We start from the raw sequence: 288358 nt of genomic DNA on the forward strand, positions 1-288358 counted from the left end.
GGACCTCTGGTGGCAAAAGTACTCATATATACAGTTGGGCACTGTATATATGTATGAGCCCCCGCCACAAAGATATGTATTTTAGCGGGACAGAAGCCCGCCGTCGAGGGGGCGGGGCTTCTCCCTCAGCACTCACCAGCGCCATTTTCTCTCCACAGCTCCGCTGAGAAGAGGCTCCCCAGGCTCTCCCCTGCAGTACACAGTAGACAAGGGTAAAAAGAGAGGGGGGGGGGGGCACATAATTGGTCGCTAAAAACACTATATACAGCAGCTACTGGGTTAACATTAAGTTACTGTGTTATTCCTGGGTTATATAGCGCTGGGGTGTGTGCTGGCATACTCTCTCTCTGTCTCTCCAAAGGGCCTTGTGGGGGAACTGTCTTCAAAAAGAGCATTCCCTGTGTGTGTGTGGTGTGTCGGTACGCTTGTGTCGACATGTCTGACGAGGAAGGCTATGTGGAAGCATGTGGAAGCCTTGACTATATACCCTCACAAATTAGTAAAGCTCTGTCTACTGTGCTCATCCCAACCTTAACGAAAATCTGTAATCTCTCCCTGTCTACTGGTATCTTTCCTTCTCTATACAAGCATGCAGTGATTACTCCCATTCTGAAAAAACAAAACTCTGACCCAAACTCTCTCTCTAACTACCGTCCCATCTCTCAGCTCCCATGCCCCTCCAAGCTACTGGAGAGACTTGCCTACACTCGCCTCACACACTTTCTTAACTCACACAGCCTACTGGACCCACTTCAGTCAGGATTTCGTGCCCAACACTCCACAGAGACAGCACTGACTAAGGTAGTGAATGATTTGGTCACTGCTAAATCTAAAGGACATTTCTCTCTCCTTATTCTCCTTGATCTCTCTGCTGCTTTTGACACTGTTGACCACTCTCTTCTCATACAAACACTACAATCCCTAGGTATTCAGGACACAGCCCTTTCTTGGTTCTCATCCTACCTATCTAATCGCTCCTTCAGTGTTCGTTTCTCTGATTCCACCTCTACTTCGCTACCTCTCTCAGTTGGAGTACCGCAAGGCTCAGTCCTAGGTCCTCTGCTTTTCTCTATCTATACCACATCTCTTGGCAAACTAATCAACTCTTTCGGATTTCAGTACCATCTGTATGCGGATGATACTCAAATCTACCTATCCTCCCCTGATTTGTCACCATCTGTATTGGGCCGTGTCACTGAATGCCTTTCTGCCATTTCATCTTGGATGACATCTCGCCACCTCAAACTTAATATTTCCAAAACAGAATTAATTATATTTCCACCGGCCAATAGTAGTTTCCAACCTGATATCTCTATCACTGTTGAGAACTCTGCAATCACCCCTACCCCACAAGCTCGCTGCCTAGGTGTCATTCTTGACTCTGAACTGTCCTTTGTTACCCACATTCAATCTGTCTCAAGATCATGTTACATACATCTAAGAAACATATCCAAAATACGCCCTTATCTTACACAAGACACAGCAAAAACTCTAATCCATGCTCTCATTATCTCCCGCATTGATTATTGTAATAGTCTCCTGACCGGTCTTCCCAAACATAGGCTCTCACCACTACAATCCATTTTGAATGCAGCTGCGAGGCTAATCTTCCTTGCCAGACGTTCATCGTCTGCAGATCCGCTCTGTCAGTCCCTCCATTGGTTACCGGTATTCTACCGTATTAAATATAAAATACTTTTACTCACATACAAGGCTATTAACCAAACTGCACCAACATACATCTCTTCACTCATCTCAAAATATCTCCCTACCCGACCTCTCCGCTCTGCACAAGATCTACGTCTCTCATCCACACGCATTACTTGTTCACACTCAAAATTACAGGACTTTATCCGGGCTTCACCCACTCTGTGGAATGCCCTCCCACGCACAGTAAGACTCGCCTCTAGTCTCCAAACCTTTAAATGTTCCCTGAAAACTCACCTCTTCAGACAAGCCTATCAAATTCCAGACCCACCCACATAACCTTCAGTGCTTCCCTATCTAATTACATCCTCTGTAGAGTATTCATAACATCACATATCTTGTCTTTCTTTAGTCTCACACCCTCCTGACACTTGGATAACTTTGTGGGGTATCATCATACAACCCATTAAGAACCTAGCAATCTGGTGGACCATTATGCAATAGGTAGCATCTATCCTTGTGTATCTATGCCTATTTCCCTATAGATTGTAAGCTTGCGAGTAGGGCCTTCCTACCTCTATGTCTGTCTGTTTTTACCCAGTTTTGTTCTATTACTGTTGTTCTAATTGTAAAGCGCAACGGAATATGCTGCGCTATATAAGAAACTGTTAATAAATAAATAAATAATAATAAATGAATGTGGTGTCTCTGCCGACGGCACCGTCACCTGATTGGATGGATATGTGGAAGGTTTTAAATGAAAATGTTAATTCCTTACATAAAAGGTTAGAAAAAGCTGAAGCCTTAGGACAGTCAGGGTACCAACCCATGCCTGATCCTATGTCGCAGAGGCCGACAGGGTCTCAGAAGCGCCCACTATCCCAAATTGTTGACACAGATACCGACATGGATTCTAATGCCAGTGTCGATTACGATGATGCCAAGTTACAACCAAAATTGGCTAAATTCATCCGTTATATGATTATTGCAATTAAGGATGTGTTGCATATCACAGAGGAAACCCCGGTCCCTGACAGGAGGGTGCATATGTAGGGGGAAAAGAAGCCGCAGGTAACTTTTCCCCCCCTCACACGAGCTGAATGAGTTATGTGAAAAGGCCTGGGAATCTCCAGATAAAAAACTGCAGATTTCCAAAAGGCTTCTTATGGCGTATCCTTTCCCGCCAACAGACAGGTTACGCTGGGAAGCCTCCCCTAGAGTGGACAAAGCTTTAACATGCTTATCCAAGAAGGTAGCCCTGCCGTCACAGGATACGGCTACCCTTAAAGATGCTGTGGATAGAAAGCAAGAGGGTACCCTGAAGTCCATTTATACACATTCAGGTACCTTACTGAGGCCGGCAATAGCGTCGGCCTGGGTGTGTAGTGCTGTAGCAGCATGGACGGATACCATATCTGAGGAAATTGATACCTTAGACAAGGAGACTATATTATTGACCCTGGGGCATATTAAAGACGCTGTCCTGTATATGAGAGATGCTCAAAGAGACATTAGTCTACTGGGTTCTAGAATAAATGCTATGTCGATTTCTGCCAGAAGGGTCCTGTGGACTCGGCAATGGACAGATGATGCCGACTCAAAAAGGCACATGGAGGTTTTACCTTACAAAGGTGAGGAATTGTTTGGGGAGGGTCTCTCGGACCTGGTCTCCACAGCTACTGCTGGAAAGTCAATTTTTTTGCCATATGTTTCCTCACAGCCTAAGAAAGCACTGTATTACCAAATGCAGTCCTTTCGATCACAGAAAAACAAGAAAGTCCGAGGTGCGTCCTTTCTTGCCAGAGGCAGGGGCAGAGGAAAGAAGCTGCACAACACAGCTAGTTCCCAGGAACAGAAGTCCTCCCCGGCTTTCACAAAATCCACCGCATGACGCTGGGGCTCCACAGGCGGAGCTAGGCCCGGTGGGGGCGCGTCTCCGAAATTTCAGCCACAAGTGGGTTCACTCACAGTTGGATCCCTGGGCAATAGAGATTGTGTCTCAGGGATACAAGCTGGAATTCGAGGAGATGCCCCCTCACCGATACCTCAAATCGGCCCTGCCAGCTTCCCCCCACGAGAGGGAGATAGTGTTAACTGCAATTCACAAATTTTATCTTCAACAGGTGGTGGCCAAGGTTCCCCTCCTTCAACAAGGAAGGGGTTATTATTCGACCATGTTTGTAGTCCCGAAACCGGACGGTTCGGTCAGACCCATATTGAATTTAAAATCTCTGAACATATACCTGAAAAGGTTCAAGTTCAAGATGAAATCGCTAAGAGAGGTCATAGCAAGCCTGGAAGGGGGGGATTTTATGGTGTCTCTGGACATAAAGGATGCATACCTGCATGTCCCCATTTATCCACCTCATCAGGCGTACCTCAGATTTGTGGTACAGGATTGTCATTACTAATTTCAGACGTTGCCGTTTGGTCTCTCCACGGCACCGAGAGTATTTACCAAGGTAATGGCGGAAATGATGGTACTCCTGCGAAAGCAAGGAGTCACAATTATCCCATACTTGGACGATCTCCTCATAAAAGCGAGATCGAAAGAGCAGTTGCTGATCAGTGTAGCACTTTCTCTGGAAGTGTTACAGCAACACGGCTGGATTCTAAATATTCCGAAGTCACAGTTGGTTCCTACGACTCGTCTGCCTTTCCTGGGCATGATTTTAGACACAGACCACAGATTTTAGACACAGACCAGAAAAAGGGTCTATCTCCCGATGGAGAAAGCTCAGGAACTCATGACACTGGTCAGGAACCTATTAAAACCAAAACAGGTGTCAGTGCATCACTGCACTCGTGTCCTGGGAAAGATGGTGGCATCATACGAGGCCATGCCATTCGGCAGGTTCCATGCGAGGACCTTTCAGTGGGACCTACTGGACAAGTGGTCCGGATCACATCTTCAAATGCATCGGTTAATCACCCTATCCCCCAGGACCAGGGTGTCACTCCTGTGGTGGCTGCAGAGCGCTCACCTTCTAGAGGGGCGCAGGTTCGGCATTCAGGACTGGATCCTGGTGACCACGGACGCAAGCCTCCGAGGTTGGGGTGCAGTCACACAGGGAAGAAATTTCCAAGGGCTGTGGTCAAGTCAAGAGATTTGCCTTCACATCAACATCCTGGAACTAAGGGCCATATACAACGCCCTACGTCAAGCGAAGACTCTGCTTCGTGACCAACCTGTTCGGATTTAGTCAGACAACATCACCGCAGTGGCTCATGTAAACCGCCAAGGCGGCACAAGGAGCAGAGTGGCGATGGCGGAAGCCACCAAGATTCTTCGCTGGGCGGAGAATCACGTAAGCGCACTGTCAGCAGTGTTCATCCTGGGAGTGGACAGCTGGGAAGCAGACTTCTTCAGCAGACACGACCTCCACCCGGGAGAGTGGGGACTTCATCAGGAAGTCTTCGCACAGATTACAAGTCGGTGGGAACTGCCACAGGTGGACATGATGGCATCCCGCCTCAACAAAAAGCTACAGCGGTATTGCGCCAGGTCAAGAGACCCTCAGGCGATAGCTGTAGACGCCATGGTGACATCGTGGGTGTTCCAGTCGGTCTATGTATTTCCTCCTCTTCCTCTCATACACAAGGTGCTGAGGATAATAAGAAAAAGAGGAGTGAGAACAATACTCATTGTTCCAGATTGGCCACGAAGGACTTGGTATCCAGATCTGCAAGAAATGCTCACAGAGGACCCGTGGCCTCTTCCTCTAAGACAGGACTTGTTGCAACAGGGGCCCTGTCTGTTCCAAGACTTACTGTGACTGCGTTTGACGGCATGGCGGTTAAACGCCGGATCCTAGCAGAAAAAGGCATTCCGGTCGAGGTCATTCCTACGCTGATAAAGGCTAGGAAGGACGTGACAGCTCAACATTATCACCGTATTTGGCGAAAATATGTTGCTTGGTGTGAGGCCAGGAATGCTCCTACGGAAGAATTTCAGCTGGGCCGTTTCCTTCACTTCCTACAGTCCGGAGTGAATTTGGGCCTAAAATTGGGTTCCATTAAGGTCCAGATTTCGGCCCTATACATTTTCTTTCAAAAAGAGTTGGCTTCTTTACCGGAAGTTCAGACGTTTGTAAAGGGAGTGCTGCATATTCAGCCCCCTTTTGTGCCTCCAGTGGCACCTTGGGATTTTAACGTTGTGTTGAGTTTCCTGAAATCCCACTGGTTTGAACCACTTAAGACCGTGGAGTTGAAATATCTCACGTGGAAGGTGGTCATGTTATTAGCCTTAGCTTCGGCTAGGCGTGTGTCAGAGTTGGCGGCTTTGTCACATAAAAGCCCCTATCTGGTTTTCCATGCGGATAGAGCGGAATTGCGGACTCGTCCACAATTTCTGCCGAAGGTGGTTTCTTCTTTTCATATAAACCAACCTATTGTGGTGCCTGTGGCTACTACTGACTTGGAGGATTCCGAGTTACTTGATGTGGTCAGGGCTTTGAAGGTTTATGTAGCCAGAACGGCTAGGGTCAGGAAAACAGAGTCTTTGTTTATCCTGTACGCTTCCAACAAGCTTGGTGCTTCTGCTTCAAAGCAAACTATTGCTCGCTGGATCTGTAACACGATTCAGCAGGCTCATTCTGCGGCTGGATTGCCGCTGCCAAAATCAGTTAAGGCCCATTCCACTAGGAAGGTGGGCTCTTCTTAGGCGGCTGGCCAAGGGGTCTTGGCATTACAGCTTTGCCGAGCAGCTACTTGGTCAGGTTCAAACACTTTTGCAAAATTCTACAAGTTTGATACCCTGGCTGAGGAGGACCTTGTGTTTGCTCAATCGGTGCTGCATGAGTCATCCGCACTCTCCTGCCCGTTTGGGAGCTTTGGTATAATCCCCATGGTCCTTACGGAGTCCCCAGCATCCACTAGGACGTTAGAGAAAATAAGATTTTACTTACCGGTAAATCTATTTCTCGTAGTCCGTAGTGGATGCTGGGTGCCCGACCCAAGTGCGGACTACTTCTGCAATGCTTGTAGGTAGTTATTGCTTAAATAAGGGTTAAGTTATTGTTGCATCAAGGGTTTGGCCTGATGCTCTGTTATTGATCATACTGTTAACTAGTTGTTATCACTTGGTATACGGTGTGATTGGTGTGGCTGGTATGAATCTTACCCTGGAGTATCAAAATCCTTTCCTTGTACTGTCAGCTCTTCTGGGCACGGTTTATCTAACTGAGGTCTGGAGGAGGGGCATAGAGGGAGGAGCCAGAGCACACCAGATCCTAAATTCTTTCTTAAAGTGCCCATGTCTCCTGCGGAGCCCGTCTATACCATGGTCCTTACGGAGTCCCCAGCATCCACTACGGACTACGAGAAATAGATTTACCGGTAAGTAAAATCTTATTATAAGATTGACCCTCCAGATGCATTTAAGAAACCTTATAAGTTCAAATGTCAGAAGGTTACTAAATTAGTCTTATCACATTCTGACCATTTAATTGACATACGTCAGGAATCCTGGTCTTCTCCGGGAAAGAAATTTTCCATGTCTAAAAAGATGCTAGCTCGTTATCCTATCTCTGTGTAGTTGAGTAACAAGTGGGAAATCACCCCACCAGTGGACTCACATGTAGCCCGTCTTGTGGTGTCATCTGCTCTGCCTGTCACCACCACCACTTCTTTGAAGTAACCGACGGATAAGCGTGTGGAGGGTTGCTTGAAGTCTATTTACACTCTTACAGGTGCTGTACATAGACCCACTATGGCAGCCTCTTGGGCTGCAAAAGACATTGAAGCATGGGTTCAAGCAATTGAGGAAGAGCTACCTCAGAATTTTTCTGACACTGCCAGACAATATCTGACCTATAGTACCACAGCATCCCACTATATTCAGGAGGCGGCCTCTGATGCAGGCGTTATGGCAGCCACGGCATCTACTACGTCTATCCTGGCTTGCCGGATTCTGTGGTTACGGTCCTGGTCGGTGTACCTGGACTCTAAGAAGACTTTGGAGATACTCCCTTTTAAGGGAGATATACTATTTGGAGATGATCTGAACAAAATTGTGACAGACTTGGCGTAGGTCAAGACTGCGTTTCTCCCAAGTACTTATCCTTCGGTTCTGAAGGCTGAGTACTACTTTTCGTTCCTTTCGACCTCCAGGCAAAGCAAAGGGTCAGGCATACCTGAGACAGGCTCCCACTTCCAAGTCCTCTAAGCCCAAACCTAAACATTCTTGGGCCGCCCGTCAGCCTGCTTGCAAACCGGACACGCCTGCTGCAAGACAGGGCGGGCCTCCCCCTGGGGGACCCCAGGGTGGGAGGCCGACTTCTGCAGTTTGCCCAGGTATGGTTAAAGACCACTTTGGACGCCTGGGTGCAGGAAGTGGTTTCTCACGGTTGTGCGTTCTTTCAAGAGATGTCCCCCTCGCCAGTTTTGCTCAATGGTTATCCCTTCGGATCCGTTAAAAGCACAAACTACATTTGGTTGTCCAATCCCTCCTGGATACAGGAGTGATAGTGCCGGTGCCTCTGTCTCAGAGAGGCAGGGGATACTATTCGACGCTGTTTCTAGTTCCGAAGCCGAATGGATCCTCCCAACCTATATACCACCTCAAATCTTTGAACAAATTTGTGAGGGTGTCCAAATTCCATATGGAAACTCTGCGATCTGTTGTACTGGCTATGGAACCCAAAGACTATATGGTATCCCTGGATATACAGGATGCTTACCTACACATACCTATTGCCATGTCGCATCAGCCATATCTTTGGTTTGCTATTGGTAACCTTTATTATCAGTTCCAAACCTTGCCTTTCGGACTGACCACGGCTCCTCGGATCTTCAGCAAGGTCATGATGGCCCTTCTCTGCAGTCAGGGTATCAGGATCCTGCCATATCTGGATGATTTGTTAATCCTGGCGAACTCCCCAGAGGTTCTCCTCTGTCACCTAGAACTGATGAGCCACCCGTGGGCTTGCAGGAATTAAACCATCAACTGGAAGAAATCCTCACTGGACCTTGCTCAGAGCATGGAGCAGGGGGCATTACTGGACACACACAACCAATGTTTGTTCTTGTCTCCAGAGAAGGTCCAGAAACTTCAGGACAGAATCAGATACTTCCTCTCTCGCCAAAGAGTGTCAATACACTCGGCGATGCAAGTACTAGACCTCATGGTGTCGGCTTTCGACATGGTAGAGTACACTCCATGTCATTCCTGCCCTCTGCAGAGGTTAATCCTTTCCAAGTGGGACGGTCTGCCTCACCGGATCAGGTCTCAAATGATCTCCTAGACTCCGGAGGTTCGTCTGTCACTGAGTTGGTGGCTACAGGACCAACAATTGAGCAGGGGTCGTCCCTTCTGGATCTCCAACTGGGTCCTCCTGACAACGGATGCTAGTCTGCGGGGTTGGGGTGCGGGGTTGGAGCAACACTCTCTCCAGGGTCGGTGGACCAGGGAGGAGTTGCTCCTCTCGATAAACATTCTGGAATTGCGGGCAGTGTTCAACGCGTTGACACTGGGCCTGCCTTTCGTACAGGTCAGGCCTGTTCATGTACACTCAGACAACGCCACCACGGTGGCGTACATAAATCATCAAGGCGGCACTCGAAGCCTCTTGAAAATGATGGAAGTGTCAAAAATTATTCGATGGGCAGAAGCCATCTGCCAGCAATATCTGCAGTGCTCATTACGGGGGTCCTCAACTGGGAACCGGACTTCCTCAGTCATCAGGACATACAAGCCGAGGAGTGGAGTCTTCATCCGGAGGTCTTTAAACTTCTTGTGGACAAGTGGGGTCTACCAGATGTAGATCTGATGGCGTCTTGACATAATCACAAGGTTCCGGTCTTCGGAGCAAGGACAATCGATCCTCAAGCAGCATTCGTGGACGCACTGGCAATTCCATGGAACTATTGTCTGCCATACTTGTTCCCTCCAGTGTCACTCCTGTCCAGGGTACTACGGAAGTTCAAGCAAGAAGGAGGAATAATGCTTCTATTCGCTCCAGCGTGGCCCAGATGGCATTGGTTCTCAGACCTGCAGGGTCTCTCGATCGATGTTCTCTTCTACTTCCTCAACGCCCAAACCTCCTCGTTCAGGGCCCTTGTGTTTACCAGGAACTGGCAAGACTGGCTTTGATGGCGTGGCTCTTCAAGCTTCACTCTTGAGAGCCAAAGGTTTTTCTGAGGCGGTTATTCAAACTATGTTGAGGGACCGCAAACCGGCTTCTGCACGTATTTATTATAGGGTCTGGAATTCTTACTTCACCTGGTGTGCTGCTAAGAATTATGATGCATGCAAGTTTACTGCTTCCAGAGGATTTTGCCTGGCCTCCCTCAAGGTTCACATTTCTGCCTTGGTGTGGTTTCAGCTAAAAATTGTATCTACTCCTGACGTTCATACGTTCACTCAGGGCGTACTACGGATTCAGCCTCCCTATGTCCCTTCTGTGGCTCCATGGGATCTGTGTTGTTCTTAATGACTTCACGAGTCTCCTATTGAACCTCTTGAGTCTATGGACCTTAAATGCCTTACGCGTAAGGTCATTTTTCTGTTGGATAGGGCCTCTGCTAGGAGGGTGTCAGACTTAGGCGCTTTGTCCTGTCGTCTACCCTTTCTGATTTTAGACCATGACCGGGCAGTTCTTAGAACTCGCCCTGGTTATCTACCTTAACCTTTCCACCTTAACCAAGAGTTTGTGTATGTAGTAAGGACTGCCTCTCTTAGGAGATCTGATTCTCTTTGTCCTTTTTGTTTTTCACAAACGTGGCTGGCCTGCGAATAAGTAGACCTTAGCACAGTGGTTCCCAAACTGTGTGCCGTGGCACCCTGGGGTGCCTCGGGACCCTTGCAGGGGTGCCCTGGGTTGGTGGTCTATGACCAATTCCAACTATTAATTGTCAATGTAATAGGTAAAAACAAGTGCTGGTGGCTGTCAGTAATAATATATGTGGACAAACAGAAGCAAATCTTGTCCCTCACCATATAACTGAACCTATGGATGACACATAAACAAAATTTACTTCAGTCAATATTTCTTTCTAAATTTCTCAAAGAGAAACTTTTGGCCTAGGGGTGCCGTGAAAAAAAAACTAATACTCTAGGGTGCCGTGATTCAAAAAAGTTTGGGAACCTCTGCCTTAGCAGATGGATTAGAATGGTGATTGCACAAGGTTTTGGGTGTGCTGTACTCACAGCTCCTGCTGCTATCAAGGCCCATTCTACTCTGTTGGACCTTCTTGGGCGGCCTGCTGCGGCGCGTCCACTGAACAATTGTGCAAGGCGGCTGCGTGATCCTCAGTGAACACGTTCATCAGGTTCTATGCCTTTGATACTTCCGCCTCCCAGGATGCTTTCTTTGGACGCCGGGTTCTTGTGCCCGCTACAGTGCGTCCCCTCCCATGAGGAACTGCTTTACGACATCCCGATGTTATTCCCTGTGTAATCCTAGTGTACCCCGCTGCAGAAAAGGAGATTTATGGTAAGACTTACGATTCTTAAATTTCTTTCTGCAAGATATACTGGTTTCTTCAGGGAGCCCTTCTCCTATTGTGAGAATGTGGGTCTGTGTGACTAACCTCTACAGTCTCTCTTACCTGCTACTGCATTGGACTGGTTAACGAAACTGAGCTCCAGTGCCTGGAGGCAGTGCAGTGCATCCTGGGAACAGTCAAAGCTTTAGCCTGTTGGTGCCTCGGATCAAGATCAAACTCTACACCCCAATGTTATTCCCTGTGGAAACCAGTGTACCTCGCAGAAAGATTTAACAATGGTAAGTCTTACCATAAATCTCCTTTTTTCATTGAATCTTTAAAGTGTACTTTAAAAGGATATGGAAGCAAACTAATGAGCTTTTGATTACCTGTATGAGTATTTTAATGTTTAATTATAATTTCTTTAACCACAAATTACCATTAGGTATAATTTTGCCCACCAGGGGGGAGTATTTTAATTTGTATATCTCTATGTATACAGTTGCAAGAAAAAGTATGTGAAGTCACAAACACAGTCTGCTGAAACTAATACCACACAAACAATTATATGTTCTCATGTTTTTATTGAACACACCATGTAAACATTCACAGTGTAGGGTGGACAAAGTATGTGAACCCTTGGATTTAATAACTGGTTGACCATCTTTTGGCAGCAATAACCTCAACCAAACGTTTCCTGTAGTTGCATATCAGACCTGCACAACGGTCAGGGGGAATTTTGGACCATTCTTCTTTACAAAATTGTTTCAGTTCAGCAATATTCTTGGGTTGTCTGGTGTGAATCGCTCTCTTGAGTTCATGTCACAGCATCTCAATCGGGTTGAGGTCAGGACTGTGGACCACTCCAGAAGGTGTATTTTCTTCTGTTGAAGCCATTCTGTTGTTGATCTACTGTGGTTTGGGTCGTTGTCCTGTTGCATCACCCATCTCCTGTTGAGCTTCAGTTGGTGGACAGATGCCCTTAAGTTCTCCTGCAAAATGCCTTGATAACCTTGGGAATTCATTTTTTCGTCGATGATAGCATGTCCATGCCTTGAGGCAGCAAAGCAGCCCCAAACCATAATGCCCCCTCCACCATACTTCACAGTTGGGATGAGGTTTTGATGTTGGTGTGCTGTGTCTTTTGTCTCCACACATAGTGTTGTGTGTTCCTTCAAAACAACTCCACTTTAGTAACATAGTATTCGAGGTTTAAAAGAGACAAAATGCCCATCGCGTTCAACCTGTGTCACGATCTAGGTAATTCCTTATCAGTATTTACCTTCCAAATGCCTCCTGAGACTGTCCCAGTGTACCAAGCCTGGATTCTATCTGCACTGTCTGTGTGCAGCACGCTGCATCTCATTGTCTCAAATCTCTTTACTGTGATTCTGGCAGCTTCATGGTTAAAGCTCACATTCAAGTTACAAACAATCTTTCCCTCCAAAAGCTAACATGGGCGCAGCCATGTTTTCCTAATCACATGTAACCTTTCAGCCTATCAGCTGCACTCTGCTCTCAGCCTGATTACACAGCAGCTGCACTCTGGTCTCTGGTTAATCAGCCAGCCAATCCCTGCTTCTCAGCAGGTATAAATATCCTGTTCCTGGGGTGGAAAGATGTCAGTGCTTCAATTGTCTTCAGTGATTCCAGTGTGCAGTTCTCCCATGGACTTTCTCTGCAGTACAGCCTGACTCCCTGGTGATTACACTCTGCAGTGTAACCCGACACTCCAGTGATTAACCCTCTACAGTCTACCCTGATTCACCTGTGTCTGAACTCCAGCGATCCCCAGCATCACTTCATGCTTCACCTGTGCTTCTAAGTACAATAGTGCATTTCTATCTGCAAGCCCCAGTTTCACTCAAAGCTTACCAATGATCCCAAAGTAACCATCGGTGTTCTGTCATCGATTCCAAGTCACCATCGGTGTTCCGTCATCGATCACAAGTATTTCTCTGAACTGTGTTTCCTATTACCAGTACCAAGTCATCAGTATTTCTCTGAACAGTGTTTAATAAAACCTTTGAACTTTCCCTTGTTGTCGTGGTCACGCCTTCGGGCATTTGTTCTAAAGGTTCCCTGCATGTCCAAGAACCCTGTACTGCCTCCGAGGTACACATATACCTCCGCCCCTACAACTGAGGGGTATATTCAATTAGCAGTGATAACAGACTTTTCACGTGAAAAGTCCGGTTTTCGGGTGAAAAAACAGACTTTTCACGTGAAACGCAATTACAGCCTATTAAATTATCCTGGAAAATTTATCGGTGATCATTTTTTCACTAATTTCACTTCACCTACTCTGAGCAGGTGAAAAGTTGGGAAAAGTCACTATTTTAAGGTAAAAATGTTTGGATATGATACAGAACTCCTGGGACACCCCCCTTAATGATTAATTAGGCACGCTGAAGTTTTTAATTATTTTTAATTGGCCAATAATGACATGTCATTTTTGGGGTGAAAAAGTAAAAAGTGATGGAAATTGGGGTTCAAGGTATGGGACAGGTATATTGGGTGCTTTATGAGTGGGACGGGTGTTTTTAGGCTTGCAGATGGGAGCAATCGGTCTGTTTCCACTTTTTTTTAAAGTACCCTAAAATGACCCAAATATATACTTATACCCATTTAAATGTACCCCAAATTTAATGAGAGCATTTATTTTGCTAAAAAAAAACTTGCTTTATATAATTTTTTTGCATTTTTAAAAAAAAATGCATATAACAGCCATTTCACACAATTTAAGTTCCCAAAAACTCTCTAATGTGATCTCTAACACACTTCTCTTCTGTTTTCCTATGTTAGTTTAGCATTTTTTGGGGTACAGGCTGATTTCCCCATTTTCACCTGCACTTTTCACTGCAAGAATTTTCACGTGAAACCCGGTCGGAATTGAATAGGTCAAAAAATAGAGAGTTTCGCTGCAATTTTCGCCTGATTGCCGCGAAAAATTTTCGGGCGAAAAATTGCCACGAATTTGCGGATAATTGAATACCCTAGTGAGGCTTCCTCCTGGTCAGCACCAGCGCTCAGTTGTGACAACCTGTATTAAGTTGAGTTGATTTTAATGTACCTACTGAAGAATGTTTCATGACTAGTTAACTGCAAACCATGTTACACCCGGATTGACAACTTCCATATTTTAAATGTTGTAACCTTGGAAATCCTATTCAATCAGAAATTCATCCAATCCCCTTTTAAATGCATTTACAGTGTCCACCATTACCACTTTCCCTGGCAAGGAATTCCAAATCCTTATTGCCCTAACAGTGAAGAACCTGTTGTGTGCGGAATTTTCTCTCCTCCAGCCTCAGCGAGTGCCCACGTGTCCTAAACAGAGTTATTTTAATAAATAATTCCTCTGATAACTCTTTGTAGTGCCCCTTTACATATTTGAAGACATTAATAATGTCTTCTCTTAGACGCCTCTTTTCCAGTGTATACATCAGGGCTGGCCAAACCGGTCCTCGAGATCTACCAACAGTTCACATTTTCCAGACCACCTAGCTGGTGCACAGGTGTAGTCATTACTAATTAAGATGTGCTGCATTCATTCCTAACTGACAATTCTACAGATCTCCAGGAGGCCTGGAAAACATGAACTGTTGGTAGATCTCGAGGACCGGTTTGGCCAGCCCTGGTATACATGTTCAACCTAGTAAGCTTTTCCTCATAATCCAGTCCCTCTAGCCCTTTAATCATTTTAGTAGCTCGCCTTTTAACCCTTTCGAGTTCACCAATATCTTTCTTATACCGTGGTGCCCAAAACTGAAGACAATATTCCAGGTGTGGACACATTGGTGCAATCATTGGTACAATGATTTGTACAGCGGCAGAATTACATCCTCGTCTCTTGTCTCAATTCCCCATTTTATGCATGCTAACACCTTACTTGCCTCTTCTACTGCGCTTTGACATTGTATACAGTTATTTAGTTCATTATCAATGAGTACACCCAAATCCTTTTCCAAAACTGCTACCCCTACACTTTCCCCGTTTAATATGTAGGATGCAAGTTTGTTTTTAGTCCCGAAATGCATAACCTTGCATTTTTCTATATTGAACCTCATTCTCCATTTGAACGCCCAGATTTCAAGTTTAGATAAGTCATTCTGCAGAGACTCTACATCTGGTTTCATCTGTGCACATAATATTTTGCCAGTAGTGCTGTGGAACATTCAGGTGCTCTTTTGTAAACTTCAAACGTGCAGCAATGTTTTTTTGAACAGCAGTGGCTTCCTCCGTGGTATACTCCCATGAACTCCATTCTTGTTCAGTGTTTTACGTATGGTAGATTCGTCAACAGAGATGTTAGCATGTGCCAGAGATTTCTGTAAGTCTTTAGATGACACTCTTGGATTCTTCTTCACCTCATTGAGCATTCTGCGCTGTGCTCTTGCAGTCATCTTTACAGGATGCCCACTCCTAGGGAGAGTAGCAACACTGCTGAACTTTCTCCATTTATAGACAGTTTGTCTTACCGTGGACTGATGAACATCAAGGCTTTTAGAGATACTTTTGTAACCCTTTCCAGCTTTATGCAAGTCAACAATTCTTATTCGCAGGTCTTCTGAGATCTCTTTTCTGTGAGACATGGTTCACGTCAGGCAATGCTTCTTGAGAATTGTCAATGCAAAACTGGTGTGTATGTTTTGGTTTTTTTATAGGGCAGGGCAGCTTTAACCAACACCTCCAATCTCATCTCATTGATTGGACACCAGGTTGGCTGACTCCTGACTCAAATTAGCTCTTGGAGAAGTCATTAGCCTAGGGGTTCACATACTTTGTCCACCCTGCACTGTGAATATTTACATGGTGTGTTCAGTAAAAAAATGAGAACATATAATTGTTGGTGTGGTATTAGTTTCAGCAGACTGTGTTTGTCTACTGTTGTGACTTAGATGAAGATCAGAACACATTTTATGACCAATTTATGCACAAATCCAGGAAATTCCAAAGGGTTCACATTTTTCTCTTACGTCCTAGAGGTGCTGGGGTTCCATTTAGTACCATGGGGTATAGATGAGTCCTTTGGGAGCCACTGGCACTTTAAGAGTTTAATAGTGTGGGCTGGTTCCTCCCTCTATGCCCCTCCAACCAGACTCAGATTAGAAAATGTGCCCGGAGGAGCCAGTCACAGCTAGGGGAGCACCAAGGAGTTTTTCTAGTTTTATTATTTTTCTAAGAGTTGTTAGGTACAGGAAGGCTGCTGGCAATAGCCTTCCTGCGTCGTGGGACTTAGGGGGGGAGTTGGAACCAACTGTAGAAGTTAAATGATTCTCTATCTCTGCTGAAAGGACAATGAGCTCCTGAGGGTGCTGATCGCAAGCCCACGAGGCCACCACTCACTCCCACAGGATGGCTGCCACCCTCTAACAGAGCCAGAAGAAAGAAGAGTGGTAAGTAGGACGCCAGTGACACGGGAAGTGGGTCACCGGCAGGAATGGCGGCACAAGGGTGGGAGCGCAGCTCTGACATGCTGCGCTCTGGAAGGCTCAGCGGCACTTGGTGTACGGCGCTGTGAGGGGCATCCTGGACCAGCGCAACATACCCTACACTGGTCAAACATGCTAACAGGCTAATCCCACTGTTAGCAGCACAAATACCTCAGGCCAGTATAACCTATAAGTGTGGGAAGACGCGCCATTACAGGGAGCGGGGCTTCTCAGAGCGGATCCAGCACTCGCCAGCGCCATTTTCTCCCTGCTGATCACACAGATGAGATTCTGACAGGAAACGCTGTCCTCCTCATAACTCCAGCATACCTCTGCGGTACCAGGGTGTTCTAGACAGGGGGGGAGAGTGTTATAACAACTGTTTATCCTATTAAGGTTATTCAGTCAGCGCCGGCTGTTTATTCTATTAACTGCCTACTGGGGCGCTGTGTTGCTGGCTCCTAATACTCTGTGACTCTCTGAAGGTACTCTGGGGAAACTGTGTCTGACATTTTCCTGTGTGTATATGTGCATTTATGCACATTACCATGTCTAAGGGATCTGTATCCTGGGCTGCAGACTGTGTATCTTCTCTTGAAGAGTATTCCATGTACTCAGGACTGCAATGTGCTTTCCCAACCTGTCGAATCCACGCCCCCATGGGTGGATTCTTTAAGGGGAACGATATCATAGATTTCATCTAGGATGTCACATATTGAGAAAGAAACACCATTCTTGATGAAGTCTATAGAGGGGTTACAGCATTCAGCTCCTATTCCCTCCCATACCCCTCCTACATGCCCTAAGAAACATACACTTGCCCAAATAGTGCAAGTTGACACTGATACCGACTCTGATACAGGGGACGGTGATGGGGATATGCAGGTGGTGATGCATCTCTTCTTAGAGGAGTGCAGCTAATGATTGAAACCATTAGGGATGTTTTGCATATTACTGAGAAGGTATCGGAGATGGAGGAGGAATCTTATTTCACTGAAAATAAGAAATCCTCTCTCACCTTCCTTCTAAAGAGCTGAACTCTTTTTTTTTAAAAATCCTGGAATAACCCAGAGAAAAAATTCCAGAGCCCTAAAATAATTCTCATTGCTTTTTCTTTCCCTGAAGAGGATCGGAAGAAAAGGAAAACACCACCTATAGTAGATGCTTCTGTGTCTAGGTTGTCTAAAAAGGTGGTTTTACCTGTCCCTGGTTCAACCGCCCTCAGGGAGCCGGCTGACCGCAAGATTGAGACTATACTGAAATCTATATACACTGCTACAGGTATGGCTTTAAGACCCACTATTGCTTGTGCGTGGATTTCTAAAGCCATAGTAAAGTGGTCAGGCACACTGTTAGAGGAATTAGATTCTATAGATAGGTGTGACATTGATTTATTTTTGCGTCACATACAGGATTCTGCTGGGTTTATGGTGGAGGCCATGAAAGACCTTGGAATGCTGAATGCAAGGACTACTTCTATGGTGGTATCAGCAGGCAGAGGACTCTGGCTACGCCAATGGACTGCGGATGCAGAATTCAAGAAAAGTGTGGAGAACCTACCCTTCACAGGTCAGGCTATCTTTGAGGACACATTGGATGAGTGGATTTCCACAGCAACTGCAGGTAAGTCAACCTTTTTACCTTCAGCAGCTCCACCAACTAGGAAATCTTTTCCTATGTCCACACTGCAGTCCTTTCGGAACGAAAAATTTAAAAATCCAGATCCCCTTCCACCTTCTTTAGGGGTGGTCGGGCAAAATCCAGAAAACCTGCACCAATAAGTTCTCAGGAACAGAAACCAGGTTCTGTCTCCTCCAAATTGTCAGCATAACGGTGGACTTCCCAGCCTGGGGATCGGGCAGGTGGGAGCAAGACTAAAAAATTTCAGTCACATCTGGGCATCATCAGGCCTAGACCCCTGGGTGACGGAAATTGTTACCCAAGGTTACAGACTGGAGTTTCAGGAACTCTCACCTCACAGATTCTTCGAATCAGGCTTACCAGTTTCGCTGACAGAAAGTGCTATCCTACAGGAAGCCATTCAAAAATTGGTCAAAACAGATGTTATTGTCCCAGTTCCACCTACACCACAGGGGTTATTATGCCAACCTGTTTGTGGTGCTGAAACCGGATGGTTTGGTAATGCCGATTTTAAACCTAAAATCATTGAACCCCTACTTAAGAGAATTCAAATTCAAGATGGAATTTCTGAGAGCGGTGATCTCAGGTGTTGAGGAGAGAGAGTTTCTGGTATCCCTGGATATCAAGGTTGCGTACCTCCACATTCCGATTTGGCTGCCCCACCAGGTTTATCTCAGATTTGCGCTGTTGGACTGTCACTATCAGTTCCAGGCACTGCCATTCGGCCTCTCCATGGCATTGTGGGTGTTCACCAAGGTTATGGCAGAGATGATGGTTCTCCGCAGGCAGGGAGTGAATACAATCCCATACCTGGACGTTCTGCTGATAAAAGCGTCCTCCAGGGAGAAGTTGTTGCAGAGCATTGCTCTCACGACTCGACTGCTCAGGGATCACGGATGGATCCTGAATCTTCCAAAGTCACATTGGAACACCACAGGGGTTATTATTCCAACCTATTTGTGGTGCCGTAACCAGATGGTTTGGTAATGCCGATTTTAAACCTAAAATCATTGAACCCCTACTTAAGGGAATTCAAATTCAAGATGGAATTTCTGAGAGCGGTGATCTCAGGTGTGGAGGAGGGGGAATTCCTAGTATCCCTGTATATCAAGGATGCGTACCTTCACATTCACATTCCGACCAGGCTGTTATGAGCCACGGCAGTGGCTCATTCCTGTTTTGCATTTTGGTTATATATTTTATGTTATACTTCTGTTTCTGTTCCCTGTGGGTGTCATGGGGTGTCCGGTGTCCACCCTTAAGGAGAGGGTACTGTTATGAACCACAAGCAGTGGTTCATTCCTGTTCATGTATTTTATGTTATAGTTCTCTTGCAGGCCAGGATTTCCCTTTGCTCTGGTTTAGAAGACTCTTGTTTGCCGCCGGTGGTGAGTCTGTGTAATTGCAGCCTGTTTCCTTGTGTTTAGCCTCACCTGTCTGTTAATTACATCTGTCAGTTTGGAGTCGTGCAGCAGGGCTGCTGCACAACATAATTAATTAGGGTCTCAGCTGTGATTGGAAGAAATCCTTGTTATATTCTGTCTCAGTGCATTACACAGACGCCGGTGATAGTTTCTGTCTAGCAGCTTCTGTCTAGCCTTGAAGCATTCCTGTCCAGGAGTCCAGTGTCTGATCCAGTGTCTGATTTCTTGCTGGACTTGGTAATGCAAAGAACACAGTAAACAGCTTCACTTTTTTTCAAAAATAAATCATTGACTATTAAAAACCTATCAGTCTTAAATAAGGAGATCAGTAAGCACCACTGGCATAATGGATAAGGCACTGTTCTCCTAAGCCAGTGGTTGTGGGTTTAAGTCCCGTCTGAGTTGGAAGTCATTACAGCAAGTGTCTCATCACTAGAGTTGATATTTTATCCTTGCTTCAACTGTACAACAGTCTTGCAGTGTTTAGCTTGCAAAAAATGACCACAGAAGCTAAAAAATGACATTAATTATGATAACATTGTTGTTGTTTTTATAAACCTTTTCTATCACCGTGGACAGCTTATTCAAGTGCCATCTGGTATGCATGTTCCTTTGTTGCTCATCATTCATCACCAAAAATTATTTTCTTTTTCAATTCTTATGACTGTACTGATTGTATTGAATAAAATCCACATCTAGCATAACCAACTGATGCTGCTAAGTGCTCCAGTGGCGCAATTGGTCAGCGCGCGGTACTTATAAGACAGTATCTGTTGAGCAATGCCAAGGTTGTGAGTTCAAGCCTCACCTGGAGCAGCTTTGTTTACTGTTTTTATTATTTTTCTTATGCCAATAGTCATTGATTATAAACTGCTACCTTAATATTTAATATGATATTACAAAGGATGGAAGAAAGAAAGAAAAAACACAAACATGATTGTGCATTTAAGTTGTCAGCACACATCTGCTTTGGTTCAAATGCACTGCATATCTTCCTTAAGTCAGCCAACAAAACAGCAATGGAAAAGATTAACATACTGTTGGTAAAGCAGTTGCATCAAATTGATTTTCTGCAATATAGCATGATAATCCATACTGACAGCTCTGGATAGTACCAGCACATTTCTTGCTGGACTTGGTAATGCAAAGAACACATTAAACAGCTTCACTTTTTCCTCAAAAATAAATAATTGACTATTAAAAACCTATCAGTCTTAAATAAGGACATCAGTAAGCACCACTGGCATAATGGATAAGTCACTGTCCACCTAAGCCAGGGGTTGTGGGTCCAAGTCCCATCTGGGGTGGAAGTCATTACAGCAAGTGTCTCATCACTAGAGTTGATATTGTATCCTTGCTTCAACTGTAAAACAGTCTTGCAGTGTTTAGCTTGTAAAAAAATGACCACAGAAGCTAAAATATGACATTTATTATGATAACATTGTTTTTGTTGTTTTTTTAAACCTTTCCTATCACCGTGGACAGCTTATTCAAGTGCCATCTGGCATGCATGTTCCTTTGTTGCTCATCATTCATCACCAAAAATGATTTTCTTTTTCAGTTCTTATGACTGTACTGATTGTAGTGAATAAAATCCACATCTAGCATAACCAACTGACGCTGCTAAGTGCTCCAGCGGCGCAATCGGTCAGCGTGCGGTACTTATAAGACAGTATCTGTTGAGCAATGCTGAGGTTGTGAGTTCAAGCCTCACCTGGAGCAGCTTTGTTTACTGTTTTTTTCTTTTTCTTATGTCAATAGTCATTGATTATAAACTGCTACCTTAATATTTAATATGATATTACAAAGGATGGAAGAAAGAAAGAAAAAACACAAACATGATTGTGCATTTAAGTTGTCAGCACACATCTGCTTTGGTTCAAATGCACTGCATATCTTCCTTCAGTCAGCCAACAAAACAGCAATGGAAAAGATTAACATACTGTTGGTAAAGCAGTTGCATCAAATTGATTTTCTGCAATATAGCTTGATAATCCATACTGACAGCTCTGGATAGTACCAGCACATTTCTTGCTGGACTTGGTAATGCAAAGAACACATTAAACAGCTTCACTTTTTTTCAAAAATAAATAATTGACTATTAAAAACCTATCAGTCTTAAATAAGCACATCAGTAAGCACCACTGGCATAATGGATAAGGCACTGTTCTCCTAAGCCAGTGGTTGTGGGTTTAAGTCCCATCTGAGTTGGAAGTCATTACAGCAAGTGTCTCATCACTAGAGTTGATATTTTATTCTTGCTTCAACTGTACAACAGTCTTGCAGTGTTTAGCTTGCAAGAAATGACCACTGAAGCTAAAAAAATGACATTTATTATGATAACATTGTTGTTGTTTTTTTTAAACCTTTTCTATCACGGTGGACGGCTTATTCAAATGCCATCTGGCATGCACGTTCGTTTGTTTATCATCATTCATCACCAAAAATTATTTTCTTTTTCAATTCTTATGACTGTACTGATTGTATTGAATAAAATCCACATCTAGCATAACCAACTGATGCTGCTGCTGCTGCTAAGTTCTCCAGTGACGCAATTGGTCAGCGCGCGGTACTTATAAGACAGTATCTGTTGAGCAATGCCGAGGTTGTGAGTTCAAGCCTCACCTGGAGCAGCTTTGTATACTGGTTTTTTCTTTTTCTTATGTCAATAGTCATTGATTATAATCTGCTACCTTAATATTTAATATGATATTACAAAGGATGGAAGAAAGAAAGAAAAAACACAAACATGAGTTTGTATTTAAGTTGTCAGCACACACCTGCTTTGGTTCAAATGCACTGCATATCTTCCTTCAGTCAGCCAACAAAACAGCAATGGAAAAGATTAACATACTGTTGGTAAAGCAGTTGCATCAAATTGATTTTCTGCAATATAGCATGATAATCCATACTGACAGCTCTGGATAGTACCAGCACATTTCTTGCTGGACTTGGTAATGCAAAGAACACATTAAACAGCTTCACTTTTTCCTCAAAAATAAATAATTGACTATTAAAAACCTATCAGTCTTAAATAAGGACATCAGTAAGCACCACTGGCATAATGGATTAGTCACTGTCCTCCTAAGCCAGGGGTTGTGGGTCCAAGTCCCATCTGGGGTGGAAGTCATTACAGCAAGTGTCTCATCACTAGAGTTGATATTTTATCCTTGCTTCAACTGTAAAACAGTCTTGCAGTGTTTAGCTTGTAAAAAATGACCACAGAAGCTAAAATATGACATTTATTATGATATCATTGTTGTTGTTTTTTTTAAACCTTTTCTATCACCGTGGACAGCTTATTCAAGTGCCATCTGGCATGCACGTTCGTTTGTTGCTCATCATTCATCACCAAAAATGATTTTCTTTTTCAATTCTTATGACTGTACTGATTGTATTGAATAAAATCCACATCTAGCATAACCAAGTGATGCTGCTCAGTGCTCCAGTGGCGCAATTGGTCAGCACGCAGTACTTATAAGACAGTATCTGTTGAGCAATGCAGAGGTTGTGAGTTCATGCCTCACCTGGAGCAGCTTTGTTTACTGTTTTTTTTTCTTATGTCAATAGTCATTGATTATAATCTGCTACCTTAATATTTAATATGATATTACAAAGGATGGAAGAAAGAAAGAAAAAACACAAACATGAGTTTGTATTTAAGTTGTCAGCACACACCTGCTTTGGTTCAAATGCACTGCATATCTTCCTTAAGTCGGTCAACAAAACAGCAATGGAAAAGATTAACATACTGTTGGTAAAGCAGTTGCATCAAATTGATTTTCTGCAATATAGCATGATAATCCATACTGACAGCTCTGTATAGTACCAGCACATTACTGTGTTCTTTGCATTACCAAGTCCAGCAAGAAAACAGCTTCACTTTTTTTCAAAAATAAATAATTGACTATTAAAAACCTATCAGTCTTAAATAAGGAGATCAGTAAGCACCACTTGCATAATGGATAAGTCACTGTCCTCCTAAGCCAGGGGTTGTTGGTTCAAGTGTCTCATCACTAGAGTTGATATTTTATCCTTGCTTCAACTGTAAAACAGTCTTGCAGTGTTTAGCTTGTAAAAAATGACCACAGAAGCTAAAATATGACATTTATTATGATAACATTGTTGTTGTTTTTATAAGCCTTTTATATCACCGTGGACAGCTTATTCAAGTGCCATCTGGCATGCATGTTCCTTTGTTGCTCATCATTCATCACCAAAAATGATTTTCTTTTTCAGTTCTTATGACTGTACTGATTGTATTGAATAAAATCCACATCTAGCATAACCAACTGATGCGGCTAAGTGCTCCAGTGGCGCAATTGGTCAGCGCGCGGTACGTATAAAACAGTATCTGTTGAGCAATGCCGAGGTTGTGAGTTTAAGCCTCATCTGGAGCAGCTTTGTTTACTGTTTTTATTCTTTTTCTTATGTCAATAGTCATTGATTATAAACTGCTACCTTAATATTTAATATGATTTTAAAAAGGATGGAAGAAAGAAAGAAAGAAAGAGAAAACACAAACATGATTGTGCATTTAAGTTGTCAGCACACATCTGCTTTGGTTCAAATGCACTGCATATCTTCCTTAAGTCAGCCAACAAAACAGCAATGGAAAAGATTAACATACTGTTGGTAAAGCAGTTGCATCAAATTGATTTTCTGCAATATAGCATGATAATCCATACTGACAGCTCTGGATAGTACCAGCACATTTCTTGCTGGACTTGGTAATGCAAAGAACACAGTAAACAGCTTCACTTTTTCCTCAAAAATAAATAATTGACTATTAAAAACCTAACAGTCTTAAATAAGAACATCAGTAAGCACCACTGGCATAATGGATAAGTCATTGTCCTCCTAAGCCAGGGGTAGTGGGTCCAAGTCCCATCTGGGGTGGAAGTCACTACAGCAAGTGTCTCATCACTAGAGTAGATATTTTATCCTTGCTTCAACTGTAAAACAGTCTTGCAGTGTTTAGCTTGTAAAAAATGACCACAGAAGCTAAAATATGACATTTATTATGATAACATTGTTGTTGTTGTTTTTTTAAACCTTTCCTATCACCGTGGACAGCTTATTCAAGTGCCATCTGGCATGCATGTTCCTTTGTTGCTCATCATTCATCACCAAAAATTATTTTCTTTTTCAATTCTTATGACTGTACTGATTGTATTGAATAAAATCCACATTTAGCATAACCAACTAATGCTGCTAAGTGCTCCAGTGGCGCAATTGGTCAGCGCGCGGTACTTATAAGACAGTATCTGTTGAGCAATACTGAGGTTGTGAGTTCAAGCCTCGCCTGGAGCAGCTTTGTTTACTGTTTTTATTCTTTTTCTTATGTCAATAGTCATTGATTATAAACTGCTACCTTAATATTTAATATGATATTAAAAAGGATGGAAGAAAGATAGAAAAAACACAAACATGAGTTTGTATTTAAGTTGTCAGCACACACCTGCTTTGGTTCAAATGCACTGCATATCTTCCTTCAGTCAGCCAACAAAACAGCAATGGAAAAGATTAACATACTGTTGGTAAAGCAGTTGCATCAAATTGATTTTCTGCAATATAGCATTATAATCCATACTGACAGCTCTGGATAGTACCAGCACATTTCTTGCTGGACTTGGTAATGCAAAGAACACAGTAAACAGCTTCACTTTTTCTCAAAAATAAATAATTGACTATTAAAAACCTAACAGTCTTAAATAAGTACATCAGTAAGCACCACTGGCATAATGGATAAGTCACTGTCCTCCTTTGCCAGTGGTTTTGGGTCCAAGTCCCATCTGGGGTGGAAGTCATTACAGCAAGTGTCTCATCACTAGAGTTTATAATTAATCCTTGTTTCAACTGTAAGCAGTCTTGCAGTGTTTAGCTTGTAAAAAATGACCACAGAAGCTAAAGGGTGGTCTTCTGTTTGCCGGCGGTCGGGCTCCCGGCGCTCAGTATACCGGCGCCGGGAGCCCGACAGCCGGCATACCGACACTTATTTTCCCTCGTGGGGGTCCACGACCCCCATAGAGGGAGAATAAAATAGTGTGGCGCGTGTAGCGCGACACCGTGCCCGTAGCGTGGCGAGCGCAGCGAGCCCGCAAGGGGCTCATTTGCGCTCGCCAAGCTGTCGGTAAGCCGGCGGTCGGTCTCCCGACGCCGGGATGCTGGTCGCCGGGAGCCCGACCGCCGGCCAGCCGTAGTGAACCCAAGCTAAAATATGACATTTATTATGATAACATTGTTGTTTTTATAAACCTTTTCTATCACCGTGGACAGCTTATTCAAGTGCCATCTGGCATGCATGTACCTTTGTTGCTCATCATTCATCACCAAAAATGATTTTCTTTTTCAATTCTTATGACTGTACTGATTGTATTGAATAAAATCCGCATCTAGCATAACCAATTAATGCTGCAAAGTACTCCAGTGGTGCAATTGGTCTGCGTGAGGTACTTGTAAAACAGTATCTGTTGAGCAATGCCGAAGTTGTGAGTTCATGCCTCACCTGGAGCATCTTTGTTTACTGTTTTTTTCTTTTTCTTATGTCAATAGTCATTGATTATAAACTGCTACCTTAATTTTTAATATGATATTAAAAAGGATGGAAGAAAGAAAGAAAAAACACAAACATGAGTTTGTATTTAAGTTGTCAGCACACACCTGCTTTGGTTCAAATGCACTGCATATCTTCCTTCAGTCAGCCAACAAAACAGCAATGGAAAAGATTAACATACTGTTGGTAAAGCAGTTGCATCAAATTGATTTTCTGCAATATAGCATTATAATCCATACTGACAGCTCTGGATAGTACCAGCACATTTCTTGCTGGACTTGGTAATGCAAAGAACACAGTAAACAGCTTCACTTTTTCTCAAAAATAAATAATTGACTATTAAAAACCTAACAGTCTTAAATAAGTACATCAGTAAGCACCACTGGCATAATGGATAAGTCACTGTCCTCCAAAGCCAGTGGTTGTGGGTCCAAGTCCCATCTGGAGTTGGAAGTAATTACAGCAAGTGTCTCATCACTAGAGTTGATATTTTATCCTTGCTTCAACTGTAAAACAGTCTTGCAGTGTTTAGCTTGTAAAAAATGACCACAGAAGCTAAAATATGACATTTATTATATCATTGTTGTTGGGTTTTTTTTAAACCTTTTCTATCACCATGGACAGCTTATTCAAGTGCCATCTGGCATGCACGTTCGTTTGTTAGTCATCATTCATCACCAAAAATTATTTTCTTTTTCAATTCTTATGACTGTACTGATTGTATTGAATAAAATCCACATCTAGCATAACCAACTGATGCGGCTAAGTGCTCCAGTGGCGCAATTGGTCTGCGCGCGGTACGTATAAAACAGTATCTGTTGAGCAATGCCGAGGTTGTGAGTTCAAGCCTCACCTGGAGCAGCTTTGTTTACTGTTTTTATTCTTTTTCTTATGTCAATAGTCATTCATTATAAACTGCTACCTTAATATTTAATATGATTTTACAAAGGATGGAAGAAAGAAAGAAAGAGAAAACACAAACATGATTGTGCATTTAAGTTGTCAGCACACATCTGCTTTGGTTCAAATGCACTGCATATCTTCCTTCAGTCAGCCAACAAAACAGCAATGGAAAATATTAACATACTGTTGGTAAAGCAGTTGCATCAAATTGATTTTCTGCAATATAGCATGATAATCCATACTGACAGCTCTGGATAGTACCAGCACATTTCTTGCTGGACTTGGTAATGCAAAGAACACAGTAAACAGCTTCACTTTTTCCTCAAAAATAAATAATTGACTATTAAAAACCTAACAGTCTTAAATAAGAACATCAGTAAGCACCACTGGCATAATGGATAAGTCACTGTCCTCCTAAGCCAGGGGTAGTGGGTCCAAGTCCCATCTGGGGTGGAAGTCACTACAGCAAGTGTCTCATCACTAGAGTTGATATTTTATCCTTGCTTCAACTGTAAAACAGTCTTGCAGTGTTTAGCTTGTAAAAAATGACCACAGAAGCTAAAATATGACATTTATTATGATAACATTGTTGTTGTTGTTGTTGTTTTAAACCTTTCCTATCACCGTGGACAGCTTATTCAAGTGCCATCTGGCATGCATGTTCCTTTGTTGCTCATCATTCATCACCAAAAATGATTTTCTTTTTCAATTCTTATGACTGTACTGATTGTATTGAATAAAATCCACATCTAGCATAACCAACTAATGCTGCTAAGTGCTCCAGTGGCGCAATTGGTCAGCGCACGGTACTTATAAGACAGTATCTGTTGAGCAATGTCGAGGTGGTGAGTTCAAGCCTCACCTGGAGCAGCTTTGTATACTGTTTTTTTCTTTTTCTTATGTCAATAGTCATAATCTGCTACCTTAATATTTAATATGATATTACAAAGGATGGAAGAAAGAAAGAAAAAACACAAACATGAGTTTGTATTTAAGTTGTCAGCACACATCTGCTTTGGTTCAAATGCACTGCATATCTTCCTTAAGTCAGCCAACAAAACAGCAATGGAAAAGATTAACATACTGTTGGTAAAGCAGTTGCATCAAATTGATTTTCTGCAATATAGCATGATAATCCATACTGACAGCTCTGGATAGTACCAGCACATTTCTTGCTGGACTTGGTAACGCAAAGAACACATTAAACAGCTTCACTTTTTTTCAAAAATAAATAATTGACTATTAAAAACCTATCAGTCTTAAATAAGGACATCAGTAAGCACCACTGGCATAATGGATAAGGCACTGTTCTCCTAAGCCAGTGGTTGTGGGTTTAAGTCCCTTCTGAGTTGGAAGTCATTACAGCAAGTGTCTCATCACTAGAGTTGATATTTTATCCTTCCTTTAACTGTACAACAGTCTTGCAGTGTTTAGCTTGCAAAAAATGACTAAAGAAGCTAAAAAATGACATTTATTATGATAACATTGTTGTTGTTTTTTTAGACCTTTTCTATCACCGTGGACAGCTTATTCAAGTGCCATCTGGCATGCACATTCGTTTGTTTATCATCATTCATCACCAAAAATGATTTTCTTTTTCAATTCTTATGACTGTACTGATTGTAATGAATAAAATCCACATCTAGCATAACCAACTGATGCGGCTAAGTGCTCCAGCAGCGCAATTGGTCAGCGCGCGGTACTTTTAAGACAGTATCTGTTGAGCAAAACTTAGGTTGTGAGTTCAAGCCTCACCTGGAGCACCTTTGTTTACTGTTTTTTTTTCTTTTTCTTATGTCAATAGTCATTGATTATAAACTGCTACCTTAATATTTAATATGATATTAAAAAGGATGGAAGAAAGAAGAAAAAACACAAACATTAGTTTGTATTTAAGTTGTCAGCACACACCTGCTGTGGTTCAAATGCACTGCATATCTTCCTTCAGTCAGCCAGCCAACAAAACAGCAATGGAAAAGATTAACATACTGTTGGTAAAGCAGTTGCATCAAATTGATTTTCTGCAATATAGCATTATAATCCATACTGACAGCTCTGGATAGTACCAGCACATTTCTTGCTGGACTTGGTAATGCAAAGAACACAGTAAACAGCTTCACTTTTTTTCAAAAATAAATAATTGACTATTAAAAACCTATCACTCTTAAATAAGGAGATGAGCAAGCACCACTGGCATAATGGATAAGGCACTGTTCTCCTAAGCCAGTGGTTGTGGGATTTAAGTCCCGTCTGAGTTGGAAGTTATTACAGCAAGTGTCTCATCACTAGAGTTGATATTTTATCCTTGCTACAACTGTAAAACAGTCTTGCAGTGTTTAGCTTGTAAAAAATGACCACAGAAGCTAAAATATGACATTTATTATGATATCACTGTTGTTGTTTTTTTTTTAAACCTTTTCTATCACCATGGACAGCTTATTCAAGTGTCATCTGGCATGCACGTTCGTTGTTGCTCATCATTCATCACCAAAAATTATTTTCTTTTTCAATTCTTATGACTGTACTGATTGTATTGAATAAAATCCACATCTAGCATAACCAACTGATGCTGCTAAGTGCTCCAGTGGCGCAATTGGTCAGCGCGTGGTATATATAAGACAGTATCTGTTGAGCAATGCTGAGGTTTTGAGTTCAAGCCTCACCTGGAGCAGCTTTGTATACTGTTTTTTTCTTTTTCTTATGTCAATAGTCATTGATTATAATCTGCTACCTTAATATTTAATATGATATTACAAAGGATGGAAGAAAGAAAGAAAAAACACAAACATGAGTTTGTATTTAAGTTGTCAGCACACACCTGCTTTGGTTCAAATGCACTGCATATCTTCCTTCAGTCAGCCAACAAAACAGCAATGGAAAAGATTAACATACTGTTGGTAAAGCAGTTGCATCAAATTGATTTTCTGCAATATAGCATGATAATCCATACTGACAGCTCTGGATAGTACCAGCACATTTCTTGCTGGACTTGGTAATGCAAAGAACACATTAAACAGCTTCACTTTTTCTCAAAAATAAATAATTGACTATTAAAAACCTACCAGTCTTAAATAAGGACATCAGTAAGCACCACTGGCATAATGGATAATGCACTGTTCTCCTAAGCCAGTGGTTGTGGGTTTATGTCCCTTCTGAGTTGGAAGTAATTACAGCAAGTGTCTCATCACTAGAGTTGATATTTTATCCTTGCTTTAACTGTACAACAGTCTTGCAGTGTTTAGCTTGCAAAAAATGACCACAGAAGCTAAAAAATGACATTTATTATGATAACATTGTTGTTGTTTTTTTTAGACCTTTTCTATCACCGTGGACAGCTTATTCAAGTGCCATCTGGCATGCACATTCGTTTGTTTATCATCATTCATCACCAAAAATGATTTTCTTTTTCAATTCTTATGACTGTACTGATTGTATTGAATAAAATCCACTTCTAGCATAACCAACTGATGCGGCTAAGTGCTCCAGCAGCGCAATTGGTCAGCGTGTGGTACTTTTAAGACAATATCTGTTGAGCAATACTGAGGTTGTGAGTTCAAGCCTCACCTGGAGCACCTTTGTTTACTGTTTTTTTCTTTTTCTTATGTCAATAGTCATTGATTATAAACTGCTACCTTAATATTTAATATGATATTAAAAAGGATGGAAGAAAGAAGAAAAAACACAAACATTAGTTTGTATTTAAGTTGTCAGCACACACCTGCTTTGGTTCAAATGCACTGCATATCTTCCTTCAGTCAGCCAGCCAACAAAACAGCAATGGAAAAGATTAACATACTGTTGGTAAAGCAGTTGCATCAAATTGATTTTCTGCAATATAGCATTATAATCCATACTGACAGCTCTGGATAGTACCAGCACATTTCTTGCTGGACTTGGTAATGCAAAGAACACAGTAAACAGCTTCACTTTTTTTCAAAAATAAATAATTGACTATTAAAAACCTATCAGTCTTAAATAAGGAGATGAGCAAGCACCACTGGCATAATGGATAAGGCACTGTTCTCCTAAGCCAGTGGTTGTGGGATTTAAGTCCCGTCTGAGTTGGAAGTCATTACAGCAAACGTCTCTTCACTAGAGTTGATATTTTATCCTTGCTACAACTGTAAAACAGTCTTGCAGTGTTTAGCTTGTAAAAAATGACCACAGAAGCTAAAATATGACATTTATTATGATATCATTGTTGTTGTTTTTTTTAAAACCTTTTCTATCACCATGGACAGCTTATTCAAGTGCCATCTGGCATGCACGTTCGTTTGTTGCTCATCATTCATCACCAAAAATTATTTTCTTTTTCAATTCTTATGACTGTACTGATTGTATTGAATAAAACCCACATCTAGCATAACCAACTGATGCTGCTAAGTGCTCCAGTGGTGCAATTGGTCAGCGCGTGGTACTTATAAGACAGTATCTGTTGAGCAATGCTGAGGTTTTGAGTTCAAGCCTCACCTGGAGCAGCTTTGTATACTGTTTTTTTCTTTTTCTTATGTCAATAGTCATTAATTATAATCTGCTACCTTAATATTTAATATGATATTACAAAGGATGGAAGAAAGAAAGAAAAAACACAAACATGAGTTTGTATTTAAGTTGTCAGCACACACCTGCTTTGGTTCAAATGCACTGCATATCTTCTTTCAGTCAGCCAACAAAACAGCAATGGAAAAGATTAACATACTGTTGGTAAAGCAGTTGCATCAAATTGATTTTCTGCAATATAGCATGATAATCCATACTGACAGCTCTGGATAGTACCAGCACATTTCTTGCTGGACTTGGTAATGCAAAGAACACATTAAACAGCTTCACTTTTTTTCAAAAATAAATAATTGACTATTAAAAACCTATCAGTCTTAAATAAGGACATCAGTAAGCACCACTGGCATAATGGATAAGGCACTGTTCTCCTAAGCCAGTGGTTGTGGGTTTAAGTCCCTTTTGAGTTGGAAGTCATTACAGCAAGTGTCTCATCACTAGAGTTGATATTTTATCCTTGCTTTAACTGTACAACAGTCTTGCAGTGTTTAGCTTGCAAAAAATGACCACAGAAGCTAAAAAATTACATTTATTATGATAACATTGTTGTTGTTTTTTTTAGACCTTTTCTATCACCGTGGACAGCTTATTCAAGTGCCATCTGGCATGCACATTCGTTTGTTTATCATCATTTATCACCAAAAATGATTTTCTTTTTCAATTCTTATGACTGTACTGATTGTATTGAATAAAATCCACATCTAGCATAACCAACTGATGCTTCTAAGTGCTCCAGTGGCGCAATTGGTCAGCACGCGGTACTTATAAGACAGTATCTGTTGAGCAGTACTGAGGTTGTGAGTTCAAGCCTCACCTGGAGCAGCTTTGTATACTGTTTTTTTCTTTTTCTTATGTCAATAGTCATTGATTATAATCTGCTACCTTAATATTTAATATGATATTAAAAAGGATGGAAGAAAGAAAGAAAAAACACAAACATGAGTTTGTATTTAAGTTGTCAGCACACACCTGCTTTGGTTCAAATGCACTGCATATCTTCCTTCAGTCAGCCAACAAAACAGCAATGGAAAAGATTAACATACTGTTGGTAAAGCAGTTGCATCAAATTGATTTTCTGCAATTTAGCATGAAAATCCATACTGACAGCTCTGGATAGTACCAGCACATTTCTTGCTGGACTTGGTAATGCAAAGAACACAGTAAACAGCTTCACTTTTTTTCAAAAATAAATAATTGACTATTAAAAACCTATCAGTCTTAAATAAGTACATCAGTAAGCACCACTGGCATAATGGATAAGGCACTGTTCTCCTAAACAAGTGGTTGTGGGATTTAAGTCCCGTCTGAGTTGGAAGTCATTACAGCAAGTGTCTCATCACTAGAGTTGATATTTTATCCTTGCTTCAACTGTACAATAGTCTTGCAGTGTTTAGCTTGCAATAAATGACCACAGAAGCTAAAATATGACATTTATTATGATATCATTGTTGTTGTTTTTTTAAACCTTTTCTATCACCGTGGACAGCTTATTCAAGTGCCATCTGGCATGCACGTTCGTTTGTTGCTCATCATTCATCACCAAAAATTATTTTCTTTTTCAATTCTTATGACTGTACTGATTGTATTGAATAAAATCCACATCTAGCATAACCAACTGATGCTGCTAAGTGCTCCAGCAGCGCAATCGGTCAGCGCACGGTACTTATAATACAGTATCTGTTGAGCAATGCTGAGGTTGTGAGTTCAAGCCTCACCTGGAGCAGCTTTGTTTACTGTTTTTTTCTTTTTCTTATGTCAATAGTCATTGATTATAAACTGCTACCTTAATATTTAATATGATATTACAAAGGATGGAAGAAAGAAAGAAAAAACACAAACATGATTGTGCATTTAAGTTGTCAGCACACATCTGCTTTGGTATAAATGTACTGCATATCTGCCTTCAGTCAGCCAACAAAACAGCAATGGAAAAGATTAATATACTGTTGGTAAAGCAGTTGCATCAAATTGATTTTCTGCAATATAGCATGATAATCCATACTGACAGTTATGGATAGTACCAGCACATTTCTTGCTGGACTTGGTAATGCAAAGAACACAGTAAACAGCTTCACTTTTTCCTCAAAAATAAATAATTGACTATTAAAAACCTATCAGTCTTAAATAAGGAGATCAGTAAGCACCACTGGCATAATGGATAAGGCACTATTCTCCTAAGCCAGTGGTTGTGGGATTTAAGTCCCGTCTGAGTTGGAAGTAATTACAGCAAGTGTCTCATCACTAGAGTTGATATTTTATCCTTGCTTCAACTGTAAAACAGTCTTGCAGTGTTTAGCTTGCAAAAAATGACCACAGAAGCTAAAATATGACATTTATTATGATAACATTGTTGTTGTTTTTTTTTAAACCTTTTCTATCACAGTGGACAGCTTATTCAAGTGCCATCTGGCATGCACGTTCGTTTGTTGCTCATCATTCATCACCAAAAACTATTTTATTTTTCAATTCTTATGGCTGTACTGATTGTATTGAATAAAATCCACATCTAGCATAACCAAATGATGCTGCTAAGTGCTCCAGCAGCGCAATCGTTCAGCACGCGGTACTTATAAGACAGTATATGTTGAGCAATGCTGAGGTTGTGAGTTCAAGCCTCACCTGGAGCAGCTTTGTTTACTGCATATTTATTTTTCTTATGTCAATAGTCATTGATTATAAACTGCTACCTTAATATTTAATATGATATTACAAAGGATGGAAGAAAGAAAAAACACAAACATGATTATGCATTTAAGTTGTCAGCACACATCTGCTTTGGTTCAAATGCACTGCATATCTTCCTTCAGTCAGCCAACAAAACAGCAATGGAAAAGATTAACATACTGTTGGTAAAGCAGTTGCATCAAATTGATTTTCTGCAATATAGCATGATAATCCATACTGACAGCTCTGGATAGTACCAGCACATTTCTTGCTGGACTTGGTAATGCAAAGAACACAGTAAACAGCTTCACTTTTTTTCAAAAATAAATAATTGACTATTTAAAACCTATCAGTCTTAAATAAGGAGATCAGTAAGCACCACTGGCATAATGGATAAGGCACTGTTCTCCTAAGCCAGTGGTTGTGGGATTTAAGTCCCGTCTGAGTTGGAAGTCCTTACAGCAAGTATCTCATCACTAGAGTTGATATTTTATCCTTGCTTCAACTGTAAAACAGTCTTGCAGTGTTTAGCTTGCAAAAAATGACCACAGAAGCTAAAATATGACATTTATTATGATAACATTGTTGTTGTTTTTTTTAAACCTTTTCTATCACCGTGGACAGCTTATTCAAGTGCCATCTGGCATGCACGTTCGTTTGTTGCTCATCATTCATCACCAAAAATTATTTTCTTTTTCAATTCATATGACTGTACTGATTGTATTGAATAAAATCCACATCTAGCATAACCAACAGATGCTGTAAAGTGCTCCAGTGGTGCAATTGGTCTGCACGAGGTACTTATAAGACAGTATCTGTTGAACAATGCCGAGGTTGTGAGATCAAGCCTCACCTGGATCACCTTTGTATACTGTTTTTTTTTTCTTATGTCATTAGTCATTGATTATAAACTGCTACCTTAATATTTAATATGATATTACAAAGGATGGAAGAAAGAAAGAAAAAACACAAACATGATTGTGCATTTAAGTTGTCAGCACACATCTGCTTTGGTTCAAATGCACTGCATATCTTCCTTCAGTCAGCCAACAAAACAGCAATGGAAAAAATTAACATACTGTTGGTAAAGCAGTTGTATCAAATTGATTTTCTGCAATTTAGAATGAAAATCCATACTGACAGCTCTGGATAGTACCAGCACATTTCTTGCTGGACTTGGTAATGCAAAGAACACAGTAAACAGCTTCACTTTTTTTCAAAAATAAATAATTGACTATTAAAAACCTATAGTCTTAAATAAGGAGATCAGTAAGCACCACTGGCATCATGGATAAGGCACTGTTCTCCTAAACCAGTGGTTGTGGGATTTAAGTCCCGTCTGAGTTGGAAGTCATTACAGCAAGTGTCTCATCACTAGAGTTGATATTTTATCCTTGCTTCAACTGTACAACAGTCTTGCAGTGTTTAGCTTGCAATAAATGACCACAGAAGCTAAAATATGACATTTATTATGATATCATTGTTTTTGTTTTTTTTTTAATCCTTTTCTATCACCGTGGACAGCTTATTCAAGTGCCATCTGGCATGCATGTTCGTTTGTTGCTCATCATTCATCACCAAAAATTATTTTCTTTTTCAATTCTTATGACTGTACTGATTGTATTGAATAAAATCCACATCTAGCATAACCAACTGATGCTGCGAAATGCTCCAGTGGTGCAATTGGTCAGCGCGCGGTACTTATAAGACAGTATCTGTTGAGCAATGCCGAGGTTGTGAGTTCAAACCTCACCTGGAGCAGCTTTGTGTAGGGTTTTTTTTCTTATTTTTATGTCAATAGTCATTGATTATAATCTGCTACCTTAATATTTAATATGATATTACAAAGGATGGAAGAAAGAAAGAAAAAACACAAACATGAGTTTGTATTTAAGTTGTCAGCACACATCTGCTTTGGTTCAAATGCACTGCATATCTTCCTTAAGTCAGCCAACAAAACAGCAATGGAAAAGATTAACATACTGTTGGTAAAGCAGTTGCATCAAATTGATTTTCTGCAATATAGCATGATAATCCATACTGACAGCTCTGTATAGTACCAGCACATTTCTTGCTGGACTTGGTATTGCAAAGAACACAGTAAACAGCTTCACTTTTTTTCAAAAATAAATAATTGACTATTAAAAACCTATCAGTCTTAAATAAGGAGATCAGTAAGCACCACTGGCATAATGGATAAGGCACTGTTCTCCTAAGCCAGTGGTTGTGGGATTTAAGCCCCGTCTGAGTTGGAAGTCATTACAGCAAGTGTCTCATCACTAGAGTTGATATTTTATCCTTGCTTCATCTGTACAACAGTCTTGGAGTGTTTAGCTTGCAAAAATGACCACAGAAGCTTAAATATGACATTTATTATGATAACATTGTTGTTGTTTTTTTTTAAACCTTTTCTATCACAGTGGACAGCTTATTCAAGTGCCATCTGGCATGCACGTTCGTTTGTTGCTCATCATTCATCACCAAAAACTATTTTATTTTTCAATTCTTATGGCTGTACTGATTGTATTGAATAAAATCCACATCTAGCATAACCAAATGATGCTGCTAAGTGCTCCAGCAGCGCAATCGGTCAACACGCGGTACTTATATGACAGTATATGTTGAGCAATGCTGAGTTTGTGAGTTCAAGCCTCACCTGGAGCAGCTTTGTTTACTGCATATTTATTTTTCTTATGTCAATAGTCATTGATTATAAACTGCTACCTTAATATTTAATATGATATTACAAAGGATGGAAGAAAGAAAGAAAAAACACAAACATGATTATGCATTTAAGTTGTCAGCACACATCTGCTTTGGTTCAAATGCACTGCATATCTTCCTTCAGTCAGCCAACAAAACAGCAATGGAAAAGATTAACATATTGTTGGTAAAGCAGTTGCATCAAATTGATTTTCTGCAATATAGCATGATAATCCATACTGACAGCACTGTATAGTACCAGCACATTTCTTGCTGGACTTGGTAATGCAAAGAACACAGTAAACAGCTTCACTTTTTTTCAAAAATAAATAATTGACTATTTAAAACCTATCAGTCTTAAATAAGGAGATCAGTAAGCACCACTGGCATAATGGATAAGGCACTGTTCTCCTAAGCCAGTGGTTGTGGGATTTAAGTCCCGTCTGAGTTGGAAGTCATTACAGCAAGTGTCTCATCACTAGAGTTGATATTTTATCCTTGCTTCAACTGTACAACAGTCTTGCAGTGTTTAGCTTGCAATAAATGACCACAGAAGCTAAAATATGACATTTATTATGATATCATTGTTGTTGTTTTTTTTTTTTTAACCTTTTCTATCACCGTGGACAGCTTATTCAAGTGCCATCTGGCATGCATGTTCGTTTGTTGCTCATCATTCATCACCAAAAATTATTTTCTTTTTCAATTCTTATGACTGTACTGATTGTATTGAATAAAATCCACATCTAGCATAACCAACTGATGCTGCGAAATGCTCCAGTGGTGCAATTGGTCAGCGCGCGGTACTTATAAGACAGTATCTGTTGAGCAATGCTGAGGTTGTGAGTTCAAGCCTCACCTGGAGCAGCTTTGTGTAGGGTTTTTTTTCTTATTTTTATGTCAATAGTCATTGATTATAATCTGCTACCTTAATATTTAATATGATATTACAAAGGATGGAAGAAAGAAAGAAAAAACACAAACATGAGTTTGTATTTAAGTTGTCAGCACACATCTGCTTTGGTTCAAATGCACTGCATATCTTCCTTAAGTCAGCCAACAAAACAGCAATGGAAAAGATTAACATACTGTTGGTAAAGCAGTTGCATCAAATTGATTTTCTGCAATATAGCATGATAATCCATACTGACAGCTCTGTATAGTACCAGCACATTTCTTGCTGGACTTGGTATTGCAAAGAACACAGTAAACAGCTTCACTTTTTTTCAAAAATAAATAATTGACTATTAAAAACCTATCAGTCTTAAATAAGGAGATCAGTAAGCACCACTGGCATAATGGATAAGGCACTGTTCTCCTAAGCCAGTGGTTGTGGGATTTAAGCCCCGTCTGAGTTGGAAGTCATTACAGCAAGTGTCTCATCACTAGAGTTGATATTTTATCCTTGCTTCATCTGTACAACAGTCTTGGAGTGTTTAGCTTGCAAAAATGACCACAGAAGCTAAAATATGACATTTATTATGATAACATTGTTGTTGTTTTTTTTTAAACCTTTTCTATCACCGTGGATAGCTTATTCAAGTGACATCTGGCATACACGTTCGTTTGTTGCTCATCATTCATCACCAAAAATGATTTTCTTTCTCAATTCTTATGACTGTACTGATTGTATTGAATAAAATCCACATCTAGCATAACCAACTAATGCTGCGAAATGCTCCAGTGGTGCAATTGGTCAGCGCGCGGTACTTATAAGACAGTATCTGTTGAGCAATGCCGAGGTTGTGAGTTCAAGCCTCACCTGGAGCAGCTTTGTGTACGTTTTTTTTTCATATTTTTATGTCAATAGTCATTGATTATAATCTGCTACCTTAATATTTAATATGATATTACAAAAGGATGGAAGAAAGAAAGAAAAAACACAAACATGAGTTTGTATTTAAGTTGTCAGCACACATCTGCTTTGGTTCAAATGCACTGCATATCTTCCTTAAGTCAGCCAACAAAACAGCATTGGAAAAGATTAACATACTGTTGGTAAAGCAGTTGCATCAAATTGATTTTCTGCAATATAGCATGATAATCCATACTGACAGCTCTGTATAGTACCAGCACATTTCTTGCTGGACTTGGTAATGCAAAGAAAACAGTAAACAGCTTCACTTTTTCCACAAAAATAAATAATAGACTATTAAAAACCTATCAGTCTTAAATAAGGAGATCAGTAAGCACCACTGGCATAATGGATAAGGCACTGTTCTCCTAAGCCATTGGTTGTGTGATTTAAGTCCCGTCTGAGTTGGAAGTCATTACAGCAAATGTCTCATCACTAGAGTTGATATTTTATCCTTGCTTCAACTGTACAACAGTCTTGCAGTGTTTAGCTTGCAAAAAATTACCACAGAAGCTAAAATATGTCATTTATTATGATAACATTGTTGTTGTTTTTTTTAAACCTTTTCTATCACCGTGGACAGCTTATTCAAGTGCCATCTGGCATGCACGTTCGTTTGTTGCTCATCATTCATCACCAAAAATTATTTTCTTTTTCAATTCTTATGACTATACTGATTGTATTGAATAAAATACACATCTAGCATAACCAACAAATGCTGCGAAGTGCTCCAGTGGCGCAATTGGTCAGCACGTGGTACTTATAAGACAGTATCTGTTGAGCAATGCCGAGGTTGTGAGTTCAAGCCTCACATGGAGCAGCTTTGTTTACTGTTTTTTTTCTTTTTTTATGTAAATAGTCATTGATTATAATCTGCTACCTTAATATTTAATATGATATTACAAAGGATGGAAGAAATAAAGGAAAAACACAAACATGAGTTTGTATTTTAGTTGTCAGCACACATCTGCTTTGGTTCAAATGCACTGCATATCTTCCTTAAGTCAGCCAACAAAACAGCAATGGAAAAGATTAACATACTGTTGGTAAAGCAGTTGCATCAAATTGATTTTCTGCAATATAGCATGATAATCCATACTGACAGCTCTGTATAGTACCAGCACATTTCTTGCTGGACTTGGTAATGCAAAGAACACAGTAAACAGCTTCACTTTTTCTCAAAAATAAATAATTGACTATTAAAAACCTATCAGTCTTAAATAAGGAGATCAGTAAGCACCACTGGCATAATGGATAAGGCACTGTTCTCCTAAGCCAGTGGTTGTGGGATTTAAGTCCCGTCTGAGCTGGAAGTCATTATAGCAAGTGTCTCATCACTAGAGTTGATATTTTATCCTTGCTTCAACTGTACAACAGTCTTGCAGTGTTTAGCTTGCAAAAAATGACCACAGAAGCTAAAATATGACATTTATTATGATATCATTGTTGTTGTTTTTTTTTAAACCTTTTCTATCACCGTGGACAGCTTATTCAAGTGCCATCTGGCATGCACGTTCGTTTGTTGCTCATCATTCATCACCAAAAATGATTTTCTTTTTCAATTCTTATGACTGTACTGATTGTATTGAATAAAATCCACATCTAGCATAACCAACTGATGCTGCGAAATGCTCCAGTGGTGCAATTGTCAGCGCGCGGTATTTATAAGACAGTATCTGTTGAGCAATGCCGAGGTTGTGAGTTCAAGCCTCACCTAGATCAACTTTGTATACTTTTTTTTTTTTTCCTTTTCTTATGTCATTAGTCATTGATTATAAACTGCTACCTTAATATTTAATATGATATTACAAAGGATGGAAGAAAGAAAGAAAAAACACAAACATGATTGTGCATTTAAGTTGTCAGCACACATCTGCTTTGGTTCAAATGCACTGCATATCTTCCTTAAGTCAGCCAACAAAACAGCAATGGAAAAGATTAACATACTGTTGGTAAAGCAGTTGAATCAAATTGATTTTCTGCAATATAGCATGATAATCCATACTGACAGCTCTGTATAGTACCAGCACATGTCTTGCTGGACTTGGTAATGCAAAGAAAACAGTAAACAGCTTCACTTTTTCTTCAAAAATAAATAATAGACTATTAAAAACCTATCAGTCTTAAATAAGGAGATCAGTAAGCACCACTGGCATAATGGATAAGGCACTGTACTCCTAAGCCATTGGTTGTGTGATTTAAGTCCCGTCTGAGTTGGAAGTCATTACAGCAAATGTCTCATCACTAGAGTTGATATTTTATCCTTGCTTCAACTGTACAATAGTCTTGCAGTGTTTAGCTTGCAATTAATGACCACAGAAGCTAAAATATGACATTTATTATGATATCATTGTTGTTGTTTTTTTTAAACCTTTTCTATCACCGTGGACAGCTTATTCAAGTGCCATCTGACATGCACATTCGTTTGTTTATCATCATTCATCACCAAAAATGATTTTCTTTTTCAATTCTTATGACTGTACTGATTGTATTGAATAAAATCCACATCTAGCATAACCAACTAATGCTGCGAAATGCTCCAGTGGTGCAATTGGTCAGAGCGCAGTACTTATAAGACAGTATCTGTTGAGCAATGCCGAGGTTGTGAGTTCAAGCCTCACCTGGAGCAGCTTTGTGCAGGGTTTTTTTTCTTATTTTTATGTCAATAGTCATTGATTATAATCTGATACCTTAATATTTAATATGATATTACAAAAGGATGGAAGAAAGAAAGAAAAAACACAAACATGAGTTTGTATTTAAGTTGTCAGCACACATCTGCTTTGGTTCAAATGCACTGCATATCTTCCTTAAATCAGCCAACAAAACAGCATTGGAAAAGATTAACATACTGTTGGTAAAGCAGTTGCATCGAATTGATTTTCTGCAATATAGCATGATAATCCATACTGACAGCTCTGTATAGTACCAGCACATTTCTTGCTGGACTTGGTAATGCAAAGAAAACAGTAAACAGCTTCACTTTTTCTTCAAAAATAAATAATAGACTATTAAAAACCTATCAGTCTTAAATAAGGAGATCAGTAAGCACCACTGGCATAATGGATAAGGCACTGTTCTCCTAAGCCATTGGTTGTGTGATTTAAGTCCCGTCTGAGTTGGAAGTCATTACAGCAAATGTCTCATCACTAGAGTTGATATTTTATCCTTGCTTCAACTGTACAACAGTCTTGCAGTGTTTAGCTTGCAAAAAATTACCACAGAAGCTAAAATATGTCATTTATTATGATAACATTGTTGTTGTTTTTTTTAAACCATTTCTATCACCGTGGACAGCTTATTCAAGTGCCATCTGGCATGCACGTTCGTTTGTTGCTCATCATTCATCACCAAAAATGATTTTCTTTTTCAATTCTTATGACTGTACTGATTGTATTGAATAAAATCCACATCTATCATAACCAACTGATGCTGCAAAATGCTCCAGTGGTGCAATTGTCAGCGCGCGGTATTTATAAGACAGTATCTGTTGAGCAATGCCGAGGTTGTGAGTTCAAGCCTCACCTGGATCAACTTTGTATACTTTTTTTTTTTCCCCTTTTCTTATGTCATTAGTCATTGATTATAAACTGCTACCTTAATATTTAATATGATATTACAAAGGATGGAAGAAAGAAAGAAAAAACACAAACATGATTGTGCATTTAAGTTGTCAGCACACATCTGCTTTGGTTCAAATGCACTGCATATCTTCCTTCAGTCAGCCAACAAAACAGCAATGGAAAAGATTAACATACTATTGGTAAAGCAGTTGTATCAAATTGATTTTCTGCAATATAGCATGAAAATCCATACTGACAGCTCTGGATAGTACCAGCACATTTCTTGCTGGACTTGGTAATGCAAAGAACACATTAAACAGCTTCACTTTTTTTCAAAAATAAATAATTGACTATTAAAAACCTATCAGTCTTAAATAAGGAGATCAGTAAGCACCAGTGGCAAAATGGATAAGGCACTGTTCTCCTAAGCCAGTGGTTGTGGGATTTATGTCCCATCTGAGTTGGAAGTCATTACAGCAAGTGTCTCATCACTAGAGTTGATATGTTATCCTTGCTTCAACTGTACAACAGTCTTGCAGTGTTTAGCTTGCAATAAATGACCACAGAAGCTAAAATATGACATTTATTATGATATCATTGTTGTTGTTTTTTTTTTAAACCTTTTCTATCACCGTGGACAGCTTATTCAAGTGCCATCTGTCATGCACGTTTGTTTGTTGCTCATCATTCATCACCAAAAATGATTTTCTTTTTCAATTCTTATGACTGTACTGATTGTATTGAATAAAATCCACATCTAGCATAACCAACTGATGCTGCGAAATGCTCCAGTGGTGCAATTGGTCAGTGCGTTGTACTTTTAAGACAGTATCTGTTGAGCAATGCCGAGGTTGTGAGTTCAAGCCTCACCTGGAGCAGCTTTGTTTACTGTTTTTTTTCTTATTTTTATGTCAATAGTCATTGATTATAATCTGCTACCTTAATATTTAATATGATATTATAAAGGATGGAAGAAAGAAAGAAAAAACACAAACATGAGTTTGTATTTAAGTTGTCAGCACACATCTGCTTTGGTTCAAATGCACTGCATATCTTCCTTAAGTCAGCCAACAAAACAGCAATGGAAAAGATTAACATACTGTTGGTAAAGCAGTTGCATCAAAATGATTTTCTGCAATATAGCATGATAATCCATACTGACAGCTCTGTATAGTACAAGCACATTTCTTGCTGGACTTGGTATTGCAAAGAACACAGTAAACAGCTTCACTTTTTTTCAAAAATAAATAATAATCGACTATTAAAAACCTATCAGTCTTAAATAAGGAGATCAGTAAGCACCACTGGCATAATGGATAAGGCACTGTTCTCCTAAGCCAGTGATTGTGGGATTTAAGTCCCGTCTGAGTTGGAAGTCATTACAGCAAGTGTCTCATCACTAGAGTTGATATTTTATCCTTGCTTCATCTGTACAACAGTCTTGCAGTGTTTAGCTTGCAAAAAATGACCACAGAAGCTAAAATATGACATTTATTATGATAACATTGTTGTTGTTGTTTTTTAAACCTTTTCTATCACCGTGGACAGCTTATTCAAGTGCCATCTGGCATGCACGTTCGTTTGTTGCTCATCATTCATCACCAAAAATTATTTTCTTTTCAATTCTTATGACTGTACTGATTGTATTGAATAAAATCCACATCTAGCATAACCAACTGATGCTGCTAAATGCTCCAGTTGTGCAATTGGTCAGCGCGCAGTACTTTTAAGACAGTATCTGTTGAGCAATGCCGAGGTTGTGAGTTCAAGCCTCACCTGGATCAGCTTTGTATACTGTTTTTTTTCCTTTTCTTATGTCATTAGTCATTGATTATAAACTGCTACCTTAATATTTAATATGATATCACAAAGGATGGAAGAAAGAAAGAAAAAACACAAACATGATTGTGCATTTAAGTTGTCAGCACACATCTGCTTTGGTTCAAATGCACTGCATATCTTCCTTCAGTCAGCCAACAAAACAGAAGTGGAAAAGATTAACATACTGTTGGTAAAGCAGTTGTATCAAATTGATTTTCTGCAATATAGCATGAAAATCCATACTGACAGCTCTGGATAGTACCAGCACATTTCTTGCTAGACTTGGTAATGCAAAGAACACAGTGAACAGCTTCACTTTTTCTCAAAAATAAATAATTGACTATTAAAAACCTAACAGTCTTAAATAAGTACATCAGTAAGCACCACTGGCATAATGGATAAGTCACTGTCCTCCTAAGCCAGTGGTTGTGGGTCCAAGTCCCATCTGGGGTGGAAGTCATTACAGCAAGTGTCTCATCACTAGAGTTGATATTTTATCCTTGCTTCAACTGTACAACAGTCTTGCAGTGTTTAGCTTGCAATTAATGACCACAGAAGCTAAAATATGACATTTATTATGATATCATTGTTGTTTTTTTTTTTTTTTTAAACCTTTTCTATCACCGTGGACAGCTTATTCAAGTGCCATCTGGCATGCACGTTCGTTTGTTGCTCATCATTCATCACCAAAAATGATTTTCTTTTTCAATTCTTATGACTGTACTGATTGTATTGAATAAAATCCACATCTAGCATAACCAACTGATGCTGCGAAATGCTCCAGTGGTGCATTTGTCAGCGTGCGGTATTTATAAGACAGTATCTGTTGAGCAATGCCGAGGTTGTGAGTTCAAGCCTCACCTGGATCAACTTTGTATACTTTTTTTTTTTCCTTTTCTTATGTCATTAGTCATTGATTATAAACTGCTACCTTAATATTTAATATGATATTACAAAGGATGGAAGAAAGAAAGAAAAAACACAAACATGATTGTGCATTTAAGTTGTCAGCACACATCTGCTTTGGTTCAAATGCACTGCATATCTTCCTTCAGTCAGCCAACAAAACAGCAATGGAAAAGATTAACATACTGTTGGTAAAGCAGTTGTATCAAATTGATTTTCTTCAATATAGCATGAAAATCCATACTGACAGCTCTGGATAGTACCAGCACATTTCTTGCTGGACTTGGTAATGCAAAGAACACATTAAACAGCTTCACTTTTTTTCAAAAATAAATAATTGACTATTAAAAACCTATCAGTCTTAAATAAGGAGATCAGTAAGCACCACTGGCATAATGGATAAGGCACTGTTCTCCTAAGCCAGTGGTTGTGGGATTTAAGTCCCGTCTGAGTTGGAAGTCATTACAGCAAGTGTCTCATCACTAGAGTTGATATGTTATCCTTGCTTCAACTGTACAACAGTCTTGCAGTGTTTAGCTTGCAATAAATGACCACAGAAGCTAAAATATGACATTTATTATGATATCATTGTTGTTGTTTTTTTAAACCTTTTCTATCACCGTGGACAGCTTATTCAAGTGCCATCTGTCATGCACGTTTGTTTGTTGCTCATCATTCATCACCAAAAATGATTTTCTTTTTCAATTCTTATGACTGTACTGATTGTATTGAATAAAATCCACATCTAGCATAACCAACTCATGCTGCGAAATGCTCCAGTGGTGCAATTGGTCAGTGCGTTGTACTTTTAAGACAGTATCTGTTGAGCAATGCCGAGGTTGTGAGTTCAAGCCTCACCTGGAGCAGCTTTGTTTACTGTTTTTTTTCTTATTTTTATGTCAATAGTCATTGATTATAATCTGCTACCTTAATATTTAATATGATATTACAAAGGATGGAAGAAAGAAAGAAAAAACACAAACATGAGTTTGTATTTAAGTTGTCAGCACACATCTGCTTTGGTTCAAATGCACTGCATATCTTCCTTAAGTCAGCCAACAAAACAGCAATGGAAAAGATTAACATACTGTTGGTAAAGCAGTTGCATCAAAATGATTTTCTGCAATATAGCATGATAATTCATACTGACAGCTCTGTATAGTACCAGCACATTTCTTGCTGGACTTGGTATTGCAAAGAACACAGTAAACAGCTTCACTTTTTTTCAAAAATAAATAATAATTGACTATTAAAAACCTATCAGTCTTAAATAAGGAGATCAGTTAGCACCACTGGCATAATGGATAAGGCACTGTTCTCCTAAGCCAGTGATTGTGGGATTTAAGTCCCGTCTGAGTTGGAAGTCATTACAGCAAGTGTCTCATCACTAGAGTTGATATTTTATCCTTGCTTCATCTGTACAACAGTCTTGCAGTGTTTAGCTTGCAAAAAATGACCACAGAAGCTAAAATATGACATTTATTATGATAACATTGCTGTTGTTGTTTTTTAAACCTTTTCTATCACCGTGGACAGCTTATTCAAGTGACATCTGGCATGCTCGTTCGTTTGTTGCTCATCATTCATCACCAAAAATTGTTTTCTTTTTCAATTCTTATGACTGTACTGATTGTATTGAATAAAATCCACATCTAGCATAACCAACTGATGCTGCTAAATGCTCCAGTGGTGCAATTGGTCAGCGCGCAGTTCTTTTAAGACAGTATCTGTTGAGCAATGCCGAGGTTGTGAGTTCAAGCCTCACCTGGAGCAGATTTGTTTACTGTTTTTTTTCTTTTTTTATGTAAATAGTCATTGATTATAATCTGCTACCTTAATATTTAATATGATATTACAAAGGATGGAAGAAAGAAAGAAAAAACACAAACATGATTGTGCATTTAAGTTGTCAGCACACATCTGCTTTGGTTCAAATGCACTGCATATCTTCCTTCAGTCAGCCAACAAAACAGCAATGGAAAAGATTAACATACTGTTGGTAAAGCAGTTGCATCAAATTGATTTTCTGCAATATAGCATGATAATCCATACTGACGGCTCTGTATAGTACCAGCACATTTCTTGCGGGACTTGATAATGCAAAGAACACAGTAAACAGCTTCACTTTTTCTCAAAAATAAATAATTGACTATTAAAAACCTATCAGTCTTAAATAAGGAGATCAGTAAGCACCACTGGCATAATGGATAAGGCACTGTTCTCCTAAGCCAGTGATTGTGGGATTTAAGTCCCGTCTGAGTTGGAAGTCATTACAGCAAGTGTCTCATCACTAGAGTTGATATTTTATCCTTGCTTCATCTGTACAACAGTCTTGCAGTGTTTAGCTTGCAAAAAAATGACCACAGAAGCTAAAATATGACATTTATTATGATAACATTGTTGTTGTTTTTTTTAAACCTTTTCTATCACCGTGGACAGCTTATTCAAGTGCCATCTGGCATGCACATTCATTTGTTTATCATCATTCATCACCAAAAATGATTTTCTTTTTCAATTCTTATGACTGTACTGATTGTATTGAATAAAGTCCACATCTAGCATAACCAACTGATGCTGCTAATTGCTCCAGTGGCGCAATTGTTCAGTGCGCGGTACTTATAAGACAGTATCTGTTGAGCAATGCCGAGGTTGTGAGTTCAAGCCTCACCTGGAGCAGCTTTTTTTACTGTTTTTTTTCTTTTTCTTATGTCAATAGTCATTGATTATAATCTGCTACCTTAATATGTAATATGATATTACAAAGGATGGAAGAAAGAAAGAAAAAAAAACACAAACATGAGTTTGTATTTAAGTTGTCAGCACACATCTGCTTTGGTTCAAATGCACTGCATATCTTCCTTCAGTCAGCCAACAAAACAGCAATGGAAAAGATTAACATACTGTTGGTAAAGCAGTTACATCAAATTGATTTTCTGCAATATAGCATGATAATCCATACTGACAGCTCTGGATAGTACCAGCACATTTCTTGTGGAACTAGGTAATGCAAAGAACACAGTAAACAGCTTCATTTTTTCCTCAAAAATAAATAATTGACTATTAAAAACCTATCAGTCTTAAATAAGGAGATCAGTAAGCACCACTGGCATAATGGATAAGGCACTGTTCTCCTAAGCCAGTGGTTGTGGGATTTAAGTCCCGTCTGAGTTGGAAGTCATTACAGCAAGTGTCTCATCAGTAGAGTTGATATTTTATCCTTGCTTCAACTGTACAACAGTCTTGCAGTGTTTAGCTTGCAAAAAACGACCACAGAAGCTAAAATATGACATTTATTATGATAACATTGTTGTTGTTTTTTTAAACCTTTTCTATCACCGTGGACAGCTTATTCAAGTGCCATCTGGCATGCACGTTCGTTTGCTGCTCATCATTCATCACCAAAAATTATTTTCTTTTTCAATTCTTATGACTGTACTGATTGTATTGAATAAAATCCACATCTAGCATAACCAACTGATGCTGCTAAGTGCTCCAGCGGCGCAATCGGTCAGCGTGCGGTACTTATAAGACAGTATCTGTTGAGCAATGCTGAGGTTGTGAGTTCAAGCCTCACCTGGCACAGCATTGTTTACTGTTTTTTTCTTTTTCTTATGTCAATAGTCATTGATTATAAACTGCTACCTTAATATTTAATATGATATTACAAAGGATGGAAGAAAGAAAGAAAAAACACAAACATGATTGTGCATTTAAGTTGTCAGCACACATCTGCTTTGGTTCAAATGCACTGCATATCTTCCTACAGTCAGCCAACAAAACAGCAATGGAAAAGATTAACATACTATTGGTAAAGCAGTTGCATCAAATTGATTTTCTGCAATATAGCATTATAATCCATACTGACAGCTCTGGATAGTACCAGCACATTTCTTGCTGGACTTGGTAATGCAAAGAACACATTAAACAGCTTCACTTTTTTTCAAAAATAAATAATTGACTATTAAAAACCTATCAGTCTTAAATAAGGACATCAGTAAGCACCACTGGCATAATGGATAAGGCACTATTCTCCTAAGCCAGTGGTTGTGGGTTTAAGTCCAGTCTGAGTTGGAAGTCATTACAGCAAGTGTCTCATCAGTAGAGTTGATATTTTATCCTTGCTTCAACTGTAAAACAGTCATGCAGTGTTTAGCTTGCAAAAAATGACCACAGAAGCAAAAAATGACATTTATTATGATAACATTGTTGTTGTTTTTTTTAAACCTTTTCTATCACCGTGGACAGCTTATTCAAGTGCCATCTGGCATGCACATTCATTTGTTTATCATCATTCATCACCATAAATTATTTTCTTTTTCAATTCTTATGACTGTACTGATTGTATTGAATAAAATCCACATCTAGCATAACCAACTAATGTTGTGAAGTGATCCAGTGGCGCAATTGGTCAGCACACGGTACTTATAAGACAATATCTGTTGAGCAATGCTGAGGTTGTGAGTTCAAGCCTCACCTGGAGCAGCTTTGTTTACTGTTTGTTTTCTTTTTCTTATGTCAATAGTCATTGATTATAATCTGCTACCTTAATATTTAATATGATATTACAAAGGATGGAAGAAAGAAAGAAAAAACACAAACATGAGTTTGTATTTAAGTTGTCAGCACACATCTGCTTTGGTTCAAATGCACTGCATATCTTCCTTCAGTCAGCCAACAAAACAGCAATGGAAAAGATTAACATACTGTTGGTAAAGCAGTTACATCAAATTGATTTTCTGCAATATAGCATGATAATCCATACTGACAGCTCTGGATAGTACCAGCACATTTCTTGCTGGACTTGGTAATGCAAAGAACACAGTAAACAGCTTCACTTTTTTTCAAAAATAAATAATTGACTATTAAAAACCTATCAGTCTTAAATAAGTACATCAGTAAGCACCACTGGCATAATGGATAAGGCACTGTTCTCCTAAACCAGTGGTTGTGGGATTTAAGTCCCGTCTGAGTTGGAAGTCATTACAGCAAGTGTCTCATCACTAGAGTTGATATTTTATCCTTGCTTCAACTGTACAATAGTCTTGCAGTGTTTAGCTTGCAAAAAATGACCACAGAAGCTAAAATATGACATTTATTATGATATCATTGTTGTTTTTTTTTAAACCTTTTCTATCACCGTGGACAGCTTATTCAAGTGCCATCTGGCATGCACGTTCGTTTGTTGCTCATCATTCATCACCAAAAATGATTTTCTTTTTCAATTCTTATGACTGTACTGATTGTATTGAATAAAATCCACATCTTGCATAACCAATTGAAGTTGCTAAGTGCTCCAGCGGCGCAATCGGTCAGCGTGCGGTACTTATAAGACAGTATCTGTTGAGCAATGCTGAGGTTGTGAGTTCAAGCCTCGCCTGGAGCAGGTTTGTTTACTGTTTTCTTTCTTTTTCTTATGTCAATAGTCATTGATTATAAACTGCTACCTTAATATTTAATATGATATTACAAAGGATGGAAGAAAGAAAGAAAAAACACAAACATGATTGTGCATTTAAGTTGTCAGCACACATCTGCTTTGGTTCAAATGCACTGCATATCTTCCTTAAATCAGCCAACAAAACAGCAATGGAAAAGATTAACATACTGTTGGTAAAGCAGTTGCATCAAATTGATTTTCTGCAATATAGCATGATAATCCATACTGACAGCTCTGGATAGTACCAGCACATTTCTTGCTGGACTTGGTAATGCAAAGAACACATTAAACAGCTTCACTTTTTTTCAAAAATAAATAATTGACTATTAAAAACCTATCAGTCTTAAATAAGGACATCAGTAAGCACCACTGGCATAACGGATAAGGCACTATTCTCCTAAGCCAGTGGTTGTGGGTTTAAGTCCAGTCTGAGTTGGAAGTCATTACAGCAAGTGTCTCATCAGTAGAGTTGATATTTTATCCTTGCTTCAACTGTAAAACAGTCATGCAGTGTTTAGCTTGCAAAAAATGACCACAGAAGCAAAAAATGACATTTATTATGATAACATTGTTGTTGTTTTTTTTAAACCTTTTCTATCACCGTGGACAGCTTATTCAAGTGCCATCTGGCATGCACATTCATTTGTTTATCATCATTCATCACCAAAAATGATTTTCTTTTTCAATTCTTATGACTGTACTGATTGTATTGAATAAAATCCACATCTAGCATAACCAACGGATGCTGTTAAGTGCTCCAGTGGCGCAATTGGTCAGCGTGCAGTACTTATAAGACAGTATCTGTTGAGCAATGCCGAGGTTGTGAGTTCAAGCCTCACCTGGAGCAGCTTTGTTTACTGTTTTCTTTCTTTTTCTTATGTCAATAGTCATTGGTTATAATCTGCTACCTTAATATTGAATATGATATTACAAAGGATGGAAGAAAGAAAGAATAAAAACACAAAGGATGGAAGAAAGAAAGAAAAAACACAAACATGAGTTTGTATTTAAGTTGTCAGCACACATCTGCTTTTGTTCAAATGCACTGCATATCTTCCTTCAGTCAGCCAACAAAACAGCAATGGAAAAGATTAACATACTGTTGGTAAAGCAGTTGCATCAAATTGATTTTCTGCAATATAGCATGATAATCCATACTGACAGCTCTGGATAGTACCAGCAAATTTCTTGCTGTACTTGGTAATGTAAAGAACACAGTAAACAGCTTCAATTTTTCCTCAAAAATAAATAATTGACTATTAAAAACCTATCAGTCTTAAATAAGAACATCAGTAAGCACCACTGGCATAATGGATAAGTCACTGTCCTTCTAAGCCAGAGGTTGTTGGTCCAAGTCCCATCTGGGGTGGAAGTCATTACAGCAAGTGTCTCATCACTAGAGTTGATATTTTATCCTTGCTTCAACTGTAAAACAGTCTTGCAGTGTTTAGCTTGTAAAAAATGACCACAGAAGCTAAAATATGACATTTATTATGATATCATTGTTGTTGTTTTTTTTAAAACCTTTTCTATCACTGTGGACAGCTTATTCAAGTGCCATCTGGCATGCACGTTCGTTTGTTGCTCATCATTCATCACAAAAATTATTTTCTTTTTCAATTCTTATGACTGTACTGATTGTATTGAATAAAGTCCACATCTAGCATAACCAATGGATGCTGCTAAGTGCTCCAGCGGCGCAATCGGTCAGCACGCGGTACTTATAAGACAGTATCTATTGAGCATTGGTGAGGTTGTGAGTTCAAGCCTCACCTGGATCAGCTTTGTTTACTGTTTTTTTCTTTTTCTTATGTCAATAGTCATTGATTATAAACTGCTACCTTAATATTTAATATGATATTACAAAGGATGGAAGAAAGAAAGAAAAAACACAAACATGATTGTGCATTTAAGTTGTCAGCACACATCTGCTTTGGTTCAAATGCACTGCATATCTTCCTTCAGTCAGCCAACAAAACAGCAATGGAAAAGATTAACATACTGTTGGTAAAGCAGTTGCATCAAATTGATTTTCTGCATTATAATCCATACTGACAGCTCTGGATAGTACCAGCACATTTCTTGCTGGACTTGGTAATGCAAAGAACACAGTAAACAGCTTCACTTTTTCTCAAAAATAAATAATTGACTATTAAAAACCTAACAGTCTTAAATAAGTACATCAGTAAGCACCACTGGCATAATGGATAAGGCACTGTTCTCCTAAGCCAGTGGTTGTGGGATTTAAGTCCCGTCTGAGTTGGAAGTCATTACAGCAAGTGTCTCATCACTAGAGTTGATATTTTATCCTTGCTTCAACTGTACAACAGTCTTGCAGTGTTGAGCTTGCAAAAAATGACCACAGAAGCTAAAATATGACATTTATTATGATAACATTGTTGTTGTTTTTTTAAAACCTTTTCTATCACTGTGGATAGCTTATTCAAGTGCCATCTTGCATGCACGTTCGTTTGTTGCTCATCATTCATCACCAAAAATGATTTTCTTTTTCAATTCTTATGACTGTACTGATTGTATTGAATAAAATCCACATCTAGCATAACCAACTGATGCTGCTAAGTGCTCCAGCGGTGCAATCGGTCAGCGTGCGGTACTTATAAGACAGTATCTGTTGAGCAATGCTGAGGTTGTGAGTTCAAGACTCACCTGGATCAGCTTTGTTTACTGTTTTTTTCTTTATCTTATGTCAATAGTCATTGATTATAAACTGCTACCTTAATATTTAATATGATATTACAAAGGATGGAAGAAAGAAAGAAAAAACACAAACATGAGTTTGTATTTAAGTTGTCAGCACATATCTGCTTTGGTTCAAATGCACTGCATATCTTCCTTCAGTCAGCCAACAAAACAGCAATGGAAAAGATTAACATACTGTTGGTAAAGCAGTTGCATCAAATTGATTTTCTGCAATATAGCATGATAATCCATACTGACAGCTCTGGATAGTACCAGCACATTTCTTGCTGGACTTGGTAATGCAAAGAACACAGTAAACAGCTTCACTTTTTCTCAAAAATAAATAATTGACTATTAAAAACCTATCAGTTTTAAATAAGGAGATCAGTAAGCACCACTGGCATAATGGATAAGGCACTGCTCTCCTAAGCCAGTGGTATTGGGATTTAAGTCCCGTCTGAGTTGGAAGTCATTACAGCAAGTGTCTCATCACTAGAGTTGATATTTTATCCTTGCTTCAACTGTACAACAGTCTTGCCGTGTTTAGCTTGCAAAAAATGACCACAGAAGCTAAAATATGACATTTATTATGATAACATTGTTGTTGTTTTTTTTAAACCTTTTCTATCACCGTGGACAGCTTATTCAAGTGCCATCTGGCATGCACGTTCGTTTGTTGCTCATCATTCATCACCAAAAATTATTTTCTTTTTCAATTCTTATGACTGTACTGATTGTATTGAATAAAATCCACATCTAGCATAACCAACTGATGCTGCTAAGTGCTCCAGCGGCACAATCGGTCAGCGTGCGGTACTTCTAAGACAGTATCTGTTGAGCAATGCTGAGGTTGTGAGTTCAAGCCTCACCTGGAGCAGCTTTGTTTACTGTTTTTTTCTTTTTCTTATGTCAGTAGTCATTGATTATAAACTGCTACCTTAATATTTAATATGATATTACAAAGGATGGAAGAAAGAAAGAAAAAACACAAACATGAGTTTGTATTTAAGTTGTCAGCACACACCTGCTTTGGTTCAAATGCACTGCATATCTTCCTTCAGTCAGCCAACAAAACAGCAATGGAAAAGATTAACATACTGTTGGTAAAGCAGTTGCATCAAATTGATTTTCTGCAATATAGCATGATAATCCATTCTGACAGCTCTGGATAGTACCAGCACATTTCTTACTGGACTTGGTAATGCAAAGAACACAGTAAACAGCTTCACTTTTTCCTCAAAAATAAATAATTGACTATTAAAAACCTAACAGTCTTAAATAAGAACATCAGTAAGCACCACTGACCTAATGGATAAGGCACTGTCCTCCTAAGCCAGTGGTTGTGGGTCCAAGTCCCATCTGAGGTGGAAGTCATTACAGCAAGTGTCTCATCACTAGAGTTGATATTTTATCCTTGCTTCAACTGTAAAACAGTCTTGCAGTGTTTAGCTTGTAAAAAATGACCACAGAAGCTAAAATATGACAATTATTATGATATCATTGTCGTTGTTTTTTTTTAAACCTTTTCTATCACCGTGGACAGCTTATTCAAGTGCCATCTGGCATGCACGTTCGTTTGTTGCTCATCATTCATCACCAAAAATGATTTTCCTTTTCAATTCTTATGACTGTACTGATTGTATTGAATAAAGTCCACATCTAGCATAACCAACTGATGCTGCTAAGTACTCCAGTGGCACAATTGGTCAGCGCGCCGTTCTTATAAGACAGTATCTGTTGAGCAATGCCGAGGTTGTGAGTTCAAGCCTCACCTGGAGCAGCTTTGTTTACTGTTTTTTTTCTTTTTCTTATGTCAATAGTCATTGATTATAATCTGCTACCTTAATATTTAATATGATATTACAAAGGATGGAAGAAAGAAAGAAAAAACACAAACATGAGTTTGTATTTAAGTTGTCAGCACACATCTGCTTTGGTTCAAATGCACTGCATATCTTCCTTAAGTTAGCCAACAAAACAGCAATGGAAAAGATTAACATACTGTTGGAAAAGCAGTTACATCAAATTGATTTTCTGCAATATAGCATGATAATCCATACTGACAGCTCTGGATAGTACCAGCACATTTCTTGCTGGACTTGGTAATGCAAAAAACACAGTAAACAGCTTCACTTTTTCCTCAAAAATAAATAATTGACTATTAAAGACCTAACAGTCTTAAATAAGAACATCAGTAAGCACCACTGACCTAATGGATAAGTCACTGTCCTCCTAAGCCAGTGGTTGTGGGTCCAAGTCCCATCTGGGGTGGAAGTCATTACAGCAAGTGTCTCATCACTAGAGTTGATATTTTATCCTTGCTTCAACTGTAAAACAGTCTTGCAGTGTTTAGCTTGTAAAAAATGACCACAGAAGCTAAAATATTACATTTAATATGATATCATTGTTGTTGTTTTTTTTAAACCTTTTCTATCACCGTGGACAGCTTATTCAAGTGCCATCTGGCATGCACGTTCGTTTGTTGCTCATCATTCATCACCAAAAATGATTTTCTTTTTCAATTCTTATGACTGTACTGATTGTATTGAATAAAATCCACATCTAGCATAACCAACGAATGCTGTGTAGTGATCCAGTGGCGCAATTGGTCAGCGCGCGGTACTTATAAGACAGTATATGTTGAGCAATGCCGAGGTTTTGAGTTCAAACCTCACCTGGAGCAGCTTTGTTTACTGTTTTTTTTCTTTTTTTATGTCAGTAGTCATTGATTATAATCTGCTACCTTAATATTTAATATGATATTACAAAGGATGGAATAAAGAAAGAAAAAACACAAACATGAGTTTGTATTTAAGTTGTCAGCACACATCTGCTTTGGTTCAAATGCACTGCATATCTTCCTTCAGTTAGCCAACAAAACAGCAATGGAAAAGATTAACATACTGTTGGTAAAGCAGTTACATCAAATTGATTTTCTGCAATATAGCATGATAATCCATACTGACAGCTCTAATTAGTACCAGCACATTTCTTGCTGGACTTGGTAATGCAAAGAACACAGTAAACAGCTTCACTTTTTCCTCAAAAATAAATAATTGACTATTAAAAACCTAACAGTCTTAAATAAGAACATCAGTAAGCACCACTGACCTAAAGGATAAGTCACTGTCCTCCTAAGCCAGTGGTTGTGGGTCCAAGTCCCATCTGGGGTGGAAGTCATTACAGCAAGTGTCTCATCACTAGAGTTGATATTTTATCCTTGCTTCAACTGTAAAACAGTCTTGCAGTGTTTAGCTTGTAAAAAATGACCACAGAAGCTAAAATATGACATTTATTATGATATCATTGTTGTTGTTTTTTTTAAACCTTTTCTATCACCGTGGACAGCTTATTCAAGTGCCATCTGGCATGCACGTTCGTTTGTTGCTCATCATTCATCACCAAAAATGATTTTCTTTTTCAATTCTTATGACTGTACTGATTGTATTGAATAAAGTCCACATCTAGCATAACCAACTGATGCTGCTAAGTGCACCAGTGGCGCAATTGGTCAGCGCGCGGTACTTATAAGACAGTATCTGTTGAGCAATGCCGAGGTTGTGAGTTCAAGCCTCACCTGGAGCAGCTTTGTTTACTGTTTTTTTTATTTTTCTTATGTCAATAGTCATTGATTATAATCTGCTACCTTAATATTTAATATGATATTACAAAGGATGGAAGAAAGAAAGAAAAAACACAAACATGAGTTTGTATTTAAGTTGTCAGCACACATCTGCTTTGGTTCAAATGCACTGCATATCTTCCTTCAGTTAGCCAACAAAACAGCAATGGAAAAGATTAACATACTGTTGGTAAAGCAGTTACATCAAATTGATTTTCTGCAATATAGCATCATAATCCATACTGACAGCTCTGGATAGTACCAGCACATTTCTTGCTGGACTTGGTAATGCAAAGAACACAGTAAACAGCTTCACTTTTTCCTCAAAAATAAATAATTGACTATTAAAAACCTAACAGTCTTAAATAAGAACATCAGTAAGCACCACTGACCTAATGGATAAGTCACTGTCCTCCTAAGCCAGTGGTTGTGGGTCCAAGTCCCATCTGGGGTGGAAGTCATTACAGCAAGTGTCTCATCACTAGAGTTGATATTTTATCCTTGCTTCAACTGTAAAACAGTCTTGCAGTGTTTAGCTTGTAAAAAATGACCACAGAAGCTAAAATATGACATTTATTATGATATCATTGTTGTTGTTTTTTTTAAACCTTTTCTATCACCGTGGACAGCTTATTCAAGTGCCATCTGGCATGCACGTTCGTTTGTTGCTCATCATTCATCACCAAAAATGATTTTCTTTTTCAATTCTTATGACTGTACTGATTGTATTAAATAAAATCCACATCTAGCATAACCAATTGATGCTGCTAAGTGCTCCAGCGGCGCAATCGGTCAGCGTGCGGTACTTATAAGACAGTATCTTTTGAGCAATGCTGAGGTTGTGAGTTCAAGCCTCACCTGGCGCAGCTTTGTTTACTGTTTTTTTCTTTTTCTTATGTCAATAGTCATTGATTATAAACTGCTACCTTAATATTTAATATGATATTACAAAGGATGGAAGAAAGAAAGAAAAAACACAAACATGATTGTGCATTTAAGTTGTCAGCACACATCTGCTTTGGTTCAAATGCACTGCATATCTTCCTTCAGTCAGCCAACAAAACAGCAATGGAAAAGATTAACATACTGTTGATAAATCAGTTGCATCAAATTGATTTTCTGCAATATAGCATGATAATCCATACTGACAGCTCTGGATAGTACCAGCACATTTCTTGCTGGACTTGGTAATGCAAAGAACACATTAAACAGCTTCACTTTTTTTCAAAAATAAACAATTGACTATTAAAAACCTAACAGTCTTAAATAAGAACATCAGTAAGCACCACTGACCTAATGGATAAATCACTGTCCTCCTAAGCCAGTGGTTGTGGGTCCAAGTCCCATCTGGGGTGGAAGTCATTACAGCAAGTGTCTCATCAGTAGAGTTGATATTTTATCCTTGCTTCAACTGTAAAACAGTCTTGCTGTGTTTAGCTTGTAAAAAATGACCACAGAAGCTGAAATATGACATTTATTATGATATCATTGTTGTTGTTTTTTTTAAACCTTTTCTATCACCGTGGACAGCTTATTCAAGTGCCATCTGGCATGCACGTTCGTTTGTTGCTCATCATTCATCACCAAAAATGATTTTCTTTTTCAATTCTTATGACTGTACTGATTGTGTTAAATAAAATCCACATCTAGCATAACCAACTAATGCTGCGAAGTGATCCAGTGGCGCAATTGGTCAGCACGTGGTACTTATAAGACAGTATCTGTTGAGCAATGCCGAGTTTGTGAGTTCAAGCCTCACCTGGAGCAGCTTTGTTTAATGTTTTTTTTTCTTTTTTTATGTCAATAGTCATTGATTATAATCTGCTACCTTAATATTTCATATGATATTACAAAGAATGGAAGAAAGAAAGAAAAAACACAAAGGTGAGTTTGTATTTAAGTTGTCAGCACACATCTGCTTTGGTTCAAATGCACTGCATATCTTCCTTAAGTCAGCCAACAAAACAGCAATGGAAAAGATTAACATACTGTTGGTAAAGCAGTTGCATCAAATTGATTTTCTGCAATATAGCATGATAATCCATACTGACAGCTCTGGATAGTACCAGCACATTTCTTGCTGGACTTGGTAATGCAAAGAACACAGTAAACAGCTTCACTTTTTTTCAAAAATAAACAATTGACTGTTAAAAACCTAACAGTCTTAAATAAGGTCATCAGTAAGCACCATTGGCATAATGGATAAGGCACTGTTCTCCTAAGCCAGTGGTTGTGGGTTTAAGTCCCGTCTGAGTTGGAAGTCATTACAGCAAGTGTCTCATCACTAGAGTTGATATTTTATCCTTGCTTCAACTGTACAACAGTCTTGCAGTGTTTATCTTGCAAAAAATGACCACAGAAGCAAAAAAATTAAATTTATTATGATAACATTGTTGTTGTTTTTTTTAAACCTTTTCTATCACCGTGGACAGCTTATTCAAGTGCCATCTGGCATGCACATTCATTTGTTTATCATCATTCATCACCAAAAATGATTTTCTTTTTCAATTCTTATAACTGTACTGATTGTATTGAATAAAATCCACATCTAGCATAACCAACTAATATTGCTAAGTGCTCCAGTGGCGCAATTGGTCAGTGTGCAGTACTTATAAGACAGTATCTGTTGAGCAATGCCAAGGTTGTGAGTTCAAGCCTCACCTGGAGCTGCTTTGTTTACTGTTTTTTTCTTTTTCTTATGTCAATAGTCATTGATTATAAACTGCTACCTTAATATTTAATATGATATTACAAAGGATGGAAGAAAGAAAGAAAAAACACAAACATGATTGTGCATTTAAGTTGTCAGCACACATCTGCTTTGGTTCAAATGCACTGCATATCTTCCTCCAGTCAGCCAACAAAACAGCAATGGAAAAGATTAACTTACTGTTGGTAAAGCAGTTACATCAAATTGATTTTCTGCAATATAGCATGATAATCCATACTGACAGCTCTGGATAGTACCAGCACATTTCTTGCTGGACTTGGTAATGCAAAGAACACAGTAAACAGCTTCACTTTTTCCTCAAAAATAAATAATTGACGATTAAAAACCTAACAGTCTTAAATAAGAACATCAGTAAGCACCACTGACCTAATGGATAAATCACTGTCCTCCTAAGCCAGTGGTTGTGGGTCCAAGTCCCATCTGGGGTGGAAGTCATTACAGCAAGTGTCTCATCACTAGAGTTGATATTTTATCCTTGCTTCAACTGTAAAACAGTCTTGCAGTGTTTAGCTTGTAAAAAATGACCACAAAAGCTAAAATATGACATTTATTATGATATCATTGTTGTTGTTTTTTTAAACCTTTTCTATCACCGTGGACAGCTTATTCAAGTGCCATCTGGCATGCACGTTCGTTTGTTGCTCATCATTCATCACCAAAAATGATTTTCTTTTTCAATTCTTATGACTGTACTGATTGTATTAAATAAAATCCACATCTAGCATAACCAACTAATGCTGCTAAGTGATCCAGTGGCGCAATTGGTCAGCGCGTGGTACTTATAAGACGGTATCTGTTGAGCAATGCCGAGTTTGTGAGTTCAAGCAGCTTTGTTTAATGTTTTTTTTCTTTTTTTATGTCAATAGTCATTGATTATAATCTGCTACCTTAATATTTAATATGATATTACAAAGAATGGAAGAAAGAAAGAAAAAACACAAACGTGAGTTTGTATTTAAGTTGTCAGCACACATCTGCTTTGGTTCAAATGCACTGCATATCTTCCTTAAGTCAGCCAACAAAACAGCAATGGAAAAGATTAACATACTGTTGGTAAAGCAGTTGCATCAAATTGATTTTCTGCAATATAGCATGATAATCCATACTGACAGCTCTGGATAGTACCAGCACATTTCTTGCTGGACTTGGTAATGCAAAGAACACAGTAAACAGCTTCACTTTTTCTCAAAAATAAATAATTGACTATTAAAAACCTATCAGTCTTAAATAAGGAGATCAGTAAGCACCACTGGCATAATGGATAAGGCACTGTTCTCCTAAGCCAGTGGTTGTGGGATTTAAGTCCCGTCTGAGTTGGAAGTCATTACAGCAAGTGTCTCATCACTAGAGTTGATATTTTATCCTTGCTTCAACTGTACAACAGTCTTGTAGTGTTTAGCTTGCAAAAAATGACCACAGAAGCTAAAATATGACATTTATTATGATAACATTGTTGTTGTTTTTTTTTAAACCTTTTCTATCACCGTGGACAGCTTATTCAAGTGCCATCTGGCATGCACGTTCGTTTGTTGCTCATCATTCATCACCAAAAATGATTTTCTTTTTCAATTCTTATGACTGTACTGATTGTATTAAATAAAATCCACATCTAGCATAACCAATTGATGCTGCTAAGTGCTCCAGCGGCGCAATCGGTCAGCGTGCGGTACTTATAAGACAGTATCTTTTGAGCAATGCTGAGGTTGTGAGTTCAAGCCTCACCTGGCGCAGCTTTGTTTACTGTTTTTTTCTTTTTCTTATGTCAATAGTCATTGATTATAAACTGCTACCTTAATATTTAATATGATATTACAAAGGATGGAAGAAAGAAAGAAAAAACACAAACATGATTGTGCATTTAAGTTGTCAGCACACATCTGCGTTGGTTCAAATGCACTGCATATCTTCCTTCAGTCAGCCAACAAAACAGCAATGGAAAAGATTAACATACTGTTGATAAATCAGTTGCATCAAATTGATTTTCTGCAATATAGCATGATAATCCATACTGACAGCTCTGGATAGTACCAGCACATTTCTTGCTGGACTTGGTAATGCAAAGAACACATTAAACAGCTTCACTTTTTTTCAAAAATAAACAATTGACTATTAAAAACCTAACAGTCTTAAATAAGAACATCAGTAAGCACCACTGACCTAATGGATAAATCACTGTCCTCCTAAGCCAGTGGTTGTGGGTCCAAGTCCCATCTGGGGTGGAAGTCATTACAGCAAGTGTCTCATCAGTAGAGTTGATATTTTATCCTTGCTTCAACTGTAAAACAGTCTTGCTGTGTTTAGCTTGTAAAAAATGACCACAGAAGCTGAAATATGACATTTATTATGATATCATTGTTGTTGTTTTTTTTAAACCTTTTCTATCACCGTGGACAGCTTATTCAAGTGCCATCTGGCATGCACGTTCGTTTGTTGCTCATCATTCATCACCAAAAATGATTTTCTTTTTCAATTCTTATGACTGTACTGATTGTGTTAAATAAAATCCACATCTAGCATAACCAACTAATGCTGCGAAGTGATCCAGTGGCGCAATTGGTCAGCGCGTGGTACTTATAAGACAGTATCTGTTGAGCAATGCCGAGTTTGTGAGTTCAAGCCTCACCTGGAGCAGCTTTGTTTAATGTTTTTTTTTCTTTTTTTATGTCAATAGTCATTGATTATAATCTGCTACCTTAATATTTCATATGATATTACAAAGAATGGAAGAAAGAAAGAAAAAACACAAACGTGAGTTTGTATTTAAGTTGTCAGCACACATCTGCTTTGGTTCAAATGCACTGCATATCTTCCTTAAGTCAGCCAACAAAACAGCAATGGAAAAGATTAACATACTGTTGGTAAAGCAGTTGCATCAAATTGATTTTCTGCAATATAGCATGATAATCCATACTGACAGCTCTGGATAGTACCAGCACATTTCTTGCTGGACTTGGTAATGCAAAGAACACAGTAAACAGCTTCACTTTTTCCTCAAAAATAAATAATTGACGATTAAAAACCTAACAGTCTTAAATAAGAACATCAGTAAGCACCACTGACCTAATGGATAAATCACTGTCCTCCTAAGCCAGTGGTTGTGGGTCCAAGTCCCATCTGGGGTGGAAGTCATTACAGCAAGTGTCTCATCACTAGAGTTGATATTTTATACTTGCTTCATCTGTACAACAGTCTTGTAGTGTTTAGCTTGCAAAAAATGACCACAGAAGCTGAAATATGACATTTATTATGATAACATTGTTGTTGTTTTTTTTTAAACCTTTTCTATCACCGTGGACAGCTTATTCAAGTGCCATCTGGCATGCACGTTCGTTTGTTGCTCATCATTCATCACCAAAAATTATTTTCTTTTTCAATTCTTATGACTGTACTGATTGTATTGAATAAAATCCACATCTAGAATAACCAACTGATGCTGCTAAGTGCTCCAGCGGCGCAATCGGTCAGCACGCGGTACTTATAAGACAGTATCTGTTGAGCAATGCTGAGGTTATGAGTTCAAGCCTCACCTGGAGCAGCTTTGTTTACTGTTTTTTTCTTTTTCTTATGTCAATAGTCATTGATTATAAACTGCTACCTTAATATTTAATATGATATTACAAAGGATGGAAGAAAGAAAGAAAAAACACAAACATGATTGTGCATTTAAGTTGTCAGCACACACCTGCTTTGGTTCAAATGCACTGCATATCTTCCTTCAGTCAGCCAACAAAACAGCAATGGAAAAGATTAACATACTGTTGGTAAAGCAGTTGCATCAAATTGATTTTCTGCAATATAGCATGATAATCCATACTGACAGCTCTGGATAGTACCAGCACATTTCTTACTGGACTTGGTAATGCAAAGCACACAGTAAACAGCTTTACTTTTTCTCAAAAATAAATAATTGACTATTAAAAACCTAACAGTCTTAAATAAGTACATCAGTAAGCACCACTGGCATAATGGATAAGTCACTGTCCTCCTAAGCCAGTGGTTGTGGGTCCAAGTCCCATCTGGGGTGGAAGTCATTACAGCAAGTGTCTCATCACTAGAGTTGATATTTTATCCTTGCTTCAACTGTAATACAGTCTTGCAGTGTTTAGCTTGTAAAAAATGACCACAGAAGCTAAAATATGACATTTATTATGATATCATTGTTGTTGTTTTTTTTTTTTAACCTTTTCTATCACCGTGTACAGCTTATTCAAGTGCCATCTGGCATGCACTTTCGTTTGTTGCTCATCATTCATCACCAAAAATGATTTTCTTTTTCAATTCTTATGACTGTACTGATTGTATTGAATAAAGTCCACATCTAGCATAACCAACTGATGCTGCTAAGTGCTCCAGCGGCGCAATTGTTCAGCACGCTGTATTTATAAGACAGTATCTGTTGAGCAATGCTGAGGTTGTGAGTTCAAGCCTCACCTTGAGCAGCTTTGTTTACTGTTTTTTTCTTTTTCTTATGTCAATAGTCATTGATTATTAACTGCTACCTTAATATTTAATATGATATTACAAAGGGTGGAAGAAAGAAAGAAAAAACACAAACATGATTGTGCATTTAAGTTGTCAGCACACATCTGCTTTGGTTCAAATGCACTGCATATCTTCCTTCAGTCAGCCAACAAAACAGCAATGGAAAAGATTAACATACTGTTGGTAAAGCAGTTACATCAAATTGATTTTCTGCAATATAGCATGATAATCCATACTGACAGCTCTGGATAGTACCAGCACATTTCTTGCTGGACTTGGTAATGCAAAGAACACAGTAAATAGCTTCACTTTTTCCTCAAAAATAAATAATTGACGATTAAAAACCTAACAGTCTTAAATAAGAACATCAGTAAGCACCACTGACCTAATGGATAAATCACTGTCCTCCTAAGCCAGTGGTTGTGGGTCCAAGTCCCATCTGGGGTGGAAGTCATTACAGCAAGTGTCTCATCACTAGAGTTGATATTTTATCCTTGCTTCAACTGTAAAACAGTCTTGCAGTGTTTAGCTTGTAAAAAATGACCACAAAAGCTAAAATATGACATTTATTATGATATCCTTGTTGTTGTTTTTTTTAAACCTTTTCTATCACCGTGGACAGCTTATTCAAGTGCCATCTGGCATGCACGTTCGTTTGTTGCTCATCATTCATCACCAAAAATGATTTTCTTTTTCAATTCTTATGACTGTACTGATTGTATTAAATAAAATCCACATCTAGCATAACCAACTAATACTGAGAAGTGATCCAGTGGCGCAATTGGTCAGTGCGTGGTACTTATAAGACAGTACCTGTTGAGCAATGCTGAGTTTGTGAGTTCAAGCCTCACCTGGAGCAGCTTTGTTTAATGTTTTTTTTCTTTTTTTATGTCAATAGTCATTGATTATAATCTGCTACCTTAATATTTAATATGATATTACAAAGAATGGAAGAAAGAAAGAAAAAACACAAACGTGAGTTTGTATTTAAGTTGTTAGCACACATCTGCTTTGGTTCAAATGCACTGCATATCTTCCTTAAGTCAGCCAACAAAACAGCAATGGAAAAGATTAACATACTGTTGGTAAAGCAGTTGCATCAAATTGATTTTCTGCAACATAGCATGATAATCCATACTGACAGCTCTGGATAGTACCAGCACATTTATTGCTGGACTTGGTAATGCAAAGAACACAGTAAACAGCTTCACTTTTTCTCAAAAATAAATAATTGACTATTAAAAACCTATCAGTCTTAAATAAGGAAATCAGTAAGCACCACTGGCATAATGGATAAGGCACTGTTCTCCTAAGCCAGTGGTTGTGGGATTTAAGTCCCGTCTGAGTTGGAAGTCATTACAGCAAGTGTCTCATCACTAGAGTTGATATTTTATCCTTGCTTCAACTGTACAACAGTCTTGCAGTGTTTAGCTTGCAAAAAATGACCACAGAAGCTAAAATATGACATTTATTATGATAACATTGTTGTTGTTTTTTTAAACCTTTTCTATTACCGTGGACAGCTTATTCAAGTGCCATCTGGCATGCACGTTCGTTTGTTGCTCATCATTCATCACCAAAAATGATTTTCTTTTTCAATTCTTCTGACTGTACTGATTGTATTGAATAAAATCCACATCTAGCATAACCAACTGATGCTGCTAAGTGCTCCAGCGGCGCAATCGGTCAGCGTGCGGTACTTATAAGACAGTATCTGTTGAGCAATGCTGAGGTTGTGAGTTCAAGCCTCACCTGGCGCAGCATTGTTAACTGTTTTTTTCTTTTTCTTATGTCAATAGTCATTGATTATAAACTGCTACCTTAATATTTAATATGATATTACAAAGGATGGAAGAAAGAAAGAAAAAACACAAACATGAGTTTGTATTTAAGTTGTCAGCACACATCTGCTTTGGTTCAAATGCACTGCATATCTTCCTTCAGTCAGCCAACAAAACAGCAATGGAAAAGATTAACATATTGTTGGTAAAGCAGTTACATCAAATTGATTTTCTGCAATATAGCATGATAATCCATACTGAAAGCACTGGATAGTACCAGCACATTTCTTGCTGGACTTGGTAATGCAAAGAACACAGTAAACAGCTTCACTTTTTCCTCAAAAATAAATAATTGACTATTAAAAACCTAACAGTCTTAAATAAGAACATCAGTAAGCACCACTGACCTAATGGATAAGTCACTGTCCTCCTAAGCCAGTGGTTGTGGGTCCAAGTCCCATCTGGGGTGGAAGTCGTTACAGCAAGTGTCTCATCACTAGAGTTGATATTTTATCCTTGCTTCAACTGTAAAACAGTCTTGCAGTGTTTTGCTTGTAAAAAATGACCACAGAAGCTAAAATATGACATTTATTATGATATCATTGTTGTTGTTTTTTTTAAACCTTTTCTATCACCATGGACAGCTTATTCAAGTGCCATCTGGCATGCACGTTCGTTTGTTGCTCATCATTCATCACCAAAAATGATTTTCTTTTTCAATTCTTATGACTGTACTGAATGTATTGAATAAAATCCACATCTAGCCTAACCAACTAATGCTGCTAAGTGATCCAGTGGCAAAATTGGTCAGCGCGCGGTACTTATAAAACAGTATCTGTTGAGCAATGCCGAGGTTGTGAGTTCAAGCCTCACCTGGAGCAGCTTTGTTTACTGTTTTTTTTCTTTTTCTTATGTCAATAGTCATTGATTATAATCTGCTACCTTAATATTTAATATGATATTACAAAGGATGGAAGAAAGAAAGAAAAAACACAAACATGAGTTTGTATTTAAGTTGTCAGCACACATCTGCTTTGGTTCAAATGCACTGCATATCTTCCTTCAGTCAGCCAACAAAACAGCAATGGAAAAGATTAACATACTGTTGGTAAAGCAGTTACATCAAATTGATTTTCTGCAATATAGCATGATAATCCATACTGACAGCTCTGGATAGTACCAGCACATTTCTTGCTGGACTTGGTAATGCAAATCACTCAGTAAACAGCTTTACTTTTTCTCAAAAATAAATAATTGACTTTTAAAAACCTAACAGTCTTAAATAAGTACATCAGTAAGAACCACTGGCATAATGGATAAGTCACTGTCCTCCTAAGCCAGTGGTTGTGGGTCCAAGTCCCATCTGGGGTGGAAGTCATTACAGCAAGTGTCTCATCACTAGAGTTGATCTTTTATCCTTGCTTCAACTGTACAACAGTCTTGCAGTGTTTAGCTTGCAAAAAATGACCACAGAAGCTAAAATATGACATTTATTATGATAACATTGTTGTTGTTTTTTTTAAATCTTTTCTATCACCGTGGACAGCTTATTCAAGTGCCATCTGGCATGCACGTTCGTTTGTTGCTCATCATTCATCACCAAAAATGATTTTCTTTTTCAATTCTTATGACTGTACTGATTGTATTGAATAAAATCCACATCTAGCATAATCAATTTTTGCTGCTAAGTGCTTCAGCGGCGCAATCGGTCAGCGTGCGGTACTTATAAGATAGTATCTGTTCAGCAATGCTTAGGTTGTGAGTTCAAGCCTCACCTGGCACAGCTTTGTTTATTCTTTTTTTCTTTTTCTTATGTCACTAGTCATTGATTATAAACTGCTACCTTAATATTTAATATGATATTACAAAGGATGGAAGAAAGAAAGAAAAAACACAAACATGATTGTGCATTTAAGTTGTCAGCACACATCTGCTTTGGTTCAAATGCACTGCATATCTTCCTTAAATCAGCCAACAAAACAGCAATGGAAAAGATTAACATACTGTTGGTAAAGCAGTTGCATCAAATTGATTTTCTGCAATATAGCATGATAATCCATACTGACAGCTCTGGATAGTACCAGCACATTTCTTGCTGGACTTGGTAATGCAAAGAACACATTAAACAGCTTCACTTTTTCAAAAATAAATAATTGACTATTAAAAACCTATCAGTCTTAAATAAGGACATCAGTAAGCACCACTGGCATAATGGATAAAGCACTGTTCTCCTAAGCCAGTAGTTGTGGGTTTAAGTCCCGTCTGAGTTGGAAGTCATTACAGCAAGTGTCTCATCAGTAGAGTTGATATTTTATCCTTGCTTCAACTGTACAACAGTCTTGCAGTGTTTAGCTTGCAAAAAATGACCACAGAAGCAAAATATGACATTTATTATGATAACATTGTTGTTGTTTTTTTTAAACCTTTTCTATCACCGTGGACAGCTTATTCAAGTGCCATCTGGCATGCACATTCATTTGTTTATCATCATTCATCACCAAAAATGATTTTCTTTTTCAATTCTTATGACTGTACTGATTGTATTGAATAAAGTCCACATCTTGCATAACCAACAGATGCTGCTAATTGCTCCAGTGGCGCAATTGTTCAGTGCGCGGTACTTATAAGACAGTATCTGTTGAGCAATGCCGAGGTTGTGAGTTCAAGCCTCACCTGGAGCAGCTTTTTTTTACTGTTTTTTTTTCTTTTTCTTATGTCAATAGTCATTGATTATAATCTGCTACCTTAATATTTAATATGATATTACAAAGAATGGAAGAAAGAAAGAAAGAAAAAACACAAACATGATTGTGCATTTAAGTTGTCAGCACACATCTGCTTTGGTTCAAATGCACTGCATATCTTCCTTCAGTCAGCCAACAAAACAGCAATGGAAAAGATTAACATACTGTTGGTAAAGCAGTTTCATCAAATTGATTTTCTGCAATATAGCATGATAATCCATACTGACAGCTCTGGATAGTACCAGCACATTTCTTGCTGGACTTGGTAATGCAAAGAACACAGTAAATAGCTTCACTTTTTCCTCAAAAATAAATAATTGACGATTAAAAACCTAACAGTCTTAAATAAGAACATCAGTAAGCACCACTGACCTAATGGATAAATCACTGTCCTCCTAAGCCAGTGGTTGTGGGTCCAAGTCCCATCTGGGGTGGAAGTCATTACAGCAAGTGTCTCATCACTAGAGTTGATATTTTATCCTTGCTTCAACTGTAAAACAGTCTTGCAGTGTTTAGCTTGTAAAAAATGACCACAGAAGCTGAAATATGACATTTATTATGATATCATTGTTGTTGTTTTTTTTAAACCTTTTCTATCACCGTGGACAGCTTATTCAAGTGCCATCTGGCATGCACGTTCGTTTGTTGCTCATCATTCATCACCAAAAATGATTTTCTTTTTCAATTCTTATGACTGTACTGATTGTATTAAATAAAATCCACATCTAGCATAACCAACGAATGCTGCGAAGTGATCCAGTGGCGCAATTGGTCAGCACGAGGTACTTATAAGACAGTATCTGTTGAGCAATGCCGAGTTTGTGAGATCAAGCCTCACCTGGAGCAGCTTTGTTTAATGTTTTTTTTCTTTTTTTATGTCAATAGTCATTGATTATAATCTGCTACCTTAATATTTAATATGATATTACAAAGAATGGAAGAAAGAAAGAAAAAACACAAACGTGAGTTTGTATTTAAGTTGTCAGCACACATCTGCTTTGGTTCAAATGCACTGCATATCTTCCTTAAGTCAGCCAACAAAACAGCAATGGAAAAGATTAACTTACTGTTGGTAAAGCAGTTGCATCAAATTGATTTTCTGCAATATAGCATGATAATCCATACTGACAGCTCTGGATAGTACCAGCACATTTCTTGCTGGACTTGGTAATGCAAAGCACACAGTAAACAGCTTTACTTTTTCTCAAAAATAAATAATTGACTATTAAAAACCTAACAGTCTTAAATAAGTACATCAGTAAGCACCACTGGCATAATGGATAAGTCACTGTCTTCCTAAGCCAGTGGTTGTGGGTCCAAGTCCCATCTGGGGTGGAAGTCATTACAGCAAGTGTCTCATCACTAGAGTTGATATTTTATCCTTGCTTCAACTGTAATACAGTCTTGCAGTGTTTAGCTTGTAAAAAATGACCACAGAAGCTAAAATATGACATTTATTATGATATCATTGTTGTTGTTTTTTTTTAAACCTTTTCTATCACCGTGGACAGCTTATTCAAGTGCCATCTGGCATGCACTTTCGTTTGTTGCTCATCATTCATCACCAAAAATGATTTTCTTTTTCAATTCTTATGACTGTAATGATTGTATTGAATAAAGTCCACATCTAGCATAACCAACTGATGCTGCTAAGTCCTCCAGCGGCGCAATTGTTCAGTGCGCGGTACTTATAAGACAGTATTTGTTGAGCAATGCTGAGGTTGTGAGTTCAAGCCTCACCTTGAGCAGCTTTGTTTACTTTTTTTTCTTTTTCTTATGTCTATAGTCATTGATTATTAACTGCTACCTTAATATTTAATATGATATTACAAAGGATGGAAGAAAGAAAGAAAAAACACAAACATGATTGTGCATTTAAGTTGTCAGCACACATCTGCTTTGGTTCAAATGCACTGCATATCTTCCTTCAGTCAGCCAACAAAACAGCAATGGAAAAGATTAACATACTGTTGGTAAAGCAGTTACATCAAATTGATTTTCTGCAATATAGCATGATAATCCATACTGACAGCTCTGGATAGTACCAGCACATTTCTTGCTGGACTTGGTAATGCAAAGAACACAGTAAATAGCTTCACTTTTTCCTCAAAAATAAATAATTGACGATTAAAAACCTAACAGTCTTAAATAAGAACATCAGTAAGCACCACTGACCTAATGGATAAATCACTGTCCTCCTAAGCCAGTGGTTGTGGGTCCAAGTCCCATCTGGGGTGGAAGTCATTACAGCAAGTGTCTCATCACTAGAGTTGATATTTTATCCTTGCTTCAACTGTAAAACAGTCTTGCAGTGTTTAGCTTGTAAAAAATGACCACAAAAGCTAAAATATGACATTTATTATGATATCATTGTTGTTGTTTTTTTAAACCTTTTCTATCACCGTGGACAGCTTATTCAAGTGCCATCTGGCATGCACGTTCGTTTGTTGCTCATCATTCATCACCAAAAATGATTTTCTTTTTCAATTCTTATGACTGTACTGATTGTATTAAATAAAATCCACATCTAGCATAACCAACTAATGCTGCTAAGTGATCCAGTGGCGCAATTGGTCAGCGCGTGGTACTTATAAGACGGTATCTGTTGAGCAATGCCGAGTTTGTGAGTTCAAGCAGCTTTGTTTAATGTTTTTTTTCTTTTTTTATGTCAATAGTCATTGATTATAATCTGCTACCTTAATATTTAATATGATATTACAAAGAATGGAAGAAAGAAAGAAAAAACACAAACGTGAGTTTGTATTTAAGTTGTCAGCACACATCTGCTTTGGTTCAAATGCACTGCATATCTTCCTTAAGTCAGCCAACAAAACAGCAATGGAAAAGATTAACATACTGTTGGTAAAGCAGTTGCATCAAATTGATTTTCTGCAATATAGCATGATAATCCATACTGACAGCTCTGGATAGTACCAGCACATTTCTTGCTGGACTTGGTAATGCAAAGAACACAGTAAACAGCTTCACTTTTTCTCAAAAATAAATAATTGACTATTAAAAACCTATCAGTCTTAAATAAGGAGATCAGTAAGCACCACTGGCATAATGGATAAGGCACTGTTCTCCTAAGCCAGTGGTTGTGGGATTTAAGTCCCGTCTGAGTTGGAAGTCATTACAGCAAGTGTCTCATCACTAGAGTTGATATTTTATCCTTGCTTCAACTGTACAACAGTCTTGTAGTGTTTAGCTTGCAAAAAATGACCACAGAAGCTAAAATATGACATTTATTATGATAACATTGTTGTTGTTTTTTTTTAAACCTTTTCTATCACCGTGGACAGCTTATTCAAGTGCCATCTGGCATGCACGTTCGTTTGTTGCTCATCATTCATCACCAAAAATGATTTTCTTTTTCAATTCTTATGACTGTACTGATTGTATTAAATAAAATCCACATCTAGCATAACCAATTGATGCTGCTAAGTGCTCCAGCGGCGCAATCGGTCAGCGTGCGGTACTTATAAGACAGTATCTTTTGAGCAATGCTGAGGTTGTGAGTTCAAGCCTCACCTGGCGCAGCTTTGTTTACTGTTTTTTTCTTTTTCTTATGTCAATAGTCATTGATTATAAACTGCTACCTTAATATTTAATATGATATTACAAAGGATGGAAGAAAGAAAGAAAAAACACAAACATGATTGTGCATTTAAGTTGTCAGCACACATCTGCTTTGGTTCAAATGCACTGCATATCTTCCTTCAGTCAGCCAACAAAACAGCAATGGAAAAGATTAACATACTGTTGATAAATCAGTTGCATCAAATTGATTTTCTGCAATATAGCATGATAATCCATACTGACAGCTCTGGATAGTACCAGCACATTTCTTGCTGGACTTGGTAATGCAAAGAACACATTAAACAGCTTCACTTTTTTTCAAAAATAAACAATTGACTATTAAAAACCTAACAGTCTTAAATAAGAACATCAGTAAGCACCACTGACCTAATGGATAAATCACTGTCCTCCTAAGCCAGTGGTTGTGGGTCCAAGTCCCATCTGGGGTGGAAGTCATTACAGCAAGTGTCTCATCACTAGAGTTGATATTTTATCCTTGCTTCAACTGTAAAACAGTCTTGCTGTGTTTAGCTTGTAAAAAATGACCACAGAAGCTGAAATATGACATTTATTATGATATCATTGTTGTTGTTTTTTTTAAACCTTTTCTATCACTGTGGACAGCTTATTCAAGTGCCATCTGGCATGCACGTTCGTTTGTTGCTCATCATTCATCACCAAAAATGATTTTCTTTTTCAATTCTTATGACTGTACTGATTGTGTTAAATAAAATCCACATCTAGCATAACCAACTAATGCTGCGAAGTGATCCAGTGGCGCAATTGGTCAGCGCGTGGTACTTATAAGACAGTATCTGTTGAGCAATGCCGAGTTTGTGAGTTCAAGCCTCACCTGGAGCAGCTTTGTTTAATGTTTTTTTTTCTTTTTTTATGTCAATAGTCATTGATTATAATCTGCTACCTTAATATTTCATATGATATTACAAAGAATGGAAGAAAGAAAGAAAAAACACAAACGTGAGTTTGTATTTAAGTTGTCAGCACACATCTGCTTTGGTTCAAATGCACTGCATATCTTCCTTAAGTCAGCCAACAAAACAGCAATGGAAAAGATTAACATACTGTTGGTAAAGCAGTTGCATCAAATTGATTTTCTGCAATATAGCATGATAATCCATACTGACAGCTCTGGATAGTACCAGCACATTTCTTGCTGGACTTGGTAATGCAAAGAACACAGTAAACAGCTTCACTTTTTTTCAAAAATAAACAATTGACTGTTAAAAACCTAACAGTCTTAAATAAGGTCATCAGTAAGCACCATTGGCATAATGGATAAGGCACTGTTCTCCTAAGCCAGTGGTTGTGGGTTTAAGTCCCGTCTGAGTTGGAAGTCATTACAGCAAGTGTCTCATCACTAGAGTTGATATTTTATCCTTGCTTCAACTGTACAACAGTCTTGCAGTGTTTATCTTACAAAAAATGACCACAGAAGCAAAAAAATTAAATTTATTATGATAACATTGTTGTTGTTTTTTTTAAACCTTTTCTATCACCGTGGACAGCTTATTCAAGTGCCATCTGGCATGCACATTCATTTGTTTATCATCATTCATCACCAAAAATGATTTTCTTTTTCAATTCTTATAACTGTACTGATTGTATTGAATAAAATCCACATCTAGCATAACCAACTAACATTGCTAAGTGCTCCAGTGGCGCAATTGGTCAGTGTGCAGTACTTATAAGACAGTATCTGTTGAGCAATGCCAAGGTTGTGAGTTCAAGCCTCACCTGGAGCTGCTTTGTTTACTGTTTTTTTCTTTTTCTTATGTCAATAGTCATTGATTATAAACTGCTACCTTAATATTTAATATGATATTACAAAGGATGGAAGAAAGAAAGAAAAAACACAAACATGATTGTGCATTTAAGTTGTCAGCACACATCTGCTTTGGTTCAAATGCACTGCATATCTTCCTTCAGTCAGCCAACAAAACAGCAATGGAAAAGATTAACTTACTGTTGGTAAAGCAGTTACATCAAATTGATTTTCTGCAATATAGCATGATAATCCATACTGACAGCTCTGGATAGTACCAGCACATTTCTTGCTGGACTTGGTAATGCAAAGAACACAGTAAACAGCTTCACTTTTTCCTCAAAAATAAATAATTGACGATTAAAAACCTAACAGTCTTAAATAAGAACATCAGTAAGCACCACTGACCTAATGGATAAATCACTGTCCTCCTAAGCCAGTGGTTGTGGGTCCAAGTCCCATCTGGGGTGGAAGTCATTACAGCAAGTGTCTCATCACTAGAGTTGATATTTTATCCTTGCTTCATCTGTACAACAGTCTTGTAGTGTTTAGCTTGCAAAAAATGACCACAGAAGCTAAAATATGACATTTATTATGATAACATTGTTGTTGTTTTTTTTTAAACCTTTTCTATCACCGTGGACAGCTTATTCAAGTGCCATCTGGCATGCACGTTCGTTTGTTGCTCATCATTCATCACCAAAAATTATTTTCTTTTTCAATTCTTATGACTGTACTGATTGTATTGAATAAAATCCACATCTAGAATAACCAACTGATGCTGCTAAGTGCTCCAGCGGCGCAATCGGTCAGCACGCGGTACTTATAAGACAGTATCTGTTGAGCAATGCTGAGGTTATGAGTTCAAGCCTCACCTGGAGCAGCTTTGTTTACTGTTTTTTTCTTTTTCTTATGTCAATAGTCATTGATTATAAACTGCTACCTTAATATTTAATATGATATTACAAAGGATGGAAGAAAGAAAGAAAAAACACAAACATGATTGTGCATTTAAGTTGTCAGCACACACCTGCTTTGGTTCAAATGCACTGCATATCTTCCTTCAGTCAGCCAACAAAACAGCAATGGAAAAGATTAACATACTGTTGGTAAAGCAGTTGCATCAAATTGATTTTCTGCAATATAGCATGATAATCCATACTGACAGCTCTGGATAGTACCAGCACATTTCTTACTGGACTTGGTAATGCAAAGCACACAGTAAACAGCTTTACTTTTTCTCAAAAATAAATAATTGACTATTAAAAACCTAACAGTCTTAAATAAGTACATCAGTAAGCACCACTGGCATAATGGATAAGTCACTGTCCTCCTAAGCCAGTGGTTGTGGGTCCAAGTCCCATCTGGGGTGGAAGTCATTACAGCAAGTGTCTCATCACTAGAGTTGATATTTTATCCTTGCTTCAACTGTAATACAGTCTTGCAGTGTTTAGCTTGTAAAAAATGACCACAGAAGCTAAAATATGACATTTATTATGATATCATTGTTGTTGTTTTTTTTTTTTAACCTTTTCTATCACCGTGTACAGCTTATTCAAGTGCCATCTGGCATGCACTTTCGTTTGTTGCTCATCATTCATCACCAAAAATGATTTTCTTTTTCAATTCTTATGACTGTACTGATTGTATTGAATAAAGTCCACATCTAGCATAACCAACTGATGCTGCTAAGTGCTCCAGCGGCGCAATTGTTCAGCACGCTGTATTTATAAGACAGTATCTGTTGAGCAATGCTGAGGTTGTGAGTTCAAGCCTCACCTTGAGCAGCTTTGTTTACTGTTTTTTTATTTTTCTTATGTCAATAGTCATTGATTATTAACTGCTACCTTAATATTTAATATGATATTACAAAGGGTGGAAGAAAGAAAGAAAAAACACAAACATGATTGTGCATTTAAGTTGTCAGCACACATCTGCTTTGGTTCAAATGCACTGCATATCTTCCTTCAGTCAGCCAACAAAACAGCAATGGAAAAGATTAACTTACTGTTGGTAAAGCAGTTACATCAAATTGATTTTCTGCAATATAGCATGATAATCCATACTGACAGCTCTGGATAGTACCAGCACATTTCTTGCTGGACTTGGTAATGCAAAGAACACAGTAAACAGCTTCACTTTTTCCTCAAAAATAAATAATTGACGATTAAAAACCTAACAGTCTTAAATAAGAACATCAGTAAGCACCACTGACCTAATGGATAAATCACTGTCCTCCTAAGCCAGTGGTTGTGGGTCCAAGTCCCATCTGGGGTGGAAGTCATTACAGCAAGTGTCTCATCACTAGAGTTGATATTTTATCCTTGCTTCATCTGTACAACAGTCTTGTAGTGTTTAGCTTGCAAAAAATGACCACAGAAGCTAAAATATGACATTTATTATGATAACATTGTTGTTGTTTTTTTTTAAACCTTTTCTATCACCGTGGACAGCTTATTCAAGTGCCATCTGGCATGCACGTTCGTTTGTTGCTCATCATTCATCACCAAAAATTATTTTCTTTTTCAATTCTTATGACTGTACTGATTGTATTGAATAAAGTCCACATCTAGCATAACTAACTGATGCTGCTAAGTGCTCCAGCGGCGCAATTGTTCAGCACGCTGTACTTATAAGACAGTATCTGTTGAGCAATGCTGAGGTTGTGAGTTCAAGCCTCACCTTGAGCAGCTTTGTTTACTGTTTTTTTTTCTTTTTCTTATGTCAATAGTCATTGATTATAATCTGCTACCTTAATATTTAATATGATATTACAAAGAATGGAAGAAAGAAAGAAAAAACACAAACATGATTGTGCATTTAAGTTGTCAGCACACATCTGCTTTGGTTCAAATGCACTGCATATCTTCCTTCAGTCAGCCAACAAAACAGCAATGGAAAAGATTAACATACTGTTGGTAAAGCAGTTTCATCAAATTGATTTTCTGCAATATAGCATGATAATCCATACTGACAGCTCTGGATAGTACCAGCACATTTCTTGCTGGACTTGGTAATGCAAAGAACTCAGTAAATAGCTTCACTTTTTCCTCAAAAATAAATAATTGACGATTAAAAACCTAACAGTCTTAAATAAGAACATCAGTAAGCACCACTGACCTAATGGATAAATCACTGTCCTCCTAAGCCAGTGGTTGTGGGTCCAAGTCCCATCTGGGGTGGAAGTCATTACAGCAAGTGTCTCATCACTAGAGTTGATATTTTATCCTTGCTTCAACTGTAAAACAGTCTTGCAGTGTTTAGCTTGTAAAAAATGACCACAGAAGCTGAAATATGACATTTATTATGATATCATTGTTGTTGTTTTTTTTAAACCTTTTCTATCACCGTGGACAGCTTATTCAAGTGCCATCTGGCATGCACGTTCGTTTGTTGCTCATCATTCATCACCAAAAATGATTTTCTTTTTCAATTCTTATGACTGTACTGATTGTATTAAATAAAATCCACATCTAGCATAACCAACTAATGCTGCGAAGTGATCCAGTGGCGCAATTGGTCAGCACGTGGTACTTATAAGACAGTATCTGTTGAGCAATGCCGAGTTTGTGAGATCAAGCCTCACCTGGAGCAGCTTTGTTTAATGTTTTTTTTCTTTTTTTATGTCAATAGTCATTGATTATAATCTGCTACCTTAATATTTAATATGATATTACAAAGAATGGAAGAAAGAAAGAAAAAACACAAACGTGAGTTTGTATTTAAGTTGTCAGCACACATCTGCTTTGGTTCAAATGCACTGCATATCTTCCTTAAGTCAGCCAACAAAACAGCAATGGAAAAGATTAACTTACTGTTGGTAAAGCAGTTGCATCAAATTGATTTTCTGCAATATAGCATGATAATCCATACTGACAGCTCTGGATAGTACCAGCACATTTCTTGCTGGACTTGGTAATGCAAAGCACACAGTAAACAGCTTTACTTTTTCTCAAAAATAAATAATTGACTATTAAAAACCTAACAGTCTTAAATAAGTACATCAGTAAGCACCACTGGCATAATGGATAAGTCACTGTCTTCCTAAGCCAGTGGTTGTGGGTCCAAGTCCCATCTGGGGTGGAAGTCATTACAGCAAGTGTCTCATCACTAGAGTTGATATTTTATCCTTGCTTCAACTGTAATACAGTCTTGCAGTGTTTAGCTTGTAAAAAATGACCACAGAAGCTAAAATATGACATTTATTATGATATCATTGTTGTTGTTTTTTTTTAAACCTTTTCTATCACCGTGGACAGCTTATTCAAGTGCCATCTGGCATGCACTTTCGTTTGTTGCTCATCATTCATCACCAAAAATGATTTTCTTTTTCAATTCTTATGACTGTAATGATTGTATTGAATAAAGTCCACATCTAGCATAACCAACTGATGTTGCTAAGTGCTCCAGCGGCGCAATTGTTCAGCGCGCGGTACTTATAAGACAGTATTTGTTGAGCAATGCTGAGGTTGTGAGTTCAAGCCTCACCTTGAGCAGCTTTGTTTACTTTTTTTTCTTTTTCTTATGTCAATAGTCATTGATTATTAACTGCTACCTTAATATTTAATATGATATTACAAAGAATGGAAGAAAGAAAGAAAAAACACAAACGTGAGTTTGTATTTAAGTTGTCAGCACACATCTGCTTTGGTTCAAATGCACTGCATATCTTCCTTAAGTCAGCCAACAAAACAGCAATGGAAAAGATTAACATACTGTTGGTAAAGCAGTTGCATCAAATTGATTTTCTGCAATATAGCATGATAATCCATACTGACAGCTCTGGATAGTACCAGCACATTTCTTGCTGGACTTGGTAATGCAAAGAACACAGTAAACAGCTTCACTTTTTCTCAAAAATAAATAATTGACTATTAAAAACCTATCAGTCTTAAATAAGGAGATCAGTAAGCACCACTGGCATAATGGATAAGGCACTGTTCTCCTAAGCCAGTGGTTGTGGGATTTAAGTCCCGTCTGAGTTGGAAGTCATTACAGCAAGTGTCTCATCACTAGAGTTGATATTTTATCCTTGCTTCAACTGTACAACAGTCTTGTAGTGTTTAGCTTGCAAAAAATGACCACAGAAGCTAAAATATGACATTTATTATGATAACATTGTTGTTGTTTTTTTTTAAACCTTTTCTATCACCGTGGACAGCTTATTCAAGTGCCATCTGGCATGCACGTTCGTTTGTTGCTCATCATTCATCACCAAAAATGATTTTCTTTTTCAATTCTTATGACTGTACTGATTGTATTAATTAAAATCCACATCTAGCATAACCAATTGATGCTGCTAAGTGCTCCAGCGGTGCAATCGGTCAGCGTGCGGTACTTATAAGACAGTATCTTTTGAGCAATGCTGAGGTTGTGAGTTCAAGCCTCACCTGGCGCAGCTTTGTTTACTGTTTTTTTCTTTTTCTTATGTCAATAGTCATTGATTATAAACTGCTACCTTAATATTTAATATGATATTACAAAGGATGGAAGAAAGAAAGAAAAAACACAAACATGATTGTGCATTTAAGTTGTCAGCACACATCTGCTTTGGTTCAAATGCACTGCATATCTTCCTTCAGTCAGCCAACAAAACAGCAATGGAAAAGATTAACATACTGTTGATAAATCAGTTGCATCAAATTGATTTTCTGCAATATAGCATGATAATCCATACTGACAGCTCTGGATAGTACCAGCACATTTCTTGCTGGACTTGGTAATGCAAAGCACACAGTAAACAGCTTTACTTTTTCTCAAAAATAAATAATTGACTATTAAAAACCTAACAGTCTTAAATAAGAACATCAGTAAGCACCACTGACCTAATGGATAAATCACTGTCCTCCTAAGCCAGTGGTTGTGGGTCCAAGTCCCATCTGGGGTGGAAGTCATTACAGCAAGTGTCTCATCACTAGAGTTGATATTTTATCCTTGCTTCAACTGTACAACAGTCTTGCAGTGTTTAGCTTGTAAAAAATGACCACAAAAGCTAAAATATGACATTTATTATGATATCATTGTTGTTGTTTTTTTAAACCTTTTCTATCACCGTGGACAGCTTATTCAAGTGCCATCTGGCATGCACGTTCGTTTGTTGCTCATCATTCATCACCAAAAATGATTTTCTTTTTCAATTCTTATGACTGTACTGATTGTATTAAATAAAATCCACATCTAGCATAACCAACTAATGCTGCTAAGTGATCCAGTGGCGCAATTGGTCAGCGCGTGGTACTTATAAGACGGTATCTGTTGAGCAATGCCGAGTTTGTGAGTTCAAGCAGCTTTGTTTAATGTTTTTTTTCTTTTTTTATGTCAATAGTCATTGATTATAATCTGCTACCTTAATATTTAATATGATATTACAAAGAATGGAAGAAAGAAAGAAAAAACACAAACGTGAGTTTGTATTTAAGTTGTCAGCACACATCTGCTTTGGTTCAAATGCACTGCATATCTTCCTTAAGTCAGCCAACAAAACAGCAATGGAAAAGATTAACATACTGTTGGTAAAGCAGTTGCATCAAATTGATTTTCTGCAATATAGCATGATAATCCATACTGACAGCTCTGGATAGTACCAGCACATTTCTTGCTGGACTTGGTAATGCAAAGAACACAGTAAACAGCTTCACTTTTTCTCAAAAATAAATAATTGACTATTAAAAACCTATCAGTCTTAAATAAGGAGATCAGTAAGCACCACTGGCATAATGGATAAGGCACTGTTCTCCTAAGCCAGTGGTTGTGGGATTTAAGTCCCGTCTGAGTTGGAAGTCATTACAGCAAGTGTCTCATCACTAGAGTTGATATTTTATCCTTGCTTCAACTGTACAACAGTCTTGTAGTGTTTAGCTTGCAAAAAATGACCACAGAAGCTAAAATATGACATTTATTATGATAACATTGTTGTTGTTTTTTTTTAAACCTTTTCTATCACCGTGGACAGCTTATTCAAGTGCCATCTGGCATGCACGTTCGTTTGTTGCTCATCATTCATCACCAAAAATGATTTTCTTTTTCAATTCTTATGACTGTACTGATTGTATTAATTAAAATCCACATCTAGCATAACCAATTGATGCTGCTAAGTGCTCCAGCGGCGCAATCGGTCAGCGTGCGGTACTTATAAGACAGTATCTTTTGAGCAATGCTGAGGTTGTGAGTTCAAGCCTCACCTGGCGCAGCTTTGTTTACTGTTTTTTTCTTTTTCTTATGTCAATAGTCATTGATTATAAACTGCTACCTTAATATTTAATATGATATTACAAAGGATGGAAGAAAGAAAGAAAAAACACAAACATGATTGTGCATTTAAGTTGTCAGCACACATCTGCTTTGGTTCAAATGCACTGCATATCTTCCTTCAGTCAGCCAACAAAACAGCAATGGAAAAGATTAACATACTGTTGATAAATCAGTTGCATCAAATTGATTTTCTGCAATATAGCATGATAATCCATACTGACAGCTCTGGATAGTACCAGCACATTTCTTGCTGGACTTGGTAATGCAAAGAACACATTAAACAGCTTCACTTTTTTTCAAAAATAAACAATTGACTATTAAAAACCTAACAGTCTTAAATAAGAACATCAGTAAGCACCACTGACCTAATGGATAAATCACTGTCCTCCTAAGCCAGTGGTTGTGGGTCCAAGTCCCATCTGGGGTGGAAGTCATTACAGCAAGTGTCTCATCACTAGAGTTGATATTTTATCCTTGCTTCAACTGTAAAACAGTCTTGCTGTGTTTAGCTTGTAAAAAATGACCACAGAAGCTGAAATATGACATTTATTATGATATCATTGTTGTTGTTTTTTTTAAACCTTTTCTATCACCGTGGACAGCTTATTCAAGTGCCATCTGGCATGCACGTTCGTTTGTTGCTCATCATTCATCACCAAAAATGATTTTCTTTTTCAATTCTTATGACTGTACTGATTGTGTTAAATAAAATCCACATCTAGCATAACCAACTAATGCTGCGAAGTGATCCAGTGGCGCAATTGGTCAGCGCGTGGTACTTATAAGACAGTATCTGTTGAGCAATGCCGAGTTTGTGAGTTCAAGCCTCACCTGGAGCAGCTTTGTTTAATGTTTTTTTTTCTTTTTTTATGTCAATAGTCATTGATTATAATCTGCTACCTTAATATTTCATATGATATTACAAAGAATGGAAGAAAGAAAGAAAAAACACAAACGTGAGTTTGTATTTAAGTTGTCAGCACACATCTGCTTTGGTTCAAATGCACTGCATATCTTCCTTAAGTCAGCCAACAAAACAGCAATGGAAAAGATTAACATACTGTTGGTAAAGCAGTTGCATCAAATTGATTTTCTGCAATATAGCATGATAATCCATACTGACAGCTCTGGATAGTACCAGCACATTTCTTGCTGGACTTGGTAATGCAAAGAACACAGTAAACAGCTTCACTTTTTTTCAAAAATAAACAATTGACTGTTAAAAACCTAACAGTCTTAAATAAGGTCATCAGTAAGCACCATTGGCATAATGGATAAGGCACTGTTCTCCTAAGCCAGTGGTTGTGGGTTTAAGTCCCGTCTGAGTTGGAAGTCATTACAGCAAGTGTCTCATCACTAGAGTTGATATTTTATCCTTGCTTCAACTGTACAACAGTCTTGCAGTGTTTATCTTGCAAAAAATGACCACAGAAGCAAAAAAATTAAATTTATTATGATAACATTGTTGTTGTTTTTTTTAAACCTTTTCTATCACCGTGGACAGCTTATTCAAGTGCCATCTGGCATGCACATTCATTTGTTTATCATCATTCATCACCAAAAATGATTTTCTTTTTCAATTCTTATAACTGTACTGATTGTATTGAATAAAATCCACATCTAGCATAACCAACTAATATTGCTAAGTGCTCCAGTGGCGCAATTGGTCAGTGTGCAGTACTTATAAGACAGTATCTGTTGAGCAATGCCAAGGTTGTGAGTTCAAGCCTCACCTGGAGCTTCTTTGTTTACTGTTTTTTTCTTTTTCTTATGTCAATAGTCATTGATTATAAACTGCTACCTTAATATTTAATATGATATTACAAAGGATGGAAGAAAGAAAGAAAAAACACAAACATGATTGTGCATTTAAGTTGTCAGCACACATCTGCTTTGGTTCAAATGCACTGCATATCTTCCTTCAGTCAGCCAACAAAACAGCAATGGAAAAGATTAACTTACTGTTGGTAAAGCAGTTACATCAAATTGATTTTCTGCAATATAGCATGATAATCCATACTGACAGCTCTGGATAGTACCAGCACATTTCTTGCTGGACTTGGTAATGCAAAGAACACAGTAAACAGCTTCACTTTTTCCTCAAAAATAAATAATTGACGATTAAAAACCTAACAGTCTTAAATAAGAACATCAGTAAGCACCACTGACCTAATGGATAAATCACTGTCCTCCTAAACCAGTGGTTGTGGGTCCAAGTCCCATCTGGGGTGGAAGTCATTACAGCAAGTGTCTCATCACTAGAGTTGATATTTTATCCTTGCTTCAACTGTAAAACAGTCTTGCAGTGTTTAGCTTGTAAAAAATGACCACAGAAGCTGAAATATGACATTTATTATGATATCATTGTTGTTGTTTTTTTTAAACCTTTTCTATCACCGTGGACAGCTTATTCAAGTGCCATCTGGCATGCACGTTCGTTTGTTGCTCATCATTCATCACCAAAAATGATTTTCTTTTTCAATTCTTATGACTGTACTGATTGTATTAAATAAAATCCACATCTAGCATAACCAACTAATGCTGCGAAGTGATCCAGTGGTGCAATTGGTCAGCGCGTGGTACTTATAAGACAGTATCTGTTGAGCAATGCCGAGTTTGTGAGTTCAAGCCTCACCTGGAGCAGCTTTGTTTAATGTTTTTTTCTTTTTTTATGTCAATAGTCATTGATTATAATCTGCTACCTTAATATTTAATATGATATTACAAAGAATGGAAGAAAGAAAGAAAAAACACAAACGTGAGTTTGTATTTAAGTTGTCAGCACACATCTGCTTTGGTTCAAATGCACTGCATATCTTCCTTAAGTCAGCCAACAAAACAGCAATGGAAAAGATTAACATACTGTTGGTAAAGCAGTTGCATCAAATTGATTTTCTGCAATATAGCATGATAATCCATACTGACAGCTCTGGATAGTACCAGCACATTTCTTGCTGGACTTGGTAATGCAAAGAACACAGTAAACAGCTTCACTTTTTCTCAAAAATAAATAATTGACTATTAAAAATCTATCAGTCTTAAATAAGGAGATCAGTAAGCACCACTGGCATAATGGATAAGGCACTGTTTTCCTAAGCCAGTGGTTGTGGGATTTAAGTCCCGTCTGAGTTGGAAGTCATTACAGCAAGTGTCTCATCACTAGAGTTGATATTTTATCCTTGCTTCATCTGTACAACAGTCTTGTAGTGTTTAGCTTGCAAAAAATGACCACAGAAGCTAAAATATGACATTTATTATGATAACATTGTTGTTGTTTTTTTTTAAACCTTTTCTATCACCGTGGACAGCTTATTCAAGTGCCATCTGGCATGCACGTTCGTTTGTTGCTCATCATTCATCACCAAAAATGATTTTCTTTTTCAATTCTTATGACTGTACTGATTGTATTAATTAAAATCCACATCTAGCATAACCAATTGATGCTGCTAAGTGCTCCAGCGGCGCAATCGGTCAGCACGCGGTACTTATAAGACAGTATCTGTTGAGCAATGCTGAGGTTATGAGTTCAAGCCTCACCTGGAGCAGCTTTGTTTACTGTTTTTTTCTTTTTCTTATGTCAATAGTCATTGATTATAAACTGCTACCTTAATATTTAATATGATATTACAAAGGATGGAAGAAAGAAAGAAAAAACACAAACATGATTGTGCATTTAAGTTGTCAGCACACACCTGCTTTGGTTCAAATGCACTGCATATCTTCCTTCAGTCAGCCAACAAAACAGCAATGGAAAAGATTAACATACTGTTGGTAAAGCAGTTGCATCAAATTGATTTTCTGCAATATAGCATGATAATCCATACTGACAGCTCTGGATAGTACCAGCACATTTCTTACTGGACTTGGTAATGCAAAGCACACAGTAAACAGCTTTACTTTTTCTCAAAAATAAATAATTGACTATTAAAAACCTAACAGTCTTAAATAAGTACATCAGTAAGCACCACTGGCATAATGGATAAGTCACTGTCCTCCTAAGCCAGTGGTTGTGGGTCCAAGTCCCATCTGGGGTGGAAGTCATTACAGCAAGTGTCTCATCACTAGAGTTGATATTTTATCCTTGCTTCAACTGTAATACAGTCTTGCAGTGTTTAGCTTGTAAAAAATGACCACAGAAGCTAAAATATGACATTTATTATGATATCATTGTTGTTGTTTTTTTTTTTTTAACCTTTTCTATCACCGTGGACAGCTTATTCAAGTGCCATCTGGCATGCACTTTCGTTTGTTGCTCATCATTCATCACCAAAAATGATATTCTTTTTCAATTCTTATGACTGTACTGATTGTATTGAATAAAGTCCACATCTAGCATAACCAACTGATGCTGCTAAGTGCTCCAGCGGCGCAATTGTTCAGCACGCTGTACTTATAAGACAGTATCTGTTGAGCAATGCTGAGGTTGTGAGTTCAAGCCTCACCTTGAGCAGCTTTGTTTACTGTTTTTTTCTTTTTCTTATGTCAATAGTCATTGATTATTAACTGCTACCTTAATATTTAATATGATATTACAAAGGGTGGAAGAAAGAAAGAAAAAACACAAACATGATTGTGCATTTAAGTTGTCAGCACACATCTGCTTTGGTTCAAATGCACTGCATATCTTCCTTCAGTCAGCCAACAAAACAGCAATGGAAAAGATTAACATACTGTTGGTAAAGCAGTTACATCAAATTGATTTTCTGCAATATAGCATGATAATCCATACTGACAGCTCTGGATAGTACCAGCACATTTCTTGCTGGACTTGGTAATGCAAAGAACACAGTAAATAGCTTCACTTTTTCCTCAAAAATAAATAATTGACGATTAAAAACCTAACAGTCTTAAATAAGAACATCAGTAAGCACCACTGACCTAATGGATAAATCACTGTCCTCCTAAGCCAGTGGTTGTGGGTCCAAGTCCCATCTGGGGTGGAAGTCATTACAGCAAGTGTCTCATCACTAGAGTTGATATTTTATCCTTGCTTCAACTGTAAAACAGTCTTGCAGTGTTTAGCTTGTAAAAAATGACCACAAAAGCTAAAATATGACATTTATTATGATATCCTTGTTGTTGTTTTTTTTAAACCTTTTCTATCACCGTGGACAGCTTATTCAAGTGCCATCTGGCATGCACGTTCGTTTGTTGCTCATCATTCATCACCAAAAATGATTTTCTTTTTCAATTCTTATGACTGTACTGATTGTATTAAATAAAATCCACATCTAGCATAACCAACTAATACTGAGAAGTGATCCAGTGGCGCAATTGGTCAGCGCGTGGTACTTATAAGACAGTACCTGTTGAGCAATGCAGAGTTTGTGAGTTCAAGCCTCACCTGGAGCAGCTTTGTTTAATGTTTTTTTTCTTTTTTTATGTCAATAGTCATTGATTATAATCTGCTACCTTAATATTTAATATGATATTACAAAGAATGGAAGAAAGAAAGAAAAAACACAAACGTGAGTTTGTATTTAAGTTGTTAGCACACATCTGCTTTGGTTCAAATGCACTGCATATCTTCCTTAAGTCAGCCAACAAAACAGCAATGGAAAAGATTAACATACTGTTGGTAAAGCAGTTGCATCAAATTGATTTTCTGCAATATAGCATGATAATCCATACTGACAGCTCTGGATAGTACCAGCACATTTATTGCTGGACTTGGTAATGCAAAGAACACAGTAAACAGCTTCACTTTTTCTCAAAAATAAATAATTGACTATTAAAAACCTATCAGTCTTAAATAAGGAAATCAGTAAGCACCACTGGCATAATGGATAAGGCACTGTTCTCCTAAGCCAGTGGTTGTGGGATTTAAGTCCCGTCTGAGTTGGAGGTCATTACAGCAAGTGTCTCATCACTAGAGTTGATATTTTATCCTTGCTTCAACTGTACAACAGTCTTGCAGTGTTTAGCTTGCAAAAAATGACCACAGAAGCTAAAATATGACATTTATTATGATAACATTGTTGTTGTTTTTTTAAACCTTTTCTATTACCGTGGACAGCTTATTCAAGTGCCATCTGGCATGCACGTTCGTTTGTTGCTCATCATTCATCACCAAAAATTATTTTCTTTTTCAATTCTTCTGACTGTACTGATTGTATTGAATAAAATCCACATCTAGCATAACCAACTGATGCTGCTAAGTGCTCCAGCGGCGCAATCGGTCAGCGTGCGGTACTTATAAGACAGTATCTGTTGAGCAATGCTGAGGTTGTGAGTTCAAGCCTCACCTGGCGCAGCATTGTTTACTGTTTTTTTCTTTTTCTTATGTCAATAGTCATTGATTATAAACTGCTACCTTAATATTTAATATGATATTACAAAGGATGGAAGAAAGAAAGAAAAAACACAAACATGAGTTTGTATTTAAGTTGTCAGCACACATCTGCTTTGGTTCAAATGCACTGCATATCTTCCTTCAGTCAGCCAACAAAACAGCAATGGAAAAGATTAACATATTGTTGGTAAAGCAGTTACATCAAATTGATTTTCTGCAATATAGCATGATAATCCATACTGAAAGCACTGGATAGTACCAGCACATTTCTTGCTGGACTTGGTAATGCAAAGAACACAGTAAACAGCTTCACTTTTTCCTCAAAAATAAATAATTGACTATTAAAAACCTAACAGTCTTAAATAAGAACATCAGTAAGCACCACTGACCTAATGGATAAGTCACTGTCCTCCTAAGCCAGTGGTTGTGGGTCCAAGTCCCATCTGGGGTGGAAGTCGTTACAGCAAGTGTCTCATCATTAGAGTTGATATTTTATCCTTGCTTCAACTGTAAAACAGTCTTGCAGTGTTTTGCTTGTAAAAAATGACCACAGAAGCTAAAATATGACATTTATTATGATATCATTGTTGTTGTTTTTTTTAAACCTTTTCTATCACCATGGACAGCTTATTCAAGTGCCATCTGGCATGCACGTTCGTTTGTTGCTCATCATTCATCACCAAAAATGATTTTCTTTTTCAATTCTTATGACTGTACTGAATGTATTGAATAAAATCCACATCTAGCCTAACCAACTAATGCTGCTAAGTGATCCAGTGGCAAAATTGGTCAGCGCGCGGTACTTATAAAACAGTATCTGTTGAGCAATGCCGAGGTTGTGATTTCAAGCCTCACCTGGAGCAGCTTTGTTTACTGTTTTTTTTCTTTTTCTTATGTCAATAGTCATTGATTATAATCTGCTACCTTAATATTTAATATGATATTACAAAGGATGGAAGAAAGAAAGAAAAAACACAAACATGAGTTTGTATTTAAGTTGTCAGCACACATCTGCTTTGGTTCAAATGCACTGCATATCTTCCTTCAGTCAGCCAACAAAACAGCAATGGAAAAAATTAACATACTGTTGGTAAAGCAGTTACATCAAATTGATTTTCTGCAATATAGCATGATAATCCATACTGACAGCTCTGGATAGTACCAGCACATTTCTTGCTGGACTTGGTAATGCAAATCACTCAGTAAACAGCTTTACTTTTTCTCAAAAATAAATAATTGACTTTTAAAAACCTAACAGTCTTAAATAAGTACATCAGTAAGAACCACTGGCATAATGGATAAGTCACTGTCCTCCTAAGCCAGTGGTTGTGGGTCCAAGTCCCATCTGGGGTGGAAGTCATTACAGCAAGTGTCTCATCACTAGAGTTGATCTTTTATCCTTGCTTCAACTGTACAACAGTCTTGCAGTGTTTAGCTTGCAAAAAATGACCACAGAAGCTAAAATATGACATTTATTATGATAACATTGTTGTTGTTTTTTTTAAACCTTTTCTATCACCGTGGACAGCTTATTCAAGTGCCATCTGGCATGCACGTTCGTTTGTTGCTCATCATTCATCACCAAAAATGATTTTCTTTTTCAATTCTTATGACTGTACTGATTGTATTGAATAAAATCCACATCTAGCATAATCAATTTTTGCTGCTAAGTGCTTCAGCGGCGCAATCGGTCAGCGTGCGGTACTTATAAGATAGTATCTGTTGAGCAATGCTTAGGTTGTGAGTTCAAGCCTCACCTGGCACAGCTTTGTTTATTCTTTTTTTCTTTTTCTTATGTCACTAGTCATTGATTATAAACTGCTACCTTAATATTTAATATGATATTACAAAGGATGGAAGAAAGAAAGAAAAAACACAAACATGATTGTGCATTTAAGTTGTCAGCACACATCTGCTTTGGTTCAAATGCACTGCATATCTTCCTTAAATCAGCCAACAAAACAGCAATGGAAAAGATTAACATACTGTTGGTAAAGCAGTTGCATCAAATTGATTTTCTGCAATATAGCATGATAATCCATACTGACAGCTCTGGATAGTACCAGCACATTTCTTGCTGGACTTGGTAATGCAAAGAACACATTAAACAGCTTCACTTTTTCAAAAATAAATAATTGACTATTAAAAACCTATCAGTCTTAAATAAGGACATCAGTAAGCACCACTGGCATAATGGATAAAGCACTGTTCTCCTAAGCCAGTAGTTGTGGGTTTAAGTCCCGTCTGAGTTGGAAGTCATTACAGCAAGTGTCTCATCAGTAGAGTTGATATTTTATCCTTGCTTCAACTGTACAACAGTCTTGCAGTGTTTAGCTTGCAAAAAATGACCACAGAAGCAAAAAATGACATTTATTATGATAACATTGTTGTTGTTTTTTTTAAACCTTTTCTATCACCGTGGACAGCTTATTCAAGTGCCATCTGGCATGCACATTCATTTGTTTATCATCATTCATCACCAAAAATGATTTTCTTTTTCAATTCTTATGACTGTACTGATTGTATTGAATAAAGTCCACATCTTGCATAACCAACAGATGCTGCTAATTGCTCCAGTGGCGCAATTGTTCAGTGCGCGGTACTTATAAGACAGTATCTGTTGAGCAATGCCGAGGTTTTGAGTTCAAGCCTCACCTGGAGCAGCTTTTTTTACTGTTTTTTTTTCTTTTTCTTATGTCAATAGTCATTGATTATAATCTGCTACCTTAATATTTAATATGATATTACAAAGGATGGAAGAAAGAAAGAAAAAAAAAACACAAACATGAGTTTGTATTTAAGTTGTCAGCACACATCTGCTTTGGTTCAAATGCACTGCATATCTTCCTTAAGTCAGCCAACAAAACAGCAATGGAAAAGATTAACATACTGTTGGTAAAGCAGTTGCATCAAATTGATTTTCTGCAATATAGCATGATAATCCATACTGACAGCTCTGGATAGTACCAGCACATTTCTTGCTGGACTTGGTAATGCAAAGAACACAGTAAACAGCTTCACTTTTTCTCAAAAATAAATAATTGACTATTAAAAATCTATCAGTCTTAAATAAGGAGATCAGTAAGCACCACTGGCATAATGGATAAGGCACTGTTTTCCTAAGCCAGTGGTTGTGGGATTTAAGTCCCGTCTGAGTTGGAAGTCATTACAGCAAGTGTCTCATCACTAGAGTTGATATTTTATCCTTGCTTCATCTGTACAACAGTCTTGTAGTGTTTAGCTTGCAAAAAATGACCACAGAAGCTAAAATATGACATTTATTATGATAACATTGTTGTTGTTTTTTTTTAAACCTTTTCTATCACCGTGGACAGCTTATTCAAGTGCCATCTGGCATGCACGTTCGTTTGTTGCTCATCATTCATCACCAAAAATTATTTTCTTTTTCAATTCTTATGACTGTACTGATTGTATTGAATAAAATCCACATCTAGAATAACCAACTGATGCTGCTAAGTGCTCCAGCGGCGCAATCGGTCAGCACGCGGTACTTATAAGACAGTATCTGTTGAGCAATGCTGAGGTTATGAGTTCAAGCCTCACCTGGAGCAGCTTTGTTTACTGTTTTTTTCTTTTTCTTATGTCAATAGTCATTGATTATAAACTGCTACCTTAATATTTAATATGATATTACAAAGGATGGAAGAAAGAAAGAAAAAACACAAACATGATTGTGCATTTAAGTTGTCAGCACACACCTGCTTTGGTTCAAATGCACTGCATATCTTCCTTCAGTCAGCCAACAAAACAGCAATGGAAAAGATTAACATACTGTTGGTAAAGCAGTTGCATCAAATTGATTTTCTGCAATATAGCATGATAATCCATACTGACAGCTCTGGATAGTACCAGCACATTTCTTACTGGACTTGGTAATGCAAAGCACACAGTAAACAGCTTTACTTTTTCTCAAAAATAAATAATTGACTATTAAAAACCTAACAGTCTTAAATAAGTACATCAGTAAGCACCACTGGCATAATGGATAAGTCACTGTCCTCCTAAGCCAGTGGTTGTGGGTCCAAGTCCCATCTGGGGTGGAAGTCATTACAGCAAGTGTCTCATCACTAGAGTTGATATTTTATCCTTGCTTCAACTGTAATACAGTCTTGCAGTGTTTAGCTTGTAAAAAATGACCACAGAAGCTAAAATATGACATTTATTATGATATCATTGTTGTTGTTTTTTTTTTTTTAACCTTTTCTATCACCGTGTACAGCTTATTCAAGTGCCATCTGGCATGCACTTTCGTTTGTTGCTCATCATTCATCACCAAAAATGATTTTCTTTTTCAATTCTTATGACTGTACTGATTGTATTGAATAAAGTCCACATCTAGCATAACCAACTGATGCTGCTAAGTGCTCCAGCGGCGCAATTGTTCAGCACGCTGTACTTATAAGACAGTATCTGTTGAGCAATGCTGAGGTTGTGAGTTCAAGCCTCACCTTGAGCAGCTTTGTTTACTGTTTTTTTCTTTTTCTTATGTCAATAGTCATTGATTATTAACTGCTACCTTAATATTTAATATGATATTACAAAGGGTGGAAGAAAGAAAGAAAAAACACAAACATGATTGTGCATTTAAGTTGTCAGCACACATCTGCTTTGGTTCAAATGCACTGCATATCTTCCTTCAGTCAGCCAACAAAACAGCAATGGAAAAGATTAACATACTGTTGGTAAAGCAGTTACATCAAATTGATTTTCTGCAATATAGCATGATAATCCATACTGACAGCTCTGGATAGTACCAGCACATTTCTTGCTGGACTTGGTAATGCAAAGAACACAGTAAATAGCTTCACTTTTTCCTCAAAAATAAATAATTGACGATTAAAAACCTAACAGTCTTAAATAAGAACATCAGTAAGCACCACTGACCTAATGGATAAATCACTGTCCTCCTAAGCCAGTGGTTGTGGGTCCAAGTCCCATCTGGGGTGGAAGTCATTACAGCAAGTGTCTCATCAGTAGAGTTGATATTTTATCCTTGCTTCAACTGTACAACAGTCTTGCAGTGTTTAGCTTGCAAAAAATGACCACAGAAGCAAAAAATGACATTTATTATGATAACATTGTTGTTGTTTTTTTTAAACCTTTTCTATCACCGTGGACAGCTTATTCAAGTGCCATCTGGCATGCACATTCATTTGTTTATCATCATTCATCACCAAAAATGATTTTCTTTTTCAATTCTTATGACTGTACTGATTGTATTGAATAAAGTCCACATCTTGCATAACCAACAGATGCTGCTAATTGCTCCAGTGGCGCAATTGTTCAGTGCGCGGTACTTATAAGACAGTATCTGTTGAGCAATGCCGATGTTTTGAGTTCAAGCCTCACCTGGAGCAGCTTTTTTTACTGTTTTTTTTTCTTTTTCTTATGTCAATAGTCATTGATTATAATCTGCTACCTTAATATTTAATATGATATTACAAAGGATGGAAGAAAGAAAGAAAAAAAAAACACAAACATGAGTTTGTATTTAAGTTGTCAGCACACATCTGCTTTGGTTCAAATGCACTGCATATCTTCCTTCAGTCAACCAACAAAACAGCAATGGAAAAGATTAACATACTGTTGGTAAAGCAGTTACATCAAATTGATTTTCTGCAATATAGCATGATAATCCATACTGACAGCTCTGGATAGTACCAGCACATTTCTTGCTGGACTTGGTAATGCAAAGAACACAGTAAACAGCTTCATTTTTTCCTCAAAAATAAATAATTGACTATTAAAAACCTATCAGTCTTAAATAAGGAGATCAGTAAGCACCACTGGCATAATGGATAAGGCACTGTTCTCCTAAGCCAGTGGTTGTGGGATTTAAGTCCCGTCTGAGTTGGAAGTCATTACAGCAAGTGTCTCATCACTAGAGTTGATATTTTATCCTTGCTTCAACTGTACAACAGTCTTGCAGTGTTTAGCTTGCAAAAAATGACCACAGAAGCTAAAATATGACATTTATTATGATAACATAGTTGTTGTTTTTTTAAACCTTTTCTATCACCGCGGACAGCTTATTCAAGTGCCATCTGGCATGCACGTTCGTTTGTTGCTCATCATTCATCACCAAAAATGATTTTCTTTTTCAATTCTTATGACTGTACTGATTGTATTGAATAAAATCCACATCTAGCATAACCAACTGATGCTGCTAAGTGCTCCAGCGGCGCAATCGGTCAGCGTGCGGTACTTATAAGACAGTATCTGTTGAGCAATGCTGAGGTTGTGAGTTCAAGCCTCACCTGGTGCAGCATTTTTTACTGTTTTTTTCTTTTTCTTATGTCAATAGTCATTGATAATAAACTGCTACCTTAATATTTAATATGATATTACAAAGGATGGAAGAAAGAAAGAAAAAACACAAACATGATTGTGCATTTAAGTTGTCAGCACACATCTGCTTTGGATCAAATGCCCTGCATATCTTCCTTCAGTCAGCCAACAAAACAGCAATGGAAAAGATTAACATACTATTGGTAAAGCAGTTGCATCAAATTGATTTTCTGCAATATAGCATGATAATCCATACTGACAGCTCTGGATAGTACCAGCACATTTCTTGCTGGACTTGGTAATGCAAAGAACACATTATCCAGCTTCACTTTTTCAAAAATAAATAATTGACTATTAAAAACCTATCAGTCTTAAATAAGGACATCAGTAAGCACCACTGGCATAATGGATAAGGCACTGTTCTCCTAAGCCAGTAGTTGTGGGTTTAAGTCCCGTCTGAGTTGGAAGTCATTACAGCAAGTGTCTCATCAGTAGAGTTGATATTTTATCCTTGCTTCAACTGTACAACAGTCTTGCAGTGTTTAGCTTGCAAAAAATGACCACAGAAGCAAAAAATGACATTTATTATGATAACATTGTTGTTGTTTTTTTTAAACCTTTTCTATCACCGTGGACAGCTTATTCAAGTGCCATCTGGCATGCACATTCATTTGTTTATCATCATTCATCACCAAAAATGATTTTATTTTTCAATTCTTATGATTGTAGTGATTGTATTGAATAAAGTCCACGTCTAGCATAACCAACTGATACTGCTAATTGCTCCAGTGGCGCAATTGTTCAGTGCGCGGTTCTTATAAGACAGTATCTGTTGAGCACTGCCGAGCTTGTGAGTTCTAGCCTCACCTAGAGCAGCTTTTTTTATTGTTTTTTTTCTTTTTCTTATGTCAATAGTCATTGATTATAATCTGCTACCTTAATATTTAATATGATATTACAAAGGATGGAAGAAAGAAAGAAAAAAAAACACAAACATGAGTTTGTATTTAAGTTGTCAGCACACATCTGCTTTGGTTCAAATGCACTGCATATCTTCCTTCAGTCAGCCAACAAAACAGCAATGGAAAAGATTAACTTACTGTTGGTAAAGCAGTCTTAAATAAGTACATCAGTAAGCACCACTGGCATAATGGATAAGTCACTGTCCTCCTAAGCCAGTGGTTGTGGGTCCAAGTCCCATCTGGGGTGGAAGTCATTACAGCAAGTGTCTCATCACTAGAGTTGATATTTTATCCTTGCTTCAACTGTAATACAGTCTTGCAGTGTTTAGCTTGTAAAAAATGACCACAGAAGCTAAAATATGACATTTATTATGATATCATTGTTGTTGTTTTTTTTTTTTAACCTTTTCTATCACCGTGTACAGCTTATTCAAGTGCCATCTGGCATGCACTTTCGTTTGTTGCTCATCATTCATCACCAAAAATGATTTTCTTTTTCAATTCTTATGACTGTACTGATTGTATTGAATAAAGTCCACATCTAGCATAACCAACTGATGCTGCTAAGTGCTCCAGCGGCGCAATTGTTCAGCACGCTGTACTTATAAGACAGTATCTGTTGAGCAATGCTGAGGTTGTGAGTTCAAGCCTCACCTTGAGCAGCTTTGTTTACTGTTTTTTTCTTTTTCTTATGTCAATAGTCATTGATTATTAACTGCTACCTTAATATTTAATATGATATTACAAAGGGTGGAAGAAAGAAAGAAAAAACACAAACATGATTGTGCATTTAAGTTGTCAGCACACATCTGCTTTGGTTCAAATGCACTGCATATCTTCCTTCAGTCAGCCAACAAAACAGCAATGGAAAAGATTAACTTACTGTTGGTAAAGCAGTTACATCAAATTGATTTTCTGCAATATAGCATGATAATCCATACTGACAGCTCTGGATAGTACCAGCACATTTCTTGCTGGACTTGGTAATGTAAAGAACACAGTAAACAGCTTCATTTTTTCCTCAAAAATAAATAATTGACTATTAAAAACCTATCAGTCTTAAATAAGGAGATCAGTAAGCGCCACTGGCATAATGGATAAGGCACTGTTCTCCTAAGCCAGTGGTTGTGGGATTTAAGTCCCGTCTGAGTTGGAAGTCATTACAGCAAGTGTCTCATCACTAGAGTTGATATTTTATCCTTGCTTCAACTGTACAACAGTCTTGCAGTGTTTAGCTTGCAAAAAATGACCACAGAAGCTAAAATATGACATTTATTATGATAACATTGTTGTTGTTTTTTTAAACCTTTTCTATCACCGTGGACAGCTTATTCAAGTGCCATCTGGCATGCACGTTCGTTTGTTGCTCATCATTCATCACCAAAAATTATTTTCTTTTTCAATTCTTATGACTGTACTGATTGTATTGAATAAAATCCACATCTAGCATAATCAACTGATGCTGCTAAGTGCTCCAGCGGCGCAATCGGTCAGCGTGCGGTACTTATAAGACAGTATCTGTTGAGCAATGCTGGGGTTGTGAGTTCAAGCCTCACCTGGAGCAGCTTTGTTTACTGTTTTTTTTCTTTTTCTTATGTCAATAGTCATTTATTATAATCTGCTACCTTAATATTGAATATGATATTACAAAAGATGGAAGAAAGAAAGAAAAAACACAAAGGATGGAAGAAAGAAAGAAAAAACACAAACATGAGTTTGTATTTAAGTTGTCAGCACACATCTGCTTTGGTTCAAATGCACTGCATATCTTCCTTCAGTCAGCCAACAAAACAGCAATGGAAAAGATTAACATACTGTTGGTAAAGCAGTTGCATCAAATTGATTTTCTGCAATATAGCATGATAATCCATACTGACAGCTCTGGATAGTACCAGCACATTTCTTGCTGGACTTGGTAATGCAAAGAACACAGTAAACAGCTTCAATTTTTCCACAAAAATAAATAATTGACTATTAAAAACCTAACAGTCTTAAATAAGAACATCAGTAAGTACCACTGGCATAATGGATAAATCACTGTCCTCCTAAGCCAGAGGTTGTTGGTCCAAGTCCCATCTGGGGTGGAAGTCATTACAGCAAGTGTCTCATCACTAGAGTTTATATTTTATCCTTGCTTCAACTGTAAAACAGTCTTGCAGTGTTTAGCTTGTAAAAAATGACCACAGAAGCTAAAATATGACATTTATTATGATATCATTGTTGTTATTTTTTTTAAAACCTTTTCTATCACCGTGGACAGCTTATTCAAGTGCCATCTGGCATGCACGTTCGTTTGTTGCTCATCATTCATCACCAAAAATGATTTTCTTTTTCAATTCTTATGACTGTACTGATTGTATTGAATAAAGTCCACATCTAGCATAACCAACTGATGCTGCTAAGTGCTCCAGTGGCGCAATTGGTCAGCGTGCGGTACTTATAAGACAGTATCTGTTGAGCAATGCCGAGGTTGTGAGTTCAAGCCTCACCTGGAGCAGCATTGTTTAATGTTTTTTTCTTTTTCTTATGTCAATAGTCATTGATTATAATCTGCTACCTTAATATTTAATATGATATTACAAAGGATGGAAGAAAGAAAGAAAAAACATAAACATGAGTTTGTATTTAAGTTGTCAGCACACATCTGCTTTGGTTCAAATGCACTGCATATCTTCCTTCAGTTAGCCAACAAAACAGCAATGGAAAACATTAACATACTGTTGGTAAAGCAGTTACATCAAATTGATTTTCTGCAATATAGCATCATAATCCATACTGACAGCTCTGAATAGTACCAGCACATTTCTTGCTGGACTTGGTAATGCAAAGAACACAGTAAACAGCTTCACTTTTTCCTCAAAAATGAATAATTGACTATTAAAAACCTAACAGTCTTAAATAAGAACATCAGTAAGCACCACTGACCTAATGGATAAGTCACTATCCTCCTAAGCCAGTGGTTGTGGGTCCAAGTCCCATCTGGGGTGGAAGTCATTACAGCAAGTGTCTCATCACTAGAGTTGATATTTTATCCTTGCTTCAACTGTAAAACAGTCTTGCAGTGTTTAGCTTGTAAAAAATGACCACAGAAGCTAAAATATGACATTTATTATGATATCATTGTTGTTGTTGTTTTTTTTAAACCTTTTCTATCACCGTGGACAGCTTATTCAAGTGCCATCTGGCATGCACGTTCGTTTGTTGCTCATCATTCATCACCAAAAATGATTTTCTTTTTCAATTCTTATGACTGTACTGATTGTATTGAATAAAATCCACATCTAGCATAACCAACTAATGCTGTGTAGTGATCCAGTGGCGCAATTGGTCAGCGCGCGGTACTTATAAAACAGTATCTGTTGAGCAATGCCGAAGTTGTGAGTTCAAGCCTCACCTGGAGCAGCTTTGTTCAATGTTTTTTTTCTTTTTTTATGTCAATAGTCATTGATTATAATCTGTTACCTTAATATTTAATATGATATTACAAAGGATGGAAGAAAGAAAGAAAGAAAAAACACAAACATGAGTTTGTATTTAAGTTGTCAGCACACATCTGCTTTGGTTCAAATGCACTGCATATCTTCCTTAAGTCAGCCAACAAAACAGCAATGGAGAAGATTAACATACTGTTGGTAAAGCAGTTACATCAAATTGATTTTCTGCAATATAGCATCATAATCCATACTGACAGCTCTGAATAGTACCAGCACATTTCTTGCTGGACTTGGTAATGCAAAGAACACAGTAAACAGCTTCACTTTTTCCTCAAAAATGAATAATTGACTATTAAAAACCTAACAGTCTTAAATAAGAACATCAGTAAGCACCACTGACCTAATGGATAAGTCACTATCCTCCTAAGCCAGTGGTTGTGGGTCCAAGTCCCATCTGGGGTGGAAGTCATTACAGCAAGTGTCTCATCACTAGAGTTGATATTTTATCCTTGCTTCAACTGTAAAACAGTCTTGCAGTGTTTAGCTTGTAAAAAATGACCACAGAAGCTAAAATATGACATTTATTATGATATCATTGTTGTTGTTTTTTTTAAACCTTTTCTATCACCGTGGACAGCTTATTCAAGTGCCATCTGGCATGCACGTTCGTTTGTTGCTCATCATTCATCACCAAAAATGATTTTCTTTTTCAATTCTTATGACTGTACTGATTGTATTGAATAAAATCCACATCTAGCATAACCAACTAATGCTGTGTAGTGATCCAGTGGCGCAATTGGTCAGCGCACGGTACTTATAAAACAGTATCTGTTGAGCAATGCCGAAGTTGTGAGTTCAAGCCTCACCTGGAGCAGCTTTGTTCAATGTTTTTTTTCTTTTTTTATGTCAATAGTCATTGATTATAATCTGTTACCTTAATATTTAATATGATATTACAAAGGATGGAAGAAAGAAAGAAAGAAAAAACACAAACATGAGTTTGTATTTAAGTTGTCAGCACACATCTGCTTTGGTTCAAATGCACTGCATATCTTCCTTAAGTCAGCCAACAAAACAGCAATGGAGAAGATTAACATACTGTTGGTAAAGCAGTTGCATCAAATTGATTTTCTGCAATATAGCATGATAATCCATACTGACAGCTCTGGATAGTACCAGCACATTTCTTGCTGGACTTGGTAATGCAAAGAACACAGTAAACAGCTTCACTTTTTCTCAAAAATAAATAATTGACTATTAAAAACCTATCAGTTTTAAATAAGGAGATCAGTAAGCACCACTGGCATAATGGATAAGGCACTGTTCTCCTAAGCCAGTGGTATTGGGATTTAAGTCCCGTCTGAGTTGGAAGTCATTACAGCAAGTGTCTCATCACTAGAGTTGATATTTTATCCTTGCTTCAACTGTACAACAGTCTTGCAGTGTTTAGCTTGCAAAAAATGACCACAGAAGCTAAAATATGACATTTATTATGATAACATTGTTGTTGTTTTTTTTAAACCTTTTCTATGACCGTGGACAGCTTATTCAAGTGCCATCTGGCATGCACGATCGTTTGTTGCTCATCATTCATCACCAATAATTATTTTCTTTTTCAATTCTTATGACTGTACTGATTGTATTGAATAAAATCCACATCTAGCATAACCAACTGATGCTGCTAAGTGCTCCAGCGGCACAATCGGTCAGCGTGCGGTACTTATAAGACAGTATCTGTTGAGCAATGCTGAGGTTGTGAGTTCAAGCCTCACCTGGAACAGCTTTGTTTACTGTATTTTTCTTTTTCTTATGTCAGTAGTCATTGATTATAAACTGCTACCTTAATATTTAATATGATATTACAAAGGATGGAAGAAAGAAAGAAAAAACACAAACATGAGTTTGTATTTAAGTTGTCAGCACACACCTGCTTTGGTTCAAATGCACTGCATATCTTCCTTCAGTCAGCCAACAAAACAGCAATGGAAAAGATTAACATACTGTTGGTAAAGCAGTTGCATAAAATTGATTTTCTGCAATATAGCATGATAATCCATACTGACAGCTCTGGATAGTACCAGCACATTTCTTGCTGGCCTTGGTAATGCAAAGAACACAGTAAACAGCTTCACTTTATCCTCAAAAATAAATAATTGACTATTAAAAACCTAACAGTCTTAAATAAGAACATCAGTAAGCACCACTGACCAAATGGATAAATCACTGTCCTCCTAAGCCAGTGGTTGTTGGTCCAAGTCCCATCTGGGGTGGAAGTCATTACAGCAAGTGTCTCATCACTAGAGTTGATATTTTATCCTTGCTTCAACTGTACAACAGTCTTGCAGTGTTTAGCTTGCAAAAAATGACCACAGAAGCTAAAATATGACATTTATTATGATAACATTGTTGTTGTTTTTTTTAAACCTTTTCTATCACCGTGGACAGCTTATTCAAGTGCCATCTGGCATGTATGTTCGTTTGTTGCTTATCATTCATCAACAAAAATTATTTTCTTTTTCAATTCTTATGACTGTACTGATTGTATAGAATAAAATCCACATCTAGCATAACCAACTGATGCTGCTAAGTGCTCCAGTGGCGCAATAGGTCAGCGCGCGGTACTTATAAGACAGTATCTGTTGAGCAATGCCGAGGTTGTGTGTTCAAGCCTCACCTGGAGCAGCATTGTTTAATGTTTTTTTTCTTTTTCTTATGTCAATAGTCATTGATTATAATCTGCTACCTTAATATTTAATATGATATTACAAAGGATGGAAGAAAGAAAGAAAAAACACAAACATGAGTTTGTATTTAAGTTGTCAGCACACATCTGCTTTGGTTCAAATGCACTGCATATCTTCCTTCAGTTAGCCAACAAAACAGCAATGGAAAACATTAACATACTGTTGGTAAAGCAGTTACATCAAATTGATTTTCTGCAATATAGCATCATAATCCATACTGACAGCTCTGAATAGAACCAGCACATTTCTTGCTGGACTTGGTAATGCAAAGAACACAGTAAACAGCTTCACTTTTTCCTCAAAAATGAATAATTGACTATTAAAAACCTAACAGTCTTAAATAAGAACATCAGTAAGCACCACTGACCTAATGGATAAGTCACTATCCTCCTAAGCCAGTGGTTGTGGGTCCAAGTCCCATCTGGGGTGGAAGTCATTACAGCAAGTGTCTCATCACTAGAGTTGATATTTTATCCTTGCTTCAACTGTAAAACAGTCTTGCAGTGTTTAGCTTGTAAAAAATGACCACAGAAGCTAAAATATGACATTTATTATGATATCATTGTTGTTGTTTTTTTTAAACCTTTTCTATCACCGTGGACAGCTTATTCAAGTGCCATCTGGCATGCACGTTCGTTTGTTGCTCATCATTCATCACCAAAAATGATTTTCTTTTTCAATTCTTATGACTGTACTGATTGTATTGAATAAAATCCACATCTAGCATAACCAACTAATGCTGTGTAGTGATCAAGTGGCGCAATTGGTCAGCGCGCGGTACTTATAAAACAGTATCTGTTGAGCAATGCCGAAGTTGTGAGTTCAAGCCTCACCTGGAGCAGCTTTGTTCAATGTTTTTTTTCTTTTTTTATGTCAATAGTCATTGATTATAATCTGTTACCTTAATATTTAATATGATATTACAAAGGATGGAAGAAAGAAAGAAAGAAAAAACACAAACATGAGTTTGTATTTAAGTTGTCAGCACACATCTGCTTTGGTTCAAATGCACTGCATATCTTCCTTAAGTCAGCCAACAAAACAGCAATGGAGAAGATTAACATACTGTTGGTAAAGCAGTTGCATCAAATTGATTTTCTGCAATATAGCATGATAATCCATACTGACAGCTCTGGATAGTACCAGCACATTTCTTGCTGGACTTGGTAATGCAAAGAACACAGTAAACAGCTTCACTTTTTCTCAAAAATAAATAATTGACTATTAAAAACCTATCAGTTTTAAATAAGGAGATCAGTAAGCACCACTGGCATAATGGATAAGGCACTGTTCTCCTAAGCCAGTGGTATTGGGATTTAAGTCCCGTCTAAGTTGGAAGTCATTACAGCAAGTGTCTCATCACTAGAGTTGATATTTTATCCTTGCTTCAACTGTACAACAGTCTTGCAGTGTTTAGCTTGCAAAAAATGACCACAGAAGCTAAAATATGACATTTATTATGATAACATTGTTGTTGTTTTTTTTAAACCTTTTCTATGACCGTGGACAGCTTATTCAAGTGCCATCTGGCATGCACGATCGTTTGTTGCTCATCATTCATCACCAAAAATTATTTTCTTTTTCAATTCTTATGACTGTACTGATTGTATTGAATAAAATCCACATCTAGCATAACCAACTGATGCTGCTAAGTGCTCCAGCGGCACAATCGGTCAGCGTGCGGTACTTATAAGACAGTCTCTGTTGAGCAATGCTGAGGTTGTGAGTTCAAGCCTCACCTGGAGCAGCTTTGTTTACTGTTTTTTTCTTTTTCTTATGTCAGTAGTCATTGATTATAAACTGCTACCTTAATATTTAATATGATATTACAAAGGATGGAAGAAAGAAAGAAAAAACACAAACATGAGTTTGTATTTAAGTTGTCAGCACACACCTGCTTTGGTTCAAATGCACTGCATATCTTCCTTCAGTCAGCCAACAAAACAGCAATGGAAAAGATTAACATACTGTTGGTAAAGCAGTTGCATAAAATTGATTTTCTGCAATATAGCATGATAATCCATACTGACAGCTCTGGATAGTACCAGCACATTTCTTGCTGGCCTTGGTAATGCAAAGAACACAGTAAACAGCTTCACTTTATCCTCAAAAATAAATAATTGACTATTAAAAACCTAACAGTCTTAAATAAGAACATCAGTAAGCACCACTGACCAAATGGATAAATCACTGTCCTCCTAAGCCAGTGGTTGTTGGTCCAAGTCCCATCTGGGGTGGAAGTCATTACAGCAAGTGTCTCATCACTAGAGTTGATATTTTATCCTTGCTTCAACTGTACAACAGTCTTGCAGTGTTTAGCTTGCAAAAAATGACCACAGAAGCTAAAATATGACCTTTATTATGATAACATTGTTGTTGTTTTTTTTAAACCTTTTCTATCACCGTGGACAGCTTATTCAAGTGCCATCTGGCATGTATGTTCGTTTGTTGCTCATCATTCATCAACAAAAATTATTTTCTTTTTTCAATTCTTATGACTGTACTGATTGTATTGAATAAAATCCACATCTAGCATAACCAACTAATGCTGCGTAGTGATCCAGTGGCGCAATTGGTCAGCGCGCGGTACTTATAAGACAGTAACTGTTAAGAAATGCAGAGGTTGTGAGTTCAAGCCTCACCTGGAGCAGCTTTGTTTAATGTTTTTTTTTCTTTTTTTATGTCAGTAGTCATTGATTATAATCTGCTACCTTAATATTTAATATGATATTACAAAGGATGGAAGAAAGAAAGAAAAAACACAAACATGAGTTTGTATTTAAGTTGTCAGCACACATCTGCTTTGGTTCAAATGCACTGCATATCTTCCTTAAGTCAGCCAACAAAACAGCAATGGAGAAGATTAACATACTGTTGGTAAAGCAGTTGCATCAAATTGATTTTCTGCAATATAGCATGATAATCCATACTGACAGCTCTGGATAGTAGCAGCACATTTCTTGCTGGACTTTGTAATGCAAAAAACACAGTAAACAACTTCACTTTTTCCTCAAAAATAAATAATTGACTATTAAAAACCTAACAGTCTTAAATAAGAACATCAGTAAGCACCACTGACCTAATGGATAAATCACTGTCCTCCTAAGCCAGTGGTTGTGGGTCCAAGTCCCATCTGGGGTGGAAGTCATTACAGCAAGTGTCTCATCACTAGAGTTGATATTTTATCCTTGCTTCAACTGTACAACAGTCTTGCAGTGTTTAGCTTGCAAAAAATGACCACAGAAGCTAAAATATGACATTTATTATGATATCATTGTTGTTTTTTTTAAACCTTTTCTATCACCGTGGACAGCTTATTCAAGTGCCATCTGGCATGCACGTACGTTTGTTGCTCATCATTCATCACCAAAAATGATTTTCTTTTTCAATTCTTATGACTGTACTGATTGTATTGAATAAAGTCCACATCTAGCATAACCAACTAATGCTGCTAGGTGCTCCAGTGGCGCAATTGGTCAGCGCGCGGTACTTATAAGACAGTATCTGTTGAGCAATGCCGACGTTGTGAGTTCAAGTCTCACCTGGAGCATCTTTGTTTACTGTTTTTTTCTTTTTCTTATGTCAATAGTCATTGATTATAATCTGCTACCTTAATATTTAATATGATATTACAAAGGATGGAAGAAAGAAAGAAAAAACACAAACATGAGTTTGTATTTAAGTTGTCAGCACACATCTGCTTTGGTTCAAATGCACTGCATATCTTCCTTAAGTTAGCCAACAAAACAGCAATGGAAAAGATTAACATACTGTTGGTAAAGCAGTTACATCAAATTGATTTTCTGCAATATAGCATGATAATCCATACTGACAGCTCTGGATAGTACCAGCACATTTCTTGCTGGACTTGGTAATGCAAAGAACACAGTAAACAGCTTCACTTTTTCCTCAAAAATAAATAATTGACTATTAAAAACCTAACAGTCTTAAATAAGAACATCAGTAAGCACCACTGACCTAATGGATAAGTCACTGTCCTCCTAAGCCAGTGGTTGTGGGTCCAAGTCCCATCTGGGGTGGAAGTCATTACAGCAAGTGTCTCATCACTAGAGTTGATATTTTATCCTTGCTTCAACTGTAAAACAGTCTTGCAGTGTTTAGCTTGTAAAAAATGACCACCGAAGCTAAAATATGACATTTATTATGATATCATTGTTGTTGTTTTTTTTAAACCTTTTCTATCACCGTGGACAGCTTATTCAAGTGCCATCTGGCATGCACGTTCGTTTGTTGCTCATCATTCATCACCAAAAATGATTTTCTTTTTCAATTCTTATGACTGTACTGATTGTATTGAATAAAATCCACATCTAGCATAACCAACTAATGCTGCGTAGTGATTCAGTGGTGCAATTGGTCAGCGCGCGGTACTTATAAGACAGTAACTGTTAAGAAATGCAGAGGTTGTGAGTTCAAGCCTCACCTGGAGCAGCTTTGTTTAATGTTTTTTTTTCTTTTTTTATGTCAGTAGTCATTGATTATAATCTGCTACCTTAATATTTAATATGATATTACAAAGGATGGAAGAAAGAAAGAAAAAACACAAACATGAGTTTGTATTTAAGTTGTCAGCACACATCTGCTTTGGTTCAAATGCACTGCATATCTTCCTTAAGTCAGCCAACAAAACAGCAATGGAGAAGATTAACATACTGTTGGTAAAGCAGTTGCATCAAATTGATTTTCTGCAATATAGCATGATAATCCATACTGACAGCTCTGGATAGTAGCAGCACATTTCTTGCTGGACTTTGTAATGCAAAAAACACAGTAAACAACTTCACTTTTTCCTCAAAAATAAATAATTGACTATTAAAAACCTAACAGTCTTAAATAAGAACATCAGTAAGCACCACTGACCTAATGGATAAATCACTGTCCTCCTAAGCCAGTGGTTGTGGGTCCAAGTCCCATCTGGGGTGGAAGTCATTACAGCAAGTGTCTCATCACTAGAGTTGATATTTTATCCTTGCTTCAACTGTACAACAGTCTTGCAGTGTTTAGCTTGCAAAAAATGACCACAGAAGCTAAAATATGACATTTATTATGATATCATTGTTGTTGTTTTTTTTAAACCTTTTCTATCACCGTGGACAGCTTATTCAAGTGCCATCTGGCATGCACGTACGTTTGTTGCTCATCATTCATCACCAAAAATGATTTTCTTTTTCAATTCTTATGACTGTACTGATTGTATTGAATAAAGTCCACATCTAGCATAACCAACTAATGCTGCTAGGTGCTCCAGTGGCGCAATTGGTCAGCGCGCGGTACTTATAAGACAGTATCTGTTGAGCAATGCCGACGTTGTGAGTTCAAGTCTCACCTGGAGCATCTTTGTTTACTGTTTTTTTCTTTTTCTTATGTCAATAGTCATTGATTATAATCTGCTACCTTAATATTTAATATGATATTACAAAGGATGGAAGAAAGAAAGAAAAAACACAAACATGAGTTTGTATTTAAGTTGTCAGCACACATCTGCTTTGGTTCAAATGCACTGCATATCTTCCTTAAGTTAGCCAACAAAACAGCAATGGAAAAGATTAACATACTGTTGGTAAAGCAGTTACATCAAATTGATTTTCTGCAATATAGCATGATAATCCATACTGACAGCTCTGGATAGTACCAGCACATTTCTTGCTGGACTTGGTAATGCAAAGAACACAGTAAACAGCTTCACTTTTTCCTCAAAAATAAATAATTGACTATTAAAAACCTAACAGTCTTAAATAAGAACATCAGTAAGCACCACTGACCTAATGGATAAGTCACTGTCCTCCTAAGCCAGTGGTTGTGGGTCCAAGTCCCATCTGGGGTGGAAGTCATTACAGCAAGTGTCTCATCACTAGAGTTGATATTTTATCCTTGCTTCAACTGTAAAACAGTCTTGCAGTGTTTAGCTTGTAAAAAATGACCACCGAAGCTAAAATATGACATTTATTATGATATCATTGTTGTTGTTTTTTTTAAACCTTTTCTATCACCGTGGACAGCTTATTCAAGTGCCATCTGGCATGCACGTTCGTTTGTTGCTCATCATTCATCACCAAAAATGATTTTCTTTTTCAATTCTTATGACTGTACTGATTGTATTGAATAAAATCCACATCTAGCATAACCAACTAATGCTGCGTAGTGATTCAGTGGTGCAATTGGTCAGCGCGCGGTACTTATAAGACAGTAACTGTTAAGAAATGCAGAGGTTGTGAGTTCAAGCCTCACCTGGAGCAGCTTTGTTTAATGTTTTTTTTTCTTTTTTTATGTCAGTAGTCATTGATTATAATCTGCTACCTTAATATTTAATATGATATTACAAAGGATGGAAGAAAGAAAGAAAAAACACAAACATGAGTTTGTATTTAAGTTGTCAGCACACATCTGCTTTGGTTCAAATGCACTGCATATCTTCCTTAAGTCAGCCAACAAAACAGCAATGGAGAAGATTAACATACTGTTGGTAAAGCAGTTGCATCAAATTGATTTTCTGCAATATAGCATGATAATCCATACTGACAGCTCTGGATAGTAGCAGCACATTTCTTGCTGGACTTTGTAATGCAAAAAACACAGTAAACAACTTCACTTTTTCCTCAAAAATAAATAATTGACTATTAAAAACCTAACAGTCTTAAATAAGAATATCAGTAAGCACCACTGACCTAATGGATAAATCACTGTCCTCCTAAGCCAGTGGTTGTGGGTCCAAGTCCCATCTGGGGTGGAAGTCATTACAGCAAGTGTCTCATCACTAGAGTTGATATTTTATCCTTGCTTCAACTGTACAACAGTCTTGCAGTGTTTAGCTTGCAAAAAATGACCACAGAAGCTAAAATATGACATTTATTATGATATCATTGTTGTTGTTTTTTTTAAACCTTTTCTATCACCGTGGACAGCTTATTCAAGTGCCATCTGGCATGCACGTACGTTTGTTGCTCATCATTCATCACCAAAAATGATTTTCTTTTTCAATTCTTATGACTGTACTGATTGTATTGAATAAAGTCCACATCTAGCATAACCAACTAATGCTGCTAGGTGCTCCAGTGGCGCAATTGGTCAGCGCGCGGTACTTATAAGACAGTATCTGTTGAGCAATGCCGACGTTGTGAGTTCAAGTCTCACCTGGAGCATCTTTGTTTACTGTTTTTTTCTTTTTCTTATGTCAATAGTCATTGATTATAATCTGCTACCTTAATATTTAATATGATATTACAAAGGATGGAAGAAAGAAAGAAAAAACACAAACATGAGTTTGTATTTAAGTTGTCAGCACACATCTGCTTTGGTTCAAATGCACTGCATATCTTCCTTAAGTTAGCCAACAAAACAGCAATGGAAAAGATTAACATACTGTTGGTAAAGCAGTTACATCAAATTGATTTTCTGCAATATAGCATGATAATCCATACTGACAGCTCTGGATAGTACCAGCACATTTCTTGCTGGACTTGGTAATGCAAAGAACACAGTAAACAGCTTCACTTTTTCCTCAAAAATAAATAATTGACTATTAAAAACCTAACAGTCTTAAATAAGAACATCAGTAAGCACCACTGACCTAATGGATAAGTCACTGTCCTCCTAAGCCAGTGGTTGTGGGTCCAAGTCCCATCTGGGGTGGAAGTCATTACAGCAAGTGTCTCATCACTAGAGTTGATATTTTATCCTTGCTTCAACTGTAAAACAGTCTTGCAGTGTTTAGCTTGTAAAAAATGACCACCGAAGCTAAAATATGACATTTATTATGATATCATTGTTGTTGTTTTTTTTAAACCTTTTCTATCACCGTGGACAGCTTATTCAAGTGCCATCTGGCATGCACGTTCGTTTGTTGCTCATCATTCATCACCAAAAATGATTTTCTTTTTCAATTCTTATGACTGTACTGATTGTATTGAATAAAATCCACATCTAGCATAACCAACTAATGCTGCGTAGTGATTCAGTGGTGCAATTGGTCAGCGCGCGGTACTTATAAGACAGTAACTGTTAAGAAATGCAGAGGTTGTGAGTTCAAGCCTCACCTGGAGCAGCTTTGTTTAATGTTTTTTTTTCTTTTTTTATGTCAGTAGTCATTGATTATAATCTGCTACCTTAATATTTAATATGATATTACAAAGGATGGAAGAAAGAAAGAAAAAACACAAACATGAGTTTGTATTTAAGTTGTCAGCACACATCTGCTTTGGTTCAAATGCACTGCATATCTTCCTTAAGTCAGCCAACAAAACAGCAATGGAGAAGATTAACATACTGTTGGTAAAGCAGTTGCATCAAATTGATTTTCTGCAATATAGCATGATAATCCATACTGACAGCTCTGGATAGTAGCAGCACATTTCTTGCTGGACTTTGTAATGCAAAAAACACAGTAAACAACTTCACTTTTTCCTCAAAAATAAATAATTGACTATTAAAAACCTAACAGTCTTAAATAAGAACATCAGTAAGCACCACTGACCTAATGGATAAATCACTGTCCTCCTAAGCCAGTGGTTGTGGGTCCAAGTCCCATCTGGGGTGGAAGTCATTACAGCAAGTGTCTCATCACTAGAGTTGATATTTTATCCTTGCTTCAACTGTACAACAGTCTTGCAGTGTTTAGCTTGCAAAAAATGACCACAGAAGCTAAAATATGACATTTATTATGATATCATTGTTGTTGTTTTTTTTAAACCTTTTCTATCACCGTGGACAGCTTATTCAAGTGCCATCTGGCATGCACGTACGTTTGTTGCTCATCATTCATCACCAAAAATGATTTTCTTTTTCAATTCTTATGACTGTACTGATTGTATTGAATAAAGTCCACATCTAGCATAACCAACTAATGCTGCTAGGTGCTCCAGTGGCGCAATTGGTCAGCGCGCGGTACTTATAAGACAGTATCTGTTGAGCAATGCTGACGTTGTGAGTTCAAGTCTCACCTGGAGCATCTTTGTTTACTGTTTTTTCTTTTTCTTATGTCAATAGTCATTGATTATAATCTGCTACCTTAATATTTAATATGATATTACAAAGGATGGAAGAAAGAAAGAAAAAACACAAACATGAGTTTGTATTTAAGTTGTCAGCACACATCTGCTTTGGTTCAAATGCACTGCATATCTTCCTTAAGTTAGCCAACAAAACAGCAATGGAAAAGATTAACATACTGTTGGTAAAGCAGTTACATCAAATTGATTTTCTGCAATATAGCATGATAATCCATACTGACAGCTCTGGATAGTACCAGGACATTTCTTGCTGGACTTGGTAATGCAAAGAACACAGTAAACAGCTTCACTTTTTCCTCAAAAATAAATAATTGACTATTAAAAACCTAACAGTCTTAAATAAGAACATCAGTAAGCACCACTGACCTAATGGATAAGTCACTGTCCTCCTAAGCCAGTGGTTGTGGGTCCAAGTCCCATCTGGGGTGGAAGTCATTACAGCAAGTGTCTCATCACTAGAGTTGATATTTTATCCTTGCTTCAACTGTAAAACAGTCTTGCAGTGTTTAGCTTGTAAAAAATGACCACCGAAGCTAAAATATGACATTTATTATGATATCATTGTTGTTGTTTTTTTTAAACCTTTTCTATCACCGTGGACAGCTTATTCAAGTGCCATCTGGCATGCACGTTCGTTTGTTGCTCATCATTCATCACCAAAAATGATTTTCTTTTTCAATTCTTATGACTGTACTGATTGTATTGAATAAAATCCACATCTAGCATAACCAACTAATGCTGCGTAGTGATTCAGTGGTGCAATTGGTCAGCGCGCGGTACTTATAAGACAGTAACTGTTAAGAAATGCAGAGGTTGTGAGTTCAAGCCTCACCTGGAGCAGCTTTGTTTAATGTTTTTTTTTCTTTTTTTATGTCAGTAGTCATTGATTATAATCTGCTACCTTAATATTTAATATGATATTACAAAGGATGGAAGAAAGAAAGAAAAAACACAAACATGAGTTTGTATTTAAGTTGTCAGCACACATCTGCTTTGGTTCAAATGCACTGCATATCTTCCTTAAGTCAGCCAACAAAACAGCAATGGAGAAGATTAACATACTGTTGGTAAAGCAGTTGCATCAAATTGATTTTCTGCAATATAGCATGATAATCCATACTGACAGCTCTGGATAGTAGCAGCACATTTCTTGCTGGACTTTGTAATGCAAAAAACACAGTAAACAACTTCACTTTTTCCTCAAAAATAAATAATTGACTATTAAAAACCTAACAGTCTTAAATAAGAACATCAGTAAGCACCACTGACCTAATGGATAAATCACTGTCCTCCTAAGCCAGTGGTTGTGGGTCCAAGTCCCATCTGGGGTGGAAGTCATTACAGCAAGTGTCTCATCACTAGAGTTGATATTTTATCCTTGCTTCAACTGTACAACAGTCTTGCAGTGTTTAGCTTGCAAAAAATGACCACAGAAGCTAAAATATGACATTTATTATGATATCATTGTTGTTGTTTTTTTTAAACCTTTTCTATCACCGTGGACAGCTTATTCAAGTGCCATCTGGCATGCACGTACGTTTGTTGCTCATCATTCATCACCAAAAATGATTTTCTTTTTCAATTCTTATGACTGTACTGATTGTATTGAATAAAGTCCACATCTAGCATAACCAACTAATGATGCGTAGTGATTCAGTGGTGCAATTGGTCAGCGCGCGGTACTTATAAGACAGTAACTGTTAAGAAATGCAGAGGTTGTGAGTTCAAGCCTCACCTGGAGCAGCTTTGTTTAATGTTTTTTTTTCTTTTTTTATGTCAGTAGTCATTGATTATAATCTGCTACCTTAATATTTAATATGATATTACAAAGGATGGAAGAAAGAAAGAAAAAACACAAACATGAGTTTGTATTTAAGTTGTCAGCACACATCTGCTTTGGTTCAAATGCACTGCATATCTTCCTTAAGTCAGCCAACAAAACAGCAATGGAGAAGATTAACATACTGTTGGTAAAGCAGTTGCATCAAATTGATTTTCTGCAATATAGCATGATAATCCATACTGACAGCTCTGGATAGTAGCAGCACATTTCTTGCTGGACTTTGTAATGCAAAAAACACAGTAAACAACTTCACTTTTTCCTCAAAAATAAATAATTGACTATTAAAAACCTAACAGTCTTAAATAAGAACATCAGTAAGCACCACTGACCTAATGGATAAATCACTGTCCTCCTAAGCCAGTGGTTGTGGGTCCAAGTCCCATCTGGGGTGGAAGTCATTACAGCAAGTGTCTCATCACTAGAGTTGATATTTTATCCTTGCTTCAACTGTACAACAGTCTTGCAGTGTTTAGCTTGCAAAAAATGACCACAGAAGCTAAAATATGACATTTATTATGATATCATTGTTGTTGTTTTTTTTAAACCTTTTCTATCACCGTGGACAGCTTATTCAAGTGCCATCTGGCATGCACGTACGTTTGTTGCTCATCATTCATCACCAAAAATGATTTTCTTTTTCAATTCTTATGACTGTACTGATTGTATTGAATAAAGTCCACATCTAGCATAACCAACTAATGCTGCTAGGTGCTCCAGTGGCGCAATTGGTCAGCGCGCGGTACTTATAAGACAGTATCTGTTGAGCAATGCTGACGTTGTGAGTTCAAGTCTCACCTGGAGCATCTTTGTTTACTGTTTTTTTCTTTTTCTTATGTCAATAGTCATTGATTATAATCTGCTACCTTAATATTTAATATGATATTACAAAGGATGGAAGAAAGAAAGAAAAAACACAAACATGAGTTTGTATTTAAGTTGTCAGCACACATCTGCTTTGGTTCAAATGCACTGCATATCTTCCTTAAGTTAGCCAACAAAACAGCAATGGAAAAGATTAACATACTGTTGGTAAAGCAGTTACATCAAATTGATTTTCTGCAATATAGCATGATAATCCATACTGACAGCTCTGGATAGTACCAGCACATTTCTTGCTGGACTTGGTAATGCAAAGAACACAGTAAACAGCTTCACTTTTTCCTCAAAAATAAATAATTGACTATTAAAAACCTAACAGTCTTAAATAAGAACATCAGTAAGCACCACTGACCTAATGGATAAGTCACTGTCCTCCTAAGCCAGTGGTTGTGGGTCCAAGTCCCATCTGGGGTGGAAGTCATTACAGCAAGTGTCTCATCACTAGAGTTGATATTTTATCCTTGCTTCAACTGTAAAACAGTCTTGCAGTGTTTAGCTTGTAAAAAATGACCACCGAAGTTAAAATATGACATTTATTATGATATCATTGTTGTTGTTTTTTTTAAACCTTTTCTATCACCGTGGACAGCTTATTCAAGTGCCATCTGGCATGCACGTTCGTTTGTTGCTCATCATTCATCACCAAAAATGATTTTCTTTTTCAATTCTTATGACTGTACTGATTGTATTGAATAAAATCCACATCTAGCATAACCAACTAATGCTGCGTAGTGATTCAGTGGTGCAATTGGTCAGCGCGCGGTACTTATAAGACAGTAACTGTTAAGAAATGCAGAGGTTGTGAGTTCAAGCCTCACCTGGAGCAGCTTTGTTTAATGTTTTTTTTTCCTTTTTTATGTCAGTAGTCATTGATTATAATCTGCTACCTTAATATTTAATATGATATTACAAAGGATGGAAGAAAGAAAGAAAAAACACAAACATGAGTTTGTATTTAAGTTGTCAGCACACTTCTGCTTTGGTTCAAATGCACTGCATATCTTCCTTAAGTCAGCCAACAAAACAGCAATGGAGAAGATTAACATACTGTTGGTAAAGCAGTTGCATCAAATTGATTTTCTGCAATATAGCATGATAATCCATACTGACAGCTCTGGATAGTAGCAGCACATTTCTTGCTGGACTTTGTAATGCAAAAAACACAGTAAACAACTTCACTTTTTCCTCAAAAATAAATAATTGACTATTAAAAACCTAACAGTCTTAAATAAGAACATCAGTAAGCACCACTGACCTAATGGATAAATCACTGTCCTCCTAAGCCAGTGGTTGTGGGTCCAAGTCCCATCTGGGGTGGAAGTCATTACAGCAAGTGTCTCATCACTAGAGTTGATATTTTATCCTTGCTTCAACTGTACAACAGTCTTGCAGTGTTTAGCTTGCAAAAAATGACCACAGAAGCTAAAATATGACATTTATTATGATATCATTGTTGTTGTTTTTTTTAAACCTTTTCTATCACCGTGGACAGCTTATTCAAGTGCCATCTGGCATGCACGTACGTTTGTTGCTCATCATTCATCACCAAAAATGATTTTCTTTTTCAATTCTTATGACTGTACTGATTGTATTGAATAAAGTCCACATCTAGCATAACCAACTAATGCTGCTAGGTGCTCCAGTGGCGCAATTGGTCAGCGCGCGGTACTTATAAGACAGTATCTGTTGAGCAATGCCGACGTTGTGAGTTCAAGTCTCACCTGGAGCATCTTTGTTTACTGTTTTTTTCTTTTTCTTATGTCAATAGTCATTGATTATAATCTGCTACCTTAATATTTAATATGATATTACAAAGGATGGAAGAAAGAAAGAAAAAACACAAACATGAGTTTGTATTTAAGTTGTCAGCACACATCTGCTTTGGTTCAAATGCACTGCATATCTTCCTTAAGTTAGCCAACAAAACAGCAATGGAAAAGATTAACATACTGTTGGTAAAGCAGTTACATCAAATTGATTTTCTGCAATATAGCATGATAATCCATACTGACAGCTCTGGATAGTACCAGCACATTTCTTGCTGGACTTGGTAATGCAAAGAACACAGTAAACAGCTTCACTTTTTCCTCAAAAATAAATAATTGACTATTAAAAACCTATCAGTCTTAAATAAGGAGATCAGTAAGCACCACTGGCATAATGGATAAGGCACTATTCTCCTAAGCCAGTGGTTGTGGGATTTAAGTCCCGTCTGAGTTGGAAGTCATTACAGCAAGTGTCTCATCACTAGAGTTGATATTTTATCCTTGCTTCAACTGTACAACAGTCTTGCAGTGTTTAGCTTGCAAAAAATGACCACAGAAGCTAAAATATGACATTTATTATGATATCATTGTTGTTGTTTTTTTTAAACCTTTTCTATCACCGTGGACAGCTTATTCAAGTGCCATCTGGCATGCACGTACGTTTGTTGCTCATCATTCATCACCAAAAATGATTTTCTTTTTCAATTCTTATGACTGTACTGATTGTATTGAATAAAGTCCACATCTAGCATAACCAACTAATGCTGCTAGGTGCTCCAGTGGCGCAATTGGTCAGCGCGCGGTACTTATAAGACAGTATCTGTTGAGCAATGCTGACGTTGTGAGTTCAAGTCTCACCTGGAGCATCTTTGTTTACTGTTTTTTTCTTTTTCTTATGTCAATAGTCATTGATTATAATCTGCTACCTTAATATTTAATATGATATTACAAAGGATGGAAGAAAGAAAGAAAAAACACAAACATGAGTTTGTATTTAAGTTGTCAGCACACATCTGCTTTGGTTCAAATGCACTGCATATCTTCCTTAAGTTAGCCAACAAAACAGCAATGGAAAAGATTAACATACTGTTGGTAAAGCAGTTACATCAAATTGATTTTCTGCAATATAGCATGATAATCCATACTGACAGCTCTGGATAGTACCAGCACATTTCTTGCTGGACTTGGTAATGCAAAGAACACAGTAAACAGCTTCACTTTTTCCTCAAAAATAAATAATTGACTATTAAAAACCTAACAGTCTTAAATAAGAACATCAGTAAGCACCACTGACCTAATGGATAAGTCACTGTCCTCCTAAGCCAGTGGTTGTGGGTCCAAGTCCCATCTGGGGTGGAAGTCATTACAGCAAGTGTCTCATCACTAGAGTTGATATTTTATCCTTGCTTCAACTGTAAAACAGTCTTGCAGTGTTTAGCTTGTAAAAAATGACCACCGAAGCTAAAATATGACATTTATTATGATATCATTGTTGTTGTTTTTTTTAAACCTTTTCTATCACCGTGGACAGCTTATTCAAGTGCCATCTGGCATGCACGTTCGTTTGTTGCTCATCATTCATCACCAAAAATGATTTTCTTTTTCAATTCTTATGACTGTACTGATTGTATTGAATAAAATCCACATCTAGCATAACCAACTAATGCTGCGTAGTGATTCAGTGGTGCAATTGGTCAGCGCGCGGTACTTATAAGACAGTAACTGTTAAGAAATGCAGAGGTTGTGAGTTCAAGCCTCACCTGGAGCAGCTTTGTTTAATGTTTTTTTTTCCTTTTTTATGTCAGTAGTCATTGATTATAATCTGCTACCTTAATATTTAATATGATATTACAAAGGATGGAAGAAAGAAAGAAAAAACACAAACATGAGTTTGTATTTAAGTTGTCAGCACACTTCTGCTTTGGTTCAAATGCACTGCATATCTTCCTTAAGTCAGCCAACAAAACAGCAATGGAGAAGATTAACATACTGTTGGTAAAGCAGTTGCATCAAATTGATTTTCTGCAATATAGCATGATAATCCATACTGACAGCTCTGGATAGTAGCAGCACATTTCTTGCTGGACTTTGTAATGCAAAAAACACAGTAAACAACTTCACTTTTTCCTCAAAAATAAATAATTGACTATTAAAAACCTAACAGTCTTAAATAAGAACATCAGTAAGCACCACTGACCTAATGGATAAATCACTGTCCTCCTAAGCCAGTGGTTGTGGGTCCAAGTCCCATCTGGGGTGGAAGTCATTACAGCAAGTGTCTCATCACTAGAGTTGATATTTTATCCTTGCTTCAACTGTACAACAGTCTTGCAGTGTTTAGCTTGCAAAAAATGACCACAGAAGCTAAAATATGACATTTATTATGATATCATTGTTGTTGTTTTTTTTAAACCTTTTCTATCACCGTGGACAGCTTATTCAAGTGCCATCTGGCATGCACGTACGTTTGTTGCTCATCATTCATCACCAAAAATGATTTTCTTTTTCAATTCTTATGACTGTACTGATTGTATTGAATAAAGTCCACATCTAGCATAACCAACTAATGCTGCTAGGTGCTCCAGTGGCGCAATTGGTCAGCGCGCGGTACTTATAAGACAGTATCTGTTGAGCAATGCCGACGTTGTGAGTTCAAGTCTCACCTGGAGCATCTTTGTTTACTGTTTTTTTCTTTTTCTTATGTCAATAGTCATTGATTATAATCTGCTACCTTAATATTTAATATGATATTACAAAGGATGGAAGAAAGAAAGAAAAAACACAAACATGAGTTTGTATTTAAGTTGTCAGCACACATCTGCTTTGGTTCAAATGCACTGCATATCTTCCTTAAGTTAGCCAACAAAACAGCAATGGAAAAGATTAACATACTGTTGGTAAAGCAGTTACATCAAATTGATTTTCTGCAATATAGCATGATAATCCATACTGACAGCTCTGGATAGTACCAGCACATTTCTTGCTGGACTTGGTAATGCAAAGAACACAGTAAACAGCTTCACTTTTTCCTCAAAAATAAATAATTGACTATTAAAAACCTATCAGTCTTAAATAAGGAGATCAGTAAGCACCACTGGCATAATGGATAAGGCACTATTCTCCTAAGCCAGTGGTTGTGGGATTTAAGTCCCGTCTGAGTTGGAAGTAATTACAGCAAGTGTCTCATCACTAGAGTTGATATTTTATCCTTGCTTCAACTGTAAAACAGTCTTGCAGTGTTTAACTTGTAAAAAATGACCACCAAAGCTAAAATATGACATTTATTATGATATCATTGTTGTTGTTTTTTTTAAACCTTTTCTATCACCGTGGACAGCTTATTCAAGTGCCATCTGGCATGCACGTTCGTTTGTTGCTCATCATTCATCACCAAAAATGATTTTCTTTTTCAATTCTTATGACTGTACTGATTGTATTGAATAAAATCCACATCTAGCATAACCAACTAATGCTGCGTAGTGATCCAGTGGTGCAATTGGTCAGCGTGCGGTACTTATAAGACAGTAACTGTTAAGAAATGCAGAGGTTGTGAGTTCAAGCCTCACCTGGAGCAGCTTTGTTTAATGTTTTTTTTTCTTTTTTTATGTCAGTAGTCATTGATTATAATCTGCTACCTTAATATTTAATATGATATTACAAAGGATGGAAGAAAGAAAGAAAAAACACAAACATGAGTTTGTATTTAAGTTGTCAGCACACATCTGCTTTGGTTCAAATGCACTGCATATCTTCCTTAAGTCAGCCAACAAAACAGCAATGGAGAAGATTAACATACTGTTGGTAAAGCAGTTGCATCAAATTGATTTTCTGCAATATAGCATGATAATCCATACTGACAGCTCTGGATAGTAGCAGTACATTTCTTGCTGGACTTTGTAATGCAAAAAACACAGTAAACAACTTCACTTTTTCCTCAAAAATAAATAATTGACTATTAAAAACCTAACAGTCTTAAATAAGAACATCAGTAAGCACCACTGACCTAATGGATAAATCACTGTCCTCCTAAGCCAGTGGTTGTGGGTCCAAGTCCCATCTGGGGTGGAAGTCATTACAGCAAGTGTCTCATCACTAGAGTTGATATTTTATCCTTGCTTCAACTGTACAACAGTCTTGCAGTGTTTAGCTTGCAAAAAATGACCACAGAAGCTAAAATATGACATTTATTATGATATCATTGTTGTTGTTTTTTTTAAACCTTTTCTATCACCGTGGACAGCTTATTCAAGTGCCATCTGGCATGCACGTACGTTTGTTGCTCATCATTCATCACCAAAAATGATTTTCTTTTTCAATTCTTATGACTGTACTGATTGTATTGAATAAAGTCCACATCTAGCATAACCAACTAATGCTGCTAGGTGCTCCAGTGGCGCAATTGGTCAGCGCGCGGTACTTATAAGACAGTATCTGTTGAGCAATGCTGACGTTGTGAGTTCAAGTCTCACCTGGAGCATCTTTGTTTACTGTTTTTTTCTTTTTCTTATGTCAATAGTCATTGATTATAATCTGCTACCTTAATATTTAATATGATATTACAAAGGATGGAAGAAAGAAAGAAAAAACACAAACATGAGTTTGTATTTAAGTTGTCAGCACACATCTGCTTTGGTTCAAATGCACTGCATATCTTCCTTAAGTTAGCCAACAAAACAGCAATGGAAAAGATTAACATACTGTTGGTAAAGCAGTTACATCAAATTGATTTTCTGCAATATAGCATGATAATCCATACTGACAGCTCTGGATAGTACCAGCACATTTCTTGCTGGACTTGGTAATGCAAAGAACACAGTAAACAGCTTCACTTTTTCCTCAAAAATAAATAATTGACTATTAAAAACCTAACAGTCTTAAATAAGAACATCAGTAAGCACCACTGACCTAATGGATAAATCACTGTCCTCCTAAGCCAGTGGTTGTGGGTCCAAGTCCCATCTGGGGTGGAAGTCATTACAGCAAGTGTCTCATCACTAGAGTTGATATTTTATCCTTGCTTCAACTGTACAACAGTCTTGCAGTGTTTAGCTTGCAAAAAATGACCACAGAAGCTAAAATATGACATTTATTATGATATCATTGTTGTTTTTTTTAAACCTTTTCTATCACGTGGACAGCTTATTCAAGTGCCATCTGGCATGCACGTACGTTTGTTGCTCATCATTCATCACCAAAAATGATTTTCTTTTTCAATTCTTATGACTGTACTGATTGTATTGAATAAAGTCCACATCTAGCATAACCAACTAATGCTGCTAGGTGCTCCAGTGGCGCAATTGGTCAGCGCGCGGTACTTATAAGACAGTATCTGTTGAGCAATGCTGACGTTGTGAGTTCAAGTCTCACCTGGAGCATCTTTGTTTACTGTTTTTTTCTTTTTCTTATGTCAATAGTCATTGATTATAATCTGCTACCTTAATATTTAATATGATATTACAAAGGATGGAAGAAAGAAAGAAAAAACACAAACATGAGTTTGTATTTAAGTGGTCAGCACACATCTGCTTTGGTTCAAATGCACTGCATATCTTCCTTAAGTTAGCCAACAAAACAGCAATGGAAAAGATTAACATACTGTTGGTAAAGCAGTTACATCAAATTGATTTTCTGCAATATAGCATGATAATCCATACTGACAGCTCTGGATAGTACCAGCACATTTCTTGCTGGACTTGGTAATGCAAAGAACACAGTAAACAGCTTCACTTTTTCCTCAAAAATAAATAATTGACTATTAAAAACCTAACAGTCTTAAATAAGAACATCAGTAAGCACCACTGACCTAATGGATAAGTCACTGTCCTCCTAAGCCAGTGGTTGTGGGTCCAAGTCCCATCTGGGGTGGAAGTCATTACAGCAAGTGTCTCATCACTAGAGTTGATATTTTATCCTTGCTTCAACTGTAAAACAGTCTTGCAGTGTTTAGCTTGTAAAAAATGACCACCGAAGCTAAAATATGACATTTATTATGATATCATTGTTGTTGTTTTTTTTAAACCTTTTCTATCACCGTGGACAGCTTATTCAAGTGCCATCTGGCATGCACGTTCGTTTGTTGCTCATCATTCATCACCAAAAATGATTTTCTTTTTCAATTCTTATGACTGTACTGATTGTATTGAATAAAATCCACATCTAGCATAACCAACTAATGCTGCGTAGTGATTCAGTGGTGCAATTGGTCAGCGCGCGGTACTTATAAGACAGTAACTGTTAAGAAATGCAGAGGTTGTGAGTTCAAGCCTCACCTGGAGCAGCTTTGTTTAATGTTTTTTTTTCTTTTTTTATGTCAGTAGTCATTGATTATAATCTGCTACCTTAATATTTAATATGATATTACAAAGGATGGAAGAAAGAAAGAAAAAACACAAACATGAGTTTGTATTTAAGTTGTCAGCACACATCTGCTTTGGTTCAAATGCACTGCATATCTTCCTTAAGTCAGCCAACAAAACAGCAATGGAGAAGATTAACATACTGTTGGTAAAGCAGTTGCATCAAATTGATTTTCTGCAATATAGCATGATAATCCATACTGACAGCTCTGGATAGTAGCAGCACATTTCTTGCTGGACTTTGTAATGCAAAAAACACAGTAAACAACTTCACTTTTTCCTCAAAAATAAATAATTGACTATTAAAAACCTAACAGTCTTAAATAAGAACATCAGTAAGCACCACTGACCTAATGGATAAATCACTGTCCTCCTAAGCCAGTGGTTGTGGGTCCAAGTCCCATCTGGGGTGGAAGTCATTACAGCAAGTGTCTCATCACTAGAGTTGATATTTTATCCTTGCTTCAACTGTACTACAGTCTTGCAGTGTTTAGCTTGCAAAAAATGACCACAGAAGCTAAAATATGACATTTATTATGATATCATTGTTGTTGTTTTTTTTAAACCTTTTCTATCACCGTGGACAGCTTATTCAAGTGCCATCTGGCATGCACGTATGTTTGTTGCTCATCATTCATCACCAAAAATGATTTTCTTTTTCAATTCTTATGACTGTACTGATTGTATTGAATAAAGTCCACATCTAGCATAACCAACTAATGCTGCTAGGTGCTCCAGTGGCGCAATTGGTCAGCGCGCGGTACTTATAAGACAGTATCTGTTGAGCAATGCCGACGTTGTGAGTTCAAGTCTCACCTGGAGCATCTTTGTTTACTGTTTTTTTCTTTTTCTTATGTCAATAGTCATTGATTATAATCTGCTACCTTAATATTTAATATGATATTACAAAGGATGGAAGAAAGAAAGAAAAAACACAAACATGAGTTTGTATTTAAGTTGTCAGCACACATCTGCTTTGGTTCAAATGCACTGCATATCTTCCTTAAGTTAGCCAACAAAACAGCAATGGAAAAGATTAACATACTGTTGGTAAAGCAGTTACATCAAATTGATTTTCTGCAATATAGCATGATAATCCATACTGACAGCTCTGGATAGTACCAGCACATTTCTTGCTGGACTTGGTAATGCAAAGAACACAGTAAACAGCTTCACTTTTTCCTCAAAAATAAATAATTGACTATTAAAAACCTAACAGTCTTAAATAAGAACATCAGTAAGCACCACTGACCTAATGGATAAGTCACTGTCCTCCTAAGCCAGTGGTTGTGGGTCCAAGTCCCATCTGGGGTGGAAGTCATTACAGCAAGTGTCTCATCACTAGAGTTGATATTTTATCCTTGCTTCAACTGTAAAACAGTCTTGCAGTGTTTAGCTTGTAAAAAATGACCACCGAAGCTAAAATATGACATTTATTATGATATCATTGTTGTTGTTTTTTTTAAACCTTTTCTATCACCGTGGACAGCTTATTCAAGTGCCATCTGGCATGCACGTTCGTTTGTTGCTCATCATTCATCACCAAAAATGATTTTCTTTTTCAATTCTTATGACTGTACTGATTGTATTGAATAAAATCCACATCTAGCATAACCAACTAATGCTGCGTAGTGATCCAGTGGCGCAATTGGTCAGCGCGCGGTACTTATAAGACAGTAACTGTTAAGAAATGCAGAGGTTGTGAGTTCAAGCCTCACCTGGAGCAGCTTTGTTTAATGTTTTTTTTTCTTTTTTTATGTCAGTAGTCATTGATTATAATCTGCTACCTTAATATTTAATATGATATTACAAAGGATGGAAGAAAGAAAGAAAAAACACAAACATGAGTTTGTATTTAAGTTGTCAGCACACATCTGCTTTGGTTCAAATGCACTGCATATCTTCCTTAAGTCAGCCAACAAAACAGCAATGGAGAAGATTAACATACTGTTGGTAAAGCAGTTGCATCAAATTGATTTTCTGCAATATAGCATGATAATCCATACTGACAGCTCTGGATAGTAGCAGCACATTTCTTGCTGGACTTTGTAATGCAAAAAACACAGTAAACAACTTCACTTTTTCCTCAAAAATAAATAATTGACTATTAAAAACCTAACAGTCTTAAATAAGAACATCAGTAAGCACCACTGACCTAATGGATAAATCACTGTCCTCCTAAGCCAGTGGTTGTGGGTCCAAGTCCCATCTGGGGTGGAAGTCATTACAGCAAGTGTCTCATCACTAGAGTTGATATTTTATCCTTGCTTCAACTGTACAACAGTCTTGCAGTGTTTAGCTTGCAAAAAATGACCACAGAAGCTAAAATATGACATTTATTATGATATCATTGTTGTTTTTTTTAAACCTTTTCTATCACCGTGGACAGCTTATTCAAGTGCCATCTGGCATGCACGTACGTTTGTTGCTCATCATTCATCACCAAAAATGATTTTCTTTTTCAATTCTTATGACTGTACTGATTGTATTGAATAAAGTCCACATCTAGCATAACCAATTGATGCTGCTAAGTGCTCCAGTGGCGCAATTGGTCAGCGCGCGGTACTTATAAGACAGTATCTGTTGAGCAATGCCGAGGTTGTGAGTTCAAGTCTCACCTGGAGCAGCTTTGTTTACTGTTTTTTTTCTTTTTCTTATGTCAATAGTCATTGAATATAATCTGCTACCTTAATATTTAATATGATATTACAAAGGATGGAAGAAAGAAAGAAAAAACAAACACAAACATGAGTTTGTATTTAAGTTGTCAGCACACATCTGCTTTGGTTCAAATGCACTGCATATCTTCCTTCAGTCAGCCAACAAAACAGCAATGGAAAAGATTAACATACTGTTGGTAAAGCAGTTACATCAAATTGATTTTCTGCAATATAGCATGATAATCCATACTGACAGCTCTGGATAGTACCAGCACATTTCTTGCTGGACTTGGTAATGCAAAGAACACAGTAAACAGCTTCACTTTTTCTCAAAAATAAATAATTGACTATTAAAAACCTATCAGTCTTAAATAAGGAGATCAGTAAGCACCACTGGCATAATGGATAAGGCACTGTTCTCCTAAGCCAGTGGTTGTGGGATTTAAGTCCCGTCTGAGTTGGAAGTCATTACAGCAAGTGTCTCATCACTAGAGTTGATATTTTATCCTTGCTTCAACTGTACAACAGTCTTGCAGTGTTTAGCTTGCAAAAAATGACCACAGAAGCTAAAATATGACATTTATTATGATAACATTGTTGTTGTTTTTTTTAAACCTTTTCTATCACCGTGGACAGCTTATTCAAGTGCCATCTGGCATGCACGTTCGTTTGTTGCTCATCATTTATCACCAAAAATGATTTTCTTTTTCAATTCTTATGACTGTACTGATTGTATTGAATGAAGTCCACATCTAGCATAACCAGCTGATGCTGCTAAGTGCTCCAGTGGAACAATTGGTCAGCGCGCGCTACTTATAAGACAGTATCTGTTGAGCAATGCCGAGGTTGTGAGTTCAAGCCTCACCTAGAGCAGCTTTGTTTACTGTTTTTTTTCTTTTTCTAATGTCAATAGTCATTGATTATAATCTGCTACCTTAATATTTAATATGATATTACAAAGGATGGAAGAAAGAAAAAGAAAAAACGCAAACATGAGTTTGTATTTAAGTTGTCAGCACACATCTGCTTTGGTTCAAATGCACTGCATATCTTCCTTCAGTCAGCCAACAAAACAGCAATGGAAAAGATTAAAATACTGTTGGTAAAGCAGTTGCATCAAATTGATTTTCAGCAATATAGCATGATAATCCATACTGACAGCTCTGGATAGTACCAGCACATTTCTTGCTGGACTTGGTAATGCAAAGAACACAGTAAACAGCTTCACTTTTTTTCAAAAATAAATAATTGACTATTAAAAACCTATCAGTCTTAAATAAGGACATCAGTAAGCACCACTGGCATAATGGATAAGGCACTGTTCTCCTAAGCCAGTGGTTGTGGGTTTACGTCCCGTCTGAGTTGGAAGTCATTACAGCAAGTGTCTCATCAGTAGAGTTGATATTTTATCCTTGCTTCAACTGTACAACAGTCTTGCAGTGTTAAGCTTGCAAAAAATGACCACAGAAGCAAAAATGACATTTATTATGATAACATTGTTGTTGTTTTTTTAAAACCCTTTCTATCACCGTGGACAGCTTTTTCAAGTGCCATCTGGCATTCACATTCATTTGTTTATCATCATTCATCACCAAAAATTATTTTCTTTTTCAATTCTTATGACTGTACTGATTGTATTGAATAAAATCCACATCTAGCATAACCAACTGATGCTGCTAAGAGATTCAGTGGCGCAATTGGTCAGCGCGCAGTACTTATAAGACAGTATCTGTTGAGCAATGCTGAGGTTGTGAGTTCAAGCCTCACCTGGAGCAGCTTTGTTTACTGTTTTTTTCTTTTTTTATGTCAATAGTCATTGATTATAATCTGCTACCTTAATATTTAATATGATATTACAAAGGATGGAAGAAAGAAAGAAAGAAAGAAAAAACACAAACATGAATTTAAGTTGTCAGCACACACCTGCTTTGGTTCAAATGCACTGCATATCTTCCTTCAATCAGCCAACAAAACAGCAATGGAAAAGATTAACATACTGTTGGTAAAGCAGTTGCATCAAATTGATTTTCTGCAATATAGCATTATAATCCATACTGACAGCTCTGGATAGTACCAGCACATTTCTTGCTGGACTTGGTAATGCAAAGAACACAGTAAACAGCTTCACTTTTTCTCAAAAATAAATAATTGACTATTAAAAACCTAATAGTCTTAAATAAGTACATCAGTAAGCACCACTGGCATAATGGATAAGGCACTGTCCTCCTAAGCCAGTGGTTGTGGGTCCAAGTCCCATCTGGGGTGGAAGTCATTACAGCAAGTGTCTCATCACTAGAGTTGATAATTTATCCTTGCTTCAACTGTAAAACAGTCTTGCAGTGTTTAGCTTGTAAAAAATGACCACAGAAGCTAAAATATGACATTTATTATGATATCATTGTTGTTGTTTTTTTTTAAACCTTTTCTATCACCGTGGACAGCTTATTCAAGTGCCATCTGGCATGCACGTTCGTTTGTTGCTCATCATTCATCACCAAAAATTATTTTCTTTTTCAATTCTTATGACTGTACTGATTGTATTGAATAAAATCCACATCTAGCATAACCAACTAATGCTGCGTAGTGATCCAGTGGCGCAATTGGTCAGCGCGCGGTACTTATAAGACAGTATCTGTTGAGCAATGCCGAGGTTGTGAATTCAAGCCTCACCGGGATCAGCTTTGTTTAATGTTTTTTTTCTTTTTTTATGTCAATAGTCATTGATTATAATCTGCTACCTTAATATTTAATATGATATTACAAAGGATGGAAGAAAGAAAGAAAAAACACAAACGTGAGTTTGTATTTAAGTTGTCAGCACACATCTGCTTTGGTTCAAATGCACTGCATATCTTCCTTAAGTCAGACAACAAAACAGCAATGGAAAAGATTAACATACTGTTGGTAAAGCAGTTGCATCAAATTGATTTTCTGCAATATAGCATGATAATCCATACTGACAGCTCTGTATAGTACCAGCACATTTCTTGCTGGACTTGGTAATGCAAAGAACACAGTAAACAGCTTCACTTTTTCTCAAAAATAAATAATTGACTATTAAAAACCTATCAGTCTTAAATAAGGACATCAGTAAGCAACACTGGCATAATGGATAAGGCACTGTTCTCCTAAGCCAGTGGTTGTGGGATTTAAGTCCCGTCTGAGTTGGAAGTCATTACAGCAAGTGTCTCATCACTAGAGTTGATATTTTATCCTTGCTTCAACTGTACAACAGTCTTGCAGTGTTTAGCTTGCAAAAAATGACCACAGAAGCTAAAATATGACATTTATTATGATAACATTGTTGTAGTTTTTTTTAAAACCTTTTCTATCACCGTGGACAGCTTATTCAAGTGCCATCTGGCATGCACGTTCGTTTGTTGCTCATCATTCATCACCAAAAATTATTTTCTTTTTCAATTCTTATGACTGTACTGATTGTATTGAATAAAATCCACATCTAGCATAACCAACTGATGCTGCTAAGTTCTCCAGCAGCGCAATTGGTCAGTGCGCGGTACTTATAAGACAGTATCTGTTGAGCAATGCCAAGGTTGTGAGTTCAAGTCTCACCTGGAGCAGCTATGTTTACTGTTTTTTTCTTTTTCTTATGTCAATAGTCATTGATTATAAACTGCTACCTTAATATTTAATATGATATTACAAAGGATGGAAGAAAGAAAGAAAAAACACAAACATGATTGTGCATTTAAGTTGTCAGCACACATCTGCTTTGGTTCAAATGCACTGCATATCTTCCTTCAGTCAGCCAACAAAACAGCAATGGAAAAGATTAACATACTGTTGGTAAAGCAGTTACATCAAATTGATTTTCTGCAATATAGCATGATAATCCATACTGACAGCTCTGGATAGTACCAGCACATTTCTTGCTGGACTTGGTAATGCAAAGAACACAGTAAACAGCTTCACTTTTTCCTCAAAAATAAATAATTGACTATTAAAAACCTAACAGTCTTAAATAAGAACATCAGTAAGCACCACTGGCATAATGGATAAGTCACTGTCCTCCTAAGCCAGTGGTTGTGGGTCCAAGTCCCATCTGGGGTGGAAGTCATTACAGCAAGTGTCTCATCACTAGAGTTGATATTTTATCCTTGCTTCAACTGTAAAACGGTCTTGCAGTGTTTAGCTTGTAAAAAATGACCACAGAAGCTAAAATATGACATTTATTATGATATCATTGTTGTTGTTTTTTTTAAACCTTTTCTATCACCGTGGACAGCTTATTCAAGTGCCATCTGGCATGCACGTTCGTTTGTTGCTCATCATTCATCACCAAAAATGATTTTCTTTTTCAATTCTTATGACTGTACTGATTGTATTGAATAAAATCCACATCTAGCATAACCAACTAATGATGCGTAGTGATCCAGTGGCGCAATTGGTCAGCACGTGCTACTTATAAGACAGTGTCTGTTGAGCAATGCCAAGGTTGTGAGTTCAAGCCTCACCTGGAGCAGCTTTGTTAACTGTTTTTTTCTTTTTCTTATGTCAATAGTCATTGATTATAAACTGCTACCTTAATATTTAATATGATATTACAAAGGATGGAAGAAAGAAAGAAAAAACACAAACATGATTCTGCATTTAAGTTGTCAGCACACATCTGCTTTGGTTCAAATGCACTGCATATCTTCCTTCAGTCAGCCAACAAAACAGCAATGGAAAAGAATAACAACATACTGTTGGTAAAGCAGTTGCATCAAATTGATTTTCTGCAGTATAGCATGATAATCCATACTGACAGCTCTGTATAGTACCAGCACATTTCTTGCTGGACTTGGTAATGCAAAGAACACAGTAAACAGCTTCACTTTTTCTCAAAAATAAATAATTGACTATTAAAAACCTATCAGTCTTAAATAAGGACATCAGTAAGCACCACTGGCATAATGGATAAGGCACTGTTCTCCTAAGCCAGTGGTTGTGGGATTTAAGTCCCGTCTGAGTTGGAAGTCATTACAGCAAGTGTCTCATCACTAGAGTTGATATTTTATCCTTGCTTCATCTGTACAACAGTCTTGCAGTGTTTAGCTTGCAAAAAATGACCACAGAAGCTAAATATGACATTTATTATGATAACACTGTTGTTGTTTTTTTAAAACCTTTTCTATCACCGTGGACAGCTTATTCAAGTGCCATCTGGCATGCACGTTCGTTTGTTGCTCATCATTCATCACCAAAAATGATTTTCCTTTTCAATTCTTATGACTGTACTGATTGTATTGAATAAAATCCACATCTAGCATAACCAACTAATGCTGCTAAGTGTTCCAGCGGCGCAATCGGTCAGCGCGCGGTACTTGTAAAACAGTATCTGTTGAGCAATACCGAGGTTGTGAGTTTAAGCCTCACCTGGATCAGCTTTGTATACTGTTTTTTTTCCTTTTCTTATGTCATTTGTCATTGATTATAAACTGCTACCTTAATATTTAATATGATATTACAAAGGATGGAAAAAAGAAAGAAAAAACACAAACATGATTGTGCATTTAAGTTGTCAGCACACATCTGCTTTGGTTCAAATGCACTGCATATCTTCCTTCAGTCAGCCAACAAAACAGCAATGGAAAAGATTAACATACTGTTGGTAAAGCAGTTGCATCAAATTGATTTTCTGCAATATAGCATGATAATCCATACTGACAGCTCTGGATAGTACCAGCACATTTCTTGCTGGACTTGGTAATGCAAAGAACACAGTAAACAGCTTCACTTTTTTTCAAAAATAAATAATTGACTATTAAAAACCTATCAGTCTTAAATAAGGACATCAGTAAGCACCACTGGCATAATGGATAAGGCACTGTTCTCCTAAGCCAGTGGTTGTGGGTTTAAGTCCCGTCTGAGTTGGAAGTCATTACAGCAAGTGTCTCATCAGTAGAGTTGATATTTTATCCTTGCTTCAACTGTACAACAATCTTGCAGTGTTTAGCTTGCAAAAAATGACCACAGAAGCAAAAAATGACATTTATTATGATAACACTGTTGTTGTTTTTTTTAAACCTTTTCTATCAACGTGGACAGCTTATTTAAGTGCCATCTGGCATGCACATTCATTTGTTTATCATCATTCATCACCAAAAATGATTTTCTTTTTCAATTCTTATGACTGTACTGATTGTATTGAATAAAATCCACATCTAGCATAACCAACTGATGCTGCTAAGTGCTCCAGTGGCGCAATTGGTCAGTGCGCAGTACTAATAAGACAGTATCTGTTGAGCAATACCGAGGTTGTGAGTTCAAGCCTCACCTTAAGAAGCTTTGTTTACTATTTTTTTCTTTTTCTTATGTCAATAGTCATTGATTATAAACTGCTACCTTAATATTTAATATGATATTACAAAGGATGGAAGAAAGAAAGAAAAAACACAAACATGAGTTTGTATTTCAGTTGTCAGCACACACCTGCTTTGGTTCAAATGCACTGCATATCTTCCTTCAGTCAGCCAACAAAACATCAATGGAAAACATTAACATACTGTTGGTAAAGCAGTTGCATCAAATTGATTTTCTGCAATATAGCATTATAATCCATACTGACAGCTCTGGATAGTACCAGCACATTTCTTGCTGGACTTGGTAATGCAAAGAACACAGTAAACAGCTTCACTTTTTCTCAAAAATAAATAATTGACTATTAAAAACCTAACAGTCTTAAATAAGTACATCAGAAAGCACCACTGGCATAATGGATAAGTCACTGTACTCCTAAGCCAGTGGTTGTGGGTCCAAGTCTCATCTGGGGTGGAAGTAATTACAGCAAGTATCTCATCACTAGAGTTGATATTTTATCCTTGCTTCAACTGTAAAATAGTCTTGCAGTGTTTAGCTTGTAAAAAATGACCACAGAAGCTAAAATATGACATTTATTATGATATCATTGTTGTTGTTTTTTTGAAACCTTTTCTATCACCATGGACAGCTTATTCAAGTGCCATCTGGCATGCACGTTCGTTTGTTGCTCATCATTCATCACCAAAAATGATTTACGTTTTCAATTCTTATGACTGTACTGATTGTATTGAATAAAATCCACATCTAGCATAACCAACTAATGCTGCTAAGTATTCCAGCGGCGCAATCGGTCAGCGCGCGGTACTTGTAAAACAGTATCTGTTGAGCAATACCGAGGTTGTGAGTTTAAGCCTCACCTGGATCAGCTTTGTATACTGTTTTTTTTCCTTTTCTTATGTCATTAGTCATTGATTATAAACTGCTACCTTAATATTTAATATGATATTACAAAGGATGGAAAAAAGAAAGAAAAAACACAAACATGATTGTGCATTTAAGTTGTCAGCACACATCTGCTTTGGTTCAAATGCACTGCATATCTTCCTTCAGTCAGCCAACAAAACAGCAATGGAAAAGATTAACATACTGTTGGTAAAGCAGTTGCATCAAATTGATTTTCTGCAATATAGCATGATAATCCATACTGACAGCTCTGGATAGTACCAGCACATTTCTTGCTGGACTTGGTAATGCAAAGAACACAGTAAACAGCTTCACTTTTTTTCAAAAATAAATAATTGACTATTAAAAACCTATCAGTCTTAAATAAGGACATCAGTAAGCACCACTGGCATAATGGATAAGGCACTGTTCTCCTAAGCCAGTGGTTGTGGGTTTAAGTCCCGTCTGAGTTGGAAGTCATTACAGCAAGTGTCTCATCACTAGAGTTGATATTTTATCCTTGCTTCATCTGTACAACAGTCTTGCAGTGTTTAGCTTGCAAAAAATGACCACAGAAGCTAAATATGACATTTATTATGATAACACTGTTGTTGTTTTTTTAAAACCTTTTCTATCACCGTGGACAGCTTATTCAAGTGCCATCTGGCATGCACGTTCGTTTGTTGCTCATCATTCATCACCAAAAATTATTTTCCTTTTCAATTCTTATGACTGTACTGATTGTATTGAATAAAATCCACATCTAGCATAACCAACTAATACTGCTAAGTGTTCCAGCGGCGCAATCGGTCAGCGCGCGGTACTTGTAAAACAGTATCTGTTGAGCAATACCGACGTTGTGAGTTTGAGCCTCACCTGGATCAGCTTTGTATACTGTTTTTTTTCCTTTTCTTATGTCATTTGTCATTGATTATAAACTGCTACCTTAATATTTAATATGATATTACAAAGGATGGAAAAAAGAAAGAAAAAACACAAACATGATTGTGCATTTAAGTTGTCAGCACACATCTGCTTTGGTTCAAATGCACTGCATATCTTCCTTCAGTCAGCCAACAAAACAGCAATGGAAAAGATTAACATACTGTTGGTAAAGCAGTTGCATCAAATTGATTTTCTGCAATATAGCATGATAATCCATACTGACAGCTCTGGATAGTACCAGCACATTTCTTGCTGGACTTGGTAATGCAAAGAACACATTAAACAGCTTCACTTTTTTTCAAAAATAAATAATTGACTATTAAAAACCTATCAGTCTTAAATAAGGACATCAGTAAGCACCACTGGCATAATGGATAAGGCACTGTTCTCCTAAGCCAGTGGTTGTGGGTTTAAGTCCCGTCTGAGTTGGAAGTCATTACAGCAAGTGTCTCATCACTAGAGTTGATATTTTATCCTTGCTTGAACTGTACAACAATCTTGCAGTGTTTAGCTTGCAAAAAATGACCACAGAAGCAAAAAATGACATTTATTATGATAACACTGTTGTTGTTTTTTTTAAACCTTTTCTATCAATGTGGACAGCTTATTCAAGTGCCATCTGGCATGCACATTCATTTGTTTATCATCATTCATCACCAAAAATTATTTTCTTTTTCAATTCTTATGACTGTACTGATTGTATTGAATAAAATCCACATCTAGCATAACCAACTGATGCTGCTGAGAGCTCCAGTGGCGCAATTGGTCAGTGCGCAGTACTAATAAGACAGTATCTGTTGAACAATACCGAGGTTGTGAGTTCAAGCCTCACCTTAAGAAGCTTTGTTTACTATTTTTTTCTTTTTCTTATGTCAATAGTCATTGATTATAAACTGCTACCTTAATATTTAATATGATATTACAAAGGATGGAAGAAAGAAAGAAAAAACACAAACATGAGTTTGTATTTCAGTTGTCAGTACACACCTGCTTTGGTTCAAATGCACTGCATATCTTCCTTCAGTCAGCCAACAAAACATCAATGGAAAACATTAACATACTGTTGGTAAAGCAGTTGTATCAAATTGATTTTCTGCAATATAGCATTATAATCCATACTGACAGCTCTGGATAGTACCAGCACATTTCTTGCTGGACTTGGTAATGCAAAGAACATAGTAAACAGCTTCACTTTTTCTCAAAAATAAATAATTGACTATTAAAAACCTAACAGTCTTAAATAAGTACATCAGTAAGCACCACTGGCATAATGGATAAGTCACTGTACTCCTAAGCCAGTGGTTGTGGGTCCAAGTCTCATCTGGGGTGGAAGTAATTACAGCAAGTGTCTCATCACTAGAGTTGATATTTTATCCTTGCTTCAACTGTAAAATAGTCTTGCAGTGTCTAGCTTGTAAAAAATGACCACAGAAGCTAAAATATGACATTTATTATGATATCATTGTTGTTGTTTTTTTGAAACCTTTTCTATCACCATGGACAGCTTATTCAAGTGCCATCTGGCATGCACGTTCGTTTGTTGCTCATCATTCATCACCAAAAATGATTTTCTTTTTCAATTCTTATGACTGTACTGATTGTATTGAATAAAGTCCACATCTAGCATAACCAACTGATGCTGCTAAGTGCTCCAGTGGCGCAATTGGTCAGCACGCGGTACTTATAAGACAGTATCTTTTGAGCAATGCTGAGGTTGTGAGTTCAAGCCTCACCTGGAGCAACTTTGCTTACTATTTTTTTTCTTTTTCTTATGTCAATAGTCATTGATTATAATCTGCTACCTTAATATTTAATTAAGAAAGAAGGATGAAAGAAAGAAAGAAAAAACACAAACATAAGTTTGTATTTAAGTTGTCAGCACACATCTGCTTTGGTTCAAATGCACTGCATATATTCCTTAAGTCAGCCAACAAAACAGCAATGGAAAAGATTAAAATACTGTTGGTAAAGCAGTTGCATCAAATTGATTTTCTGCAATATAGCATGATAATCCATACTGACAGCTCTGGATAGCACCAGCACATTTCTTGCTGGACTTGGTAATGCAAAGAACACAGTAAACAGCTTCACTTTTTCATCTAAAATAAATAATTGACTATTAAAAACCTATCAGTCTTAAAAAAGAACATCAGTAAGCACCACTGGCATAATGGATAAGTCACTTTTCTCCTAAGCCAGTGGTTGTGGGATTTAAGTCCCGTCTGAGTTGGAAGTCATTACAGCAAGTGTCTCATCACTAGAGTTGATATTTTATCCTTGTTTCAACTGTACAACAGTCTTGCAGTGTCTAGCTTGTAAAAAATGACACAGAAGCTAAAATATTACATTTATTATGATAACACTGTTGTTGTTTTTTTAAAACCTTTTCTATCACCGTGGACAGCTTATTCAAGTGCCATCTGGCATGCACGTTCGTTTGTTGCTCATCATTCATCACCAAAAATGATTTTCGTTTTCAATTCTTATGACTGTACTGATTGTATTGAATAAAATCCACATCTAGCATAACCAACTAATGCTGCTAAGTGTTCCAGCGGCGCAATCGGTCAGCGCGCGGTACTTGTAAAACAGTATCTGTTGAGCAATACCGAGGTTGTGAGTTTAAGCCTCACCTGGATCAGCTTTGTATACTGTTTTTTTTTCCTTTTCTTATGTCATTAGTCATTGATTATAAACTGCTACCTTAATATTTAATATGATATTACAAAGGATGGAAGAAAGAAAGAAAAAACACAAACATGATTCTGCATTTAAGTTGTCAGCACACATCTGCTTTGGTTCAAATGCACTGCATATCTTCCTTCAGTCAGCCAACAAAACAGCAATGGAAAAGAATAACATACTGTTGGTAAAGCAGTTGCATCAAATTGATTTTCTGCAGTATAGCATGATAATTTATACTGACAGCTCTGGATAGTACCAGCACATTTCTTGCTGGACTTGGTAATGCAAAGAACACAGTAAACAGCTTCACATTTTCTCAAAAATAAATAATTGACTATTAAAAACCTATCAGTCTTAAATAAGGAGATCAGTAAGCACCACTGGCATAATGGATAAGGCACTGTTCTCCTAAGCCAGTGGTTGTGGGATTTAAGTCCCGTCTGAGTTGGAAGTCATTACAGCAAGTGTCTCATCACTAGAGTTGATATTTTATCCTTGCTTCAACTGTACAACAGTCTTGCAGTGTTTAGCTTGCAAAAAATGACCACAGAAGCTAAAATATGACATTTATTTTGATAACATTGTTGTTGTTTTTTTTTAAACCTTTTCTATCACCGTGGACAGCTTATTCAAGTGCCATCTGGCATGCACGTTCATTTGTTGCTCATCATTCATCACAAAAAATTATTTTCTTTTTCAATTCTTATGACTGTACTGATTGTATTGAATAAAATCCACATCTAGCATAACCAACTGATGCTGCTAAGTGCTCCAGTGGCGCAATCGGTTAGTGCACGGTACTTATAAGACTATCTGTTGAGCAATGCCAAGGTTGTGAGTTCAAGCCTCACCTGGAGCAGCTTTGTTTACTGTTTTTTTCTTTTTCTTATGTCAATAGTCATTGATTATAAACTGCTACCTTAATATTTAATATGATATTACAAAGGATGGAAGAAAGAAAGAAAAAACACAAACATGATTCTGCATTTAAGTTGTCAGCACACATCTGCTTTGGTTCAAATGCACTGCATATCTTCCTTCAGTCAGCCAACAAAACAGCAATGGAAAAGAATAACATACTGTTGGTAAAGCAGTTGCATCAAATTGATTTTCTGCAGTATAGCATGATAATCCATACTGACAGCTCTGTATAGTACCAGCACATTTCTTGCTGGACTTGGTAATGCAAAGAACACAGTAAACAGCTTCACTTTTTCTCAAAAATAAATAATTGACTATTAAAAACCTATCAGTCTTAAATAAGAAGATCAGTAAGCACCACTGGTATAATGGATAAGGCACTGTTCTCCTAAGCCAGTGGTTGTGGGATTTAAGTCCCGTCTGAGTTGGAAGTCATTACAGCAAGTGTCTCATCACTAGAGTTGATATTTTATCCTTGCTTCATCTGTACAACAGTCTTGCAGTGTTTAGCTTGCAAAAAATGACCACAGAAGCTAAAATATGGCATTTATTATGATAACACTGTTGTTGTTTTTTTAAAACCTTTTCTATCACCGTGGACAGCTTATTCAAGTGCCATCTGGCATGCACGTTCGTTTGTTGCTCATCATTCATCACCAAAAATGATTTTCCTTTTCAATTCTTATGACTGTACTGATTGTATTGAATAAAATCCACATCTAGCATAACCAACTAATGCTGCTAAGTGTTCCAGCGGCGCAATCGGTCAGCGCGCGGTACTTGTAAAACAGTATCTGTTGAGCAATACCGAGGTTGTGAGTTTAAGCCTCACCTGGATCAGCTTTGCATTCTGTTTTTTTTCCTTTTCTTATGTCATTAGTCTTTGATTATAAACTGCTACCTTAATATTTAATATGATATTACAAAGGATGGAAAAAAGAAAGAAAAAACACAAACATGATTGTGCATTTAAGTTTTCAGCACACATCTGCTTTGGTTCAAATGCACTGCATATCTTCCTTCAGTCAGCCAACAAAACAGCAATGGAAAAGATTAACATACTGTTGGTAAAGCAGTTGCATCAAATTGATTTTCTGCAATATAGCATGATAATCCATACTGACAGCTCTGGATAGTACCAGCACATTTCTTGCTGGACTTGGTAATGCAAAGAACACATTAAACAGCTTCACTTTTTTTCAAAAATAAATATTTGACTATTAAAAACCTATCAGTCTTAAATAAGGAGATCAGTAAGCACCACTGGCATAATGGATAAGGCACTGTTCTCCTAAGCCAGTGGTTGTGGGTTTAAGTCCCGTCTGAGTTGGAAGTCATTACAGCAAGTGTCTCATCAGTAGAGTTGATATTTTATCCTTGCTTGAACTGTACAACAATCTTGCAGTGTTTAGCTTGCAAAAAATGACCACAGAAGCAAAAAATGACATTTATTATGATAACACTGTTGTTGTTTTTTTTAAACCTTTTCTATCAACGTGGACAGCTTATTCAAGTGCCATCTGGCATGCACATTCGTTTGTTGCTCATCATTCATCACCAAATATGATTTTCGTTTTCAATTCTTATGACTGTACTGATTGTATTGAATAAAATCCACATCTAGCATAACCAACTAATGCTGCTAAGTGTTCCAGCGGCGCAATCGGTCAGCGCGCGGTACTTGTAAAACAGTATCTGTTGAGCAATACCGAGGTTGTGAGTTTAAGCCTCACCTGGATCAGCTTTGCATACTGTTTTTTTTCCTTTTCTTATGTCATTAGTCATTGATTATAAACTGCTACCTTAATATTTAATATGATATTACAAAGGATGGAAAAAAGAAAGAAAAAACACAAACATGATTGTGCATTTAAGTTGTCAGCACACATCTGCTTTGGTTCAAATGCACTGCATATCTTCCTTCAGTCAGCCAACAAAACAGCAATGGAAAAGATTAACATACTGTTGGTAAAGCAGTTGCATCAAATTGATTTTCTGCAATATAGCATGATAATCCATACTGACAGCTCTGGATAGTACCAGCACATTTCTTGCTGGATTTGGTAATGCAAAGAACACATTAAACAGCTTCACTTTTTTTCAAAAATAAATATTTGACTATTAAAAACCTATCAGTCTTAAATAAGGACATCAGTAAGCACCACTGGCATAATGGATAAGGCACTGTTCTCCTAAGCCAGTGGTTGTGGGTTTAAGTCCCGTCTGAGTTGGAAGTCATTACAGCAAGTGTCTCATCAGTAGAGTTGATATTTTATCCTTGCTTGAACTGTACAACAATCTTGCAGTGTTTAGCTTGCAAAAAATGACCACAGAAGCAAAAAATGACATTTATTATGATAACACTGTTGTTGTTTTTTTTAAACCTTTTCTATCAACGTGGACAGCTTATTCAAGTGCCATCTGGCATGCACATTCATTTTTTATCATCATTCATCACCAAAAATGATTTTCTTTTTCAATTCTTATGACTGTACTTATTGTATTGAATAAAATCCACATCTAGCATAACCAACTGATGCTGCTAAGTGCTCCAGTGGTGCAATTGGTCAGTGCGCAGTACTAATAAGACAGTATCTGTTGAGCAATACCGAGGTTGTGAGTTCAAGCCTCACCTTGAGAAGCTTTGTTTACTATTTTTTTCTTTTTCTTATGTCAATAGTCATTGATTATAAACTGCTACCTTAATATTTAATATGATATTACAAAGGATGGAAGAAAGAAAGAAAAAACACAAACATGAGTTTGTATTTCAGTTGTCAGTACACACCTGCTTTGGTTCAAATGCACTGCATATCTTCCTTCAGTCAGCCAACAAAACATCAATGGAAAACATTAACATACTGTTGGTAAAGCAGTTGCATCAAATTGATTTTCTGCAATATAGCATTATAATCCATACTGACAGCTCTGGATAGTACCAGCACATTTCTTGCTGGACTTGGTAAAGCAAAGAACACAGTAAACAGCTTCACTTTTTCTCAAAAATAAATAATTGACTATTAAAAACCTAACAGTCTTAAATAAGTACATCAGTAAGCACCACTGGCATAATGGATAAGTCACTGTACTCCTAAGCCAGTGGTTGTGGGTCCAAGTCTCATCTGGGGTGGAAGTAATTACAGCAAGTGTCTCATCACTAGAGTTGATATTTTATCCTTGCTTCAACTGTAAAATAGTCTTGCAGTGTCTAGCTTGTAAAAAATGACCACAGAAGCTAAAATATGACATTTATTATGATATCATTGTTGTTGTTTTTTTGAAACCTTTTCTATCACCATGGACAGCTTATTCAAGTGCCATCTGGCATGCACGTTCGTTTGTTGCTCATCATTCATCACCAAAAATGATTTTCTTTTTCAATTCTTATGACTGTACTGATTGTATTGAATAAAGTCCACATCTAGCATAACCAACTGATGCTGCTAAGTGCTCCAGTGGCGCAATTGGTCAGCGCGCGGTACTTATAAGACAGTTTCTGTTGAGCAATGCCGAGGTTGTGAGTTCAAGCCTCACCTGGAGCAGCTTTGCTTACTGTTTTTTTTCTTTATCTTATGTCAATAGTCATTGATTATAATCTGCGACCTTAATATTTAATTAAGAAAGAAGAATGAAAGAAAGAAAGAAAAAACACAAACATGAGTTTGTATTTAAGTTGTCAGCACACATCTGCTTTGGTTCAAATGCACTGCATATATTCCTTAAGTCAGCCAACAAAACAGCAATGGAAAAGATTAAAATACTGTTGGTAAAGCAGTTGCATCAAATTGATTTTCTGCAATATAGCATGATAATCCATACTGACAGCTCTGGATAGCACCAGCACATTTCTTGCTGGACTTGGTAATGCAAAGAACACAGTAAACAGCTTCACTTTTTCATCTAAAATAAATAATTGACTATTAAAAACCTATCAGTCTTAAAAAGGAACATCAGTAAGCACCGCTGGCATAATGGATAAGTCACTGTTCTCCTAAGCCAGTGGTTGTGGGATTTAAGTCCCGTCTGAGTTGGAAGTCATTACAGCAAGTGTCTCATCACTAGAGTTGATATTTTATCCTTGTTTCAACTGTAAAACAGTCTTGCAGTGTCTAGCTTGTAAAAAATGACAACAGAAGCTAAAATATAACATTTATTATGATATCATTGTTGTTGTTTTTTTTAAAACCTTTTCTATCACCGTGGACAGCTTATTCAAGTGCCATCTGGCATGCACATTCATTTGTTTATCATCATTCATCACCAAAAATTATTTTCTTTTTCAATTCTTATGACTGTACTGATTGTAATGAATAAAATCCACATCTAGCATAACCAACTGATGCTGCTAAGTGCTCCAGTGGCGCAATTGGTCAGTGCGCAGTACTTATAAGACAGTATCTGTTGAGCAATGCCAAGGTTGTGAGTTCAAGCCTCACCTGAAGCAGCTTTGTTTACTATTTTTTTCTTTTTCTTATGTCAATAGTCATTGATTATAAACTGCTACCTTAATATTTAATATGATATTACAAAGGATGGAAGAATGAAAGAAAAAACACAAACATTATTGTGCATTTAAGTTGTCAGCACACATCTGCTTTGGTTCAAATGCACTGCATATCTTCCTTCAGTCAGCCAACAAAACAGCAATGGAAAAGATTAACATACTGTTGGTAAAGCAGTTACATCAAATTGATTTTCTGCAATATAGCATGATAATCCATACTGACAGCTCTGGATAGTACCAGCACATTTCTTGCTGGACTTGGTAATGCAAAGAACACAGTAAACAGCTTCATTTTTTCTCAAAAATAAATAATTGACTATTAAAAACCTAACAGTCTTAAATAAGAACATCAGTAAGCACCACTGACATAATGGATAAGTCACTGTCCTCCTAAGCCAGTGGTTGTGGGTCCAAGTCCCATCTTGGTGGAAGTCATTACAGCAAGTGTCTCATCAGTATAGTTGATATTTTATCCTTGCTTCAACTGTAAAACAGTCTTGCAGTGTACAGTTTGTAAAACATTACCACAGAAGCTAAACTATGACATTTATTATGATATCAATGTTGTTGTTTTTTTTTAAACCTTTTCTATCACCGTGGACAGCTTATTCAAGTGCCATCTGGCATGCACGTTCGTTTGTTGCTCATCATTCATCACCAAAAATGATTTTCTTTTTCAATTCTTATGACTGTACTGATTGTATTGAATAAAATCCACATCTAGCATAACCAACTAATGCTGCTAAGTGCTCCAGTGGTGCAATTGGTCAGCGCGCGGTACTTATAAGACAGTATCTGTTGAGCAATGCTGAGGTTGTGAGTTCAAGCCTCACCTAGAGCAGCTTTGTTTACTGTTTTTTTTTCTTTTTTTATGTCAATAGTCATTGATTATAATCTGCTACCTTAATATTTAATATGATATTACAAAGGATGGAAGAAAGAAAGAAAAAACACGAACATGAGTTTGTATTTACGTTGTCAGCACACATCTGCTTTGGTCCAAATGCACTGCATATCTTCCTTAAGTCAGCCAACAAAACAGCAATGGAAAAGATTAACATACTGTTGGTAAAGCAGTTGCATCAAATTGATTTTCTGCAATATAGCATGATAATCCATACTGACAGCTCTGTATAGTACCAGCACATTTCTTGCTGGACTTGGTAATGCAAAGAACACAGTAAACAGCTTCACTTTTTATCAAAAATAAATAATTGACTATTAAAAACCTATCAGTCTTAAATAAGGAGATCAGTAAGCACCAGTGGCATAATGGATAAGGCACTGTTCTCCTAAGCCATTGGTTGTGGGATTTAAGTCCCATCTGAGTTGGAAGTCATTACAGCAAGTGTCTCATCACTAGAGTTGATATTTTATCCTTGCTTCAACTGTACAACAGTCTTGCAGTGTTTAGCTTGCAAAAAATGACCACAGAAGCTAAAATATGACATTTATTATGATAACATTGTTGTTGTTTTTTTTAAACCTTTTCTATCACCGTGGACAGCTTATTCAAGTGCCATCTGGCATGCACGTTCGTTTGTTGCTCATCATTCATCACCAAAAATTATTTTCTTTTTCAATTCTTATGACTGTACTGATTGTATTGAATAAAATCCACATCTAGCATAACCAACTGATGCTGCTAAGTGCTCCAGCGGCGCAATCGGTCAGTGCGCGGTACTTATAAGACTATCTGTTGAGCAATGCCAAGGTTGTGAGTTCAAGCCTCACCTGGAGCAGCTTTGTTTACTGTTTTTTTCTTTTTCTTATGTCAATAGTCATTGATTATAAACTGCTACCTTAATATTTAATATGATATTACAAAGGATGGAAGAAAGAAAGAAAAAACACAAACATGATTCTGCATTTAAGTTGTCAGCACACATCTGCTTTGGTTCAAATGCACTGCATATCTTCCTTCAGTCAGCCAACAAAACAGCAATGGAAAAGAATAACATACTGTTGGTAAAGCAGTTGCATCAAATTGATTTTCTGCAGTATAGCATGATAATCCATACTGACAGCTCTGTATAGTACCAGCACATTTCTTGCTGGACTTGGTAATGCAAAGAACACAGTAAACAGCTTCACTTTTTCTCAAAAATAAATAATTGACTATTAAAAACCTATCAGTCTTAAATAAGGAGATCAGTAAGCACCACTGGCATAATGGATAAGGCACTGTTCTCCTAAGCCAGTGGTTGTGGGATTTAAGTCCCGTCTGAGTTGGAAGTCATTACAGCAAGTGTCTCATCACTAGAGTTGATATTTTATCCTTGCTTCATCTGTACAACAGTCTTGCAGTGTTTAGCTTGCAAAAAATGACCACAGAAGCTAAATATGACATTTATTATGATAACACTGTTGTTGTTTTTTTAAAACCTTTTCTATCACCGTGGACAGCTTATTCAAGTGCCATCTGGCATGCACGTTCGTTTGTTGCTCATCATTCATCACCAAAAATGATTTTCCTTTTCAATTCTTATGACTGTACTGATTGTATTGAATAAAATCCACATCTAGCATAACCAACTAATGCTGCTAAGTGTTCCAGCGGCGCAATCGGTCAGCGCGCGGTACTTGTAAAACAGTATCTGTTGAGCAATACCGAGGTTGTGAGTTTAAGCCTCACCTGGATCAGCTTTGTATACTGTTTTTTTTCCTTTTCTTATGTCATTTGTCATTGATTATAAACTGCTACCTTAATATTTAATATGATATTACAAAGGATGGAAAAAAGAAAGAAAAAACACAAACATGATTGTGCATTTAAGTTGTCAGCACACATCTGCTTTGGTTCAAATGCACTGCATATCTTCCTTCAGTCAGCCAACAAAACAGCAATGGAAAAGATTAACATACTGTTGGTAAAGCAGTTGCATCAAATTGATTTTCTGCAATATAGCATGATAATCCATACTGACAGCTCTGGATAGTACCAGCACATTTCTTGCTGGACTTGGTAATGCAAAGAACACATTAAACAGCTTCACTTTTTTTCAAAAATAAATAATTGACTATTAAAAACCTATCAGTCTTAAATAAGGACATCAGTAAGCACCACTGGCATAATGGATAAGGCACTGTTCTCCTAAGCCAGTGGTTGTGGGTTTAAGTCCCGTCTGAGTTGGAAGTCATTACAGCAAGTGTCTCATCAGTAGAGTTGATATTTTATCCTTGCTTGAACTGTACAACAATCTTGCAGTGTTTAGCTTGCAAAAAATGACCACAGAAGCAAAAAATGACATTTATTATGATAACACTGTTGTTGTTTTTTTTAAACCTTTTCTATCAATGTGGACAGCTTATTCAAGTGCCATCTGGCATGCACATTCATTTGTTTATCATCATTCATCACCAAAAATGATTTTCTTTTTCAATTCTTATGACTGTACTGATTGTATTGAATAAAATCCACATCTAGCATAACCAACTGATGCTGCTAAGTACTCCAGTGGCGCAATTGGTCAGTGCGCAGTACTAATAAGACAGTATCTGTTGAGCAATATCGAGGTTGTGAGTTCAAGCCTCACCTTAAGAAGCTTTGTTTACTGTTTTTTTCTTTTTCTTATGTCAATAGTCATTGATTATAAACTGCTACCTTAATATTTAATATGATATTACAAAGGATGGAAGAAAGAAAGAAAAAACACAAACATGAGTTTGTATTTCAGTTGTCAGTACACACCTGCTTTGGTTCAAATGCACTGCATATCTTCCTTCAGTCAGCCAACAAAACATCAATGGAAAACATTAACATACTGTTGGTAAAGCAGTTGCATCAAATTGATTTTCTGCAATATAGCATTATAATCCATACTGACAGCTCTGGATAGTACCAGCACATTTCTTGCTGGACTTGGTAATGCAAAGAACATAGTAAACAGCTTCACTTTTTCTCAAAAATAAATAATTGACTATTAAAAACCTAACAGTCTTAAATAAGTACATCAGTAAGCACCACTGGCATAATGGATAAGTCACTGTACTCCTAAGCCAGTGGTTGTGGGTCCAAGTCTCATCTGGGGTGGAAGTAATTACAGCAAGTGTCTCATCACTAGAGTTGATATTTTATCCTTGCTTCAACTGTAAAATAGTTTTGCAGTGTCTAGCTTGTAAAAAATGACCACAGAAGCTAAAATATGACATTTATTATGATATCATTGTTGTTGTTTTTTTGAAACCTTTTCTATCACCATGGACAGCTTATTCAAGTGCCATCTGGCATGCACGTTCGTTTGTTGCTCATCATTCATCACCAAAAATGATTTTCTTTTTCAATTCTTATGACTGTACTGATTGTATTGAATAAAGTCCACATCTAGCATAACCAACTGATGTTGCTAAGTGCTCCAGTGGCGCAATTGGTCAGCGCGCGGTACTTATAAGACAGTTTCTGTTGAGCAATGCCGAGGTTGTGAGTTCAAGCCTCACCTGGAGCAACTTTGCTTACTGTTTTTTTTCTTTATCTTATGTCAATAGTCATTGATTATAATCTGCTACCTTAATATTTAATTAAGAAAGAAGAATGAAAGAAAGAAAGAAAAAACACAAACATGAGTTTGTATTTAAGTTGTCAGCACACATCTGCTTTGGTTCAAATGCACTGCATATATTCCTTAAGTCAGCCAACAAAACAGCAATGGAAAAGATTAAAATACTGTTGGTAAAGCAGTTGCATCAAATTGATTTTCTGCAATATAGCATGATAATCCATACTGACAGCTCTGGATAGCACCAGCACATTTCTTGCTGGACTTGGTAATGCAAAGAACACAGTAAACAGCTTCACTTTTTCATCTAAAATAAATAATTGACTATTAAAAACCTATCAGTCTTAAAAAGGAACATCAGTAAGCACCGCTGGCATAATGGATAAGTCACTGTTCTCCTAAGCCAGTGGTTGTGGGATTTAAGTCCCGTCTGAGTTGGAAGTCATTACAGCAAGTGTCTCATCACTAGAGTTGATATTTTATCCTTGTTTCAACTGTAAAACAGTCTTGCAGTGTCTAGCTTGTAAAAAATGACAACAGAAGCTAAAATATAACATTTATTATGATATCATTGTTGTTGTTTTTTTTAAAACCTTTTCTATCACCGTGGACAGCTTATTCAAGTGCCATCTGGCATGCACATTCATTTGTTTATCATCATTCATCACCAAAAATGATTTTCTTTTTCAATTCTTATGACTGTACTGTTTGTAATGAATAAAATCCACATCTAGCATAACCAACTGATGCTGCTAAGTGCTCCAGTGGCGCAATTGGTCAGTGCGCAGTACTTATAAGACAGTATCTGTTGAGCAATGCCAAGGTTGTGAGTTCAAGCCTCACCTGGAGCAGCTTTGTTTACTATTTTTTTCTTTTTCTTATGTCAATAGTCATTGATTATAAACTGCTACCTTAATATTTAATATGATATTACAAAGGATGGAAGAATGAAAGAAAAAACACAAACATTATTGTGCATTTAAGTTGTCAGCACACATCTGCTTTGGTTCAAATGCACTGCATATCTTCCTTCAGTCAGCCAACAAAACAGCAATGGAAAAGATTAACATACTGTTGGTAAAGCAGTTACATCAAATTGATTTTCTGCAATATAGCATGATAATCCATACTGACAGCTCTGGATAGTACCAGCACATTTCTTGCTGGACTTGGTAATGCAAAGAACACAGTAAACAGCTTCACTTTTTCTCAAAAATAAATAATTGACTATTAAAAACCTAACAGTCTTAAATAAGAACATCAGTAAGCACCACTGACATAATGGATAAGTCACTGTCCTCCTAAGCCAGTGGTTGTGGGTCCAAGTCCCATCTTGGTGGAAGTCATTACAGCAAGTGTCTCATCAGTATAGTTGATATTTTATCCTTGCTTCAACTGTAAAACAGTCTTGCAGTGTACAGTTTGTAAAAAATTACCACAGAAGCTAAACTATGACATTTATTATGATATCAATGTTGTTGTTTTTTTTTAAACCTTTTCTATCACCGTGGACAGCTTATTTAAGTGCCATCTGGCATGCACGTTCGTTTGTTGCTCATCATTCATCACCAAAAATGATTTTCTTTTTCAATTCTTATGACTGTACTGATTGTATTGAATAAAATCCACATCTAGCATAACCAACTAATGCTGCTAAGTGCTCCAGTGGCGCAATTGGTCAGCGCGCGGTACTTATAAGACAGTATCTGTTGAGCAATGCTGAGGTTGTGAGTTCAAGCCTCACCTGGAGCAGCTTTGTTTACTGTTTTTTTTTCTTTTTCTTATGTCAATAGTCATTGATTCTAAACTGCTACCTTAATATTTAATATGATATTACAAAGGATGGAAGAAAGAAAGAAAAAACAAACACGAACATGAGTTTGTATTTACGTTGTCAGCACACAACTGCTTTGGTTCAAATGCACTGCATATCTTCCTTAAGTCAGCCAACAAAACAGCAATGGAAAAGATTAACATACTGTTGGTAAAGCAGTTGCATCAAATTGATTTTCTGCAATATAGCATGATAATCCATACTGACAGCTCTGTATAGTACCAGCACATTTCTTGCTGGACTTGGTAATGCAAAGAACACAGTAAACAGCTTCACTTTTTCTCAAAAATAAATAATTGACTATTAAAAACCTATCAGTCTTAAATAAGGAGATCAGTAAGCACCAGTGGCATAATGGATAAGGCACTGTTCTCCTAAGCCATTGGTTGTGGGATTTAAGTCCCATCTGAGTTGGAAGTCATTACAGCAAGTGTCTCATCACTAGAGTTGATATTTTATCCTTGCTTCAACTGTACAACAGTCTTGCAGTGTTTAGCTTGCAAAAAATGACCACAGAAGCTAAAATATGACATTTATTATGATAACATTGTTGTTGTTTTTTTTAAACCTTTTCTATCACCGTGGACAGCTTATTCAAGTGCCATCTGGCATGCACGTTCGTTTGTTGCTCATCATTCATCACCAAAAATTATTTTCTTTTTCAATTCTTATGACTGTACTGATTGTATTGAATAAAATCCACATCTAGCATAACCAACTGATGCTGCTAAGTGCTCCAGCGGCGCAATCGGTCAGTGCGCGGTACTTATAAGACTATCTGTTGAGCAATGCCAAGGTTGTGAGTTCAAGCCTCACCTGGAGCAGCTTTGTTTACTGTTTTTTTCTTTTTCTTATGTCAATAGTCATTGATTATAAACTGCTACCTTAATATTTAATATGATATTACAAAGGATGGAAGAAAGAAAGAAAAAACACAAACATGATTCTGCATTTAAGTTGTCAGCACACATCTGCTTTGGTTCAAATGCACTGCATATCTTCCTTCAGTCAGCCAACAAAACAGCAATGGAAAAGATTAACATACTGTTGGTAAAGCAGTTGCATCAAATTGATTTTCTGCAATATAGCATGATAATCCATACTGACAGCTCTGTATAGTACCAGCACATTTCTTGCTGGACTTGGTAATGCAAAGAACACAGTAAACAGCTTCACTTTTTCTCAAAAATAAATAATTGACTATTAAAAACCTATCAGTCTTAAATAAGGAGATCAGTAAGCACCAGTGGCATAATGGATAAGGCACTGTTCTCCTAAGCCATTGGTTGTGGGATTTAAGTCCCATCTGAGTTGGAAGTCATTACAGCAAGTGTCTCATCACTAGAGTTGATATTTTATCCTTGCTTCAACTGTACAACAGTCTTGCAGTGTTTAGCTTGCAAAAAATGACCACAGAAGCTAAAATATGACATTTATTATGATAACATTGTTGTTGTTTTTTTTAAACCTTTTCTATCACCGTGGACAGCTTATTCAAGTGCCATCTGGCATGCACGTTCGTTTGTTGCTCATCATTCATCACCAAAAATTATTTTCTTTTTCAATTCTTATGACTGTACTGATTGTATTGAATAAAATCCACATCTAGCATAACCAACTGATGCTGCTAAGTGCTCCAGCGGCGCAATCGGTCAGCGCGCGGTACTTGTAAAACAGTATCTGTTGAGCAATACCGAGGTTGTGAGTTTAAGCCTCACCTGGATCAGCTTTGTATACTGTTTTTTTTCCTTTTCTTATGTCATTTGTCATTGATTATAAACTGCTACCTTAATATTTAATATGATATTACAAAGGATGGAAAAAAGAAAGAAAAAACACAAACATGATTGTGCATTTAAGTTGTCAGCACACATCTGCTTTGGTTCAAATGCACTGCATATCTTCCTTCAGTCAGCCAACAAAACAGCAATGGAAAAGATTAACATACTGTTGGTAAAGCAGTTGCATCAAATTGATTTTCTGCAATATAGCATGATAATCCATACTGACAGCTCTGGATAGTACCAGCACATTTCTTGCTGGACTTGGTAATGCAAAGAACACATTAAACAGCTTCACTTTTTTTCAAAAATAAATAATTGACTATTAAAAACCTATCAGTCTTAAATAAGGACATCAGTAAGCACCACTGGCATAATGGATAAGGCACTGTTCTCCTAAGCCAGTGGTTGTGGGTTTAAGTCCCGTCTGAGTTGGAAGTCATTACAGCAAGTGTCTCATCAGTAGAGTTGATATTTTATCCTTGCTTGAACTGTACAACAATCTTGCAGTGTTTAGCTTGCAAAAAATGACCACAGAAGCAAAAAATGACATTTATTATGATAACACTGTTGTTGTTTTTTTTAAACCTTTTCTATCAATGTGGACAGCTTATTCAAGTGCCATCTGGCATGCACATTCATTTGTTTATCATCATTCATCACCAAAAATGATTTTCTTTTTCAATTCTTATGACTGTACTGATTGTATTGAATAAAATCCACATCTAGCATAACCAACTGATGCTGCTAAGTACTCCAGTGGCGCAATTGGTCAGTGCGCAGTACTAATAAGACAGTATCTGTTGAGCAATATCGAGGTTGTGAGTTCAAGCCTCACCTTAAGAAGCTTTGTTTACTGTTTTTTTCTTTTTCTTATGTCAATAGTCATTGATTATAAACTGCTACCTTAATATTTAATATGATATTACAAAGGATGGAAGAAAGAAAGAAAAAACACAAACATGAGTTTGTATTTCAGTTGTCAGTACACACCTGCTTTGGTTCAAATGCACTGCATATCTTCCTTCAGTCAGCCAACAAAACATCAATGGAAAACATTAACATACTGTTGGTAAAGCAGTTGCATCAAATTGATTTTCTGCAATATAGCATTATAATCCATACTGACAGCTCTGGATAGTACCAGCACATTTCTTGCTGGACTTGGTAATGCAAAGAACATAGTAAACAGCTTCACTTTTTCTCAAAAATAAATAATTGACTATTAAAAACCTAACAGTCTTAAATAAGTACATCAGTAAGCACCACTGGCATAATGGATAAGTCACTGTACTCCTAAGCCAGTGGTTGTGGGTCCAAGTCTCATCTGGGGTGGAAGTAATTACAGCAAGTGTCTCATCACTAGAGTTGATATTTTATCCTTGCTTCAACTGTAAAATAGTTTTGCAGTGTCTAGCTTGTAAAAAATGACCACAGAAGCTAAAATATGACATTTATTATGATATCATTGTTGTTGTTTTTTTGAAACCTTTTCTATCACCATGGACAGCTTATTCAAGTGCCATCTGGCATGCACGTTCGTTTGTTGCTCATCATTCATCACCAAAAATGATTTTCTTTTTCAATTCTTATGACTGTACTGATTGTATTGAATAAAGTCCACATCTAGCATAACCAACTGATGTTGCTAAGTGCTCCAGTGGCGCAATTGGTCAGCGCGCGGTACTTATAAGACAGTTTCTGTTGAGCAATGCCGAGGTTGTGAGTTCAAGCCTCACCTGGAGCAGCTTTGTTTACTGTTTTTTTTTCTTTTTTTATGTCAATAGTCATTGATTATAATCTGCTACCTTAATATTTAATATGATATTACAAAGGATGGAAGAAAGAAAGAAAAAACAAACACGAACATGAGTTTGTATTTACGTTGTCAGCACACAACTGCTTTGGTTCAAATGCACTGCATATCTTCCTTAAGTCAGCCAACAAAACAGCAATGGAAAAGATTAACATACTGTTGGTAAAGCAGTTGCATCAAATTGATTTTCTGCAATATAGCATGATAATCCATACTGACAGCTCTGTATAGTACCAGCACATTTCTTGCTGGACTTGGTAATGCAAAGAACACAGTAAACAGCTTCACTTTTTCTCAAAAATAAATAATTGACTATTAAAAACCTATCAGTCTTAAATAAGGAGATCAGTAAGCACCAGTGGCATAATGGATAAGGCACTGTTCTCCTAAGCCATTGGTTGTGGGATTTAAGTCCCATCTGAGTTGGAAGTCATTACAGCAAGTGTCTCATCACTAGAGTTGATATTTTATCCTTGCTTCAACTGTACAACAGTCTTGCAGTGTTTAGCTTGCAAAAAATGACCACAGAAGCTAAAATATGACATTTATTATGATAACATTGTTGTTGTTTTTTTTAAACCTTTTCTATCACCGTGGACAGCTTATTCAAGTGCCATCTGGCATGCACGTTCGTTTGTTGCTCATCATTCATCACCAAAAATTATTTTCTTTTTCAATTCTTATGACTGTACTGATTGTATTGAATAAAATCCACATCTAGCATAACCAACTGATGCTGCTAAGTGCTCCAGCGGCGCAATCGGTCAGCGCGCGGTACTTGTAAAACAGTATCTGTTGAGCAATACCGAGGTTGTGAGTTTAAGCCTCACCTGGATCAGCTTTGTATACTGTTTTTTTTCCTTTTCTTATGTCATTTGTCATTGATTATAAACTGCTACCTTAATATTTAATATGATATTACAAAGGATGGAAAAAAGAAAGAAAAAACACAAACATGATTGTGCATTTAAGTTGTCAGCACACATCTGCTTTGGTTCAAATGCACTGCATATCTTCCTTCAGTCAGCCAACAAAACAGCAATGGAAAAGATTAACATACTGTTGGTAAAGCAGTTGCATCAAATTGATTTTCTGCAATATAGCATGATAATCCATACTGACAGCTCTGGATAGTACCAGCACATTTCTTGCTGGACTTGGTAATGCAAAGAACACATTAAACAGCTTCACTTTTTTTCAAAAATAAATAATTGACTATTAAAAACCTATCAGTCTTAAATAAGGACATCAGTAAGCACCACTGGCATAATGGATAAGGCACTGTTCTCCTAAGCCAGTGGTTGTGGGTTTAAGTCCCGTCTGAGTTGGAAGTCATTACAGCAAGTGTCTCATCAGTAGAGTTGATATTTTATCCTTGCTTGAACTGTACAACAATCTTGCAGTGTTTAGCTTGCAAAAAATGACCACAGAAGCAAAAAATGACATTTATTATGATAACACTGTTGTTGTTTTTTTTAAACCTTTTCTATCAATGTGGACAGCTTATTCAAGTGCCATCTGGCATGCACATTCATTTGTTTATCATCATTCATCACCAAAAATGATTTTCTTTTTCAATTCTTATGACTGTACTGATTGTATTGAATAAAATCCACATCTAGCATAACCAACTGATGCTGCTAAGTGCTCCAGTGGCGCAATTGGTCAGTGCGCAGTACTAATAAGACAGTATCTGTTGAGCAATACCGAGGTTGTGAGTTCAAGCCTCACATTAAGAAGCTTTGTTTACTATTTTTTTCTTTTTCTTATGTCAATAGTCATTGATTATAAACTGCTACCTTAATATTTAATATGATATTACAAAGGATGGAAGAAAGAAAGAAAAAACACAAACATGAGTTTGTATTTCAGTTGTCAGTACACACCTGCTTTGGTTCAAATGCACTGCATATCTTCCTTCAGTCAGCCAACAAAACATCAATGGAAAACATTAACATACTGTTGGTAAAGCAGTTGCATCAAATTGATTTTCTGCAATATAGCATTATAATCCATACTGACAGCTCTGGATAGTACCAGCACATTTCTTGCTGGACTTGGTAATGCAAAGAACATAGTAAACAGCTTCACTTTTTCTCAAAAATAAATAATTGACTATTAAAAACCTAACAGTCTTAAATAAGTACATCAGTAAGCACCACTGGCATAATGGATAAGTCACTGTACTCCTAAGCCAGTGGTTGTGGGTCCAAGTCTCATCTGGGGTGGAAGTAATTACAGCAAGTGTCTCATCACTAGAGTTGATATTTTATCCTTGCTTCAACTGTAAAATAGTCTTGCAGTGTCTAGCTTGTAAAAAATGACCACAGAAGCTAAAATATGACATTTATTATGATATCATTGTTGTTGTTTTTTTGAAACCTTTTCTATCACCATGGACAGCTTATTCAAGTGCCATCTGGCATGCACGTTCGTTTGTTGCTCATCATTCATCACCAAAAATGATTTTCTTTTTCAATTCTTATGACTGTACTGATTGTATTGAATAAAGTCCACATCTAGCATAACCAACGGATGCTGCTAAGTGCTCCAGTGGCGCAATTGGTCAGCGCGCGGTACTTATAAGACAGTATCTGTTGAGCAATGCCGAGGTTGTGAGTTCAAGCCTCACCTGGAGCAACTTTGCTTACTGTTTTTTTTCTTTTTCTTATGTCAATAGTCATTGATTATAATCTGCTACCTTAATATTTAATTAAGAAAGAAGAATGAAAGAAAGAAAGAAAAAACACAAACATAAGTTTGTATTTAAGTTGTCAGCACACATCTGCTTTGGTTCAAATGCACTGCATATATTCCTTAAGTCAGCCAACAAAACAGCAATGGAAAAGATCAAAATACTGTTGGTAAAGCAGTTGCATCAAATTGATTTTCTGCAATATAGCATGATAATCCATACTGACAGCTCTGGATAGCACCAGCACATTTCTTGCTGGACTTGGTAATGCAAAGAACACAGTAAACAGCTTCACTTTTTCATCTAAAATAAATAATTGACTATTAAAAACCTATCAGTCTTAAAAAAGAACATCAGTAAGCACCACTGGCAAAATGGATAAGTCACTTTTCTCCTAAGCCAGTGGTTGTGGGATTTAAGTCCCGTCTGAGTTGGAAGTCATTACAGCAAGTGTCTCATCACTAGAGTTGATATTTTATCCTTGTTTCAACTGTACAACAGTCTTGCAGTGTCTAGCTTGTAAAAAATGACCACAGAAGCTAAAATATTACATTTATTATGATAACACTGTTGTTGTTTTTTTAAAACCTTTTCTATCACCGTGGACAGCTTATTCAAGTGCCATCTGGCATGCACGTTCGTTTGTTGCTCATCATTCATCACCAAAAATGGTTTTCGTTTTCAATTCTTATGACTGTACTGATTGTATTGAATAAAATCCACATCTAGCATAACCAACTAATGCTGCTAAGTGTTCCAGCGGCGCAATCGGTCAGCGCGCGGTACTTGTAAAACAGTATCTGTTGAGCAATACCGAGGTTGTGAGTTTAAGCCTCACCTGGATCAGCTTTGTATACTGTTTTTTTTCCTTTTCTTATGTCATTAGTCATTGATTATAAACTGCTACCTTAATATTTAATATGATATTACAAAGGATGGAAGAAAGAAAGAAAAAACACAAACATGATTCTGCATTTAAGTTGTCAGCACACATCTGCTTTGGTTCAAATGCACTGCATATCTTCCTTCAGTCAGCCAACAAAACAGCAATGGAAAAGAATAACATACTGTTGGTAAAGCAGTTGCATCAAATTGATTTTCTGCAGTATAGCATGATAATCCATACTGACAGCTCTGTATAGTACCAGCACATTTCTTGCTGGACTTGGTAATGCAAAGAACACAGTAAACAGCTTCACATTTTCTCAAAAATAAATAATTGACTATTAAAAACCTATCAGTCTTAAATAAGGAGATCAGTAAGCACCACTGGCATAATGGATAAGGCACTGTTCTCCTAAGCCAGTGGTTGTGGGATTTAAGTCCCGTCTGAGTTGGAAGTCATTACAGCAAGTGTCTCATCACTAGAGTTGATATTTTATCCTTGCTTCAACTGTACAACAGTCTTGCAGTGTTTAGCTTGCAAAAAATGACCACAGAAGCTAAAATATGACATTTATTTTGATAACATTGTTGTTGTTTTTTTTTAAACCTTTTCTATCACCGTGGACAGCTTATTCAAGTGCCATCTGGCATGCACGTTCATTTGTTGCTCATCATTCATCACCAAAAATTATTTTCTTTTTCAATTCTTATGACTGTACTGATTGTATTGAATAAAATCCACATCTAGCATAACCAACTGATGCTGCTAAGTGCTCCAGTGGCGCAATCGGTTAGTGCACGGTACTTATAAGACTATCTGTTGAGCAATGCCAAGGTTGTGAGTTCAAGCCTCACCTGGAGCAGCTTTGTTTACTGTTTTTTTCTTTTTCTTATGTCAATAGTCATTGATTATAAACTGCTACCTTAATATTTAATATGATATTACAAAGGATGGAAGAAAGAAAGAAAAAACACAAACATGATTCTGCATTTAAGTTGTCAGCACACATCTGCTTTGGTTCAAATGCACTGCATATCTTCCTTCAGTCAGCCAACAAAACAGCAATGGAAAAGAATAACATACTGTTGGTAAAGCAGTTGCATCAAATTGATTTTCTGCAGTATAGCATGATAATCCATACTGACAGCTCTGTATAGTACCAGCACATTTCTTGCTGGACTTGGTAATGCAAAGAACACAGTAAACAGCTTCACTTTTTCTCAAAAATAAATAATTGACTATTAAAAACCTATCAGTCTTAAATAAGGAGATCAGTAAGCACCACTGGCATAATGGATAAGGCACTGTTCTCCTAAGCCAGTGGTTGTGGGATTTAAGTCCCGTCTGAGTTGGAAGTCATTACAGCAAGTGTCTCATCACTAGAGTTGATATTTTATCCTTGCTTCATCTGTACAACAGTCTTGCAGTGTTTAGCTTGCAAAAAATTACCACAGAAGCTAAATATGACATTTATTATAACACTGTTGTTGTTTTTTTAAAACCTTTTCTATCACCGTGGACAGCTTATTCAAGTGCCATCTGGCATGCACGTTCGTTTGTTGCTCATCATTCATCACCAAAAATGATTTTCCTTTTCAATTCTTATGACTGTACTGATTGTATTGAATAAAATCCACATCTAGCATAACCAACTAATGCTGCTAAGTGTTCCAGCGGCGCAATCGGTCAGCGCGCGGTACTTGTAAAACAGTATCTGTTGAGCAATACCGAGGTTGTGAGTTTAAGCCTCACCTGGATCAGCTTTGTATACTGTTTTTTTTCCTTTTCTTATGTCATTTGTCATTGATTATAAACTGCTACCTTAATATTTAATATGATATTACAAAGGATGGAAAAAAGAAAGAAAAAACACAAACATGATTGTGCATTTAAGTTGTCAGCACACATCTGCTTTGGTTCAAATGCACTGCATATCTTCCTTCAGTCAGCCAACAAAACAGCAATGGAAAAGATTAACATACTGTTGGTAAAGCAGTTGCATCAAATTGATTTTCTGCAATATAGCATGATAATCCATACTGACAGCTCTGGATAGTACCAGCACATTTCTTGCTGGACTTGGTAATGCAAAGAACACATTAAACAGCTTCACTTTTTTTCAAAAATAAATAATTGACTATTAAAAACCTATCAGTCTTAAATAAGGACATCAGTAAGCACCACTGGCATAATGGATAAGGCACTGTTCTCCTAAGCCAGTGGTTGTGGGTTTAAGTCCCGTCTGAGTTGGAAGTCATTACAGCAAGTGTCTCATCAGTAGAGTTGATATTTTATCCTTGCTTGAACTGTACAACAATCTTGCAGTGTTTAGCTTGCAAAAAATGACCACAGAAGCAAAAAAATGACATTTATTATGATAACACTGTTGTTGTTTTTTTTTAAACCTTTTCTATCAATGTGGACAGCTTATTCAAGTGCCATCTGGCATGCACATTCATTTGTTTATCATCATTCATCACCAAAAATGATTTTCTTTTTCAATTCTTATGACTGTACTGATTGTATTGAATAAAATCCACATCTAGCATAACCAACTGATGCTGCTAAGTGCTCCAGTGGCGCAATTGGTCAGTGCGCAGTACTAATAAGACAGTATCTGTTGAGCAATACCGAGGTTGTGAGTTCAAGCCTCACCTTAAGTAGCTTTGTTTACTATTTTTTTCTTTTTCTTATGTCAATAGTCATTGATTATAAACTGCTACCTTAATATTTAATATGATATTACAAAGGATGGAAGAAAGAAAGAAAAAACACAAACATGAGTTTGTATTTCAGTTGTCAGTACACACCTGCTTTGGTTCAAATGCACTGCATATCTTCCTTCAGTCAGCCAACAAAACATCAATGGAAAACATTAACATACTGTTGGTAAAGCAGTTGCATCAAATTGATTTTCTGCAATATAGCATTATAATCCATACTGACAGCTCTGGATAGTACCAGCACATTTCTTGCTGGACTTGGTAATGCAAAGAACATAGTAAACAGCTTCACTTTTTCTCAAAAATAAATAATTGACTATTAAAAACCTAACAGTCTTAAATAAGTACATCAGTAAGCACCACTGGCATAATGGATAAGTCACTGTACTCCTAAGCCAGTGGTTGTGGGTCCAAGTCTCATCTGGGGTGGAAGTAATTACAGCAAGTGTCTCATCACTAGAGTTGATATTTTATCCTTGCTTCAACTGTAAAATAGTCTTGCAGTGTCTAGCTTGTAAAAAATGACCACAGAAGCTAAAATATGACATTTATTATGATATCATTGTTGTTGTTTTTTTGAAACCTTTTCTATCACCATGGACAGCTTATTCAAGTGCCATCTGGCATGCACGTTCGTTTGTTGCTCATCATTCATCACCAAAAATGATTTTCTTTTTCAATTCTTATGACTGTACTGATTGTATTGAATAAAGTCCACATCTAGCATAACCAACGGATGCTGCTAAGTGCTCCAGTGGCGCAATTGGTCAGCGCGCGGTACTTATAAGACAGTATCTGTTGAGCAATGCCGAGGTTGTGAGTTCAAGCCTCACCTGGAGCAACTTTGCTTACTGTTTTTTTTCTTTTTCTTATGTCAATAGTCATTGATTATAATCTGCTACCTTAATATTTAATTAAGAAAGAAGAATGAAAGAAAGAAAGAAAAAACACAAACATAAGTTTGTATTTAAGTTGTCAGCACACATCTGCTTTGGTTCAAATGCACTGCATATATTCCTTAAGTCAGCCAACAAAACAGCAATGGAAAAGATTAAAATACTGTTGGTAAAGCAGTTGCATCAAATTGATTTTCTGCAATATAGCATGATAATCCATACTGACAGCTCTGGATAGCACCAGCACATTTCTTGCTGGACTTGGTAATGCAAAGAACACAGTAAACAGCTTCACTTTTTCATCTAAAATAAATAATTGACTATTAAAAACCTATCAGTCTTAAAAAAGAACATCAGTAAGCACCACTGGCATAATGGATAAGTCACTTTTCTCCTAAGCCAGTGGTTGTGGGATTTAAGTCCCGTCTGAGTTGGAAGTCATTACAGCAAGTGTCTCATCACTAGAGTTGATATTTTATCCTTGTTTCAACTGTACAACAGTCTTGCAGTGTCTAGCTTGTAAAAAATGACCACAGAAGCTAAAATATTACATTTATTATGATAACACTGTTGTTGTTTTTTTAAAACCTTTTCTATCACCGTGGACAGCTTATTCAAGTGCCATCTGGCATGCACGTTCGTTTGTTGCTCATCATTCATCACCAAAAATGGTTTTCGTTTTCAATTCTTATGACTGTACTGATTGTATTGAATAAAATCCACATCTAGCATAACCAACTAATGCTGCTAAGTGTTCCAGCGGCGCAATCGGTCAGCGCGCGGTACTTGTAAAACAGTATCTGTTGAGCAATACCGAGGTTGTGAGTTTAAGCCTCACCTGGATCAGCTTTGTATACTGTTTTTTTTCCTTTTCTTATGTCATTAGTCATTGATTATAAACTGCTACCTTAATATTTAATATGATATTACAAAGGATGGAAGAAAGAAAGAAAAAACACAAACATGATTCTGCATTTAAGTTGTCAGCACACATCTGCTTTGGTTCAAATGCACTGCATATCTTCCTTCAGTCAGCCAACAAAACAGCAATGGAAAAGAATAACATACTGTTGGTAAAGCAGTTGCATCAAATTGATTTTCTGCAGTATAGCATGATAATCCATACTGACAGCTCTGTATAGTACCAGCACATTTCTTGCTGGACTTGGTAATGCAAAGAACACAGTAAACAGCTTCACATTTTCTCAAAAATAAATAATTGACTATTAAAAACCTATCAGTCTTAAATAAGGAGATCAGTAAGCACCACTGGCATAATGGATAAGGCACTGTTCTCCTAAGCCAGTGGTTGTGGGATTTAAGTCCCGTCTGAGTTGGAAGTCATTACAGCAAGTGTCTCATCACTAGAGTTGATATTTTATCCTTGCTTCATCTGTACAACAGTCTTGCAGTGTTTAGCTTGCAAAAAATTACCACAGAAGCTAAATATGACATTTATTATAACACTGTTGTTGTTTTTTTAAAACCTTTTCTATCACCGTGGACAGCTTATTCAAGTGCCATCTGGCATGCACGTTCGTTTGTTGCTCATCATTCATCACCAAAAATGATTTTCCTTTTCAATTCTTATGACTGTACTGATTGTATTGAATAAAATCCACATCTAGCATAACCAACTAATGCTGCTAAGTGTTCCAGCGGCGCAATCGGTCAGCGCGCGGTACTTGTAAAACAGTATCTGTTGAGCAATACCGAGGTTGTGAGTTTAAGCCTCACCTGGATCAGCTTTGTATACTGTTTTTTTTCCTTTTCTTATGTCATTTGTCATTGATTATAAACTGCTACCTTAATATTTAATATGATATTACAAAGGATGGAAAAAAGAAAGAAAAAACACAAACATGATTGTGCATTTAAGTTGTCAGCACACATCTGCTTTGGTTCAAATGCACTGCATATCTTCCTTCAGTCAGCCAACAAAACAGCAATGGAAAAGATTAACATACTGTTGGTAAAGCAGTTGCATCAAATTGATTTTCTGCAATATAGCATGATAATCCATACTGACAGCTCTGGATAGTACCAGCACATTTCTTGCTGGACTTGGTAATGCAAAGAACACATTAAACAGCTTCACTTTTTTTCAAAAATAAATAATTGACTATTAAAAACCTATCAGTCTTAAATAAGGACATCAGTAAGCACCACTGGCATAATGGATAAGGCACTGTTCTCCTAAGCCAGTGGTTGTGGGTTTAAGTCCCGTCTGAGTTGGAAGTCATTACAGCAAGTGTCTCATCAGTAGAGTTGATATTTTATCCTTGCTTGAACTGTACAACAATCTTGCAGTGTTTAGCTTGCAAAAAATGACCACAGAAGCAAAAAAATGACATTTATTATGATAACACTGTTGTTGTTTTTTTTTAAACCTTTTCTATCAATGTGGACAGCTTATTCAAGTGCCATCTGGCATGCACATTCATTTGTTTATCATCATTCATCACCAAAAATGATTTTCTTTTTCAATTCTTATGACTGTACTGATTGTATTGAATAAAATCCACATCTAGCATAACCAACTGATGCTGCTAAGTGCTCCAGTGGCGCAATTGGTCAGTGCGCAGTACTAATAAGACAGTATCTGTTGAGCAATACCGAGGTTGTGAGTTCAAGCCTCACCTTAAGTAGCTTTGTTTACTATTTTTTTCTTTTTCTTATGTCAATAGTCATTGATTATAAACTGCTACCTTAATATTTAATATGATATTACAAAGGATGGAAGAAAGAAAGAAAAAACACAAACATGAGTTTGTATTTCAGTTGTCAGTACACACCTGCTTTGGTTCAAATGCACTGCATATCTTCCTTCAGTCAGCCAACAAAACATCAATGGAAAACATTAACATACTGTTGGTAAAGCAGTTGCATCAAATTGATTTTCTGCAATATAGCATTATAATCCATACTGACAGCTCTGGATAGTACCAGCACATTTCTTGCTGGACTTGGTAATGCAAAGAACATAGTAAACAGCTTCACTTTTTCTCAAAAATAAATAATTGACTATTAAAAACCTAACAGTCTTAAATAAGTACATCAGTAAGCACCACTGGCATAATGGATAAGTCACTGTACTCCTAAGCCAGTGGTTGTGGGTCCAAGTCTCATCTGGGGTGGAAGTAATTACAGCAAGTGTCTCATCACTAGAGTTGATATTTTATCCTTGCTTCAACTGTAAAATAGTCTTGCAGTGTCTAGCTTGTAAAAAATGACCACAGAAGCTAAAATATGACATTTATTATGATATCATTGTTGTTGTTTTTTTGAAACCTTTTCTATCACCATGGACAGCTTATTCAAGTGCCATCTGGCATGCACGTTCGTTTGTTGCTCATCATTCATCACCAAAAATGATTTTCTTTTTCAATTCTTATGACTGTACTGATTGTATTGAATAAAGTCCACATCTAGCATAACCAACGGATGCTGCTAAGTGCTCCAGTGGCGCAATTGGTCAGCGCGCGGTACTTATAAGACAGTATCTGTTGAGCAATGCCGAGGTTGTGAGTTCAAGCCTCACCTGGAGCAACTTTGCTTACTGTTTTTTTTCTTTTTCTTATGTCAATAGTCATTGATTATAATCTGCTACCTTAATATTTAATTAAGAAAGAAGAATGAAAGAAAGAAAGAAAAAACACAAACATAAGTTTGTATTTAAGTTGTCAGCACACATCTGCTTTGGTTCAAATGCACTGCATATATTCCTTAAGTCAGCCAACAAAACAGCAATGGAAAAGATTAAAATACTGTTGGTAAAGCAGTTGCATCAAATTGATTTTCTGCAATATAGCATGATAATCCATACTGACAGCTCTGGATAGCACCAGCACATTTCTTGCTGGACTTGGTAATGCAAAGAACACAGTAAACAGCTTCACTTTTTCATCTAAAATAAATAATTGACTATTAAAAACCTATCAGTCTTAAAAAAGAACATCAGTAAGCACCACTGGCATAATGGATAAGTCACTTTTCTCCTAAGCCAGTGGTTGTGGGATTTAAGTCCCGTCTGAGTTGGAAGTCATTACAGCAAGTGTCTCATCACTAGAGTTGATATTTTATCCTTGTTTCAACTGTACAACAGTCTTGCAGTGTCTAGCTTGTAAAAAATGACCACAGAAGCTAAAATATTACATTTATTATGATAACACTGTTGTTGTTTTTTTAAAACCTTTTCTATCACCGTGGACAGCTTATTCAAGTGCCATCTGGCATGCACGTTCGTTTGTTGCTCATCATTCATCACCAAAAATGGTTTTCGTTTTCAATTCTTATGACTGTACTGATTGTATTGAATAAAATCCACATCTAGCATAACCAACTAATGCTGCTAAGTGTTCCAGCGGCGCAATCGGTCAGCGCGCGGTACTTGTAAAACAGTATCTGTTGAGCAATACCGAGGTTGTGAGTTTAAGCCTCACCTGGATCAGCTTTGTATACTGTTTTTTTTCCTTTTCTTATGTCATTAGTCATTGATTATAAACTGCTACCTTAATATTTAATATGATATTACAAAGGATGGAAGAAAGAAAGAAAAAACACAAACATGATTCTGCATTTAAGTTGTCAGCACACATCTGCTTTGGTTCAAATGCACTGCATATCTTCCTTCAGTCAGCCAACAAAACAGCAATGGAAAAGAATAACATACTGTTGGTAAAGCAGTTGCATCAAATTGATTTTCTGCAGTATAGCATGATAATCCATACTGACAGCTCTGTATAGTACCAGCACATTTCTTGCTGGACTTGGTAATGCAAAGAACACAGTAAACAGCTTCACATTTTCTCAAAAATAAATAATTGACTATTAAAAACCTATCAGTCTTAAATAAGGAGATCAGTAAGCACCACTGGCATAATGGATAAGGCACTGTTCTCCTAAGCCAGTGGTTGTGGGATTTAAGTCCCGTCTGAGTTGGAAGTCATTACAGCAAGTGTCTCATCACTAGAGTTGATATTTTATCCTTGCTTCAACTGTACAACAGTCTTGCAGTGTTTAGCTTGCAAAAAATGACCACAGAAGCTAAAATATGACATTTATTTTGATAACATTGTTGTTGTTTTTTTTTAAACCTTTTCTATCACCGTGGACAGCTTATTCAAGTGCCATCTGGCATGCACGTTCATTTGTTGCTCATCATTCATCACCAAAAATTATTTTCTTTTTCAATTCTTATGACTGTACTGATTGTATTGAATAAAATCCACATCTAGCATAACAAACTGATGCTGCTAAGTGCTCCAGTGGCGCAATCGGTTAGTGCACGGTACTTATAAGACTATCTGTTGAGCAATGCCAAGGTTGTGAGTTCAAGCCTCACCTGGAGCAGCTTTGTTTACTGTTTTTTTCTTTTTCTTATGTCAATAGTCATTGATTATAAACTGCTACCTTAATATTTAATATGATATTACAAAGGATGGAAGAAAGAAAGAAAAAACACAAACATGATTCTGCATTTAAGTTGTCAGCACACATCTGCTTTGGTTCAAATGCACTGCATATCTTCCTTCAGTCAGCCAACAAAACAGCAATGGAAAAGAATAACATACTGTTGGTAAAGCAGTTGCATCAAATTGATTTTCTGCAGTATAGCATGATAATCCATACTGACAGCTCTGTATAGTACCAGCACATTTCTTGCTGGACTTGGTAATGCAAAGAACACAGTAAACAGCTTCACTTTTTCTCAAAAATAAATAATTGACTATTAAAAACCTATCAGTCTTAAATAAGGAGATCAGTAAGCACCACTGGCATAATGGATAAGGCACTGTTCTCCTAAGCCAGTGGTTGTGGGATTTAAGTCCCGTCTGAGTTGGAAGTCATTACAGCAAGTGTCTCATCACTAGAGTTGATATTTTATCCTTGCTTCATCTGTACAACAGTCTTGCAGTGTTTAGCTTGCAAAAAATGACCACAGAAGCTAAAATATGGCATTTATTATGATAACACTGTTGTTGTTTTTTTAAAACCTTTTCTATCACCGTGGACAGCTTATTCAAGTGCCATCTGGCATGCACGTTCGTTTGTTGCTCATCATTCATCACCAAAAATGATTTTCCTTTTCAATTCTTATGACTGTACTGATTGTATTGAATAAAATCCACATCTAGCATAACCAACTAATGCTGCTAAGTGTTCCGGCGGCGCAATCGGTCAGCGCGCGGTACTTGTAAAACAGTATCTGTTGAGCAATACCGAGGTTGTGAGTTTAAGCCTCACCTGGATCAGCTTTGCATACTGTTTTTTTTCCTTTTCTTATGTCATTAGTCATTGATTATAAACTGCTACCTTAATATTTAATATGATATTACAAAGGATGGAAAAAAGAAAGAAAAAACACAAACATGATTGTGCATTTAAGTTTTCAGCACACATCTGCTTTGGTTCAAATGCACTGCATATCTTCCTTCAGTCAGCCAACAAAACAGCAATGGAAAAGATTAACATACTGTTGGTAAAGCAGTTGCATCAAATTGATTTTCTGCAATATAGCATGATAATCCATACTGACAGCTCTGGATAGTACCAGCACATTTCTTGCTGGACTTGGTAATGCAAAGAACACATTAAACAGCTTCACTTTTTTTCAAAAATAAATATTTGACTATTAAAAACCTATCAGTCTTAAATAAGGAGATCAGTAAGCACCACTGGCATAATGGATAAGGCACTGTTCTCCTAAGCCAGTGGTTGTGGGTTTAAGTCCCGTCTGAGTTGGAAGTCATTACAGCAAGTGTCTCATCAGTAGAGTTGATATTTTATCCTTGCTTGAACTGTACAACAATCTTGCAGTGTTTAGCTTGCAAAAAATGACCACAGAAGCAAAAAATGACATTTATTATGATAACACTGTTGTTGTTTTTTTTAAACCTTTTCTATCAACGTGGACAGCTTATTCAAGTGCCATCTGGCATGCACATTCATTTTTTATCATCATTCATCACCAAAAATGATTTTCTTTTTCAATTCTTATGACTGTACTGATTGTATTGAATAAAATCCACATCTAGCATAACCAACTGATGCTGCTAAGTGCTCCAGTGGTGCAATTGGTCAGTGCGCAGTACTAATAAGACAGTATCTGTTGAGCAATACCAAGGTTGTGAGTTCAAGCCTCACCTTGAGAAGCTTTGTTTACTATTTTTTTCTTTTTCTTATGTCAATAGTCATTGATTATAAACTGCTACCTTAATATTTAATATGATATTACAAAGGATGGAAGAAAGAAAGAAAAAACACAAACATGAGTTTGTATTTCAGTTGTCAGTACACACCTGCTTTGGTTCAAATGCACTGCATATCTTCCTTCAGTCAGCCAACAAAACATCAATGGAAAACATTAACATACTGTTGGTAAAGCAGTTGCATCAAATTGATTTTCTGCAATATAGCATTATAATCCATACTGACAGCTCTGGATAGTACCAGCACATTTCTTGCTGGACTTGGTAATGCAAAGAACACAGTAAACAGCTTCACTTTTTCTCAAAAATAAATAATTGACTATTAAAAACCTAACAGTCTTAAATAAGTACATCAGTAAGCACCACTGGCATAATGGATAAGTCACTGTACTCCTAAGCCAGTGGTTGTGGGTCCAAGTCTCATCTGGGGTAGAAGTAATTACAGCAAGTGTCTCATCACTAGAGTTGATATTTTATCCTTGCTTCAACTGTAAAATAGTCTTGCAGTGTTTAGCTTGTAAAAAATGACCACAGAAGCTAAAATATGACATTTATTATGATATCATTGTTGTTGTTGTTTTTTTGAAACCTTTTCTATCACCATGGACAGCTTATTCAAGTGCCATCTGGCATGCACGTTCGTTTGTTGCTCATCATTCATCACCAAAAATGATTTTCTTTTTCAATTCTTATGACTGTACTGATTGTATTGAATAAAGTCCACATCTAGCATAACCAACTGATGCTGCTAAGTGCTCCAGTGGTGCAATTGGTCAGCGCGCGGTACTTATAAGACAGTATCTGTTGAGCAATGCCGAGGTTGTGAGTTCAAGCCTCACCTGGAGCAACTTTGCTTACTGTTTTTTTTCTTTTTCTTATGTCAATAGTCATTGATTATAATCTGCTACCTTAATATTTAATTAAGAAAGAAGAATGAAAGAAAGAAAGAAAAAACACAAACATGAGTTTGTATTTAAGTTGTCAGCACACATCTGCTTTGGTTCAAATGCACTGCATATATTCCTTAAGTCAGCCAACAAAACAGCAATGGAAAAGATTAAAATACTGTTGGTAAAGCAGTTGCATCAAATTGATTTTCTGCAATATAGCATGATAATCCATACTGACAGCTCTGGATAGCACCAGCACATTTCTTGCTGGACTTGGTAATGCAAAGAACACAGTAAACAGCTTCACTTTTTCATCTAAAATAAATAATTGACTATTAAAAACCTATCAGTCTTAAAAAGGAACATCAGTAAGCACCGCTGGCATAATGGATAAGTCACTGTTCTCCTAAGCCAGTGGTTGTGGGATTTAAGTCCCGTCTGAGTTGGAAGTCATTACAGCAAGTGTCTCATCACTAGAGTTGATATTTTATCCTTGTTTCAACTGTAAAACAGTCTTGCAGTGTCTAGCTTGTAAAAAATGACAACAGAAGCTAAAATATAACATTTATTATGATATCATTGTTGTTGTTTTTTTTAAAACCTTTTCTATCACCGTGGACAGCTTATTCAAGTGCCATCTGGCATGCACGTTCGTTTGTTGCTCATCATTCATCACCAAAAATGATTTTCTTTTTCAATTCTTATGACTGTACTGATTGTATTGAATAAAATCCACATCTAGCATAACCAACTAATGCTGCTAAGTGCTCCAGTGGCGCAATTGGTCAGCGCGCGGTACTTATAAGACAGTATCTGTTGAGCAATGCTGAGGTTGTGAGTTCAAGCCTCACCTGGAGCAGCTTTGTTTACTGTTTTTTTTTCTTTTTTTATGTCAATAGTCATTGATTATAATCTGCTACCTTAATATTTAATATGATATTACAAAGGATGGAAGAAAGAAAGAAAAAACAAACACGAACATGAGTTTGTATTTAAGTTGTCAGCACACATCTGCTTTGGTTCAAATGCACTGCATATCTTCCTTAAGTCAGCCAACAAAACATCAATGGAAAAGATTAACATACTGTTGGTAAAGCAGTTGCATCAAATTGATTTTCTGCAATATAGCATGATAATCCATACTGACAGCTCTGTATAGTACCAGCACATTTCTTGCTGGACTTGGTAATGCAAAGAACACAGTAAACAGCTTCACTTTTTCTCAAAAATAAATAATTGACTATTAAAAACCTATCAGTCTTAAATAAGGAGATCAGTAAGCACCAGTGGCATAATGGATAAGGCACTGTTCTCCTAAGCCATTGGTTGTGGGATTTAAGTCCCATCTGAGTTGGAAGTCATTACAGCAAGTGTCTCATCACTAGAGTTGATATTTTATCCTTGCTTCAACTGTACAACAGTCTTGCAGTGTTTAGCTTGCAAAAAATGACCACAGAAGCTAAAATATGACATTTATTATGATAACATTGTTGTTGTTTTTTTTAAACCTTTTCTATCACCGTGGACAGCTTATTCAAGTGCCATCTGGCATGCACGTTCGTTTGTTGCTCATCATTCATCACCAAAAATGATTTTCTTTTTCAATTCTTATGACTGTACTGATTGTATTGAATAAAATCCACATCTAGCATAACCAACTGATGCTGCTAAGTGCTCCAGTGGCGCAATTGGTCAGCGCCCAGTATTTATAAGACAGTATCTGTTGAGCAATACCGAGGTTGTGAGTTCAAGCCTCACCTGGAGCAGCTTTGTTTACTGTTTTTTCTTTTTCTTATGTCAATAGTCATTGATTATAAACTGCTACCTTAATATTTAATATGATATTACAAAGGATGGAAGAAAGAAAGAAAAAACACAAACATGAGTTTGTATTTAAGTTGTCAGCACACACCTGCTTTGGTTCAAATGCACTGCATATCTTCCTTCAGTCAGCCAACAAAACAGCAATGGAAAAGAATAACATACTGTTGGTAAAGCAGTTGCATCAAATTGATTTTCTGCAGTATAGCATGATAATCCATACTGACAGCTCTGTATAGTACCAGCACATTTTTTGCTGGACTTGGTAATGCAAAGAACACAGTAAACAGCTTCACTTTTTCTCAAAAATAAATAATTGACTATTAAAAACCTATCAGTCTTAAATAAGGAGATCAGTAAGCACCACTGGCATAATGGATAAGGCACTGTTCTCCTAAGCCAGTGGTTGTGGGATTTAAGTCCCGTCTGAGTTGGAAGTCATTACAGCAAGTGTCTCATCACTAGAGTTGATATTTTATCCTTGCTTCAACTGTACAACAGTCTTGCAGTGTTTAGCTTGCAAAAAATGACCACAGAAGCTAAAATATGACATTTATTTTGATAACATTGTTGTTGTTTTTTTTTAAACCTTTTCTATCACCGTGGACAGCTTATTCAAGTGCCATCTGGCATGCACGTTCATTTGTTGCTCATCATTCATCACCAAAAATTATTTTCTTTTTCAATTCTTATGACTGTACTGATTGTATTGAATAAAATCCACATCTAGCATAACCAACTGATGCTGCTAAGTGCTCCAGCGGCGCAATCGGTCAGTGCGCGGTACTTATAAGACTATCTGTTGAGCAATGCCAAGGTTGTGAGTTCAAGCATCACCTGGAGCAGCTTTGTTTACTGTTTTTTTCTTTTTCTTATGTCAATAGTCATTGATTATAAACTGCTACCTTAATATTTAATATGATATTACAAAGGATGGAAGAAAGAAAGAAAAAACACAAACATGATTCTGCATTTAAGTTGTCAGCACACATCTGCTTTGGTTCAAATGCACTGCATATCTTCCTTCAGTCAGCCAACAAAACAGCAATGGAAAAGAATAACATACTGTTGGTAAAGCAGTTGCATCAAATTGATTTTCTGCAGTATAGCATGATAATCCATACTGACAGCTCTGTATAGTACCAGCACATTTCTTGCTGGACTTGGTAATGCAAAGAACACAGTAAACAGCTTCACTTTTTCTCAAAAATAAATAATTGACTATTAAAAACCTATCAGTCTTAAATAAGGAGATCAGTAAGCACCACTGGCATAATGGATAAGGCACTGTTCTCCTAAGCCAGTGGTTGTGGGATTTAAGTCCCGTCTGAGTTGGAAGTCATTACAGCAAGTGTCTCATCACTAGAGTTGATATTTTATCCTTGCTTCATCTGTACAACAGTCTTGCAGTGTTTAGCTTGCAAAAAATGACCACAGAAGCTAAATATGACATTTATTATGATAACACTGTTGTTGTTTTTTTAAAACCTTTTCTATCACCGTGGACAGCTTATTCAAGTGCCATCTGGCATGCACGTTCGTTTGTTGCTCATCATCCATCACCAAAAATGATTTTCCTTTTCAATTCTTATGACTGTACTGATTGTATTGAATAAAATCCACATCTAGCATAACCAACTAATGCTGCTAAGTGTTCCAGCGGCGCAATCGGTCAGCGCGCGGTACTTGTAAAACAGTATCTGTTGAGCAATACCGAGGTTGTGAGTTTAAGCCTCACCTGGATCAGCTTTGTATACTGTTTTTTTTCCTTTTCTTATGTCATTTGTCATTGATTATAAACTGCTACCTTAATATTTAATATGATATTACAAAGGATGGAAAAAAGAAAGAAAAAACACAAACATGATTGTGCATTTAAGTTGTCAGCACACATCTGCTTTGGTTCAAATGCACTGCATATCTTCCTTCAGTCAGCCAACAAAACAGCAATGGAAAAGATTAACATACTGTTGGTAAAGCAGTTGCATCAAATTGATTTTCTGCAATATAGCATGATAATCCATACTGACAGCTCTGGATAGTACCAGCACATTTCTTGCTGGACTTGGTAATGCAAAGAACACATTAAACAGCTTCACTTTTTTTCAAAAATAAATAATTGACTATTAAAAACCTATCAGTCTTAAATAAGGAGATCAGTAAGCACCACTGGCATAATGGATAAGGCACTGTTCTCCTAAGCCAGTGGTTGTGGGATTTAAGTCCCGTCTGAGTTGGAAGTCATTACAGCAAGTGTCTCATCACTAGAGTTGATATTTTATCCTTGCTTCAACTGTACAACAGTCTTGCAGTGTTTAGCTTGCAAAAAATGACCACAGAAGCTAAAATATGACATTTATTTTGATAACATTGTTGTTGTTTTTTTTTAAACCTTTTCTATCACCGTGGACAGCTTATTCAAGTGCCATCTGGCATGCACGTTCATTTGTTGCTCATCATTCATCACCAAAAATTATTTTCTTTTTCAATTCTTATGACTGTACTGATTGTATTGAATAAAATCCACATCTAGCATAACCAACTGATGCTGCTAAGTGCTCCAGTGGCGCAATCGGTTAGTGCATGGTACTTATAAGACTATCTGTTGAGCAATGCCAAGGTTGTGAGTTCAAGCCTCACCTGGAGCAGCTTTGTTTACTGTTTTTTTCTTTTTCTTATGTCAATAGTCATTGATTATAAACTGCTACCTTAATATTTAATATGATATTACAAAGGATGGAAGAAAGAAAGAAAAAACACAAACATGATTCTGCATTTAAGTTGTCAGCACACATCTGCTTTGGTTCAAATGCACTGCATATCTTCCTTCAGTCAGCCAACAAAACAGCAATGGAAAAGAATAACATACTGTTGGTAAAGCAGTTGCATCAAATTGATTTTCTGCAGTATAGCATGATAATCCATACTGACAGCTCTGTATAGTACCAGCACATTTCTTGCTGGACTTGGTAATGCAAAGAACACAGTAAACAGCTTCACTTTTTCTCAAAAATAAATAATTGACTATTAAAAACCTATCAGTCTTAAATAAGGAGATCAGTAAGCACCACTGGCATAATGGATAAGGCACTGTTCTCCTAAGCCAGTGGTTGTGGGATTTAAGTCCCGTCTGAGTTGGAAGTCATTACAGCAAGTGTCTCATCACTAGAGTTGATATTTTATCCTTGCTTCATCTGTACAACAGTCTTGCAGTGTTTAGCTTGCAAAAAATGACCACAGAAGCTAAAATATGGCATTTATTATGATAACACTGTTGTTGTTTTTTTAAAACCTTTTCTATCACCGTGGACAGCTTATTCAAGTGCCATCTGGCATGCACGTTCGTTTGTTGCTCATCATTCATCACCAAAAATGATTTTCTTTTTCAATTCTTATGACTGTACTGATTGTATTGAATAAAATCCACATCTAGCATAACCAACTGATGCTGCTAAGTGCTCCAGTGGTGCAATTGGTCAGTGCGCAGTACTAATAAGACAGTATCTGTTGAGCAATACCGAGGTTGTGAGTTCAAGCCTCACCTTGAGAAGCTTTGTTTACTATTTTTTTCTTTTTCTTATGTCAATAGTCATTGATTATAAACTGCTACCTTAATATTTAATATGATATTACAAAGGATGGAAGAAAGAAAGAAAAAACACAAACATGAGTTTGTATTTCAGTTGTCAGTACACACCTGCTTTGGTTCAAATGCACTGCATATCTTCCTTCAGTCAGCCAACAAAACATCAATGGAAAACATTAACATACTGTTGGTAAAGCAGTTGCATCAAATTGATTTTCTGCAATATAGCATTATAATCCATACTGACAGCTCTGGATAGTACCAGCACATTTCTTGCTGGACTTGGTAATGCAAAGAACACAGTAAACAGCTTCACTTTTTCTCAAAAATAAATAATTGACTATTAAAAACCTAACAGTCTTAAATAAGTACATCAGTAAGCACCACTGGCATAATGGATAAGTCACTGTACTCCTAAGCCAGTGGTTGTGGGTCCAAGTCTCATCTGGGGTGGAAGTAATTACAGCAAGTGTCTCATCACTAGAGTTGATATTTTATCCTTGCTTCAACTGTAAAATAGTCTTGCAGTGTTTAGCTTATAAAAAATGACCACAGAAGCTAAAATATGACATTTATTATGATATCATTGTTGTTGTTGTTTTTTTGAAACCTTTTCTATCACCATGGACAGCTTATTCAAGTGCCATCTGGCATGCACGTTCGTTTGTTGCTCATCATTCATCACCAAAAATGATTTTCTTTTTCAATTCTTATGACTGTACTGATTGTATTGAATAAAGTCCACATCTAGCATAACCAACTGATGCTGCTAAGTGCTCCAGTGGCGCAATTGGTCAGCGCGCGGTACTTATAAGACAGTATCTGTTGAGCAATGCCGAGGTTGTGAGTTCAAGCCTCACCTGGAGCAACTTTGCTTACTGTTTTTTTTCTTTTTCTTATGTCAATAGTCATTGATTATAATCTGCTACCTTAATATTTAATTAAGAAAGAAGAATGAAAGAAAGAAAGAAAAAACACAAACATGAGTTTGTATTTAAGTTGTCAGCACACATCTGCTTTGGTTCAAATGCACTGCATATATTCCTTAAGTCAGCCAACAAAACAGCAATGGAAAAGATTAAAATACTGTTGGTAAAGCAGTTGCATCAAATTGATTTTCTGCAATATAGCATGATAATCCATACTGACAGCTCTGGATAGCACCAGCACATTTCTTGCTGGACTTGGTAATGCAAAGAACACAGTAAACAGCTTCACTTTTTCATCTAAAATAAATAATTGACTATTAAAAACCTACCAGTCTTAAAAAGGAACATCAGTAAGCACCGCTGGCATAATGGATAAGTCACTGTTCTCCTAAGCCAGTGGTTGTGGGATTTAAGTCCCGTCTGAGTTGGAAGTCATTACAGCAAGTGTCTCATCACTAGAGTTGATATTTTATCCTTGTTTCAACTGTAAAACAGTCTTGCAGTGTCTAGCTTGTAAAAAATGACAACAGAAGCTAAAATATAACATTTATTATGATATCATTGTTGTTGTTTTTTTTAAAACCTTTTCTATCACCGTGGACAGCTTATTCAAGTGCCATCTGGCATGCACGTTCGTTTGTTGCTCATCATTCATCACCAAAAATGATTTTCTTTTTCAATTCTTATGACTGTACTGATTGTATTGAATAAAATCCACATCTAGCATAACCAACTAATGCTGCTAAGTGCTCCAGTGGCGCAATTGGTCAGCGCGCGGTACTTATAAGACAGTATCTGTTGAGCAATGCTGAGGTTGTGAGTTCAAGCCTCACCTGGAGCAGCTTTGTTTACTGTTTTTTTTTCTTTTTTTATGTCAATAGTCATTGATTATAATCTGCTACCTTAATATTTAATATGATATTACAAAGGATGGAAGAAAGAAAGAAAAAACAAACACGAACATGAGTTTGTATTTAAGTTGTCAGCACACATCTGCTTTGGTTCAAATGCACTGCATATCTTCCTTAAGTCAGCCAACAAAACAGCAATGGAAAAGATTAACATACTGTTGGTAAAGCAGTTGCATCAAATTGATTTTCTGCAATATAGCATGATAATCCATACTGACAGCTCTGTATAGTACCAGCACATTTCTTGCTGGACTTGGTAATGCAAAGAACACAGTAAACAGCTTCACTTTTTCTCAAAAATAAATAATTGACTATTAAAAACCTATCAGTCTTAAATAAGGAGATCAGTAAGCACCAGTGGCATAATGGATAAGGCACTGTTCTCCTAAGCCATTGGTTGTGGGATTTAAGTCCCATCTGAGTTGGAAGTCATTACAGCAAGTGTCTCATCACTAGAGTTGATATTTTATCCTTGCTTCAACTGTACAACAGTCTTGCAGTGTTTAGCTTGCAAAAAATGACCACAGAAGCTAAAATATGACATTTATTATGATAACATTGTTGTTGTTTTTTTTAAACCTTTTCTATCACCGTGGACAGCTTATTCAAGTGCCATCTGGCATGCACGTTCGTTTGTTGCTCATCATTCATCACCAAAAATTATTTTCTTTTTCAATTCTTATGACTGTACTGATTGTATTGAATAAAATCCACATCTAGCATAACCAACTGATGCTGCTAAGTGCTCCAGTGGCGCAATTGGTCAGTGCGCAGTACTTATAAGACAGTATCTGTTGAGCAATGCCAAGGTTGTGAGCTCAAGCCTCACCTGGAGCAGCTTTGTTTACTGTTTTTTTCTTTTTCTTATGTCAATAGTCATTGATTATAAACTGCTACCTTAATATTTAATATGATATTACAAAGGATGGAAGAATGAAAGAAAAAACACAAACATTATTGTGCATTTAAGTTGTCAGCACACATCTGCTTTGGTTCAAATGCACTGCATATCTTCCTTCAGTCAGCCAAAAAAACAGCAATGGAAAAGATTAACATACTGTTGGTAAAGCAGTTGCATCAAATTGATTTTCTGCAATATAGCATTATAATCCATACTGACAGCTCTGGATAGTATTAGCACATTTCTTGCTGGACTTGGTAATGCAAAGAACACAGTAAACAGCTTCACTTTTTCCCAAAAATAAATAATTGACTATTAAAAACCTAACAGTCTTAAATAAGTACACCAGTAAGCACCACTGGCATAATGGATAAGTCACTGTACTCCTAAGCCAGTGGTTGTGGGTCCAAGTCCCATCTGGGGTGGAAGTCATTACAGCAAGTGTCTCATCAGTAGAGTTGATATTTTATCCTTGCTTCAACTGTACAACAGTCTTGCAGTGTTTAGCTTGCAAAAAATGACCACAGAAGCAAAAAATGACATTTATTATGATAACATTGTTGTTGTTTTTTTTAAACCTTTTCTATCACTGTGGACAGCTTATTCAAGTGCCATCTGGCATGCACATTCATATGTTTATCATCATTCATCACCAAAAATGATTTTCTTTTTCAATTCTTATGACTGTACTGATTGTATTGAATAAAATCCACATCTAGCATAACCAACTAATGCTGCTAAGTGTTCAGTGGCGCGATTGGTCAGCGCGCAGTACTTATAAGACAGTATCTGTTGAGCAATGCCAAGATTGTGAGTTCAAGCCTCACCTGGAGCAGCTTTGTTTACTGTTTTTTTCTTTTTCTTATGTCAATAGTCATTGATTATAAACTGCTACCTTATTATTTAATATGATATTACAAAGGATGGAAGAAAGAAAGAAAAAACACAAACATGATTGTGCATTTAAGTTGTCAGCACACATCTGCTTTGGTTCAAATGCACTGCATATCTTCCTTCAGTCAGCCAACAAAACAGCAATGGAAAAGATTAACATACTGTTGGTAAAGCAGTTACATCAAATTGATTTTCTGCAATATAGCATGATAATCCATACTGACAGCTCTAGATAGTACCATCACATTTCTTGCTGGACTTGGTAATGCAAAGAACACAGTAAACAGCTTCACTTTTTCCTCAAAAATAAATAATTGACTATTAAAAACCTAACAGTATTAAATAAGAACATCAGTAAGCACCACTGACATAATGGATAAGTCACTGTCCTCCTAAGCCAGTGGTTGTGGGTCCAAGTCCAATCTGGGGTGGAAGTCATTACAGCAAGTGTCTCATCACTAGAGTTGATATTTTATCCTTGCTTCAACTGTAAAACAGTCTTGCAGTGTTTAGTTTGTAAAAAATGACCACAGAAGCTAAAATATGACATTTATTATGAAATCATTGTTGTTGTTTTTTTTTTAAACCTTTTCTATCACCGTGGACAGCTTATTCAAGTGCCATCTGGCATGAACGTTCGTTTGTTGCTCATCATTCATCACCAAAAATTATTTTCTTTTTCAATTCTTATGACTGTACTGATTGTATTGAATAAAATCCACATCTAGCATAACCAACTGATGCTGCTAAGTGCTCCAGTGGCGCAATTGGTCAGCACCCAGTATTTATAAGACAGTATCTGTTGAGCAATACCGAGGTTCTGAGTTCAAGCCTCACCTGGAGCTGCTTTGTTTACTGTTTTTTTCTTTTTCTTATGTCAAAAGTCATTGATTATAAACTGCTACCTTAATATTTAATATGATATTACAAAGGATGGAAGAAAGAAAGAAAAAACACAAACATGAGTTTGTATTTAAGTTGTCAGCACACACCTGCTTTGGTTCAAATGCACTGCATATCTTCCTTCAGTCAGCCAACAAAACAGCAATGGAAAAGATTAACATACTGTTGGTAAAGCAGTTGCATCAAATTGATTTTCTGCAATATAGCATGATAATCCATACTGACAGCTCTGGATAGTACCAGCACATTTCTTGCTGGACTTGGTAATGCAAAGAACACAGTAAACAGCTTCACTTTTTCCTCTAAAATAAATAATTGACTATTAAAAACCTATCAGTCTTAAATAAGAACATCAATAAGCACCACTGGCATAATGGATAAGTCACTGTTCTCCTAAGCCAGTGGTTGTGGGATTTAAGTCCCGTCTGAGTTGGAAGTCATTACAGCAAGTGTCTCATTACTAGAGTTGATATTTTATCCTTGTTTCAACTGTAAAACAGTCTTGCAGTGTTTAGCTTGCAAAAAATGACCACAGAAGCTAAATTATAACATTTATTATGATATCATTGTTGTTGTTTTTTTTTTAAACCTTTTCTATCACTGTGGACAGCTTATTCAAGTTCCATCTGGCATGCACGTTCGTTTGTTGCTCATCATTCATCACCAAAAATGATTTTCTTTTTCAATTCTTATGACTGTACTGATTGTAATGAATAAAATCCACATCTAGCATAACCAACTAATGCTGCAAAGTGCTCCAGTGGTGCAATTGGTCTGCACGAGGTACTTGTAAGACAGTATCTGTTGAGCAATACAGAGGTTGTGAGTTCAAGCCTCAACTGAATCAGCTTTGTATACTGTTTTTTTTCTTTTTCTTATGTCATTAGTCATTGATTATAAACTGCTACCTTAATATTTAATATGATACAGGTTGAGTATCCCTTATCCAAAATGCTTGGGACCAGAGTTATTTTGGATATGGGATTTTTCCGTATTTTGGAATAATTGCATAGTATAACGAGATATCATGGTGATGGGACCCAAGTCTAAGTACAGAATGCATTTATGTTACATATACATGTTATTCACACAGCCTGAAGTCAATTTTAGCCAACATTTTTTATAACTTTGTGCATTAAACATAGTGTGTCTACATTCACACAATTCATTTATGTTTCATATACACATTATACTCACAGCCTGAAGGTCATTTAATACAATATATTTAATAACTTTGTGTATTAAACAAAGTTTGTGTACATTGAGCCATCAGAAAACAAAGATTTCACTATCTCACTCTCAGTCAAAAAAGTCCGTATTTCGGAATATTCCGTATTTCGGAATATTTGGATATGGGATACTCAACCTGTATTACAAAGGATGGAAGAAAGAAAGAAAAAACACAAACATGATTGTGCATTTAAGTTGTCAGCACACATCTGCTTTGGTTCAAATGCACTGCATATCTTCCTTCTGTCAGCCAACAAAACAGCAATGGAAAAGATTAACATACTGTTGGTAAAGCAGTTACATCAAATTGATTTTCTGCAATATAGCATGATAATCCATACTGACAGCTCTAGATAGTACCATCACATTTCTTGCTGGACTTGGTAATGCAAAGAACACAGTAAACAGCTTCACTTTTTCCTCAAAAATAAATAATTGACTATTAAAAACCTATCAGTCTTAAATAAGGAGATCAGTAAGCACCACTGGCATAATGGATAAGGCACTGTTCTCCTAAGCCAGTGGTTGTGGGATTTAAGTCCCGTCTGAGTTGGAAGTCATTACAGCAAGTGTCTCATCACTAGAGTTGATATTTTATCCTTGCTTCAACTGTAAAACAGTCTTGCAGTGTTTAGCTTGCAAAAAATGACCACAGAAGCAAAAAATGACATTTATTATGATAACATTGTTGTTGTTTTTTTTAAACCTTTTCTATCACTGTGGACAGCTTATTCAAGTGCCATCTGGCATGCACATTCATTTGTTTATCATCATTCATCACCAAAAATGATTTTCTTTTTCAATTCTTATGACTGTACTGATTGTATTGAATAAAATCCACATCTAGCATAACCAACTGATGCTGCTAAGTGCTCCAGTGGCGCAATTGGTCAGCACGCAGTACTTATGAGACAGTATCTGTTGAGCAATGCCAAGGTTGTGAGTTCCAGCCTCACCTGGAGCAGCTTTGTTTACTGTTTTTTTCTTTTTCTTATGTCAATAGTCATTGATTATAAACTGCTACCTTAATATTTAATATGATATTACAAAGGATGGAAGAAAGAAAGAAAAAAACACAAACATGATTGTGCATTTAAGTTGTCAGCACACATCTGCTTTGGTTCAAATGCACTGCATATCTTCCTTCAGTCAGCCAACAAAACAGCAATGGAAAAGATTAACATACTGTTGGTAAAGCAGTTACATCAAATTGATTTTCTGCAATATAGCATGATAATCCATACTGACAGCTCTAGATAGTACCATCACATTTCTTGCTGGACTTGGTAATGCAAAGAACACAGTAAACAGCTTCACTTTTTCCTCAAAAATAAATAATTGACTATTAAAAACCTATCAGTCTTAAATAAGGAGATCAGTAAGCACCACTGGCATAATGGATAAGGCACTGTTCTCCTAAGCCAGTGGTTGTGGGATTTAAGTCCCGTCTGAGTTGGAAGTCATTACAGCAAGTGTCTCATCACTAGAGTTGATATTTTATCCTTGCTTCAACTGTAAAACAGTCTTGCAGTGTTTAGCTTGCAAAAAATGACCACAGAAGCAAAAAATGACATTTATTATGATAACATTGTTGTTGTTTTTTTTAAACCTTTTCTATCACTGTGGACAGCTTATTCAAGTGCCATCTGGCATGCACATTCATTTGTTTATCATCATTCATCACCAAAAATGATTTTCTTTTTCAATTCTTATGACTGTACTGATTGTATTGAATAAAATCCACATCTAGCATAACCAACTGATGCTGCTAAGTGCTCCAGTGGCGCAATTGGTCAGCACGCAGTACTTATGAGACAGTATCTGTTGAGCAATGCCAATGTTGTGAGTTCCAGCCTCACCTGGAGCAGCTTTGTTTACTGTTTTTTTCTTTTTCTTATGTCAATAGTCATTGATTATAAACTGCTACCTTAATATTTAATATGATATTACAAAGGATGGAAGAAAGAAAGAAAAAAACACAAACATGATTGTGCATTTAAGTTGTCAGCACACATCTGCTTTGGTTCAAATGCACTGCATATCTTCCTTCAGTCAGCCAACAAAACAGCAATGGAAAAGATTAACATACTGTTGGTAAAGCAGTTACATCAAATTGATTTTCTGCAATATAGCATGATAATCCATACTGACAGCTCTAGATAGTACCATCACATTTCTTGCTGGACTTGGTAATGCAAAGAACACAGTAAACAGCTTCACTTTTTCCTCAAAAATAAATAATTGACTATTAAAAACCTAACAGTATTAAATAAGAACATCAGTAAGCACCACTGACATAATGGATAAGTCACTGTCCTCCTAAGCCAGTGGTTGTGGGTCCAAGTCCAATCTGGGGTGGAAGTCATTACAGCAAGTGTCTCATCACTAGAGTTGATATTTTATCCTTGCTTCAACTGTAAAACAGTCTTGCAGTGTTTAGTTTGTAAAAAATGACCACAGAAGCTAAAATATGACATTTATTATGATATCATTGTTTTTTTTTTTTTTTTAAACCTTTTCTATCACCGTGGACAGCTTATTCAAGTGCCATCTGGCATGCACGTTCGTTTGTTGCTCATCGTTCATCACCAAAAATTATTTTCTTTTTCAATTCTTATGACTGTACTGATTGTATTGAATAAAATCCACATCTAACATAACCAACTAATTCTTCTAAGTGCTCCAGTGGTGCAATTGGTCAGCGCGCAGTACTAATAAAACAGTATCTGTTGAGCAATACTGAGGTTGTGAGTTCAAGCCTCACCTGGAGCAGCTTTGTTTACTGTTTTTTTCTTTTTCTTATGTCAATAGTCATTGATTATAAACTGCTACCTTAATATTTAATATGATATTACAAAGGATGGAAGAAAGAAAGAAAAAACACAAACATGAGTTTGTATTTAAGTTGTCAGCACACATCTGCTTTGATTCAAATGCACTGCATATATTCCTTCAGTCAGCCAACAAAACAGCAATGGAAAAGATTAAAATACTGTTGGTAAAGCAGTTGCATCAAATTGATTTTCTGCAATATAGCATGATAATCCATACTGACAGCTCTGGATAGTACCAGCACATTTCTTGCTGGACTTGGTAATGCAAAGAACACAGTAAACAGCTTCACTTTTTCTCAAAAATAAATAATTGACTATTAAAAACCTAACAGTCTTAAATAAGTACATCAGTAAGCACCACTGGCATAATGGATAAGTCACTGTCCTCCTAAGCCAGTGGTTGCGGGTCCAAGTCCCATCTGGGGTGGAAGTCATTACAGCAAGTGTCTCATCACTAGAGTTGATATTTTAGCCTTGCTTCAACTGTAAAACAGTCTTGCAGTGTTTAGCTTGTAAAAAATGACCACAGAAGCTAAAATATGACATTTATTATGATATCATTGTTGTTGTTTTTTTTAAACCTTTTCTATCACCGTGGACAGCTTATTCAAGTGCCATCTGGCATGCACGTTCGTTTGTTGCTCATCATTCATCACCAAAAATGATTTTCTTTTTCAATTCTTATGACTGTACTGATTGTATTGAATAAAATCCACATCTAGCATAACCAACTGATGCTGCTAAGTGCTCCAGTGGTGCAATTGGTCAGTGCGCAGTACTAATAAGACAGTATCTGTTGAGCAATACCGAGGTTGTGAGTTCAAGCCTCACCTTGAGAAGCTTTGTTTACTATTTTTTTCTTTTTCTTATGTCAATAGTCATTGATTATAAACTGCTACCTTAATATTTAATATGATATTACAAAGGATGGAAGAAAGAAAGAAAAAACACAAACATGAGTTTGTATTTCAGTTGTCAGTACACACCTGCTTTGGTTCAAATGCACTGCATATCTTCCTTCAGTCAGCCAACAAAACATCAATGGAAAACATTAACATACTGTTGGTAAAGCAGTTGCATCAAATTGATTTTCTGCAATATAGCATTATAATCCATACTGACAGCTCTGGATAGTACCAGCACATTTCTTGCTGGACTTGGTAATGCAAAGAACACAGTAAACAGCTTCACTTTTTCTCAAAAATAAATAATTGACTATTAAAAACCTAACAGTCTTAAATAAGTACATCAGTAAGCACCACTGGCATAATGGATAAGTCACTGTACTCCTAAGCCAGTGGTTGTGGGTCCAAGTCTCATCTGGGGTGGAAGTAATTACAGCAAGTGTCTTATCACTAGAGTTGATATTTTATCCTTGCTTCAACTGTAAAATAGTCTTGCAGTGTTTAGCTTGTAAAAAATGACCACAGAAGCTAAAATATGACATTTATTATGATATCATTGTTGTTGTTGTTTTTTTGAAACCTTTTCTATCACCATGGACAGCTTATTCAAGTGCCATCTGGCATGCACGTTCGTTTGTTGCTCATCATTCATCACCAAAAATGATTTTCTTTTTCAATTCTTATGACTGTACTGATTGTATTGAATAAAGTCCACATCTAGCATAACCAACTGATGCTGCTAAGTGCTCCAGTGGCGCAATTGGTCAGCGCGCGGTACTTATAAGACAGTATCTGTTGAGCAATGCCGAGGTTGTGAGTTCAAGCCTCACCTGGAGCAACTTTGCTTACTGTTTTTTTTCTTTTTCTTATGTCAATAGTCATTGATTATAATCTGCTACCTTAATATTTAATTAAGAAAGAAGAATGAAAGAAAGAAAGAAAAAACACAAACATGAGTTTGTATTTAAGTTGTCAGCACACATCTGCTTTGGTTCAAATGCACTGCATATATTCCTTAAGTCAGCCAACAAAACAGCAATGGAAAAGATTAAAATACTGTTGGTAAAGCAGTTGCATCAAATTGATTTTCTGCAATATAGCATGATAATCCATACTGACAGCTCTGGATAGCACCAGCACATTTCTTGCTGGACTTGGTAATGCAAAGAACACAGTAAACAGCTTCACTTTTTCATCTAAAATAAATAATTGACTATTAAAAACCTACCAGTCTTAAAAAGGAACATCAGTAAGCACCGCTGGCATAATGGATAAGTCACTGTTCTCCTAAGCCAGTGGTTGTGGGATTTAAGTCCCGTCTGAGTTGGAAGTCATTACAGCAAGTGTCTCATCACTAGAGTTGATATTTTATCCTTGTTTCAACTGTAAAACAGTCTTGCAGTGTCTAGCTTGTAAAAAATGACAACAGAAGCTAAAATATAACATTTATTATGATATCATTGTTGTTGTTTTTTTTAAAACCTTTTCTATCACCGTGGACAGCTTATTCAAGTGCCATCTGGCATGCACGTTCGTTTGTTGCTCATCATTCATCACCAAAAATGATTTTCTTTTTCAATTCTTATGACTGTACTGATTGTATTGAATAAAATCCACATCTAGCATAACCAACTAATGCTGCTAAGTGCTCCAGTGGCGCAATTGGTCAGCGCGCGGTACTTGTAAGACAGTATCTGTTGAGCAATGCTGAGGTTGTGAGTTCAAGCCTCACCTGGAGCAGCTTTGTTTACTGTTTTTTTTTCTTTTTTTATGTCAATAGTCATTGATTATAATCTGCTACCTTAATATTTAATATGATATTACAAAGGATGGAAGAAAGAAAGAAAAAACAAACACGAACATGAGTTTGCATTTAAGTTGTCAGCACACATCTGCTTTGGTTCAAATGCACTGCATATCTTCCTTAAGTCAGCCAACAAAACAGCAATGGAAAAGATTAACATACTGTTGGTAAAGCAGTTGCATCAAATTGATTTTCTGCAATATAGCATGATAATCCATACTGACAGCTCTGTATAGTACCAGCACATTTCTTGCTGGACTTGGTAATGCAAAGAACACAGTAAACAGCTTCACTTTTTCTCAAAAATAAATAATTGACTATTAAAAACCTATCAGTCTTAAATAAGGAGATCAGTAAGCACCAGTGGCATAATGGATAAGGCACTGTTCTCCTAAGCCATTGGTTGTGGGATTTAAGTCCCATCTGAGTTGGAAGTCATTACAGCAAGTGTCTCATCACTAGAGTTGATATTTTATCCTTGCTTCAACTGTACAACAGTCTTGCAGTGTTTAGCTTGCAAAAAATGACCACAGAAGCTAAAATATGACATTTATTATGATAACATTGTTGTTGTTTTTTTTTAAACCTTTTCTATCACCGTGGACAGCTTATTCAAGTGCCATCTGGCATGCACGTTCGTTTGTTGCTCATCATTCATCACCAAAAATTATTTTCTTTTTCAATTCTTATGACTGTACTGATTGTATTGAATAAAATCCACATCTAGCATAACCAACTGATGCTGCTAAGTGCTCCAGTGGCGCAATTGGTCAGTGCGCAGTACTTATAAGACAGTATCTGTTGAGCAATGCCAAGGTTGTGAGCTCAAGCCTCACCTGGAGCAGCTTTGTTTACTGTTTTTTTCTTTTTCTTATGTCAATAGTCATTGATTATAAACTGCTACCTTAATATTTAATATGATATTACAAAGGATGGAAGAATGAAAGAAAAAACACAAACATTATTGTGCATTTAAGTTGTCAGCACACATCTGCTTTGGTTCAAATGCACTGCATATCTTCCTTCAGTCAGCCAAAAAAACAGCAATGGAAAAGATTAACATACTGTTGGTAAAGCAGTTGCATCAAATTGATTTTCTGCAATATAGCATTATAATCCATACTGACAGCTCTGGATAGTATTAGCACATTTCTTGCTGGACTTGGTAATGCAAAGAACACAGTAAACAGCTTCACTTTTTCCCAAAAATAAATAATTGACTATTAAAAACCTAACAGTCTTAAATAAGTACACCAGTAAGCACCACTGGCATAATGGATAAGTCACTGTACTCCTAAGCCAGTGGTTGTGGGTCCAAGTCCCATCTGGGGTGGAAGTCATTACAGCAAGTGTCTCATCAGTAGAGTTGATATTTTATCCTTGCTTCAACTGTACAACAGTCTTGCAGTGTTTAGCTTGCAAAAAATGACCACAGAAGCAAAAAATTACATTTATTATGATAACATTGTTGTTGTTTTTTTTAAACCTTTTCTATCACTGTGGACAGCTTATTCAAGTGCCATCTGGCATGCACATTCATATGTTTATCATCATTCATCACCAAAAATGATTTTCTTTTTCAATTCTTATGACTGTACTGATTGTATTGAATAAAATCCACATCTAGCATAACCAACTAATGCTGCTAAGTGTTCAGTGGCGCGATTGGTCAGCGTGCAGTACTTATAAGACAGTATCTGTTGAGCAATGCCAAGATTGTGAGTTCAAGCCTCACCTGGAGCAGCTTTGTTTACTGTTTTTTTCTTTTTCTTATGTCAATAGTCATTGATTATAAACTGCTACCTTATTATTTAATATGATATTACAAAGGATGGAAGAAAGAAAGAAAAAACACAAACATGATTGTGCATTTAAGTTGTCAGCACACATCTGCTTTGGTTCAAATGCACTGCATATCTTCCTTCAGTCAGCCAACAAAACAGCAATGGAAAAGATTAACATACTGTTGGTAAAGCAGTTACATCAAATTGATTTTCTGCAATATAGCATGATAATCCATACTGACAGCTCTAGATAGTACCATCACATTTCTTGCTGGACTTGGTAATGCAAAGAACACAGTAAACAGCTTCACTTTTTCCTCAAAAATAAATAATTGACTATTAAAAACCTAACAGTATTAAATAAGAACATCAGTAAGCACCACTGACATAATGGATAAGTCACTGTCCTCCTAAGCCAGTGGTTGTGGGTCCAAGTCCAATCTGGGGTGGAAGTCATTACAGCAAGTGTCTCATCACTAGAGTTGATATTTTATCCTTGCTTCAACTGTAAAACAGTCTTGCAGTGTTTAGTTTGTAAAAAATGACCACAGAAGCTAAAATATGACATTTATTATGAAATCATTGTTGTTGTTTTTTTTTTAAACCTTTTCTATCACCGTGGACAGCTTATTCAAGTGCCATCTGGCATGAACGTTCGTTTGTTGCTCATCATTCATCACCAAAAATTATTTTCTTTTTCAATTCTTATGACTGTACTGATTGTATTGAATAAAATCCACATCTAGCATAACCAACTGATGCTGCTAAGTGCTCCAGTGGCGCAATTGGTCAGCACCCAGTATTTATAAGACAGTATCTGTTGAGCAATACCGAGGTTCTGAGTTCAAGCCTCACCTGGAGCTGCTTTGTTTACTGTTTTTTTCTTTTTCTTATGTCAAAAGTCATTGATTATAAACTGCTACCTTAATATTTAATATGATATTACAAAGGATGGAAGAAAGAAAGAAAAAACACAAACATGAGTTTGTATTTAAGTTGTCAGCACACACCTGCTTTGGTTCAAATGCACTGCATATCTTCCTTCAGTCAGCCAACAAAACAGCAATGGAAAAGATTAACATACTGTTGGTAAAGCAGTTGCATCAAATTGATTTTCTGCAATATAGCATGATAATCCATACTGACAGCTCTGGATAGTACCAGCACATTTCTTGCTGGACTTGGTAATGCAAAGAACACAGTAAACAGCTTCACTTTTTCCTCTAAAATAAATAATTGACTATTAAAAACCTATCAGTCTTAAATAAGAACATCAATAAGCACCACTGGCATAATGGATAAGTCACTGTTCTCCTAAGCCAGTGGTTGTGGGATTTAAGTCCCGTCTGAGTTGGAAGTCATTACAGCAAGTGTCTCATTACTAGAGTTGATATTTTATCCTTGTTTCAACTGTAAAACAGTCTTGCAGTGTTTAGCTTGCAAAAAATGACCACAGAAGCTAAATTATAACATTTATTATGATATCATTGTTGTTGTTTTTTTTTTAAACCTTTTCTATCACTGTGGACAGCTTATTCAAGTTCCATCTGGCATGCACGTTCGTTTGTTGCTCATCATTCATCACCAAAAATGATTTTCTTTTTCAATTCTTATGACTGTACTGATTGTAATGAATAAAATCCACATCTAGCATAACCAACTAATGCTGCAAAGTGCTCCAGTGGTGCAATTGGTCTGCACGAGGTACTTGTAAGACAGTATCTGTTGAGCAATACAGAGGTTGTGAGTTCAAGCCTCAACTGAATCAGCTTTGTATACTGTTTTTTTTCTTTTTCTTATGTCATTAGTCATTGATTATAAACTGCTACCTTAATATTTAATATGATACAGGTTGAGTATCCCTTATCCAAAATGCTTGGGACCAGAGTTATTTTGGATATGGGATTTTTCCGTATTTTGGAATAATTGCATAGTATAACGAGATATCATGGTGATGGGACCCAAGTCTAAGTACAGAATGCATTTATGTTACATATACATGTTATTCACACAGCCTGAAGTCAATTTTAGCCAACATTTTTTATAACTTTGTGCATTAAACATAGTGTGTCTACATTCACACAATTCATTTATGTTTCATATACACATTATACTCACAGCCTGAAGGTCATTTAATACAATATATTTAATAACTTTGTGTATTAAACAAAGTTTGTGTACATTGAGCCATCAGAAAACAAAGATTTCACTATCTCACTCTCAGTCAAAAAAGTCCGTATTTCGGAATATTCCGTATTTCGGAATATTTGGATATGGGATACTCAACCTGTATTACAAAGGATGGAAGAAAGAAAGAAAAAACACAAACATGATTGTGCATTTAAGTTGTCAGCACACATCTGCTTTGGTTCAAATGCACTGCATATCTTCCTTCTGTCAGCCAACAAAACAGCAATGGAAAAGATTAACATACTGTTGGTAAAGCAGTTACATCAAATTGATTTTCTGCAATATAGCATGATAATCCATACTGACAGCTCTAGATAGTACCATCACATTTCTTGCTGGACTTGGTAATGCAAAGAACACAGTAAACAGCTTCACTTTTTCCTCAAAAATAAATAATTGACTATTAAAAACCTATCAGTCTTAAATAAGGAGATCAGTAAGCACCACTGGCATAATGGATAAGGCACTGTTCTCCTAAGCCAGTGGTTGTGGGATTTAAGTCCCGTCTGAGTTGGAAGTCATTACAGCAAGTGTCTCATCACTAGAGTTGATATTTTATCCTTGCTTCAACTGTAAAACAGTCTTGCAGTGTTTAGCTTGCAAAAAATGACCACAGAAGCAAAAAATGACATTTATTATGATAACATTGTTGTTGTTTTTTTTAAACCTTTTCTATCACTGTGGACAGCTTATTCAAGTGCCATCTGGCATGCACATTCATTTGTTTATCATCATTCATCACCAAAAATGATTTTCTTTTTCAATTCTTATGACTGTACTGATTGTATTGAATAAAATCCACATCTAGCATAACCAACTGATGCTGCTAAGTGCTCCAGTGGCACAATTGGTCAGCACGCAGTACTTATGAGACAGTATCTGTTGAGCAATGCCAAGGTTGTGAGTTCCAGCCTCACCTGGAGCAGCTTTGTTTACTGTTTTTTTCTTTTTCTTATGTCAATAGTCATTGATTATAAACTGCTACCTTAATATTTAATATGATATTACAAAGGATGGAAGAAAGAAAGAAAAAACACAAACATGAGTTTGTATTTAAGTTGTCAGCACACATCTGCTTTGATTCAAATGCACTGCATATATTCCTTCAGTCAGCCAACAAAACAGCAATGGAAAAGATTAAAATACTGTTGGTAAAGCAGTTGCATCAAATTGATTTTCTGCAATATAGCATGATAATCCATACTGACAGCTCTGGATAGTACCAGCACATTTCTTGCTGGACTTGGTAATGCAAAGAACACAGTAAACAGCTTCACTTTTTCTCAAAAATAAATAATTGACTATTAAAAACCTAACAGTCTTAAATAAGTACATCAGTAAGCACCACTGGCATAATGGATAAGTCACTGTCCTCCTAAGCCAGTGGTTGCGGGTCCAAGTCCCATCTGGGGTGGAAGTCATTACAGCAAGTGTCTCATCACTAGAGTTGATATTTTAGCCTTGCTTCAACTGTAAAACAGTCTTGCAGTGTTTAGCTTGTAAAAAATGACCACAGAAGCTAAAATATGACATTTATTATGATATCATTGTTGTTGTTTTTTTTAAACCTTTTCTATCACCGTGGACAGCTTATTCAAGTGCCATCTGGCATGCACGTTCGTTTGTTGCTCATCATTCATCACCAAAAATTATTTTCTTTTTCAATTCTTATGACTGTACTGATTGTATTGAATAAAGTCCATATCTAGCATAACCAACTGATGCTGCTAAGTGCTCCAGTGGCGCAATTGGTCAGCGCGCAGTACTTATAAGACAGTATCTGTTGAGCAATGCCGAGGTAGTGAGTTCAAGCCTCACCTGGAGCAACTTTGTTTACTGTTCTTTTTCTTTTTCTTATGTCAATAGTCATTGATTATAGTCTGCTACCTTAATATTTAATATGATATTACAAAGGATGGAAGAAAGAAAGAAAAAACACAAACATGAGTTTGTATTTAAGTTGTCAGCACACATCTGCTTTGGTTCAAATGCACTGCATATATTCCTTCAGTCAGCCAACAAAACAGCAATGGAAAAGATTAACATACTGTTGGTAAAGCAGTTGCATCAAATTGATTTTCTGCAATATAGCATGATAATCCATACTGACAGCTCTGGATAGTACCAGCACATTTCTTGCTGGACTTGGTAATGCAAAGAACACAGTAAACAGCTTCAATTATTCCTCAAAAATAAATAATTGACTATTAAAAACCTAACAGTCTTAAATAAGAACATCAGTAAGCACCACTGGCATAATGGATAAGTCACTGTCCTCCTAAGCCAGTGGTTGCGGGTCCAAGTCCCATCTGGGGTGGAAGTCATTACAGCAAGTGTCTCATCAGTAGAGTTGATATTTTATCCTTGCTTCAACTGTAAAACAGTCTTGCAGTGTTTAGCTTGTAAAAAATGACCACAGAAGCTAAAATATGACATTTATTATGATATCATTGTTGTTGTTTTTTTTAAACCTTTTCTATCACCGTGGACAGCTTATTCAAGTGCCATCTGGCATGCACGTTCGTTTGTTGCTCATCATTCATCACCAAAAATGATTTTCTTTTTCAATTCTTATGACTGTACTGATTGTATTAAATAAAGTCCATATCTAGCATAACCAACGGATGCTGCTAAGTGCTCCAGTGGCGCAATTGGTCAGCGCGCAGAACTTATAAGACAGTATCTGTTGAGCAATGCCGAGGTAGTGAGTTCAAGCCTCACCTGGAGCAGCTTTGTTTACTGTTTTTTTTCTTTTTTTATGTCAATAGTCATTGATTATAGTCTGCTACCTTAATATTTAATATGATATTACAAAGGATGAAAGAAAGAAAGAAAAAACACGAACATGAGTTTGTATTTAAGTTGTCAGCACACATCTGCTTTGGTTCAAATGCACTGCATATCTTCCTTAAGTCAGCCAACAAAACAGCAATGGAAAAGATTAACATACTGTTGGTAAAGCAGTTGCATCAAATTGATTTTCTGCAATATAGCATGATAATCCATACTGACAACTCTGTATAGTACCAGCACATTTCTTGCTGGACTTGGTAATGCAAAGAACACAGTAAACAGCTTCACTTTTTCTCAAAAATAAATAATTGACTATTAAAAACCTATCAGTCTTAAATAAGGAGATCAGTAAGCACCACTGGCATAATGGATATGGCACTGTTCTCCTAAGCCATTGGTTGTGGGATTTAAGTCCCGTCTGAGTTGGAAGTCATTACAGCAAGTGTCTCATCACTAGAGTTGATATTTTATCCTTGCTTCAACTGTACAACAGTCTTGCAGTGTTTAGCTTGCAAAAAATGACCACAGAAGCTAAAATATGACATTTATTATGATAACATTGTTGTTGTTTTTTTTAAACCTTTTCTATCACCGTGGACAGCTTATTCAAGAGCCATCTGGCATGCACGTTCGTTTGTTGCTCATCATTCATCACCAAAAATTATTTTCTTTTTCAATTCTTATGACTGTACTGATTGTATTGAATAAAATCCACATCTAGCATAACCAACTGATGTTGCTAAGTGCTCCAGTGGTGCAATTGGTCAGCGCGCAGTATTTATAAGACAGTACCTGTTGAGCAATACCGAGGTTGTGAGTTCAAGCCTCACCTGGAGCAGCTTTGTTTACTGTTTTTTCTTTTTCTTACGTCAATAGTCATTGATTATAAACTGCTACCTTAATATTAATATGATATTACAAAGGATAGAAGAAAGAAAGAAAAAACACAAACATGAGTTTGTATTTAAGTTGTCAGCACACATCTGCTTTGGTTCAAATGCACTGCATATCTTCCTTAAGTCAGCCAACAAAACAGCAATGGAAAAGATTAACATACTGTTGGTAAAGCAGTTGCATCAAATTGATTTTCTGCAATATAGCATTATAATCCATACTGACAGCTCTGGATAGTACCAGCACATTTCTTGCGGGACTTGGTAATGCAAAGAACACAGTAAACAGCTTCACTTTTTCTCAAAAATAAATAATTGACTATTAAAAACCTAACAGTCTTAAATAAGAACATCAGTAAGCACCACTGGCATAATGGATAAGTCACTGTCCTCCTAAGCCAGTGGTTGTGGGTCCAAGTCCCATCTGGGGTGGAAGTCATTACAGCAAGTGTCTCATCAGTAGAGTTGATATTTTATCCTTGCTTCAACTGTACAACAGTCTTGCAGTGTTTAGCTTGCAAAAAATGACCACAGAAGCAAAAAATGACATTTATTATGATAACATTGTTGTTGTTTTTTTTAAACCTTTTCTATCACTGTGGACAGCTTATTCAAGTGCCATCTGGCATGCACATTCATAAGTTTATCATCATTCATCACCAAAAATGATTTTCTTTTTCAATTCTTATGACTGTACTGATTGTATTGAATAAAATCCACATCTCGCATAACCACATGATGCTGCTATGTGCTCCAGTGGCGCAATTGGTCAGCGCGCAGTACTTATAAGACAGTTTCTGTTGAGCAATGCCAAGGTTGTGAGTTCAAGCCTCACCTGGAGCAGCTTTGTTTTACTGTATTTTTCTTTTTCTTATGTCAATAGTCATTGATTATAAACTGCTACCTTAATATTTAATATGATATTACAAAGGATGGAAGAAAGAAAGAAAAAACACAAACATGAGTTTGTATTTAAGTTGTCACCACACACCTGCTTTGGTTCAAATGCACTGCATATCTTCCTTCAGTGAGCCAACAAAACAGCAATAGAAAAGATTAACATACTGTTGGTAAAGCAGTTGCATCAAATTGATTTTCTGCAATATAGCATTATAATCCATACTGACAGCTCTAGATAGTACCAGCACATTTCTTGCTGGACTTGGTAATGCAAAGAACACAGTAAACAGCTTCACTTTTTCTCAAAAATAAATAATTGACTATTAAAAACCTAACAGTCTTAAATAAGTACATCAGTAAGCACCACTGGCATAATGGATAAGTCACTGTCCTCCTAAGCCAGTGGTTGTGGGTCCAAGTCCCATCTGGGGTGGAAGTCATTACAGCAAGTGTCTCATCAGTAGAGTTGATATTTTATCCTTGCTTCAACTGTACAACAGTCTTGCAGTGTTTAGCTTGCAAAAAATGACCACAGAAGCAAAAAATGACATTTATTATGATAACATTGTTGTTGTTTTTTTTAAACCTTTTCTATCACTGTGGACAGCTTATTCAAGTGCCATCTGGCATGCACATTCATAAGTTTATCATCATTCATCACCAAAAATGATTTTCTTTTTCAATTCTTATGACTGTACTGATTGTATTGAATAAAATCCACATCTAGCATAACCACATAATGCTGCTATGTGCTCCAGTGGCGCAATTGGTCAGCGCGCAGTACTTATAAGACAGTTTCTGTTGAGCAATGCCAAGGTTGTGAGTTCAAGCCTCACCTGGAGCAGCTTTGTTTACTGTATTTTTCTTTTTCTTATGTCAATAGTCATTGATTTTTTTAAACCTTTTCTATCACTGTGGACACTGCTACCTTAATATTTAATATGATATTACAAAGGATGGAAGAAAGAAAGAAAAAACACAAACATGAGTTTGTATTTAAGTTGTCAGCACACACCTGCTTTGGTTCAAATGCACTGCATATCTTCCTTCAGTCAGCCAACAAAACAGCAATAGAAAAGATTAACATACTGTTGGTAAAGCAGTTGCATCAAATTGATTTTCTGCAATATAGCAATATAATCCATACTGACAGCTCTGGATAGTACCAGCACATTTCTTGCTGGACTTGGTAATGCAAAGAACACAGTAAACAGCTTCACTTTTTCTCAAAAATAAATAATTGACTATTAAAAACCTATCAGTCTTAAATAAGGAGATCAGTAAGCAGCACTGGCATAATGGATAAGGCACTGTTCTCCTAAGCCATTGGTTGTGGGATTTAAGTCCCGTCTGAGTTGGTAGTCATTACAGCAAGTGTCTCATCACTAGAGTTGATATTTTATCCTTGCTTCAACTGTACAACAGTCTTGCAGTGTTTAGCTTGCAAAAAATGACCACAGAAGCTAAAATATGACATTTATTATGATAACATTGTTGTTGTTTTTTTTAAACCTTTTCTATCACCGTGGACAGCTTATTCAAGAGCCATCTGGCATGCACGTTCGTTTGTTGCTCATCATTCATCACCAAAAATTATTTTCTTTTTCAATTCTTATGACTGTACTGATTGTATTGAATAAAATCCACATCTAGCATAACCAACTGATGCTGCTAAGTGCTCCAGTTGTGCAATTGGTCTGCGCGCAGTATTTATAAGACAGTATCTGTTGAGCAATACCGAGGTTGTGAGTTCAAGCCTCACCTGGAGCAGCTTTGTTTACTGTTTTTTCTTTTTCTTACGTCAATAGTCATTGATTATAAACTGCTACCTTAATATTAATATGATATTACAAAGGATAGAAGAAAGAAAGAAAAAACACAAACATGAGTTTGTATTTAAGTTGTCAGCACACACCTGCTTTGGTTCAAATGCACTGCATATCTTCCTTCAGTCAGCCAACAAAACAGCAATGGAAAAGATTAACATACTGTTGGTAAAGCAGTTGCATCAAATTGATTTTCTGCAATATAGCATTATAATCCATACTGACAGCTCTGGATAGTACCAGCACATTTCTTGCTGGACTTGGTAATGCAAAGAACACAGTAAACAGCTTCACTTTTTCTCAAAAATAAATAATTGACTATTAAAAACCTAACAGTCTTAAATAAGTACATCAGTAAGCACCACTGGCATAATGGATAAGTCACTGTCCTCCTAAGCCAGTGGTTGTGGGTCCAAGTCCCATCTGGGGTGGAAGTCATTACAGCAAGTGTCTCATCAGTAGAGTTGATATTTTATCCTTGCTTCAACTGTACAACAGTCTTGCAGTGTTTAGCTTGCAAAAAATGACCACAGAAGCAAAAAATGACATTTATTATGATAACATTGTTGTTGTTTTTTTTAAACCTTTTCTATCACTGTGGACAGCTTATTCAAGTGCCATCTGGCATGCACATTCATAAGTTTATCATCATTCATCACCAAAAATTATTTTCTTTTTCAATTCTTATGACTGTACTGATTGTATTGAATAAAATCCACATCTAGCATAACCACATGATGCTGCTAAGTGCTCCAGTGGCGCAATTGGTCAGTGCGCAGTACTTATAAGACAGTTTCTGTTGAGCAATGCCAAGGTTGTGAGTTCAAGCCTCACCTGGAGCAGCTTTGTTTGCTGTATTTTTCTTTTTCTTATGCCAATAGTCATTGATTATAAACTGCTACCTTAATATTTAATATGATATTACAAAGGATGGAAGAAAGAAAGAAAAAACACAAACATGAGTTTGTATTTAAGTTGTCAGCACACACCTGCTTTGGTTCAAATGCACTGCATATCTTCCTTCAGTCAGCCAACAAAACAGCAATAGAAAAGATTAACATACTGTTGGTAAAGCAGTTGCATCAAATTGATTTTCTGCAATATAGCAATATAATCCATACTGACAGCTCTGGATAGTACCAGCACATTTCTTGCTGGACTTGGTAATGCAAAGAACACAGTAAACAGCTTCACTTTTTCTCAAAAATAAATAATTGACTATTAAAAACCTATCAGTCTTAAATAAGGAGATCAGTAAGCACCACTGGCATAATGGATAAGGCACTGTTCTCCTAAGCCATTGGTTGTGGGATTTAAGTCCCGTCTGAGTTGGTAGTCATTACAGCAAGTGTCTCATCACTAGAGTTGATATTTTATCCTTGCTTCAACTGTACAACAGTCTTGCAGTGTTTAGCTTGCAAAAAATGACCACAGAAGCTAAAATATGACATTTATTATGATAACATTGTTGTTGTTTTTTTTAAACCTTTTCTATCACCGTGGACAGCTTATTCAAGAGCCATCTGGCATGCACGTTCGTTTGTTGCTCATCATTCATCACCAAAAATTATTTTCTTTTTCAATTCTTATGACTGTACTGATTGTATTGAATAAAATCCACATCTAGCATAACCAACTGATGCTGTTAAGTGCTCCAGTTGTGCAATTGGTCTGCGCGCAGTATTTATAAGACAGTATCTGTTGAGCAATACCGAGGTTGTGAGTTCAAGCCTCACCTGGAGCAGCTTTGTTTACTGTTTTTTCTTTTTCTTACGTCAATAGTCATTGATTATAAACTGCTACCTTAATATTAATATGATATTACAAAGGATAGAAGAAAGAAAGAAAAAACACAAACATAAGTTTGTATTTAAGTTGTCAGCACACACCTGCTTTGGTTCAAATGCACTGCATATCTTCCTTCAGTCAGCCAACAAAACAGAAATGGAAAAGATTAACATACTGTTGGTAAAGCAGTTGCATCAAATTGATTTTCTGCAATATAGCATTATAATCCATACTGACAGCTCTGGATAGTACCAGCACATTTCTTGCTGGACTTGGTAATGCAAAGAACACAGTAAACAGCTTCACTTTTTCTCAAAAATAAATAATTAACTATTAAAAACCTAACAGTCTTAAATAAGTACATCAGTAAGCACCACTGGCATAATGGATAAGTCACTGTCCTCCTAAGCCAGTGGTTGTGGGTCCAAGTCCCATCTGGGGTGGAAGTCATTACAGCAAGTGTCTCATCAGTAGAGTTGATATTTTATCCTTGCTTCAACTGTACAACAGTCTTGCAGTGTTTAGCTTGCAAAAAATGACCACAGAAGCAAAAAATGACATTTATTATGATAACATTGTTGTTGTTTTTTTTAAACCTTTTCTATCACTGTGGACAGCTTATTCAAGTGCCATCTGGCATGCACATTCATAAGTTTATCATCATTCATCACCAAAAATGATTTTCTTTTTCAATTCTTATGACTGTACTGATTGTATTGAATAAAATCCACATCTAGCATAACCACATGATGCTGCTAAGTGCTCCAGTGGCGCAATTGGTCAGTGCGCAGTACTTATAAGACAGTTTCTGTTGAGCAATGCCAAGGTTGTGAGTTCAAGCCTCACCTGGAGCAGCTTTGTTTGCTGTATTTTTCTTTTTCTTATGCCAATAGTCATTGATTATAAACTGCTACCTTAATATTTAATATGATATTACAAAGGATGGAAGAAAGAAAGAAAAAACACAAACATGAGTTTGTATTTAAGTTGTCAGCACACACCTGCTTTGGTTCAAATGCACTGCATATCTTCCTTCAGTCAGCCAACAAAACAGCAATAGAAAAGATTAACATACTGTTGGTAAAGCAGTTGCATCAAATTGATTTTCTGCAATATAGCAATATAATCCATACTGACAGCTCTGGATAGTACCAGCACATTTCTTGCTGGACTTGGTAATGCAAAGAACACAGTAAACAGCTTCACTTTTTCTCAAAAATAAATAATTGACTATTAAAAACCTATCAGTCTTAAATAAGGAGATCAGTAAGCACCACTGGCATAATGGATAAGGCACTGTTCTCCTAAGCCATTGGTTGTGGGATTTAAGTCCCGTCTGAGTTGGTAGTCATTACAGCAAGTGTCTCATCACTAGAGTTGATATTTTATCCTTGCTTCAACTGTACAACAGTCTTGCAGTGTTTAGCTTGCAAAAAATGACCACAGAAGCTAAAATATGACATTTATTATGATAACATTGTTGTTGTTTTTTTTAAACCTTTTCTATCACCGTGGACAGCTTATTCAAGAGCCATCTGGCATGCACGTTCGTTTGTTGCTCATCATTCATCACCAAAAATTATTTTCTTTTTCAATTCTTATGACTGTACTGATTGTATTGAATAAAATCCACATCTAGCATAACCAACTGATGCTGTTAAGTGCTCCAGTTGTGCAATTGGTCTGCGCGCAGTATTTATAAGACAGTATCTGTTGAGCAATACCGAGGTTGTGAGTTCAAGCCTCACCTGGAGCAGCTTTGTTTACTGTTTTTTCTTTTTCTTACGTCAATAGTCATTGATTATAAACTGCTACCTTAATATTAATATGATATTACAAAGGATAGAAGAAAGAAAGAAAAAACACAAACATAAGTTTGTATTTAAGTTGTCAGCACACACCTGCTTTGGTTCAAATGCACTGCATATCTTCCTTCAGTCAGCCAACAAAACAGCAATGGAAAAGATTAACATACTGTTGGTAAAGCAGTTGCATCAAATTGATTTTCTGCAATATAGCATTATAATCCATACTGACAGCTCTGGATAGTACCAGCACATTTCTTGCTGGACTTGGTAATGCAAAGAACACAGTAAACAGCTTCACTTTTTCTCAAAAATAAATAATTAACTATTAAAAACCTAACAGTCTTAAATAAGTACATCAGTAAGCACCACTGGCATAATGGATAAGTCACTGTCCTCCTAAGCCAGTGGTTGTGGGTCCAAGTCCCATCTGGGGTGGAAGTCATTACAGCAAGTGTCTCATCAGTAGAGTTGATATTTTATCCTTGCTTCAACTGTACAACAGTCTTGCAGTGTTTAGCTTGCAAAAAATGACCACAGAAGCAAAAAATGACATTTATTATGATAACATTGTTGTTGTTTTTTTTAAACCTTTTCTATCACTGTGGACAGCTTATTCAAGTGCCATCTGGCATGCACATTCATAAGTTTATCATCATTCATCACCAAAAATGATTTTCTTTTTCAATTCTTATGACTGTACTGATTGTATTGAATAAAATCCACATCTAGCATAACCACATGATGCTGCAAAAGTGCTCCAGTGGCGCAATTGGTCAGTGCGCAGTACTTATAAGACAGTTTCTGTTGAGCAATGCCAAGGTTGTGAGTTCAAGCCTCACCTGGAGCAGCTTTGTTTGCTGTATTTTTCTTTTTCTTATGCCAATAGTCATTGATTATAAACTGCTACCTTAATATTTAATATGATATTACAAAGGATGGAAGAAAGAAAGAAAAAACACAAACATGAGTTTGTATTTAAGTTGTCAGCACACACCTGCTTTGGTTCAAATGCACTGCATATCTTCCTTCAGTCAGCCAACAAAACAGCAATAGAAAAGATTAACATACTGTTGGTAAAGCAGTTGCATCAAATTGATTTTCTGCAATATAGCAATATAATCCATACTGACAGCTCTGGATAGTACCAGCACATTTCTTGCTGGACTTGGTAATGCAAAGAACACAGTAAACAGCTTCACTTTTTCTCAAAAATAAATAATTGACTATTAAAAACCTATCAGTCTTAAATAAGGAGATCAGTAAGCACCACTGGCATAATGGATAAGGCACTGTTCTCCTAAGCCATTGGTTGTGGGATTTAAGTCCCGTCTGAGTTGGTAGTCATTACAGCAAGTGTCTCATCACTAGAGTTGATATTTTATCCTTGCTTCAACTGTACAACAGTCTTGCAGTGTTTAGCTTGCAAAAAATGACCACAGAAGCTAAAATATGACATTTATTATGATAACATTGTTGTTGTTTTTTTTAAACCTTTTCTATCACCGTGGACAGCTTATTCAAGAGCCATCTGGCATGCACGTTCGTTTGTTGCTCATCATTCATCACCAAAAATTATTTTCTTTTTCAATTCTTATGACTGTACTGATTGTATTGAATAAAATCCACATCTAGCATAACCAACTGATGCTGTTAAGTGCTCCAGTTGTGCAATTGGTCTGCGCGCAGTATTTATAAGACAGTATCTGTTGAGCAATACCGAGGTTGTGAGTTCAAGCCTCACCTGGAGCAGCTTTGTTTACTGTTTTTTCTTTTTCTTACGTCAATAGTCATTGATTATAAACTGCTACCTTAATATTAATATGATATTACAAAGGATAGAAGAAAGAAAGAAAAAACACAAACATAAGTTTGTATTTAAGTTGTCAGCACACACCTGCTTTGGTTCAAATGCACTGCATATCTTCCTTCAGTCAGCCAACAAAACAGCAATGGAAAAGATTAACATACTGTTGGTAAAGCAGTTGCATCAAATTGATTTTCTGCAATATAGCATTATAATCCATACTGACAGCTCTGGATAGTACCAGCACATTTCTTGCTGGACTTGGTAATGCAAAGAACACAGTAAACAGCTTCACTTTTTCTCAAAAATAAATAATTAACTATTAAAAACCTAACAGTCTTAAATAAGTACATCAGTAAGCACCACTGGCATAATGGATAAGTCACTGTCCTCCTAAGCCAGTGGTTGTGGGTCCAAGTCCCATCTGGGGTGGAAGTCATTACAGCAAGTGTCTCATCAGTAGAGTTGATATTTTATCCTTGCTTCAACTGTACAACAGTCTTGCAGTGTTTAGCTTGCAAAAAATGACCACAGAAGCAAAAAATGACATTTATTATGATAACATTGTTGTTGTTTTTTTTAAACCTTTTCTATCACTGTGGACAGCTTATTCAAGTGCCATCTGGCATGCACATTCATAAGTTTATCATCATTCATCACCAAAAATGATTTTCTTTTTCAATTCTTATGACTGTACTGATTGTATTGAATAAAATCCACATCTAGCATAACCACATGATGCTGCAAAAGTGCTCCAGTGGCGCAATTGGTCAGTGCGCAGTACTTATAAGACAGTTTCTGTTGAGCAATGCCAAGGTTGTGAGTTCAAGCCTCACCTGGAGCAGCTTTGTTTGCTGTATTTTTCTTTTTCTTATGCCAATAGTCATTGATTATAAACTGCTACCTTAATATTTAATATGATATTACAAAGGATGGAAGAAAGAAAGAAAAAACACAAACATGAGTTTGTATTTAAGTTGTCAGCACACACCTGCTTTGGTTCAAATGCACTGCATATCTTCCTTCAGTCAGCCAACAAAACAGCAATAGAAAAGATTAACATACTGTTGGTAAAGCAGTTGCATCAAATTGATTTTCTGCAATATAGCAATATAATCCATACTGACAGCTCTGGATAGTACCAACACATTTCTTGCTGGACTTGGTAATGCAAAGAACACAGTAAACAGCTTCACTTTTTCTCAAAAATAAATAATTGACTATTAAAAACCTATCAGTCTTAAATAAGGAGATCAGTAAGCACCACTGGCATAATGGATAAGGCACTGTTCTCCTAAGCCATTGGTTGTGGGATTTAAGTCCCGTCTGAGTTGGTAGTCATTACAGCAAGTGTCTCATCACTAGAGTTGATATTTTATCCTTGCTTCAACTGTACAACAGTCTTGCAGTGTTTAGCTTGCAAAAAATGACCACAGAAGCTAAAATATGACATTTATTATGATAACATTGTTGTTGTTTTTTTTAAACCTTTTCTATCACCGTGGACAGCTTATTCAAGAGCCATCTGGCATGCACGTTCGTTTGTTGCTCATCATTCATCACCAAAAATTATTTTCTTTTTCAATTCTTATGACTGTACTGATTGTATTGAATAAAATCCACATCTAGCATAACCAACTGATGCTGCTAAGTGCTCCAGTTGTGCAATTGGTCTGCGCGCAGTATTTATAAGACAGTATCTGTTGAGCAATACCGAGGTTGTGAGTTCAAGCCTCACCTGGAGCAGCTTTGTTTACTGTTTTTTCTTTTTCTTACGTCAATAGTCATTGATTATAAACTGCTACCTTAATATTAATATGATATTACAAAGGATAGAAGAAAGAAAGAAAAAACACAAACATAAGTTTGTATTTAAGTTGTCAGCACACACCTGCTTTGGTTCAAATGCACTGCATATCTTCCTTCAGTCAGCCAACAAAACAGCAATGGAAAAGATTAACATACTGTTGGTAAAGCAGTTGCATCAAATTGATTTTCTGCAATATAGCATTATAATCCATACTGACAGCTCTGGATAGTACCAGCACATTTCTTGCTGGACTTGGTAATGCAAAGAACACAGTAAACAGCTTCACTTTTTCTCAAAAATAAATAATTAACTATTAAAAACCTAACAGTCTTAAATAAGTACATCAGTAAGCACCACTGGCATAATGGATAAGTCACTGTCCTCCTAAGCCAGTGGTTGTGGGTCCAAGTCCCATCTGGGGTGGAAGTAATTACAGCAAGTGTCTCATCAGTAGAGTTGATATTTTATCCTTGCTTCAACTGTACAACAGTCTTGCAGTGTTTAGCTTGCAAAAAATGACCACAGAAGCAAAAAATGACATTTATTATGATAACATTGTTGTTGTTTTTTTTAAACCTTTTCTATCACTGTGGACAGCTTATTCAAGTGCCATCTGGCATGCACATTCATAAGTTTATCATCATTCATCACCAAAAATGATTTTCTTTTTCAATTCTTATGACTGTACTGATTGTATTGAATAAAATCCACATCTAGCATAACCACATGATGCTGCTAAGTGCTCCAGTGGCGCAATTGGTCAGCGCGCAGTACTTATAAGACAGTATCTGTTGAGCAATGCCAAGGTTGTGAGTTCAAGCCTCACCTGGAGCAGCTTTGTTTACTGTATTTTTCTTTTTCTTATGTCAATAGTCATTGATTATAAACTGCTACCTTAATATTTAATATGATATTACAAAGGATGGAAGAAAGAAAGAAAAAACACAAACATGAGTTTGTATTTAAGTTGTCAGCACACACCTGCTTTGGTTCAAATGCACTGCATATCTTCCTTCAGTCAGCCAACAAAACAGCAATAGAAAAGATTAACATACTGTTGGTAAAGCAGTTGCATCAAATTGATTTTCTGCAATATAGCATTATAATCCATACTGACAGCTCTGGATAGTACCAGCACATTTCTTGCTGGACTTGGTAATGCAAAGAACACAGTAAACAGCTTCACTTTTTCTCAAAAATAAATAATTGACTATTAAAAACCTATCAGTCTTAAATAAGGAGATCAGTAAGCACCACTGGCATAATGGATAAGGCACTGTTCTCCTAAGCCAGTGGTTGTGGGATTTAAGTCCCGTCTGAGTTGGAAGTCATTACAGCAAGTGTCTCATCACTAGAGTTGATATTTTATCCTTGCTTCAACTGTACAACAGTCTTGCAGTGTTTAGCTTGCAAAAAATGACCACAGAAGCTAAAATATGACATTTATTATGATAACATTGTTGTTGTTTTTTTTAAACCTTTTCTATCACCGTGGACAGCTTGCTCAAGTGCCATCTGGCATGCACGTTCGTTTGTTGCTCATCATTCATCACCAAAAATTATTTTCTTTTTCAATTCTTATTACTGTACTGATTGTATTGAATAAAATCCACATCTAGCATAACCAACGGATGCTGCTAAGTGCTCCAGTGGCGAATTTGGTCAGCGCGCAGTATTTATAAGACAGTATCTGTTGAGCAATACCGAGGTTGTGAGTTCAAGCCTCACCTGGAGCAGCTTTGTTTACTGTTTTTTCTTTTTCTTATGTCAATAGTCATTGATTATAAACTGCTACCTTAATATTTAATATGATATTACAAAGGATGGAAGAAAGAAAGAAAGAAAGAAAGAAAGAAAGAAAGAAAGAAAAAACACAAACATGAGTTTGTATTTAAGTTGTCAGCACACACCTGCTTTGGTTCAAATGCACTGCATATCTTCCTTCAGTCAGCCAACAAAACAGCAATGGAAAAGATTAACATACTGTTGGTAAAGCAGTTGCATCAAATTGATTTTCTGCAATATAGCATTATAATCCATACTGACAGCTCTGGATAGTACCAGCACATTTCTTGCTGGACTTGGTAATGCAAAGAACACAGTTAACAGCTTCACTTTTTCTCAAAAATAAATAATTGACTATTAAAAACCTAACAGTCTTAAATAAGTACATCAGTAAGCACCACTGGCATAATGGATAAGTCACTGTCCTCCTAAGCCAGTGGTTGTGGGTCCAAGTCCCATCTGGGGTGGAAGTCATTACAGCGAGTGTATCATCACTAGAGTTGATATTTTATCCTTGCTTCAACTGTACAACAGTCTTGCAGTGTTTAGCTTGCAAAAAATGACCACAGAAGCAAAAAATTCATTTTTTATGATAACATTGTTGTTGTTTTTTTAAAACCTTTTCTATCACTGTGGACAGCTTATTCAAGTGCCATTTGGCATGCACATTCATATGTTTATCATCATTCATCACCAAAAATGATTTTCTTTTTCAATTCTTATGACTGTACTGATTGTATTGAATAAAATCAACATCTAGCATAACCAACAGATGCTGCTAAGTCCTCCAGTGGCGCAATTGGTCAGCGCGCAATACTTATAATGACAGTATCTGTTGAGCAATGCCAAGGTTGTGAGTTCAAGCCTCACCTGGAGCAGCTTTGTTTACTGTATTTTTATTTTTCTTATGTCAATAGTCATTGATTATAAACTGCTACCTTAATATTTAATATGAAATTACAAAGGATGGAAGAATGAAAGAAAAAACACAAACATGATTGTGCATTTAAGTTGTCAGCACACATCTGCTTTGATTCAAATGCACTGCATATCTTCCTTCAGTCAGCCAACAAAACAGCAATGGAAAAGATTAACATACTGTTGGTAAAGCAGTTGCATCAAATTGATTTTCTGCAATATAGCATTATAATCCATACTGACAGCTCTGGATAGTACCAGCACATTTCTTGCTGGACTTGGTAATGCAAAGAACACAGTAAACAGCTTCACTTTTTCTCAAAAATAAATAATTGACTATTAAAAACCTAACAGTCTTAAATAAGTACATCAGTAAGCACCACTGGCATAATGGATAAGTCACTGTCCTCCTAAGCCAGTGGTTGTGGGTCCAAGTCCCATCTGGGGTGGAAGTCATTACAGCAAGTGTCTCATCAGTAGAGTTGATATTTTATCCTTGCTTCAACTGTACAACAGTCTTGCAGTGTTTAGCTTGCAAAAAATGACCACAGAAGCAAAAAATGACATTTATTATGATAACATTGTTGTTGTTTTTTTTAAACCTTTTCTATCACTGTGGACAGCTTATTCAAGTGCCATCTGGCATGCACATTCATATGTTTATCATCATTCATCACCAAAAATGATTTTCTTTTTCAATTCTTATGACTGTACTGATTATATTGAATAAAATCCACATCTAGCATAACCAACTGATGCTGCTAAGTGCTCCAGTGGCGCAATTGGTCAGCGCGCAGTATTTATAAGACAAGCCTCACCTGGAGCAGCTTTGTTTACTGTTTTTTCTTTTTCTTATGTCAATAGTCATTGATTATAAACTGCTACCTTAATATTTAATATTATATTACAAAGGATGGAAGAAAGAAAGAAAAAACACAAACATGAGTTTGTATTTAAGTTGTCAGCACACACCTGCTTTGGTTCAAATGCACTGCATATCTTCCTTCAGTCAGCCAACAAAACAGCAATGGAAAAGATTAACATACTGTTGGTAAAGCAGTTGCATCAAATTGATTTTCTGCAATATAGCATTATAATCCATACTGACAGCTCTGGATAGTACCAGCACATTTCTTGCTGGACTTGGTAATGCAAAGAACACAGTAAACAGCTTCACTTTTTCTCAAAAATAAATAATTGACTATTAAAAACCTAACAGTCTTAAATAAGTACATCAGTAAGCACCACTGGCATAATGGATAAGTCACTGTCCTCCTAAGCCAGTGGTTGTGGGTCCAAGTCCCATCTGGGGTGGAAGTCATTACAGCAAGTGTCTCATCAGTAGAGTTGATATTTTATCCTTGCTTCAACTGTACAACAGTCTTGCAGTGTTTAGCTTGCAAAAAATGACCACAGAAGCAAAATATGACATTTATTATGATAACATTGTTGTTGTTGTTTTTTTTTAAACCTTTTCTATCACTGTGGACAGCTTATTCAAGTGCCATCTGGCATGCACATTCATATGTTTATCATCATTCATCACCAAAAATGATTTTCTTTTTCAATTCTTATGACTGTACTGATTGTATTGAATAAAATCCAGATCTAGCATAACCAACTGATGCTGCTAAGTCCTCCAGTGGCGCAATTGGTCAGCGCGCAATACTTATAATGACAGTATCTGTTGAGCAATGCCAAGGTTGTGAGTTCAAGCCTCACCTGGAGCAGCTTTGTTTACTGTATTTTTCTTTTTCTTATGTCAATAGTCATTGATTATAAACTGCTACCTTAATATTTAATATGATATTACAAAGGATGGAAGAATGAAAGAAAAAACACAAACATGATTGTGCATTTAAGTTGTCAGCACACATCTGCTTTGATTCAAATGCACTGCATATCTTCCTTCAGTCAGCCAACAAAACAGCAATGGAAAAGATTAACATACTGTTGGTAAAGCAGTTGCATCAAATTGATTTTCTGCAATATAGCATTATAATCCATACTGACAGCTCTGGATAGTACCAGCACATTTCTTGCTGGACTTGGTAATGCAAAGAACACAGTAAACAGCTTCACTTTTTCTCAAAAATAAATAATTGACTATTAAAAACCTATCAGTCTTAAATAAGGAGATCAGTAAGCACCACTGGCATAATGGATAAGGCACTGTTCTCCTAAGCCATTGGTTGTGGGATTTAAGTCCCGTCTGAGTTGGAAGTCATTACAGCTAGTGTCTCATCACTAGAGTTGATATTTTATCCTTGCTTCAACTGTACAACAGTCTTGCAGTGTTTAGCTTGCAAAAAATGACCACAGAAGCTAAAATATGACATTTATTATGATAACATTGTTGTTGTTTTTTTTAAACCTTTTCTATCACCGTGGACAGCTTATTCAAGTGCCATCTGGCATGCACGTTCGTTTGTTGCTCATCATTCATCACCAAAAATGATTTTCTTTTTCAATTCTTATGACTGTACTGATTGTATTGAATAAAATCCATATCTAGCATAACCAACTGATGCTGCTAAGTGCTCCAGTGGCGCAATTGGTCAGCGCGCAGTATTTATAAGACAAGCCTCACCTGGAGCAGCTTTGTTTACTGTTTTTTCTTTTTCTTATGTCAATAGTCATTGATTATAAACTGCTACCTTAATATTTAATATTATATTACAAAGGATGGAAGAAAGAAAGAAAAAACACAAACATGAGTTTGTATTTAAGTTGTCAGCACACACCTGCTTTGGTTCAAATGCACTGCATATCTTCCTTCAGTCAGCCAACAAAACAGCAATGGAAAAGATTAACATACTGTTGGTAAAGCAGTTGCATCAAATTGATTTTCTGCAATATAGCATTATAATCCATACTGACAGTTCTGGATAGTACCAGCACATTTCTTGCTGGACTTGGTAATGCAAAGAACACAGTAAACAGCTTCACTTTTTCTCAAAAATAAATAATTGACTATTAAAAACCTATCAGTCTTAAATAAGGAGATCAGTAAGCACCACTGGCATAATGGATAAGGCACTGTTCTCCTAAGCCATTGGTTGTGGGATTTAAGTCCCGTCTGAGTTGGAAGTCATTACAGCAAGTGTCTCATCAGTAGAGTTGATATTTTATCTTGCTTCAACTGTACAACAGTCTTGCAGTGTTTAGCTTGCAAAAAATGACCACAGAAGCAAAAAATGACATTTATTATGATAACATTGTTGTTGTTTTTTTTAAACCTTTTCTATAACTGTGGACAGCTTATTCAAGTGCCATCTGGCATGCACATTCATATGTTTATCATCATTCATCACCAAAAATTATTTTCTTTTTCAATTCTTATGACTGTACTGATTGTATTGAATAAAATCCACATCTAGCATAACCAACTGATGCTGCTAAGTGCTCCAGTGGTGCAATTGGTCAGCGCGCAGTATTTATAAGACAGTATCTGTTGAGCAATGCCAAGGTTGTGAGTTCAAGCCTCACCTGGAGCAGCTTTGTTTACTGTATTTTTCTTTTTCTTATGTCAATAGTCATTGATTATAAACTGCTACCTTAATATTTAATATGATATTACAAAGGATGGAAGAAAGAAAGAAAAAACACACACATGAGTTTGTATTTAAGTTGTCAGCACACACCTGCTTTGGTTCAAATGCACTGCATATCTTCCTTCAGTCAGCCAACAAAACAGCAATGGAAAAGATTAACATACTGTTGGTAAAGCAGTTGCATCAAATTGATTTTCTGCAATATAGCATTATAATCCATACTGACAGCTCTGGATAGTACCAGCACATTTCTTGCTGGACTTGGTAATGCAAAGAACACAGTAAACAGCTTCACTTTTTCTCAAAAATAAATAATTGACTATTAAAAACCTAACAGTCTTAAATAAGTACATCAGTAAGCACCACTGGCATAATGGATAAGTCACTGTCCTCCTAAGCCAGTGGTTGTGGGTCCAAGTCCCATCTGGGGTGGAAGTCATTACAGCAAGTGTCTCATCACTAGAGTTGATATTTTATCCTTGCTTCAACTGTACAACAGTCTTGCAGTGTTTAGCTTGCAAAAAATGACCACAGAAGCTAAAATATGACATTTATTATGATAACATTGTTGTTTTTTTTTTTTAAACCTTTTCTATCACTGTGGACAGCTTATTCAAGTGCCATCTGGCATGCACATTCATATGTTTATCATCATTCATCACCAAAAATGATTTTCTTTTTCAATTCTTATGACTGCACTGATTGTATTGAATAAAATCCAGATCTAGCATAACCAACTGATGCTGCTAAGTCCTCCAGTGGCGCAATTGGTCAGCGCGCAATACTTATAATGACAGTATCTGTTGAGCAATGCCAAGGTTGTGAGTTCAAGCCTCACCTGGAGCAGCTTTATTTACTGTATTTTTCTTTTTCTTATGTCAATAGTCATTGATTATAAACTGCTACCTTAATATTTAATATGATATTACAAAGGATGGAAGAATGAAAGAAAAAACACAAACATGATTGTGCATTTAAGTTGTCAGCACACATCTGCTTTGATTCAAATGCACTGCATATCTTCCTTCAGTCAGCCAACAAAACAGCAATGGAAAAGATTAACATACTGTTGATAAAGCAGTTACATCAAATTGATTTTCTGCAATATAGCATGATAATCCATACTGACAGCTCTGGATAGTACCAGCACATTTCTTGCTGGACTTGGTAATGCAAAGAACACAGTAAACAGCTTCACTTTTTCCTCAAAAATAAATAATTGACTATTAAAAACCTAACAGTCTTAAATAAGAACTACAGTAAGCACCACTGACATAATGGATAAGTCACTGTCCTCATAAGCCAGTGGTTGTGGGTCCAAGTCCCATCTGGGGTGGAAGTCATTACAGCAAGTGTCTCATCACTAGAGTTGATATTTTATCCTTGCTTCAACTGTACAACAGTCTTGCAGTGTTTAGCTTGCAAAAAATGACCACAGAAGCTAAAATATGACATTTATTATGATAACATTGTTGTTGTTTTTTTTTAAACCTTTTCTATCACCGTGGACAGCTTATTCAAGTGCCATCTGGCATGCACGTTCGTTTGTTGCTCATCATTCATCACCAAAAATTATTTTCTTTTTCAATTCTTATGACTGCACTGATTGTATTGAATAAAATCCACATCTAGCATAACCAACTGATGCTGCTAAGTGCTCCAGTGGCGCAATTGGTCAGCGCGCAGTATTTATAAGACAAGCCTCACCTGGAGCAGCTTTGTTTACTGTTTTTTTCTTTTTCTTATGTCAATAGTCATTGATTATAAACTGCTACCTTAATATTTAATATTATATTACAAAGGATGGAAGAAAGAAAGAAAAACACAAACATGAGTTTGTATTTAAGTTGTCAGCACACACCTGCTTTGGTTCAAATGCACTGCATATCTTCCTTCAGTCAGGCAACAAAACAGCAATGGAAAAGATTAACATACTGTTGGTAAAGCAGTTGCATCAAATTGATTTTCTGCAATATAGCATTATAATCCATACTGACAGCTCTGGATAGTACCAGCACATTTCTTGCTGGACTTGGTAATGCAAAGAACACAGTAAACAGCTTCACTTTTTCTCAAAAATAAATAATTGACTATTAAAAACCTAACAGTCTTAAATAAGTACATCAGTAAGCACCACTGGCATAATGGATAAGTCACTGTCCTCCTAAGCCAGTGGTTGTGGGTCCAAGTCCCATCTGAGTTGGAAGTCATTACAGCAAGTGTCTCATCAGTAGAGTTGATATTTTATCCTTGCTTCAACTGTACAACAGTCTTGCAGTGTTTAGCTTGCAAAAAATGACCACAGAAGCAAAAAATGACATTTATTATGATAACATTGTTGTTGTTTTTTTTAAACCTTTTCTATAACTGTGGACAGCTTATTCAAGTGCCATCTGGCATGCACATTCATATGTTTATCATCATTCATCACCAAAAATTATTTTCTTTTTCAATTCTTATAACTGTACTGATTGTATTGAATAAAATCCACATCTAGCATAACCAACTGATGCTGTTAAGTGCTGCAGTGGCGCAATTGGTCAGCGTGCAGTATTTATAAGACAGTATCTGTTGAGCAATGCCAAGGTTGTGAGTTCAAGCCTCACCTGGATCAGCTTTGTATACTGTTTTTTTTCCTTTTCTTATGTCATTTGTCATTGATTATAAACTGCTACCTTAATATTTAATATGATATTACAAAGGATGGAAAAAAGAAAGAAAAAACACAAACATGATTGTGCATTTAAGTTGTCAGCACACATCTGCTTTGGTTCAAATGCACTGCATATCTTCCTTCAGTCAGCCAACAAAACAGCAATGGAAAAGATTAACATACTGTTGGTAAAGCAGTTGCATCAAATTGATTTTCTGCAATATAGCATGATAATCCATACTGACAGCTCTGGATAGTACCAGCACATTTCTTGCTGGACTTGGTAATGCAAAGAACACATTAAACAGCTTCACTTTTTTTCAAAAATAAATAATTGACTATTAAAAACCTATCAGTCTTAAATAAGGAGATCAGTAAGCACCACTGGCATAATGGATAAGGCACTGTTCTCCTAAGCCAGTGGTTGTGGGATTTAAGTCCCGTCTGAGTTGGAAGTCATTACAGCAAGTGTCTCATCACTAGAGTTGATATTTTATCCTTGCTTCAACTGTACAACAGTCTTGCAGTGTTTAGCTTGCAAAAAATGACCACAGAAGCTAAAATATGACATTTATTTTGATAACATTGTTGTTGTTTTTTTTTAAACCTTTTCTATCACCGTGGACAGCTTATTCAAGTGCCATCTGGCATGCACGTTCATTTGTTGCTCATCATTCATCACCAAAAATTATTTTCTTTTTCAATTCTTATGACTGTACTGATTGTATTGAATAAAATCCACATCTAGCATAACCAACTGATGCTGCTAAGTGCTCCAGTGGCGCAATCGGTTAGTGCATGGTACTTATAAGACTATCTGTTGAGCAATGCCAAGGTTGTGAGTTCAAGCCTCACCTGGAGCAGCTTTGTTTACTGTTTTTTTCTTTTTCTTATGTCAATAGTCATTGATTATAAACTGCTACCTTAATATTTAATATGATATTACAAAGGATGGAAGAAAGAAAGAAAAAACACAAACATGATTCTGCATTTAAGTTGTCAGCACACACCTGCTTTGGTTCAAATGCACTGCATATCTTCCTTCAGTCAGCCAACAAAACAGCAATGGAAAAGAATAACATACTGTTGGTAAAGCAGTTGCATCAAATTGATTTTCTGCAGTATAGCATGATAATCCATACTGACAGCTCTGTATAGTACCAGCACATTTCTTGCTGGACTTGGTAATGCAAAGAACACAGTAAACAGCTTCACTTTTTCTCAAAAATAAATAATTGACTATTAAAAACCTATCAGTCTTAAATAAGGAGATCAGTAAGCACCACTGGCATAATGGATAAGGCACTGTTCTCCTAAGCCAGTGGTTGTGGGATTTAAGTCCCGTCTGAGTTGGAAGTCATTACAGCAAGTGTCTCATCACTAGAGTTGATATTTTATCCTTGCTTCATCTGTACAACAGTCTTGCAGTGTTTAGCTTGCAAAAAATGACCACAGAAGCTAAAATATGGCATTTATTATGATAACACTGTTGTTGTTTTTTTAAAACCTTTTCTATCACCGTGGACAGCTTATTCAAGTGCCATCTGGCATGCACGTTCGTTTGTTGCTCATCATTCATCACCAAAAATGATTTTCCTTTTCAATTCTTATGACTGTACTGATTGTATTGAATAAAATCCACATCTAGCATAACCAACTAATGCTGCTAAGTGTTCCAGCGGCGCAATCGGTCAGCGCGCGGTACTTGTAAAACAGTATCTGTTGAGCAATACCGAGGTTGTGAGTTTAAGCCTCACCTGGATCAGCTTTGCATACTGTTTTTTTTCCTTTTCTTATGTCATTAGTCATTGATTATAAACTGCTACCTTAATATTTAATATGATATTACAAAGGATGGAAAAAAGAAAGAAAAAACACAAACATGATTGTGCATTTAAGTTTTCAGCACACATCTGCTTTGGTTCAAATGCACTGCATATCTTCCTTCAGTCAGCCAACAAAACAGCAATGGAAAAGATTAACATACTGTTGGTAAAGCAGTTGCATCAAATTGATTTTCTGCAATATAGCATGATAATCCATACTGACAGCTCTGGATAGTACCAGCACATTTCTTGCTGGACTTGGTAATGCAAAGAACACATTAAACAGCTTCACTTTTTTTCAAAAATAAATATTTGACTATTAAAAACCTATCAGTCTTAAATAAGGAGATCAGTAAGCACCACTGGCATAATGGATAAGGCACTGTTCTCCTAAGCCAGTGGTTGTGGGTTTAAGTCCCGTCTGAGTTGGAAGTCATTACAGCAAGTGTCTCATCAGTAGAGTTGATATTTTATCCTTGCTTGAACTGTACAACAATCTTGCAGTGTTTAGCTTGCAAAAAATGACCACAGAAGCAAAAAATGACATTTATTATGATAACACTGTTGTTGTTTTTTTTAAACCTTTTCTATCAACGTGGACAGCTTATTCAAGTGCCATCTGGCATGCACATTCATTTTTTATCATCATTCATCACCAAAAATGATTTTCTTTTTCAATTCTTATGACTGTACTGATTGTATTGAATAAAATCCACATCTAGCATAACCAACTGATGCTGCTAAGTGCTCCAGTGGTGCAATTGGTCAGTGCGCAGTACTAATAAGACAGTATCTGTTGAGCAATACCGAGGTTGTGAGTTCAAGCCTCACCTTGAGAAGCTTTGTTTACTATTTTTTTCTTTTTCTTATGTCAATAGTCATTGATTATAAACTGCTACCTTAATATTTAATATGATATTACAAAGGATGGAAGAAAGAAAGAAAAAACACAAACATGAGTTTGTATTTCAGTTGTCAGTACACACCTGCTTTGGTTCAAATGCACTGCATATCTTCCTTCAGTCAGCCAACAAAACATCAATGGAAAACATTAACATACTGTTGGTAAAGCAGTTGCATCAAATTGATTTTCTGCAATATAGCATTATAATCCATACTGACAGCTCTGGATAGTACCAGCACATTTCTTGCTGGACTTGGTAATGCAAAGAACACAGTAAACAGCTTCACTTTTTCTCAAAAATAAATAATTGACTATTAAAAACCTAACAGTCTTAAATAAGTACATCAGTAAGCACCACTGGCATAATGGATAAGTCACTGTACTCCTAAGCCAGTGGTTGTGGGTCCAAGTCTCATCTGGGGTGGAAGTAATTACAGCAAGTGTCTCATCACTAGAGTTGATATTTTATCCTTGCTTCAACTGTAAAATAGTCTTGCAGTGTTTAGCTTGTAAAAAATGACCACAGAAGCTAAAATATGACATTTATTATGATATCATTGTTGTTGTTGTTTTTTTGAAACCTTTTCTATCACCATGGACAGCTTATTCAAGTGCCATCTGGCATGCACGTTCGTTTGTTGCTCATCATTCATCACCAAAAATGATTTTCTTTTTCAATTCTTATGACTGTACTGATTGTATTGAATAAAGTCCACATCTAGCATAACCAACTGATGCTGCTAAGTGCTCCAGTGGCGCAATTGGTCAGCGCGCGGTACTTATAAGACAGTATCTGTTGAGCAATGCCGAGGTTGTGAGTTCAAGCCTCACCTGGAGCAACTTTGCTTACTGTTTTTTTTCTTTTTCTTATGTCAATAGTCATTGATTATAATCTGCTACCTTAATATTTAATTAAGAAAGAAGAATGAAAGAAAGAAAGAAAAAACACAAACATGAGTTTGTATTTAAGTTGTCAGCACACATCTGCTTTGGTTCAAATGCACTGCATATATTCCTTAAGTCAGCCAACAAAACAGCAATGGAAAAGATTAAAATACTGTTGGTAAAGCAGTTGCATCAAATTGATTTTCTGCAATATAGCATGATAATCCATACTGACAGCTCTGGATAGCACCAGCACATTTCTTGCTGGACTTGGTAATGCAAAGAACACAGTAAACAGCTTCACTTTTTCATCTAAAATAAATAATTGACTATTAAAAACCTACCAGTCTTAAAAAGGAACATCAGTAAGCACCGCTGGCATAATGGATAAGTCACTGTTCTCCTAAGCCAGTGGTTGTGGGATTTAAGTCCCGTCTGAGTTGGAAGTCATTACAGCAAGTGTCTCATCACTAGAGTTGATATTTTATCCTTGTTTCAACTGTAAAACAGTCTTGCAGTGTCTAGCTTGTAAAAAATGACAACAGAAGCTAAAATATAACATTTATTATGATATCATTGTTGTTGTTTTTTTTAAAACCTTTTCTATCACCGTGGACAGCTTATTCAAGTGCCATCTGGCATGCACGTTCGTTTGTTGCTCATCATTCATCACCAAAAATGATTTTCTTTTTCAATTCTTATGACTGTACTGATTGTATTGAATAAAATCCACATCTAGCATAACCAACTAATGCTGCTAAGTGCTCCAGTGGCGCAATTGGTCAGCGCGCGGTACTTATAAGACAGTATCTGTTGAGCAATGCTGAGGTTGTGAGTTCAAGCCTCACCTGGAGCAGCTTTGTTTACTGTTTTTTTTTCTTTTTTTATGTCAATAGTCATTGATTATAATCTGCTACCTTAATATTTAATATGATATTACAAAGGATGGAAGAAAGAAAGAAAAAACAAACACGAACATGAGTTTGTATTTAAGTTGTCAGCACACATCTGCTTTGGTTCAAATGCACTGCATATCTTCCTTAAGTCAGCCAACAAAACAGCAATGGAAAAGATTAACATACTGTTGGTAAAGCAGTTGCATCAAATTGATTTTCTGCAATATAGCATGATAATCCATACTGACAGCTCTGTATAGTACCAGCACATTTCTTGCTGGACTTGGTAATGCAAAGAACACAGTAAACAGCTTCACTTTTTCTCAAAAATAAATAATTGACTATTAAAAACCTATCAGTCTTAAATAAGGAGATCAGTAAGCACCACTGGCATAATGGATAAGGCACTGTTCTCCTAAGCCAGTGGTTGTGGGATTTAAGTCCCGTCTGAGTTGGAAGTCATTACAGCAAGTGTCTAATCACTAGAGTTGATATTTTATCCTTGCTTCAACTGTACAACAGTCTTGCAGTGTTTAGCTTGCAAAAAATGACCACAGAAGCTAAAATATGACATTTATTTTGATAACATTGTTGTTGTTTTTTTTTAAACCTTTTCTATCACCGTGGACAGCTTATTCAAGTGCCATCTGGCATGCACGTTCATTTGTTGCTCATCATTCATCACCAAAAATTATTTTCTTTTTCAATTCTTATGACTGTACTGATTGTATTGAATAAAATCCACATCTAGCATAACCAACTGATGCTGCTAAGTGCTCCAGCGGCGCAATCGGTCAGTGCGCGGTACTTATAAGACTATCTGTTGAGCAATGCCAAGGTTGTGAGTTCAAGCATCACCTGGAGCAGCTTTGTTTACTGTTTTTTTCTTTTTCTTATGTCAATAGTCATTGATTATAAACTGCTACCTTAATATTTAATATGATATTACAAAGGATGGAAGAAAGAAAGAAAAAACACAAACATGATTCTGCATTTAAGTTGTCAGCACACATCTGCTTTGGTTCAAATGCACTGCATATCTTCCTTCAGTCAGCCAACAAAACAGCAATGGAAAAGAATAACATACTGTTGGTAAAGCAGTTGCATCAAATTGATTTTCTGCAGTATAGCATGATAATCCATACTGACAGCTCTGTATAGTACCAGCACATTTCTTGCTGGACTTGGTAATGCAAAGAACACAGTAAACAGCTTCACTTTTTCTCAAAAATAAATAATTGACAATTAAAAACCTATCAGTCTTAAATAAGGAGATCAGTAAGCACCACTGGCATAATGGATAAGGCACTGTTCTCCTAAGCCAGTGGTTGTGGGATTTAAGTCCCGTCTGAGTTGGAAGTCATTACAGCAAGTGTCTCATCACTAGAGTTGATATTTTATCCTTGCTTCATCTGTACAACAGTCTTGCAGTGTTTAGCTTGCAAAAAATGACCACAGAAGCTAAATATGACATTTATTATGATAACACTGTTGTTGTTTTTTTAAAACCTTTTCTATCACCGTGGACAGCTTATTCAAGTGCCATCTGGCATGCACGTTCGTTTGTTGCTCATCATCCATCACCAAAAATGATTTTCCTTTTCAATTCTTATGACTGTACTGATTGTATTGAATAAAATCCACATCTAGCATAACCAACTAATGCTGCTAAGTGTTCCAGCGGCGCAATCGGTCAGCGCGCGGTACTTGTAAAACAGTATCTGTTGAGCAATACCGAGGTTGTGAGTTTAAGCCTCACCTGGATCAGCTTTGTATACTGTTTTTTTTCCTTTTCTTATGTCATTTGTCATTGATTATAAACTGCTACCTTAATATTTAATATGATATTACAAAGGATGGAAAAAAGAAAGAAAAAACACAAACATGATTGTGCATTTAAGTTGTCAGCACACATCTGCTTTGGTTCAAATGCACTGCATATCTTCCTTCAGTCAGCCAACAAAACAGCAATGGAAAAGATTAACATACTGTTGGTAAAGCAGTTGCATCAAATTGATTTTCTGCAATATAGCATGATAATCCATACTGACAGCTCTGGATAGTACCAGCACATTTCTTGCTGGACTTGGTAATGCAAAGAACACATTAAACAGCTTCACTTTTTTTCAAAAATAAATAATTGACTATTAAAAACCTATCAGTCTTAAATAAGGAGATCAGTAAGCACCACTGGCATAATGGATAAGGCACTGTTCTCCTAAGCCAGTGGTTGTGGGATTTAAGTCCCGTCTGAGTTGGAAGTCATTACAGCAAGTGTCTCATCACTAGAGTTGATATTTTATCCTTGCTTCAACTGTACAACAGTCTTGCAGTGTTTAGCTTGCAAAAAATGACCACAGAAGCTAAAATATGACATTTATTTTGATAACATTGTTGTTGTTTTTTTTTAAACCTTTTCTATCACCGTGGACAGCTTATTCAAGTGCCATCTGGCATGCACGTTCATTTGTTGCTCATCATTCATCACCAAAAATTATTTTCTTTTTCAATTCTTATGACTGTACTGATTGTATTGAATAAAATCCACATCTAGCATAACCAACTGATGCTGCTAAGTGCTCCAGTGGCGCAATCGGTTAGTGCATGGTACTTATAAGACTATCTGTTGAGCAATGCCAAGGTTGTGAGTTCAAGCCTCACCTGGAGCAGCTTTGTTTACTGTTTTTTTCTTTTTCTTATGTCAATAGTCATTGATTATAAACTGCTACCTTAATATTTAATATGATATTACAAAGGATGGAAGAAAGAAAGAAAAAACACAAACATGATTCTGCATTTAAGTTGTCAGCACACATCTGCTTTGGTTCAAATGCACTGCATATCTTCCTTCAGTCAGCCAACAAAACAGCAATGGAAAAGAATAACATACTGTTGGTAAAGCAGTTGCATCAAATTGATTTTCTGCAGTATAGCATGATAATCCATACTGACAGCTCTGTATAGTACCAGCACATTTCTTGCTGGACTTGGTAATGCAAAGAACACAGTAAACAGCTTCACTTTTTCTCAAAAATAAATAATTGACTATTAAAAACCTATCAGTCTTAAATAAGGAGATCAGTAAGCACCACTGGCATAATGGATAAGGCACTGTTCTCCTAAACCAGTGGTTGTGGGATTTAAGTCCCGTCTGAGTTGGAAGTCATTACAGCAAGTGTCTCATCACTAGAGTTGATATTTTATCCTTGCTTCATCTGTACAACAGTCTTGCAGTGTTTAGCTTGCAAAAAATGACCACAGAAGCTAAAATATGGCATTTATTATGATAACACTGTTGTTGTTTTTTTAAAACCTTTTCTATCACCGTGGACAGCTTATTCAAGTGCCATCTGGCATGCACGTTCGTTTGTTGCTCATCATTCATCACCAAAAATGATTTTCCTTTTCAATTCTTATGACTGTACTGATTGTATTGAATAAAATCCACATCTAGCATAACCAACTAATGCTGCTAAGTGTTCCAGCGGCGCAATCGGTCAGCGCGCGGTACTTGTAAAACAGTATCTGTTGAGCAATACCGAGGTTGTGAGTTTAAGCCTCACCTGGATCAGCTTTGCATACTGTTTTTTTTCCTTTTCTTATGTCATTAGTCATTGATTATAAACTGCTACCTTAATATTTAATATGATATTACAAAGGATGGAAAAAAGAAAGAAAAAACACAAACATGATTGTGCATTTAAGTTTTCAGCACACATCTGCTTTGGTTCAAATGCACTGCATATCTTCCTTCAGTCAGCCAACAAAACAGCAATGGAAAAGATTAACATACTGTTGGTAAAGCAGTTGCATCAAATTGATTTTCTGCAATATAGCATGATAATCCATACTGACAGCTCTGGATAGTACCAGCACATTTCTTGCTGGACTTGGTAATGCAAAGAACACATTAAACAGCTTCACTTTTTTTCAAAAATAAATATTTGACTATTAAAAACCTATCAGTCTTAAATAAGGAGATCAGTAAGCACCACTGGCATAATGGATAAGGCACTGTTCTCCTAAGCCAGTGGTTGTGGGTTTAAGTCCCGTCTGAGTTGGAAGTCATTACAGCAAGTGTCTCATCAGTAGAGTTGATATTTTATCCTTGCTTGAACTGTACAACAATCTTGCAGTGTTTAGCTTGCAAAAAATGACCACAGAAGCAAAAAATGACATTTATTATGATAACACTGTTGTTGTTTTTTTTAAACCTTTTCTATCAACGTGGACAGCTTATTCAAGTGCCATCTGGCATGCACATTCATTTTTTATCATCATTCATCACCAAAAATGATTTTCTTTTTCAATTCTTATGACTGTACTGATTGTATTGAATAAAATCCACATCTAGCATAACCAACCGATGCTGCTAAGTGCTCCAGTGGCGCAATTGGTCAGTGCGCAGTACTTATAAGACAGTATCTGTTGAGCAATGCCAAGGTTGTGAGCTCAAGCCTCACCTGGAGCAGCTTTGTTTACTGTTTTTTTCTTTTTCTTATGTCAATAGTCATTGATTATAAACTGCTACCTTAATATTTAATATGATATTACAAAGGATGGAAGAATGAAAGAAAAAACACAAACATTATTGTGCATTTAAGTTGTCAGCACACATCTGCTTTGGTTCAAATGCACTGCATATCTTCCTTCAGTCAGCCAAAAAAACAGCAATGGAAAAGATTAACATACTGTTGGTAAAGCAGTTGCATCAAATTGATTTTCTGCAATATAGCATTATAATCCATACTGACAGCTCTGGATAGTATTAGCACATTTCTTGCTGGACTTGGTAATGCAAAGAACACAGTAAACAGCTTCACTTTTTCCCAAAAATAAATAATTGACTATTAAAAACCTAACAGTCTTAAATAAGTACACCAGTAAGCACCACTGGCATAATGGATAAGTCACTGTACTCCTAAGCCAGTGGTTGTGGGTCCAAGTCCCATCTGGGGTGGAAGTCATTACAGCAAGTGTCTCATCAGTAGAGTTGATATTTTATCCTTGCTTCAACTGTACAACAGTCTTGCAGTGTTTAGCTTGCAAAAAATGACCACAGAAGCAAAAAATGACATTTATTATGATAACATTGTTGTTGTTTTTTTTAAACCTTTTCTATCACTGTGGACAGCTTATTCAAGTGCCATCTGGCATGCACATTCATATGTTTATCATCATTCATCACCAAAAATGATTTTCTTTTTCAATTCTTATGACTGTACTGATTGTATTGAATAAAATCCACATCTAGCATAACCAACTAATGCTGCTAAGTGTTCAGTGGCGCGATTGGTCAGCGCGCAGTACTTATAAGACAGTATCTGTTGAGCAATGCCAAGATTGTGAGTTCAAGCCTCACCTGGAGCAGCTTTGTTTACTGTTTTTTTCTTTTTCTTATGTCAATAGTCATTGATTATAAACTGCTACCTTATTATTTAATATGATATTACAAAGGATGGAAGAAAGAAAGAAAAAACACAAACATGATTGTGCATTTAAGTTGTCAGCACACATCTGCTTTGGTTCAAATGCACTGCATATCTTCCTTCAGTCAGCCAACAAAACAGCAATGGAAAAGATTAACATACTGTTGGTAAAGCAGTTACATCAAATTGATTTTCTGCAATATAGCATGATAATCCATACTGACAGCTCTAGATAGTACCATCACATTTCTTGCTGGACTTGGTAATGCAAAGAACACAGTAAACAGCTTCACTTTTTCCTCAAAAATAAATAATTGACTATTAAAAACCTAACAGTATTAAATAAGAACATCAGTAAGCACCACTGACATAATGGATAAGTCACTGTCCTCCTAAGCCAGTGGTTGTGGGTCCAAGTCCAATCTGGGGTGGAAGTCATTACAGCAAGTGTCTCATCACTAGAGTTGATATTTTATCCTTGCTTCAACTGTAAAACAGTCTTGCAGTGTTTAGTTTGTAAAAAATGACCACAGAAGCTAAAATATGACATTTATTATGAAATCATTGTTGTTGTTTTTTTTTTAAACCTTTTCTATCACCGTGGACAGCTTATTCAAGTGCCATCTGGCATGAACGTTCGTTTGTTGCTCATCATTCATCACCAAAAATTATTTTCTTTTTCAATTCTTATGACTGTACTGATTGTATTGAATAAAATCCACATCTAGCATAACCAACTGATGCTGCTAAGTGCTCCAGTGGCGCAATTGGTCAGCACCCAGTATTTATAAGACAGTATCTGTTGAGCAATACCGAGGTTCTGAGTTCAAGCCTCACCTGGAGCTGCTTTGTTTACTGTTTTTTTCTTTTTCTTATGTCAAAAGTCATTGATTATAAACTGCTACCTTAATATTTAATATGATATTACAAAGGATGGAAGAAAGAAAGAAAAAACACAAACATGAGTTTGTATTTAAGTTGTCAGCACACACCTGCTTTGGTTCAAATGCACTGCATATCTTCCTTCAGTCAGCCAACAAAACAGCAATGGAAAAGATTAACATACTGTTGGTAAAGCAGTTGCATCAAATTGATTTTCTGCAATATAGCATGATAATCCATACTGACAGCTCTGGATAGTACCAGCACATTTCTTGCTGGACTTGGTAATGCAAAGAACACAGTAAACAGCTTCACTTTTTCCTCTAAAATAAATAATTGACTATTAAAAACCTATCAGTCTTAAATAAGAACATCAATAAGCACCACTGGCATAATGGATAAGTCACTGTTCTCCTAAGCCAGTGGTTGTGGGATTTAAGTCCCGTCTGAGTTGGAAGTCATTACAGCAAGTGTCTCATTACTAGAGTTGATATTTTATCCTTGTTTCAACTGTAAAACAGTCTTGCAGTGTTTAGCTTGCAAAAAATGACCACAGAAGCTAAATTATAACATTTATTATGATATCATTGTTGTTGTTTTTTTTTTAAACCTTTTCTATCACTGTGGACAGCTTATTCAAGTTCCATCTGGCATGCACGTTCGTTTGTTGCTCATCATTCATCACCAAAAATGATTTTCTTTTTCAATTCTTATGACTGTACTGATTGTAATGAATAAAATCCACATCTAGCATAACCAACTAATGCTGCAAAGTGCTCCAGTGGTGCAATTGGTCTGCACGAGGTACTTGTAAGACAGTATCTGTTGAGCAATACAGAGGTTGTGAGTTCAAGCCTCAACTGAATCAGCTTTGTATACTGTTTTTTTTCTTTTTCTTATGTCATTAGTCATTGATTATAAACTGCTACCTTAATATTTAATATGATACAGGTTGAGTATCCCTTATCCAAAATGCTTGGGACCAGAGTTTAATTTGGATATGGGATTTTTCCGTATTTTGGAATAATTGCATAGTATAACGAGATATCATGGTGATGGGACCCAAGTCTAAGTACAGAATGCATTTATGTTACATATACATGTTATTCACACAGCCTGAAGTCAATTTTAGCCAACATTTTTTATAACTTTGTGCATTAAACATAGTGTGTCTACATTCACACAATTCATTTATGTTTCATATACACATTATACTCACAGCCTGAAGGTCATTTAATACAATATATTTAATAACTTTGTGTATTAAACAAAGTTTGTGTACATTGAGCCATCAGAAAACAAAGATTTCACTATCTCACTCTCAGTCAAAAAAGTCCGTATTTCGGAATATTCCGTATTTCGGAATATTTGGATATGGGATACTCAACCTGTATTACAAAGGATGGAAGAAAGAAAGAAAAAACACAAACATGATTGTGCATTTAAGTTGTCAGCACACATCTGCTTTGGTTCAAATGCACTGCATATCTTCCTTCTGTCAGCCAACAAAACAGCAATGGAAAAGATTAACATACTGTTGGTAAAGCAGTTACATCAAATTGATTTTCTGCAATATAGCATGATAATCCATACTGACAGCTCTAGATAGTACCATCACATTTCTTGCTGGACTTGGTAATGCAAAGAACACAGTAAACAGCTTCACTTTTTCCTCAAAAATAAATAATTGACTATTAAAAACCTATCAGTCTTAAATAAGGAGATCAGTAAGCACCACTGGCATAATGGATAAGGCACTGTTCTCCTAAGCCAGTGGTTGTGGGATTTAAGTCCCGTCTGAGTTGGAAGTCATTACAGCAAGTGTCTCATCACTAGAGTTGATATTTTATCCTTGCTTCAACTGTAAAACAGTCTTGCAGTGTTTAGCTTGCAAAAAATGACCACAGAAGCAAAAAATGACATTTATTATGATAACATTGTTGTTGTTTTTTTTAAACCTTTTCTATCACTGTGGACAGCTTATTCAAGTGCCATCTGGCATGCACATTCATTTGTTTATCATCATTCATCACCAAAAATGATTTTCTTTTTCAATTCTTATGACTGTACTGATTGTATTGAATAAAATCCACATCTAGCATAACCAACTGATGCTGCTAAGTGCTCCAGTGGCGCAATTGGTCAGCACGCAGTACTTATGAGACAGTATCTGTTGAGCAATGCCAAGGTTGTGAGTTCCAGCCTCACCTGGAGCAGCTTTGTTTACTGTTTTTTTCTTTTTCTTATGTCAATAGTCATTGATTATAAACTGCTACCTTAATATTTAATATGATATTACAAAGGATGGAAGAAAGAAAGAAAAAAACACAAACATGATTGTGCATTTAAGTTGTCAGCACACATCTGCTTTGGTTCAAATGCACTGCATATCTTCCTTCAGTCAGCCAACAAAACAGCAATGGAAAAGATTAACATACTGTTGGTAAAGCAGTTACATCAAATTGATTTTCTGCAATATAGCATGATAATCCATACTGACAGCTCTAGATAGTACCATCACATTTCTTGCTGGACTTGGTAATGCAAAGAACACAGTAAACAGCTTCACTTTTTCCTCAAAAATAAATAATTGACTATTAAAAACCTAACAGTATTAAATAAGAACATCAGTAAGCACCACTGACATAATGGATAAGTCACTGTCCTCCTAAGCCAGTGGTTGTGGGTCCAAGTCCAATCTGGGGTGGAAGTCATTACAGCAAGTGTCTCATCACTAGAGTTGATATTTTATCCTTGCTTCAACTGTAAAACAGTCTTGCAGTGTTTAGTTTGTAAAAAATGACCACAGAAGCTAAAATATGACATTTATTATGATATCATTGTTTTTTTTTTTTTTTTAAACCTTTTCTATCACCGTGGACAGCTTATTCAAGTGCCATCTGGCATGCACGTTCGTTTGTTGCTCATCATTCATCACCAAAAATTATTTTCTTTTTCAATTCTTATGACTGTACTGATTGTATTGAATAAAATCCACATCTAACATAACCAACTAATTCTTCTAAGTGCTCCAGTGGTGCAATTGGTCAGCGCGCAGTACTAATAAAACAGTATCTGTTGAGCAATACTGAGGTTGTGAGTTCAAGCCTCACCTGGAGCAGCTTTGTTTACTGTTTTTTTCTTTTTCTTATGTCAATAGTCATTGATTATAAACTGCTACCTTAATATTTAATATGATATTACAAAGGATGGAAGAAAGAAAGAAAAAACACAAACATGAGTTTGTATTTAAGTTGTCAGCACACATCTGCTTTGATTCAAATGCACTGCATATATTCCTTCAGTCAGCCAACAAAACAGCAATGGAAAAGATTAAAATACTGTTGGTAAAGCAGTTGCATCAAATTGATTTTCTGCAATATAGCATGATAATCCATACTGACAGCTCTGGATAGTACCAGCACATTTCTTGCTGGACTTGGTAATGCAAAGAACACAGTAAACAGCTTCACTTTTTCTCAAAAATAAATAATTGACTATTAAAAACCTAACAGTCTTAAATAAGTACATCAGTAAGCACCACTGGCATAATGGATAAGTCACTGTCCTCCTAAGCCAGTGGTTGCGGGTCCAAGTCCCATCTGGGGTGGAAGTCATTACAGCAAGTGTCTCATCACTAGAGTTGATATTTTAGCCTTGCTTCAACTGTAAAACAGTCTTGCAGTGTTTAGCTTGTAAAAAATGACCACAGAAGCTAAAATATGACATTTATTATGATATCATTGTTGTTGTTTTTTTTAAACCTTTTCTATCACCGTGGACAGCTTATTCAAGTGCCATCTGGCATGCACGTTCGTTTGTTGCTCATCATTCATCACCAAAAATGATTTTCTTTTTCAATTCTTATGACTGTACTGATTGTATTGAATAAAATCCACATCTAGCATAACCAACTGATGCTGCTAAGTGCTCCAGTGGTGCAATTGGTCAGTGCGCAGTACTAATAAGACAGTATCTGTTGAGCAATACCGAGGTTGTGAGTTCAAGCCTCACCTTGAGAAGCTTTGTTTACTATTTTTTTCTTTTTCTTATGTCAATAGTCATTGATTATAAACTGCTACCTTAATATTTAATATGATATTACAAAGGATGGAAGAAAGAAAGAAAAAACACAAACATGAGTTTGTATTTCAGTTGTCAGTACACACCTGCTTTGGTTCAAATGCACTGCATATCTTCCTTCAGTCAGCCAACAAAACATCAATGGAAAACATTAACATACTGTTGGTAAAGCAGTTGCATCAAATTGATTTTCTGCAATATAGCATTATAATCCATACTGACAGCTCTGGATAGTACCAGCACATTTCTTGCTGGACTTGGTAATGCAAAGAACACAGTAAACAGCTTCACTTTTTCTCAAAAATAAATAATTGACTATTAAAAACCTAACAGTCTTAAATAAGTACATCAGTAAGCACCACTGGCATAATGGATAAGTCACTGTACTCCTAAGCCAGTGGTTGTGGGTCCAAGTCTCATCTGGGGTGGAAGTAATTACAGCAAGTGTCTCATCACTAGAGTTGATATTTTATCCTTGCTTCAACTGTAAAATAGTCTTGCAGTGTTTAGCTTGTAAAAAATGACCACAGAAGCTAAAATATGACATTTATTATGATATCATTGTTGTTGTTGTTTTTTTGAAACCTTTTCTATCACCATGGACAGCTTATTCAAGTGCCATCTGGCATGCACGTTCGTTTGTTGCTCATCATTCATCACCAAAAATGATTTTCTTTTTCAATTCTTATGACTGTACTGATTGTATTGAATAAAGTCCACATCTAGCATAACCAACTGATGCTGCTAAGTGCTCCAGTGGCGCAATTGGTCAGCGCGCGGTACTTATAAGACAGTATCTGTTGAGCAATGCCGAGGTTGTGAGTTCAAGCCTCACCTGGAGCAACTTTGCTTACTGTTTTTTTTCTTTTTCTTATGTCAATAGTCATTGATTATAATCTGCTACCTTAATATTTAATTAAGAAAGAAGAATGAAAGAAAGAAAGAAAAAACACAAACATGAGTTTGTATTTAAGTTGTCAGCACACATCTGCTTTGGTTCAAATGCACTGCATATATTCCTTAAGTCAGCCAACAAAACAGCAATGGAAAAGATTAAAATACTGTTGGTAAAGCAGTTGCATCAAATTGATTTTCTGCAATATAGCATGATAATCCATACTGACAGCTCTGGATAGCACCAGCACATTTCTTGCTGGACTTGGTAATGCAAAGAACACAGTAAACAGCTTCACTTTTTCATCTAAAATAAATAATTGACTATTAAAAACCTACCAGTCTTAAAAAGGAACATCAGTAAGCACCGCTGGCATAATGGATAAGTCACTGTTCTCCTAAGCCAGTGGTTGTGGGATTTAAGTCCCGTCTGAGTTGGAAGTCATTACAGCAAGTGTCTCATCACTAGAGTTGATATTTTATCCTTGTTTCAACTGTAAAACAGTCTTGCAGTGTCTAGCTTGTAAAAAATGACAACAGAAGCTAAAATATAACATTTATTATGATATCATTGTTGTTGTTTTTTTTAAAACCTTTTCTATCACCGTGGACAGCTTATTCAAGTGCCATCTGGCATGCACGTTCGTTTGTTGCTCATCATTCATCACCAAAAATGATTTTCTTTTTCAATTCTTATGACTGTACTGATTGTATTGAATAAAATCCACATCTAGCATAACCAACTAATGCTGCTAAGTGCTCCAGTGGCGCAATTGGTCAGCGCGCGGTACTTGTAAGACAGTATCTGTTGAGCAATGCTGAGGTTGTGAGTTCAAGCCTCACCTAGAGCAGCTTTGTTTACTGTTTTTTTTTCTTTTTTTATGTCAATAGTCATTGATTATAATCTGCTACCTTAATATTTAATATGATATTACAAAGGATGGAAGAAAGAAAGAAAAAACAAACACGAACATGAGTTTGCATTTAAGTTGTCAGCACACATCTGCTTTGGTTCAAATGCACTGCATATCTTCCTTAAGTCAGCCAACAAAACAGCAATGGAAAAGATTAACATACTGTTGGTAAAGCAGTTGCATCAAATTGATTTTCTGCAATATAGCATGATAATCCATACTGACAGCTCTGTATAGTACCAGCACATTTCTTGCTGGACTTGGTAATGCAAAGAACACAGTAAACAGCTTCACTTTTTCTCAAAAATAAATAATTGACTATTAAAAACCTATCAGTCTTAAATAAGGAGATCAGTAAGCACCAGTGGCATAATGGATAAGGCACTGTTTTCCTAAGCCATTGGTTGTGGGATTTAAGTCCCATCTGAGTTGGAAGTCATTACAGCAAGTGTCTCATCACTAGAGTTGATATTTTATCCTTGCTTCAACTGTACAACAGTCTTGCAGTGTTTAGCTTGCAAAAAATGACCACAGAAGCTAAAATATGACATTTATTATGATAACATTGTTGTTGTTTTTTTTAAACCTTTTCTATCACCGTGGACAGCTTATTCAAGTGCCATCTGGCATGCACGTTCGTTTGTTGCTCATCATTCATCACCAAAAATTATTTTCTTTTTCAATTCTTATGACTGTACTGATTGTATTGAATAAAATCCACATCTAGCATAACCAACTGATGCTGCTAAGTGCTCCAGTGACGCAATTGGTCAGTGCGCAGTACTTATAAGACAGTATCTGTTGAGCAATGCCAAGGTTGTGAGCTCAAGCCTCACCTGGAGCAGCTTTGTTTACTGTTTTTTTCTTTTTCTTATGTCAATAGTCATTGATTATAAACTGCTACCTTAATATTTAATATGATATTACAAAGGATGGAAGAATGAAAGAAAAAACACAAACATTATTGTGCATTTAAGTTGTCAGCACACATCTGCTTTGGTTCAAATGCACTGCATATCTTCCTTCAGTCAGCCAAAAAAACAGCAATGGAAAAGATTAACATACTGTTGGTAAAGCAGTTGCATCAAATTGATTTTCTGCAATATAGCATTATAATCCATACTGACAGCTCTGGATAGTATTAGCACATTTCTTGCTGGACTTGGTAATGCAAAGAACACAGTAAACAGCTTCACTTTTTCCCAAAAATAAATAATTGACTATTAAAAACCTAACAGTCTTAAATAAGTACACCAGTAAGCACCACTGGCATAATGGATAAGTCACTGTACTCCTAAGCCAGTGGTTGTGGGTCCAAGTCCCATCTGGGGTGGAAGTCATTACAGCAAGTGTCTCATCAGTAGAGTTGATATTTTATCCTTGCTTCAACTGTACAACAGTCTTGCAGTGTTTAGCTTGCAAAAAATGACCACAGAAGCAAAAAATTACATTTATTATGATAACATTGTTGTTGTTTTTTTTAAACCTTTTCTATCACTGTGGACAGCTTATTCAAGTGCCATCTGGCATGCACATTCATATGTTTATCATCATTCATCACCAAAAATGATTTTCTTTTTCAATTCTTATGACTGTACTGATTGTATTGAATAAAATCCACATCTAGCATAACCAACTAATGCTGCTAAGTGTTCAGTGGCGCGATTGGTCAGCGCGCAGTACTTATAAGACAGTATCTGTTGAGCAATGCCAAGATTGTGAGTTCAAGCCTCACCTGGAGCAGCTTTGTTTACTGTTTTTTTCTTTTTCTTATGTCAATAGTCATTGATTATAAACTGCTACCTTATTATTTAATATGATATTACAAAGGATGGAAGAAAGAAAGAAAAAACACAAACATGATTGTGCATTTAAGTTGTCAGCACACATCTGCTTTGATTCAAATGCACTGCATATCTTCCTTCAGTCAGCCAACAAAACAGCAATGGAAAAGATTAACATACTGTTGGTAAAGCAGTTACATCAAATTGATTTTCTGCAATATAGCATGATAATCCATACTGACAGCTCTAGATAGTACCATCACATTTCTTGCTGGACTTGGTAATGCAAAGAACACAGTAAACAGCTTCACTTTTTCCTCAAAAATAAATAATTGACTATTAAAAACCTAACAGTATTAAATAAGAACATCAGTAAGCACCACTGACATAATGGATAAGTCACTGTCCTCCTAAGCCAGTGGTTGTGGGTCCAAGTCCAATCTGGGGTGGAAGTCATTACAGCAAGTGTCTCATCACTAGAGTTGATATTTTATCCTTGCTTCAACTGTAAAACAGTCTTGCAGTGTTTAGTTTGTAAAAAATGACCACAGAAGCTAAAATATGACATTTATTATGAAATCATTGTTGTTGTTTTTTTTTTAAACCTTTTCTATCACCGTGGACAGCTTATTCAAGTGCCATCTGGCATGAACGTTCGTTTGTTGCTCATCATTCATCACCAAAAATTATTTTCTTTTTCAATTCTTATGACTGTACAGATTGTATTGAATAAAATCCACATCTAGCATAACCAACTGATGCTGCTAAGTGCTCCAGTGGCGCAATTGGTCAGCACCCAGTATTTATAAGACAGTATCTGTTGAGCAATACCGAAGTTCTGAGTTCAAGCCTCACCTGGAGCTGCTTTGTTTACTGTTTTTTTCTTTTTCTTATGTCAAAAGTCATTGATTATAAACTGCTACCTTAATATTTAATATGATATTACAAAGGATGGAAGAAAGAAAGAAAAAACACAAACATGAGTTTGTATTTAAGTTGTCAGCACACACCTGCTTTGGTTCAAATGCACTGCATATCTTCCTTCAGTCAGCCAACAAAACAGCAATGGAAAAGATTAACATACTGTTGGTAAAGCAGTTGCATCAAATTGATTTTCTGCAATATAGCATGATAATCCATACTGACAGCTCTGGATAGTACCAGCACATTTCTTGCTGGACTTGGTAATGCAAAGAACACAGTAAACAGCTTCACTTTTTCCTCTAAAATAAATAATTGACTATTAAAAACCTATCAGTCTTAAATAAGAACATCAATAAGCACCACTGGCATAATGGATAAGTCACTGTTCTCCTAAGCCAGTGGTTGTGGGATTTAAGTCCCGTCTGAGTTGGAAGTCATTACAGCAAGTGTCTCATTACTAGAGTTGATATTTTATCCTTGTTTCAACTGTAAAACAGTCTTGCAGTGTTTAGCTTGCAAAAAATGACCACAGAAGCTAAATTATAACATTTATTATGATATCATTGTTGTTGTTTTTTTTTTAAACCTTTTCTATCACTGTGGACAGCTTATTCAAGTTCCATCTGGCATGCACGTTCGTTTGTTGCTCATCATTCATCACCAAAAATGATTTTCTTTTTCAATTCTTATGACTGTACTGATTGTAATGAATAAAATCCACATCTAGCATAACCAACTAATGCTGCAAAGTGCTCCAGTGGTGCAATTGGTCTGCACGAGGTACTTGTAAGACAGTATCTGTTGAGCAATACAGAGGTTGTGAGTTCAAGCCTCAACTGAATCAGCTTTGTATACTGTTTTTTTTCTTTTTCTTATGTCATTAGTCATTGATTATAAACTGCTACCTTAATATTTAATATGATACAGGTTGAGTATCCCTTATCCAAAATGCTTGGGACCAGAGTTATTTTGGATATGGGATTTTTCCGTATTTTGGAATAATTGCATAGTATAACGAGATATCATGGTGATGGGACCCAAGTCTAAGTACAGAATGCATTTATGTTACATATACATGTTATTCACACAGCCTGAAGTCAATTTTAGCCAACATTTTTTATAACTTTGTGCATTAAACATAGTGTGTCTACATTCACACAATTCATTTATGTTTCATATACACATTATACTCACAGCCTGAAGGTCATTTAATACAATATATTTAATAACTTTGTGTATTAAACAAAGTTTGTGTACATTGAGCCATCAGAAAACAAAGATTTCACTATCTCACTCTCAGTCAAAAAAGTCCGTATTTCGGAATATTCCGTATTTCGGAATATTTGGATATGGGATACTCAACCTGTATTACAAAGGATGGAAGAAAGAAAGAAAAAACACAAACATGATTGTGCATTTAAGTTGTCAGCACACATCTGCTTTGGTTCAAATGCACTGCATATCTTCCTTCTGTCAGCCAACAAAACAGCAATGGAAAAGATTAACATACTGTTGGTAAAGCAGTTACATCAAATTGATTTTCTGCAATATAGCATGATAATCCATACTGACAGCTCTAGATAGTACCATCACATTTCTTGCTGGACTTGGTAATGCAAAGAACACAGTAAACAGCTTCACTTTTTCCTCAAAAATAAATAATTGACTATTAAAAACCTATCAGTCTTAAATAAGGAGATCAGTAAGCACCACTGGCATAATGGATAAGGCACTGTTCTCCTAAGCCAGTGGTTGTGGGATTTAAGTCCCGTCTGAGTTGGAAGTCATTACAGCAAGTGTCTCATCACTAGAGTTGATATTTTATCCTTGCTTCAACTGTAAAACAGTCTTGCAGTGTTTAGCTTGCAAAAAATGACCACAGAAGCAAAAAATGACATTTATTATGATAACATTGTTGTTGTTTTTTTTAAACCTTTTCTATCACTGTGGACAGCTTATTCAAGTGCCATCTGGCATGCACATTCATTTGTTTATCATCATTCATCACCAAAAATGATTTTCTTTTTCAATTCTTATGACTGTACTGATTGTATTGAATAAAATCCACATCTAGCATAACCAACTGATGCTGCTAAGTGCTCCAGTGGCGCAATTGGTCAGCACGCAGTACTTATGAGACAGTATCTGTTGAGCAATGCCAAGGTTGTGAGTTCCAGCCTCACCTGGAGCAGCTTTGTTTACTGTTTTTTTCTTTTTCTTATGTCAATAGTCATTGATTATAAACTGCTACCTTAATATTTAATATGATATTACAAAGGATGGAAGAAAGAAAGAAAAAAACACAAACATGATTGTGCATTTAAGTTGTCAGCACACATCTGCTTTGGTTCAAATGCACTGCATATCTTCCTTCAGTCAGCCAACAAAACAGCAATGGAAAAGATTAACATACTGTTGGTAAAGCAGTTGCATCAAATTGATTTTCTGCAATATAGCATTATAATCCATACTGACAGCTCTGGATAGTACCAGCACATTTCTTGCTGGACTTGGTAATGCAAAGAACACAGTAAACAGCTTCACTTTTTCTCAAAAATAAATAATTGACTATTAAAAACCTAACAGTCTTAAATAAGTACATCAGTAAGCACCACTGGCATAATGGATAAGTCACTGTCCTCCTAAGCCAGTGGTTGTGGGTCCAAGTCCCATCTGGGGTGGAAGTCATTACAGCAAGTGTCTCATCAGTAGAGTTGATATTTTATCCTTGCTTCATCTGTACAACAGTCTTGCAGTGTTTAGCTTGCAAAAAATGACCACAGAAGCAAAAAATGACATTTATTATGATAACATTGTTGTTGTTTTTTTTAAACCTTTTCTATCACTGTGGACAGCTTATTCAAGTGCCATCTGGCATGCACATTCATAAGTTTATCATCATTCATCACCAAAAATGATTTTCTTTTTCAATTCTTATGACTGTACTGATTGTATGGAATAAAATCCACATCTAGCATAACCACATGATGCTGCTAAGTGCTCCAGTGGCGCAATTGGTCAGCGCGCAGTACTTATAAGACAGTATCTGTTGAGCAATGCCAAGGTTGTGAGTTCAAGCCTCACCTGGAGCAGCTTTGTTTACTGTATTTTTCTTTTTCTTATGTCAATAGTCATTGATTATAAACTGCTACCTTAATATTTAATATGATATTACAAAGGATGGAAGAAAGAAAGAAAAAACACAAACATGAGTTTGTATTTAAGTTGTCAGCACACAACTGCTTTGGTTCAAATGCACTGCATATCTTCCTTCAGTCAGCCAACAAAACAGCAATAGAAAAGATTAACATACTGTTGGTAAAGCAGTTGCATCAAATTGATTTTCTGCAATATAGCATTATAATCCATACTGACAGCTCTGGATAGTACCAGCACATTTCTTGCTGGACTTGGTAATGCAAAGAACACAGTAAACAGCTTCACTTTTTCTCAAAAATAAATAATTGACTATTAAAAACCTATCAGTCTTAAATAAGGAGATCAGTAAGCACCACTGGCATAATGGATAAGGCACTGTTCTCCTAAGCCAGTGGTTGTGGGATTTAAGTCCCGTCTGAGTTGGAAGTCATTACAGCAAGTATCTCATCACTAGAGTTGATATTTTATCCTTGCTTCAACTGTACAACAGTCTTGCAGTGTTTAGCTTGCAAAAAATGACCACAGAAGCTAAAATATGACATTTATTATGATAACATTGTTGTTGTTTTTTTTAAACCTTTTCTATCACCGTGGACAGCTTACTCAAGTGCCATCTGGCATGCACGTTCGTTTGTTGCTCATCATTCATCACCAAAAATTATTTTCTTTTTCAATTCTTATGACTGTACTGATTGTATTTAATAAAATCCACATCTAGCATAACCAACGAATGCTGCTAAGTGCTCCAGTGGCGCATTTGGTCAGCGCGCAGTATTTATAAGACAGTATCTGTTGAGCAATACGAGGTTGTGAGTTCAAGCCTCACCTGGAGCAGCTTTGTTTACTGTTTTTTCTTTATGTCAATAGTCATTGATTATAAACTGCTACCTTAATATTTAATATGATATTACAAAGGATGGAAGAAAGAAAGAAAGAAAGAAAGAAAGAAAAAACACAAACATGAGTTTGTATTTAAGTTGTCAGCACACACCTGCTTTGGTTCAAATGCACTGCATATCTTCCTTCAGTCAGCCAACAAAACAGCAATGGAAAAGATTAACATACTGTTGGTAAAGCAGTTGCATCAAATTGATTTTCTGCAATATAGCATTATAATCCTTACTGACAGCTCTGGATAGTACCAGCACAATTCTTGCTGGACTTGGTAATGCAAAGAACACAGTTAACAGCTTCACTTTTTCTCAAAAATAAATAATTGACTATTAAAAACCTAACAGTCTTAAATAAGTACATCAGTAAGCACCACTGGCATAATGGATAAGTCACTGTCCTCCTAAGCCAGTGGTTGTGGGTCCAAGTCCCATCTGGGGTGGAAGTCATTACAGCGAGTGTCTCATCACTAGAGTTGATATTTTATCCTTGCTTCAACTGTACAACAGTCTTGCAGTGTTTAGCTTGCAAAAAATGACCACAGAAGCAAAAAATTCATTTTTTATGATAACATTGTTGTTGTTTTTTTAAAACCTTTTCTATCACTGTGGACAGCTTATTCAAGTGCCATCTGGCATGCACATTCATATGTTTATCATCATTCATCACCAAAAATTATTTTCTTTTTCAATTCTTATGACTGTACTGATTGTATTGAATAAAATCCACATCTAGCATAACCAACTGATGCTGCTAAGTGCTCCAGTGGCGCAATTGGTCAGCGCGCAGTATTTATTAGACAAGCCTCACCTGGAGCAGCTTTGTTTACTGTTTTTTCTTTTTCTTATGTCAATAGTCATTGATTATAAACTGCTACCTTAATATTTAATATTATATTACAAAGGATGGAAGAAAGAAAGAAAAAACACAAACATGAGTTTGTATTTAAGTTGTCAGCACACACCTGCTTTGGTTCAAATGCACTGCATATCTTCCTTCAGTCAGCCAACAAAACAGCAATGGAAAAGATTAACATACTGTTGGTAAAGCAGTTGCATCAAATTGATTTTCTGCAATATAGCATTATAATCCATACTGACAGCTCTGGATAGTACCAGCACATTTCTTGCTGGACTTGGTAATGCAAAGAACACAGTAAACAGCTTCACTTTTTCTCAAAAATAAATAATTGACTATTAAAAACCTAACAGTCTTAAATAAGTACATCAGTAAGCACCACTGGCATAATGGATAAGTCACTGTCCTCCTAAGCCAGTGGTTGTGGGTCCAAGTCCCATCTGGGGTGGAAGTCATTACAGCAAGTGTCTCATCAGTAGAGTTGATATTTTATCCTTGCTTCAACTGTACAACAGTCTTGCAGTGTTTAGCTTGCAAAAAATGACCACAGAAGCAAAAAATGACATTTATTATGATAACATTGTTGTTGTTGTTTTTTTTAAACCTTTTCTATCACTGTGGACAGCTTATTCAAGTGCCATCTGGCATGCACATTCATATGTTTATCATCATTCATCACCAAAAATGATTTTCTTTTTCAATTCTTATGACTGTACTGATTGTATTGAATAAAATCCAGATCTAGCATAACCAACTGATGCTGCTAAGTCCTCCAGTGGCGCAATTGGTCAGCGCGCAATACTTATAATGACAGTATCTGTTGAGCAATGCCAAGGTTGTGAGTTCAAGCCTCACCTGGAGCAGCTTTGTTTACTGTATTTTTCTTTTTCTTATGTCAATAGTCATTGATTATAAACTGCTACCTTAATATTTAATATGATATTACAAAGGATGGAAGAATGAAAGAAAAAACACAAACATGATTGTGCATTTAAGTTGTCAGCACACATCTGCTTTGATTCAAATGCACTGCATATCTTCCTTCAGTCAGCCAACAAAACAGCAATGGAAAAGATTAACATACTGTTGGTAAAGCAGTTACATCAAATTGATTTTCTGCAATATAGCATGATAATCCATACTGACAGCTCTGGATAGTACCAACACATTTCTTGCTGGACTTGGTAATGCAAAGAACACATTAAACAGCTTCACTTTTTCCTCAAAAATAAATAATTGACTATTAAAAACCTAACAGTCTTAAATAAGAACATCAGTAAGCACCACTGACATAATGGATAAGTCACTGTCCTCCTAAGCCAGTGGTTGTGGGTCCAAGTCCCATCTGGGGTGGAAGTCATTACAGCAAGTGTCTCATCACTAGAGTTGATATTTTATCCTTGCTTCAACTGTACAACAGTCTTGCAGTGTTTAGCTTGCAAAAAATGACCACAGAAGCTAAAATATGACATTTATTATGATAACATTGTTGTTGTTTTTTTTAAACCTTTTCTATCACCGTGGACAGCTTATTCAAGTGCCATCTGGCATGCACGTTCGTTTGTTGCTCATCATTCATCACCAAAAATGATTTTCTTTTTCAATTCTTATGACTGTACTGATTGTATTGAATAAAATCCATATCTAGCATAACCAACTGATGCTGCTAAGTGCTCCAGTGGCGCAATTGGTCAGCGCGCAGTATTTATAAGACAAGCCTCACCTGGAGCAGCTTTGTTTACTGTTTTTTCTTTTTCTTATGTCAATAGTCATTGATTATAAACTGCTACCTTAATATTTAATATTATATTACAAAGGATGGAAGAAAGAAAGAAAAAACACAAACATGAGTTTGTATTTAAGTTGTCAGTACACACCTGCTTTGGTTCAAATGCACTGCATATCTTCCTTCAGTCAGCCAACAAAACAGCAATGGAAAAGATTAACATACTGTTGGTAAAGCAGTTGCATCAAATTGATTTTCTGCAATATAGCATTATAATCCATACTGACAGTTCTGGATAGTACCAGCACATTTCTTGCTGGACTTGGTAATGCAAAGAACACAGTAAACAGCTTCACTTTTTCTCAAAAATAAATAATTGACTATTAAAAACCTATCAGTCTTAAATAAGGAGATCAGTAAGCACCACTGGCATAATGGATAAGGCACTGTTCTCCTAAGCCATTGGTTGTGGGATTTAAGTCCCGTCTGAGTTGGAAGTCATTACAGCAAGTGTCTCATCAGTAGAGTTGATATTTTATCTTGCTTCAACTGTACAACAGTCTTGCAGTGTTTAGCTTGCAAAAAATGACCACAGAAGCAAAAAATGACATTTATTATGATAACATTGTTGTTGTTTTTTTTAAACCTTTTCTATAACTGTGGACAGCTTATTCAAGTGCCATCTGGCATGCACATTCATATGTTTATCATCATTCATCACCAAAAATTATTTTCTTTTTCAATTCTTATGACTGTACTGATTGTATTGAATAAAATCCACATCTAGCATAACCAACTGATGCTGCTAAGTGCTCCAGTGGTGCAATTGGTCAGCGCGCAGTATTTATAAGACAGTATCTGTTGAGCAATGCCAAGGTTGTGAGTTCAAGCCTCACCTGGAGCAGCTTTGTTTACTGTATTTTTCTTTTTCTTATGTCAATAGTCATTGATTATAAACTGCTACCTTAATATTTAATATGATATTACAAAGGATGGAAGAAAGAAAGAAAAAACACACACATGAGTTTGTATTTAAGTTGTCAGCACACACCTGCTTTGGTTCAAATGCACTGCATATCTTCCTTCAGTCAGCCAACAAAACAGCAATGGAAAAGATTAACATACTGTTGGTAAAGCAGTTGCATCAAATTGATTTTCTGCAATATAGCATTATAATCCATACTGACAGCTCTGGATAGTACCAGCACATTTCTTGCTGGACTTGGTAATGCAAAGAACACAGTAAACAGCTTCACTTTTTCTCAAAAATAAATAATTGACTATTAAAAACCTAACAGTCTTAAATAAGTACATCAGTAAGCACCACTGGCATAATGGATAAGTCACTGTCCTCCTAAGCCAGTGGTTGTGGGTCCAAGTCCCATCTGGGGTGGAAGTCATTACAGCAAGTGTCTCATCAGTAGAGTTGATATTTTATCCTTGCTTCAACTGTACAACAGTCTTGCAGTGTTTAGCTTGCAAAAAATGACCACAGAAGCAAAAAATGACATTTATTATGATAACATTGTTGTTGTTGTTTTTTTTAAACCTTTTCTATCACTGTGGACAGCTTATTCAAGTGCCATCTGGCATGCACATTCATATGTTTATCATCATTCATCACCAAAAATGATTTTCTTTTTCAATTCTTATGACTGCACTGATTGTATTGAATAAAATCCAGATCTAGCATAACCAACTGATGCTGCTAAGTCCTCCAGTGGCGCAATTGGTCAGCGCGCAATACTTATAATGACAGTATCTGTTGAGCAATGCCAAGGTTGTGAGTTCAAGCCTCACCTGGAGCAGCTTTGTTTACTGTATTTTTCTTTTTCTTATGTCAATAGTCATTGATTATAAACTGCTACCTTAATATTTAATATGATATTACAAAGGATGGAAGAATGAAAGAAAAAACACAAACATGATTGTGCATTTAAGTTGTCAGCACACATCTGCTTTGATTCAAATGCACTGCATATCTTCCTTCAGTCAGCCAACAAAACAGCAATGGAAAAGATTAACATACTGTTGGTAAAGCAGTTACATCAAATTGATTTTCTGCAATATAGCATGATAATCCATACTGACAGCTCTGGATAGTACCAACACATTTCTTGCTGGACTTGGTAATGCAAAGAACACAGTAAACAGCTTCACTTTTTCCTCAAAAATAAATAATTGACTATTAAAAACATAACAGTCTTAAATAAGAACATCAGTAAGCACCACTGACATAATGGATAAGTCACATTCCTCCTAAGCCAGTGGTTGTGGGTCCAAGTGCCATCTGGGGTGGAAGTCATTACAGCAAGTGTCTCATCACTAGAGTTGATATTTTATCCTTGCTTCAACTGTACAACAGTCTTGCAGTGTTTAGCTTGCAAAAAATGACCACAGAAGCTAAAATATGACATTTATTATGATAACATTGTTGTTTTTTTTTTTAAACCTTTTCTATCACCGTGGACAGCTTATTCAAGTGCCATCTGGCATGCACGTTCGTTTGTTGCTCATCATTCATCACCAAAAATTATTTTCTTTTTCAATTCTTATGACTATACTGATTGTATTGAATAAAATCCACATCTAGCATAACCAACTGATGCTGCTAAGTGCTCCAGTGGCGCAATTGGTCAGCGCGCAGTATTTATAAGACAAGCCTCACCTGGAGCAGCTTTGTTTACTGTTTTTTTCTTTTTCTTATGTCAATAGTCATTGATTATAAACTGCTACCTTAATATTTAATATTATATTACAAAGGATGGAAGAAAGAAAGAAAAAACACAAACATGAGTTTGTATTTAAGTTGTCAGCACACACCTGCTTTGGTTCAAATGCACTGCATATCTTCCTTCAGTCAGCCAACAAAACAGCAATGGAAAAGATTAACATACTGTTGGTAAAGCAGTTGCATCAAATTGATTTTCTGCAATATAGCATTATAATCCATACTGACAGCTCTGGATAGTACCAGCACATTTCTTGCTGGACTTGGTAATGCAAAGAACACAGTAAACAGCTTCACTTTTTCTCAAAAATAAATAATTGACTATTAAAAACCTATCAGTCTTAAATAAGGAGATCAGTAAGCACCACTGGCATAATGGATAAGGCACTGTTCTCCTAAGCCATTGGTTGTGGGATTTAAGTCCCGTCTGAGTTGGAAGTCATTACAGCAAGTGTCTCATCAGTAGAGTTGATATTTTATCCTTGCTTCAACTGTACAACAGTCTTGCAGTGTTTAGCTTGCAAAAAATGACCACAGAAGCAAAAAATGACATTTATTATGATAACATTGTTGTTGTTTTTTTTAAACCTTTTCTATAACTGTGGACAGCTTATTCAAGTGCCATCTGGCATGCACATTCATATGTTTATCATCATTCATCACCAAAAATAATTTTCTTTTTCAATTCTTATGACTGTACTGATTGTATTGAATAAAATCCACATCTAGCATAACCAACTGATGCTGCTAAGTGCTCCAGTGGCGCAATTGGTCAGCGCGCAGTATTTATAAGACAGTATCTGTTGAGCAATGCCAAGGTTGTGAGTTCAAGCCTCACCTGGAGCAGCTTTGTTTACTGTATTTTTATTTTTCTTATGTCAATAGTCATTGATTATAAACTGCTACCTTAATATTTAATATGATATTACAAAGGATGGAAGAAAGAAAGAAAAAACACAAACATGAGTTTGTATTTAAGTTGTCAGCACACACCTGCTTTGGTTCAAATGCACTGCATATCTTCCTTCAGTCAGCCAACAAAACAGCAATGGAAAAGATTAACATACTGTTGGTAAAGCAGTTGCATCAAATTGATTTTCTGCAATATAGCATTATAATCCATACTGACAGCTCTGGATAGTACCAGCACATTTCTTGCTGGACTTGGTAATGCAAAGAACACAGTAAACAGCTTCACTTTTTCTCAAAAATAAATAATTGACTATTAAAAACCTAACAGTCTTAAATAAGTACATCAGTAAGCACCACTGGCATAATGGATAAGTCACTGTCCTCCTAAGCCAGTGGTTGTGGGTCCAAGTACCATCTGGGGTGGAAGTCATTACAGCAAGTGTCTCATCAGTAGAGTTGATATTTTATCCTTGCTTCAACTGTACAACAGTCTTGCAGTGTTTAGCTTGCAAAAAATGACCACAGAAGCAAAAAATGACATTTATTATGATAACATTGTTGTTGTTGTTTTTTTTAAACCTTTTCTATCACTGTGGACAGCTTATTCAAGTGCCATCTGGCATGCACATTCATATGTTTATCATCATTCATCACCAAAAATGATTTTCTTTTTCAATTCTTATGACTGTACTGATTGTATTGAATAAAATCCAGATCTAGCATAACCAACTGATGCTGCTAAGTCCTCCAGTGGCGCAATTGGTCAGCGCGCAATACTTATAATGACAGTATCTGTTGAGCAATGCCAAGGTTGTGAGTTCAAGCCTCACCTGGAGCAGCTTTATTTACTGTATTTTTCTTTTTCTTATGTCAATAGTCATTGATTATAAACTGCTACCTTAATATTTAATATGATATTACAAAGGATGGAAGAATGAAAGAAAAAACACAAACATGATTGTGCATTTAAGTTGTCAGCACACATCTGCTTTGATTCAAATGCACTGCATATCTTCCTTCAGTCAGCCAACAAAACAGCAATGGAAAAGATTAACATACTGTTGATAAAGCAGTTACATCAAATTGATTTTCTGCAATATAGCATGATAATCCATACTGACAGCTCTGGATAGTACCAGCACATTTCTTGCTGGACTTGGTAATGCAAAGAACACAGTAAACAGCTTCACTTTTTCCTCAAAAATAAATAATTGACTATTAAAAACCTAACAGTCTTAAATAAGAACTACAGTAAGCACCACTGACATAATGGATAAGTCACTGTCCTCATAAGCCAGTGGTTGTGGGTCCAAGTCCCATCTGGGGTGGAAGTCATTACAGCAAGTGTCTCATCACTAGAGTTGATATTTTATCCTTGCTTCAACTGTACAACAGTCTTGCAGTGTTTAGCTTGCAAAAAATGACCACAGAAGCTAAAATATGACATTTATTATGATAACATTGTTGTTGTTTTTTTTTAAACCTTTTCTATCACCGTGGACAGCTTATTCAAGTGCCATCTGGCATGCACGTTCGTTTGTTGCTCATCATTCATCACCAAAAATTATTTTCTTTTTCAATTCTTATGACTGCACTGATTGTATTGAATAAAATCCACATCTAGCATAACCAACTGATGCTGCTAAGTGCTCCAGTGGCGCAATTGGTCAGCGCGCAGTATTTATAAGACAAGCCTCACCTGGAGCAGCTTTGTTTACTGTTTTTTTCTTTTTCTTATGTCAATAGTCATTGATTATAAACTGCTACCTTAATATTTAATATTATATTACAAAGGATGGAAGAAAGAAAGAAAAACACAAACATGAGTTTGTATTTAAGTTGTCAGCACACACCTGCTTTGGTTCAAATGCACTGCATATCTTCCTTCAGTCAGGCAACAAAACAGCAATGGAAAAGATTAACATACTGTTGGTAAAGCAGTTGCATCAAATTGATTTTCTGCAATATAGCATTATAATCCATACTGACAGTTCTGGATAGTACCAGCACATTTCTTGCTGGACTTGGTAATGCAAAGAACACAGTAAACAGCTTCACTTTTTCTCAAAAATAAATAATTGACTATTAAAAACCTATCAGTCTTAAATAAGGAGATCAGTAAGCACCACTGGCATAATGGATAAGGCACTGTTCTCCTAAGCCATTGGTTGTGGGATTTAAGTCCCGTCTGAGTTGGAAGTCATTACAGCAAGTGTCTCATCAGTAGAGTTGATATTTTATCTTGCTTCAACTGTACAACAGTCTTGCAGTGTTTAGCTTGCAAAAAATGACCACAGAAGCAAAAAATGACATTTATTATGATAACATTGTTGTTGTTTTTTTTAAACCTTTTCTATAACTGTGGACAGCTTATTCAAGTGCCATCTGGCATGCACATTCATATGTTTATCATCATTCATCACCAAAAATTATTTTCTTTTTCAATTCTTATGACTGTACTGATTGTATTGAATAAAATCCACATCTAGCATAACCAACTGATGCTGCTAAGTGCTCCAGTGGTGCAATTGGTCAGCGCGCAGTATTTATAAGACAGTATCTGTTGAGCAATGCCAAGGTTGTGAGTTCAAGCCTCACCTGGAGCAGCTTTGTTTACTGTATTTTTCTTTTTCTTATGTCAATAGTCATTGATTATAAACTGCTACCTTAATATTTAATATGATATTACAAAGGATGGAAGAAAGAAAGAAAAAACACACACATGAGTTTGTATTTAAGTTGTCAGCACACACCTGCTTTGGTTCAAATGCACTGCATATCTTCCTTCAGTCAGCCAACAAAACAGCAATGGAAAAGATTAACATACTGTTGGTAAAGCAGTTGCATCAAATTGATTTTCTGCAATATAGCATTATAATCCATACTGACAGCTCTGGATAGTACCAGCACATTTCTTGCTGGACTTGGTAATGCAAAGAACACAGTAAACAGCTTCACTTTTTCTCAAAAATAAATAATTGACTATTAAAAACCTAACAGTCTTAAATAAGTACATCAGTAAGCACCACTGGCATAATGGATAAGTCACTGTCCTCCTAAGCCAGTGGTTGTGGGTCCAAGTCCCATCTGGGGTGGAAGTCATTACAGCAAGTGTCTCATCAGTAGAGTTGATATTTTATCCTTGCTTCAACTGTACAACAGTCTTGCAGTGTTTAGCTTGCAAAAAATGACCACAGAAGCAAAAAATGACATTTATTATGATAACATTGTTGTTGTTGTTTTTTTTAAACCTTTTCTATCACTGTGGACAGCTTATTCAAGTGCCATCTGGCATGCACATTCATATGTTTATCATCATTCATCACCAAAAATTATTTTCTTTTTCAATTCTTATAACTGTACTGATTGTATTGAATAAAATCCACATCTAGCATAACCAACTGATGCTGTTAAGTGCTGCAGTGGCGCAATTGGTCAGCGTGCAGTATTTATAAGACAGTATCTGTTGAGCAATGCCAAGGTTGTGAGTTCAAGCCTCACCTGGAACAGCTTTGTTTACTGTATTTTTCTTTTTCTTATGTCAATAGTCATTGATTATAAACTGCTACCTTAATATTTAATATGATATTACAAAGGATGGAAGAATGAAAGAAAAAACACAAACATGATTGTGCATTTAAGTTGTCAGCACACATCTGCTTTGGTTCAAATGCACTGCATATCTTCCTTCAGTCAGCCAACAAAACAGCAATGGAAAAGATTAACATACTGTTGGTAAAGCAGTTACATCAAATTGATTTTCTGCAATATAGCATGATAATCCATACTGACAGCTCTGGATAGTACCAGCACATTTCTTGCTGGACTTGGTAATGCAAAGAACACAGTAAACAGCTTCACTTTTTCCTCAAAAATAAATAATTGACTATTAAAAACCTATCAGTCTTAAATAAGGAGATCAGTAAGCACCACTGGCATAATGGATAAGGCACTGTTCTCCTAAGCCATTGGTTGTTGGTCCAAGTCCCATCTGGGGTGGAAGTCATTACAGCAAGTGTCTCATCAGTAGAGTTGATATTTTATCCTTGCTTCAACTGTACAACAGTCTTGGAGTGTTTAGCTTGCAAAAAATGACCACAGAAGCAAAAAATGACATTTATTATGATAACATTGTTGTTGTTTTTTTAAACCTTTTCTATCACTGTGGACAGCTTATTCAAGTGCCATCTGGCATGCACATTCATAAGTTTATCATCATTCATCACCAAAAATGATTTTCTTTTTCAATTCTTATGACTGTACTGATTATATTGAATAAAATCCACATCTAGCATAACCACATGATGCTGCTATGTGCTCCAGTGGCGCAATTGGTCAGCGCGCAGTACTTATAAGACAGTTTCTGTTGAGCAATGCCAAGGTTGTGAGTTCAAGCCTCACCTGGAGCAGCTTTGTTTACTGTATTTTTCTTTTTCTTATGTCAATAGTCATTGATTATAAACTGCTACCTTAATATTTAATATGATATTACAAAGGATGGAAGAAAGAAAGAAAAAACACAAACATGAGTTTGTATTTAAGTTGTCAGCACACACCTGCTTTGGTTCAAATGCACTGCATATCTTCCTTCAGTCAGCCAACAAAACAGCAATAGAAAAGATTAACATACTGTTGGTAAAGCAGTTGCATCAAATTGATTTTCTGCAATATAGCATTATAATCCATACTGACAGCTCTGGATAGTACCAGCACATTTCTTGCTGGACTTGGTAATGCAAAGAACACAGTAAACAGCTTCACTTTTTCTCAAAAATAAATAATTGACTATTAAAAACCTATCAGTCTTAAATAAGGAGATCAGTAAGCACCACTGGCATAATGGATAAGGCACTGTTCTCCTAAGCCATTGGTTGTGGGATTTAAGTCCCGTCTGAGTTGGAAGTCATTACAGCAAGTGTCTCATCAGTAGAGTTGATATTTTATCCTTGCTTCAACTGTACAACAGTCTTGCAGTGTTTAGCTTGCAAAAAATGACCACAGAAGCAAAAAATGACATTTATTATGATAACATTGTTGTTGTTTTTTTAAACCTTTTCTATCACTGTGGACAGCTTATTCAAGTGCCATCTGGCATGCACATTCATATGTTTATCATCATTCATCACCAAAAATGATTTTCTTTTTCAATTCTTATGACTGTACTGATTGTATTGAATAAAATCCACATCTAGCATAACCAAATAATGTTGCTAAATTCTCCAGTGGCGCAATTGGTCAGCGCGCAGTACTTATAAGACAGTATCTGTTGAGCAATGCCAAGGTTGTGAGTTCAAGCCTCACCTGGAGCAGCTTTGTTTACTGTATTTTTCTTTTTCTTATGTCAATAGTCATTGATTATAAACTGCTACCTTAATATTTAATATGATATTACAAAGGATGGAATAATGAAAGAAAAAACACAAACATGATTGTGCATTTAAGTTGTCAGCACACATCTGCTTTGATTCAAATGCACTGCATATCTTCCTTCAGTCAGCCAACAAAACAGCAATGGAAAAGATTAACATACTGTTGGTAAAGCAGTTACATCAAATTGATTTTCTGCAATATAGCATGATAATCCATACTGACAGCTCTGGATAGTACCAGCACATTTCTTGCTGGACTTGGTAATGCAAAGAACACAGTAAACAGCTTCACTTTTTCCTCAAAAATAAATAATTGACTATTAAAAACCTAACAGTCTTAAATAAGAACATCAGTAAGCACCACTGACATAATGGATAAGTCACTGTCCTCCTAAGCCAGTGGTTGTGGGTCCAAGTCCCATCTGGGGTGGAAGTCATTACAACAAGTGTCTCATCTCTAGAGTTGATATTTTATCCTTGCTTCAACTGTAAAACAGTCTTGCAGTGTTTAGTTTGTAAAAAATTACCACAGAAGCAAAAATATGACATTTATTATGATATCAAAGTTGTTGTTTTTTTTAAAACCTTTTCTATCACCGTGGACAGCTTATTCAAGTGCCATCTGGCATGCACGTTCGTTTGTTGCTCATCATTCATCACCAAAAATGATTTTCTTTTTCAATTCTTATGACTGTACTGATTGTATTGAATAAAATCCACATCTAGCATAACCAACTAATATTGCTAAGTGCTCCAGTGGCGCAATTGGTCAGCGCGCGGTACTTATAAGACAGTATCTGTTGAGCAATGCCGAGGTTGTGAGTTCAAGCCTCACCTTGAGCAGGTTTGTTTACTGTTTTTTTTCTTTTTTTATGTCAATAGTCATTGATTATAATCTGCTACCTTAATATTTAATATGATATTACAAAGGATGGAAGAAAGGAAGAAAAAACACAAACATGAGTTTGTATTTAAGTTGTCAGCACACACCTGCTTTGGTTCAAATGCACTGCATATCTTCCTTCAGTCAGCCAACAAAACAGCAATAGAAAAGATTAACATACTGTTGGTAAAGCAGTTGCATCAAATTGATTTTCTGCAATATAGCATTATAATCCATACTGACAGCTCTGGATAGTACCAGCACATTTCTTGCTGGACTTGGTAATGCAAAGAACACAGTAAACAGCTTCACTTTTTCTCAAAAATAAATAATTGACTATTAAAAACCTATCAGTCTTAAATAAGGAGATCAGTAAGCACCACTGGCATAATGGATAAGGCACTGTTCTCCTAAGCCATTGGTTGTGGGATTTAAGTCCCGTCTGAGTTGGAAGTCATTACAGCAAGTGTCTCATCACTAGAGTTGATATTTTATCCTTGCTTCAACTGTACAACAGTCTTGCAGTGTTTAGCTTGCAAAAAATGACCACAGAAGCTAAAATATGACATTTATTATGATAACATTGTTGTTGTTTTTTTTAAACCTTTTCTATCACCGTGGACAGCTTATTCAAGAGCCATCTGGCATGCACGTTTGTTTGTTGCTCATCATTCATCACCAAAAATTATTTTCTTTTTCAATTCTTATGACTGTACTGATTGTATTGAATAAAATCTACATCTAGCATAACCAACTGATGCTGCTAAGTGCTCCAGTGGTGCAATTGGTCAGCGCGCAGTATTTATAAGACAGTATCTGTTGAGCAATACCGAGGTTGTGAGTTCAAGCCTCACCTGGAGCAGCTTTCTTTACTGTTTTTTCTTTTTCTTACGTCAATAGTCATTGATTATAAACTGCTATCTTAATATTTAATATGATATTACAAAGGATGGAAGAAAGAAAGAAAAAACACAAACATGATTGTGCATTTAAGTTGTCAGCACACATCTGCTTTGGTTCAAATGCACTGCATATCTTCCTTCAGTCAGCCAACAAAACAGCAATGGAAAAGATTAACATACTGTTGGTAAAGCAGTTGCATCAAATTGATTTTCTGCAATATAGCATGATAATCCATACTGACAGCTCTGGATAGTACCAGCACATTTCTTACTGGACTTGGTAATGCAAAGAACACAGTAAACAGCTTCAATTTTTCCCCAAAAATAAATAATTGACTATTAAAAACATAACAGTCTTAAATAAGAACATCAGTAAGCACCACTGGCATAATGGATAAGACACTGTCCTCCTCAGCCAGGGGTTGTTGGTCCAAGTCCCATCTGGGGTGGAAGTCATTACAGCAAGTGTCTCATCACTAGAGTTGATATTTTATCCTTGCTTCAACTGTAAAACAGTCTTGCAGTGTTTAGCTTGTAAAAAATGACCACAGAAGCTTAAATATAACATTTATTATGATAACATTGTTGTTTTTTTATAAACCTTTTCTATCACCGTGGACAGCTTATTCAAGTGCCATCTGGCATGCATGTTCCTTTGTTGCTCATCATTTATCACCAAAAATGATTTTCTTTTTCAATTCTTATGACTGTACTGATTGTATTAAATAAAATCCACATCTAGCATAACCAATTAATGCTGCAAAGTGCTCCAGTGGTGCAATTGGTTTGCGCGAGGTACTTGTAAAACAGTATCCGTTGAGCAATACCGAGGTTGTGAGTTCAAGCCTCGCCTTGAGAAGCTTTGTTTACTATTTTTTTCTTTTTCTTATGTCAATAGTCATTGATTATAAACTGCTACCTTAATATTTAATATGATATTACAAAGGATGGAAGAAAGAAAGAAAAAACACAAACATGAGTTTGTATTTCAGTTGTCAGCACACACCTGCTTTGGTTCAAATGCACTGCATATCTTCCTTCAGTCAGCCAACAAAACATCAATGGAAAACATTAACATACTGTTGGTAAAGCAGTTGCATCAAATTGATTTTCTGCAATATAGCATTATAATCCATACTGACAGCTCTGGATAGTACCAGCACATTTCTTGCTGGACTTGGTAATGCAAAGAACACAGTAAACAGCTTCACTTTTTCTCAAAAATAAATAATTGACTATTAAAAACCTAACAGTCTTAAATAAGTACATCAGTAAGCACCACTGGCATAATGGATAAGTCACTGTCCTCCTAAGCCAGTGGTTGTGGGTCCAAGTCTCATCTGGGGTGGAAGTAATTACAGCAAGTGTCTCATCACTAGAGTTGATATTTTATCCTTGCTTCAACTGTAAAATAGTCTTGCAGTGTTTAGCTTGTAAAAAATGACCACAGAAGCTAAAATATGACATTTATTATGATATCATTGTTGTAGTTTTTTTTTAAACCTTTTCTATCACCGTGGACAGCTTATTCAAGTGCCATCTGGCATGCACGTTCGTTTGTTGCTCATCATTCATCACCAAAAATGATTTTCTTTTTCAATTCTTATGACTGTACTGATTGTATTGAATAAAGTCCACATCTTGCATAACCAATTGATGTTGCTAAGTGCTCCAGTGGCGCAATTGGTCAGCGCGCGGTACTTATAAGACAGTATCTGTTGAGCAATGCCGAGGTTGTGAGTTCAAGCCTCACCTGGAGCAACTTTGCTTACTGTTTTTTTTCTTTTTCTTATGTCAAGAGTCTTTGATTATAATCTGCTACCTTAATATTTAATTAACAAAGAAGAATGGAAGAAAGAAAGAAAAAACACAAACATGATTGTGCATTTAAGTTGTCAGCACACATCTGCTTTGGTTCAAATGCACTGCATATCTTCCTTCAGTCAGCCAACAAAACAGCAATGGAAAAGATTAACATTCTGTTGGTAAAGCAGTTGCATCAAATTGATTTTCTGCAATATAGCATGATAATCCATACTCACAGCTCTGGATAGTACCAGCACATTTCTTGCTGGACTTGGTAATGCAAAGAACACAGTAAACAGCTTCACTTTTTCTCAAAAATAAATAATTGACTATTAAAAACCTATCAGTCTTAAATAAGGATATCAGTAAGCACCACTGGCATAATGGATAAGGCACTGTTCTCCTAAGCCAGGCATGTCCAAACTGCGGCTCCTTAGCTGTTGTAAAACTACATATCCCAGCATGCCCAAACACAGTTTTGCTGCCAGAGAATGATAAAGCTGTGTAAGGGCATGTTGGGATGTGTAGTTTCTCCACAGCTGGAGGGCCACAGTTTGGACATGCCTGTCCTAAGCCATTGGTTGTGGGATTTAAGTCCCATCTGAGTTGGAAGTCATTACAGCAAGTGTCTCATCACTAGAGTTGATATTTTATCCTTGCTTCAACTGTACAACAGTCTTGCAGTGTTTAGCTTGCAAAAAATGACCACAGAAGCTAAAATATGACATTTATTATGATAACATTGTTGTTGTTTTTTTTAAACCTTTTCTATCACCGTGGACAGCTTATTCAAGTGCCATCTGGCATGCACGTTCGTTTGTTGCTCATCATTCATCACCAAAAATTATTTTCTTTTTCAATTCTTATGACTGTACTGATTGTATTGAATAAAATCCACATCTAGCATAACCAACGGATGTTGCTAAGTGCTCCAGTGGCGCAATTGGTCAGCGCGCAGTATTTATAAGACAGTATCTTTTGAGCAATACTGAGGTTGTGAGTTCAAGCCTCACCTGGAGCAGCTTTGTTTACTGTTTTTTTTCTTATGTCAATAGTCATTGATTATAAACTGCTACCTTAATATTTAATATGATATTACAAAGGATGGAAGAAAGAAAGAAAAAACACGAACATGAGTTTGTATTTAAGTTGTCAGCACACATCTGCTTTGGTTCAAATGCACTGCATATCTTCCTTAAGTCAGCCAACAAAACAGCAATGGAAAAGATTAACATACTGTTGGTAAAGCAGTTGCATCAAATTGATTTTCTGCAATATAGCATGATAATCCATACTGATAGCTCTGTATAGTACCAGCACATTTCTTGCTGGACTTGGTAATGCAAAGAACACAGTAAACAGCTTCACTTTTTCTCAAAAATAAATAATTGACTATTAAAAACCTATCAGTCTTAAATAAGAAGATCAGTAAGCACCACTGGCATAATGGATAAGTCACTGTCCTCCTAAGCCAGTGGTTGTGGGTCCAAGTCCCATCTGGGGTGGAAGTCATTACAGCAAGTGTCTCATCAGTAGAGTTGATATTTTATCCTTGCTTCAACTGTACAACAGTCTTGCAGTGTTTAGCTTGCAAAAAATGACCACAGAAGCAAAAAATGACATTTATTATGATAACATTGTTGTTGTTTTTTTTTAAACCTTTTCTATCACTGTGGATAGCTTATTCAAGTGCCATCTGGCATGCACATTCATTTGTTTATCATCATTCATCACCAAAAATGATTTTCTTTTTCAATTCTTATCACTGTACTGATTGTATTGAATAAAATCCACATCTAGCATAACCACATCTAAGTGCTCCAGTGGCGCAATTGGTCAGCACGCGGTACTTATAAGAAAGTATCTGTTGAGCAATGCTGAGGTTGTGAGTTCAAGCCTCACCTGAAGCAGCTTTGTTTACTGTTTTTTTTCTTTTTTTATGTCAATAGTCATTGATTATAATCTGCTACCCTAATATTTAATATGATATTACAAAGGATGGAAGAAAGAAAGAAAAAACAAACACGAACATGAGTTTGTATTTAAGTTGTCAGCCCACATCTGCTTTGGTTCAAATGCACTGCATATCTTCCTTAAGTCAGCCAACAAAACAGCAATGGAAAAGATTAACATACTGTTGGTAAAGCAGTTGCATCAAATTGATTTTCTGCAATATAGCATGATAATCCATACTCACAGCTCTGTATAGTACCAGCACATTTCTTGCTGGATTTGGTAATGCAAAGAACACAGTAAACAGCTTCACTTTTTCTCAAAAATAAATAATTGACTATTAAAAACCTATCAGTCTTAAATAAGGACATCAGTAAGCACCACTGGCATAATGGATAAGGCACTGTTCTCCTAAGCCAGGCATGTCCAAACTGCGGCCCCTTAGCTGTTGTAAAACTACATATCCCAGCATGCCCAAACACAGTTTTGCTGCCAGAGAATGCTAAAGCTGTGTCAGGGCATGTTGGGATGTGTAGTTTCTCCACAGCTGGAGGGCCACAGTTTGGACATGCCTGTCCTAAGCCATTGGTTGTGGGATTTAAGTCCCGTCTGAGTTGGAAGTCATTACAGCAAGTGTCTCATCACTAGAGTTGATATTTTATCCTTGCTTTAACTGTACAACAGTCTTGCAGTGTTTAGCTTGCAAAAAATGACCACAGAAGCTAAAATATGACATTTATTATGATAACATTGTTGTTGTTTTTTTTAAACCTTTTCTATCACCGTGGACAGCTTATTCAAGTGCCATCTGGCATGCACGTTCGTTTGTTGCTCATCATTCATCACCAAAAATGATTTTCTTTTTCAATTCTTATGACTGTACTGATTGTATTGAATAAAATCCACATCTAGCATAACCAACTGATGTTGCTAAGTGCTCGAGTGGCGCAATTGGTCAGTGCGCAGTACTTATAAGACAGTATCTGTTGAGCAATGCCAAGGTTGTGAGTTCAAGCCTCACCTGGAGCAGCTTTGTTTACTGTATTTTTCTTTTTCTTATGTCAATAGTCATTGATTATAAACTGCTACCTTAATATTTAATATGATATTACAAAGGATGGAATAATGAAAGAAAAAACACAAACATGATTGTGCATTTAAGTTGTCAGCACACATCTGCTTTGATTCAAATGCACTGCATATCTTCCTTCAGTCAGCCAACAAAACAGCAATGGAAAAGATTAACATACTGTTGGTAAAGCAGTTACATCAAATTGATTTTCTGCAATATAGCATGATAATCCATACTGACAGCTCTGAATAGTACCAGCACATTTCTTGCTGGACTTGGTAATGCAAAGAACACAGTAAACAGCTTCACTTTTTCCTCAAAAATAAATAATTGACTATTAAAAACCTAACAGTCTTAAATAAGAACATCAGTAAGCACCACTGACATAATGGATAAGTCACTGTCCTCCTAAGCCAGTGGTTGTGGGTCCAAGTCCCATCTGGGGTGGAAGCCATTACAACAAGTGTCTCATCACTAGAGTTGATATTTTATCCTTGCTTTAACTGTACAACAGTCTTGCAGTGTTTAGCTTGCAAAAAATGACCACAGAAGCTAAAATATGACATTTATTATGATAACATTGTTGTTGTTTTTTTTAAACCTTTTCTATCACCGTGGACAGCTTATTCAAGTGCCATCTGGCATGCACGTTCGTTTGTTGCTCATCATTCATCACCAAAAATGATTTTCTTTTTCAATTCTTATGACTGTACTGATTGTATTGAATAAAATCCAGATCTAGCATAACCAACTGATGCTGCTAAGTCCTCCAGTGGCGCAATTGGTCAGCGCGCAATACTTATAATGACAGTATCTGTTGAGCAATGCCAAGGTTGTGAGTTCAAGCCTCACCTGGAGCAGCTTTATTTACTGTATTTTTCTTTTTCTTATGTCAATAGTCATTGATTATAAACTGCTACCTTAATATTTAATATGATATTACAAAGGATGGAAGAATGAAAGAAAAAACACAAACATGATTGTGCATTTAAGTTGTCAGCACACATCTGCTTTGATTCAAATGCACTGCATATCTTCCTTCAGTCAGCCAACAAAACAGCAATGGAAAAGATTAACATACTGTTGATAAAGCAGTTACATCAAATTGATTTTCTGCAATATAGCATGATAATCCATACTGACAGCTCTGGATAGTACCAGCACATTTCTTGCTGGACTTGGTAATGCAAAGAACACAGTAAACAGCTTCACTTTTTCCTCAAAAATAAATAATTGACTATTAAAAACCTAACAGTCTTAAATAAGAACTACAGTAAGCACCACTGACATAATGGATAAGTCACTGTCCTCATAAGCCAGTGGTTGTGGGTCCAAGTCCCATCTGGGGTGGAAGTCATTACAGCAAGTGTCTCATCACTAGAGTTGATATTTTATCCTTGCTTCAACTGTACAACAGTCTTGCAGTGTTTAGCTTGCAAAAAATGACCACAGAAGCTAAAATATGACATTTATTATGATAACATTGTTGTTGTTTTTTTTAAACCTTTTCTATCACCGTGGACAGCTTATTCAAGTGCCATCTGGCATGCACGTTCGTTTGTTGCTCATCATTCATCAACAAAAATTATTTTCTTTTTCAATTCTTATGACTGCACTGATTGTATTGAATAAAATCCACATCTAGCATAACCAACTGATGCTGCTAAGTGCTCCAGTGGCGCAATTGGTCAGCGCGCAGTATTTATAAGACAAGCCTCACCTGGAGCAGCTTTGTTTACTGTTTTTTTCTTTTTCTTATGTCAATAGTCATTGATTATAAACTGCTACCTTAATATTTAATATTATATTACAAAGGATGGAAGAAAGAAAGAAAAACACAAACATGAGTTTGTATTTAAGTTGTCAGCACACACCTGCTTTGGTTCAAATGCACTGCATATCTTCCTTCAGTCAGCCAACAAAACAGCAATGGAAAAGATTAACATACTGTTGGTAAAGCAGTTGCATCAAATTGATTTTCTGCAATATAGCATTATAATCCATACTGACAGCTCTGGATAGTACCAGCACATTTCTTGCTGGACTTGGTAATGCAAAGAACACAGTAAACAGCTTCACTTTTTCTCAAAAATAAATAATTGACTATTAAAAACCTAACAGTCTTAAATAAGTACATCAGTAAGCACCACTGGCATAATGGATAAGTCACTGTCCTCCTAAGCCAGTGGTTGTGGGTCCAAGTCCCATCTGAGTTGGAAGTCATTACAGCAAGTGTCTCATCAGTAGAGTTGATATTTTATCCTTGCTTCAACTGTACAACAGTCTTGCAGTGTTTAGCTTGCAAAAAATGACCACAGAAGCAAAAAATGACATTTATTATGATAACATTGTTGTTGTTTTTTTTAAACCTTTTCTATAACTGTGGACAGCTTATTCAAGTGCCATCTGGCATGCACATTCATATGTTTATCATCATTCATCACCAAAAATTATTTTCTTTTTCAATTCTTATAACTGTACTGATTGTATTGAATAAAATCCACATCTAGCATAACCAACTGATGCTGTTAAGTGCTGCAGTGGCGCAATTGGTCAGCGCGCAGTATTTATAAGACAGTATCTGTTGAGCAATGCCAAGGTTGTGAGTTCAAGCCTCACCTGGAACAGCTTTGTTTACTGTATTTTTCTTTTTCTTATGTCAATAGTCATTGATTATAAACTGCTACCTTAATATTTAATATGATATTACAAAGGATGGAAGAATGAAAGAAAAAACACAAACATGATTGTGCATTTAAGTTGTCAGCACACATCTGCTTTGGTTCAAATGCACTGCATATCTTCCTTCAGTCAGCCAACAAAACAGCAATGGAAAAGATTAACATACTGTTGGTAAAGCAGTTACATCAAATTGATTTTCTGCAATATAGCATGATAATCCATACTGACAGCTCTGGATAGTACCAGCACATTTCTTGCTGGACTTGGTAATGCAAAGAACACAGTAAACAGCTTCACTTTTTCCTCAAAAATAAATAATTGACTATTAAAAACCTATCAGTCTTAAATAAGGAGATCAGTAAGCACCACTGGCATAATGGATAAGGCACTGTTCTCCTAAGCCATTGGTTGTTGGTCCAAGTCCCATCTGGGGTGGAAGTCATTACAGCAAGTGTCTCATCAGTAGAGTTGATATTTTATCCTTGCTTCAACTGTACAACAGTCTTGGAGTGTTTAGCTTGCAAAAAATGACCACAGAAGCAAAAAATGACATTTATTATGATAACATTGTTGTTGTTTTTTTAAACCTTTTCTATCACTGTGGACAGCTTATTCAAGTGCCATCTGGCATGCACATTCATAAGTTTATCATCATTCATCACCAAAAATGATTTTCTTTTTCAATTCTTATGACTGTACTGATTATATTGAATAAAATCCACATCTAGCATAACCACATGATGCTGCTATGTGCTCCAGTGGCGCAATTGGTCAGCGCGCAGTACTTATAAGACAGTTTCTGTTGAGCAATGCCAAGGTTGTGAGTTCAAGCCTCACCTGGAGCAGCTTTGTTTACTGTATTTTTCTTTTTCTTATGTCAATAGTCATTGATTATAAACTGCTACCTTAATATTTAATATGATATTACAAAGGATGGAAGAAAGAAAGAAAAAACACAAACATGAGTTTGTATTTAAGTTGTCAGCACACACCTGCTTTGGTTCAAATGCACTGCATATCTTCCTTCAGTCAGCCAACAAAACAGCAATAGAAAAGATTAACATACTGTTGGTAAAGCAGTTGCATCAAATTGATTTTCTGCAATATAGCATTATAATCCATACTGACAGCTCTGGATAGTACCAGCACATTTCTTGCTGGACTTGGTAATGCAAAGAACACAGTAAACAGCTTCACTTTTTCTCAAAAATAAATAATTGACTATTAAAAACCTATCAGTCTTAAATAAGGAGATCAGTAAGCACCACTGGCATAATGGATAAGGCACTGTTCTCCTAAGCCATTGGTTGTGGGATTTAAGTCCCGTCTGAGTTGGAAGTCATTACAGCAAGTGTCTCATCAGTAGAGTTGATATTTTATCCTTGCTTCAACTGTACAACAGTCTTGCAGTGTTTAGCTTGCAAAAAATGACCACAGAAGCAAAAAATGACATTTATTATGATAACATTGTTGTTGTTTTTTTAAACCTTTTCTATCACTGTGGACAGCTTATTCAAGTGCCATCTGGCATGCACATTCATATGTTTATCATCATTCATCACCAAAAATGATTTTCTTTTTCAATTCTTATGACTGTACTGATTGTATTGAATAAAATCCACATCTAGCATAACCAAATAATGTTGCTAAATTCTCCAGTGGCGCAATTGGTCAGCGCGCAGTACTTATAAGACAGTATCTGTTGAGCAATGCCAAGGTTGTGAGTTCAAGCCTCACCTGGAGCAGCTTTGTTTACTGTATTTTTCTTTTTCTTATGTCAATAGTCATTGATTATAAACTGCTACCTTAATATTTAATATGATATTACAAAGGATGGAATAATGAAAGAAAAAACACAAACATGATTGTGCATTTAAGTTGTCAGCACACATCTGCTTTGATTCAAATGCACTGCATATCTTCCTTCAGTCAGCCAACAAAACAGCAATGGAAAAGATTAACATACTGTTGGTAAAGCAGTTACATCAAATTGATTTTCTGCAATATAGCATGATAATCCATACTGACAGCTCTGGATAGTACCAGCACATTTCTTGCTGGACTTGGTAATGCAAAGAACACAGTAAACAGCTTCACTTTTTCCTCAAAAATAAATAATTGACTATTAAAAACCTAACAGTCTTAAATAAGAACATCAGTAAGCACCACTGACATAATGGATAAGTCACTGTCCTCCTAAGCCAGTGGTTGTGGGTCCAAGTCCCATCTGGGGTGGAAGTCATTACAACAAGTGTCTCATCTCTAGAGTTGATATTTTATCCTTGCTTCAACTGTAAAACAGTCTTGCAGTGTTTAGTTTGTAAAAAATTACCACAGAAGCAAAAATATGACATTTATTATGATATCAAAGTTGTTGTTTTTTTTAAAACCTTTTCTATCACCGTGGACAGCTTATTCAAGTGCCATCTGGCATGCACGTTCGTTTGTTGCTCATCATTCATCACCAAAAATGATTTTCTTTTTCAATTCTTATGACTGTACTGATTGTATTGAATAAAATCCACATCTAGCATAACCAACAAATATTGCTAAGTGCTCCAGTGGCGCAATTGGTCAGCGCGCGGTACTTATAAGACAGTATCTGTTGAGCAATGCCGGGGTTGTGAGTTCAAGCCTCACCTTGAGCAGGTTTGTTTACTGTTTTTTTTCTTTTTTTATGTCAATAGTCATTGATTATAATCTGCTACCTTAATATTTAATATGATATTACAAAGGATGGAAGAAAGAAAGAAAAAACACAAACATGAGTTTGTATTTAAGTTGTCAGCACACACCTGCTTTGGTTCAAATGCACTGCATATCTTCCTTCAGTCAGCCAACAAAACAGCAATAGAAAAGATTAACATACTGTTGGTAAAGCAGTTGCATCAAATTGATTTTCTGCAATATAGCATTATAATCCATACTGACAGCTCTGGATAGTACCAGCACATTTCTTGCTGGACTTGGTAATGCAAAGAACACAGTAAACAGCTTCACTTTTTCTCAAAAATAAATAATTGACTATTAAAAACCTATCAGTCTTAAATAAGGAGATCAGTAAGCACCACTGGCATAATGGATAAGGCACTGTTCTCCTAAGCCATTGGTTGTGGGATTTAAGTCCCGTCTGAGTTGGAAGTCATTACAGCAAGTGTCTCATCACTAGAGTTGATATTTTATCCTTGCTTCAACTGTACAACAGTCTTGCAGTGTTTAGCTTGCAAAAAATGACCACAGAAGCTAAAATATGACATTTATTATGATAACATTGTTGTTGTTTTTTTTAAACCTTTTCTATCACCGTGGACAGCTTATTCAAGAGCCATCTGGCATGCACGTTTGTTTGTTGCTCATCATTCATCACCAAAAATTATTTTCTTTTTCAATTCTTATGACTGTACTGATTGTATTGAATAAAATCTACATCTAGCATAACCAACTGATGCTGCTAAGTGCTCCAGTGGTGCAATTGGTCAGCGCGCAGTATTTATAAGACAGTATCTGTTGAGCAATACCGAGGTTGTGAGTTCAAGCCTCACCTGGAGCAGCTTTCTTTACTGTTTTTTCTTTTTCTTACGTCAATAGTCATTGATTATAAACTGCTACCTTAATATTAATATGATATTACAAAGGATAGAAGAAAGAAAGAAAAAACACAAACATGAGTTTGTATTTAAGTTGTCAGCACACACCTGCTTTGGTTCAAATGCACTGCATATCTTCCTTCAGTCAGCCAACAAAACAGCAATGGAAAAGATTAACATACTGTTGGTAAAGCAGTTGCATCAAATTGATTTTCTGCAATATAGCATTATAATCCATACTGACAGCTCTGGATAGTACCAGCACATTTCTTGCTGGACTTGGTAATGCAAAGAACACAGTAAACAGCTTCACTTTTTCTCAAAAATAAATAATTGACTTTTAAAAACCTAACAGTCTTAAATAAGTACATCAGTAAGCACCACTGGCATAATGGATAAGTCACTGTCCTCCTAAGCCAGTGGTTGTGGGTCCAAGTCCCATCTGGGGTGGAAGTCATTACAGCAAGTGTCTCATCAGTAGAGTTGATATTTTATCCTTGCTTCAACTGTACAACAGTCTTGCAGTGTTTAGCTTGCAAAAAATGACCACAGAAGCTAAAATATGACATTTATTATGATAACATTGTTGTTGTTTTTTTTAAACCTTTTCTATCACCGTGGACAGCTTACTCAAGTGCCATCTGGCATGCACGTTCGTTTGTTGCTCATCATTCATCACCAAAAATGATTTTCTTTTTCAATTCTTATGACTGTACTAATTGTATTGAATAAAATCCACATCTAGCATAACCAACAGCTGCTGCTAAGTGCTCCAGTGGCGCATTTGGTCAGCGCGCAGTATTTATAAGACAGTATCTGTTGAGCAATACCGAGGTTGTGAGTTCAAGCCTCACCTGGAGCAGCTTTGTTTACTGTTTTTTCTTTTTCTTATGTCAATAGTCATTGATTATAAACTGCTACCTTAATATTTAATATGATATTACAAAGGATGGAAGAAAGAAAGAAAGAAAGAAAGAAAGAAAAAACACAAACATGAGTTTGTATTTAAGTTGTCAGCACACACCTGCTTTGGTTCAAATGCACTGCATATCTTCCTTCAGTCAGCCAACAAAACAGCAATGGAAAAGATTAACATACTGTTGGTAAAGCAGTTGCATCAAATTGATTTTCTGCAATATAGCATTATAATCCATACTGACAGCTCTGGATAGTACCAGCACATTTCTTGCTGGACTTGGTAATGCAAAGAACACAGTTAACAGCTTCACTTTTTCTCAAAAATAAATAATTGACTATTAAAAACCTAACAGTCTTAAATAAGTACATCAGTAAGCACCACTGGCATAATGGATAAGTCACTGTCCTCCTCAGCCAGGGGTTGTTGGTCCAAGTCCCATCTGGGGTGGAAGTCATTACAGCAAGTGTCTCATCACTAGAGTTGATATTTTATCCTTGCTTCAACTGTAAAACAGTCTTGCAGTGTTTAGTTTGTAAAAAATGAGCAATGCCAAGGTTGTGAGTTCAAGCCTCACCTGGAGCAGCTTTGTTGACTGTATTTTTCTTTTTCTTATGTCAATAGTCATTGATTATAAACTGCTATCTTAATATTTAATATGATATTACAAAGGATGGAAGAAAGAAAGAAAAAACACAAACATGATTGTGCATTTAAGTTGTCAGCACACATCTGCTTTGGTTCAAATGCACTGCATATCTTCCTTCAGTCAGCCAACAAAACAGCAATGGAAAAGATTAACATACTGTTGGTAAAGCAGTTGCATCAAATTGATTTTCTGCAATATAGCATGATAATCCATACTGACAGCTCTGGATAGTACCAGCACATTTCTTACTGGACTTGGTAATGCAAAGAACACAGTAAACAGCTTCAATTTTTCCCCAAAAATAAATAATTGACTATTAAAAACATAACAGTCTTAAATAAGAACATCAGTAAGCACCACTGGCATAATGGATAAGACACTGTCCTCCTCAGCCAGGGGTTGTTGGTCCAAGTCCCATCTGGGGTGGAAGTCATTACAGCAAGTGTCTCATCACTAGAGTTGATATTTTATCCTTGCTTCAACTGTAAAACAGTCTTGCAGTGTTTAGCTTGTAAAAAATGACCACAGAAGCTTAAATATAACATTTATTATGATAACATTGTTGTTTTTTTATAAACCTTTTCTATCACCGTGGACAGCTTATTCAAGTGCCATCTGGCATGCATGTTCCTTTGTTGCTCATCATTTATCACCAAAAATGATTTTCTTTTTCAATTCTTATGACTGTACTGATTGTATTAAATAAAATCCACATCTAGCATAACCAATTAATGCTGCAAAGTGCTCCAGTGGTGCAATTGGTTTGCGCGAGGTACTTGTAAAACAGTATCTGTTGAGCAATACCGAGGTTGTGAGTTCAAGCCTCGCCTTGAGAAGCTTTGTTTACTATTTTTTTCTTTTTCTTATGTCAATAGTCATTGATTATAAACTGCTACCTTAATATTTAATATGATATTACAAAGGATGGAAGAAAGAAAGAAAAAACACAAACATGAGTTTGTATTTCAGTTGTCAGCACACACCTGCTTTGGTTCAAATGCACTGCATATCTTCCTTCAGTCAGCCAACAAAACATCAATGGAAAACATTAACATACTGTTGGTAAAGCAGTTGCATCAAATTGATTTTCTGCAATATAGCATTATAATCCATACTGACAGCTCTGGATAGTACCAGCACATTTCTTGCTGGACTTGGTAATGCAAAGAACACAGTAAACAGCTTCACTTTTTCTCAAAAATAAATAATTGACTATTAAAAACCTAACAGTCTTAAATAAGTACATCAGTAAGCACCACTGGCATAATGGATAAGTCACTGTCCTCCTAAGCCAGTGGTTGTGGGTCCAAGTCTCATCTGGGGTGGAAGTAATTACAGCAAGTGTCTCATCACTAGAGTTGATATTTTATCCTTGCTTCAACTGTAAAATAGTCTTGCAGTGTTTAGCTTGTAAAAAATGACCACAGAAGCTAAAATATGACATTTATTATGATATCATTGTTGTAGTTTTTTTTTAAACCTTTTCTATCACCGTGGACAGCTTATTCAAGTGCCATCTGGCATGCACGTTCGTTTGTTGCTCATCATTCATCACCAAAAATGATTTTCTTTTTCAATTCTTATGACTGTACTGATTGTATTGAATAAAGTCCACATCTTGCATAACCAATTGATGTTGCTAAGTGCTCCAGTGGCGCAATTGGTCAGCGCGCGGTACTTATCAGACAGTATCTGTTGAGCAATGCCGAGGTTGTGAGTTCAAGCCTCACCTGGAGCAACTTTGCTTACTGTTTTTTTTCTTTTTCTTATGTCAAGAGTCTTTGATTATAATCTGCTACCTTAATATTTAATTAACAAAGAAGAATGGAAGAAAGAAAGAAAAAACACAAACATGATTGTGCATTTAAGTTGTCAGCACACATCTGCTTTGGTTCAAATGCACTGCATATCTTCCTTCAGTCAGCCAACAAAACAGCAATGGAAAAGATTAACATTCTGTTGGTAAAGCAGTTGCATCAAATTGATTTTCTGCAATATAGCATGATAATCCATACTCACAGCTCTGGATAGTACCAGCACATTTCTTGCTGGACTTGGTAATGCAAAGAACACAGTAAACAGCTTCACTTTTTCTCAAAAATAAATAATTGACTATTAAAAACCTATCAGTCTTAAATAAGGATATCAGGAAGCACCACTGGCATAATGGATAAGGCACTGTTCTCCTAAGCCAGGCATGTCCAAACTGCGGCTCCTTAGCTGTTGTAAAACTACATATCCCAGCATGCCCAAACACAGTTTTGCTGCCAGAGAATGCTAAAGCTGTGTAAGGGCATGTTGGGATGTGTAGTTTCTCCACAGCTGGAGGGCCACAGTTTGGACATGCCTGTCCTAAGCCATTGGTTGTGGGATTTAAGTCCCATCTGAGTTGGAAGTCATTACAGCAAGTGTCTCATCACTAGAGTTGATATTTTATCCTTGCTTCAACTGTACAACAGTCTTGCAGTGTTTAGCTTGCAAAAAATGACCACAGAAGCTAAAATATGACATTTATTATGATAACATTGTTGTTGTTTTTTTTAAACCTTTTCTATCACCGTGGACAGCTTATTCAAGTGCCATCTGGCATGCACGTTCGTTTGTTGCTCATCATTCATCACCAAAAATTATTTTCTTTTTCAATTCTTATGACTGTACTGATTGTATTGAATAAAATCCACATCTAGCATAACCAACGGATGTTGCTAAGTGCTCCAGTGGCGCAATTGGTCAGCGCGCAGTATTTATAAGACAGTATCTTTTGAGCAATACTGAGGTTGTGAGTTCAAGCCTCACCTGGAGCAGCTTTGTTTACTGTTTTTTTTCTTATGTCAATAGTCATTGATTATAAACTGCTACCTTAATATTTAATATGATATTACAAAGGATGGAAGAAAGAAAGAAAAAACACGAACATGAGTTTGTATTTAAGTTGTCAGCACACATCTGCTTTGGTTCAAATGCACTGCATATCTTCCTTAAGTCAGCCAACAAAACAGCAATGGAAAAGATTAACATACTGTTGGTAAAGCAGTTGCATCAAATTGATTTTCTGCAATATAGCATGATAATCCATACTGATAGCTCTGTATAGTACCAGCACATTTCTTGCTGGACTTGGTAATGCAAAGAACACAGTAAACAGCTTCACTTTTTCTCAAAAATAAATAATTGACTATTAAAAACCTATCAGTCTTAAATAAGAAGATCAGTAAGCACCACTGGCATAATGGATAAGTCACTGTCCTCCTAAGCCAGTGGTTGTGGGTCCAAGTCCCATCTGGGGTGGAAGTCATTACAGCAAGTGTCTCATCAGTAGAGTTGATATTTTATCCTTGCTTCAACTGTACAACAGTCTTGCAGTGTTTAGCTTGCAAAAAATGACCACAGAAGCAAAAAATGACATTTATTATGATAACATTGTTGTTGTTTTTTTTTAAACCTTTTCTATCACTGTGGATAGCTTATTCAAGTGCCATCTGGCATGCACATTCATTTGTTTATCATCATTCATCACCAAAAATGATTTTCTTTTTCAATTCTTATGACTGTACTGATTGTATTGAATAAAATCCACATCTAGCATAACCACATCTAAGTGCTCCAGTGGCGCAATTGGTCAGCACGCGGTACTTATAAGAAAGTATCTGTTGAGTAATGCTGAGGTTGTGAGTTCAAGCCTCACCTGGAGCAGCTTTGTTTACTGTTTTTTTTCTTTTTTTATGTCAATAGTCATTGATTATAATCTGCTACCCTAATATTTAATATGATATTACAAAGGATGGAAGAAAGAAAGAAAAAACAAACACGAACATGAGTTTGTATTTAAGTTGTCAGCCCACATCTGCTTTGGTTCAAATGCACTGCATATCTTCCTTAAGTCAGCCAACAAAACAGCAATGGAAAAGATTAACATACTGTTGGTAAAGCAGTTGCATCAAATTGATTTTCTGCAATATAGCATGATAATCCATACTGACAGCTCTGTATAGTACCAGCACATTTCTTGCTGGATTTGGTAATGCAAAGAACACAGTAAACAGCTTCACTTTTTCTCAAAAATAAATAATTGACTATTAAAAACCTATCAGTCTTAAATAAGGACATCAGTAAGCACCACTGGCATAATGGATAAGGCACTGTTCTCCTAAGCCAGGCATGTCCAAACTGCGGCCCCTTAGCTGTTGTAAAACTACATATCCCAGCATGCCCAAACACAGTTTTGCTGCCAGAGAATGCTAAAGCTGTGTCAGGGCATGTTGGGATGTGTAGTTTCTCCACAGCTGGAGGGCCACAGTTTGGACATGCCTGTCCTAAGCCATTGGTTGTGGGATTTAAGTCCCGTCTGAGTTGGAAGTCATTACAGCAAGTGTCTCATCACTAGAGTTGATATTTTATCCTTGCTTTAACTGTACAACAGTCTTGCAGTGTTTAGCTTGCAAAAAATGACCACAGAAGCTAAAATATGACATTTATTATGATAACATTGTTGTTGTTTTTTTTAAACCTTTTCTATCACCGTGGACAGCTTATTCAAGTGCCATCTGGCATGCACGTTCGTTTGTTGCTCATCATTCATCACCAAAAATGATTTTCTTTTTCAATTTTTATGACTGTACTGATTGTATTGAATAAAATCCACATCTAGCATAACCAACTGATGTTGCTAAGTGCTCGAGTGGCGCAATTGGTCAGTGCGCAGTACTTATAAGACAGTATCTGTTGAGCAATGCCAAGGTTGTGAGTTCAAGCCTCACCTGGAGCAGTTTTGTTTACTGTATTTTTCTTTTTCTTATGTCAATAGTCATTGATTATAAACTGCTACCTTAATATTTAATATGATATTACAAAGGATGGAATAATGAAAGAAAAAACACAAACATGATTGTGCATTTAAGTTGTCAGCACACATCTGCTTTGATTCAAATGCACTGCATATCTTCCTTCAGTCAGCCAACAAAACAGCAATGGAAAAGATTAACATACTGTTGGTAAAGCAGTTACATCAAATTGATTTTCTGCAATATAGCATGATAATCCATACTGACAGCTCTGAATAGTACCAGCACATTTCTTGCTGGACTTGGTAATGCAAAGAACACAGTAAACAGCTTCACTTTTTCCTCAAAAATAAATAATTGACTATTAAAAACCTAACAGTCTTAAATAAGAACATCAGTAAGCACCACTGACATAATGGATAAGTCACTGTCCTCCTAAGCCAGTGGTTGTGGGTCCAAGTCCCATCTGGGGTGGAAGCCATTACAACAAGTGTCTCATCTCTAGAGTTGATATTTTATCCTTGCTTCAACTGTAAAACAGTCTTGCAGAGTTTAGTTTGTAAAAAATTACCACAGAAGCTAAAATATGACATTTATTATGATATCAAAGTTGTTGTTTTTTTTAAAACCTTTTCTATCACCGTGGACAGCTTATTCAAGTGCCATCTGGCATGCATGTTCCTTTGTTGCTCATCATTCATCACCAAAAACGATTTTCTTTTTCAATTCTTATGACTGTACTGATTGTATTAAATAAAATCCACATCTAGCATAACCAATTAATGCTGCAAACTGCTCCAGTGGTGCAATTGGTTTGCGCGAGGTACTTGTAAAACAGTATCTGTTGAGCAATACCGAGGTTGTGAGTTCAAGCCTCGCCTTGAGAAGCTTTGTTTACTATTTTTTTCTTTTTCTTATGTCAATAGTCATTGATTATAAACTGCTACCTTAATATTTAATATGATATTACAAAGGATGGAAGAAAGAAAGAAAAAACACAAACATGAGTTTGTATTTCAGTTGTCAGCACACACCTGCTTTGGTTCAAATGCACTGCATATCTTCCTTCAGTCAGCCAACAAAACATCAATGGAAAACATTAACATACTGTTGGTAAAGCAGTTGCATCAAATTGATTTTCTGCAATATAGCATTATAATCCATACTGACAGCTCTGGATAGTACCAGCACATTTCTTGCTGGACTTGGTAATGCAAAGAACACAGTAAACAGCTTCACTTTTTCTCAAAAATAAATAATTGACTATTAAAAACCTAACAGTCTTAAATAAGTACATCAGTAAGCACCACTGGCATAATGGATAAGTCACTGTCCTCCTAAGCCAGTGGTTGTGGGTCCAAGTCTCATCTGGGGTGGAAGTAATTACAGCAAGTGTCTCATCACTAGAGTTGATATTTTATCCTTGCTTCAACTGTAAAATAGTCTTGCAGTGTTTAGCTTGTAAAAAATGACCACAGAAGCTAAAATATGACATTTATTATGATATCATTGTTGTAGTTTTTTTTTAAACCTTTTCTATCACCGTGGACAGCTTATTCAAGTGCCATCTGGCATGCACGTTCGTTTGTTGCTCATCATTCATCACCAAAAATGATTTTCTTTTTCAATTCTTATGACTGTACTGATTGTATTGAATAAAGTCCACATCTTGCATAACCAACTGATGCTGCTAAGTGCTCCAGTGGCGCAATTGGTCAGCGCGCGGTACTTATAAAACAGTATCTGTTGAGCAATGCCGAGGTTGTGAGTTCAAGCCTCACCTGGAACAACTTTGCTTACTGTTTTTTTTCTTTTTCTTATGTCAATAGTCATTGATTATAATCTGCTACCTTAATATTTAATTAAGAAAGAAGAATGGAAGAAAGAAAGAAAAAACACAAACATGATTGTGCATTTAAGTTGTCAGCACACATCTGCTTTGGTTCAAATGCACTGCATATCTTCCTTCAGTCAGCCAACAAAACAGCAATGGAAAAGATTAACATTCTGTTGGTAAAGCAGTTGCATCAAATTGATTTTCTGCAATATAGCATGATAATCCATACTCACAGCTCTGGATAGTACCAGCACATTTCTTGCTGGACTTGGTAATGCAAAGAACACAGTAAACAGCTTCACTTTTTCTCAAAAATAAATAATTGACTATTAAAAACCTATCAGTCTTAAATAAGGATATCAGTAAGCACCACTGTTCTCCTAAGCCAGGCATGTCCAAACTGCGGCCCCTTAGCTGTTGTAAAACTACATATCCCAGCATGCCCAAACACAGTTTTGCTGCCAGAGAATGCTAAAGCTGTGTCAGGGCATGTTGGGATGTGTAGTTTCTCCACAGCTGGAGGGCCACAGTTTGGACATGCCTGTCCTAAGCCATTGGTTGTGGGATTTAAGTCCCGTCTGAGTTGGAAGTCATTACAGCAAGTGTCTCATCACTAGAGTTGATATTTTATCCTTGCTTCAACTGTACAACAGTCTTGCAGTGTTTAGCTTGCAAAAAATGACCACAGAAGCTAAAATATGACATTTATTATGATAACATTGTTGTTATTTTTTTTAAACCTTTTCTATCACCGTGGACAGCTTTTTCAAGTGCCATCTGGCATGCACGTTCGTTTGTTGCTCATCATTCATCACCAAAAATTATTTTCTTTTTCAATTCTTATGACTGTACTGATTGTATTGAATAAAATCCACATCTAGCATAACCAACGGATGTTGCTAAGTGCTCCAGTGGCGCAATTGGTCAGCGCGCAGTATTTATAAGACAGTATCTGTTGAGCAATACTGAAGTTGTGAGTTCAAGCCTCACCTGGAGCAGCTTTGTTTACTGTTTTTTTTTTTCTTATGTCAATAGTCATTGATTATAAACTGCTACCTTAATATTTAATATGATATTACAAAGGATGGAAGAAAGAAAGAAAAAACACGAACATGAGTTTGTATTTAAGTTGTCAGCACACATCTGCTTTGGTTCAAATGCACTGCATATCTTCCTTAAGTCAGCCAACAAAACAGCAATGGAAAAGATTAACATTCTGTTGGTAAAGCAGTTGCATCAAATTGATTTTCTGCAATATAGCATGATAATCCATACTGACAGCTCTGTATAGTACCAGCACATTTCTTGCTGGACTTGGTAATGCAAAGAACATAGTAAACAGCTTCACTTTTTCTCAAAAATAAATAATTGACTATTAAAAACCTATCAGTCTTAAATAAGAAGATCAGTAAGCACCACTGGCATAATGGATAAGTCACTGTCCTCCTAAGCCAGTGGTTGTGGGTCCAAGTCCCATCTGGGGTGGAAGTCATTACAAAAAGTGTCTCATCTCTAGAGTTGATATTTTATCCTTGCTTCAACTGTAAAACAGTCTTGCAGAGTTTAGTTTGTAAAAAATTACCACAGAAGCTAAAATATGACATTTATTATGATATCAAAGTTGTTGTTTTTTTTAAAACCTTTTCTATCACCGTGGACAGCTTATTCAAGTGCCATCTGGCATGCATGTTCCTTTGTTGCTCATCATTCATCACCAAAAACGATTTTCTTTTTCAATTCTTATGACTGTACTGATTGTATTAAATAAAATCCACATCTAGCATAACCAACTAATGTTGCAAAGTGCTCCAGTGGTGCAATTGGTTTGCACGAGGTACTTGTAAAACAGTATCTGTTGAGCAATACCGAGGTTGTGAGTTCAAGCCTCGCCTTGAGAAGCTTTGTTTACTATTTTTTTCTTTTTCTTATGTCAATAGTTATTGATTATAAACTGCTACCTTAATATTTAATATGATATTACAAAGGATGGAAGAAAGAAAGAAAAAACACAAACATGAGTTTGTATTTCAGTTGTCAGCACACACCTGCTTTGGTTCAAATGCACTGCATATCTTCCTTCAGTCAGCCAACAAAACATCAATGGAAAACATTAACATACTGTTGGTAAAGCAGTTGCATCAAATTGATTTTCTGCAATATAGCATTATAATCCATACTGACAGCTCTGGATAGTACCAGCACATTTCTTGCTGGACTTGGTAATGCAAAGAACACAGTAAACAGCTTCACTTTTTCTCAAAAATAAATAATTGACTATTAAAAACCTAACAGTCTTAAATAAGTACATCAGTAAGCACCACTGGCATAATGGATAAGTCACTGTCCTCCTAAGCCAGTGGTTGTGGGTCCAAGTCTCATCTGGGGTGGAAGTAATTACAGCAAGTGTCTCATCACTAGAGTTGATATTTTATCCTTGCTTCAACTGTAAAATAGTCTTGCAGTGTTTAGCTTGTAAAAAATGACCACAGAAGCTAAAATATGACATTTATTATGATATCATTGTTGTAGTTTTTTTTTAAACCTTTTCTATCACCGTGGACAGCTTATTCAAGTGCCATCTGGCATGCACGTTCGTTTGTTGCTCATCATTCATCACCAAAAATGATTTTCTTTTTCAATTCTTATGACTGTACTGATTGTATTGAATAAAGTCCACATCTTGCATAACCAACTGATGCTGTTAAGTGCTCCAGTGGCGCAATTGGTCAGCGCGCGGTACTTATAAGACAGTATCTGTTGAGCAATGCCGAGGTTGTGAGTTCAAGCCTCACCTGGAGCAACTTTGCTTACTATTTTTTTTCTTTTTCTTATGTCAATAGTCATTGATTATAATCTGCTACCTTAATATTTAATTAAGAAAGAAGAATGGAAGAAAGAAAGAAAAAACACAAACATGATTGTGCATTTAAGTTGTCAGCACACATCTGCTTTGGTTCAAATGCACTGCATATCTTCCTTCAGTCTGCCAACAAAACAGCAATGGAAAAGATTAACATTCTGTTGGTAAAGCAGTTGCATCAAATTGATTTTCTGCAATATAGCATGATAATCCATACTCACAGCTCTGGAGAGTACCAGCACATTTCTTGCTGGACTTGGTAATGCAAAGAACACAGTAAACAGCTTCACTTTTTCTCAAAAATAAATAATTGACTATTAAAAACCTATCAGTCTTAAATAAGGATATCAGTAAGCACCACTGGCATAATGGATAAGGCACTGTTCTCCTAAGCCAGGCATGTCCAAACTGCGGCCCCTTAGCTGTTGTAAAACTACATATCCCAGCATGCCCAAACACAGTTTTGCTGCCAGAGAATGCTAAAGCTGTGTCAGGGCATGTTGGGATGTGTAGTTTCTCCACAGCTGGAGGGCCACAGTTTGGACATGCCTGTCCTAAGCCATTGGTTGTGGGATTTAAGTCCCGTCTGAGATGGAAGTCATTACAGCAAGTGTCTCATCACTAGAGTTGATATTTTATCCTTGCTTCAACTGTACAACAGTCTTGCAGTGTTTAGCTTGCAAAAAATGACCACAGAAGCTAAAATATGACATTTATTATGATAACATTGTTGTTGTTTTTTTTAAACCTTTTCTATCACCGTGGACAGCTTATTCAAGTGCCATCTGGCATGCACGTTCGTTTGTTGCTCATCATTCATCACCAAAAATGATTTTCTTTTTCAATTCTTATGACTGTACTGATTGTATTGAATAAAATCCACATCTAGCATAACCACATGATGCTGCTAAGTGCTCCAGTGGCGCAATTGGTCAGCACGCAGTACTTATAAGACAGTTTCTGTTGAGCAATGCCAAGATTGTGAGTTCAAGCCTCACCTGGAGCAGCTTTGTTTACTGTATTTTTCTTTTTCTTATGTCAATAGTCATTGATTATAAACTGCTACCTTAATATTTAATATGATATTACAAAGGATGGAAGAAAGAAAGAAAAAACACAAACATGAGTTTGTATTTAAGTTGTCAGCACACACCTGCTTTGGTTCAAATGCACTGCATATCTTCCTTCAGTCAGCTAACAAAACAGCAATAGAAAAGATTAACATACTGTTGGTAAAGCAGTTGCATCAAATTGATTTTCTGCAATATAGCAATATAATCCATACTGACAGCTCTGGATAGTACCAGCACATTTCTTGCTGGACTTGGTAATGCAAAGAACACAGTAAACAGCTTCACTTTTTCTCAAAAATAAATAATTGACTATTAAAAACCTATCAGTCTTAAATAAGGAGATCAGTAAGCACCACTGGCATAATGGATAAGGCACTGTTCTCCTAAGCCATTGGTTGTGGGATTTAAGTCCCATCTGAGTTGGAAGTCATTACAGCAAGTGTCTCATCACTAGAGTTGATATTTTATCCTTGCTTCAACTGTACAACAGTCTTGCAGTGTTTAGCTTGCAAAAAATGACCACAGAAGCTAAAATATGACATTTATTATGATAACATTGTTGTTGTTTTTTTTAAACCTTTTCTATCACCGTGGACAGCTTATTCAAGAGCCATCTGGCATGCACGTTCGTTTGTTGCTCATCATTCATCACCAAAAATTATTTTCTTTTTCAATTCTTATGACTGTACTGATTGTATTGAATAAAATCCACATCTAGCATAACCAACTGATGCTGCTAAGTGCTCCAGTGGTGCAATTGGTCAGCGCGCAGTATTTATAAGACAGTATCTGTTGAGCAATACCGAGGTTGTGAGTTCAAGCCTCACCTGGAGCAGCTTTGTTTACTGTTTTTTCTTTTTCTTACGTCAATAGTCATTGATTATAAACTGCTACCTTAATATTAATATGATATTACAAAGGATAGAAGAAAGAAAGAAAAAACACAAACATGAGTTTGTATTTAAGTTGTCAGCACACACCTGCTTTGGTTCAAATGCACTGCATATCTTCCTTCAGTCAGCCAACAAAACAGCAATGGAAAAGATTAACATACTGTTGGTAAAGCAGTTGCATCAAATTGATTTTCTGCAATATAGCATTATAATCCATACTGACAGCTCTGGATAGTACCAGCACATTTCTTGCTGGACTTGGTAATGCAAAGAACACAGTAAACAGCTTCACTTTTTCTCAAAAATAAATAATTGACTATTAAAAACCTAACAGTCTTAAATAAGTACATCAGTAAGCACCACTGGCATAATGGATAAGTCACTGTCCTCCTAAGCCAGTGGTTGTGGGTCCAAGTCCCATCTGGGGTGGAAGTCATTACAGCAAGTGTCTCATCAGTAGAGTTGATATTTTATCCTTGCTTCAACTGTACAACAGTCTTGCAGTGTTTAGCTTGCAAAAAATGACCACAGAAGCAAAAAATGACATTTATTATGATAACATTGTTGTTGTTTTTTTTAAACCTTTTCTATCACTGTGGACAGCTTATTCAAGTGCCATCAGGCATGCACATTCATAAGTTTATCATCATTCATCACCAAAAATGATTTTCTTTTTCAATTCTTATGACTGTACTGATTGTATTGAATAAAATCCACATCTATCATAACCACATGATGGATCTAAGTGCTCCAGTGGCGCAATTGGTCAGCGCGCAGTACTTATAAGACAGTATCTGTTGAGCAATACCAAGGTTGTGAGTTCAAGCCTCACCTGGAGCAGCTTTGTTTACTGTGTTTTTCTTTTTCTTATGTCAATAGTCATTGATTATAAACTGCTACCTTAATATTTAATATGATATTACAAAGGATGGAAGAAAGAAAGAAAAAACAAACACAAACATGAGTTTGTATTTAAGTTGTCAGCACACACCTGCTTTGGTTCAAATGCACTGCATATCTTCCTTCAGTCAGCCAACAAAACAGCAATAGAAAAGATTAACATACTGTTGGTAAAGCAGTTGCATCAAATTGATTTTCTGCAATATAGCATTATAATCCATACTGACAGCTCTGGATAGTACCAGCACATTTCTTGCTGGACTTGGTAATGCAAAGAACACAGTAAACAGCTTCACTTTTTCTCAAAAATAAATAATTGACTATTAAAAACCTAACAGTCTTAAATAAGTACATCAGTAAGCACCACTGGCATAATGGATAAGTCACTGTCCTCCTAAGCCAGTGGTTGTGGGTCCAAGTCCCATCTGGGGTGGAAGTCATTACAGCAAGTGTCTCATCAGTAGAGTTGATATTTTATCCTTGCTTCAACTGTACAACAGTCTTGCAGTGTTTAGCTTGCAAAAAATGACCACAGAAGCAAAAAATGACATTTATTATGATAACATTGTTGTTGTTGTTTTTTTTAAACCTTTTCTATCACTGTGGACAGCTTATTCAAGTGCCATCTGGCATGCACATTCATATGTTTATCATCATTCATCACCAAAAATGATTTTCTTTTTCAATTCTTATGACTATACTGATTGTATTGAATAAAATCCAGATCTAGCATAACCAACTGATGCTGCTAAGTCCTCCAGTGACGCAATTGGTCAGCGCGCAATACTTATAATGACAGTATCTGTTGAGCAATGCCAAGGTTGTGAGTTCAAGCCTCACCTGGAGCAGCTTTGTTTACTGTATTTTTCTTTTTCTTATGTCAATAGTCATTGATTATAAACTGCTACCTTAATATTTAATATGATATTACAAAGGATGGAAGAATGAAAGAAAAAACACAAACATGATTGTGCATTTAAGTTGTCAGCACACATCTGCTTTGATTCAAATGCACTGCATATCTTCCTTCAGTCAGCCAACAAAACAGCAATGGAAAAGATTACCATACTGTTGGTAAAGCAGTTGCATCAAATTGATTTTCTGCAATATAGCATTATAATCCATACTGACAGCTCTGGATAGTACCAGCACATTTCTTGCTGGACTTGGTAATGCAAAGAACACAGTAAACAGCTTCACTTTTTCTCAAAAATAAATAATTGACTATTAAAAACCTAACAGTCTTAAATAAGTACATCAGTAAGCACCACTGGCATAATGGATAAGTCACTGTCCTCCTAAGCCAGTGGTTGTGGGTCCAAGTCCCATCTGGGGTGGAAGTCATTACAGCAAGTGTCTCATCAGTAGAGTTGATATTTTATCCTTGCTTCAACTGTACAACAGTCTTGCAGTGTTTAGCTTGCAAAAAATGACCACAGAAGCAAAAAATGACATTTATTATGATAACATTGTTGTTGCTTTTTTTAAACCTTTTCTATCACTGTGGACAGCTTATTCAAGTGCCATCTGGCATGCACATTCATATGTTTATCATCATTCATCACCAAAAATGATTTTCTTTTTCAATTCTTATGACTGTACTGATTGTATTGAATAAAATCCACATCTAGCATAACCACATCTAAGTGCTCCAGTGGCGCAATTGGTCAGCACGCGGTATTTATAAGACAGTATCTGTTGAGCAATGCTGAGGTTGTGAGTTCAAGCCTCACCTGGAGCAGCTTTGTTTACTGTTTTTTTTCTTTTTTTATGTCAATAGTCATTGATTATAATCTGCTACCCTAATATTTAATATGATATTACAAAGGATGGAAGAAAGAAGGAAAAAACAAACACGAACATGAGTTTGTATTTAAGTTGTCAGCCCACATCTGCTTTGGTTCAAATGCACTGCATATCTTCCTTAAGTCAGCCAACAAAACAGCAATGGTAAAGATTAACATACTGTTGGTAAAGCAGTTGCATCAAATTGATTTTCTGCAATATAGCATGATAATCCATACTGACAGCTCTGTATAGTACCAGCACATTTCTTGCTGGATTTGGTAATGCAAAGAACACAGTAAACAGCTTCACTTTTTCTCAAAAATAAATAATTGACTATTAAAAACCTATCAGTCTTAAATAAGGACATCAGTAAGCACCACTGGCATAATGGATAAGGCACTGTTCTCATAAGCCAGGCATGTCCAAACTGCGGCCCCTTAGCTGTTGTAAAACTACATATCCCAGCATGCCCAAACACAGTTTTGCTGCCAGAGAATGCTAAAGCTGTGTCAGGGCATGTTGGGATGTGTAGTTTCTCCACAGCTGGAGGGCCACAGTTTGGACATGCCTGTCCTAAGCCATTGGTTGTGGGATTTAAGTCCCGTCTGAGTTGGAAGTCATTACAGCAAGTGTCTCATCACTAGAGTTGATATTTTATCCTTGCTTCAACTGTACAACAGTCTTGCAGTGTTTAGCTTGCAAAAAATGACCACAGAAGCTAAAATATGACATTTATTATGATAACATTGTTGTTGTTTTTTTTAAACCTTTTCTATCACCGTGGACAGCTTATTCAAGTGCCATCTGGCATGCACGTTCGTTTGTTGCTCATCATTCATCACCAAAAGTTATTTTCTTTTTCAATTCTTATGACTGTACTGATTGTATTGAATAAAATCCACATCTAGCATAAACAACTGATGTTGTCAAGTGCTCCAGTGGCGCAATTGGTCAGCGCGCAGTACTTATAAGACAGTATCTGTTGAGCAATGCCAAGGTTGTGAGTTCAAGCCTCACCTGGAGCAGCTTTGTTGACTGTATTTTTCTTTTTCTTATGTCAATAGTCATTGATTATAAACTGCTACCTTAATATTTAATATGATATTACAAAGGATGGAAGAAAGAAAGAAAAAACACAAACATGAGTTTGTATTTAAGTTGTCAGCACACATCTGCTTTGGTTCAAATGCACTGCATATCTTCCTTCAGTCAGCCAACAAAACAGCAATGGAAAAGATTAACATACTGTTGGTAAAGCAGTTGCATCAAATTGATTTTCTGCAGTATAGCATGATAATCCATACTGACAGCTCTGTATAGTACCAGCACATTTCTTGCTGGACTTGGTAATGCAAAGAACACATTAAACAGCTTCACTTTTTCTCAAAAATAAATAATTGACTATTAAAAACCTATCAGTCTTAAATAAGGACATCAGTAAGCACCACTGGCATAATGGATAAGGCACTGTTCTCCTAAGCCAGTGGTTGTGGGTATAAGTCCCGTCTGAGTTGGAAGTCATTACAGCAAGTGTCTCATCACTGGAGTTGATATTTTATCCTTGCTTCAACTGTAAAACAGTCTTGCAGTGTTTAGCTTGCAAAAAATGACCACAGAAGCTAAAATATGACATTTATTATGATAACACTGTTGTTGTTTTTTTTTAAACCTTTTCAATCACCGTGGACAGCTTATTCAAGTGCCATCTGGCATGCACGTTCGTTTGTTGCTCATCATTCATCACCAAAAATGATTTTCTTTTTCAATTCTTATGACTGTACTAATTGTATTGAATAAAATCCACATCTAGCATAACCAACTAATGCTGCTAAGTGTTCCAGCGGCGCAATCGGTCAGCGCGCGGTACTTATAAGACAGTAACTGTTGAGCAATGCTGAGGTTGTGAGTTCAAGCCTCACCTGGAGCAGCTTTCCTTACTGTTTTTTTCTTTTTCTTATGTCAATAGTCATTGATTATAAACTGCTATCTTAATATTTAATATGATATTACAAAGGATGGAAGAAAGAAAGAAAAAACACAAACATGATTGTGCATTTAAGTTGTCAGCACACATCTGCTTTGGTTCAAATGCACTGCATATCTTCCTTCAGTCAGCCAACAAAACAGCAATGGAAAAGATTAACATACTGTTGGTAAAGCAGTTGCATCAAATTGATTTTCTGCAATATAGCATGATAATCCATACTGACAGCTCTGGATAGTACCAGCACATTTCTTACTGGACTTGGTAATGCAAAGAACACAGTAAATAGCTTCAATTTTTCCCCAAAAATAAATAATTGACTATTAAAAACATAACAGTCTTAAATAAGAACATCAGTAAGCACCACTGGCATAATGGATAAGTCACTGTCCTCCTCAGCCAGGGGTTGTTGGTCCAAGTCCCATCTGGGGTGGAAGTCATTACAGCAAGTGTCTCATCACTAGAGTTGATATTTTATCCTTGCTTCAACTGTAAAACAGTCTTGCAGTGTTTAGCTTGTAAAAAAATGACCACAGAAGCTTAAATATAACATTTATTATGATAACATTGTTGTTTTTTTTATAAACCTTTTCTATCACCGTGGACAGCTTATTCAAGTGCCATCTGGCATGCATGTTCCTTTGTTGCTCATCATTCATCACCAAAAACGATTTTCTTTTTCAATTCTTATGACTGTACTGATTGTATTAAATAAAATCCACATCTAGCATAACCAATTAATGCTGCAAAGTGCTCCAGTGGTGCAATTGGTTTGCGCTAGGTACTTGTAAAACAGTATCTGTTGAGCAATACCGAGGTTGTGAGTTCAAGCCTCGCCTTGAGAAGCTTTGTTTACTATTTTTTTCTTTTTCGTATGTCAATAGTCATTGATTATAAACTGCTACCTTAATATTTAATATGATATTACAAAGGATGGAAGAAAGAAAGAAAAAACACAAACATGAGTTTGTATTTCAGTTGTCAGCACACACCTGCTTTGGTTCAAATGCACTGCATATCTTCCTTCAGTCAGCCAACAAAACATCAATGGAAAACATTAACATACTGTTGGTAAAGCAGTTGCATCAAATTGATTTTCTGCAATATAGCATTATAATCCATACTGACAGCTCTGGATAGTACCAGCACATTTCTTGCTGGACTTGGTAATGCAAAGAACACAGTAAACAGCTTCACTTTTTCTCAAAAATAAATAATTGACTATTAAAAACCTAACAGTCTTAAATAAGTACATCAGTAAGCAACACTGGCATAATGGATAAGTCACTGTCCTCCTAAGCCAGTGGTTGTGGGTCCAAGTCTCATCTGGGGTGGAAGTAATTACAGCAAGTGTCTCATCACTAGAGTTGATATTTTATCCTTGCTTCAACTGTAAAATAGTCTTGCAGTGTTTAGCTTGTAAAAAATGACCACAGAAGCTAAAATATGACATTTATTATGATATCATTGTTGTAGTTTTTTTTTTAAACCTTTTCTATCACCGTGGACAGCTTATTCAAGTGCCATCTGGCATGCACGTTCGTTTGTTGCTCATCATTCATCACCAAAAATGATTTTCTTTTTCAATTCTTATGACTGTACTGATTGTATTGAATAAAGTCCACATCTTGCATAACCAACTGATGCTGCTAAGTGCTCCAGTGGCGCAATTGGTCAGCGCACGGTACTTATAAGACAGTATCTGTTGAGCAATGCCGAGGTTGTGAGTTCAAGCCTCACCTGGAGCAACTTTGCTTACTGTTTTTTTTCTTTTTCTTATGTCAATAGTCATTGATTATAATCTGCTACCTTAATATTTAATTAAGAAAGTAGAATGGAAGAAAGAAAGAAAAAACACAAACATGATTGTGCATTTAAGTTGTCAGCACACATCTGCTTTGGTTCAAATGCACTGCATATCTTCCTTCAGTCAGCCAACAAAACAGCAATGGAAAAGATTAACATTCTGTTGGTAAAGCAGTTGCATCAAATTGATTTTCTGCAATATAGCATGATAATCCATACTCACAGCTCTGGATAGTACCAGCACATTTCTTGCTGGACTTGGTAATGCAAAGAACACAGTAAACAGCTTCACTTTTTCTCAAAAATAAATAATTGACTATTAAAAACCTATCAGTCTTAAATAAGGATATCAGTAAGCACCACTGGCATAATGGATAAGGCACTGTTCTCCTAAGCCAGGCATGTCCAAACTGCGGCCCCTTAGCTGTTGTAAAACTACATATCCCAGCATGCCCAAACACAGTTTTGCTGCCAGAGAATGCTAAAGCTGTGTCAGGGCATGTTGGGATGTGTAGTTTCTCCACAGCTGGAGGGCCACAGTTTGGACATGCCTGTCCTAAGCCATTGGTTGTGGGATTTAAGTCCCGTCTGAGTTGGAAGTCATTACAGCAAGTGTCTCATCACTAGAGTTGATATTTTATCCTTGCTTCAACTGTACAACAGTCTTGCAGTGTTTAGCTTGCAAAAAATGACCACAGAAGCTAAAATATGACATTTATTATGATAACATTGTTGTTGTTTTTTTTAAACCTTTTCTATCACCGTGGACAGCTTATTCAAGTGCCATCTGGCATGCACGTTCGTTTGTTGCTCATCATTCATCACCAAAAAGTTATTTTCTATTTCAATTCTTATGACTGTACTGATTGTATTGAATAAAATCCACATCTAGCATAACCAACGGATGTTGCTAAGTGCTCCAGTGGCGCAATTGGTCAGCGCGCAGTATTTATAAGACAGTATCTGTTGAGCAATACTGAGGTTGTGAGTTCAAGCCTCACCTGGAGCAGCTTTGTTTACTGTTTTTTTTTCTTATGTCAATAGTCATTGATTATAAACTGCTACCTTAATATTTAATATGATATTACAAAGGATGGAAGAAAGAAAGAAAAAACACGAACATGAGTTTGTATTTAAGTTGTCAGCACACATCTGCTTTGGTTCAAATGCACTGCATATCTTCCTTAAGTCAGCCAACAAAACAGCAATGGAAAAGATTAACATACTGTTGGTAAAGCAGTTGCATCAAATTGATTTTCTGCAATATAGCATGATAATCCATACTGACAGCTCTGTATAGTACCAGCACATTTCTTGCTGGACTTGGTAATGCAAAGAACACAGTAAACAGCTTCACTTTTTCTCAAAAATAAATAATTGACTATTAAAAACCTATCAGTCTTAAATAAGAAGATCAGTAAGCACCACTGGCATAATGGATAAGTCACTGTCCTCCTAAGCCAGTGGTTGTGGGTCCAAGTCCCATCTGGGGTGGAAGTCATTACAGCAAGTGTCTCATCAGTAGAGTTGATATTTTATCCTTGCTTCAACTGTACAACAGTCTTGCAGTGTTTAGCTTGCAAAAAATGACCACAGAAGCAAAAAATGACATTTATTATGATAACATTGTTGTTGTTTTTTTTAAACCTTTTCTATCACTGTGGATAGCTTATTCAAGTGCCATCTGGCATGCACATTCATTTGTTTATCATCATTCATCACCAAAAATGATTTTCTTTTTCAATTCTTATGACTGTACTGATTGTATTGAATAAAATCCACATCTAGCATAACCACATCTAAGTGCTCCAGTGGCGCAATTGGTCAGCACGCGGTATTTATAAAACAGTATCTGTTGAGTAATGCTGAGGTTGTGAGTTCAAGCCTCACCTGGAGCGGCTTTGTTTACTGTTTTTTTTCTTTTTTTATGTCAATAGTCATTGATTATAATCTGCTACCCTAATATTTAATATGATATTACAAAGGATGGAAGAAAGAAAGAAAAAACAAACACGAACATGAGTTTGTATTTAAGTTGTCAGCCCACATCTGCTTTGGTTCAAATGCACTGCATATCTTCCTTAAGTCAGCCAACAAAACAGCAATGGTAAAGATTAACATACTGTTGGTAAAGCAGTTGCATCAAATTGATTTTCTGCAATATAGCATGATAATCCATACTGACAGCTCTGTATAGTACCAGCACATTTCTTGCTGGATTTGGTAATGCAAAGAACACAGTAAACAGCTTCACTTTTTCTCAAAAATAAATAATTGACTATTAAAAACCTATCAGTCTTAAATAAGGACATCAGTAAGCACCACTGGCATAATGGATAAGGCACTGTTCTCATAAGCCAGGCATGTCCAAACTGCGGCCCCTTAGCTGTTGTAAAACTACATATCCCAGCATGCCCAAACACAGTTTTGCTGCCAGAGAATGCTAAAGCTGTGTCAGGGCATGTTGGGATGTGTAGTTTCTCCACAGCTGGAGGGCCACAGTTTGGACATGCCTGTCCTAAGCCATTGGTTGTGGGATTTAAGTCCCGTCTGAGTTGGAAGTCATTACAGCAAGTGTCTCATCACTAGAGTTGATATTTTATCCTTGCTTCAACTGTACAACAGTCTTGCAGTGTTTAGCTTGCAAAAAATGACCACAGAAGCTAAAATATGACATTTATTATGATAACATTGTTGTTGTTTTTTTTAAACCTTTTCTATCACCGTGGACAGCTTATTCAAGTGCCATCTGGCATGCACGTTCGTTTGTTGCTCATCATTCATCACCAAAAGTTATTTTCTTTTTCAATTCTTATGACTGTACTGATTGTATTGAATAAAATCCACATCTAGCATAAACAACTGATGTTGTCAAGTGCTCCAGTGGCGCAATTGGTCAGCGCGCAGTACTTATAAGACAGTATCTGTTGAGCAATGCCAAGGTTGTGAGTTCAAGCCTCACCTGGAGCAGCTTTGTTGACTGTATTTTTCTTTTTCTTATGTCAATAGTCATTGATTATAAACTGCTACCTTAATATTTAATATGATATTACAAAGGATGGAAGAAAGAAAGAAAAAACACAAACATGAGTTTGTATTTAAGTTGTCAGCACACATCTGCTTTGGTTCAAATGCACTGCATATCTTCCTTCAGTCAGCCAACAAAACAGCAATGGAAAAGATTAACATACTGTTGGTAAAGCAGTTGCATCAAATTGATTTTCTGCAGTATAGCATGATAATCCATACTGACAGCTCTGTATAGTACCAGCACATTTCTTGCTGGACTTGGTAATGCAAAGAACACATTAAACAGCTTCACTTTTTCTCAAAAATAAATAATTGACTATTAAAAACCTATCAGTCTTAAATAAGGACATCAGTAAGCACCACTGGCATAATGGATAAGGCACTGTTCTCCTAAGCCAGTGGTTGTGGGTATAAGTCCCGTCTGAGTTGGAAGTCATTACAGCAAGTGTCTCATCACTGGAGTTGATATTTTATCCTTGCTTCAACTGTAAAACAGTCTTGCAGTGTTTAGCTTGCAAAAAATGACCACAGAAGCTAAAATATGACATTTATTATGATAACACTGTTGTTGTTTTTTTTTAAACCTTTTCAATCACCGTGGACAGCTTATTCAAGTGCCATCTGGCATGCACGTTCGTTTGTTGCTCATCATTCATCACCAAAAATGATTTTCTTTTTCAATTCTTATGACTGTACTAATTGTATTGAATAAAATCCACATCTAGCATAACCAACTAATGCTGCTAAGTGTTCCAGCGGCGCAATCGGTCAGCGCGCGGTACTTATAAGACAGTAACTGTTGAGCAATGCTGAGGTTGTGAGTTCAAGCCTCACCTGGAGCAGCTTTCCTTACTGTTTTTTTCTTTTTCTTATGTCAATAGTCATTGATTATAAACTGCTATCTTAATATTTAATATGATATTACAAAGGATGGAAGAAAGAAAGAAAAAACACAAACATGATTGTGCATTTAAGTTGTCAGCACACATCTGCTTTGGTTCAAATGCACTGCATATCTTCCTTCAGTCAGCCAACAAAACAGCAATGGAAAAGATTAACATACTGTTGGTAAAGCAGTTGCATCAAATTGATTTTCTGCAATATAGCATGATAATCCATACTGACAGCTCTGGATAGTACCAGCACATTTCTTACTGGACTTGGTAATGCAAAGAACACAGTAAATAGCTTCAATTTTTCCCCAAAAATAAATAATTGACTATTAAAAACATAACAGTCTTAAATAAGAACATCAGTAAGCACCACTGGCATAATGGATAAGTCACTGTCCTCCTCAGCCAGGGGTTGTTGGTCCAAGTCCCATCTGGGGTGGAAGTCATTACAGCAAGTGTCTCATCACTAGAGTTGATATTTTATCCTTGCTTCAACTGTAAAACAGTCTTGCAGTGTTTAGCTTGTAAAAAAATGACCACAGAAGCTTAAATATAACATTTATTATGATAACATTGTTGTTTTTTTTATAAACCTTTTCTATCACCGTGGACAGCTTATTCAAGTGCCATCTGGCATGCATGTTCCTTTGTTGCTCATCATTCATCACCAAAAACGATTTTCTTTTTCAATTCTTATGACTGTACTGATTGTATTAAATAAAATCCACATCTAGCATAACCAATTAATGCTGCAAAGTGCTCCAGTGGTGCAATTGGTTTGCGCTAGGTACTTGTAAAACAGTATCTGTTGAGCAATACCGAGGTTGTGAGTTCAAGCCTCGCCTTGAGAAGCTTTGTTTACTATTTTTTTCTTTTTCGTATGTCAATAGTCATTGATTATAAACTGCTACCTTAATATTTAATATGATATTACAAAGGATGGAAGAAAGAAAGAAAAAACACAAACATGAGTTTGTATTTCAGTTGTCAGCACACACCTGCTTTGGTTCAAATGCACTGCATATCTTCCTTCAGTCAGCCAACAAAACATCAATGGAAAACATTAACATACTGTTGGTAAAGCAGTTGCATCAAATTGATTTTCTGCAATATAGCATTATAATCCATACTGACAGCTCTGGATAGTACCAGCACATTTCTTGCTGGACTTGGTAATGCAAAGAACACAGTAAACAGCTTCACTTTTTCTCAAAAATAAATAATTGACTATTAAAAACCTAACAGTCTTAAATAAGTACATCAGTAAGCAACACTGGCATAATGGATAAGTCACTGTCCTCCTAAGCCAGTGGTTGTGGGTCCAAGTCTCATCTGGGGTGGAAGTAATTACAGCAAGTGTCTCATCACTAGAGTTGATATTTTATCCTTGCTTCAACTGTAAAATAGTCTTGCAGTGTTTAGCTTGTAAAAAATGACCACAGAAGCTAAAATATGACATTTATTATGATATCATTGTTGTAGTTTTTTTTTTAAACCTTTTCTATCACCGTGGACAGCTTATTCAAGTGCCATCTGGCATGCACGTTCGTTTGTTGCTCATCATTCATCACCAAAAATGATTTTCTTTTTCAATTCTTATGACTGTACTGATTGTATTGAATAAAGTCCACATCTTGCATAACCAACTGATGCTGCTAAGTGCTCCAGTGGCGCAATTGGTCAGCGCACGGTACTTATAAGACAGTATCTGTTGAGCAATGCCGAGGTTGTGAGTTCAAGCCTCACCTGGAGCAACTTTGCTTACTGTTTTTTTTCTTTTTCTTATGTCAATAGTCATTGATTATAATCTGCTACCTTAATATTTAATTAAGAAAGAAGAATGGAAGAAAGAAAGAAAAAACACAAACATGATTGTGCATTTAAGTTGTCAGCACACATCTGCTTTGGTTCAAATGCACTGCATATCTTCCTTCAGTCAGCCAACAAAACAGCAATGGAAAAGATTAACATTCTGTTGGTAAAGCAGTTGCATCAAATTGATTTTCTGCAATATAGCATGATAATCCATACTCACAGCTCTGGATAGTACCAGCACATTTCTTGCTGGACTTGGTAATGCAAAGAACACAGTAAACAGCTTCACTTTTTCTCAAAAATAAATAATTGACTATTAAAAACCTATCAGTCTTAAATAAGGATATCAGTAAGCACCACTGGCATAATGGATAAGGCACTGTTCTCCTAAGCCAGGCATGTCCAAACTGCGGCCCCTTAGCTGTTGTAAAACTACATATCCCAGCATGCCCAAACACAGTTTTGCTGCCAGAGAATGCTAAAGCTGTGTCAGGGCATGTTGGGATGTGTAGTTTCTCCACAGCTGGAGGGCCACAGTTTGGACATGCCTGTCCTAAGCCATTGGTTGTGGGATTTAAGTCCCGTCTGAGTTGGAAGTCATTACAGCAAGTGTCTCATCACTAGAGTTGATATTTTATCCTTGCTTCAACTGTACAACAGTCTTGCAGTGTTTAGCTTGCAAAAAATGACCACAGAAGCTAAAATATGACATTTATTATGATAACATTGTTGTTGTTTTTTTTAAACCTTTTCTATCACCGTGGACAGCTTATTCAAGTGCCATCTGGCATGCACGTTCGTTTGTTGCTCATCATTCATCACCAAAAAGTTATTTTCTATTTCAATTCTTATGACTGTACTGATTGTATTGAATAAAATCCACATCTAGCATAACCAACGGATGTTGCTAAGTGCTCCAGTGGCGCAATTGGTCAGCGCGCAGTATTTATAAGACAGTATCTGTTGAGCAATACTGAGGTTGTGAGTTCAAGCCTCACCTGGAGCAGCTTTGTTTACTGTTTTTTTTTCTTATGTCAATAGTCATTGATTATAAACTGCTACCTTAATATTTAATATGATATTACAAAGGATGGAAGAAAGAAAGAAAAAACACGAACATGAGTTTGTATTTAAGTTGTCAGCACACATCTGCTTTGGTTCAAATGCACTGCATATCTTCCTTAAGTCAGCCAACAAAACAGCAATGGAAAAGATTAACATACTGTTGGTAAAGCAGTTGCATCAAATTGATTTTCTGCAATATAGCATGATAATCCATACTGACAGCTCTGTATAGTACCAGCACATTTCTTGCTGGACTTGGTAATGCAAAGAACACAGTAAACAGCTTCACTTTTTCTCAAAAATAAATAATTGACTATTAAAAACCTATCAGTCTTAAATAAGAAGATCAGTAAGCACCACTGGCATAATGGATAAGTCACTGTCCTCCTAAGCCAGTGGTTGTGGGTCCAAGTCCCATCTGGGGTGGAAGTCATTACAGCAAGTGTCTCATCAGTAGAGTTGATATTTTATCCTTGCTTCAACTGTACAACAGTCTTGCAGTGTTTAGCTTGCAAAAAATGACCACAGAAGCAAAAAATGACATTTATTATGATAACATTGTTGTTGTTTTTTTTAAACCTTTTCTATCACTGTGGATAGCTTATTCAAGTGCCATCTGGCATGCACATTCATTTGTTTATCATCATTCATCACCAAAAATGATTTTCTTTTTCAATTCTTATGACTGTACTGATTGTATTGAATAAAATCCACATCTAGCATAACCACATCTAAGTGCTCCAGTGGCGCAATTGGTCAGCACGCGGTATTTATAAAACAGTATCTGTTGAGTAATGCTGAGGTTGTGAGTTCAAGCCTCACCTGGAGCGGCTTTGTTTACTGTTTTTTTTCTTTTTTTATGTCAATAGTCATTGATTATAATCTGCTACCCTAATATTTAATATGATATTACAAAGGATGGAAGAAAGAAAGAAAAAACAAACACGAACATGAGTTTGTATTTAAGTTGTCAGCCCACATCTGCTTTGGTTCAAATGCACTGCATATCTTCCTTAAGTCAGCCAACAAAACAGCAATGGTAAAGATTAACATACTGTTGGTAAAGCAGTTGCATCAAATTGATTTTCTGCAATATAGCATGATAATCCATACTGACAGCTCTGTATAGTACCAGCACATTTCTTGCTGGATTTGGTAATGCAAAGAACACAGTAAACAGCTTCACTTTTTCTCAAAAATAAATAATTGACTATTAAAAACCTATCAGTCTTAAATAAGGACATCAGTAAGCACCACTGGCATAATGGATAAGGCACTGTTCTCATAAGCCAGGCATGTCCAAACTGCGGCCCCTTAGCTGTTGTAAAACTACATATCCCAGCATGCCCAAACACAGTTTTGCTGCCAGAGAATGCTAAAGCTGTGTCAGGGCATGTTGGGATGTGTAGTTTCTCCACAGCTGGAGGGCCACAGTTTGGACATGCCTGTCCTAAGCCATTGGTTGTGGGATTTAAGTCCCGTCTGAGTTGGAAGTCATTACAGCAAGTGTCTCATCACTAGAGTTGATATTTTATCCTTGCTTCAACTGTACAACAGTCTTGCAGTGTTTAGCTTGCAAAAAATGACCACAGAAGCTAAAATATGACATTTATTATGATAACATTGTTGTTGTTTTTTTTAAACCTTTTCTATCACCGTGGACAGCTTATTCAAGTGCCATCTGGCATGCACGTTCGTTTGTTGCTCATCATTCATCACCAAAAATGATTTTCTTTTTCAATTCTTATGACTGTACTAATTGTATTGAATAAAATCCACATCTAGCATAACCAACTGATGCTGCTAAGTGTTCCAGCGGCGCAATCGGTCAGCGCGCGGTACTTATAAGATAGTAACTGTTGAGCAATGCTGAGGTTGTGAGTTCAAGCCTCACCTGGAGCAGCTTTCCTTACTGTTTTTTTCTTTTTCTTATGTCAATAGTCATTGATTATAAACTGCTATCTTAATATTTAATATGATATTACAAAGGATGGAAGAAAGAAAGAAAAAACACAAACATGATTGTGCATTTAAGTTGTCAGCACACATCTGCTTTGGTTCAAATGCACTGCATATCTTCCTTCAGTCAGCCAACAAAACAGCAATGGAAAAGATTAACATACTGTTGGTAAAGCAGTTGCATCAAATTGATTTTCTGCAATATAGCATGATAATCCATACTGACAGCTCTGGATAGTACCAGCACATTTCTTACTGGACTTGGTAATGCAAAGAACACAGTAAATAGCTTCAATTTTTCCCCAAAAATAAATAATTGACTATTAAAAACATAACAGTCTTAAATAAGAACATCAGTAAGCACCACTGGCATAATGGATAAGTCACTGTCCTCCTCAGCCAGGGGTTGTTGGTCCAAGTCCCATCTGGGGTGGAAGTCATTACAGCAAGTGTCTCATCACTAGAGTTGATATTTTATCCTTGCTTCAACTGTAAAACAGTCTTGCAGTGTTTAGCTTGTAAAAAAATGACCACAGAAGCTTAAATATAACATTTATTATGATAACATTGTTGTTTTTTTTATAAACCTTTTCTATCACCGTGGACAGCTTATTCAAGTGCCATCTGGCATGCATGTTCCTTTGTTGCTCATCATTCATCACCAAAAACGATTTTCTTTTTCAATTCTTATGACTGTACTGATTGTATTAAATAAAATCCACATCTAGCATAACCAATTAATGCTGCAAAGTGCTCCAGTGGTGCAATTGGTTTGCGCTAGGTACTTGTAAAACAGTATCTGTTGAGCAATACCGAGGTTGTGAGTTCAAGCCTCGCCTTGAGAAGCTTTGTTTACTATTTTTTTCTTTTTCTTATGTCAATAGTCATTGATTATAAACTGCTACCTTAATATTTAATATGATATTACAAAGGATGGAAGAAAGAAAGAAAAAACACAAACATGAGTTTGTATTTCAGTTGTCAGCACACACCTGCTTTGGTTCAAATGCACTGCATATCTTCCTTCAGTCAGCCAACAAAACATCAATGGAAAACATTAACATACTGTTGGTAAAGCAGTTGCATCAAATTGATTTTCTGCAATATAGCATTATAATCCATACTGACAGCTCTGGATAGTACCAGCACATTTCTTGCTGGACTTGGTAATGCAAAGAACACAGTAAACAGCTTCACTTTTTCTCAAAAATAAATAATTGACTATTAAAAACCTAACAGTCTTAAATAAGTACATCAGTAAGCAACACTGGCATAATGGATAAGTCACTGTCCTCCTAAGCCAGTGGTTGTGGGTCCAAGTCTCATCTGGGGTGGAAGCAATTACAGCAAGTGTCTCATCACTAGAGTTGATATTTTATCCTTGCTTCAACTGTAAAATAGTCTTGCAGTGTTTAGCTTGTAAAAAATGACCACAGAAGCTAAAATATGACATTTATTATGATATCATTGTTGTAGTTTTTTTTTAAACCTTTTCTATCACCGTGGACAGCTTATTCAAGTGCCATCTGGCATGCACGTTCGTTTGTTGCTCATCATTCATCACCAAAAATGATTTTCTTTTTCAATTCTTATGACTGTACTGATTGTATTGAATAAAGTCCACATCTTGCATAACCAACTGATGCTGCTAAGTGCTCCAGTGGCGCAATTGGTCAGCGCACGGTACTTATAAGACAGTATCTGTTGAGCAATGCCGAGGTTGTGAGTTCAAGCCTCACCTGGAGCAACTTTGCTTACTGTTTTTTTTCTTTTTCTTATGTCAATAGTCATTGATTATAATCTGCTACCTTAATATTTAATTAAGAAAGAAGAATGGAAGAAAGAAAGAAAAAACACAAACATGATTGTGCATTTAAGTTGTCAGCACACATCTGCTTTGGTTCAAATGCACTGCATATCTTCCTTCAGTCAGCCAACAAAACAGCAATGGAAAAGATTAACATTCTGTTGGTAAAGCAGTTGCATCAAATTGATTTTCTGCAATATAGCATGATAATCCATACTCACAGCTCTGGATAGTACCAGCACATTTCTTGCTGGACTTGGTAATGCAAAGAACACAGTAAACAGCTTCACTTTTTCTCAAAAATAAATAATTGACTATTAAAAACCTATCAGTCTTAAATAAGGATATCAGTAAGCACCACTGGCATAATGGATAAGGCACTGTTCTCCTAAGCCAGGCATGTCCAAACTGCGGCCCCTTAGCTGTTGTAAAACTACATATCCCAGCATGCCCAAACACAGTTTTGCTGCCAGAGAATGCTAAAGCTGTGTCAGGGCATGTTGGGATGTGTAGTTTCTCCACAGCTGGAGGGCCACAGTTTGGACATGCCTGTCCTAAGCCATTGGTTGTGGGATTTAAGTCCCGTCTGAGTTGGAAGTCATTACAGCAAGTGTCTCATCACTAGAGTTGATATTTTATCCTTGCTTCAACTGTACAACAGTCTTGCAGTGTTTAGCTTGCAAAAAATGACCACAGAAGCTAAAATATGACATTTATTATGATAACATTGTTGTTGTTTTTTTTAAACCTTTTCTATCACCGTGGACAGCTTATTCAAGTGCCATCTGGCATGCACGTTCGTTTGTTGCTCATCATTCATCACCAAAAAGTTATTTTCTATTTCAATTCTTATGACTGTACTGATTGTATTGAATAAAATCCACATCTAGCATAACCAACGGATGTTGCTAAGTGCTCCAGTGGTGCAATTGGTCAGCGCGCAGTATTTATAAGACAGTATCTGTTGAGCAATACTGAGGTTGTGAGTTCAAGCCTCACCTGGAGCAGCTTTGTTTACTGTTTTTTTTTCTTATGTCAATAGTCATTGATTATAAACTGCTACCTTAATATTTAATATGATATTACAAAGGATGGAAGAAAGAAAGAAAAAACACGAACATGAGTTTGTATTTAAGTTGTCAGCACACATCTGCTTTGGTTCAAATGCACTGCATATCTTCCTTAAGTCAGCCAACAAAACAGCAATGGAAAAGATTAACATACTGTTGGTAAAGCAGTTGCATCAAATTGATTTTCTGCAATATAGCATGATAATCCATACTGACAGCTCTGTATAGTACCAGCACATTTCTTGCTGGACTTGGTAATGCAAAGAACACAGTAAACAGCTTCACTTTTTCTCAAAAATAAATAATTGACTATTAAAAACCTATCAGTCTTAAATAAGAAGATCAGTAAGCACCACTGGCATAATGGATAAGTCACTGTCCTCCTAAGCCAGTGGTTGTGGGTCCAAGTCCCATCTGGGGTGGAAGTCATTACAGCAAGTGTCTCATCAGTAGAGTTGATATTTTATCCTTGCTTCAACTGTACAACAGTCTTGCAGTGTTTAGCTTGCAAAAAATGACCACAGAAGCAAAAAATGACATTTATTATGATAACATTGTTGTTGTTTTTTTTAAACCTTTTCTATCACTGTGGATAGCTTATTCAAGTGCCATCTGGCATGCACATTCATTTGTTTATCATCATTCATCACCAAAAATGATTTTCTTTTTCAATTCTTATGACTGTACTGATTGTATTGAATAAAATCCACATCTAGCATAACCACATCTAAGTGCTCCAGTGGCGCAATTGGTCAGCACGCGGTACTTATAAGACAGTATCTGTTGAGCAATACTGAGGTTGTGAGTTCAAGCCTCACCTGGAGCAGCTTTGTTTACTCTTTCTTTATGTCAATAGTCATTGATTATAATCTGCTACCCTAATATTTAATATGATATTACAAAGGATGGAAGAAAGAAAGAAAAAACAAACACGAACATGAGTTTGTATTTAAGTTGTCAGCCCACATCTGCTTTGGTTCAAATGCACTGCATATCTTCCTTAAGTCAGCCAACAAAACAGCAATGGAAAAGATTAACATTCTGTTGGTAAAGCAGTTGCATCAAATTGATTTTCTGCAATATAG

At 36.6% G+C, this 288358-nt stretch overlaps 50 non-coding genes across 50 annotated transcripts; all 50 read left to right on the forward strand.

Moving 5' to 3' along the window:
- The first annotated feature begins 20296 nt into the window (after window positions 1–20296).
- TRNAI-UAU (transfer RNA isoleucine (anticodon UAU)) lies at window positions 20297–20389 on the forward strand. The gene is given in 2 exon segments: window positions 20297–20334; window positions 20354–20389. It is a non-coding gene; the product is annotated as a tRNA-Ile (tRNA).
- A 15532-nt stretch (window positions 20390–35921) lies between these two features.
- Window positions 35922–36014, forward strand: TRNAI-UAU (transfer RNA isoleucine (anticodon UAU)). Its single transcript is given in 2 exon segments — window positions 35922–35959; window positions 35979–36014. It is a non-coding gene; the product is annotated as a tRNA-Ile (tRNA).
- Window positions 36015–38633: 2619 nt separating this feature from the next.
- Window positions 38634–38726, forward strand: TRNAI-UAU (transfer RNA isoleucine (anticodon UAU)). Its single transcript is given in 2 exon segments — window positions 38634–38671; window positions 38691–38726. It is a non-coding gene; the product is annotated as a tRNA-Ile (tRNA).
- A 58452-nt stretch (window positions 38727–97178) lies between these two features.
- On the forward strand, window positions 97179–97271 carry TRNAI-UAU (transfer RNA isoleucine (anticodon UAU)). Its single transcript is given in 2 exon segments — window positions 97179–97216; window positions 97236–97271. It is a non-coding gene; the product is annotated as a tRNA-Ile (tRNA).
- Window positions 97272–104409: 7138 nt separating this feature from the next.
- TRNAI-UAU (transfer RNA isoleucine (anticodon UAU)) lies at window positions 104410–104502 on the forward strand. The gene is given in 2 exon segments: window positions 104410–104447; window positions 104467–104502. It is a non-coding gene; the product is annotated as a tRNA-Ile (tRNA).
- A 1712-nt stretch (window positions 104503–106214) lies between these two features.
- On the forward strand, window positions 106215–106307 carry TRNAI-UAU (transfer RNA isoleucine (anticodon UAU)). The gene is given in 2 exon segments: window positions 106215–106252; window positions 106272–106307. It is a non-coding gene; the product is annotated as a tRNA-Ile (tRNA).
- A 1712-nt stretch (window positions 106308–108019) lies between these two features.
- TRNAI-UAU (transfer RNA isoleucine (anticodon UAU)) lies at window positions 108020–108112 on the forward strand. Its single transcript is given in 2 exon segments — window positions 108020–108057; window positions 108077–108112. It is a non-coding gene; the product is annotated as a tRNA-Ile (tRNA).
- A 1712-nt stretch (window positions 108113–109824) lies between these two features.
- TRNAI-UAU (transfer RNA isoleucine (anticodon UAU)) lies at window positions 109825–109917 on the forward strand. The gene is given in 2 exon segments: window positions 109825–109862; window positions 109882–109917. It is a non-coding gene; the product is annotated as a tRNA-Ile (tRNA).
- A 2614-nt stretch (window positions 109918–112531) lies between these two features.
- Window positions 112532–112624, forward strand: TRNAI-UAU (transfer RNA isoleucine (anticodon UAU)). The gene is given in 2 exon segments: window positions 112532–112569; window positions 112589–112624. It is a non-coding gene; the product is annotated as a tRNA-Ile (tRNA).
- A 1712-nt stretch (window positions 112625–114336) lies between these two features.
- On the forward strand, window positions 114337–114429 carry TRNAI-UAU (transfer RNA isoleucine (anticodon UAU)). The gene is given in 2 exon segments: window positions 114337–114374; window positions 114394–114429. It is a non-coding gene; the product is annotated as a tRNA-Ile (tRNA).
- Window positions 114430–115239: 810 nt separating this feature from the next.
- Window positions 115240–115332, forward strand: TRNAI-UAU (transfer RNA isoleucine (anticodon UAU)). The gene is given in 2 exon segments: window positions 115240–115277; window positions 115297–115332. It is a non-coding gene; the product is annotated as a tRNA-Ile (tRNA).
- A 1712-nt stretch (window positions 115333–117044) lies between these two features.
- TRNAI-UAU (transfer RNA isoleucine (anticodon UAU)) lies at window positions 117045–117137 on the forward strand. Its single transcript is given in 2 exon segments — window positions 117045–117082; window positions 117102–117137. It is a non-coding gene; the product is annotated as a tRNA-Ile (tRNA).
- A 1713-nt stretch (window positions 117138–118850) lies between these two features.
- Window positions 118851–118943, forward strand: TRNAI-UAU (transfer RNA isoleucine (anticodon UAU)). The gene is given in 2 exon segments: window positions 118851–118888; window positions 118908–118943. It is a non-coding gene; the product is annotated as a tRNA-Ile (tRNA).
- Window positions 118944–119748: 805 nt separating this feature from the next.
- Window positions 119749–119841, forward strand: TRNAI-UAU (transfer RNA isoleucine (anticodon UAU)). Its single transcript is given in 2 exon segments — window positions 119749–119786; window positions 119806–119841. It is a non-coding gene; the product is annotated as a tRNA-Ile (tRNA).
- A 1712-nt stretch (window positions 119842–121553) lies between these two features.
- Window positions 121554–121646, forward strand: TRNAI-UAU (transfer RNA isoleucine (anticodon UAU)). Its single transcript is given in 2 exon segments — window positions 121554–121591; window positions 121611–121646. It is a non-coding gene; the product is annotated as a tRNA-Ile (tRNA).
- Window positions 121647–123355: 1709 nt separating this feature from the next.
- On the forward strand, window positions 123356–123448 carry TRNAI-UAU (transfer RNA isoleucine (anticodon UAU)). Its single transcript is given in 2 exon segments — window positions 123356–123393; window positions 123413–123448. It is a non-coding gene; the product is annotated as a tRNA-Ile (tRNA).
- Window positions 123449–138688: 15240 nt separating this feature from the next.
- TRNAI-UAU (transfer RNA isoleucine (anticodon UAU)) lies at window positions 138689–138781 on the forward strand. The gene is given in 2 exon segments: window positions 138689–138726; window positions 138746–138781. It is a non-coding gene; the product is annotated as a tRNA-Ile (tRNA).
- Window positions 138782–144095: 5314 nt separating this feature from the next.
- Window positions 144096–144188, forward strand: TRNAI-UAU (transfer RNA isoleucine (anticodon UAU)). Its single transcript is given in 2 exon segments — window positions 144096–144133; window positions 144153–144188. It is a non-coding gene; the product is annotated as a tRNA-Ile (tRNA).
- Window positions 144189–145898: 1710 nt separating this feature from the next.
- Window positions 145899–145991, forward strand: TRNAI-UAU (transfer RNA isoleucine (anticodon UAU)). Its single transcript is given in 2 exon segments — window positions 145899–145936; window positions 145956–145991. It is a non-coding gene; the product is annotated as a tRNA-Ile (tRNA).
- A 3517-nt stretch (window positions 145992–149508) lies between these two features.
- Window positions 149509–149601, forward strand: TRNAI-UAU (transfer RNA isoleucine (anticodon UAU)). Its single transcript is given in 2 exon segments — window positions 149509–149546; window positions 149566–149601. It is a non-coding gene; the product is annotated as a tRNA-Ile (tRNA).
- Window positions 149602–152217: 2616 nt separating this feature from the next.
- Window positions 152218–152310, forward strand: TRNAI-UAU (transfer RNA isoleucine (anticodon UAU)). Its single transcript is given in 2 exon segments — window positions 152218–152255; window positions 152275–152310. It is a non-coding gene; the product is annotated as a tRNA-Ile (tRNA).
- A 4412-nt stretch (window positions 152311–156722) lies between these two features.
- TRNAI-UAU (transfer RNA isoleucine (anticodon UAU)) lies at window positions 156723–156815 on the forward strand. The gene is given in 2 exon segments: window positions 156723–156760; window positions 156780–156815. It is a non-coding gene; the product is annotated as a tRNA-Ile (tRNA).
- Window positions 156816–160326: 3511 nt separating this feature from the next.
- On the forward strand, window positions 160327–160419 carry TRNAI-UAU (transfer RNA isoleucine (anticodon UAU)). The gene is given in 2 exon segments: window positions 160327–160364; window positions 160384–160419. It is a non-coding gene; the product is annotated as a tRNA-Ile (tRNA).
- A 4416-nt stretch (window positions 160420–164835) lies between these two features.
- Window positions 164836–164928, forward strand: TRNAI-UAU (transfer RNA isoleucine (anticodon UAU)). Its single transcript is given in 2 exon segments — window positions 164836–164873; window positions 164893–164928. It is a non-coding gene; the product is annotated as a tRNA-Ile (tRNA).
- Window positions 164929–165737: 809 nt separating this feature from the next.
- Window positions 165738–165830, forward strand: TRNAI-UAU (transfer RNA isoleucine (anticodon UAU)). The gene is given in 2 exon segments: window positions 165738–165775; window positions 165795–165830. It is a non-coding gene; the product is annotated as a tRNA-Ile (tRNA).
- A 3519-nt stretch (window positions 165831–169349) lies between these two features.
- TRNAI-UAU (transfer RNA isoleucine (anticodon UAU)) lies at window positions 169350–169440 on the forward strand. The gene is given in 2 exon segments: window positions 169350–169387; window positions 169405–169440. It is a non-coding gene; the product is annotated as a tRNA-Ile (tRNA).
- A 1713-nt stretch (window positions 169441–171153) lies between these two features.
- Window positions 171154–171246, forward strand: TRNAI-UAU (transfer RNA isoleucine (anticodon UAU)). Its single transcript is given in 2 exon segments — window positions 171154–171191; window positions 171211–171246. It is a non-coding gene; the product is annotated as a tRNA-Ile (tRNA).
- Window positions 171247–172055: 809 nt separating this feature from the next.
- Window positions 172056–172148, forward strand: TRNAI-UAU (transfer RNA isoleucine (anticodon UAU)). Its single transcript is given in 2 exon segments — window positions 172056–172093; window positions 172113–172148. It is a non-coding gene; the product is annotated as a tRNA-Ile (tRNA).
- A 6677-nt stretch (window positions 172149–178825) lies between these two features.
- On the forward strand, window positions 178826–178918 carry TRNAI-AAU (transfer RNA isoleucine (anticodon AAU)). The gene is given in 2 exon segments: window positions 178826–178863; window positions 178883–178918. It is a non-coding gene; the product is annotated as a tRNA-Ile (tRNA).
- Window positions 178919–180630: 1712 nt separating this feature from the next.
- Window positions 180631–180723, forward strand: TRNAI-UAU (transfer RNA isoleucine (anticodon UAU)). The gene is given in 2 exon segments: window positions 180631–180668; window positions 180688–180723. It is a non-coding gene; the product is annotated as a tRNA-Ile (tRNA).
- Window positions 180724–181532: 809 nt separating this feature from the next.
- TRNAT-UGU (transfer RNA threonine (anticodon UGU)) lies at window positions 181533–181625 on the forward strand. The gene is given in 2 exon segments: window positions 181533–181570; window positions 181590–181625. It is a non-coding gene; the product is annotated as a tRNA-Thr (tRNA).
- A 27342-nt stretch (window positions 181626–208967) lies between these two features.
- Window positions 208968–209058, forward strand: TRNAI-UAU (transfer RNA isoleucine (anticodon UAU)). The gene is given in 2 exon segments: window positions 208968–209005; window positions 209023–209058. It is a non-coding gene; the product is annotated as a tRNA-Ile (tRNA).
- Window positions 209059–211671: 2613 nt separating this feature from the next.
- TRNAI-UAU (transfer RNA isoleucine (anticodon UAU)) lies at window positions 211672–211764 on the forward strand. The gene is given in 2 exon segments: window positions 211672–211709; window positions 211729–211764. It is a non-coding gene; the product is annotated as a tRNA-Ile (tRNA).
- Window positions 211765–212573: 809 nt separating this feature from the next.
- TRNAI-UAU (transfer RNA isoleucine (anticodon UAU)) lies at window positions 212574–212666 on the forward strand. The gene is given in 2 exon segments: window positions 212574–212611; window positions 212631–212666. It is a non-coding gene; the product is annotated as a tRNA-Ile (tRNA).
- A 2618-nt stretch (window positions 212667–215284) lies between these two features.
- On the forward strand, window positions 215285–215375 carry TRNAI-UAU (transfer RNA isoleucine (anticodon UAU)). The gene is given in 2 exon segments: window positions 215285–215322; window positions 215340–215375. It is a non-coding gene; the product is annotated as a tRNA-Ile (tRNA).
- A 6670-nt stretch (window positions 215376–222045) lies between these two features.
- TRNAI-AAU (transfer RNA isoleucine (anticodon AAU)) lies at window positions 222046–222138 on the forward strand. Its single transcript is given in 2 exon segments — window positions 222046–222083; window positions 222103–222138. It is a non-coding gene; the product is annotated as a tRNA-Ile (tRNA).
- A 1712-nt stretch (window positions 222139–223850) lies between these two features.
- TRNAI-UAU (transfer RNA isoleucine (anticodon UAU)) lies at window positions 223851–223943 on the forward strand. Its single transcript is given in 2 exon segments — window positions 223851–223888; window positions 223908–223943. It is a non-coding gene; the product is annotated as a tRNA-Ile (tRNA).
- An 809-nt stretch (window positions 223944–224752) lies between these two features.
- TRNAT-UGU (transfer RNA threonine (anticodon UGU)) lies at window positions 224753–224845 on the forward strand. The gene is given in 2 exon segments: window positions 224753–224790; window positions 224810–224845. It is a non-coding gene; the product is annotated as a tRNA-Thr (tRNA).
- Window positions 224846–244012: 19167 nt separating this feature from the next.
- On the forward strand, window positions 244013–244105 carry TRNAI-UAU (transfer RNA isoleucine (anticodon UAU)). The gene is given in 2 exon segments: window positions 244013–244050; window positions 244070–244105. It is a non-coding gene; the product is annotated as a tRNA-Ile (tRNA).
- A 2610-nt stretch (window positions 244106–246715) lies between these two features.
- On the forward strand, window positions 246716–246808 carry TRNAI-UAU (transfer RNA isoleucine (anticodon UAU)). The gene is given in 2 exon segments: window positions 246716–246753; window positions 246773–246808. It is a non-coding gene; the product is annotated as a tRNA-Ile (tRNA).
- Window positions 246809–247781: 973 nt separating this feature from the next.
- TRNAI-UAU (transfer RNA isoleucine (anticodon UAU)) lies at window positions 247782–247874 on the forward strand. Its single transcript is given in 2 exon segments — window positions 247782–247819; window positions 247839–247874. It is a non-coding gene; the product is annotated as a tRNA-Ile (tRNA).
- Window positions 247875–259357: 11483 nt separating this feature from the next.
- Window positions 259358–259450, forward strand: TRNAI-UAU (transfer RNA isoleucine (anticodon UAU)). The gene is given in 2 exon segments: window positions 259358–259395; window positions 259415–259450. It is a non-coding gene; the product is annotated as a tRNA-Ile (tRNA).
- Window positions 259451–260423: 973 nt separating this feature from the next.
- On the forward strand, window positions 260424–260516 carry TRNAI-UAU (transfer RNA isoleucine (anticodon UAU)). Its single transcript is given in 2 exon segments — window positions 260424–260461; window positions 260481–260516. It is a non-coding gene; the product is annotated as a tRNA-Ile (tRNA).
- A 3673-nt stretch (window positions 260517–264189) lies between these two features.
- On the forward strand, window positions 264190–264282 carry TRNAI-UAU (transfer RNA isoleucine (anticodon UAU)). The gene is given in 2 exon segments: window positions 264190–264227; window positions 264247–264282. It is a non-coding gene; the product is annotated as a tRNA-Ile (tRNA).
- A 2755-nt stretch (window positions 264283–267037) lies between these two features.
- Window positions 267038–267130, forward strand: TRNAI-UAU (transfer RNA isoleucine (anticodon UAU)). The gene is given in 2 exon segments: window positions 267038–267075; window positions 267095–267130. It is a non-coding gene; the product is annotated as a tRNA-Ile (tRNA).
- Window positions 267131–275483: 8353 nt separating this feature from the next.
- Window positions 275484–275576, forward strand: TRNAI-UAU (transfer RNA isoleucine (anticodon UAU)). Its single transcript is given in 2 exon segments — window positions 275484–275521; window positions 275541–275576. It is a non-coding gene; the product is annotated as a tRNA-Ile (tRNA).
- A 974-nt stretch (window positions 275577–276550) lies between these two features.
- TRNAI-UAU (transfer RNA isoleucine (anticodon UAU)) lies at window positions 276551–276643 on the forward strand. The gene is given in 2 exon segments: window positions 276551–276588; window positions 276608–276643. It is a non-coding gene; the product is annotated as a tRNA-Ile (tRNA).
- Window positions 276644–281218: 4575 nt separating this feature from the next.
- TRNAI-UAU (transfer RNA isoleucine (anticodon UAU)) lies at window positions 281219–281311 on the forward strand. Its single transcript is given in 2 exon segments — window positions 281219–281256; window positions 281276–281311. It is a non-coding gene; the product is annotated as a tRNA-Ile (tRNA).
- Window positions 281312–282285: 974 nt separating this feature from the next.
- TRNAI-UAU (transfer RNA isoleucine (anticodon UAU)) lies at window positions 282286–282378 on the forward strand. The gene is given in 2 exon segments: window positions 282286–282323; window positions 282343–282378. It is a non-coding gene; the product is annotated as a tRNA-Ile (tRNA).
- Window positions 282379–286050: 3672 nt separating this feature from the next.
- Window positions 286051–286143, forward strand: TRNAI-UAU (transfer RNA isoleucine (anticodon UAU)). Its single transcript is given in 2 exon segments — window positions 286051–286088; window positions 286108–286143. It is a non-coding gene; the product is annotated as a tRNA-Ile (tRNA).
- The last annotated feature ends 2215 nt before the right edge of the window (window positions 286144–288358 follow it).

This window comes from Pseudophryne corroboree, chromosome 11 (assembly GCF_028390025.1).
Source record: "Pseudophryne corroboree isolate aPseCor3 chromosome 11, aPseCor3.hap2, whole genome shotgun sequence".
In the NCBI taxonomy this organism is placed as follows: domain Eukaryota; kingdom Metazoa; phylum Chordata; class Amphibia; order Anura; family Myobatrachidae; genus Pseudophryne; species Pseudophryne corroboree.